Source organism: Zootoca vivipara, chromosome 1 (assembly GCF_965207765.1).
Source record: "Zootoca vivipara chromosome 1, rZooViv2.hap1.1, whole genome shotgun sequence".
Classification (NCBI taxonomy): Eukaryota; Metazoa; Chordata; class Lepidosauria; order Squamata; family Lacertidae; genus Zootoca; species Zootoca vivipara.
The window spans coordinates 18,199,624-18,487,981 of NC_142582.1; the positions used below are offsets into that span (position 1 = coordinate 18,199,624).

General features: G+C 45.2%; 5 protein-coding genes and 1 non-coding gene across 16 annotated transcripts; 3 read left to right on the forward strand and 3 right to left on the reverse strand.

Moving 5' to 3' along the window:
* Positions 1-1,253: 1,253 nt before the first annotated feature.
* Positions 1,254-102,935, reverse strand: SLC25A12 (solute carrier family 25 member 12). Of its 3 annotated transcripts, none has more exons than XM_088657527.1 (18): positions 102,759-102,935; positions 51,835-51,888; positions 46,407-46,549; positions 42,567-42,682; positions 36,240-36,379; positions 34,390-34,536; positions 33,937-34,075; positions 31,287-31,380; positions 29,165-29,249; positions 24,947-25,031; positions 22,735-22,893; positions 19,020-19,072; positions 18,318-18,398; positions 7,956-8,096; positions 5,159-5,297; positions 3,703-3,861; positions 3,465-3,555; positions 1,254-1,847 (listed from the first exon to the last, which is right to left on the reverse strand). In XM_088657527.1, exons 3-18 carry the CDS (start codon positions 46,514-46,516, stop codon positions 1,655-1,657), a joined length of 1,932 nt encoding a protein of 643 aa, XP_088513653.1. In that variant the 5' UTR covers positions 46,517-46,549; positions 51,835-51,888; positions 102,759-102,935; the 3' UTR covers positions 1,254-1,654. The 3 variants fall into 3 exon arrangements, with proteins under 3 accessions (XP_088513653.1, XP_034991241.1, XP_088513610.1); XM_035135350.3 differs by lacking the exon at positions 102,759-102,935 and adding an exon at positions 54,497-54,581; XM_088657484.1 differs by lacking the exon at positions 102,759-102,935 and adding an exon at positions 52,379-52,742.
* On the forward strand, positions 54,562-89,981 carry HAT1 (histone acetyltransferase 1). Of its 5 annotated transcripts, none has more exons than XM_088657816.1 (13): positions 54,562-55,047; positions 60,044-60,083; positions 61,734-61,939; positions 68,754-68,825; positions 69,914-69,989; positions 71,051-71,171; positions 78,061-78,240; positions 78,476-78,597; positions 79,101-79,205; positions 79,732-79,838; positions 83,646-83,797; positions 85,666-85,782; positions 89,593-89,981. In XM_088657816.1, exons 4-13 carry the CDS (start codon positions 68,765-68,767, stop codon positions 89,758-89,760), a joined length of 1,209 nt encoding a protein of 402 aa, XP_088513942.1. In that variant the 5' UTR covers positions 54,562-55,047; positions 60,044-60,083; positions 61,734-61,939; positions 68,754-68,764; the 3' UTR covers positions 89,761-89,981. The 5 variants fall into 5 exon arrangements, with proteins under 5 accessions (XP_088513942.1, XP_088513983.1, XP_088513876.1 ...); XM_088657857.1 differs by having other exon boundaries at positions 54,572-55,047; positions 61,880-61,939; XM_088657750.1 differs by lacking the exons at positions 54,562-55,047; positions 60,044-60,083; positions 61,734-61,939 and adding an exon at positions 62,484-62,897.
* Positions 102,845-209,458, forward strand: METAP1D (methionyl aminopeptidase type 1D, mitochondrial). Of its 5 annotated transcripts, XM_088658089.1 has the most exons (11): positions 102,921-102,987; positions 105,040-105,115; positions 156,984-157,153; positions 163,040-163,189; positions 172,540-172,688; positions 173,527-173,569; positions 183,620-183,783; positions 203,482-203,579; positions 207,021-207,068; positions 208,417-208,495; positions 208,696-209,458. In XM_088658089.1, exons 3-11 carry the CDS (start codon positions 157,124-157,126, stop codon positions 208,772-208,774), a joined length of 840 nt encoding a protein of 279 aa, XP_088514215.1. In that variant the 5' UTR covers positions 102,921-102,987; positions 105,040-105,115; positions 156,984-157,123; the 3' UTR covers positions 208,775-209,458. The 5 variants fall into 5 exon arrangements, with proteins under 5 accessions (XP_034991187.3, XP_088514095.1, XP_034991194.3 ...); XM_035135296.3 differs by lacking the exon at positions 105,040-105,115 and having other exon boundaries at positions 102,845-102,987; XM_088657969.1 differs by lacking the exons at positions 105,040-105,115; positions 207,021-207,068 and having other exon boundaries at positions 102,845-102,987.
* Positions 167,623-167,696, reverse strand: TRNAT-GGU (transfer RNA threonine (anticodon GGU)). Its single transcript has one exon. It is a non-coding gene; the product is annotated as a tRNA-Thr (tRNA).
* A 7,667-nt stretch (positions 209,459-217,125) lies between the features above and the next one.
* DLX1 (distal-less homeobox 1) lies at positions 217,126-221,477 on the forward strand. The gene is made up of 3 exons (XM_035131920.3): positions 217,126-217,507; positions 218,370-218,569; positions 220,252-221,477. The coding sequence occupies exons 1-3, from the start codon at positions 217,195-217,197 to the stop codon at positions 220,504-220,506; spliced, it is 768 nt and encodes a 255-aa protein (XP_034987811.1). The 5' UTR covers positions 217,126-217,194; the 3' UTR covers positions 220,507-221,477.
* A 14,129-nt stretch (positions 221,478-235,606) lies between these two features.
* On the reverse strand, positions 235,607-240,035 carry DLX2 (distal-less homeobox 2). Its single transcript, XM_035131793.3, has 3 exons — positions 239,066-240,035; positions 238,453-238,640; positions 235,607-237,112 (listed from the first exon to the last, which is right to left on the reverse strand). Exons 1-3 carry the CDS (start codon positions 239,457-239,459, stop codon positions 236,711-236,713), a joined length of 984 nt encoding a protein of 327 aa, XP_034987684.2. The 5' UTR covers positions 239,460-240,035; the 3' UTR covers positions 235,607-236,710.
* Between the last annotated feature and the right edge of the window lie 48,323 nt (positions 240,036-288,358).

Sequence of the window (288,358 nt, forward strand, 5' to 3'; positions counted from 1 at the left end):
ATTGTAGAATGATCACTACTTTTTCTCCTGTTTTATAGAAGAACAAGCCTTGCTGCAACAGAGCCAGCATGACTTCTGCTAGGACAAATCCTGTCTCTTTAACCTATTGAGAGTGCTTTGACTGTCAACAAGCATGGGTGGAGGGGATCTGATTGACACAGTGTACTTGGACTTTTAAAAAGCTTTTGACCAAAGTACTTCCTGAGTGAGCTTAGCAGTCATGTATTAAAAGGAGAGGTCCTTTTGTGGATGAGGAGTTGGTTAAGTAGCAAGAAGCAGATAAACTGAGTTCTTCGGACAGAGAGATATCGAAAGTGGCATTCCCCAAGGATTGATATTGGGACCTGTGCTTTTAAACTTATACATAAATGATGTAGCGGTAGGGGTGAGCAGTGAGGGGGCCAGGTTTGCTGATGGTACTTAATTGTTCCAGGTTCATTAAAACAAAAAGGGTGTGTGAAGAGCTGCAAATGGCCTCTTCAAACTGAGTGAATGGGTGGTAAAATGGCAAATGCAATTCAGTGTAAACAGGTGGAAAGTGATGCATTCTGGGGCAAAATAATCTTAAGGTCACATGGAGTCTGAACTGGTGGGGATGGGCCAGAAAGAGACCTTGGGAGTGATAGCAGATAGCTGAATGAAGCCATCAACTCAGTGTGCAGCAGCTGTGAAAGGCAAATCCCATGCTAGGAAAGAGACTGGGGGGGGGGGAGTGCTCATCATAATGCTGTTATAAGGCATTATGGTGCAAATGCATTAGAGTAATGTGTACGGCTCTGGTCTCCTCACCTCACCTCGAAAGGATTTTGGGAAAAGTTAGGAAAAGCTTCAGAAAAGGGCAACCAACATGTTTGAGGGGATGGAATGATTCCCCTATGCAGAAAGGGTGTAGCAGATGGGACTTCTTGGAGAAAAGGTGGGCAATAAATGACAGTAGTTAAAACTGGGGAACTCACTCCCACATGAGGCAGTGATGGCCACCAAATTAAATGGTTTTAAAAGAGGATTGGCAAATTCATGGAAGAGAGGACTATCCTAGCTCCTAGCCATGATGGCTATGCTCTGCCTCCTCCATCAAAGCCTGTATCCTGAATACCAGTTGCTGGGGGAGACCAGCAAACCTTTTCATCTTTTTGCATTTCTTCACCTCTTGCTGCTTTGCGGACTATATAGCAAGGTTGTCCAAAAGGGTAACTTAATCTGTTTGCTTCCTACTGAGTAATTTAGCTTAGAACACAAAAAGAATCCTGTCATTCTGGTTTTAATAAATTTTATTGTCACATGATTTTTAATAAAACACTTTCCAAAACATTCTGTACATTTCAAACTATTTAGAACCGCAACACCTCTTTCTACAAATGCAGTTGCATTTCAATGCCATGATAATGTCTCTGTACAAAGTTGTACAATATGTACAGTAACATGGAGTGCAAGCTGTGCTAAGCCAAGCCCTAGTTACTTATTCTACGCATAGAACTTAAAGCTTGAATCGGTCTCCCGTGTGCAAATGATTTACTTTGTTTTGGATAGAAAGGAGTGATTCGATGTCAGTGCTCCATTCAGCTAGAGCATCATGCAGCTGACTAGAGGAGCAGAGCCACGGCTGTAGCTCTCTGTCCATGGCACTACTTTTTATCTGGCTCATGAGGACGGCTCAGGAGGGAGCGGCTGCTTTGGGCTGCACTGAAACAGCACCTGATTTAAACTTTGGAAGAGAGAGGCCAAATTTGTTCTCTATCCCAGCAAAAGTAGCTGTTGCAAGTCGATATCCACCTATGTGGTCGGGATTGGCAGGAGGAAGGCCGGAGATTCGAGACTTGGGTGTAGGTTCTGAGCCGGAGGGTTTGCTGGTAAGGAGGCAAAGAGAAAATTAGCAGACTTCAGGCTTCATCAGCATAACGCTATTTCTTTAAGGCAGGGGTGGGAAACCTGCAGGGCAATCTTGACCCACCTGGGAGTCCAATATGGCCTGTAAGGCAATTTCCCCATAAACACTGTGGAAGGTGTTTCAGTTCTGCCCTAGGTGAAACCACCCACACCCCAGTCACCTGGCACAGAATCATAGAGTTGGAAGGGGACACCAAGGGTCATCTAATCCAGGCATCCCCAAACTGCGGCCCTCCAGATGTTTTGGCCTACAACTCCCATGATCCCTAGCTAACAGGACCAGTGGTCAGGGATGATGGGAATTGTAGTCCAAAACATCTGGAGGGCCGAAGTTTGGGGATGCCTGATCTAATCCAACCCCCTCCAATGCAGGAATCTCAGCCAAAGCATCTATGACAGATGGCTCCATCCACCTGTCAAAGTTAGCCCATGGGCGGATAAAATTTGGACCACCAGCCCATACAGGTTCCCTGCCCATGCTTGAAGCATTACACTCATGATCTCAGCCCATCCATGAATCTGAAGAAGTGTGCATGCACACGAAAGCTCATACCAAAATATAAACTTAGTTGGTCTTTAAGGTGCTACTGAAGGAATTTTTTAATTTTGCTTCGACTCAGACCAACACGGCTACCTACCTGTAACATGAATCTTTATGTCAGTTTTTAACAGTGTTGAGCAGGCATCCCCAAACTGCGGCCCTCCAGTTGTTTTGGCCTATAACTCCCATGATCCCTACCAGTGGTCGGGGAAGATGGGAACAAAACAGATGTCCAAAACATCTGGAGGGCCAAAGTTTGGAGATGCCTGGTGTTAAGCATGGCTGGGTATGAATCTAGACCAGGTACTTAGAGCTGATCCAACAGATCACTCGTTAGGGAATGCATATGCAGATCTGAAATAGCTAGGACTGGGTCAGGTGTTGTTTACTGAGCTTTTTCTCTCCCCATGAAACACCTTTTTGCATGGTGGCTTACATCAACCAAGGCCTGAATCTTGTTAACAGCTGACACCATAGGGTTCTCCTAGGATTCATCGTATATACCTTGAATGCCACCAGCCAAGGGCAGTAAATTGGTCATAAGCTTTGACTTGGATTTTGACTCTTAAGTTTAAAAATGCAGAAATTCTAAGCTTGAAGGGAGAAAAGCTGAGGAACTGCTGGATGGTGCAGACACCTCTCCACTATCCCTGACCATTGACTATGCTGGCTGGGGCTGAGATGGAGTCCAACAATAACAACATATGGATGCCCACAGATTCCCTATATTTCTTGTAGCGTATCACCTGTCTGTTCTGTGTCACAGTGTCTCAGCCTTATGCTAAGACCAGTACAGTAATGAAAACCGGAGTGTTGAAGAGTAAAGATTATATTCTAGGTTGCTGTACTCTCCTGTTTATATTTAGAAACACAATTTAATCTAAATGTACCAGGCCATTTTTCACCAACCAAGAAGGGATGTGGGAACTTGTGGTTCTCCAGATGTTGTTGGACCCCAACTTCCATCATCCCTGCCTATGTATCAAGGGCCACAGGTTCCCTGTGTTTGGTTTAGAGGATGGTAAACTGTACTTACATGCCTCCAAAATCAACATAGAGCCAGCGCTGCAAAAGTTCATAGGTCACTAGAGTGACGCCAAACTGGGGTGAAGATCTGAACACTCGTGCTGTTGAACAGAATAAGCACAATCTTTATTGAGCAGGTAATTAATTTTATTAAACTGAATGGTTACGAGCCTTGGGACTCTCTAGTCATCTATAAATTAAAACAGAAGTTACAAATTTACCCATACACCCCCACCCCTTTTCCATACCTGCGGTTCCTTTCCAGAAAGCTGCGGGGCCTTCTTCTCGAAGTATCTTTCCAAAGCAGTCAATAACTCCATTGTATGTCGTTTGACCAGCGCGAGCCGCCACTTGCAGTCTCGTCTTGATGACATCAGCAGGGGTCACCAAGGAAGCAGCAGGCACACCTTTTCAGGAGAAATGAGTGTTTAGTTTAACGCAAACAGAGACAGGCAGAAACATTTCTAACGAATACAAATACAAACACTCAAGTTTTCGAAGAACGGCTGAAGTCGCATTTGTAACAAAACCAAAAGCCAACAGCAGCAGCTCCTTTCCTCGTGTGCAGCTTAACACTTTATGCCAGAGTACATTTAATATAAGAGTTTATCATTTACATGCCACCCATCTGACTGCGTTGTCCCAGCCACTCTGGGCGTCTTTCAACAAATTAAAAAAATGAAACACAGTAAAACATCAAACATTAAAAACTTCCTGATACAGGGCTGCTTTTAGATGTCTTCTAAAAGTCAGATAGTTGTTTATTTCCTTGGCATCTGATGGGAGGGCATTCCACAGGGTGGGCGCCACTACCGAGAAGGCCCTCTGCCTGGTTCCCTGTAACCTCACTTCGTGCAGGGAGGGAACTGCCAGAAGGCCCTCGGAGCTGGATCTCAGTGTCCAGGCTTAACGATGTGGGTGGAGATGTTTAGGGCTTCAAATACCCATGTGGCAAAATGTACTCTGGCATAAAGCGTGAAGCTGGTAAATAATACACACAGTCACATAATCAGCAATGACCGGACACCATGTATTGTGCCTGTCTGAATGGCAACAGGCCTGACAGATCCAGCAGTGGGATGGGGACCAGAGGCCTTAGCAGAAATCTATGAACAAACGCCTTTCCACCCATGGGCTTTGCTGACACAGGAAAGAAGGACTGTGCCATAAAATTGCTTTCTGCTTCAAATAAATGCTTCTGTGAACTATTTTAATGGCTTCTCCTTCAAACAAGTTGCAGATAAAGTGAAATTTGGCTCTCCAAAAATAATATTGAATTTCAACCTCCTAAAACACATTGTTCTATATATGATGTCAGCTCCTTCCCAAATGTAGGAAAACCAGACTAGATAATTTTTTAAAGCTCGCCTCTGTATGTTTCCTTGAGATTTTAAACACCAAGCCTCCCAGATTGAGAGCTTTGAAACAATCGCAACTCCCCTATTGAGGCCAACAGTACAAATTTGACTACAAGTTGCTGAGCTGCATTAAGCTGTTTATCCACATTATGCAAATGTAATTAGCTCTCATCAAAATTACACTACCTCCCACCAAGGATAAAAGTGATCAAATTTAGATTAAGCTAGATACAATAGTGTATTAACTTCCTATCCTTGGCTCTGATGAATATTAACTATTGCTAGGAAAGGGGACAGGTATGTGAGAGAAGGAGAGCTGCCTGCAAATTACGCTGTAAAATGTTACCTGCGAGAGCACCAGCTGCAAGCAGATTAAATCCTCCCACGCGGCCATTTTCATCTGCAAGCATCAGTTTACAATGAGCGTACACAGGAAAATAGATTGCAGAAAAGGGAATGTCTCGGAGGAAACATGCTTTGGCACCCTGTCACATGAATAAGGGGGGGAAAGTGCAAACAAGTTATAGGCACACAGGATAAATTCAACCTGCCTCTACACACAAGGCTCAGGGACTATCCAGGCGCAAAGAGGAGATCTAGATGACGCCCCAGCCTCAGCCCTGAGATGTGGACAATAGCGGTTTGAAGCCGCCTTGTGGGTCTGTCTATAGTGTAGGTACATTATGCTATGCCCTGGGATCCGGCCTTTTTGGTGGTGGCACCCTGGCTGGGGAATTCCCTCCTGAGATTCAATTGGTACTCAATTGCCTATGTTCCAATGGCAATTTAAAAATGTGTTTCTTTTGCTAGGCTTTTACTGGTGATTGCTCGAGTCGAGCACTTTCGCTGCTGTATTGTTGGGGGTGTAAAGGTAAAGGGACCCCTGACCATTAGGTCCAGTCACAGACGACTCTGGGGTTGCGATTCTCATCTCACTTTACTGGCTGAGGGAGCTGGCGTACAGCTTCCGGGTCATGTGGCCAGCATGACTAAGCCGCTTCTGGTGAACCAGAGCAGCACACGGAAACGCCGTTTACCTTCCCGCCGGAGCGGTACCTATTTATCTACTTGCACTTTGATGTGCTTTGGAACAGCTAGGTTGGCAGGAGCTGGGACCGAGCAACGGGAGCTCACCCGTCACGGGGATTCGAACCGCCGACCTTCTGATCAGCAAGCCCTAGGCTCAGTGGTTTAGACCACAGCGCCACCCGCGTCCCTTGTTGGGGATGTATTTGATGCCAAATCACGGGCGCTTCGCCAAGGATGTCCCCTTTTAACCAAACGTTTGCAACATTTTAAGTACTGGCTGCATTTTTGTATATCTCAATATATTTATTTTCTTGGGTGACCCAACCTGGGTTCGTGAAAGTGAGGGCAGCAGGGGAAATGCAATAAATAAAAGACAGGCTTTGCATTCCCTACCACTCTACCTGCCATGTCTGAACAGGAACATCCTGACTGAGAAAATGCTATTGTGGCTCCGTGAACAAATATTACAACTGCGGGTGCAGGGCTCTTTACAATGAGGGCAAGCGAAGGAAGCTGAACGTGGATGAGAACCCTCAGTCAGCAGCAAGAAAAGACCCGATGCCCAGACCGTATGAGTCCTTGGCTGCAAGATCTATTGGAGATGCTCAAAGACTTAAGTACCAATCACCCAGGGCCGTCTGTTAGACTGAAAAAGGAGAACCGCCACTTTGGTCCAAAGCCAGAATGCTTTGTTGTGTGCAGTGGAAGAAGGCATCTCTGGGCTTCGTTTATGGCCACTGTCTGTCCTGAATTCTATGGGCAGGAGAGTCTACTTGTGATGATCCAATTGATACCTCCTATCATCAGTGTGTAGCAACCTCTCTACTGCCACCCCTGGAACAGGCTCAGCACCGATAGCAAAATCAGTAGAGCGTGAGACTCTTAATCTCAGGGTCATGGGTTCGAGTCCCGCATTGGGCAAAAGATTCCTGCACTGCAGGGGGGTTGGACTAGATGACCCTCGTGGTCCCAACAGTACAATTCTATGATTCTATGACCCAGTGCTCCGTGGCCAAGTCCATTAGCACAGCTTGTAGCAGTGGAATCAAAGCCATGTGACCCCACCCCCTTTTAATCCCCAAATGATTTATAACCTGACTCCTAAATTCATTCGCTCAATTGAAATTAATCTGGGATTCATTTTTAGCAACCCACTCACACCCTCTTTTAAGACACGTGTGGTTTACAAGGAAAAATACCAGCCACTCAACTGCAGTGAAATCTTGCTCTGTGTATTAAAACACCTTTGAGAAAATGCTATAGCTATGCTTCCGGATGGAAGGTGCCACTCCAGAACCAAATTATGTGCACAGGCCACAAAGAAATGCGTTAACACTTTCTCGGGAGCCCAGCTGCCTGCATCTGCCGAATTTACGTATTAGTCTCTTGCCGTCGCGAAGGGTGTTGGAAGAAATAGTCTTCCGAGTTTAAGAAAACTAATAGCTTCTGCTCCATTACCTCTGATCTGTAATGATGGAAGTAAGTAGACCTGCAGCGAAAGTATCTGTTTACTGGCATTCTGCTAAAAGTACAGTACGGTATGGGTCTTGCTGGGTTGGTTGTGGGTTTTATTCCCCCCCCCTCCCTTCACAAAACGAATTCATTATTGACAAATCCCATCACTTAACTTCTTAAAGATCTGAATTCTGCTAAACTACACTACTGTTGCGCTGCCGCCGTGTGATTAAGACAAAGAGAGCGACCCGCTGTGAATGTAACAATAGAGATAGCGGAGACACAAAATAAATGCTAAGGCTATGTGGGCTGCCATAATAAACACAAAGGGAAAGGAGAGGAAACTTTTTCTCCCTCTGCAACACACCCCACACCACCTCTTCCCACTGAAACGATCTGTGCCAGAAGCCAGCGGGTCCCTGGAACCATGACTCCCTACGGCTCGGTATAAAAGCCCGTGGAAGAAAGCGAGGGAGTGTTTTTGTACATCCCACTGCCACTAATATAAATGTGGATTTCTCTCCATTTTCAACCATGGGGCTACCCTGCAGGCAGAGATTGTTTTCAAATTTGAAAAGATCTACACACACACACACACACACACACACACAAAACCCCCACAAATCTGAGCGAGTGTAATGCAGAGAGAAAATATACACCTTGTAAAGACCGAAAATCCCCAAGTCCTTTAGAACGGTGAGGGCTCTAACTTTCGGCCCTGTGGTGATTTCTCCTGCCACCTGCAGCCGAATCTTGACAATCTCCAGGGGATTCGTGAAGATGACCTGAGAACCTCCTGCCTGCGAGAGCAGAACACAAAACAATGTTAAGCGATTCCCCCCGCAAAGAAACCCAAAATCCACACGTTATCTTTCCAACACTTAAGAACTCACATCCACATTGAGTATCGGGCAACGGCTTTAGGCAACTTAAGGTTTGCTTTGCTAGCTAATATTCTAGGGATCAGAGCTGCTGCATTTTTTGCAATTGATGGATATTGAGAAGGCATTCAAAAGTGGGCCATCACAAGGAGGGGTGGGGGACATCCACTCTCCGCCTCCTGCTTTTATTCTGATGGTCCTCTGCCTAGCTAGTTCTATATGGCATGTTTTAGTTCAGAAGACAAATCCCCAGCCCCTAAGCCAATCCTGTAATTTGAGCAAGTTGAAAAGCAGTATAAAATCTGTGTCAACCATCACAAAATGTACAGACAGTTGAATACATTGATCTGCCTTTTTTATTTGTATAAATGCATTTTTAAAAAGTCTATTGGTTGTTTGTTGTAAATGACTTGAGCATTTCTATGGTATTTGTACATTGTGTCACGAGCAAGCAGTGGCGGAGCATGCCGATCGTGTGCCCGGGGCGACGTGCGTGCCCTGCGTCCGGGGGCGGGTGAGCTGGGGCAGGACACTCCGCGGGGCCTCCAAGGAGTCTGCCTGTCTCCTCCCACTCAGCCGCCCTACAGCTGAGGGGGAGGTGGCGGACGGACCGTCTGGGGCTGCGCGGAGCCTGTGGGGGCCCAAGCCACCGCGTCACTCCCAGCATTTTGTCACCCCCCCCCCAGTGGTGACACCCGGGGCGGCCTGCCCACACTGCACCCCCCTTCTTCCGCCCCTGCGTGCAAGGGAAGCAACGAGTAAAAATTTATAACAGTGACTGCAACAACAATAAACAGTGTCTATTGTGCCATGCTTTCCTCCTTCTTGGTATGGAACAAATAAGCAGGTTTTTAAGCTGGTAGGTGAAAAGCCGGAGAGCAGCTCGCCCAGATTCGTAGTGGGGTTTGCAGGGCACTGCTGCAATTTTGCACGCAGCCTAACACAGGAAAGCGCATTCTGAAAGAGCAGACAGCCAGAGGCACGTGACTGGCTAGCTGCTGCTGATGTCACAGCGGCAGCAAAAGTGCAGCTCACTAGCCAAAACCACCAGCAGCCATGGCAAAACGACAGATAAAAGAAGGAAGAGCATTTCCCCAGGAGGTGGGGAGGGGCGGCTATGGCAACCAGCACTGTGCAAGTACACGGCTGCTGAGCGGAGGGGCAGACTATCAATGGCATCAAGGGTGACCCTCCGCTTAGCCACTGGACTCTTGCTCATCAATGGACTTCCTCCGCTAACGTGGAACAAAAGACTAAGGCGGAATAACAGACAAGGGTGAAAAGGCCCGGCTATCACTGTGACTTCCATCAGCTTTGAACGGTGGCCCCACCGTGGCCTTCTCTGGACAGGGAAAGCCTAACTTCTGTTGTCTATGTTCTGGCAACCTCTAGGTTGGATCACTGCAATATGTGGGGCTGGCCTTGAAGAGAGCTTGGAAAGTGCAGCTGCTGCAGAGTCCGGCAGTCAGGTTGTCGACCGGCACAGGGCAGCCCAAACATATAGCACCAATTCTGGCATGACCGCACTGGCTACCGATTATTTTCCAGGCTCCGTTCAAAGGGCAGGTTTTGCCCCCGATACTTCGCGCCAGCCTCTCCCAACAAGAACCAACCGTCCAAACTCTGCAGTCACCACCTGAGGCCCTTCTCTGCTCCGCAAGAGGTCTGTAGAGTGGCAACACAACAGCAGGCTTTGATTTGTATAAATGTGCGTTTTAAGTTTTTATTGGGAGAGTTTGCTGTTTCAGCGTTTATACTGCATTGTAAGTCACTTTGGGTCATTTCTGCGAGCAAAGTGACTAAGAAATATAAATAGGCACCATCGCTTTTGGAAGAGAGCATTAATTGCTGTTGTGCTTGTCAGTGTTTAATGTTTTTGAGTGATGGCAAAAGGTGAGCTGAATGAAAACTGGCTTTTGCTACTGTAAATAACTGAGAGGGCTCTTAGGCTTGAATAGGAGAGCTTCATCATTTAAACTGGAAACTCATTGTTTAAGAGTGAATAATGGGCACACCTCCATTACCACATCAGTTACTGAAAATTGTATATATATATATGGGGGGGATACAGACAGAAACAGATTAATATTACCTTTTTCCCAGCCTGGGTGCGACACAAATTTAACAGCTGTCAAGTTGTTTTATATTTCATTAGCAAGAGCACAAGCCCTATCCCCTCGCAGGAGGTTGCTGTATGAGCTGCTCTCTCCCAAGTTGTGCGTTTTAACCTCAGACATTCACCAAGCTGCATTTCAAAATTTCACAGGCCGATTCAACGTGACAGTTTCGCTCCAGAAGCATGTAAACGTACTGGGAAGTGACATGTTTAGACTTTCCCTTGGCCTGCTATAGGTCTAACCACCCTTCACTTGTGGGGAAAAGTGCAGGGGTCATCGTGGGACAGACGGTTGGACCAATCCACCTACTCGGAAGGGCTTGTCTGCCTTCACCAAAATTAAACCTGGATGTGATGCTGGCTGTGACACTTCATTTTAAAATTATAATAATAGGCTCCGCAAAATTGGGGGGGGGGGGTTGTTTCACAAGCACAGCACCACAAAAGAAGAAATTTAAAACCCTTTCCTCCACAACCATGATCTCTCCGCAAAATGCCCCCATGTGGCTATCGGCAGTGTCATATATCCCTGCGATCTTTCCCTTGACATAGGTCATCCTAAGGGCAACCAAGGTAGTCTCAGTGCCTAAAAAGGTAAAAGGTAAAGGACCCCTGGATGGCTAAGTCCAGCCAAAGGCAAGTATGGTGTGCAGCACTCATCTTGCTTTCAGGCCAAGCACACACACACACATCATGATTTGCAATATATTGCTAGGTCAAAAATTACGAAATTTACATAATTACATAATTTTGGTTTTGGACAATGTATCGCCCAGCCCTAGTGTGTGCATTGTAGTTGGCAGTTTGTTTGAGCTGTGTAACTGATAACACACTCTGACAGCATAAGCATTTTGCAAAATATTTTCTCTTCCCCTCCCATTAGAAAAAACAAGGCAAAACTGACTTGAAAGGTGTATATCTGTCCATTGAGCCATTAAAGATATTTCTTGTAGAAATCTCTCTCTCTCTCTCTCTCTCTCTCTCTCTCTCTCTCTCTCTCTCTCTCACACACACACACACACACACACACACATTAAAAAAGGAAAAGAAATTGAATTTGGCCAGACTAGTCATTTGAGATTGGTTCACCAGAGTTTACTGTGGTGCCTGTATAAACAGGAAATTCTGTTTTGCAAGGCTGCATTTTGTTTTTGTTTTTAATCTTTTAGAAATTAGAGTTCCTGCAGGGCTGGCAAAATAACCCTGTAAAGAAAGTCAAATAGATCAATTCATAAACATTTTTATTTTCGAAGGAGAGGCAGGGAGAAGCCAATCACGGTCCAATTAACATCCCCAGTTCCTTTCGTGGAAAGCAGTTGAAAGGTTTCTTTGCATGCACACAAACAGCAGCAAGCTCTTTAAAGGGACAGGGTTTCAGAAAAATGCAGCTTTGACTGATGGAACCTGTATCAGTAGTTTCAGGGTGAGGAAGGGTTTTGGGGCTTCAGAACCGTGTTGATGGCCTGACAGGCACAATGTAGCATATTTATTTTACAGTGGTACCTCGCAAGACGAATTTAATTCGTTCCACGGGTCAATTCGTTTTATGAAAAATTCGTCTTGCGAATCGCGGTTTCCCATAGGAATGCATTGAAACTTAATTAAGGCGTTCCTATGGGCAAAAAAGCACAAAAAAGGCACCAACTCACCCGCCATGGCCGCTCCAGAAGTTTTTAAGGCTCTGGTGACGCCGCTGTTGCCACCAAGGGCCGCCTGGCGAGCCCCGCTGCTGCTCCTGCCGGATCGCCAATAACTCCGAGCTGGCGAGATACGGCGGGCAGCAGGTACGGCGGGCGGAGGGAGGCAGGGCGCTTTCCCGGGAGGAGGTGGCAGCGGCGCTAAGGGCCTTTACTTCAAAGACCACTTTACTTCAAAGATTGCCTTAAATGTGTCAACTTGATCACTTTGGTCTGTGGAACTCGCACATTCACAAGTGCCACACAATGCCTGTTCCACATCTGCAACGAGTCATTCCTTCAGTGTGGCAGCACCTGTGCTCTGGAACTCCCTGCCACTTGACATTAGGCAGGTGTGCCTTCACTATTTATTTATTTTTACATGCTTGATGAAAAGGTTTAAATTTCAGCAAGCTTATCCAGACACACAAGTTAGTTACACTTACTGTATTTTAAAAGCTTCACTGATTTTACCTTTGTTTTTAAAAGATGGTTTTATGCAACTTTGCTACTGGGGAATTGGAAAAATAAAAATGCGGCTCCCTTTTATGATTGAAAATTTATACAAACTCCCAACATATGAACATTTGCATACAAACACAGACTTGCCATGGACAAATTCAATGGTATTTGGTATCCATTCTTACAAATACTGTAATAGGTTAAGATCTGGTGAAGTACAATAACAACATTGTAAAGTATAGTCCCCCCCCTATTTTCCTTTCTATGCAGGTTGTTTCTCTTTTTCTCTCTTTTATTTACATCTCACCATGTTTAGTGCACATTTGATTATGCACTTTTTGAACTTTAAAAAAAGATGTTTAAAATCTTTTTCTTTTTTTAAAAGATGGCTTTATGCATACTTGTTTTTAACTGGCTTGCATGTTTTAGTCATGTTGCATACGGAGCTTGGGGGAATTTATTATTCAGAGAGATGTTTATGGATTTTCTAAATAAACAAATAAAGCCTTTGCATTAGCAGAAACACTTCTTCCTGTGTAAATGAATTTTTTCGTTCTGCCCCCCCCTGCAAAGCCCCCTAATCTGCTCTGGGGGTTCTCCCTACACTCAGGAGCAGATTTAGGTAAGGTGGGGGGAACGGAGAGGGAGTCAAAGTTCCATTACATGAGAGTAAGCTATTCTCATTGTGCAATGACTTGACTGGATTAAATACGGAAGCCCAAAACTTTCCATCCTGGATCAGTGGCTGAACCGTGGAATAATTTGTTCCAGAGTTCCATTCCTTATATTAAGTGATGATCAGTGAAGGTATTTTGTTAAGGTGGAACTGGAACCCCTCTGGACAAGGTAAAGGCCAAGGAAGCCAGCGTTTGTCCACAGACAGCTTTCCGGGTCATGTGGCCAGCAGGACTAAACCGCTTCTGGCGCAACGGGACACCGTGATGGTAACCAGAGCGCACGGAAACACCATTTACCTTCCCGTCGCAGCAGTACCTATTTATCTACTTGCACTGGCGTGCTTTCAAACTGCTAGGTTGGCAGGAGCTGGGACAGAACAATGGGAGCTCACCCCGTCGCGGGGATTCGAACCGCCGACCTTCCAATTGGCAAGCCCAAGAGGCTCAGTGGTTTAGACCACAGCGCCACCCGCATCCCTGTCCCTCTGAACAAACATGACTTGACTCAGGCTCTGTGCAGTTTGTAGCATAATATTGGCACCCAACAGATGTCCCACTGTAGTAATGGCTATGGTAGCAGCATGGGTGTTATCACTGCTGTAGAAACTGAAGTTTATTAAGGAGGGGAGACCAAGGAAACTTTGTTCCAAACCCAGGGGTGGAACACCCTAAAAAAAAGAATCTATGCAGACACTCAAATAGCATTGGCATGGCTGTGTTATAAACAACGGCCCCATTCAAATACAATGTCCAAATAATAAGCCCGATACAAACACACAGAAAACGGTTCCTAAATTATGACAGACACCTTTTGGAGCAGCAACATGACAAATTCAATCCTGAATGGAGGTTATTCATACAGATCAGGAGTACGAACAATTCAAGCTCCCTGGCTTAACCTTAACGTCATGTAAAATAAAGTCTCCACCAGGAAGAAATAAAAAAAAACTCAAGCTGACAGCAAAGGTTATGAGAGAAGAGATGCAGTCTGAGACCCCACAGCAAACACCTTTTGACATGCCAGAGGCGGAAGGAAATGCACAAGTGACCCTGGAAGAGAAGACCTCTTGCCCTTTCCAATTCCACCCGTGAGGCACAAGCCACAAAGGGGGGAAGGGGGGAGGTGCCTCAGCCCAGCCCCCAACCCCCACTTCCTCTTGCTGAAAACAGACAGCGTCCCGGACCAAAACTTTTCCCCACACTGAAAACATTGTCCTTTGACGTAGATTGCTGACACTCCCTTCTCCCAGCTAAGCTCCAGCAATTTGTGCTTACTCTCTCAGGCAAGTGTGCATTAAGCGCTCTCTGCTTTTAGGGATCTTGGGGCAAATTTTTTTCTAGCACATCACTCCACCCTCTCAACAAAAAAAGGGACGCACAGCCAACTGTGTGCCCTGGGCCGCTCCTTGCAGCCTGAGAAGTATAGAAGGTTGGCGGGCAAGTTAAACCTGGCTAATATATGGAACGATGCTGCGAAAGTAATAAAGTCCCTGCCTCCCTTTTTTCCTGTTTCTTAAAAACAAAAGCACACTGGGGAGATAGCTAGGTGATTCCACCTCCGTACAGCCAACGTCGTTCAGCTACATCGTCCTGCCCCTTCTGGAAATATGGCCGCTTCGAAGACGCCGTCCACAGAAACCAACAGCCCTGTTCCGATAAAAGGAAGCCCTCCCTTTCTATCCCTGCAGCACCTCTATTGCGATTCCCCCCCAGTTCCGATGGGGGTGCCCATTCCTGGTAGGGTCAAACCTGGCCATGGTCCTACATGCATCACTTACCGTTCGGCTGCACTAGAATCACACGCGACGTGAGGCTGCCTTTGAAAAGCGCTTAGGAGCTTTGATACATGAGCAATGCAGGTGCTAAAATCTCAACTGGGGCAAGGTGCCCCTTTTATTGCGCCAGCTGTTTCAGAGTGCAATTCAGGGTGCTAGTTATTACCTATAAGAAGCCCTAAAATGCCCTGGGAGCAAGAAGAGAAGACTTCCTTTTAAATAGATTTTTTTTATTTTAAAAACAGCTTTACTGGAGAAGTGCTCAAACATTTGCCTTTCTGCAACGGATTGGCTCAGAGACATTTGTGCAGGTAAGCGTTGTTATTTTAGCACCTGGGGCAGAGGATGTGCAATTCAGAGCCAGAAAATCCTTAGGATTCCTTGTCTGCTACCCAAGGGGAGCATCTTGGCTTAGTGGGAGAGCAAAGTTCCTGGGTTCAATCCCCAACAGCTCCACATACGGCTGTGAAATACATCTTCCCGAGATGCTCTGCCAGTCCGAGTAGGCATGGATGAGCTCAGCTTTTGATGTTCAAACGTTCTCAGTGTGAACGTTGGACTACACTCCAGTTTAAAATGCCTTGAGGGACAGAGGTAGAGCTTAAGGAAGACTTGCCCAGGCTAGACACATGTTTTGGTACAAAACGATATTAAGTTAGTAACCCTAATAATCAAAGTTCATTACCGAAACAGAAATCGCTAAGATCCCTTACTGAACACATGTTGCAGCAGGGGGGGAAATAGCCTAATGAATGCATACCTGAAAACATCCTCAAGCAATTTTTTTTAAAAAAGGAACTCAAGTCTAATTTAAAATGTGCATACATTTTCATCAAAATTATACTGCCGTTAGGCTGTGTGGGCTTCATCATGAAACCACAGCAGCCCCCAGCAGTTTATAGCTGGCTTGTGGGGGGCTGGCGGCGGGAAGGGGGGGGGAGAGAAGTCAGCAGATGTGTCAGGCCTTTGAATTACATTTATTTGCGGGGTTGAAGGGTCTCTTACATATAACTGTAGCAGCTTCTAATGGGCCTTCAAAAGCAAGATTAGGTTCTCTCTGGGGTACGGCTATAACTCGCTCGGTTGTTGCCTTTCCCAAACGTGGGTTTGTACGCTGACAAGCAAAGGCTGGGGTATCTACAGGGCTGCCATTTCTAATCAGGGAGAAGTAAGAACAGCATCACTCCAGGGCTGCCTCTTTGAATTCAGAGTTGGCAGAGGTCAACAGCCTCATTGCCCATGGTTTTGGTGACAAGCTGAAGAGATTTCCATCCAGCCTGTTCAACTGGAAGTTATTAAGAGTTCCCAGATCCAAACCCGGGGAGGGCTCCTGCCTCTTTGACCACAGCTGCACCATACATCTAAAGCATTATTACAGCACTTGGGCAGAATCCTGGGTGCTGCAGTTTGTTAAGGGTGCTGAAAGTTGTTAGGACAGCCCTCTTCCCAGAGTTCCCTGGGAAGAGGGACTGATGTTTAAACCACTCAGCTCTGTAACGGGAATACGGTCGTACCTTGGAATCCGTTCCAGAAGTCCGTTCGACTTCCAAAATGTTCGGAAACCAAAGCACGGCTTTTGATTGGCTGCAGGAAGCTCCTGTCGGACGTTCGGCTTCCAAAAATAGAGCGCAAACCGGAACAGTCACTTCCGGGTTTGCTGTGTTCAGGAGCCAAAACTAAGCTGTTCGAAAACCAAGGTACGACCGTAAATCTCAGCATCCTTCTCAAACTATGGTGCCCAGGATTCATTGGGGAGAAGCAGGGTTGCTTAAAGTGGTGTGATAGTGCTCTACATATATGGTTCAGCTGTGGCCTTTTAGATGTGCTTAGAATGGATAATAACATTAAGCACAACCGAGTCTATTGCTTCACCAAAGGGAGGACAGAAGCTACATAGGAAGACAGATGCTTTTCGACTCAACTCTTTAAAAAGGTACTAAAAGCACAAGATGCCACTTTATGTTGCAAACCATCCTGACTTTAACGGATGAAGGGCGATATACAAATAAATAGTAAACAATAAAAATGAAATACCTTTGCAGGGTCCGGGCTTGACAATTCAACAGGGACCTTCCCCAAACGCTTTAAGAACAGCAAACCAAGGCTGAGCGTATATTTGAAAAATTAACCCAGGCACCCCCAAACTGCAGCCTTCCAGATGTTTTGGCCTACAACTCCCATGATCCCTAGCTAAGAGGACCAGTGGTCAGGGATGATGGAAATTGTAGTCCAAAACATCTGGAGGGCCGGAGTTTGGGGATGCCTGAATTAACCCATGGTGAAATTGGGCTAAGTGTGCTCACCAAAAGCAGCCAGCATTCATTCAAACAGCTGTCGGTTCTCTGAGAAACTGATTACCTGCCTCCAGCCTTTGCACCAGTTACTCCCCACACTTTTGGGGGTGGGGTAAATTTCTGGTTCCTGAAGGGTACAGTAGAACTGAGGTGGGCAGAAAGAGCAGCTGCCCTTCAGTAAGGAATGTGTTGGAACTCCTTGCATTTCAATAAGATTCAAGCTGCACTGAAATCAATGCGTCCTGGAAAATGTCAGTGATATATTGTTCTGAGAAGGATGGCAGCTCAGTCGGTGATGGGGCATTCGCTTTGCACCCAAAGGCTCTCCGGTTCAATCCCTGACTTCGGCAGGTAGGGCTGGGAGAGACCCGTGTCTGAAGCCTCGGACAGCTGCTGCCAGTCGGTGTAGAGAACAATGAACTCAATGGACTGACTCGGCACAAGGCAGCTTCCTACATACGATGTACAATAGAACATTTAAAACTCCCACTGATTTCACTGGGACAGAATTAGGCTCCTGCTTAACTCTCCCCCATGGAAATTGACGGAGCTCAGAAGTGTTTCACTTTTGGCCCCTGCATTTACATTGTTACTTACATAAATGTCCTCTTGATTAAAAAACAACAACTGGAGCCAGATAAATCCTGTTGCAAGCAGACAACGGATTTGTTCTGCAGGAGATAAATCCAGCTCCTCTCCACCTTTCAGACAAAAGGAATTCTTTTGCCAAAAAACCAAGAGAGCTCTACATCTCTCTCTCTCTCTCTCTCTCTCTCTCTCTCTCTCTCTCTCTCTCTCTCTCTCTCTCTATATATATATATATATATATATATATATATACAGCCGTGGCATTCTTTTTCTCCAGCCGGTGTTGACAATCAGAGCTGTTCTGTGGGGAAAAACAACCTGACATTTTTAACAACAGGTCTGTGCTGATGGTAGTAATGTAAAGAGATGCCCTGCTTTGCTGTAACCTGTTCCACGTAGCAGCCGACAGTGGAAAAGGTATCAACAGAAAGGGACCGAAATTGCGGCAGCTCTTCCCATGACACAGCGATAAAATTGTTATGTGTCAGCAGTCATTCTAATATGGGCACAAAGTGGGAAAGGTGTGCTCCTTCCCACGGCCGGGATACTTACGCAGCCTCCCGCAAGGATCTCTGCATGCAGTGGAATGGAACCGTCTCTCTGCGTGAATTTGTCTCTGACAAAGTCATTGACCTAACAGAACGACATAATTAATAACATCAGGCCCCCTTTCCACCTCCCTCGTCTACAGTTTTATTCAGGAGATCTAAAAACAATATTTGGATATTTGGATTTGATATTTGGAATCCATTCTTACAAATTCTGTAGTAGGTTAAGATCTGGTGAAGAACAAGAACAACCTTGTAAAGTAAATGGTTTTTGGGTTCTCCCCTCCCTTTATTTTCCCTTCTACACAGGTTCTGTTTCTCTTTTTCTTTTTCTCTCTTTTATTTACATCTCACCATGTTTAGTGCACATATAATTATGTACTTTTTGAACTTTCAATTAAGTTTTTTTTTTATATAAAGGAGATCTAAAAACAAGAGGCCAGAGTGTGGCAGTTCCCGGAGCAGAGAGATCACTTGAGAAACATTTTGGATGTTCTACAAAAGTAATTTTTTTTCTCCCCCAAAAAAGAAGAAAGCAGTGCAAAAGTGTCGAGTTATCCTCAACTTTAAAGTATCTTTATGTTCACGTTTTTAATACTGCATTTGGATTTGGATGTAAGTTGGGAGCTGCTTTTGAGGAGCATCTCCTCCAAAAACTGGATCAAAAACCCTTTAAAGAAAATGATTTAAAAATAAATATACTCACTGTAAGCTTAATGGCTTTTTCTGGAGCGACACCAATGAGCTGTGGAAGCAACCCTAGACAAATGGAGCAAATGTATCACAATTAGCACACGCTCAAGTTTGCTGGCACGTCTAGGGTGCTTTGCCCTTAAATAGCCCAACACATCCATTTCCCTGCAGAGGTTTTCCTTTGACATCAATGCTGTTTCTACATATGGAGCTGGCCATTCTGCTATGTGCCCATTGTGCCGTTTTGCAACTGAGCATTTCAAGACTTCTGCCGCAGACAGTGAAGACGAGCTTGCTTGGCGCAAGGGCTCGCTGGCGCTGCATTTTCCCAAGTCTATTGCCCAATATCAGTGGCCTGCTATGAACTGAAATCAGCTTTATTGCTGCTGAGTTATTCCCAAATGCCTCTTGCGGGATGCTCAAAGCACACAGTGTGCCTTTCTTTTAACCGCAAGATGCTGCTCCTTGTCGATTTGATCAATCGGCAATCAGTCCCTAGGTGGTTTCATTCATTCCCAATCAAGTCATGCCGCTTTTTACTTCTTATTTAAACTGCTGCTTGGAAACAAAATTGAAATGCCAGGATATCTAGCGAGCTCTGTAGACACTCCAGTCAAGCGTCATTATATACACAGTCAGGCAATACCATTTCCTATAGTTAACCTAATTCATAAGAGAAAGACAATGGCTTGGATCCAGAGAAGTACAAGTGAAAGGAAACTCGAAGAAAGTTCTATTCCCCCCCTCCCCATTATTCACTCTGCATTCCCTGAATGGTGTGGGATGGAGATAATGGGAAATCACCCGAAGTTGGACTGAGCTCCAGGCACGCAAGATCCTTCCACTTCATTTTGGGTAATTTCTTCCTTTCTAAAGCAACACACTTTCCTCCAGTCCCATACCATTCTGGCGCTCTGGGCATAGCTGCCAAGTTTTCCCTTTTCTCGTGAGGAAGCCTATTCAGCATAAGGGAAAATCCCTTTTAAAAAGGGATAACTTGGCAGCTATGGCTCTGGGGAATGTTTATGGGAGGCGAGGGGGCTAGGAGAAAGCAGAAAAGTCCCCTCCCGTGAGTTTTCTCCTGTGTGCAGTTCTCAGTATCCAGACCGACACTACCTACATCTACACACAATGCTCTCTCTTTTCACTACCTAAAAGAAAATAACGTCTAAGACCAATGCAACTGCCTACTTTGTTACTTACATCGTTAAAATGGAGAGACAGAAGTTTTAAGCACTAGGAGGAAAAGTTAGCGTTAAGTTACAAAAGAAGGTGAAGTCACTGGATTTTGTTTTTTCCAGTTAAGTGCAACGTGAGGCTATCAGCACCAAAACACATACATACTTGCACCTGTTTAGATTGTTTGTCAAGCAAAGTTTCTTTGGGTATAACATAGTCTCAGGCTGAGAACCAGGAATTTTGGGGTGGCCAAGCCATAGGGTACACTGGAAGTCAATGTGAAACAGCAAAAACATGAATTAAGTGCCGTCTAGTGTATTTTATTTAATGGGTTTGTTTTAATTAAAAAAAATGGGGAGGGGACATTTTAAGTGTCATGTGCTTGAATGTTTATATATTTTTTGTTCCTGTGACACCGGACTCTCTGCCCAGAACGGTGAGTGATGGGAACAGGTTCGATGACCTATGAGCTCTTTTCCTGCCCTGCAGTAACTCGTGGATACTTTCCCAGCAGCAGACCTGTTTAAGAAAACAGATCAGCAGAGGGCAGCCTTCGCTCGCTTGGCTTTAGACGAAGCAACTTGCCACTTTTAATCCAGTTCCTTTCCAACCCTGACAGCAGGCGCATGTGTTACCTGTCTCCCTACCGTCGCCCTGGCCCAACTTTGGCAAAAGCTGACAGAACTGTAATAAAGTGCTGATTCACCCCACTGCCGTTTCAAGGGAAAGGAAGTTAATCTGCCAAGCGGTCTGCGAGCCGACTGCTGGAAGAGGAGGCAGATTCTGTGCAATGAGGCCGTTTCCCCGCTAGCAAGAAGAACCGCGGGTTGTTCACACCCTTGTGTCAGCAGCGGCAACAGCATGCCATTATCTGCAGCAGCTCTCACTGCTTAAAAGCCATGTGGGATTTACCTTCCACACGCAACTCCCTTCTCCTAAGAAGCCCAAATCAAATGTGCGTGTAGTAGCTACACACGCACGGACGCAGATCAGCAGCTAATGTATGCAGTGGCTTAGTTTCTTTCAACGTAGTCCTTTTTGTCTGAGGCTTAACAGACTTATTATGCTGGGGGAAAGGTAGTTATTAAACACACAAAGGGCGGTTGACAACAAGAAAGAGGAATGCTGATCTCCCAGCCTGAGTCTCTGATCCCCTATTAAAAGGATATTTAGCACAGTAGTGCCTACCGCTAAAGGAACTAATAGACAGTAACACCTGGAGGCACACCTCCCTCCGCCATTAATACACAGCTAAATACAGCGCATGTGTGTGCGCACAAACACACATATACAGGATCAACGGCTACGAGTCATGATGCCTACATACAATCTTCAGGATCAGAAACGGCAGTGTGCCTCCGAATACCAGTTGCTGGGGAAGATCAGCGGGAGAGGGCAAACGCTCTCATGTCTTGCCGACCTACTTCCCATCAGCAACTGGTTGGTGCAACTGCAGAAAACAAGGATAGGGGACTAGATCAGGGTTTCCCTCCCTTGTGCCTGCCCAAAAGTGGGTCTCCCAGCTGTTTTTGGACTACAACTCCCATTGTACCTAGCTAGCAGGGCCAGTGATCAGGGATGATGGGAACTGAAGTTCACAAACAGCCGGAGATCCAAGTTTGGGAAACCTAGGAGGAGATGGACCTGTGGTCCAGTGTTTTTCAACCACTGTTCCGCGGCACACTAGTGTGCCGCGAGATGTTGCCTGGTGTGCCGTGGGAGAATTACTTTATATATAGTCAATATAGGCACAGAGTTAAATTTTTAAACATTTTCTAATGGTGGTGTGCCTCATGATTTTTTTCATGAAACAAGTGTGCCTTTGCCCAAAAAAGGTTGAAAAACACTGCCAGCACAGGGCTCTCCTTACACATTCTCGTCCTCTTGACGAGAGTGTGCATGCACACACACACACACACACACACACACACACACACACACTGTACTTCATGCAGTCTTAGAGCAGATTCACCCTTTACATGCACAAAAATTGCATGGCAAAATACACATGTGGCGCTATCATCTGTGCAGAGGAAAAGAAATCATGTCCAGCTTCTGTCCTGACTGCAAAGGCACAGAGTCACTTTGCTGAATGTCAAACCCGTGTATTTTTTCCTGTCTGAGCTTTAAAGTATGAACAGAGTAATAGATTCTGCAATGAACCATCATGGAGGCTTAGACTGTAGGTAAGACTTGGTTGTGGAGTTTGGTTCCAGGATGTCGAAGTCCTAGGAAATCTCACACACACCACGTTCAGCTTCTTGCAGGAGAAGGTGGCATATAAATGTATGTAACAAATAAAATAAATAACTTAAGATGTGTGTGCCACATGAAAGCACAGAAAAGCACCTGACAGATATTAATCTATACAGCATCTTCAAGGTACACAGTTTGAGAGTTTTGCAGTTTTATAAGCCAAGAAGTACCCAACACACAAAAACGCAGCTCCCTGTCCCTCAAGAGTTTCCTTGCGCTGTTTAGGCGCCTGCACAAAAGCCATTAAAAAGTCAACCGCGGGTGTATTGGACTGATGCATTTCATCTGCTCACCTCTGTAAAGGCCAAAAGCGCCTTCGTAACGCAGAACTTTCTTGAAACAATCAAAGCTGTTTTTGTACATCAGCTCTCCCACCACAGAGCCAGTTGTGCGCTGGTTCTGCATGCGCGTCTTCACCAGATCAATAGGGTAGACCGCGGTAGCTCCTACGGCTGCAAACCAAAAGACAACAAAAGTTTTATATTCCAGTTTCTCACTGTGCCCACACAAAACATGCTAGTGTGGATTAAGTGCCGCCTCCTTCTGCTCTTGTTTTTAGGTTTGTTGCGATTGCTTTTATCTGGAGTGTGGATTTTAGCTGTGCTCACTCTCTAATTTTATTTGTACACTGCTCAGAGAGGTGTTGTTTTTTTAGCAAGCGGTTTATAAATCTTCCAAATAAATTAATTAATAAAATGCCAATTATGAGACATATGAACAGTGTTACAGGAGCCCAGAGACATAAAGGAATTTGATGGAGAACAGAGTGAAATGTAACACTTAGGACAGGAAAAATATGAAGGATCATAGAAGCCAACTATGGGGTCTTTGCCCCCCCAATAAAATATTTGAGGGGCACCCACCCCAAACTGATGGGCATTGCCATTCAAATGGTGTATGTGCACCGCGCCATGTGATCGATTATGCGGGACAGGGCTTACCTGACCCCCTCCTTTTTTATTCAAATTGGCACGCCTGTGAAGGACACTCTGCTTATGCCCATGAAACTCTTACCCACAATCCTGGGTGGGAGGGTGGGGTAATTAGGATTGCCTGGTAATAACAGACATTCAATCTGCATATGTTCTCCATTCATACTTCACATTTTCAAGGGTTGAATTCTGATGCGGAAAAACCGGCTTACCACTCAAGCCGTTGCCTAAAAATGAAGCTCAGATCGCAAAGCATTCTTCCAACCTCACTGCTGAACAGCACTGGGGATTGGGAAATAATTCTTTGGAAATGTTTGCATTTTGCAGGAAAGTTCATTGGGCAGAGGGAAGCCCTGCTTTTCCTTCCTGAAGAGAAGCCAATACTGAAAAATGTGGCCTAGCTGTCAGGGTGTCTCAAACGATTAGGAGACTGATGGATTCAGGCCTTCCAAACAACAACAAAAATCATTTCGTTACAGTGGCTCATTAAGCTGGAGATACACTTCATCGCAAGGGACGTGGGTGGTGCTGTGGGTTGAACCACAGAGCCTAGGGCTTGCCGATCAGAAGGTCAGCGGTTTGAATCCCCGTGATGGGGTGAGCTCCCGTTGCTTGGTCCCGTTTCCTGCCAACCTGGCAGTTCAAAAGCATGTCAAAGTGCAAGTAGATAAATAGGTACCGCTCCGGCGGGAAGGTATATGCCGTTTCCGTGCGCTGTTCTGGTTCGGCAGAAGCGGCTTAGTCATGCTGGCCACATGACCCGGAAGCTGTACGCCAGCTCCCTCGGCCAATAAAGCGAGGTGAGCGCCACAACCCCAGAGTCGTCCGCGACTGGACCTAATGGTCAGGGGTCCCTTTTCCTTTACACTTCATTGCAGCGTCCTGCATTCCCCTTTCACCCTAGTCCCAAACAGTTGCTGTTCTCTGCAGCGGAAGGAGTACGCTTCAGCTTAAAACGGCAACTGCTCAGGTGGGTATGAAAATCTACAGTAAACAGGTTATGACTATCAGCTGGAGCACACATAGGTGTGTTTCATGGCCTCTTACTATGCCCCATTTCATAATATTATTTTTAATATTATCATAAATCAGTAGCTCAAAGATGACTAATGTCTATATATAAGTCTCAACCAAATTATATACCAAAAGTGAAACAAGGGACCAGGAAAAACGCGATGTTTTCAGCCTATTTACTAAAGACATTGTATTTGTCCCTGGCCCTCGTTTCCCTTTCTGAGTTTGGTATCAATCCCATCAAATATAATTAAGAGGGGAGTCCGAGGCCACATCTGAGAAGTCTGTCGTTCTGCAAGTTTTGCTCCAAAGACTGTCTGGAGCCTGCAGTGCCAAGGTCATGTTCTGTCAGGACTTCTGATCATAGGCTTGGGGTTTTTTCTGGGTTGATTTTTTTTATATAAGTAACAATAAAGAGCTCTCTTCAGAGCTCCACCATTCCTACCCTGGGGGGTGGGAGGGACAATGAACTCCAACTTAGCTGATCTGCAACCAGCCTGGCTAGATAATATTACAGCAATCCCAGCTTGAAAACAGCACACAGAGACATGTCACTCACCTCCAGCAATTGAGCCCAGAGTGAACCTGTAAGCCGACTCAGCTGCCTGGAGCCAGACAGGTCTGCCCAGATCACCGTAAGATTGCTGTGAGTGAAGAACAGGGGTTGGTGGAGCGGGGTGGGGTGGGGGGGAGGGAGGGAGGGACAGAGAATAAGACATGAAATTGGGCAAAAAAAAACCACCCAACCCTGTTATGAGAACTGAAAGCAGCCGCGCACTGAGCTTTTGAAGAGTTAAGTAAGACTAAAAATGATCAGGCAGCTCTTAAACACATTAACCGGGGGTTTACTTCTAAGGATTGCACTTCCATCTCTCTCACATCCCAGAGACAGCGTAACTGAAAAACTAATTTGTGAAGATGCACATGAACAACAATGACTTTCTCTCGTTTCCACATTTACAAGATATGCTGCTAGGTGATGCTCAGCACTCAAATGCCCTTTTTCCTGCAACGCGATTTAAAGTGCTCATAGAACGTGGGAACCAAGGCAATATTGGGTTTTATGGTTAAACCAAATATGGATAAATTAAAAACTGCAGGCCTGCTGAAGCATTTCCAGCTGGAATTTTTCCTATACTCCATGGACTGTTTTTCATTTATGCTTCACTGTCTACTAAACCATGCTTGAGTTGTAGCAAAACTCAAGTTTGCTCTCCTCCGCCTCTGAAACAGTCTTTAGACCAGAAGCTTTTGTTTTAGAATAACCACTGTTTAGCATTTTGACCGAACACTGTGGTTAATCTATGGTTGGTGGAAAGATGTGACAAGCCAAAATTAGATGAAAAGGGAATTGAATGCCTCCAAGTTCTTCCTCCCTACCATGCCAAAGGAGGATTAGGAGGGAGTCCATGGCTCACTGCCAATCATCCTCACATTGCTAAACCATAGTTTACCATTACGTGTGAACTCAGCCTGTGTTTCTTCATTTCCTTGCGATCCTCATGAAATCCTAGCAAAACTGTGCACCGAGGTGAGTCCTAAGCATTTGTCACCCTGAGCCTGTCTTCTCCTCCCTTCTAATGGAAATATAACTTTAAGCCTATTTATGAAGTCACTTACTATAGCCCGCCATGTGCCTGTATTCACATAGGATATGCAAATTAGTATAATTAATGCTATGGCTTTCAGAGCATGAATATTTATAAATAGAAAATTACTGTCATTGGCATCACTCCGTGAACCCACTGTACACAGATATTTAGCAGCTAGACAAAAGAAAATCTTTCCGGGAGAATATCAGCCGCAAGTATGATTGAAAGACTGGCAGCGTCCCCTTCTTTTATCTTTGCAGAAAGGGTTATGTTAATAAAAAATATAAAAAAAGTTATGACTTCCGTTATCTAAGATTGCTCTCCGCAGCCAAATTCCCCTTGCACAGATCACCCTCTTCATTAGTCTAATGACCTGTTCTCATGCACTGCTGTGCTGACATGGCAACACAGGGCATAGAGGTCCCAGCACTAGACATTGCCTCCTTCTCCCCTTAGGAACTTAGGAAGCTACCTTATACGGAGTCAGACCACTCATCCATTTAGCTCAGTATTGCTTACTCTGACTGGCAGTGTATATCTCGTGTTTTAGGCTGGGAACATCACCAGCCCTGCCTAGAATGAGACTGGGAGAGGGAGTGAACCTGGGCTGCCTCGACTCCTTATTGGCCGCCCGATGAGGCTCTCCTCTGCCATCTCACTTCTGAGAAAGGCACTCTGGGAGAGGTGGCCAGGAGAAGGCCAGCAGACTGGGAATTATAGGGATAGAACTACCTAAATTGTACAGAAATTTATTCATCTACGAGACCACACAGCGGCAAGAATGTCACTTGCCCCCAAAATGGAGAGGAGAAGAAGTCCCAGCAAAGGAAGAATGGACACAAAAACTTATGGAATATGCAGAAACGGCAAAACTTACTGGAAGAATAAGAAAGCAAGATAACAAACTTTTTATAAAAGAAGGGAAATGGTTTATTGAATATTGACAAATTGTAAACAGATAAAAACAATGGCAGGATTATTGTACAGTGGTACCTTGGTTCTCGAACGGCTTAGTTACCGAACAAATCGGCTCCCAAATGCCGCAAACCCGGAAAGAAGTGTTCCGGTTTGCGAAAGTTTTCCAGAAGCCAAATGTCCAATGTGGCTTCCGCTTGAGTGCAGGAAGCTCCTGCAGCCAATCAAAAGCTGCGCCTTGATTTTTGAACGGTTTCGGGAGTCAAACAGACTTCCAGAATGGATTACGTTCGAGAACCAAGGTACCACTGTAATAACCTGCAGCTACATGAGTATATAATTAAAGAAGATCAATAAATGAGTAAGTTAATTTGGATATGCAGAAGATATTAAAAATAAATTTAAGGAACCGCAGAAAGAGGGGGAAGAAAGTCTGGTTTTAAAATGTCAAAAGGACTGTAAAATCAAGGAAATGTATATCTGAAAAAGTATAAATAATTTTTATTTATTTTTTAAAGGAGAGGGCCATTGGCATGGCCACCGTGGCTGGAAAGACTTTTAGAACTCTGTAAAGCTTTACAAAACAAATTACGTTCAATACGCCTTTCTAACCATCACGCCCACCCATGGTGTGGGGGCTCTTGGTTAGAATTTGCCACCGCTAATGTGGCAGCAAGAAAAGGAGTGGGGGGGAAGAGTGGGGGAAGGAGAAGGACGGTGACACCACTTCTGTTACGAGAAGGCTGGAGAAGTGCAGAGAGGAGGGAGGAGGAGGAGCACCCGCCATAGCACAATGCTTTTTTCTACCAAAGATGCTTCTTTCCTTGAACCTCCATTGAGGTTCTAACCGAAATGTAGGCTGTATAAGTCTTTTTTTAGTTGATATAATTTGATCATCCAAAGACTGAGTCCGTCCCAAGTAATGTTAAATCTTTGATTGCTCCCAAAACACAAAAGATTCCCGGAAGGCCTGTATTTCTTAGCAGGTGACAATTCATTAAGTCTGCAAAATATGCAACCCATTCTTTTCCAGCGAATTTCCTTTCATTTTAAGCAGGGCTACTTTAAAGCAGCATTTTCCAGCAACCAAAGTTTGAGTTAATTTTTTTTAAAAATTATCCTGTTGCTATGGAGACAAGGCCTAAAAACAATCAAACCACATAAGGAAAATTCAATAAATTCGTCTAGCCAAACAGTCCTGGTCAATCTCCACGAGGGATAATTAGTCCAACAAATCTTTCATGTGCTGATTGTAAAAAGAAAGAAAAAAAGCAACAACAAAGACAGAGCGGCATTATCAGGCAAGAGAAGGAAATATGCCGAAATATTAGAGACAAGTTAATTTCGAAAATGAGCTTTAACACAAAACAATCCAGATAATGCAGTAATTTGCAAACAGTGAAATCCACATACAAGGCCTCATAAAATAATTTGACTAGACTGTGCTTTTCCTCCAGAAACAAATCAATACATGGCAGCTTGATTATACACTGCAAGCATCCAGATTTGTACTTTTAAAAAGGATTTGTTTCGGGTGTATTTCTTTCTTTTTTTCAACAAAGTATTTATTTTTAACATAGTTTCACAAACCTGAAACACAAATGCAAGCGTCTGAAGGCAACAATATTCTGAAAGGCCAGAGCTATTTTGTTAGGATAATGAGCAACTTCTTTGGGAATGCTGTGCTGCAGTCTAGAGCAGTGTTTCTCAACCAGTGTGCCTCCAGATGTTTTGGGACTACAACTCCCATCATTCCTGACCACTGGTCTTGCTAGCTAGGGATGATGGGAGTTGTAGTCCCAAAACATCTGGAGGCACACTGGTTGAGAAACACTGCTCTAGAGGTCCCCACATCACAAGAAGGTTGTGCCTGTTTCCTTCAAACTGCCTTTTTTTAAGCCCATTTTTTTAAAAAAACATAACAAAAGTTGGGTGGAAGAGATGTTGCAAGAGCTGCTGAGAAGGATGGGACAAACACAGATCAAAGGCAGTCCTGCTTATATCACCACCTCTCAGGCCAAGCACTTTCTATTACACGGAACAGCTTTAAAAAATCATTTTGATGGTTTGACAAGGGCCGCTTTCATAAGGGTGGAAAACTTCTCCCCAAAACTGCAGTGCGCTCATGTGTTCATGGACTAAGCAAATATAAATATGGATGTCATGGAAAAGATTTCAAAATTATAATCTCAGAAGTCCTAGCTTTAAGCCATAACCGCTACACGTTTACTGGAATTGGCTGGCTTCTGTATTTTATTGAAGAGACCTACCTGCCTCTGAAGTTCCGCCAAGTTGTAAGGCAACGCTCCTTCAGCCAAGGGGGCTATTCTCTCAATGTCTGCCAGCGTCAAGCGTCTGCATTCAAGACCAGGGAAAAGAAATCCCTGTTAAATGTAACAGCAAGCCCAAACCCATCAGCCACATTTCAGACTACCATACCTCACCCTATAGAGCTTTGGACCCTGCCAGGATATTAAATCATGGTTTGAAGTTGACTTAATGCCCTGGCTTATTAAAAAAACGTAGTTTCTCCAGTTCTGATGAAACAAGAAACTATGGTTGTTTGAAGCTTCCTGGTTTAAGTTACAGGGAACCAGGCAGAGGGCCTTCTCGGTTGTGGCGCCCACCCTGTGGAACACCCTCCCACCAGATGTCAAAGGAAAAAACAACTATCAGACTTTTAGGAGACATCTGAAGGCAGCCCTGTTTAGGGAAGTTTTTAATATCTGAAGGACTATTGTATTTTAATATTTTGTTGGAGGCCGCCCAGAGTGGCTGGGGAAACCTAGTCAGATGGGCGGGGTACAAATAATTAATAATAATAATAATAATAATAATAATAATTTAATTGAAGTTCATGCAGAGTCTCCTTGCATGAGCAAAAGGCTCGTTCATATCATGATTTATTAACCTGAGCTATTATTGCCCAAACTCTCCCATCAAATACTCATCCCTGTACACAGAAACCTAGCACATCACAGCGAAAGATTCTACATCAATATTCTACAAGATTCTACAATCAACCTTCTCTGCAATATTCCAATTTTTATATTTACAAAAGAGGTATTGCAGTGGAAGCTTGGTTCCTGAACAGCTTAGTTGCCGAACAAATTGGCTCCTGAACGCCACAAACCTGGAAGTAAGTGTTCCGGTTTATGAACATTTTTTGGAAGCCGAACATCTGACGCAGCTTCTTCTTGAGTGCAGGAAGCTCCTGCAGCCAATCGGAAGCCGCGCCTTGGTTTTTGAACGGTTTCGGGAGTCAAACAGACTCCTGGAACGGATTACGTTTGAGAACCAACGTACCACTGCACTCAAAAATGTAATCCGAAATTACACATCCACAAGGCATATTTGATTTGATTTGACTGGATTTATATCCAGACCTTCGTCCAAGGAGCTCATGGCAACACACTTGGTTCTACCCCTCATTTTACCCTCACAACAACCCTGTGAGGTAAATAAGACTGACCCAGTGTTACCCAGTGAGCTTCATGATGACTGAGTAGGGATCTGAACCCAGGTCTCCCCATGTGCAGTCCTCCACGTGTATAAAGTAATAAAAGACTGAACATACACTGTAAACTTTTACCCTCAAAAGCAAGGGAGGGAACTGTGGTAACCAGGTGTATGAGTGCACAGATACAGTGGTTCCTCGCTAGACGAATGCCCTGTAAGACAAATTTTTCGCTTAATGAATAGGTTTTGCGATCGGAGGTTGCCTCGCAAGACGACGAGGTTTTCTATGGCCGCCGCTTCATCTTGCGAAGCGTGGCCATAAAAACCTCCGATCACAAAACCTCCGAAGCTGCATCCCATGCCGGGGAAGGTAGGCGGGAGGCGGTGGCGAGGAGAAGAGCTTCTCCCCGCCGCCACCTTGCCGTGCACAACTGGCATCAGACAGGGCTTCGGAGACCTTCTCTGAAGCCCCGCCCCATGCCGGGGAAGGCAGGCGAGGCGGCTGCCGGGAGAAGAGAGCTTCTCCCCGCCGCCGCCTCGCACACAGCCGGCATCGGATGGGGCTTCGGAGACCTTCTCCGAAGCCCCGTCCCATGCCGCCGCCAGTCCCCCGGAGCCCATAGGAACGCATTGATTAAGTTTCAATGCATTCCTATGAAAAACCGGGACTCGCTAGATGAAAAATTCGTTACACAAATTGACCCGTGGAACAAATTAAATTCGTCTAGCGAGGCACCACTGTATAGGCATATGCTGCCCTAGCCCCATGTCACACTGCATATACACTGAGTGGCACACACACACCATCTCAAGACCACACCGTGTGCACAGAATTTCCATCCCACAGTTGTCAATTAAACAAAGCTACACACAACAACCTCCATCTAATGACAACAATCTAGAAACATTAATATTACAAAAAGTTAAGATTACCCTGAGGCATTATACAAATCGGAGAGCTGAAAAAGGATATCAATCTCCAAAGGTGTAACTTGTCCAAATTTGATTGCAGACTGAGAGAACTCCTCTGTTTTAAAGCAACGGGTTAAAACAAAAACCACAAACTAATTATGCATAACTTATTGGAACTTTTAAATACACAATCTACGGTTTGGCTTAACGTTATGGGAGCAAGGTCCAAAGACCAATGTGAAATGAACACAGTTTACCCTAAAATTTGTTAGATTTTTGAGGTCCAATCGCATAATTTTGCCCTGGACATACTTCTCCTAATCACAGATGTATTGCAGCTCTTCAGCAGGGAGAGAAAAGTACTCTGCATATGGTTAGAGGCACTCTCTTCTGGAGCTCTGCTCTAAAATATCCAAGACTAGACCCTGCCATTGAAAAAGAATGAACTGAATACAGACTCAAATTAAGTTTAAGGGGCCACATGCCCAAGAGGAGTGCTCAGCAATCCTTATCTAATTATATGTCCAGGCACTAGAATACAGAAAAAGCAGGCGGCCTACCTGGGCCTTTTACAGATCAGCCTTGTCACATATTTAAAAGGTCCAGATTCATGTAGGTTTTTATTCCCCTTGATTCCAAGACTGCAACTGCCCAACACTAAATGTAGCCATGTGCAGAGTCTTGCAACTTTTTTTTTGTTCATATGAGAATTGGCTGAGAATTTCTTACATCAGTGGTTTTCAATCTCAGGTCCCCGGACTAAAACTCTCATCCTCAGTCCCAGGGTTTCCCAAACTTGGGTCTCTGTTTTTGGATTACAATTCCCATCATCCCTGATCACTGGTCCTGCTAGTTAGGAATTATGGCAGTTGTAGTCCAATAACAGCTGGAGACCCAAGTATGGGAAACCCTGGCTAAGCCAATGGTCCCAACAGTACCGTGTTTCTCCTAAAATAAGACGTGCCTCTAAAATAAGCCATGGCACGATCTTTTAAAGGCAAAAAAATATAAGACATCCCCCAAAAATAAGACATGTTGGGGGTACCGGTACCTACCCGACCCAGCGGGAGCCGGCAAACACAGCAGCGCGCGCCGAGCCCCAGCCCAGCGGGAGGCCCAGCCCAGCGACGCGCCGAGCTCCGACTGAACGGGCCCCAGGACCCGGCAGCAGGTGGTGCGCGAAGCCGCAGCAGCCGGGCAGGAGCCGGCAGCAGCCCCAGCAACGCCGCGCCGCGCCGCGTCAAGCCCCAGGACCCAGCAGTGGGCTCAGCGGGCGGCGCGCGAAGACGCAGCAGCCGGCAGGAGCCGGCAGCAGCCCCAGCAACGCCGCGCCGCACCGCGTCAAGCCCCGGGACCCAGCAGTGGGCTCAGCGGGCGGCGCGCGAAGCCGCAGCAGCCGGCAGGAGCCGGCAGCAGCCCCAGCAACGCCGCGCTGCACCGCGTCAAGCCCCGGGACCCAGCAGTGGGCTCAGCGGGCGGCGCGCAAAGCCACAGCAGCCGGCAGGAGCCGGCAGCAGCCCCAGCCGCACCGCGCCGCACCGCGTCAAGCCCAGGGACCCAGCAGTGGGCTCAGCGGGCGGCGCAAGAAAGCCCCGTACCATAGTTAAGGTAACAATGCTGTACCATGCTTAATTAAAAAATAAGACATCCCCCGAAAATAAGCCGCGATGTGGTTTTTTATAGGAAAAATGAATATAAGACGTGTCTTATTTTAGGAGAAACACGGTAACTGGGGTTGAAGAACACTGTCTTACATGAACAAAGGGAGGAAGCCTCTGCATGGAATGTTATTTATTAGGTCCAATGCATTTCAAATAGTCTTTGCAGAGCACAGAGCTTTCACAATGCCCTGATCGAAGATTTTATTTGACACATTATGATTCTGATCATTAATACTTTGTGCACTTAAGAAGTCTCCTTTCCTTATTTCTAACATTGGTACCTTCCATCCTTTCTTCCCCCCCTTTGAGATATTACAACCCCAAAATAGTTTACTGTGACTCTAGTTTCTAGCTCTAAATTTCTCTGTATTTTTCCCATTTGATTTAATGCATATTTTGTATTGTAAGCTGCTGCCTTGGGGGTTCTTGTAGTTAAGAGGCAGGGTATAAGTTTGCAAATGAACAATTGACCTTGACAGAGCATGGACTGTTGCCTTAAGTCAGGCATAGGCAAACTCGGCCCTCCAGATGTTTTGGGACTACAACTCCCATCATACCTGACCACTGGTCCTGTTAGCTAGGGATCATGGGAGTTGTAGTCCCAAAACATCTGGAGGGCCGAGTTTGCCTATGCCTGCCTGAAGTCAACAATCTTTTGCAGCTGCTGAAGTTCTGACATGGTAATGAAGCTCTTCAGCCCATTCATTTCAAGGGATGGGGGATATTACATGGCCTCCATGCAGGGGGAAGCTTGCTCACCTACTGTAGGTGCTATGTGTCATAGGTACTTGATCAGCTGCTTTACATCAGGTCAGACTGACTGGCCAGGGCTCCCCCAGGTCTCAGGTGGAGGTGTTTCCCATCGCAAGCTACCTGGTCCTCCTAACTGTGGACTGAATACAGAACTTCAGCAGGCAAACTAGATGCTCTATCAATGAGTAACAGGAGCCAAATATTGCTCCAGCTTCAGTACAGGTAATCGCAAGGGCTTATGGCATACAATGCTTTACCTTTTGTAACCTCGACATCTTTTCTAGCACCTGCAATGAGGCTGTATATCTTTCGAACAAGCTCCATGTTGTTCAGCAAGGCATTGAAAGCGTTGAAATACGAAAAGCTGACTTGGTGAGAAATGGATCCACCTGCAGCCTGGGTGGAGAGAAAATAATATTTTTGTTGTATGTTTCAGTTCCTGGAAAACCTGCACACAGGGGACTGCAGGGGGAGAGCAAGAGAAGAAGACTTCACTAGTTATAGCTAGACCTCCACCAATTGCTGGAAGAATTCTTATTTCTTCTACCTGCTCATTTATGTTATTGCCTTCTTTCTAGTAAGCCCCACCAGGAAAATCCTTGTGGAGGTCTCAAAATCCTGCCTGGGCAACAGATGATCCCAAATCTGCAATTTTTGGGAACCTGAATCTCAGTCCTCATTCCCTGTGTCCCATGCTTCCTGATACTTACTGAAACCAAGTTCTCCTCCACAAAAGGAGTGAGCATATGTGGACGAATTGTAGCCATGATGCTGCCAAAATCCAGGCCGGTAATCGTGCCTGTTTTGTTCTTGTCTTTCAGTGCAAATGCTTGCCGGGCATGTTCTGACTGCAGCTCCTGAAATAATATGATAAGAAATTATATAAGAAGAGCTTTGTTCTAAATACCCATCATAATGATGCCCAGAATCTACACATTGACCATGGATGCATACTGAAATAAAAATCAGCAGAAGTCAGTGCAGATCAGTGCTCTGTCCTGCACTTTTGGAAAAGCTGTCGCTGCAAGTAGCCTGAAGACAGCCCAGTCCATAATGAGTTATCAATCCATACTGACATGACCATCACTGCGTATGGCACACAAGGCTATCCATTAATGCCAACTGGATTGTGTCCAATGGAGTCAACTGATAGCTCAAGAATATCTGCCTGAGCAACAGGATTCCCTCTACATTTCTTGTACCCCTCCAATTCTGCACTGGAGGGTTGGAGGAACCCCCAGAACAGATGGAGGAGCTCAGGGGGTAAACAAGGAGAGGAGGCAGAAGTCCTAATTGGAGGACTTCATTAGATACAACCAATTGACTCAAAACTGGACTCTCACAGATCAGACTTGCAAGCTTACCTTTTTAAATTTTCAATACAAGGTTCTAGTCTTTAGGATGGCTTTGGCAGGGTTTAGTGAAATCTCAGAGGAAGAGCCCCTGACACACACACACCCTTCCTGAGGTCAACGGATTGCTGAACAAATGATCCAAGAGATAAAAACTTTCATAATTTACACCAGTTTTAGAACTCAACTTTTTGTTGGCAATGAATTTTATCCGGGGGCTGTTTTACAGGGTGAGAAAGCAATCCAAACATAGGAGCAGTCCGACCCAATATTTTCTGAGTTGTATCTAATGCTAGATGGCTAAATTACTTAGTGGGGTCCCCCCCCCTTTATTTCATGCTGGCTTGTGTTCTTGGACCAACTGAATATGCACATGGCAAACCAATCTTGTGAAAATCAGTCATTACAAGAACATCAGCAATCTGGATTCCACCATGTTCCTCTTTTCATATCATGTTGGGCAAACCACTGAAAATCATTTAGGATCAGGGTGTCAGAAAACTACTTTATTCTTGACATGATATTGTGAGGTGGACCAAGTTATTACACCCACAGCAGCACATTTTGTTTAAAGGGAAAAACACTGTGAAGGTAGCCACAATTGTATTTTGATTAGCAAGTCCTTTAAAGTTAGGGTAAGGACAGCAAAAGATCAGGAGAATAAACAAAAGCAGCACAAGAGAACGACATACTTTTTACTCACAAAAGGTTGGCCTGATGATGCACACAAATCAAATCTAACCAACTCTTTAATGCAATATCCCTTTGCAAACAAACAAATAGAGGACAAATAAAGCCTACAAGTCAATTGAAAAATATTTTAAGAATAATATTTTTCAGATCTAACAGTCTCAAACTGTTTTCCAAAATCAACTTGATCCAATGCAATTTGGATATAATATGGAGAGCAATCCCAAGTTCAACGACTGAAACTCCACTTAATGCAATGAAAAATACCAAATGCATTTTCACTTTCATCTTCCACAGTGGCTGTTTTACAACCCACAATCTTCATCTGCGAGACACATATATTGGGGGGGGGGCAGTCATAGTTTATTGGCCAAGATAAAAGCTTTCAGCTTCTATGAAGGTTTAAAATATTGGATCCTTTGTGAGTATAAAGCTGGGCTGTATCTCTACTTTGCAAACATTTGTTGAGCACAAGAGAAGGAACCCATCATTATAGTACAGGAAACTAAGCAACTGACCTGCAAAAACTGAGTAAATTCCGAGTATGTCAGGTGTTTCTTCCTATTATGGCCAAAGTGCAATCGAATGAACTCGCAGTCCCAATTGAAAGGGATGTGATGGTGAATAACGGTCTGCCCAAATATTTCTTTTACATTTTCTTTGAAAACAAAGAGGGAGGAAAGGGGGGGGAGGAAATTAATTAGATAAAGAGAGAGAGAGAAAGATAAACCCTACTTAAAATTCTTCAAACAGAAAATGAAAACCATACTTCTAGAAGAGCCAGTCAAACAGGGAAACACTTTTTTTTTACAACTTCAGGTTAGAGAGCTGTTTATCTTTCTAGAGTGAAAACACACTTTGTATAAAATAGATTTTAATACTACTTGTGTATTATTAATACTATGTAGATCTTCAAGATCCATGATTTTGCCTTATTCAGTTTTAATTAAGAAGCAATTTATTTCCTTTATTAGAAATACCTGGTGCTTTGCATGCTGATATAAAATCAATGCTGTGTTCCTTGATTCTGCGTGTCAAATTAAGACCTCATTGAAAGGCAATGAATACCTGTACTCAAAATACACCATAATATTTCACAGACTATGCGCGGCGTGATTGAGACTTGATTGAGACTTGTGTGAATGCAACTATTAAAGACAGGTATAAGAATAGGGTCGTTATCATTACAGAAAATATGTTAACTATTTCAGATCATTGCCCCAACTATGACTCTGGCAGAGAATATCTTAACCAGGGAGAAGCCCTTTTCAGGCATTCAGCATGAATGTGTAAAGGTATCGCAGACGGGAGTGCTATCCCTCACATCTCTGGGAGGTGAAGCATGTGGAGGTCATGCTCATTGCCAATTCACGGCTCATTTCTGTTGCATCCCCATGGATGGAGTTCCAAGTGCACACATCTATGCATGCATAGGACCCCCTTTGGACCAATGCCAATAATGTGTTGAACGGGTGTCTGGCCAATGTGCATTTCAGCGTCAAGGGGTTGAGGCTAGTTCGCTCATACATAAGATCGCCCAACATGAATGGATTCATACTGAACACTTAAAGAGAGCATGCCAATGTTTAAGATGCTTTCAGCATTGTTCAGACATTGTTCAGACATAACCATGCCTACTGAGAAGGAAGTCCTAACTCAGAGCTTTCTAAACTTTTCACATTGGCGACACACTTTTTAGACAGGCATCATTTCACGACACAGTAACTCAGTTTTGCTAGCAAAAAAGGAGCCCTAGATGGTTAAATCTAGTCAAAGGCAACTATGGGGTTGTGGCGCTCATCTCGTTTTCAGGCCGAGGGAGCTGGCGTTTGTCGACAGACAGCTTTCCAAGTCATGTGGCCAGCATGACTAATCTGCTTCTGGCGCAACGGAACACTGTGACGGAAAACAGAGCGCACAGAAACGCCATTTACCTTCCCACCACAGCAGTACCTATTTATCTGCTTGCACTGGTGTGCTTTCGAACTGCTAGGTTGGCAGGAGCTGGGACAGAGCAACGGGAGCTCACCCTGTCGTGGGGATTCGAACCACCGACCTTCCGATCAGCAAGCTAGCAAACCCCTTTCCAGCCCCGGGAGGATTGTGGGGAATGTTCACGCAACACATGAATGTGTCGCGACACACAGTTAGGAATAATAATAATAATAATAATAATTTATTATTTGTACCCCGCCCATCTGGCTGGGTTTCCCCAGCCACTCTGGGCAACTTCTAACAAAGATTAAAAAGACATTAAAATGTCACACGTTAAAAACTTCCCTAAGCTCTGTGACCTAATGAACTGAATGGGGTTTATTCCCTGTTGAGTGGGATTGTACTCTAAATTGCCAGCAAGAAATCTCAAACTTGCTAAGTGTTTTGGAAGCACGTATTTGCTTATCTCTTCGTGTCATGGCCAGATAATACCTAAACCAAGATGCATCACATCTGTCTCTTCTGGATATAGAGAACCTGGCAGGGAGCCTCTTTTTCAGCCCTGCCAGGGATTGAAGCTGGGACCTCCTGCTCTCCCACTGACCGATGACATTTCCCTTTGGGAGTTCGAGATATTATGCATTCAAATGAATACAGTGCAGCCTGAATTAGATGTTCCTCTCCTCTTGTGTGGGGGGGTGGGGGTGGGGTGGGGGGTGGAAAGAGGCTGGACCCCTGAATGAATTCTCTCTAGTGAAACATCACAAAAGCTCCACTAGACACCTGCTAAAACCGCATAGGGCAGACAGCATAGAATTTTCACTTTCCACAGAATACCTGTGGAATACGAATTATTTGTACATTAGTTTTAAAACTACATCTCTCCATATTTTATCCTTTTAAACTTTTCATTCAAAGGGCAAATAATTGATAATTTAAGTCTGTGGGGAGCTGATGTTAACTGAAGGAGGGAATTGTTGCAATGACCTTCTGGACTCTGCCAGCCCTCTAATCATAGATTTTGAAAGGTCTGGCTTTAAAATTCCAATTCCTTAATTTAATTACCCATATTGTGCAGGAAGAAAAATTACATTATTTGATTGCTATTAATATATATTAAATAACCAAATCCCTACAGAGCAGAAGAGTGGAAAGATAAGCTACAGCTCCTATCAAGCAGAAACTTATTGCTAAGAAAGATGCAAACCTTTAATTTAAAGTCAAAATTATATATATCACAACAGGGTACCTTTACCAACATGCTATATAGCATTTATGTTACAAATAAGTACCATATCCCAGTCATAACAATAACAAATTTTCTGTAACCGGCTTGCCAAATGGGACAATGTATCTGCTACAAGATACACCACGGTATTAAGGCTGCAATCCTGCACTCCTTTACATGGGAGTAAGCTCCACTAAAGGGACCCAGGTGGCACTGTGGGTTAAACCACAGAGTCTAGGGCTTGCTGATCAGAAGGTCGGCGGTTCGAATCCCTGTGACGGGGTGAGCTCCCGTTGCTCGGTCCCAGCTCCTGCCCACCTAGCAGTTCGAAAGCACATCAAAGTGCAAGTAGATAAATAGGGACCGCTCCGGCGGGAAGGTAAACAGCGTTTCCGTGCGCTGCTCTGGTTCGCCAGAAGCAGCTTTGTCATGCTGGCCACATGACCTGGAAGCTGTCTGTGGACAAACGCCGGCTCCCTCGGCCTATAGAGCAAGATGAGCGCCGCAACCCCAGAGTCGGACATGACTGGACCTGGTGGTCAGGGGCCCCTTTACCTTTTAAGCTCCACTAAACTCTATGGGACTTACATCTGAATACACCAAGACCAGTAGAAATAAAGAACATTTTCATACTGCAAAATGGATTTTAGGGAATGTCCAACTACGGTATTTTAGGAATACTTAAAAAAAATGTGTTTATACTTTTCTTTCCTTCTTTATATCAATGTCCATTCCCAAAAGAGAATAAGGACAATTCCACTATGGCAATTCCAAATAACGAGACATAGTTTCTTATCCATAGTTGAAGCTTTAGGCAGTTACAATGCAGGCAATTCAATGCCAGGCAATATGAAAGAGAAATCAAAAACCCATGCAAATACCAGTAACTTCAGGAAAACCACTACAAAGTGAACCAGGCAAATTATTAGGGTAAATATTCTCTTTAGAAAACTTAATTGATCTCTGGATGGAAAGAAGATAAAGTCCCTACCAGAGAAGAATAGCAGATTAAGTTGATGGATTATGCCAAAATGGCTAAAATGGCCAGAAGAATCAGAATCAGGAAGACCAAAATTTTAATAAGGAATGGGGAAAATAATAATTTATCTTAAAAACCATTATAAACAGCTAGTAGGATGCAAATAACACTTGTAGTTTAATGGTGAATTTTGGACACAATGGAGAGGTAAAAGATTTGGAGTATCATAAAAAGATGCAGGAGGAAATGATTAACAAGAGGACCCACAAAGGGGAGGAGGGAAGTCCAGGAGATTCTTTGGAATCTTGATTTTATGTTGTATATTGTATGTAATTGTAGAACTTTAATCTGAAAAACCAAATAAATATTTATTTATTTTTAAAAGGAAGTGCGAATTAAATAGGTTCACCTGTAAATATGAACGGAATTGAATTTATCCCCCATCTCTACAGACCTTTATATTTATCAATGCTAAAGGATAATGTATTTGTTTCCATTAAAGTTGTTGTTGTTGTTTTAACTTAATTGAAAGGGGGTGAGGAACCATTAAGGTTAAAGGGATTTTCTTGCATCTCCAGGGCAACAGCAACTTACAGCGGGCAGACAAGAGGAGACTTCCAGCCAGACATACTTCCTCCCATTCCCCATAATGCCCTGATGGTCGTGTACACCAAAGGGAAACGGGGAGAGGAACAGCATCCTACTGAGATCAATGCAGGATGATTCTCGCATCAGAGAATCCTAACTAGTCATCTCCTTTGCCTGCCTGGGAGATTGGCTTGTTTCCACTGGCGCAGTCAGTCAGCCCTGGAAGGGAGCCTTCCATGTTCCGGCAAGCAGGCTGCTCCCCCTTTCCTACACCTTTCCATTCAGCACTATTCCCACCCCACTCAGCCACCCTCCGTCTTCTCCCCACCGCCAATGCTCACTGCTTTCAGGCGAGCTCATTGAAACCTCCAGGTGACACAGTTCCTGGCTGCTGTCAGCTGTGGAGCCAGGTGCACAATGCAAGAGGGGCTTGGCACATGGCCCTGCAGGTCTTGGCTACAGCAGAGCATTGCGCCGCGCCTCCTTTAAGCTGTCAATCTGGAAGCTCTTTGCAAGATAAAAGGAAACGATACACACACTGCAATTCCTCGCCCTCCTCTTTGGGCAAAAGGCTTGCAAATTGATTGAGGGAGGGAGGGATCGTACTGCAGATTGCCTCCTTTAAACCGGCAAAGTGCTTGCGAACTGACAAGTTAAAGGAGGTAATTGACAATGAGATGGTGTGCAGCTGAGTCGCACCCTTCCCCTAATTAGTGTGCAAGTGCTTAATGGAAAAGCAAAGCAATCCGGACTGGTCAGGATCACCAGAGTCCAAGAAAACACGCCTCTCACTCTTCACTCGGCTACATTTGTCCTCATAAAAGTCACCTATACTTGCTATGTGGTCCCTGATTGGTTGGATCAAAGCAGAAGCTGAGGCGGGGCAGGGCTGGGCGGGGCACAGGCAATGGACATGAACAGCGGAAAAGAAATGGTGCCCCCCCCCCCGCCCTGCAGGACTCAGTTCAGTATTATTTCCAAAATAGCTATAAGGGACCCCTGACTGTTAAGTCCAGTCGCGAACAATTCTGGGGTTGCGGCACTCATCTCGCTTTACAGGCCGAGGGAGCCGGACAGTTTTTCCGGGTCATGTGGCCAGCATGACTAAGCCACTTCTGGGATAACAGAACACCAACACCAGAGCAGCGCATGGAAATGCCGTTTACCTTCCCGCAGGAGCAGTACCTATTAATCTACTTGCACTTTTTGGCGTGCTTTCAAACTGCTAGGTTGGCAGGAGCTGGGACTGAGCAACGGGAGCTCACCCCATCGCAGAGATTCAAACCGCCGACCTTTTGATCGGCAAGCCCAAGTTATGGTGGTTTAGACCACAGCACCACCCGCATCCCTAAATTAGCTATAAAGGTAAAGGTAAAGGGACCCCTGACCATTAGGTCCAGTCATAACCGACTCTGGGGTTGCGCGCTCATCTCGCATTATTGGCCGAGGGAGCCGGCGTATAGCTTCCAGGTCATGTGGCCAGCATGACAAAGCCGCTTCTGGCAAACCAGAGCAGCACATGGAAACGCCGTTTACCTTCCCGCTGTAGCGGTTCCTATTTATCTACTTGCATTTTGACGTGCTTTCGAACTGCTAGGTTGGCAGGAGCTGGGACCAAGCAACGGGAGCTCACCCCGTCACAGGGATTCGAACCGCTGAGCTTCTGTTCAGCAAGCCCTAGGCTCAGTGGTTTAACCACAGCGCCACATTTTGGCTACAACAAAAAGGTATTTTTTGTAGCTATAGGCTACAACAAAAAGCCATTACAGCCCAATGGGTTGAAAATGTGTTCAGGTGAACACTCAGCCAGCATCAAGTCTATCTCACAAAGAATTCTAGGTACGCGTGGCTGGAACAAAACAAATTTTGCAGCAACTATTTTAGGAATGTTCAGCCACCGATTATGCAATGAGCCACAGGAATCACATTGTGTGGTTGCGTAAGGTTTGTATGGGTGTGCAGCAGGCAGATCTTTCAAGAAAATGGAAAAAAATTGTAAGAGTAAGTTACTAGAATCTCAAAGTATTTATTTGGGGGTAGATTTCTGGGACACACGCCAGAACTATCGTTCCTACCTTCCCGCACTGCTTTAGGAAATATCTTTAGCACTCTTACCAAAGGTCACTTCGCCATTGCCACTCTTGTCAAATAACTGAAAAGCAACGATGAACATTGAATCTGGTGTGCATAGGACGGATTCAAATGCCAAAAACTCTTGATAGGAGATCAACCTACAAATCAGAAAAAAACACAAATTTCAGATTGGGGGGTAGGTGGAGAGAGGAGAAAGAGACCAGCAAAATAAGATCTAGTGAAAATTCCAACACTATTGCGTGTTACAACACTGAAAGTAAAAAATTAAGCCACAATTAAGATCAGCTCTACCATCCTATTGCTCCTTGGAGAGCATTCTGGGCTCATAAGCAGTATCAGATCTACCATCTAGGTCTAGAATGGTAAAGTTTGTATCTGAAGAAGTGTGCATGCACACGAAAGCTCATAACAATAACAAACTTCGTTTCGGGCACCCCAAAACAGATTGCGTTCATAAGTAAAGGTACCACTGTATCTTGTGTTCTGAATAATTGTAGGAATAACGTTGTGGAGAATGAGGCAAGATTTTTGAGTGATGCCAGGAAATTACGTCACCATAGGTCCCAAGAGACATTTTTGTCTGGACAGTTTTATCCTAAAGTATCTCCGACTATGTTTCATTCTGATCCATGTATATGATGCACTTTCTCTATGCAAATAAATTTGATTGATTGATTGAATGAATGGTTAAGACGACTCAATGATCTGCCATTAACAAAATTAAGAGAAACTTAATTTCTCTTACATGTATTTCTCTTAAATGTAATTCTGAATTACATTTAAAATACGCCTATGATTAAATCCAACGGAAGGAGAAGGGAAGAAATTAAGTACTGTATAAGAAAGGAATGTAGATTTTCACTAATTTAGTCAAGGTTGAAGGAAAGCTATGCGTCTGATCATACTAAGTTAGCTCAGGATTGATGCTGTCAGTTCTTCTTTATAATAAAAGTTGCATTTTGGAAAGTAACATAGCTTTCTATGTTATGAACAGGTCAATGACAACCACTAATCAAAAGACACACAGCAATAGGTAACGGAAGCCTTGGTAAAAATTCTAAACTACAGCATTTTAAATCACACACTGAGTTAATTCCAACATTATCCTCACACTGAGGATACATTAAGATCCTTGTTGTCCCATCTCACATGGCTTCCACTTCAAAGCAAATGATGGCCTCAAAGGCAGGACAACAACGTTCTTGCACCTCTTACAGCAATCGTGACAGCGGGGATAGCCAATGTAGTGCCTCCACAGATGTTGCCGCATACAACTCCCATCAGTCCCAGACAGTAGAGTCCAAGGGACAAGGATGATAGGAACTGCAGTCCAACAACATCTGGAGGGCACCACATTGCCCAACCTTGAGTTGGAGCCTCTTTTCGGAAAGCCATGGCTTTAGGGGCAAAAGCAGATGAGGAGAAAGGCCACGGTTTTGCATCCATTGTAAGACAAAGGACACTCAGCATACACACACTTTGGCAGACCAAGAGCTGCACAGGGCTTGCCGCAAATAATAATAAAAAATAGCAGATACTAAACCAGAGCAGTAAGGGAAATAACAGCATTCAGAACATCAGAGGTCATATGTGCACACAAAATAACCCTAAATAATATAAGGGGCTTTTAATTTCACATAAATGAAAATCGGACATTTAGCAAAAAGAAAAAAATAGGGGGTGGGGAGAGTATTGCTTTTTTTGTTTTAACAGCAACCTTTAATTGTCTCTCTATCACTGCTCTCTGATGGCCCCAGTGGCCTCTGCTCCCATGCATGTTTACTTGTTGGCTATTGTCCAACAACACTGGCACGTCCCTGCTAAAATAAATTTGGAGACCCACAGAAAGAGACAAGAGAAGGGGAGGCAGGGCAAGGCTGCTCTGAAACCAAGTGGGTTAAAAGGCTACGTTTGAGAAGAGTGGACATTCTGTGAAAGCAATTCAAGCAACAAAGAATATTGTCCATAAGTAATGTTTTAAAAGCACTGTACAGCGTGACCTTCTCTTGATTAGGCAAATCGTTTCTTGCCGCATATAGTGATTAGTGTCTCTCTCCCCTAATAGATCACGTTTTGGAGGAGCCCTCCTTGGTTTGATGTGCGGGAGTTAGAGAGACCTCCTGCTACAAAGGTCATGTGACTTTTCCTCCCTTTCCTAAGCCTGGATTCAGAGGACTCCAGAATCAAAGTCTTTGACTAGGAACCTGATATAAAAAGGGAAACAGAACTTCTCCAGAGCAGTTGTAAATGAGCAAGTGAACTGATTGCATCATTTCCTTGTTTGTGAGTCAGACTTCAGGGTCAATCCCCACATTGTATGGCTAGAATTCAACTTTATGCTCTTTCAGTCGTTCCATCGGTGTAAGCACTGCAGCTGATAGAGTGGTGCAGAGTTAATAACTTGCTCATAAATACAAAGAAAACAAAGGAGCTTGTGGTGGACTCAGAACGAGGTCCATCCACTTTTGATTGACGGAATCTGTGTGGAGAGGGTAACAACGTTTAGATTTCTAGGCACTGAGGTACAGGAGGATCTGTCCTGGACAAGGAGGGCTTGTGAAGAAGACGCAGTAGAGACTGTACTTTTTGAGAATTCTAAGGAAAAACCATCTTCCACAAAAGCTGCTGCTTGCCTTCTATCACTGTGCCATACAGAGCATGCTCACGTATGGTTTATGTGTGTGGTACGGAAGCTGAACTTCTCAGGATAGAGCAGGGCTGTGCATAATTATTAAAAGAGCAGAGAGCATTATTGGCTGCTCACTCTCCACCTTAGAACAAATCTATACCACCAGGTGCCATAGAAAAGCACTAGACATATAGAGAGATCCAACCCACCCTCGGCACCATTTCTTTGAGCTCCTGCCATCGGGACAGAGATATAGAACAATGCAGGCAAGAACGAGCTGTCTCAAGAACAGTTTCTTCTCTAGAGCGATTTTGGGCTTAAATGGAAAGTCTGGACTTTGACGTCATCTTATTTTACTTGTTATATTGCATCGTATTGCATTGTTTTAATTAGTGTTTTGTAGTAATTTTGGATTATGTGGAATATTTGAGATTTATCTGAGTGGATGTGGTAACCGAGTAATTTCGTTGTTCCCGCAAGGGGACAATGACAATAAAGATTATCTTATCTTATCTTAGTTTGCAAGAGGACTGATCCCCACTCCCTTTCCCCTGGGCTGTTCTGGGAGTTCTCCTGACCTCCCCAGAGTCAATTTTGGGGGAGGAAGGAGGGGGGAAGCCCCACTGTGAAAACACAAGTCCTTGTGAAGGGTTTCTTCTGATGAGACTGGTTAGGTGAATCCTGCCTAATATCTAAAAGACTGCCACAAAGTGTTATTCACTTGCCTATATTTTTCCTCCTGGTCTCCTCATAGCAGGCTTAGGGAAAAACTCCGACATGTTAAAATCAATCATTTGGAACGTACAGAAACAATCCAAAGATGGTGCTTCATGTCCATGGATCAAAGCCACACAGAGATCATAGAATCATAGAAGTGGAAGGAACCCTGAGGATCATCTAGTCCAACCCCCTGCAATACAGGAATATGCAGCTGTCCCATACGGGGATCAAACCTGCAACCTTGGTGTTATCAGTACCATGCTGATAACCAGCGGAGCTATCCAGGCTATGCATGCTACTGTCTTGGATATTTTTGCTACTGCGGTTCTAGCAGCAGAAGAGTCAATTGGCTTGCAAAACCAAAAAGAAGGTAGCCTCTTCAGCCCTGGGAGGCACTGTGGCCGAAACTTCCAAGAGAAAGCTGTGCCTGCGTGCAGTTCTCACCTTTGGATTGTAGCCTAAACAACATAATTTCCAATCAATTGTTAGGAATGTACTGGTTGGTTCCTCACCCATCCTTTGTCTGATCTGCCACTCCTGCTAACAGCTGCACCGTTTGAGGATTGAAATGGGGGTCTGTATACAGTCCCAGGTATCTCTGCACGAAGTCGCCTGGCGTCATGTAACGCTCTCCATCTTGTTCGACAGTGGCATACTGCAGCAAAGACAAAAAAAGGCGATTATCTAAATTGTTCCTATTTGTTTCTGAGTAGGCAATAGCCAAATACGTCTCCCAGTACGTTTCCGAGCACAATTCAAAGTGTTGGTGCTGACCTTTAAAAGCCCTAAACGGCCTTGGCCCTGTATACCTGAAGTAGCGTCTCCACTCCCATCGTTCAGCCCACACACTGAGGTCCAGCTCTGAGGGCCTTCTGGCGGTTCCCTCCCAGCGAGAACTGAGGTTACAGGGAACCAGGCAGAGGGCCTTCTCAGTAGTGGCACCCACCCTGTGGAACGCCCTCCCATCAGACGTGGCTGTGTACTAGTCACTGGTAATTACAAGTGGCGAGTGTGCTGTTGCACTCAGGCTCTGCATGAGACATTGGGTTGGCCATTCTGAGAACAGGATGCTTGGACCCTTGGTCTGATCCAGGAGGGTTCTCTTTGCATTCTTAAAAAAAGTATTTCAGCTGACTAATTTGTTTATTTATACCAGGGTTTTTCAGTAACACTTTCCTGGTGCACATAAGCTGAACTATCTCCCACCAAAGAGGGACAGACTACTCTAGCCACCGGCAAGACGTGAGATAAGTGTTGTTTAATTCAAGTGTCGTTGACTTCTACCTGGAAATTGAGCTGAAAAGTAAAACAATTCTCTATTTTCCACAGGTAAAATTCTGTACTGCTAACTAATGAAAACACTCTGAGAAAAGGTCATAAGATTTAGAATGGTGTTGGAAACCATACAAATTGTTGGAGCCTGAGAAAATAATTAAGCCATTCGTGTGCAGCCTATCTGGTACAGATTTGCGTCAGCCAGCTTTTAATCATCTTATTAGCACACCATCTAAAAATCAATTGTTTTATAAGCTATAAGAGGTATTATTTGTTTATTTGGTGCTTTTTTATATATACTCGTTTGTATTCTGCTTTCAAAATTAATTTGTGTGTGTAATTGCTCCAAAGTAGCTAACAAGTCAAAAAACAAGACAAAGTTTAAATATAGCAAAATAATAATAATAATTTTAAATCTCTATAAAACTGTACAAATATAAGTTAGTAAAATTGACCATAACAATCCTTCTGAAGAGATGTTTTCAGAGTGCATTCACAAAGGGGGAAGAGGAGGCCTGCTGGCCTTGTAAATCTTCCTAAGAAACAAGATTCACAGTGTCGCTCAAATCCTTGCTAACGATGTGCCAATCAGAAACTTATAGTAGAAAATTATTTATCTAATGAAGGCTTACAGCCTGAAATATAGTTTTCATATATGAAATATGTTTTATATTATACATTCTGACAATTAAATAGCATTTTATATCTTAGATTGTCCTATATCACAACAACAAAAATAAGAAGATTCTTATGTGAACAAGACTCAAACCGGTTTCTGAAATTTGCTCCAAGTCAATGGGACTGACTTCTAACTAAAAGGGTTTGGGAGCCAAATCAAAATAGGAAAATTAACCGTAAAAAAAACCCCCAACAATAACTCTGCAACTATTTCAAATGTTAAAAATCAGCTTCCAGAAATCCTACCCCCCAAAATAAAATCAGGGAGGGCGAGTTTACATTTTTAACATTCGATTCCTCTCCTTTCTTTTCCTGAAACTATTTAGTATTTTAGGACTTTTGAAGTCACCAAACCAGGGCAGTCTCCAAAGTGACAACCTCCCCTGTTGTGCAGCTTCTACTGAAATGAATTGCAAGTTGCACTTTAGCAATGCATGGTGGGCATTTATTCATCTACGGTACTTATTTATAGATGTAACCGAAGTCAAGATTCCCATGCAGATGTAATATTAGGACACTTAACGGCACAAATGGTTGAGGCACCAAGAAAAGCATGGCTTATCTGAAAAAATAAAAGTTCTATCATGTTGTTATTATTTATTGTTTGTGAGTCGCTTTGGGATTCATTTGAATGAAAAACGACGTAAAAATAAAAGTAAATTTAAAAAATGACAGACCTGAGGGGAGGAAAAGACTCAGCAATGTGTGTATGCTGGATATGGAGGTACATAGGGTGGCAAGTCTCACAGGCAGCAACAGACTGGCAAGCCTCCTGACTCTTTAGGGCATAGGCAAACTGGGCCCTCCAGATGTTTTGGGACTACAGTTCCCATCATCCCTGACCACTGTTCCTGTTGGCTAGGTATGATGGGAGTTGTAGTCCCAAAAACATCTGGAGGGCCGAGTTTGCCTATGCCTGGCATAGGGTTACCATAGGTTGAAGACGCCAGGCACTTGCCACAACCCCAAGAAGGGAGAGGACTTGCCACAACCCCAAGAAGGGAGAGGACACCCAGAGTCACCAGTCTAAGGAGGAGGCACTTTTGATATCGCTTTAAAGCAGCCTTCCCCAAACTGGTGCTCTCCAGATGTTTTGGAATACTATTCCCATCAGCCCCAGTCAACATGCATGCTGGAGGTGATGGGAAGGCACCAGCTTGGGAAAGGTTGTTTGGAATTGTTATGGTGTGAGGGAAGACTGAACTCTCTAAACTGACTGCTTAAGTTCTCAAAAGTGTATTATTAGACTAAGGCAGGCATCCCCAAACTGCGGCCCTCCAGATGTTTTGGCCTACAACTCCCATGATCCCTAGCTAACAGGACCAGTGGTCGGGGAAGATGGGAATTGTAGTCCAAAACATCTGGAGGGCCGAAGTTTGGGGATGCCTGGACTAAGGGATCTAGACGTTGCCTTTGTCACAAGAAGGAAACAGCTATAAAGCACAGTGCAATAGGTGTGTGAGAGAGTGTAAGAGAGAGAGAAAAAAAATAAAGACAGGGTTTGTTTGAAAAATGATATTTTCCATTTGTTTTATCCTTATTCATATCAACTTTGTATTGTGCCTATATACAGCTTTTCATAACAATTCCTCAGTCCTGCCATTTACTTTAACATACATATTCCAAAGGCTTAACAAAACATAATATTTAATCATCACATGAAAAGTATCGATTTCCTTTCAAATGTTTCTGACCTCGCTTCAGGAATTCCAATCACAAAGGTATGGATTCCACTTCACTTCAACTTTTGATCCAACTCAACAGGTATTAGGCATAATAAATTGCACTTTATAAGACGCATCATGGATATACAGAGAAATTGACATAAATATCACATTCGAGGCAAAAAAGTGAGCACATGAGCTCTTGTTTGACTTGATTTGATATTTGTATTCTGCTTTTCCAGCAACAAATGTTGAGCTCAAAGCGACGTAATAATCACAATAGCATTGAAAACAAAACAAAACAAAACACTGCCATCACTATAATATCAAACACAATAGCATATAAATAAAGCAAACAGCAGCAACAAATTCATCAAAGTCTGCTCCTTTAAGCTCCCTGCTCCCCGTTTCAGATGTACTGTATATACAGTATATCTGCATCTGAGCATTATACTTCATGCTTCTGATGAACTGGACTGTTTCTGCCCTAATGAAACTTGTTACTCTTTAATGGGCCACAAAGTTCTTTGCTGATGTTGCTGTGGCAGACCAAGACGGCTACCCCTCTGGAAATGGTCACATGAACTGTGTTTCACTTAATGATCTTCACCTTCACTTGCCTCCATTTCCAAGGGTAGCCAAATTTAGGCAGGAATGCACACCCTTTAGGGATCACAGCATTGCATAATCAAAGGAGCAAGAGAGAACTGACCCGTGAAACCTGCTGTGGTTTCAGCACAAGGCGCTTTGTATTTTGACGCAATGGATCGAGTTGCAAGGAATTACAAACAAGGTTGCTCCCAACTGCGCTACTGAAAAATTCAAACCTACACATCACACCAAGTCATGAATAAGTCAATAAACACATACATAGGCACAATTAAAAGCATGGCCCAGCCAAAATGAAAACAAAAACAAAAAACAAATCCTAACTCCCCTTGATTTCAACAGAAGAGGTAAGCATGTGCACACTACAGTAATTAGGTCTAGAAGTGCATAACTTTAGCTGTATTAAAACACATTGTTAATGTTCCGATCTTTCAGAAATAAGGAACTAAATTAGTATCATTTGAAACTTTGGCAATGCAGAGTCATACATTTAAAGCACATGAATTCTCACAAAAAAAAAATCCCGGGAATTGGTGTTTACTCCTCTAAGAGCTACAATTCCTAGCACCCTTAGCAAACTACAGTTCCCAGGATTTTTTTAATGCATTGAATTTATGGTGCATACACAGCCTTATATTCTCGTTTTGACACCTACAGCCTCAAATGCAGATTTGCTCATCTGCAAATGGAAATAGAAGAGTTTTCACTTCAGCAGACAGAAGGGGGGAGGCAATTTTGGCTGGTCATCCTTCCCACCACCACTACCACCTTCTGGACCGCCCCCCCCTACTCTGGAGCAGATTTTGGAGGAGTACAGGGGGCTCAAGGAGAAAAAATCATCAAAAGCTGCCTCCTTTTCTTCCCCACACCCCAGTTCTGAAAGCAGGATCAATCCGAGTTCCACAAGAGATCTCCCCATTTAAGTCACTACATGTTATTTACTTTACACCAATACAGAACAGCGATGAAATAAATATCTACATATTTGGCAGTGCCATTAAGAATATGCTATGGGGTGCAGAGATAAAATGGGAAATATTGCATGTAAAAGGACATGCTGTCTTAAAAATGCTTTCCTATGCAGCTGTGGAACCCTCCTGAGTTAATAAAAATATAGACACCCCCCCCAAGAGCAATTTAAGCTGTGTAAATCTCAAGTAGGGAGAATGCCTATATTCCTCTGAAGCCTCTTAGATCTGGGGGTGGGGGGGTTGTTGTTTTCTGTTCAAAGCCGCATTCCCTCTGGGGGGTAATCTCTCTGGGCTGGTGCTGGGCAGGGCCAGAGCCAAAAGTGGGAGGGGGTCCCATTCTTTCTCCCCTCCCCTCTCCTAAACAGGCTGCTGAGGGAGACAGAACACTCTTCCCAGAGGACTGAACTGATCACCTGAGAAGCGTTTCTGAAATTTGGCCAAGAAATTAAGCTGAGGACCACTGACTCCCCACCACCACCAGATCTACAGAAACACCCTGTAGTCACTCCATCTGCCTAGTGTGTGAACAGGAAAGTCAGGCTGATGGCCTCATTGGCTGCTCCCAAGCGGTCCTAATCCCAATGCCACTGACGTGTCACTTCCAGGATCAAGCTGAGCATACCAAAGAATGAGAGAGCCCTTTGCAGAAATGCATGCACCATTTTCCAGCATACCAAGAAAGTATGGGAAATGACTAAAGCTAAAAATATAGGACTCTGACAACATCAAAAAGAGTCACTTACCTTCAAAAATATGTTGCGAAGCTCATTAGGATCTGCTCGCCGGGTTGTTTGAACCTAAAAAGCCAAGAAGGAAGGGGGAAGGTTAATGCTCCACTTGTCGGGTTACTCATCTACCAAAGAGGGAAACCTGAACTGCAATCTGTGCAGATAAAGAGTAATAAATATCAAGTCTCTTATCTAAACGATAAAGCGAGTGCCAGACATTCAGATACACGTTTATGTTGCTGAACAGTAAAACAATTGCAAGCCTCATGACAGCTGTCAAACTCAGGAGGAACTGCCAGGGAAAGAGAAACAGAGCCTACCAACTCAAGAAGAAAACTAAAACAAGAGATAATGAATCTAAGAAGATAAAACAGAAGTGTTTCAATCAGAAAACAAAAATAAAAATCCTTCAGTAGCACCTTAAAGACCAACTAAGTTTTTATTTTCGTGCATGCACACGAAAGCTCATACCAAAATAAAAACTTAGTTGGTCTTTAAGGTGCTACTGAAGGATTTTTATTTTTATTTTACTTCGACCCAGACCAACACGGCTACCTACCTGTAATTAGAAAACAGTTGTGCTCTTCCACCAAGAACTCACATTAAGCCACAAGAGTGGAGACATATTGTGCATGCCAGGAAGTGCAAGTAGCCCTCTGCAAATAAACTAACCTCTCCCACCCCCGGAACAAGATCCGGTAGCCATTGCAATTTAGCATGTGCAATAGAATATCATGTATTACTTTGCATGTGGTGTGTTCCTGGAGATGAATTACAACACTCTAAAAACCTACAAAGGACCTCTGATCCCCAGACTGAACTCTTATTTATCCCGATTAAAAGTCCCTTTCCTCATGTAACCCTCCTCCTTTTAACACTGCTTAACTGCTGTATGGCAATACTGCAAAGAGACAGTCCTTTCTAAGAAACTGGATAGGTGCTAGACAAGGAGAGGGCTCCACCTTGCCTTCCACACCTACAGGAAGATGGAATGCAAAGCATTTACTTGCCTATGCAGCCTTGTGTCCCAGGAAGTACCGGTATGAAATAACAAGCCCTATTTTACATGGGTGAAGGGAAAAGGCTTCCTTCCTTCCCTGCCTTCAAGGATATCACAGGCCTTACAAGGCCTCCGCTATCCTCAGGCCTAAATTGCTTAGCGAGGGCAAAGCCTTCTTTTTCTTTTTCAACACATACCTCAAGAGTTCATCTGCACACTCTGCAGTTAATCATTCCAAAGTAAGCACCACCCCAACATTGCATGGATGATTGAAGGCCTCCTTTATCCATAAACTAATAGCCCATGGCTGTGTACATATTCCAAGCTTAAAATGCAGGCTGGTTATTCTTTTTCTCAACTCAGAGCAAAACTGGTTTGGCAGCCAGCCAGGGGGGAATGCATCAAAATGCAATATTTCATAAGAAACAACCGGACAGGTGTGAATTGTGGCTACCATTGTGTGTACATTACTTCCCAAACCAGCGCTGGGGCAAGTGCCCTGGATGCAGTCCAAATAGAAGTGTACACACAGACTATTGAAGAATATTATGGGAACAGTATGGGCTGCAATACTAACCCCACTTACTTGGAGGTAAGGCCCACTGAAGCCTTAGGCCCAATTTGGATTACAGCCTAATTTAGCACTCCCTAGTGTGAACTCCATGCTGAGCTCCCAAAGAGAGAAAACAAGCGCAGATTCATTCCAACCGTTAGGGGGCAAATTATTGAGGGGATTTAAAGGGATGGGGGCACAAAAGCATCCCTAAAATGCCCTGCTTTGATCAGCTTTGCTAATGGGCTTGACCGAAGAGCATCGGGTCACGGAATCACAGAAACGCAGAGCTGGAAAGGGGACCCCTAAGGGTCCTCTAGCCCAACCCTGTGCAATGCAGGGATCTCACCTAAAATCCTACATGGCTTAGTCGAGATGGGGAGAAGGAGAACCTGGCTTTTGCTGGGGGAGACACTTTGTAGGACCATGGACCAGGCAAACAGGGGGACTATGACCCCCCCATCTTTCCCCTCATGGTTACCTACCCTGCCAAGCACCCCCACCCCACCCACTTTTTGACCAGTTCTGAGGTAACAAACATCCCACTGCGCCGTTACTCAGAAGCCCACTTCAGACGTGCGAACTGAGGGGGAAGATGAATCCACCAGTGGGAAGACTGAACCCAGATAGGGCGATGGGAAACCGGTTGTTAATCAGGATTTTTAGGACACCCTTGGCAATTAGATAGATAGATAGATAGATAGATAGATAGATAGATAGATAGATAGATAGATAGATAGATAGAGATAGAGATAGAGATAGAGATAGAGATAGATAGATCAAGGGTGGATCTATCTATCTATCTATCTATCTATCTATCTATCTATCTATCTATCTATCTATCTATCTATCTATCTATCTATCTATGCCCTCCTGGGGCACCCTCCCTTGTCGCAAGGGGCGCCTTTCAGCCGCCCTCACCCCGCCCTTGTCAACATTTGCGGGGACCCCTTTCCCCGCCCTTGCCGCCACCGTGGCCTCGAGGAGGAAGGGAACGGGCCCCACACATCCATCCGCCCGCGCGCGCCGCAACCCCTCTCCCCCGCGCAGCCGCCCGCGCAAACCGGCTGCTGCTGCTGCTGCCGCCGCGCTTATTTGTAGGAAGCCGAGAGGAGGAGAGTCACCTTGACCGCCATGCTGAGCTCGGGGAAGTGTGGATGGTGGTGGAAAAGGAGGAGGAGAGGAGGAGGAGTCTCCGGGAGAGACACCCCGCCCGGCGTACGGCGGCCTCAGCCGGGGCCTATGTTAATGAGGATCCCCGGCCGAGCTCGGGAGCTTGTCCCGCCGTGACCCCGTTGCCAGGGCCGCCGCCGCGGCCTACGCGGTTCTGGAAGGCGCGCCGGCGCGGAAGGATAAGTTCCGCGTTCTGACGAGCGCAGCCGCGCCATAGAAGAGCAAAGGCGGAGGGAGTTGGGCTGGCAGCGGCGGGGTGGGAGAGAGAGAGACAAGCCCCGAAATTATTTTTTTTCCTTTGCTTTTCTGCCTTTTCCCCACCGGGCTGCCAAGGGAAGCCTTTGCAGTAGTGGCTGCCGCGGGGAGCAATCTCCGTGCCGGTCCCTGTCGGAGGCAGGAGCCTAGGAATCGCAAGTTTCTCTAGGGACTTCCCATCCATAGGAGCCCATTCCTAGGGGCCAAGGAGTCTTCTGCCACTACCACCACCCCCCCAAAAAGATAGGTAGGTAGGTATATTTGAGAGGACCAGACCCCCCCCCCCAAGTTGATTGGCATTGCCATTCAAAGGGTGCGCAGTGCAGCGCATCAGGTGATTGATTATGCGGGACGAGGCTTACACCTGGGCTCCCCCCCCAAAAAAAACCACAAAACACCCCAACAATATTTTATTCCCTGTTCCCATCCTGTTTTTAATATTTGTCTTTTATTAAGGTGGTTTCAGTTAAAAAGAAATAAAGTGATGGCGGGGGAGAGAAGGAAAAGTGAGAGAAAAACAACAACATCCTATACCCTTTTAAAACGGGGCTCTTTTCTGGGGGGGTGTTATTGGGTTGTTGTTTTTATTCTGATTATATATGTTGTGATCTTTTCTGTGAACCACCCTGAGACCTCAGGGTATAGGGTGGTATATAAACAACAACAACAACAACAACAACAACAAAGATACATATGAAAACGAAAATATACCCCCCCCAAAGCAATATACGATATTCCCATATGTTCTTAGTTGGTCTCTAAGGTGCTACTGGAAGGAATTTTATTTTTATTTTTTAAATTGGTATAGTGTTATTGTCCTAGTGTATATGTAAATGCTAATAGCCTACTACGTTTTGTATAAACTCATTCCAAATGTTATCATGTTTATCATCCCAAATGTTATCATATCATGTTCTCATCCTAGGGTGGCTATTGGGAGACCAGAGTGAGGGGCTGGATGAAGAATTGGGACTTCTCCTGTGTATATGTGTATAACTCTCCATAATGCCAACAAGCACAAGTCCAAAAGCCCACAAAGGAGCCAGGGACAAACGTGCAGTCTGTGCCATTAGTTTGGCTATACCGTAGGTGTGGCTGGATGTTTTTAGTCTGGACTGAAATCAGGGTGGCTGGTGGTGTTTCCACACGCCCCTCCCCACAAAAAGTGGGGTAGGGCATTTTTGCTCACCCTTCCAAGCTGCCACTACATTTTCCCTTGGAAAATAAGTCCCACCTCACGAAATTTCTTTATAATAGAATTGTAGAGTTGAAATGGATCCCAAGTGTCATCAAATCCAACCCCCTGCAATGCAAGAATCTCAGCTAAAGCATCCATGACAGATGGCCATCCAATCTTTGCTTAAAAACCTCCAAAGAAAGAGGGAGGGAGGATATCTTGCGCTTTGTCAAATGAGCCCAAAGCTGGATATATATGCATACACACACACACACACATCCAACACACACGGCCTTTGAGACAATGGGCTATTGCTTGTTCATTGAGACCTCCGGGTATAGGATGGTATATAAATTCAATAAATAATAATTATTATTTAACTCAGAAATAAGTAAGAATTCCCCATTCTCCAACCAGATATGGACACAGGGATATAGGTGAAACACATTGAGAAATGTGTCTATTGTACAGCTATCATCCCTTCTTGTTCTTATTTGTTTTTGCAGCTATTATTGATCCTAGCTATTAGTGTATAAATACGGATGACCCAGATCTAGGACATTGGTCAAACCATTGTATCAGGCGAAGGACACATCCTCTTTTAACCCTCTGTCCCCTCGGCCTTTCTTGACTATGAAATGGTCTGAGGAGTGCAATTCTTCTGGGACAGTGGAGAAAAAGCCCCCAAAGGCTTATGTGGGACTGGGAGGTGAGTGGGGCAGATAATCTGTTGAGGATGGCACAGGGTTCATTGGATTCGTTGGATCACTGTTTAAACGATCTTAAACTGTGCTGGAAAGTGAAAGTATTAGAAGGCCACGATTTAAAGCTTCATCTGAATTGCTTCAACAAAGAATAATGACAGTTCAAATAACTCCAGCCTGCCCCTGAGTCTCTTTCCTCCATTTGATACAAAAAGATCGAATGGGACAAATTTAGCTCAAAGTCCAGATCCAGGGTATTCACATAGAATGAGGGTGGATGAGCATTTTCTGCCTCATCCCTGATCAAAGTGTTCACAATGGTGACTTAAAACACAAGAAGGTAAATTCTCCCTAACAGTGGTCTTGCACTAGATGCAGTGTAAGCAGTAATATATACATGTTCTAAGATTTCTAACAAGTTTGCTAACTTCTAACAGGAGGGACATCTTCAGTCCTCACCTGCAGTGGCTAGCCAAATTATCTCCATGGTAAATCAGCAGTACTACACAGCAGAAAGCATATTCTGATCCCTTGGCTCATGAGAGCTACTAGCCACTTTCATTTAGTGCAGTCCCTACAATGCCACTGCTGTTTCTTGGCACAATGCAATGCCACCATATGCATGTTTATTCATGCTTAAGATGAATAAACATAATAGCCTTGATGGGTCAGATCAACACTGGCTTATATAGTTCAGTTTTTGGTTCCCTCTGGAAAGCTTACAATGGGGACTTTGAATTATGGCCCACTTCATTTAATGGGGCTTCCACTCAACAAAGTGTATATTGGATTGCAGCCAGCCCTAAAAGCACTTATTGAAGGAAAATGGCATTGAGCTCACTGCAAAACTCATTCACTTCAATTGAGCTTTTTTCCAAGTTGTCCAAGCTAAGAGGGGTCAGAGCCATAGCTGCCAAGTTATCCCTTTTTTAAAGGGATTTTCCCTTATGCTGAATAGGCTTCCTCGCGAGAAAAGGGAAAACTTGGCAGCTATGGTCAGAGCTCAGTGGCAGAACATGTGTTTTGCATGCAGGTCAAAGGACCGTGGGTAGTAGCCTGCCCCCTATACTGTAGTTGGGATATTTTGGGTTATCATGTCTAACCTGCTCAGTGCAGGATCTGCAACTTAGGGTGCAACTTGGAACATAGGAAGGTGCCTTAAATGTGGAGTCAGACCAATAATCCATCTAGATCAATATTGTCTACACTGACTGGCAGCTTCCCGTTGTACCTGAAGATGCTGGGGCTTGAAAATGGGACCTTGAAAATGCAATGCAGATGGGCCACTGAGCAATGGCCCTTCTCCGCAGCATTTCTAACAGATGGTTGCCTATATTCTGCTTAAATACCTCCAGTGAAGGAGAGTCCAACACCCCCTGAGGCAGTCTGCTCTACCTTGCAGAGCCATGGACAGACAGATAGATAATGGACCAATAGTATGAGTCGTAAGGTAGCTCCTTTAGTCATATGTTTGGGATCCCAGCCACCCAAATTGCTTAAGCAGTTTGTGAATCATAGTCTAATATTTCCTACAAACACCTTGGTTTCTTCAATTACATATTCTCCGGTTACTAAGTCTTTCGTGTGTGTCTGGCAAAAGCTCAAGTTCTCTGCAGTAGAAAAGCCCCTTTGTTATCACAGCTCATTAATTTTGCTAGATCACTGGGTAGGGTAAGTAGGTGATGAATGGAAACTTCTGAACAGTAAAAAACTAGAGCAGCCATCCTTTGCGACTTCCTGATCTTCAGTCTCTGGTGACCTAACAGGGGGGGGGGAGAGATTGCTTTCAATGTTATTTTTATTTGCTGGCTGTATGTAAGGATAACTTCACTCAAAGTTGAGCTGATAAATTAGGAAATTTGAGAGAAGTACAATATCAGTCCATAGATATAGTAGGAATTCTTTTCAGTAGAGTGCTGGTGCTGGGAGGAAATGCTGGCATCCCCTCCTGCTTTACCCACACAGCTGCAAAATGCTGTAGGATTCCAGCTAACTCTCCATCCAGTTGCAGCACACCCACAGAAGCAGGTCAATGGCTGGATATGTGGCTAAATATCTACAGTGGTACCTTGGTTCTCAAACTTAGTCCGTTCCAAAACCAAGGTGTGCTTTCCCATAGAAAGTAATGCAAAACAGATTAATCTGTTCCAGACTTTTAAAAACAACCCCTAAAACAGCAATTTAACATGTATTTTACTACCGTATCTAACAAGACCATTGATCCATAAAATGAAAGCAATAATCAATGTATTGTACTATAAATTAAATAAGACAGTATTGTAGATGATAAAAAAACTTTAAAAAATTCTTACCTGCACTGATAATAGTCATTGTTTGGGTGGGGTGGGGGGCTTTTTATCCATTTCCATGGTCACACAATCAGTAGCTGAACTGGGTTCCACAGTCACAAAAACAAATTAACCGAAAAGGCCTCAAAAACAAAAACGCAAAATAAATAGCAAAAACAAAAGCGCCAAACAATCCGTTCTGGAAGTCCGTTTCTCTTCCAAAATGTTCGAAAAACAAGCTTCTGATTGGTGCAGGTGCCCAGGAAACAATAGCCGACAGCCACATCGGATGTTTGGCTTCCAAAAAACGGTTGAAAACCGGAACACTTATTTCCAGGTTTTCGCTGTTTGGGAACCATGCCATTTGAGAACCAAGGCACCACAGTCTTACATTGTGCACACTTAGAACAGTGCAAGGGGGCACTATGGTTAAAGGCACATTGCACAAAGTGTGTGGCCTCTGAAAAAATATTGGAAGAGCCGATTGCTGGTACTTCTCTTATTTAGAACCTGCCTCAAGACTACACTCACAGAGGGCCCAACAGGATCCTGATCTTTAATTCTTCCAGCTGGGGAATCAGGGGTGCCAACTTGAATAAAATATTGGGTGGGGCATGTAAGTCCCACCCCGCATAATTGATCACAAAACGTGGCACATACATGCCATTTGAATGGCACTGCCCATAAAGTTTGGGGGGCACCCTGCCCCCTCAAATATTTTATTGGGGAGGCTGAAGGGACATTGGCCCTTAGGAGTTGGTCCCTATGTGTGGAATGTACCCCAGACAAGTTCACAAAAGAAGGGAGAATCTTCTCTTTCAAGTATTATTATTATTATTATTATTATTATTATTATTATTATTATTATTATTTATACCGCCCTTCTTCCATACATCTCAGGGTGGTTCACAACATTAAAACACAAGATAAAAAAACCACAAAATATATAAGAACAAAAACAAACCAATAACCCACCCCCCTCCTCCATGCCTCCGCCCTGTTGCGTTAAACAACACAAAGTGAATTGCTTAACTCTGGATTGGCTAACTAAACCTTCCTTCCTCTCTCCCTCAGCAAACGGTAGCAGTGTCTCCTCCACACAAGGGAAACAAAGGTACACGAATGCTCTGTGTAGAAAGATCTCACCCGAATGCCGCCCAGATCTCCTTTGGGAGGATAGGTGGGCTATAATATAGATTGAGTAAATGAATAAAAAATAAGGCCCACTGCTGCTATTTCTGGTGGAACACTCACGGTTCCTTTTGGAATGCAGGATCACAACCTGGCTATGCGGAACTGAAGTAGCAGTCACCTGTTGCTGTGATGAACCAGGAAGTCAGGCATAGAGGAGGGTATGAATGCTGGGGTTGCGTGTGTAGATAGGATGGCAGAGGACTAGGTGGTGCAAAATACAACCTGGGTAATGTGAGAGCCAAGTGAGTGGCCTCACATTGTAGGTTAGGGAGGGCTAGTCAACATGATGCACTCCAGATGTTGTGTATTACAACTCCCATCGCTCCTCTGCACTAGCCATGCTGATTGAGGCTAAACTAATCAAACACCACCTGGAGGTACCCCTGATGTAGGCACAGCCTTTTCTAGTGGGCTGCCACATTCAACAGGGGTGCCAACTTGAATAAAATATTGTGGGGGCACAGTTAAGCCCTGCCCCACATAATCAATCACATGATGCAGTGCACACTCACCATTTGAATGGGAATGCCCATGAACTTTGTGTGGGCCCGGCCCCCTCAAATATTTTGTTGTGGGTGCCGTAGCCCCCACAGCCCCTAGGAGTTGGCGGCACCTATGACATCCAGAGCCTAAGCCTGTGTCTACCTGCCTGCCTATGAAAATTGTCCCATCCCACAGGTCTAGTCTTGGACTCTTCAGACAGTCTGGGTGTGGCTGGGTCTTGGGTTTTGTGTGGCATCTGGGGCAAGGCAAATGCCCCATGGTTTTTATTTTATTTTTGTTGCCAACTGGGTAGCAAGCTGGGTGATGTTTAGGATTGTCCTGAATGCACAATTAACATCACATTCTAGATTTTAGCCACACTTAGGGGAGATTTTATACACTAACAAAATTTAAATAATAAAAACATTAGCTATTAAAAAAACCCACTTGGAAACTGTGTGTTTCTTGATTTACACCATTATCGTCCCCAGCTAATTTTTCGCTTTGAAGAGCTATGCATTCCATGTTAACAGTTTTGTTACTGAAATATTCAGCATTCATTATTTTCCTCATTTGTTACTTGTTATTTAATTCTGTTACCTGTGATTGGGATATTATCCTGTAGTATCAAATGTGTTATTACACTAGATTGGTAGTAATGAATGGAGCTGATGTTTAAAATAGCTTTGACTGTTTAGCATACACATTAAACACTAACTTGGGCTTTATCAAACTGCTTCCAGGCATGTGATTTAACTCTTTAAAGAGCCAAAGTACTGTAGCTACCTCAGGCATCCTGGCCAGGCCTGCGTCCAGGGAATAGCCCAGCTGATGGATGATTTGGACTGGAGCCACAGTGTAGAAATAAAGGATGAGATTGCCCCTATTACTATGCCTGGGGTGGGGTCTCCTACGTGGTGCGCCGAGCCCCCACTCGCACTGCTCCTATGAGGAGACCTGTTTGATTGGGATATTTCCTGTTTGTGGGTGATGGGGTTTGTTTGTGTATATATACCTGTGGTCAGTGCTGTTTTTCTAGGAAAAGATGTGCCAGAAATCATGACGAACACCTCCCTTGTTCTCTTAGAATGGCAATGGTGGTGCCCACCTGAGAGGTGACGGAACAGAGTATATGCGAGTTCTGGCTGAAGAAAACCCCTGCCTGTGGTGATGTTTTGCAGGGTGCTGTCTCCCTCTGTGCCCTTTACAGTATTTCCATTTTGTTTCCATCAGCCCAAAGGAAAGGCTGCAGGCTGCCTTTTCCCACAACCAGCTGCTGAAGGCACATTTATGGTATTTTTATTTATTTATTTATTTATTTATTTATTTATTTATTTATTTATTTATTTATTACAATTAAAACAACTCTTTTGCACAGACATGCATTCGCACAATAGAGTATATTAAGAATTAAAAAAGTTTCTCTTGCAGGTTCTGGTCCATTGTCTCCTATGACAGACGGATGCCAACGGATTCATTCTTATGTGCACACACGCATTTTGTTGTTGCTGAACATTGGTTTGCAGATACATTTGATAAATTCGGTTTCAATGCGAACTAAAACGAATTTCTCCCATCCCAACGGGTATAGCCCGGCGTACATCCCGAGAGGGCGGAGCGTTAGAAGGGAGATGGGCGGAGCTATGCAAATAAGCCCTTGGGAATGGAGTTCTGCGCGAAGGTCAGCGTCAGACCATGGAGGAAGGGCGCTTCTCAGAACGCCGCGCATGCGCTGGCGCTCCTAACGTTTTGCCCGCGTCTCTCCTCTCTAGCCTGGAGCCTAGAGAGAACGGAAGTGCGCGCGTTTCCAGCGTGTGGGCGTGCGTGCGTTTCCGGCGTGTGGGCGCGCGGCTTGATTTGCTCAGTTGGGCTGACTCGGAGGGCTTCACTTGGCGCCCGAGGCCGCCGCTGCCGCCGCCGCTTCGGAAATGGCGGGTAAGCGGGTCATGGCGGGAGAGAATGAGAGGCTGGCCGGCTGCTTGGGTTAGGCCTCCCTGAGGCCGGGGAGGCCGGCAAGGCATGAGCTGGAAGTGCCCCCCCGTCCCGTCCCAGTGGCCCCGGGAAGCTGCGGTCTCTGCTGCGCGGGAAAACGGCTGCCGGTTACCCGGGTGGGCTGGTTTCTTCCTCTCTGACTGGGAAAAACGTCTCCGCCTTTGGGCTGCCTCCGAACCCGGCCCTGAAATTCGTGGCCGCCTCGAAGTTCACTCGGACCCGTTGCCATTAGAGGGCGGGCAACTTATAGGACCTCGGGGTAGGTGGGGGGGGGAGGAACTGCCATGGGGTGCGACGTGGGCTGGGGGGCAGAGCAGCCCCCCATCCCCACCCTGTCAGGCACTGACGGCCTGTCAGGAAAGTAAAGGACGAAGCATAGGCACTGCGGTTCGCTTGGGTTTCGACAGGTGGGTCTGGACCCGTTCCTAAAACGGGCCCCCTGCCGCTGTGCCAGAATTAAGCGCCACTTCCTCCCCCTTGGGAAAAAATAAAATGCTTGAAGGGCGGAGATGCTCAGCCCCATGCCTTGCTATGAGATTGCTTCTGTTCTGAAGTGCCGCCCGACCCCTTACTTGTGATGCTTGCAGTTTTATTCTAACTTTGGGTACATCTGTCTTTTTTCCGTTCTGAATCGGCAAGGTTTTTGTACCCATGCTGATTTAAAGACCAAGGCTTTCTATGTACTGCTTGATATTTGGAGCCTTAGGGTAGAATCATAGAATGGTAGAGTTGGAAAAGGTCCACGAGTTCAACCCCCTGTAATGCCCACCATGGACTTGAACCCACCACCCTAAGATTAAGAGTCTCATGCTTTACTGACTGAGCTATCCCAGAGGTAGGCATTAATGGCAAGTTGCATTGGCCAATAATTGAACCTAGGCCTCCTGCATGGCAGGCAAGAATTCTACCATGGAACCACCAGTGTCCTTGGTGTGCCATTTTATCTGTGACTAGCTCAAAAATATTATTATTGTGTTAAGTGCATAGGTTAATATGCAACTAAATCAGGCATCCCCAAACTTCGGCCCTCCAGATGTTTTGGACTACAATTCCCATCTTCCCCAACCACTGGTCTTGTTAGCTAGGGATCATGGGAGTTGTAGGCCAAAACATCTGGAGGGCCGCAGTTTGGGGATCCCTGAACTAAATCATACTCTGAATAGGTCAGTTAAGTTGGTGGACTTAGGTTAGTTAAGTCCACTTATCTAGCTAACCAATCTGGGGCATGCATGCAGTCATGAAGGTCCTGGACTTGGTTTGTTCCCCAGGCCTGGCTATGGCATATTAGATTCCTATACTGTTCTGGCTTCTCTCTAGCTCATTAGGCTAGTGTCAAAACCACATCAAGGCATGGGTGGAGGTTGGGAAGAAATGTGTGTACTGCAATATGTAATTGCAGTTGTATTGGAATGGTGCTCTGATATGTTGGACATGGTACATTTGTTGAAATGTTTGGCTGCTATTGCGCTAAACAATGTTAGCTTTTGATCTGCTGCTGTATCGAAAGCACTTAACACACCCTTGGTGTGTTAATCATTTGAAGGTGTCTCCACACAGTAAACTAGACCACTTCCCTAAAATTAAGGATGCATGCATTTTTTGAAGGGTGGGGGTTAAGAGCATGTAAGTGTTTTTTTAAAAATCTAGGTTGCCAGAAAAAAAATTCTTATTACCGGTAGTTTGGCTGCCATCTTGCAGGAAGGTCAAACAGTTTTCATATTTTTGTTTGTTGTGTACAATCTTATCAAAGTTACCAAGTTTATTTTTCCCTCCTAACCATCTTCACAAGGTTTATTGTGAAGTTTATTTTTTTAACATCTGTTCATAATTATGACAATTTTTACATGCCACCACTTTATAGATTCTTAAAATTCAAAGCTTAGAAGTTGAGGGTGTTTTATCTTCATGTTGAATTTGTGTAATGTAATAAATTGCTGTGTTCTAAGTTAAATGAGAGTGTGAATGCCATTTTTAGTAAAAATGAGTTGGGGAGAGATGGGACTGTTGCCCTCAATGGAAAGCAAGCAACTGCCACCACCTAACTTATAAGAACAGCATGTATCCTATCTTTTATCTTCTTGGGGAGCATGCCAGGTAGGAGGACACAGAAAGTTAAAGAAGTGCTGGTCTACAGGCCATAGGATGGCTGCAATATTTTTGCCCAAGGAGGTGGAATTTGGGAAAGGAGGACTTGAGAAAGAGGCTCATGTGGTATATAGTCCACAGGTCACAGTGGTCAGGAAGATGGAACATTAGAGAGGGTCCCATGGTAACAGATGCTAGGCAATGGTTGCTAGGAGGGAGGAGAGGGTGTTGGGAAAAGGCAGATATTAAGAACATTGTTCATTTATTCTAGTGTTTGTCTAGGTCATTTGATCTGCATCCCAGATCCCTGTTCACTTTCTATCCTTGGCTTCACTGGTCATACTGATAAGGCCTCAGTCAACCTCTTTTTACATTGCTCTGCAGGTAAATAGCAATTGATCCTGTCAGTTCTTTGAGGAGATACCTGCAATGCAAAGACCTGCAGATTTTGTCAAGAGTTGACACATGATTGTTTGAGACATGTAATTGAGCAAGGACTTGCAAAGGAGCAAGAGGCAGCATTCCAGAGAATCAAGTTTGAAGAGAATGTGCATTGATATATAATTCAAAAGTTTAATTGTATGGACAGGTGAAAACAAATGTGTGGTGTGATATGATACTTCCTACTCTGACTACAAACAAAAGGGAAAAATCAGTTACTTAAAAGAAGCATCCAGTTGTTACACTAACCACTTTCCAGCTCCAGGAGGAGCATGGGGAGTGTTCATGCAATACACCTACACAGTGCAGTCAACACACGAAAGTGTAATGACACACAGTTTGGAAAACTCCAGGCTAAATAATGCATGGGAATGGCATGTACAGTATTGCTAGAAGAATGCTCATCTTTGGCTATCCCTGCCAGCAACATAAGTGATAAATCAACCTTGTTAAAAAAAACATGGTTGCTGCTTGGGGGCACAGGAATATATGTGGCAAATGGAAGAGAGGATTTTGATACAACTTCATACCTTATTGTTCCAGCTAAGAGAGTTATCCACAGCCAAAGCTCTAGATCAGGCATCCCCAACCTTCGGCCCTCCAGATGTTTTGGACTACAATTTTCATCATCCCTGACCACTGGCCCTGTTAGCTAGGGATCATGGGAGTTGTAGGCCTCAACATCTGGAGGGCCGCAGGTTGGGGATGCCTGCTCTAGATGACTACCTTAAACTTTATGATCTTGCTAGAATGCCTGTACGCAAACTCACAGATGCTTGGCGTCTTCCTCTAGTATACCCTACACTGAAGATTCATAATGATGTTAGGGTTCATTCTGGTCTTCAAAATGCTTGGTATTGATTATGTCACTGCTTTAATATTGTAACTAATAGCCTGTTTGTGAAATACTAATAATAATACCCCACCCATATAAAAAAATGTAAAACATCAGACATTAACGATTTCCTGATACAGGGCTGACTTCAGATGTCTTCTAAAAGTCAGATAGTTGTTTATTTCCTTGACATCTGATGGGAGGGCGTTCCGCAGGGTGGGTGGCACTACCGAGAAGGCCCTCTGCCTGGTTCAAGGGCCAAGGCCATTTAGGGCTTTAAAGGTCAGCACCAACACTTTGAATTGTGCTTGGAAATGTACTGGGAGCCAGTCTTTCAGGACCGGTGTTATACAGTCTCGGCGACCACTCCCAGTCTAGCTGCCGCATTTATGAATTTTGCTTAGAGTAGAAGAAATCTTGGGAGTGGGGGCAACAGTGAACCTGCTGGTCAGCTGAGCAGAATTATAAGTACAGTGGTACCTTGGGTTAAGAACTTAATTTGTTCTGGAGGTCCGTTCTTAACCTGAAACTGTTCTTAACCTGAGATACCACTTTAGCTAATGGGGCCTCCTGCTGCTGCTGTGCTGCCGCCACACGATTTCTGTTCTCATCCTGAAGCAAAGTTCTTAAGGTATTATTTTTGGGTTAGCAGAGTCTGTAACCTGAAGAGTCTGTAACCTGAAGCGTCTGTAACCCGGGGTACCACTGTATTGCTCAAAAGTTTGAGTGGAGATAAGAAGCTGACTCACAGGCATATTAAACTTCCTCCACACTCCCAAGCAACAAGAAGTTAGTGGAACATTACTGAAATAACTGAAAAAAGTTTGCTGTCAGAGCATGGTGATACAGCATATACAGATTTCTGTCATTCCAAGTCTTGAAGACTTGGGATGGACACTTGAAAATGGAGAACTGACATGTGTGCTGACTACAGTTGATGTATCTCTGTATCCTACGGAGAAGTTCTTTTTGTGGATAGAAGAAAGGATGTGCAACATGTCAGTGCAAGTGTAAAAACAACAAAATGGTGTTTACCATGAACTGAAAATGTAACCCTAGGCAGCACACAGAGGTTAACAGATCAATCAACTGAACGTAAACTTCCGAGCTCTGCAGTGTGGTTACTGATCATATTTTTATATGTACCAAATGTTGTCTTGGACAATAATAAACAATAATAAAAAATTATTTTACCTGGAATTGGTATGGCTAATTTTATAATTCCCTTTCTGAAACTTCATTTCATGTAGTGGTATCTTATGTGCCTTGACAGTCCACCTGGCTCCTTTGTACTCTCCTTTAACCAATGACAATGCATTTTTTCCCCCGGAGACCACTTGACAATTCCTGAGAGTTTTGGAGGACCACTTTATGATTTCTCTGTCTGTTGTAATGCACTGTTAAGAGGCTGTGTGTGGTTCCATTATTATTGGCTCCTTACTTAACACTGTAGTAGTGCTAAATGTAACAAACATTTGTATTATGTGTTCCTCAGCCAAGTTCTGACTTAAACCATATTTATAATTCCTCTTATTTTTTCTGTGGCGTTAATGAAATAATTTTAGCAAAACCATTGGGAAAAAAACACCAGACAGCTAGATTTGTTTGTTTGTTTGTTTGTTTTGAAGCCCCATTTAGCAGTAGCACTTTATTTGCCACTGAAAATGCCCTTTTCCTGTGTGGGAGAAAAATAACCCTGCAGGGTTGTGCAGGAGATCTGTGACTGTTTTGGCTGAACCAAAATAAATCTCAGCCATGCAAGATCTTGAGTGTTAATGGCTGTTATGGCAGGGCTAGGAGATGTGAATGAATTCTTGCTGCTGAGGCACAGGACGAAAGAGGTCACATTTTTGTCTTGCAAATAAGCAGCATTCCACAGTTGTGCATGGCATGGCGAGGGTAGCATTGCCCTCTGGCGAAGGGCAATATGTTTAAAGTATTAGCCTAGCTCAATCAGTAGAGCATGAGACTCTTAATCTCAGGTAAGATTCCTGCATTGCAGGGGATGAACTAAATGGCCCTTGTCCCTTTCAACTCTACAATTCTATGATACCAGCCCACATTGAGAGCCAATGTGTATAGCACCTTTGCTTGATCACCTGGGAATAATTTTTACTTGCCTCAGGCAAGTAACTACCTGAATTTTAAAAGAACTGAGAGCTTACTGCAGGATCTTGTGGGCTTCTGTGGTTCTATAGCAGTGTTTCTCAACCTTTTTTGGGCCACGGCACACTTGTTCCGTGGAAAAAATCACGAGGCACACCACCATTAAAAAAGTTAAAAAATTTAACTCTGTGCCGCCCTATATTGTAATTATGACTGTAAGAAACACTTGCCAAATATTGCTTTCCGGTGGGTCAGCGCTGTGTATTGGCGGCTGCCAGGCTCGTTTGCACTGAGCTTTGGGAAAGAGGAGGAGAAATATTGCTTTCTGGCGGGTCAGTGGTGAGTACTGGCGGCCGCCAGGCACGTGACAATGCAAATCGCCCTTCTCGTCGCAGCACGTCGCAGCACACCAGCCAGCGTCTCGCGGCACACTAGTGTGCCGCGGAACAGCGGTTGAGAAACGCTGTTCTATAGCATCTCAGACTTACAGGTTTCCTTGTTTTGTATTAACATGACAACTCATGCTTAAAAGCACTACCTATTTCCAATTTATTTCTCTACAGTTTTATGTTGGATAAGTCAAAGTGATAACGTTATTTGAAAATTGTTTGAATTGCGGCGAGAACTTATTTAAATGTGTTTTCCTAGGGCTTTCTGCTATGGAAAAGAAATTGGCCGAGTATAAGTGTAATACCAATGAAGCAGTTCACCTAAAATTAGGTAAGGTTTTGAAATTATAGCTTTGATACTTAAATTTGGCAATGTTTTAGGTTTTGCTTTGAGCCTCCCTTCGGAGTCTTAAGAGTTAGCAGAGCACCAGAGAACTGTCTTTGTTCACTTTTTTTCTGTTCCTGTGTACGGGTGCATCACTGCCTAATTACTATTGCAGAAAGGAGTGAACAGAAACAACACTGATGGCAGTTCACAGCACACACTTTCCATCCTCTCAACTAGCTGTGTACTGAATATGCCTGAAAGTTGTCTGATTGAAATTATCATCGCTTCTGTCAGCACTGAACTCGTGAAATCAAATACTGTAGTGTGTTGGACCCAGCTTTAAATATCTGTTCAACGTTGAATTTGCTGGTCTTGGGGCAAGTACTTTCCCCACTCCTCATCTGTTAAATGTTAAGTGTGTGCTGCTTGCTGAGTGGAGGACAGCATAAACCAACAATGTACAGTAATTGTCACCAAATTGCAACCTGCAGGTTACAGTCAAATTGTTTACACTGGGGGAGAAACAGCAACTATTGTGCAGCAATTTGCCTCCCACATCTAGGAATTGGCAAAGAGTACCACATGTTAAGGCTGTTGTTAGCTATGCATTGAATTGATTTTTGTCTACATTTTGACTTTCACTGACAGACTTAAACTGAAAGTATAGAGAATATTCACTTTATCATTCTTATTTATTTTTAAAAATATTACTACCGTAGGTCACCTTTGGGCATGTTCTGTGAAGCAGCCCTAAAATTTAATGACAAATCAAGAAATAAGTCTTAAGGAAGCATGCATTCACCTTCTCTAGGGAATTCTGGAACAAACAGCTACCCCCCCCCCAAAGTTCAGAAGAAAAGAATCCGCACTTCCGCCCACCAGCTAAATTAACATAAGATAGTTTTTGTAATAGGAGAATATTTATATTTAATGTTTAGAAAGTAAAACTATGGGATATTATAACTGAAGAAAGCCTAACTCCGGCAGACCTTTGTGGCAGAAGAAGGCAAGGAAGTATTAACTGGTTTGGACTTCTGTGAATTAAGTAAAACATGTTGGCAAAGCTTATAATCAGTGCTTTTTCTCATCAGTCCGTTTTCAGGAGGATTTGGAAGATGACAATACAACATTTCATCCAGAGTTCAGCCACCAAGTTTTTGGGGATGAGTAAGTGATGCAAGAAAGTGTCAGAAATAAGTTAAGAAGTTGAAATTAATATTACATATTTGTACTAGAGCAGCTATTCTAGTGAGCATTCTTGCATGGCCCTGTAATTTTCTGTGGTTGCAAGGTTGCAAGCCCTACCTGCTTGCAACATCATGGTATATCACCAGCTAAACATCGTGATATACTGATATATCACGATGTCTGAAATAAGGATGGAGGCATTGGCTGGCTTCATGGTTTTTTGCCGCAGAATTATTTCTGCATAGCACATACACAAAAACATCATGATTCATGATACTGTATATTGCCAGGTCAGAAATTATGAAACTGATAACACAATATGGACTTCAAACTAGTTTTGGACAATATATCAATACCCAACCCTAGCTGACACTGACAAAAATAACACAAACTCTGCCTATTCTGCAAAGTATATAAATGTAGCCATACATGTGTAAGGTGAAATATCTGCTGTACCTGTATCACTGACGAACTTGTAAATTGGGCTAATTTGTTTCATGAGATGCAATTAGAGAAATAACTAGAGCAGGGGTCCCCAACTAAGGCCCGGGGGCCGGATGCGGCCCAATTGCCTTCTAAATCCAGCCCACAGACAGTCCGGGAATCAGCATGTTTTTACATGAGTAGAATGTGTCCTTTTATTTAAAATGCATCTCTGGGTTATTTGTGGGGCCTGCCTGGTGTTTTTACATGAGTAGAATGTGTCCTTTTATTTAAAATGCATCTCTGGGTTATTTGTGGGGCATAGGAATTCATTCATATTTTTTTTCAAAATATAGCCCGGCCCGCTACAAGGTCTGAGGGACAGTGGACCGGCCCCCTGCTGAAAAAGTTTGCTGACCCCTGGACTAGACCATAATGTTATGTTTGGGTGAATTGAAGGAATTTTTAAAGGCAACACTGAATGTTTTGTTTTTAAAAGTGTGGTAAATCCTTCATAATTTTTAACATTAATGACATCTATCTGTATAGGAGAAGTTAATTTTCTTGGTGGAGTTGATTAGCATTCAGCCATAACCTAATTTTTCTTTCTCCTGCAGTGAAGTTGCCTTTGGTTACAAGGGACTGAAGATTCTTTTGTACTACATTGCTGGTAACTTGTCAACACTGTTTCGCATTGATTATACATCCAAAGTTAATGAGAACTTTGACTGTGTGGAGGTAAAGTCAAATGTTCAGATGTCACCTTAGATAGATAAGTTTTTCATTGTAGCTGAACCCTTCATTTTACTCTTCTCAAGTTTTTTACGACCTCATGCTTGTTCCCAAAATCCTGCACCATTGCACTTATCACTTAAATCAGTGGAAATTATACAGATGGTGATTTTGATCATTCAGATCCCCCCCTTTCTTACATAATTCTACAGTACTGTATTTTTCCATTTCAGCAACACTCAAAGCAGTATACAACTTTGTTAAATGGCAATCCTTTCTCACAGAACCAACGGTAGTTTTCTTATCCGAAAGGAAAACTATACTTTTCCTTCAAATTGCTGCTCTTAAGATCTGCTTCTTGGCCAAAGCCTTTTCTGCATTGTTTAAAGCTCATCATACAAATTCATCCACTCTGCCTGTCTCCTTGGGTCCATAAGCACTCCAGGTGGTGGATTGGAACACTATGTCACTTCTGTGTCCTGTGTGTAAAGCCTAAAGAAATTTCAGGAAGAGCGATATAGCAGCACCCAAATGACTAAACATCTTTAAAGTACTTGGGATGAACACCAGTTCCTTAAAACATATTAAAACATTTGGAAAAAATTTGCAGTTCGGGTATATATTTGCCGCTTTTAAGAGTAACGTTTAAAATCCAGTTTGGTACACACTGAGGAAAAACAATAGCACTGCATAAAAACAGGTTTGTTTCTCCTTAAGATGTAATCTGTACAGAAATTTCTCAGTGTGAGTGGTGCATTGATTAGGAGCAACTGTTTTAAAAAACATAAGCTTCATGCAGTACAGAAGTGTTTGTTTACTCATTTAAAACTGAAGGAGCCTTAATTTGCATATATGCAGCAGAGCTTTTATTTTTATACATTTAAGACAAGCTCACCAGAGGCCCCAATTCATAAATTGCCACAAAGGAGTTGGTCATCCATTGATTCTAGCTATAGCAGATAGCTGTTTCAGAGAACTGTACCTCCTCAAAATCACACAGAAATTTACCCCCTGAAAATCACAGAAGTTGTTGTGATTAATTATCTGCGGCACCAGTTTCATTACATCCCTTCATACAGAATCTCATTATTTATGAATGAAATGGTTGTAACAACTCTGTAAGTGAAGTCAGTATCCTTATCCCTCATATTGCAGACGAGGGAGGGTCTGGGTCTGGTGGAGAGCAGCACACAGAAAATTTACTAAGTTCTCAGCAGAGGCAAGGCTCAGACCAGAGACTTCCTCGTTCACAACTCAGTCTGATGCTGCACCATCACCAGTCACCAATATTATACTCACATTCCCAAAGAGGCCTTTGTTATTACCCACCTAGTCACCTTCCTCCCACTGAAATAAGGTTTGAAACAAGCATTCTGTTGTAACCAATAGCCTGGATTGTAGTGTGTGGTGCTCACTGCAACTTCTCTGGTTTGTAAGTGTGCCCACAGGCTCAAAAAAGTTTGTCAACACTTGCACTACACCATCTCTCAACTAGATTTCAGCTTGACTTTTAACCCAGACTTTTTGACCCTCCATTGTTTTTTAAAAACTCTTTTTCAGAGATTGGATTTCTAGACTAGCATTTCTGTGATTGGTTACTCAAAGTTGGTCTTAACTAAATGTATAGCGTGGGTGCTCAAGTAACATCACTGTTACGAATTCCTACATAAGGTGACCTGCTCAACACATCGTGAACTAATGCTCAGTTTGAATTTGCTAGATTCCACGCTTGTCCAAATGTTGCAGTGAAGTTCTCATCAGTTGAAATACATTTAAACTGATGAGAACTTCATGGCAATATTTGGAGAAGCGTGAAAGCTAGCAAATTCGAATTGAGCATTAACATGTGTTTTGAAATTTATTTATTTTTGGGAAAAGTTACTAATTAATGTGACCATTAACAGGTAAAAAAAATGTGAAACTGACACTGATTAGAAAGCAACTAATTCATTCATTCCTAATGTATACTTTCTGGAATTGCTTTGCAAAGGCACCTCTTCAGTATATACATCTGAAGCATTGTGTGGTTCTTCACAAAACTGCACAAAGAGAAGTAACATCTGCCACCCTGGTCTCCATCAAGAAGTTGGCTGTTTTCATGGGGCATAGACATAGAAGTTGTATAAGTGCATCTGCAAAATTTGGTATATTTTTTATTTGTGTTTAAATTATTTGGTGAAATTCCTTCTGTGCAGCCATGTCCCGCATTTACCATTCTAGTTATGCTAAATGTCCTAAATCTAAAGTAAGTTTTAGATCCCTAAATCATCTCAAGTGTCTGCCTGAATGTAAGGCTTCTTGTTCGGCAGAATGAATACTTGCACATGTCAAGTGGAATGTCATGGGGAAAGGGGCGTTCTTACATTCTGTGATGTATCTGATACAGATTATCCCTCCCCATCTTCTGCATTTGTCCTCACTGAATTAAACACAATTGTGGGATATTAAGGCACAAGTATTGAGGACGTGTATTGGGGGAAGGGGCAGCAAAGCCACATTAAGGGGCAGGTGTTAGGAGCTAGCTGCCTTGCACACCACATTCATAAACACAAACAAGGGTATTCACCAGGTTTAGCAATACACTTCCCTCGTCAGACTTCCATCCTGTTTCAAAATCAAAGAACCGTTCAGCAGGAGATTGGTCAAGTAGTTTAATGCATAAAAAATGTTAGCCCTAGATATTTCTGAGGCTTACACTTTTTTTCCTTACCGCTTCTTTTCTGGGGTATTCCCAAACTGGTTGTTTTTCTTAACGATGCCTATTCCAAGCCTAAATCCCATTGAGTTCATTAAGACTTCCTACCAAATTAGTGTCTTTAGCAGTGATGAAGAACCTGTGATCCTCCAGATGTGGTCCAGTGATCTGGAGTGGTGGGAATTGGGAGTCCCTAGAACATCTGGAAGACCCCATTTTCCACACTCGTGGTTACGGCCAGAGTGTGTTAATATCAGCAAGTTCAGTAATACAGCATATCTCCGATTTAAGATTTTCTGAGATAGAAGTTATAACGCCACACAGTTGTTTACCAAGGCCATATACGTTGCAGAATAACGCTAATCTTGACCACTGTTCCTCCTTTCCAATAGGAGCAGGCCGTATATATAGCTGCCTGTGTATTTAGTGCTGCATTTCTTGTTTTTAAATCTAGCTAGTCCATCTTAGAAATCCAAAACTTATACATATTGGAGGGACAGGCCAAATGTAAAGAAATGTGGTGTGGACTATCATCTTTCTCCCCCCACCCTACCACCACTTTACCATCTTTAATTGTTCTTTAACACATTTTTGTTGTTTTTAATGCAGCCTTTTTTTGTATACACCTTTTCCTTCTATTCTCTTTCTCCCCTTACCTACATGTTGTTGTTTTCTCTCTATTTTAGTCTTCTTGGCCCCCTCTTTCTAGCTGTATATTCACACTCCCCCCCCTCCAAATGCCTTTCCAAGAAGCAGGGCCAAATTTGAGTAAAGGCTGCCTCAGGTGCCTCTTCAGAACCTCTGCTGTGGATACAGCTCAACTTGGGAATATATATGGCCTTGAGGTTATGCAGAGCGCTTATGCTCCACTTCTGTGGTCGTTTGAAGGAAGGCCTTGTAAACCAGAGGCTGTAACTTCTAGGTAGACTTGAACCTTTATCATAATTGGCATTTCTCCACCACTGCTTATTGTCTAAAAGGAAGGCTGAGATGCTTTGTGGGAGAATAACATACTAGAATGTGCCAGGAGGAACGGGAACCCTCTTTTCTCTTGAATATTCAGATATCCATCTCCCTGCCAACTTTCTCTTTGCGTACTCTTGCTTCTAACTGTTGCAAAAGATTTTACACCCCTGCATGGAACAAAACTGCCCTTCAGTAGATTGGGAATAGGGAACCTGTGGCCATCAAGATTTTGCTGAACTGTAACTCCATCGTCACTTACAGTTGGTCGCGCTGATTGGGATGATATGAGCAGCATTACTGTTAAGTGGCAACCTGTCTGGGATCAAACGAACCGAGGAAGGGTGGGTTATCAACCAATAAATAACATCCTGAATGCCACAGGTACCCCACCCATGCAGGAGGGAGTAGAACACAATAAGAAGTCCTTAGCAGGACTCAGGGCCGTATTAAGCATATCTGGCGCCCCGGTGCCGTGGTGCGAAGATCCCTCCAGCACCCCCACCCCGTTTCCCAGCGCGGCCGTATTTGCGGGTGCAGTGCGGCGCCCCCCCTGGTGGCCCTGGCGCCTTGCACCACCCAGCCTTGCCTTAGGGCTGGCCCTGGCAGGACTTCAGAATAGGTAAAATCTACCCAAAAGGTGTTTCTTTACATTAGGTGCATGATATGATACATGGCATAGTATGTAGTGTGTTATATTAGTAAAATATTGAGAAATAGTAACAAAGGGGTTCTATATGGGGGAAAGGGAATTAGCTATGACTTTCGTCCACCTCTCTTCCCTGTTAAAACATACATTTTAAAATCTGCAATTCTATCACTCCTGAATAGTTTTATTTTTCAAAAAAAATACTCTTTAGGAACTCATTTAGTATTCCTAATTTAGCTGTAGGCACGTTCTTGCTGCACTTTTACTAAATAAATTTAATTTAGGAAAATGTTCTTAATTTTTATTTGAAGGTGTCTAATCAGTGGCACAAGACAAAATCAAGTGTCGTAGAGCTACCGTACATGACACACATAATGGCTCTTTAGGAATATAAGGCTGTTTAAATATGAAAGTTGGTGGCACCAAACCATTAATAATGGAGTGTGTGTAGACTGAACTCTGCCCATATTCTACATCCCCCAGATATAGCTGATTGTAAAGTATTATTCATTTGCAGGTGCATTGCTTCTACTTAGGGGGACTCCAGTTGAAAGAACAGGAATTAGTAGTGTGTTGTATTAGCCTTTTGTAGTGTATTTTGTCCTAAGCGTCTTAATTTCCCTGTTTTGAATGCTAAGTAGCAAGGGTCTTGGTTTAGAATTAATACTTATCATGCATGTAAACGGTGTGAAAGAGCTGCTTAGTAAGTTAACACAAAGTGTTCTTGTGTCAGCCCTTATGGAAATAGATACAATACAAACATTACAGCTGAACTCACGGCAAACTCCATTAAGTAAAAACCTGGACTCATTGTTGGGAGCCGGGTTTGAATAGAATGTAAGCTCATTTTGTTGAATGTAATGTCAGGCTTTTAGGGGTTGTATTGAGGGGGTTAGGGTTTTGTTAAGTTGAGACCAATTCATTAAGTTTTATTGCCTGGTGAGAAGCGGCAATACGTTATTGTGAAACTTCATCAAATATTCATGGTTAAGGAGAAGTAGTAAATGTATTCAATCAAGTGGTCTTTTGGGGGCCTGAAAGGGATTATGATGTCTGCTCAGCTGATAGTCTGTAACATTCAATTTGCCTGTTTAACAAGGCTAATCTTAATTCAGTTTTGCTTGTAAAACCTCCCCACCCTTTTGGTTAAATTGCATTAAAAAAATTCTTTGGGCAAAAGAAGTTCCTTTTTTTTCTCTCTTGAGTCTCTAGCGCATAAATTATATTGGCTTGCCACCATGCTCCCAAGTCTGTACTTTCTTGACACTTGAGTGTTTGGGTTTTTTCCTTGTATGTGTAAACCAGAATTCAGGCTGGAAAAGAGTTTGTCCTGTTGCTGCCAGTTAGTTCCTTAAATAACCTAATTTGTTTGGGTTGCTTTTGCTTAGCCTTGAGGGTGTGGGATTGTATTGCACACGTGTTACTCAGAAAGAGTGATCAAAGACTTCACTTAAGAATTCCATATTGAATGGTAGACGTCTACAAGAAGCAGATACAGTGGGCCTGCCCAACTAGCATAGCAGCAGACCAAAGTTGCACTGACTGCATTTAATAAGTGCACTGAGGTGCCTAGTCAGGACTTACCAGCAGGCAAGAAGGGAGGAAGTTGTTTAGGGCAACTCTTGAGAGTCAAGAATCTAAACTAGATTCTCCTCTTGTTTTTTCTTCCTTTTAGCTGATCTAAAGTTTAATGAGCTAGTGGCACTGACCATTATTGGGGTGGGGGAGTGGTTCAAATAACACTGTCTTAAAATTTCCCTTTTCTTAGGCTCTTATGGTAAAAGGTTACTAGCTTCTTTACTACTGTAATGAAATGCCAGTTCCCCATTTTTAAAAGAAAGAAAGAAAGAATCTGAATCTTGTGTTTGTGGAAAAGCTGTTTTCTGAAGTAAAATGCTTCAGTTTAACCTACTATTAAACTGAAATATCTTACCATTACAGTAGTATATTACCCAAAGCACAATGACTCATCAGGAATGTTGTCTTCCCGACTCAGCAGTTAAGTTTACTTAACATGCACACTTCTTATTTCAGTGCTGATAATATTCAAGATCCTGCTTGACCTTGTATGTTTTAACCTCCTGCCCTGCCTTACCTCAAAAGGAAGGAGACTGAAGAGCAGGCCACAACATTACCTATTGTGTATCTGTGTCCACACTTGTGAGCATCAATAACGGTATAAGGGATCAGGCCGGTTTTTTGCCTCCAATAAGGGGGACAGGCAGTTTGCCCTTCTTAAACCGGGAATGCTGCAGTATCATTATAACATATTACTGGTGGATCCCTTGAAAGAGTAGATTTGAACAATGTGATAACGAACTAGGGGGTACGTATGAATGCTTTGAGCTTTGTAAACAAAGGGCCACAAGGGGGGGCTTAGCGGCAAGGTCCCATGTGTACCATTTTGTTGTGTCTGGGACGAAGATCTGTGCAAAATTTTTGGAAACCACGTTGGGTGCTTTAAATAGCGCTTCAGCAATCACAGGGCGTAAGCATGCCACCCTATGTGAATTCTAGAAATACGGTAGTCAATTCCTTATTCTCACTGCATCTCTCTCTCTCTTTATCTCCCCACCTCTTGTTTTCAGGCAGATGATGTGGAAAGTAAAATTAGAGAAATTGTTCCACCAGGCTTTAGCACAAGTACAGATGACTTTGTATCCCTGCTGGAAAAAGAGGTTAATTTCAAGCCATTTGGGACATTGTTACATACATATTCTGTGCATAACGAAGAAGCTGGCGAAGATGTAAAGTATCAAATATACAAGGTAAAAAGTGTGTGTTTGGTGGTGGTGGGGATAGGGCCTTCAGATAGAGCTTTCATGGCAACTTTTAAGTGACCCTCAAGTAATTGCGATATGTAAAACGTTGCTATTTCTCCAAGATCACTTTCAGCGCGTTAATAAAAACAGTTTCCAACAGAGGCACTTTATAAAGCTCTGTGATGTGCTCTCTTCCCTTTGGTGAAGAGTTTCACCTGACTTCTCCTGGCTTTTTCCCTAGGCTGACATGACATGCCCAGGCTTTCGAGAGTATCATGAAAGGCTTCAGACCTTCTTGATGTGGTTTATTGAAACAGCTAGCTTTATTGACGTGGATGATGAAAGATGGAACTACTTTCTAGTGTAAGTACAGTTCTAAAGCAACAGTGGACCTTATTACCTCCACAAAGGCTGCATTTTAATTGTGGCTGGCCAATTATTGGGGACAGTATAATGATATTTTTCCCAGGAAAGGGAAAACTATTGTTTATCAGGCTGGAGTTTGTGTCCATTATGCTCTGCGAGACCTTGAGAATAGAGCCAAATTAAATACTGTTGTCCGTTGGAGCCCTGAATGTACGGCTTAAACAGTAAAATGAGCTTTGCCTGTGTTTTCTTTTACTTGCCACCTATTCATCTTTATAATAGGCAAGTGCGCTGAAGTGCTGTAAAGAGGTCTGATTTATCCAAGTTGCTGCACACCAATTAAGTGAATTGTACATTCAGAACATAGCAGGTGTACCCATTGGGCCCTCACAGAGTAGCTTGCTGACACTGGAAATTCAGTCAGAGAATGGAAAAGAAAATGGACACTGCATGGGAGCGCGACTGTAATTGACCTGCTTGGCTTTCTGTTTTATCTGCAGATTTGAGAAGTATAATAAGGATGGAGCTACGCTCTTTGCGACCGTAGGCTATATGACAGTCTATAATTACTATGTGTACCCAGACAAAACCCGGCCACGTGTAAGGTAATTGGCAGCATAGCACGTGCCTTGCCTTTTATTTCAGAAGAGAGTACTGTTGAAGTTCCCAATACTTGTTTATAATTGTGTTAATTTTGTGGGCTTTTTTGTAAAAGAAATTTTAAAACTCTTGGCTGGCTTTGCATTTATTTATTTCATTGTCTTCATCTGAAATGGGGGTGAAATCTCAAACTCAAATTTTGTTCGGAGTCTATAAGGTTTTTGTATGTAAAGCCTTATGTATAGAGAGATTGCAATTCGCTGTGAATAAATCTGTAAATAAGTTTTCTGGGGGTTGAGTATACAGTGGATCTCAAATGCCTTGGCTCCCGAACGATCGAAACCCGAAAGTGAGTGTCGCGGTTTTTGAACCATTTTCGGAAGCCAAACATCCCACGCGGCTTTCACCTGCAGCCAATCGGAAGCCGCGCCTTGGTTTTCAAACGGTTTGAACACGTTCTGTTCAAAAACCAAGGTACGACTGTAGTTATTATTTTTTGCTAAGTATTTTTTTTTCTTGTTCTATGTGTAGCCAAATGCTGATATTGCCTCCATTCCAAGGAGAAGGTCACGGGGCTCAGCTTTTAGAAACAGTTCATAGGTACTATATGTCATCCCCTGCAGTGCTTGATATAACAGGTACGTGAGTCTTTCATTGGAGATAAGAATAAATTTACATGAAATGCTGAACACTGCTTCCCTGACAGTCGGTGCCATAACTTTCTGAATTCATCTGTCAAATTTAAATGATCTTTCAAAGATTAACTTAAGCAGAGGTCAAGGTTAATGCTACGCTTCCTTACAGAAAGAACTGTGTATAATGTAATTCTTCAAATCCTTTCCTTCCTGGGAACAGTGCACCATGGAAATCCATTCCCTAGCATGAAAGGATTACCAGTTAATTAGCCATTTTTATTGCAAAGTCCGCAGCTGACTTGACAAGAGATTTAGGTTTCTGGAACTCCTCGCAGAGCTTTCTTCCTTCAGGCAAAACACTAAATCAGTGAGAGACACTGGTTTACTAATCACTACAAAACTGCACACTCCATTCTTATGACCCCAGAGAGAAAATGTACGAACGTCAAAAGAATATGAACTTGGGAGAATGAGAAAATTAAAGAAAAGGATATTGGAATGAACTTTTGAGGCAATCCGGAACAGAAACCGTCCTCTGGCATCTTGGACGTATCATAGCATAAGCTTCCATGGACTAGTCTACTTTGCAAGATGCCACAAGATTTTGTTTCTTGATGCAACTGGGAATGCACAGAAGGGCCTTCTCTGTAGTGGGGCCTCTTATTTTTGAAATGATCTCCTCTGCAGCTACATTTGTCTTCCTCATTGTTGGGGTTTAGATGTTGGCTAAAAACACTTATTTGTATAGTGGTACCTTGGGTTACAGACGCTTCGGGTTACAAACGCCACTAACCAGGAAGTGGTTGCTCCAGGTTAAGAACTTTGCCCCAGATAAGAACAGAAACTGTGCGCCAGTGGCGCAGCGGCAGCAGGAGGCCCCATTAGCGAAAGCGCACCTCAGGTTAAGCACCGTTTCAGGTTAAGAACGGACCTCTGGAATGAATTAAGTTCTTAACCCGAGGTACCACTGAATCCAGATCTTTCCAGTTTGATATGGTAACATTTCACCCCAAACAGCAATGTGCAGATTTGTATTTTAATTGCACACAAAAAAGTTGTATATTCGATTTGTCTATTGCTCTACGTTGCCCCGATATCTGTTAAGGAAAGTGATTCAATAACTAACTAAAGAAAAGGGGGTAGCTTCTGGATATTTATCCTGTGACAGTTCATTGTGGACTGCTAAGAATATTCATTGGTTTGGATAGGTGACTTCTGCTTGCAGTAAGGTTCCTCCCCCCCCCCAAATGGGGTGGTGGTTGGGGTTCTTTTCTGATTCTCCTCTGTTGCTGCAGCTTCTATGTCGTATTCTATTTTTTGGGCTAATAGGAAGGGGAAGGCAAAAAAAAAAGCTCTGTTCTGCTTGGTTAGCATGCGTTGGACTTAACCCTTTGTTTGAACTTCTCAGGAATTATATTTATCAGTCCATTTTTGCTTGGATTTAAATATACTGGGGGTGGCGGTGGTGGATGAGCCAGCTACTTTAGCCGCACAGTAGGAATTTTGCCTTTTAAAATATAAACATGACCTTGTGTATCACCCACATAACCTATCACAAACTGCTTTTGAATGTTGGTGCACTCTGAAAGCCTGTGGGGCTTCTGGAACTAGTTATGCAGTTGTTTGAGTCACAGTCATACGAGATATAGTTCCATTCAGCAGTCATTTTCTTGAATGTATCTGCGGGTGGCGCTGTGGTCTAAACCTTTGAGCCTAGGGCTTGCCGATCAGAAGGTCGGCGGTTCAAATCCCTGTGACAGGGTGAGCTCCCGTTGCTCAGTCCCTGCTCCTGCCCACCTAGCAGTTCAAAAGCACGTCAAAGTGCAAGTAGATAAATAGGTACCGCTTTGGCAGGAAGGTAAACGGCGTTTCCATGCACTGCTCTGGTTTGCCAGAAGCTGCTTAGTCATGCTGGCTGCATGACCCAGAAGCTGTCTGTGGACAAACGCTGCCTCCCTCAGCCAGTAACGCAAGATGAGCGCAACAACCCCAGAGTCGTCCGCGACTGGACTTAACGGTCAGGGGTCCCTTTACCTTTACCTTCATCCACTAATTTTCCTATTACACCATCAGAAACGTATTTCGTGTAAATACAGCCTGAGCTAGTGGAGAAAGGAAGACTCCAGAACAGTGGTACCTCAGTTTTCGAACGTCTCGGAAGTCAAACGTTTCGGTTTTCGAACGCCAAAAACCCAGAAGTAAATGCACCTCGGGAGTCGAATGGCTTCCGCTGAGTTTTTCTTTTTCTTTTTCAATTTTCTCTATTGAATTTGCAGGCCGCCCTTTGTACCTCGGTTTTTGAACGTTTCAGAAGACCGAATGGTCATTTGGAACGGATTACGCTCGAAAAACGAGGTACCACTGTACTATGCTACCAGTGTATGTATGTTCGTTTGGTTTTTTTAAAAAACCTCACTACTAAGTTAATACTAAATTAACCCTTTTGCCACGGCCTAGAATTTCTTTATGTACTGAAAAGTGGTTTTTGTTTTTAGTGAATTGTGAATTGTTGTTTTAGTTATTGTTGATGTTATGTTATTGTTGATTGCTAAATAAAGAGCTAAGCTTGCTTCAAAAAGAAAAAAAGAAAAGTTTTTTATGTTCAGTGAGAATAGAATTATTTTCTTTTAACAGCAACATTCCTATTTTTGCCACAAACCGATTTTGAGAATCCTCCAAATTTCAAAAAACTCCCTGCCGTCGGATTCTTGACAGGAGTAGAAAATACCCAGTCATGTATAGAGCTGAGTAATGCAGTTTGTTTTGGCATCTACCTGTATGCTAGGTATACCTCTAAATCTTGAATTTCAGTCTTGTTTATCATTAAAGCTCCATGGAAATTCCACATACTTTCCATCATTTATAAAAAGCATTTATAAAGTACCAATTGGTGACGCAGGACAAAATGTTCTTTTAATTGTGCTTGTCCGTAAATGGAATATTTTATCTGGATCTTTGAGCCAAATGTGCATTTGCAGCTTCACACCCTTGACAGTGCGTAGAAATGAAAGTAGGCCATACGATGGCAGACAGCAGGCTTCTGCATCAATGCATGGAACATGGTGTGTATTTTTTCTCCAGTAAAACTGCTCTGAAGCAGACTTGAAATTGCCCTGTGGAATAATTTGCTAGGGTGCATGCTCTTTTCGACAGGGAGCTTGAAAGGTATGGAGAGATGAATTTATCTTTTTCATCCACTTAGCATTGCTGCTGTTAAGGGGAAATTGGGTTGGACAGTCAGGAGCGGGACAGGAAATTATGAAAGTGAGATGGCATTCAGAGTTATACGGCAGCTATATGAAGGGGGCAGCAAGCTGAGTGGATTTACAGGGTAGTCAGATTTACAAAATACAGTAGTACTTGCTTTGAAATAGTTAGCCCATTGATGTGCTTTTCATGAATTTGTTACTTGGTGCATTAGACATTTTAATGATTTCATAAAACAGGAACTTGCTAATTTGGTAATCCTAGTTCACATAAATTTGCAAAGATCTTAAACTGTTTAGAGCTGGGGGCATTCAGTTCTCCCTCTCCTAATTCCATAGCCCAGTGGTTCCCAATTAGCTAATTACTGAGGACCTCCCTATTTTACAAAAGCCAAACCATGGACCCCCTACTTTTGAAAATTCTGATAACTTTATGGTGCAAAGCAATTTTTTGAAGAAAACCTAGGGTAGCCCCTAATAAACAAATGATTTTAGGTATACTGAAAAACAGAACGTAAAATTTGTGGTGTTACCATGCCAAAATGACAGAGATTTATGGACAGGAAAAGCAAATTACAAAACACGTTCTCCTTTGTTCTTTTAGCTGAAGATCCATCTGAAAACTATGTGAAACTACGAGATTTTGTATTAGTCAAACTGTGTCAGGATTTACCTTGCTTTTCTCCGGAGAAGCTCAAGCAAGGCTTCAGTCAAGATATGGTAACAGAAGCTCAACAAAAGCTGAAAGTGAATAAGGTACGCGGTGCTTAAAATATTGTATTGATGTGATGATCATCCCCGTGGGTATTGTTTTTCCACAAACAAGACGAGTCCTTCTCTTCAGAGACGGGTTCTTGACCTAATAGAGGCTGCATTAATGGGAGGTGGCATTTTTCCTGATTCTCCCTCCCCTGGCAGTCAGTTCACTGTGCTCCCGCCCCCCCGCCCCCGCCCCCAAAAAAAAATCTGCAGGAGAAGAGCAGGTGGGAGGGAGACTACAAGAGGGGAGAGGAAGTTGTTGAAAACTGCTCCCCACATCTTCATTGGTGGAAGTTTCTGCTAGATCAAGAAGCCTTCATGAAGAGAAGATTTGTACTCAATGTTCAATCCTATGTCTAGTGCATGGGTAGGCAAACTAAGGCCCGGGGGCCAGATCCGGCCCAGTCGCCATCTAATTCCAGCCTGCAGACAGTCCGGGAATCAGTGAGTTTTTACATGAGTAGAATGTGTCCTTTTATTTAAAATGCATCTCTTTGTGGGGCCTGCCTGGTGTTTTTACATGAGTAGAATGCGTGCTTTTCTTTAAAAATGCATCTCTGGGTTATTTGTGGGGCATAGGAATTCATTCATTTCCCCCCCCCCAAAAAAATATAGTCTGGCCCCCCACAAGGTCTGAGAGACAGTGGACCCTGCTGAAAAAGTTTGCTGACCCCTGGTCTAGTGCCTTAATGTTCAGAACAATTGTAAGGGAAACAAATCTCCTTTTAGTGCCCGAGTTCCCAAAGAACCAGTAGACGGGTAGATTTTTGAATCCCATCCACCGTTTCTAGAAGATATCGCGTAGCTTGCATAAGTCACACCATCATATTTTGGCTGCCAGGAGCAAACTTCAGTCTGTCATTGAGCTCTGGCTTCTGTTGACTAAATGAAGTTTTGTACAGCCAGTGGATTGTATCCAATGTGAGCCCTACTCCTAGGAATGACTTAGGTCCATTAATTCCAATGGTTCTGTACTGAATAGAACTAGCATTGGAGGCAACCCAGTGTATTTGATCCATTGCAACAAGGCACTACTGGTGGTAAAGTTCAGGACTGTATTGGGGGAATTTAGGACAATTTTCTAGGGATAAAAGTCTTAGAACTATTTGAGGGTAGTAGGGGGCACATAGAGGGAGAGTTCCATTGCCCTTGCAGAAGTCGTTCCATGTGTGCAATGACTTAGTTGGATAAAAAACCTTGGTGTGTTCATGGATTGCCTTTGGAACATCTCAGTTTTCGCCTTGAAAGGAAAAATATTATTAAACATGATTTTTTTAATAAAAAAAGTAGTAGGAGTTAAAAAACAGGATTGGGGTAATATTATGGACAAATAACAGCAAGATATATAGCAGTATGTGCCAAAGAATGAAGCAAGCATTTCCCACATGTTTGATACTATTTGGTTCTTTGGTTGAGCACAAAAGAATGATGTTGATAGCCAAGCATGAACTGAGAGGTAATTAGAATTTCTGACCAGTGAGAAACATTTACAAGAACTGGATCCTTATAAAGAAGAAACCAAGGATGAATATATAGCTTTCCTCCAAGTCAGCAAAGTTTATAAACAAATGGAAAGGAGTAGGGTGTCAGGATTGAATTGAAGGGACCCTCTTTGCTCAACCTCCATCAAACTTGACATTTGCTCCCCTGCCCAGAAGCAAACACTCATATATCATAGAGCGGAAGTAAGATTCAAAGCTACAACATTTGAAGGTCTCCAGGTGAGACAATGGATAAGTGTTTTTAAAGTACATGTGTCAGGGTTTAAAGACAGGATAGGCTACACAAACTTGAAATGGTTTTTTAAACCTTGTATAGTGACAGTTCTTGGTCTTGATTCATATGCCATTTCCCTTGTTTTTAAGCAACATACAAGACGGGTGTATGAAATTCTCCGGCTGCATGCAACAGACATGGGTAATGCAGAACAATCCAGAAGCTACAGATTGGATGTAAAAAGAAGACTGATGGGCCCTTACAAGGTGGCTTTTAACTTACATGGATATTTTAAAGTTGTTTCCATTGTAAACTGTTTATGCCAAAACCTTCGTGTATAATTACAGTATCTTTTTCCTTTAATGCACCTCTTTAAAGCTTTGTCTCTGTACTTTTGTTAAAGTGACAGCCAAGCAATATTACTACAGATACGAAGACGCAGAGTACTTTACATAGTCTCAATAAAACGCAGTGCTAAGGCAATTGTTTTGTCAGTGCAAGGATTTCTGCTTGCACAATGGGACGTTCTCCCCCCTCTTCTCCCCCTGCACACCCCCTAAATATAAGGCTCCTTCCAACCTTATGGAAGAAAATTGATGGGTACACAAGTGGACACTCTTGCACTGGTGGGGCTCATTAGAAAAATGCATCCTTATGAGTCTGATTTCTGATCTCTTGCTTCTCGCAACACTAGACATACAGTGAAGGGGGGGAAAGTATTTGATCCCCTGCTAAATTTGCTCGTTTGCACTCTGACGAAGTAATGACCAGTCCATAATTTTAATGGCTTCCGATTGAGTGCAGGAAGTTCCTGCAGCCAATCGGAAGCCACGCCTTGGTTTTCAAATGGTTTCGGGGGTCAAACGGACTCCCGGAACAGATTAATTTTGACATCCAAGGCACCACTGTAAAGGTAGCATCCCTTTCAGAGAGTATGTGGACAAGAGTTCTATGAGGGTTCTAAACAGATTTCCCTAGTAAAAGGAGTAAACTAGACAAAAGGAAGAAAAAAATACGGTACTATGTATAGAATACATAGCAAAATAAAAAATAAAAAATTCAGACAGAGGCCAGTATTTAGAGGCTCATGCACAAAGCATTTGAGATGCTGCACATGGGATGTTTGTGGCTGACTTTTCCTAGCAGCAGTCCCTTAAAATGCCTTACAGCTCCAATGGGCACCCCAGCCCTCAGGAGAGTTTGAGAAGTAGAGTTGCTCGAAGAGGAAAGCTGAAAAGCCCCTCTGCATGTGTGGGAAGCTGCAGTGATTTTGCATCTTGACTAGCAACAGTTAAGTGGGCTTTTTGTAGGAAACCGTATTAACAGGCTGTCTTTGAATATCTTGAATATCTTTGAATGCTCAACATCAGTCCTCTGAGCAAGTTGTTCAACTAAAAACGAGACGCAATGTTTGTCATAATATAGCATAGAATTCTACAATAACTAATTATGTGGGGCTGGTCTGAAACAAGAGGATTATACAGTGGTGCCTCGCTAGAGGAATGCCCTGCTAGTCGAAAATTCCGCTTAACGAAAGGATTTTCTGATCGGAGGTTGCCTCGCTATACGATGAGATTTTCTATGGCCACCGCTTCGTCTTGCGAAGCGTGGCCATAAAAACCTCCGATCAGAAAATCAGGGCATTCATCTAGCGAAAGGGGAACCAGCTTGTAGCAAGGGAAGAAGGCAAAGGAAGCTCAGGTAAACACACTTTCCCTGCTGCAGCTGGTTCCCCTTTGTGTTCCGCTGGTCTCTGCCCTGGCAGAGACCAGCGGAACACAAAGAGGAACTAGCGGGGGAGGAACTAGGTGTCCGCCCGCTTGCCTTCGCCGAGGCGGCGCTTTCTTGGCGAAGGCAAGGGGGCGGGCTAGGTAGGTGTCCCCCGCTTGCCGACATGGAGCGCGGTTTCGGAGGTCTCCCGAAGCCGCGCTCCATGTCGGGGGGAGGCAGGCACGACGCGGCGGCGGGGGAACGTCTTCCCCTGCCACCGCGTCTTGCCGCGCACAACCGGCATGGAGCGCAGTTTCGGAGGTCTCTGAAGCCGCGCTCCATGTCGGGGGAGGCAGGCAAGACGCGGCAGCGGGGGAAGGTCTTCCCCCGCCGCCGCTTCTCGCCGGCATGGGGCTTGGCAGAGGTGGCGGAAAGGCGCAGCATCGTTCCTTCGCCTTTCCCCCACCCCGCCCGACAGAGCCAGATCCGACGATGCTTCTGAAGCTTCGTCCGATCCGGCTCTGTCGTTGGCAGCAGCGGCACTTGCTCTCTTGGCTCGGGGAAGCGCCTGCCTGCCTTCCCCGAGCCAAGAGAACAAGCGCCGCCGCCGCCACCAGTTCCCCCCGGAGCCCATAGGAACACATTAATTGACTTTTAATGCATTCCTATGGGAAACGGTGCCTCGCTAGACAAAATTTTCGTAGGACGAATTGAGTCCTGGAACGAATTAATTTCGTCTAGCGAGGCACCACTGTACTGCATGTTTTGCACTTTGCACTTTGAAATAAGCCAGTTATATAAACCCAACCAGATGGGCAGGGTATAAATAAAAATAAATTATTATTATTATAATTATTATTATTACTAATTTTCATGTAGGTAAAAATCAGTTCCAACCTTCTGTTCCCCAAAATCTTATGTAACAGTTACTAATCCATTCATAATATCCACATAATATGAACTGTGTATTTTAAACCAAAAAGCTGAAAGAGCTTTCCACTTTGTGAATGAATGACAGTAGATCCTTCCAGATCACCCTTTTCTCCCCTTGTGGGAGGACATGGAACTATTTTATCTTCCATGCATGAGAAAGCAGCTTGAGGTGTGGATTTTTGATTGGAAAAAAAGAGCAGGAAGGGAAAGCGTTAATATAGCTTTGTAGCCATGGGGGACAAGTAATTTCATGCAGGTGGATGAGTGGGGTGGTGAAGGAGAGGTGGAGTGCTTTGTGCCCTGTACATAAACTAAAATGGCTGCCAGAGGCGGTAAACAGGCTAGTAACTTATGTAGGCTTATTTACAAGGTTGTCTTAAAAAGCCTCACATCCATCACTTGGTCAGTTTTCTATATATCATCTAAGTGTGGCCCTAATTTTATACCCCTGATATTTTGAGAGAGATTCCGCGTTGTCAAATGTTCCTTTATATTACAGGGATACAATGTAGGGCCTCCGTAAGTAAAGAGTACCTTCAATATTTTTTTTAAAAGACACAGCATGTGGTTTAAAATGATCAAATAATTCAACTAGAAAAGAGCACCCGATGAAATGTAACATTCAAGGAGGCTGAGAGGGAAAGACAAAGGGGGGGGATTCATTAGCATCCTGTGCCACCACTCGGCTCTTTAAGCATTTTGATCCGTGATCTCTAGATTTCATGCATCACTGGTTCAACACAGAAAAGTTGTGTTACATCTTTTGTAGGAGCTGAACCAAACCATAGCCATGATTAAATCCCATTGAAAGCAAAGGAATTGGATGTGCTCATACTGTATCTGCCTGTTTTTGGTTTGTGCCTTTTGCAGATGGAAAGCAGGGGCTTTTACCCTATACCAGTGATGGCCAAACTTGGCCCTCCAGCTGTTTTGGAACTACAACTCCCATCATCCCTAGCTAACAGGACCAGTGGTCAGGGATGATGGGAATTGTAGTCCCAAAACATCGGGGGGGGGCATGTTTCGCCACCACTGTCCTATACAGTCAACGTACAGTAAAAACTTAAAAATGGGAGGGGTTGACCAGTCATTTGGAATTTCTGGGCAAATCTTTATTTCAAGGAGCATATGAACACAACAGGGTTTTCTGAAGGATCTGTTCCTGAGACCTTGTTTAACCTGGAATGTTTTACCGGTTACTTTTAAATAGCAATTTAGCCCAGGCATCCCCAAACTGCGGCCGTCCAGATGTTTTGGCCTACAACTCCCATGATTCCTAGCTAACAGGACCAGTGGGTGGGGAAGATGGGAATTGTAGTCCAAAACATCTGGAGGGCCGAAGTTTGGGGATGCCTGATTTAGCCTTATAAGGAGCAGTGTGTAGCAATTGCTGCTCATGTGTGTAAATTTCTTTTTGCGTGGTTCTTTTGTAGAAAAAGCAGAGAGAGATTGCTAAGATGAGAAGATGTTTGAGACCAGAAGAGTTGACCAACCAGTTGAACCAAATAGACATAAATTTGCAACACAAACAGTTAGAAGAAACCTTCCAGCAGCTTGTTTCAGATTACCGAAGAGTCCTAGAACGGCTTGCTCAGGCCTGAGGATTCTCTACAGGAAGCGTGCAGATTTCCGTACGTTGTGTTGTGAATTACATCATGATCACTGCTTCACTGCAAAATTTCTTGTGACATCCTAATCACTTCCAAGATGACTGGTTTTCTGTGCGTTTTCAATATTTTCTATTTTTGTGTTGTAGATTTTAAAAAGCTGTACTTAGATTTTGGGGCACTTTGCTGAAATAAAGTAGATTGAGATGCACTAATTGCAGTGTGGTCTGAGTTTTTCTATAGTACTTGAAATGTTAAGCTTACTAATTAAGGTGAAGCAGTACCATCTCAAAGTACAATTGCATAAACATCAGTGCACGCTGAAAAAGAATATAAAGATATTTGGTTGAAAGGTGGGGAAAATAAAGCATAACTTGAATATATATTTTCATGGATACAAAATGATGAAAGTAAGTTTTACTCCTAACCCAAATTAGATGGGAAGCCTGACACATCCCATATCTGTTTTGAGCTCTAGCATTGTATCTGCTCTTTATAAACAAGCATTGCAAAGCAGAGTTCTGAACTTTATTCTGGCAGTGACTTTATCTTTCACTTACAAATGTCATTTTATAGTACTAAGAATGCAACAACTGCAGCTATCAATACGCCATGAATGATCATTTACTTAAATGATTTTTATCCTGCCTTTCAGCCAAGAAGTCTCCCAGAGAGGCTTATATAAGATCAATAAAAACCATGAGAAATCACTAAAACAGTAAATTGTGAATGTGCGTGTGCATGGTCTTTAAAAAGATGTGTTTGACACATCTTTAATGATGATGACTTGTTTTGCTGTCTTCTTCCTTTGCTCACGGGATTAAGTTCTCCTGCCCTCCATAAGGAACAGGAATGCTCAGGCCTAGATGGAAATTATGCTACACTTTGCCTTGCTGACCTCTCCTTGAAGAAAACACCACTAAAGGGCTTCTCTGCAAAAAGCGCGACCTTTCATTGATTTAGATTCTACCTTCTTTTCCTTAGTCCCAAGGAGCTGCATTTAAGACAAGACAGTAGTACTGGCAGTGCTGAGGCCACAGATTGGGCGGTGTCCTCTTTACCTACCAGTAAGTCTCCAAAACACAGAGTCAAGGTCACATCCTAAGACAGTCACGAGTGAGTGATGTAGACTTAATAAGCAGGGCTGCATCTCCATCTTCAGTACAATGTGTGTGTTCTTCATATTTCCTCTTTCCCAAGATTTGCTAGAGTAGATCCACTTTCTCTAAGCCCTTGTGCTATTCAATGCAGATTCCGTCTCTTGAGTGGAAGCTGCAAAAACAGGTTGCAGTGTGTAGTTCAGGTTACCTTTCCTTACCTGGGCCAGTTACCTGTCAAAGCTCCCACTTGCCATGCTTAGAATCGCTTTCAGAGAATTACGATTCCAGTCGATGCCCTCGGCGGTGTTGGGTGGACGCTACGGCAAAGTACATTATGAAGAATGACTTTGTCTGTGTGGAGGACCTGTGCCACCTCTTATTGCAGTTCCCGTTATATATAGACCCAAGAGACTGATTCATAAAACCCATTTCTGAATGGAACTCACTTGAATAGGGTGGAAAGGGCGAAATGGCTGCTGAGCGATACTGATGACTTTGTAACGTATAAAGTAGCACTCTATGCAATGGCAGCTAAGAAGAATTAGATAAAGAGGAAAGAATTAGATAAAATAGCTGTCAACTGCAAAGGGGATTCGGATATTTAATTTGGCACATTTTACTAGAGAATCTTCTGCTATTATATTTTATGCAACAAACCATCTTAGTAGTTGTGACCGTGGATTATATTGTATGTGTGGTGCCTGATTATTTTTATGGTTATTATTGCTGTTTTCCCTTTTGTTATTTTTCTGAATGATGCCATGGTCTATGGCTAATGCAATAAATGTCGATGATGATGATGATGAGGTTAACTTTCCTGTTTCTTAACAACCACCCAAAAATATGTTCAGTCTTCAATTGGGCTGTTTTGAGTTTTTCCTCTCCTTTGTTTCCCCGCCTCCCCTAAAGACCTATGCAACCATCTGCAAATTCTGGGGCTCTCCCAAGTCTGCTGATACATCCTCCCTCTTGGCATGGGTGGTGCTGTTTTGGCAACAAAAGCAGCAGCACTCAAAACTGAGATTGCTATTCATGTGTATGGTGATGACATGAGACGCATGGTTCGTAGAAGTGGCATTGATACTGGCTTGGATCCAGAGTACCATATAACTAGCTCTGCATTCTCAAGGCAGTCCTGGCTGCCTGTTTCTCTAACAGCAGTCCCACCCACCCACCCAATTGCCACATGGCAGGCCTCATTTTGCACTCTGGGGAATTGCAAAAGCAGGACGTGATGTGCTGTGGCAGGAAAAGGTCTTGAATGCGCCCAAAGAAGATGTGGCTTCTGTCTGTTGTCAATTCATGTGAGACCACCCAAGTTTGCATTGATAGTAGAACACGAGGGTCCTGCACTGCAGAGGGTTGGACTAGATGACCCCCTGAGATCCCTTCCAACTCTACAATTTGATGATTGAAGATGTTGCTGCGTGGTTGTGTACATCTCTGGGTTATTTGTAGGGCATAAGAATTCGTTCATTTTTTCCTCCAAAATATAGTCCAGCCCACCACATGGTCTGAGAGACGATGGGCCGGCCCACGTCTGAAAAAGGTTGCTGACCCCTGCGGTCAATTCAGTAGGGGCAATTCAGTGGTTGCTTTCAGGTATGTATTAAGGGGTTAACACAAAACAACATTGCAAGTATTTGAAAACCCACCCCTTCCTATTTATTTTAAACTGCAATATTTGTGGATATGGGGGAAAACACGAGCAAAACAAGTCCACCCCTTTCTCCTGCAATTAATTCAGTGTAATACTACAAATGATTGCTTAGCCATCGTTTTTATTAAAGATTTTCTTGTGTAACAAAGAAAAATACATATCGTGTCTCCACTTTCGATTCATGTAGTCTTTTCCAAAGTTCGTTTGTTTACATTCAGTTTGAAGTTATTTCCCTTCTTTTTAATAGATTGGAACTCTCCGGCCTGAACTCATCTTGAGTTGTGGTAAATCAACATAGCCAGAATGGTTCATTCTGTTGCAATGCAGGTTAGATTAAACACACAGGAAGGCCACATGAGGTCTGAATGCAAAGAAAAGGGAGAATAATAAATGCTCAGGATTAGATTATATAGGACTGGGCAATGGTATAAGATGGAGGAACACCTCACAGCGGCCAGCTAAAGTCAGTCTTGTGTGGGCTACTTAAAAGGGGGGGAGAAAGAATAATTGGTCTCCTGATATAGTTACAGTTTGGTAAGGCATATTCATCATTTCCCCATGGTTATAACATCTTTGTTACATTCTCTGGAAGAGCAGATCATGGTTCATGTCTTACATTACTCCAGTAACCAAAGTGGGGTGGGTTATCTGAAGTCCTCTGGGTGTTCCTGGATTGTGGTTCCCATAATCGCCGATCACTGGTCATGCTGGAATCCCACAATATCTCCAGCTCCACAGGTTCCCCATCTCTGCTTGACCTACGGTACTATAATAACACTGATGGGCCAGTGGCTCATCTAATCCTACATCCTCTTCTTGCAGTGGCCAACCAGTTTGCCTATGGGGAGCCCATAAGCAGGACCTGAGCAAAACGCCACTTGTATTCAGAGGCATGCTACTTCTGAAAAGTGGAAGGAGAGCATCATGGTCGGTAGCCTTACACTCCCATCAGAAATTACCCACCCCAAACTGGCCAGTGCTGAATTTCCTTCCTGGGAGCACCTCAGAGCAGGTGCACCCAAAGAAGTGTGAGAGAAAGCCCACCTGGAGAAAAGCAGTCCAGGCATTCTGGTCCCAAGCAGTGAAATGATGTGATTTTTCTGTAAATTTTCCAGTTCGCATTGGGCAATTCGCTGTTGCCCTCCCGGTCCCGCTTCCTGGCAGTTCTCCTTTTGAACTCGGTGAATTTGTTCTCTGACTAAGCATCCATATGTTCTTTTTTTTTTCTTTAGAAAAACATGTTTTTATTGAAGTTTTTCTTTTTCTTTTTTTTAATGTTTAAAATAGGCTTTATTTAGTTATTAAAAGTTACAAAACTTTCAAAGATATTTACAGGAAAAAAGAAAAAAAATAGGACAAAAAGAAATAGAGTCAAAAGAAAAACATTTAACAAAAGCAGAACATCAAAGAAAATTTAGCAAAAAACACATTCGCAAAATCATATAGACCATATAAACCTTACATAAATCATATACTAAAGTAATCAACTAATATTAAACTCCGTCTTCGTACAAAACAAAACAAATTATAACAAAAGCAAAATGTAACATACAAAAAGGGTAAAAAAGGGAGAAAAACATAAAACAGATAAACAAAAGGTTACCTCCCGTTATTTACAGCACGCTTTCCTTACCATATCCGTTTTCTCTTGCTATAATTATTACTTTCCCACGTCTTCCTTTCTTCTTAATGTCTATAAGTTCAACCTCACCTCTCATATTTTCAGTCTAAGCACGCCATTAAATTGTTTTTTTATTTTTTCGCTTTCCAAGTAGTTCTGTACATATTCCCATTCCTTCATTATTTTCCCCTTCGGTACATTCCTAATTATTGCCGTTAGTTTTGCCATCTTCAAATAGTCTATCATTTTTTCCTCCCACTCCTGGACCGTTTCTTAGTTTCTTAGTTTACAAAAATACATGTGTTGTCTCTTTGTTCAAGTTGTTCTCCACAGATCAGTTTCATTTGTTGCGAGACATCAGTGTTACATACAGGGTTAGGTTAGGAAGAAAAGAGGGGGAAAGGGGGAATGGTAAGTGGTGGGTGCAACGGATCCCTTCTACCCAACGCTAAGACGGTGTGATGGTTGCCCCTCTTACTCTATTTTCAGAAGAGCACCTACGGAACCCATCTTCTCTCTCACTTACTAAAGGAACTCCTAGGGAATCCTGAGGCAAAATCCACCTCCCTATTTCCCTACAGATCATTTATAAACCCCTCTTCAATCTTGGGTTTATTAGTAAGTGGAGTTTGCTTCCAACACACGTGGCCAGGTATCTTATCGAAGCTGTTTGTGCAACTAACCCCTTTGTCCCCAGGGAGGAGATTCCCTCAGCTTGAAATCCCTCACTCTAAAAGCTTGCCTATCCGCTTAGGCAACTTAGTGACACACCGCTTCAGCCTATAGTGTGTTACTCAAGGACACAAACTATCGACGCCACTCTTAAAGGGAAGTTTTTGTCCTTTAAAGAGCCTCCACCTATACTGTTTTTGATACCGTGGTAGAAATAAGAAAGACGATTTCTCCTTGGCACATAAAAGATGAAAGTTTACTAACTCAAGTTCATAATGGTTGCGTTAAAGATTCATGCGTGTACAAGCTTCATTACTGTCATAAGTTATTATTGTCAAACACGTAACATGGAACTTGCTTATTCCTCATCTAAACCCTCCGTTATCCTGACCCTGCAACCACCCACATTCCCACTCCCTTGCGCTCTCCAACGGACAAAACGGCTCCTTCCTCCTTGTAAGCTCCAAGCAGACCTGCCTCCATTAGAATGTCCAGTCAATCACAGGCTGGATGTGGGTTTAACCCTTGCAAAGCCAGGCTAAAAAAGAAATAAAATAAAACTATGTCAATTCGTTACAGTGGGGTCGGGTAGTTATGCTTCTATTCTTCTACTTAGTGCAGGGGTCCCCCAAACTAAGGCCCGGGGGCCGGATGCGGCCCAATCGCCTTCTAAATCCGGCCCACGGACAGTCCGGGAATCAGCATGTTTTTACATGAATAGAATGTGTCCTTTTATTTAAAATGCATCTCTGGGTTATTTGTGGGGCATAGGAATTCGTTCCATTTCCCCCCCCCCCAAAAAAAGAAAATATAGTTCAGCCCCCCACAAGGTCTGAGGGACAGTGGACTGGCCCCCTGCTGAAAAGTTTGTTGACCCCTGACTTAGTGTATGTGTGGGGTTTTGTGTTGTATGGGTTTTCTTACAATTCACTTGTATTTCCTTGGTGGTGAGAGAGGTTGGGGTAGTGTGGTTGGGTGTCTTTGGTTGGCTGTAGTGAGATTTGTTTTTGTGAGCGGTGTGTGTGTGTGTGTTTTTGAATCAGGTTAGCCAGATTCGTATGCTGCCGGTGGATTCTTGCCGTTGTCTTGTTGGGCTGTGTATGTGATAAAAGGGGGACCATACCAGGGTGAAGGCATCTTCTTCTATTTGTTTTTTTTAAATATATTTTTATTGGTTTTATAACAAATACAAAAATACCAAAAAAAAGGAAAAAATAACAAAAAAGAAAAAGATAGAAAAAACATTTCTTTAACATTACTCAAATATATTTCTTGCTCTCTCGACTTCCTCCTTCCCCCCCTTCCACGTGTCTATATCTATTGTAGCACTCTCTACTTCTTACCTCATTTCTTCTTCTAATGTACTTATTATAAATATTCTTCTTGATCCCCTTTAACCACACATTCCCAATATTTCAAAATATCTTTTGGATCTAGAAATCTTAATAATTATTGTACATTCAAACTTGTTCCCTTCTTACTAAATCTAAATGCTTCTTCAGCCTCTTTGTACTTCCACTTCCCTTGTTATCTGTTTTTGATCTTATAATTCTTTTCCAAATAAGTCTTAAATTTCTTCCAATCTTCTTCCACCGACTCTTTTTCCCTGCTCTCAGATTCTCCCAGTCAGTTCAGACAGTTCCATAAATTCTATCAGCTTCATCTGCCGGCATCTTCTTCTATTTGTCCCCATGTCAGTTTCAGTTTATTGGTTAGTTTTTCTAATAAGACTGTTTCCTGTACTATCTGATACCATTGGTCCGTGCTTACTCCTGACAGGTCTCTCCAGTGTCTGGCTATGATGCTTCTGGCTGCTGAGAGTAGGTGGGTTATAAGCTCTTTATGATGTGAGTGGGCATTGTTATCTTGGAAGATGTTTAGTAAGGCCAGTTCTGGGGTGACTTCTAACACTTGCTTAGTTATTTCACATATTTCTGCATGCATGTGTTCTAAGCAGCTACAGCTCTACCCAACCACGGCGAAGCTTTTGCACATTTTTGAAATATTACAAACTACTGGGAAGGTTGGTGTTTTTTTCTTTGGGAAGGGGGGCAATTGATTTGCATCCAGTTCCAGTGAAGATCATCTTTTTTTAATGGAATCAATTATCCAGTGACAGAGGCCTGAGCCTTGACACTATTTCCTACGCGTACCATGCCCATTGTCTTGGGGTGGGAGTGCGCAGGGAGGTCAGGGGACAGGAGAGAAGACAGAGAGAAAGTCTGGGTGACAGCAAAGAGAGCAGAGCTGTGGGCTCTCTGTTCCCGCAGCAGCTGGATCTTTTCTTCTGCTGGTGATCAGGGGAAATGTAATGCAGTTAACGTGCCTCAAATACGAAGAATGCGCCCTGGTTAAGACTGCTCTGCACCGTTAGAGTAGATTAGAGCAAACATAAATGAAATTTGGTTCAATGGAAAGGGAGGGGGTGGAGATTCAGCATCTGCCACCTTTGTTCCAAGCACATTGCAATAAGCAAATGTCTAGTTTTTAAACTCCCCACCCACTGGGCAGTTGCTTTTTTGTTGGGGGGGGGGGAAACCCTGATTATTAAGCATTTTTCACGGAGGTGGAGGGGGCAATCGAATCTAAAATGTATTGACTAAGTGAAAGAAAAGGTGGGGCAGTATGTTTAAAAAGCAGAAGGGCTGCATGAGTGAGAAGTGAAATACTTTTGAAGAAACAGTGGGAGATGATATTAGAAATCATAGAATTGTAGAGTTGGAAGGGACCCTGAGGATCATCTAGTCTAGGCATGTCCAACAGGTCGATCGTGATCTACCGGTAGATCACTGGATGTCTGTGGTAGATCACCGGTAGATCAGTGGCTCCCCCCAAAGAAGCTAAAAAACTTTGGCTCCCCTAAAAAAACCTCAACACCTTTGTCCTGCACCCCTAAAATGACCTGAACCACCAAAAACAGGGCTTTCGTTCCTAAAAAAAAAGCTCAATATCGCTTCCTTCCTAACTAAAGAAGCTCAACAACTTTTACATGAACTCCAAAAAACAGGGCTTTCCTTCGTTAAAAAAGCTCAACAACTTTGACCTGAACCCCACAAAAGGGGGTAGATCACTGCCAGTTGTTAACTCTGTGAGTAGATCACAGTCTCTTGGAAGTTGGCCACCCCTGATTCTAGTCCAACCCCCTGCAATGCAGAAATGTGCAGTTGTCCCATACAAGGATTGATCTTGCAACCTTGGTGTTATCAGCACCACGCTCCAACCAACTGAGCTACTGAATATCACTAGTCCCACTTGACTAAAATCAAGGGAGGTCCATGGCGCTCTGCCCCTTCCATACAAAGAACCTGACCAAAATGGTAAGTTCAGCAAATGATGACGAGACAGGGTTCTCCAGACTTGCTTAAGGAGTGCATGGCAACCCAAATGCAACTTTTCTCCTCTGTTTCCCCACCCTTAGCATCTGCTTTGCTTTGCTTACTAAAAGCAATTCAAAGCATCTCACTTAATGAAAACCAGAAGTGTTTCCTCTGTGCAGACAGCCATTCCCTCACCAACACTGTTGGAAACTTAGATACAAAAGCTAATTGCCAAATGGCACCTTAAACCTAGGTCAGGCATCCCCAAACTTTGGCCCTCCAGATGTTTTGGATTGCAATTCCCATCTTCTCTGACCACTGGTCCTGTTAGCTAGGGATCATGGGAGCTGTAGGCCAAAACATCTGGAGGGCCGCAGTTTGGGGATGCCTGACCTAGGTTATTGTCGCCACAATGGAATATTTAGGCGCCTTTTTTCCCTCTGGGGAAATTTGTTGTTGTTGATTTCATTTCTAAACCACTTTATATTTTGAAGGAATAAAATCTCAAAGTGGTTTACAACACATTAAAAAATCAAATAAAACAATCCAGAATAAAACATTCAAGCTTCAAGGAAAATATTTCAGATCTTTCTCTAAGTGACATTTTGCTTTCTCCTATGTTTATTTACCTTGCCGACAAAGGTCCGTATAGTTAAAGCTATGGTTTTCCCAGTAGTGATGTATGGAAGTAAGAGTTGGACCATAAAGAAGGTTGATCGCCGAAGAATTGATGCTTTTGAATTATGGTGCTGGAGGAGACTCTTGAGAGTCCCATGGACTGCAAGAAGATCAAACCTATCCATTGTGAAGGAAATCAGCCCTGAGTGCTCACTGGAAGGACAGATCCTGAAGCTGAGGCTCCAATACTTTGGCCACCTCATGAGAAGAGAAGACTCCCTGGAACTGGGAAAGATTGAGGGCACAAGGAGAAGGGGATGACAGAGGACGAGATGGTTGGACAGTGTTCTCGAAGCTACGAACATGAGTTTGACCAAACTGCGGGAGGCAGTGGAAGACAGGAGTGCCTGGTGTGCTCTGGTCCATGGGGTCACGAAGAGTCAGACACGACTAAACGACTAAACAACAACAAAATTTATTTACCTACTTAATTTATATAGCTGCCCCATAGCAGAAATACTCTAGGAAGCCAGGGTAGTGTAGTGGATAGACTGTTGAGTTCAAATCCTCACTCAGTCATGAAGATCACTGGGTGACCTTGAGCCAGTCACAGGCTCTTAACGTCCTCACAGAGTCATTGTAGGGTTAACTGAGGAGAGGGGTGAATCATTTACTCCTTAGGAAAAGGGTGGGATATGAATGCAATAAATAAGCTCTTCTGCTTACCTACTTAAGAAAGCTGGAGAGGCCAGCCAGATGGAGATGTCAGCCTCCAACCTGGCATCCAGAGATCTCCACGTGATTGCAAATGAACCTGCAACCAGTGGCAAAATGCACCTAGCACCTGGCTAATTTCTAACGCTGCTCACTAATAGGAGAGGTTCTCTTACACTGAGGGACTGGTGCATGTTTGTTGGGATTCCATGACAGAATCCCTGATTTGAAGATCTTTCTTCCTAGAAACTACCCAGTATACTTCAGTAACTTAATAAACTGAACCAAACAATGTAAGCGCATGCAGCCTCCAACTGTCACTACAGGAAATGTGAAATGGGACACAAGCTGTGAGCCAGTGGTGAAATATTTCGCAGCATGATCAGAACTGATGTTTTCTACTTTACTAAGTATGTCACACTGACTTCTTCAATTAGGCTTCTCTCCCCCCCCCTTCACTTAAATATGCTTAGACTTTCACTTTTGTACCCCTGAACTGGAACAATGAGTCTGATTTGGGGCGTGCGAGCGTGTGCCAAAGAAAAGCTCATCTAGAGCGGCAGCTGCAGTGTGTTCTGATTTGGGTACGAAGACGACTGCATTATAATTGTCGAAAATAGATTCCCGCCAAGCAGCCACAATGGAGCCATTAAGAAATGTGAGAACTTACACATCTCTGCTTGCAAAACCAGGGGGGGCAAGGTTTTATTTTATCTTTCCGCAAAAGCACACTCAACCTTCCTCAAGAAAGTCATCCTTCTATTTCCCCGGAGAAGCCAAGTACCTAGAACGCCAAGTAAAGGATGTTGCAAAACAAACAAAAGTGGGAAGCAGATTACTCTATTAAACCATAGAATTCTGTTCTATCAAACGTCTCTGAGACAAGTGTCACTCGTTACCCGATCTTTCCTCTCTTTGCCAATTAATGCAGCGATCTGAAAATCCCCACCTGCATGCAGGAATTAGCTATAACTTTAGTAATTTTTTTAAAGAACTGGCAAAGTTGAAGGGCATTCACCAGGCATCCCCAAACTTCGGCCCTCCAGTTGTTTTGGACTACAATTCCCATCACCCCCGACCACTGGTCCTGTTAGCTAGGGATCATGGGAGTTGTAGGCCAAAACATCTGGAGAGCCGCAGTTTGCGGGTGCCTGGCATTCACCATATCTCAGTCGGTAGAGCATGAGACTCTTAATCTCAGGGCCATGGGTTCGAGCTGCACACTGGGCAAAAAAATTATGCATTGCAGGGAGCTGGCCTAGATGACCCTCATGGTCCCTTTCAATTTTTGCTGGCATTCATTTGTCTTAGGAGACAATGAAAGAGTACACCTTCATGAGTAAAGTCAAATTGTTAAGAGAGTTGCAGCGCCTGCTGTGGCCGTGTAGAGAGTGATACCAGAGAGGCATGTTTTGTTGCAGCTGGGGCAGATGAAGGCATCCAGTTTTGCTGCTACAGGCAGGGCCTTTTTTCCCAGCCAGAACTCGCTAGAACTCAGTTCCGGCATCTCTCAGGTGGGTGCCATTGCCGTTATAAAAAAACAAGGGAGGCGTTTATGGTGAGTTCAAGCACCTCTTTTTCTAGAAAAACAGCATGAGCTACAGTTTGCACCATAGTGTTTCTTCTGTCTGTGCTCCTCCCAACAGTCATTCCTCCTCCAGTCACTGCTATGGATACATGACCTGATTGTCTCCAGGCACTGTGGTTGCCCTCTGTACAATTCCAACAACCCTACAATTCCAACTTCTTCACAGAAGCTTACGAAAAGCTTGACCTATCGCTCAACATCCAAAAAACCAAAGTGCTGCACCAACAAGTACAAAATAACCCCTCTGCAGTGCCACAAATCCAACTCAATGGTGTAACGTTGGAAAATGTCAATCACTTCTCCTACCTTGGCAATTATCTTTCCACAAGGGTCAACACTGATGCTGAAATTCAGCATCACTTGAGCTCTGCAAGTGCGGCTTTCTCCCGATGCAGAGTGTTTGAAGGCCAGGACATTCGCAGGGAAACCAAAATGCTTGTTTACAAAGCTATTGTACTACCAACCTTACTGTATGCTTGTGAAACATGGACCACTTACAAACGCCATCTCCAACTTCTCGAAAGATTCCATCAACGGTGTCTCCAAAAAATCTTACACATCACTTGGGAAGACAGACGAACTAATATCAGTGTACTGGATGAAGCAAAGATCACCAGTGTTGAAGCAATGATTCTTCAACATCAACTTCGTTGGACTGGTCATGTTGTGCAGATGCCTGATTATCGTCTTCCAAAACAACTACTCTATTCTGAACTTAAAGATGGAAAGTGTAATGCTGGTGGTCATCAAAAGAGGTTTAAAGACTGTCTCAAGGCAAATCTTAAAAAATGTAGTATAAACACCAACAATTGGGAAACACTGGCCTGCGAGCACTCCAGCTGGAGAACAGCATTTACCAAATGTGTCATGGACTTTGAAGACACTCGAACTCAGAACGCAAGGGGGAAACATACTAAGAGGAAGGCATGCTTGGCAAATCCACACTGTGATCAACTTCCGCCTGGCAACCAATGTCCCCACTGTGGAAGGATGAGTGGGTCCAGAATTGACCTCCATAGTCGCTTACGGATTCATTGTTAAAACCATGTTTATGGAAGACAATCTTACTCAGCTACGAGTGATCGCCGAAGAAGAAGAAGAAGAAGACAATTCCAACTCTACAATTCTATAGAACAGTTTTTTGCAGTGCATATAAAACAATTCTGTGGTTGACTCTCAAGAGTTGTGCATTTTTCATTTGTTCACACAGGTGTCAAGCTACTTGTTTTGCCACCTTTGTCCTGGGAAAATACAGGACAATGTGGGGTGGGGCGGTTGGGGGGTGTTTTGTTTTTGTTTTTAAATCTTGTGCTGAAGTTCAAAGCAATCTGTTGCAGCCGAACAGGATAGCCCCTCTGGAATTTGTCACACAGGCACACATGAATTTGTAAATCTCTCTGGGCTTGGCTACCCAGAACCTTAAATGCATGATCTTTGGTGCATGCATTTTTGTTAGTGGGGGCAAGCTTTTGTTAGGGAGGGCCAGAATCTCAGATTTGTATTGATTTTTCCTGAATTGGAGGGGGGCAGCTGCCCCCCCCCGGCTATGCCCATGAACGCATGATGCATTTGGAGAGAGATTAGGCCGGGGGGGCCCCCCTGAAATACAGGGCAAAACTGCATCAATACAGGACGTTGCATTGAAACACGGGACATTATTAAAGAGGACAGGTGGCAACGCTACACCTTTGCTGAACCTTACCTGCGACCTGCCTTTGCCGCTGAGCTACAGGACCAGAGTTGCGCATGCGCCCCGCAGCGGAGGTCCCGAGGGTTCCTTTGCGCGCCTTTGACCCTCCTGGCCAGGTGCCTGACCCTTAAAAGCGAAGGGGAGGGGAGTTTTTGCTCTCCGCGCCCACGTGACCCAACACGTCTGTCCAAGATGGCGGCGCCCAGGAGCCTTGTCGACATGCTTCCGCGGCTGTTCAGGGGTAGGTGAATTCTGCGCGCTTGTGGTGTTCCTGAAGGGGGTGTCCCCGTGTGTGGGGAAAGCGCGGGCTATACTGAGAGGAAGAGGAACGGCGCACGCTTCTCTCCTTAGTGCGCACCCCTGGCAGGGGAAAGATGCGGAGGAAAGCCGCCTTTCGTTCTGAAGTGCACCATAAATACAGGATGTGTGTTGTTCTCTCCCCTCCTTATCACTTGGCCATTTTGCATCACGAATTCAAAAAAGTATTGGGCTGCAGCGCTATACTAGTTTGCCTGGAAGCGAGCGCCGCTGAACTCAATAGGATTTTCTTCTGAGTAGGCACATATACCATAGGAATGCGCACCAATGCTGTGAAGCCCCAGGTTGGAATTCCCAGTTTATCTGACTAGAAAGTAGAAGGGGCGGGGGGGGGGAGAGAAATGGTATTCCAGTCCACACCATCACATCAACAACACAAATATGAATTATGACCTCTTCTCTGTAGCTTTAGTGCCCTGTTTCAAAGCTGGTGACAGTATGATAGTGTGATTTAGCATACCTTCATATAAACTGAATGGGACACGGGTGGCGCTGTGGTAACTCTAAACCACTGAGCCTCTTGGGCTTGCGATCGGAAGGTTAGCGGTGGTTCAAATCCTCGTGAAGGGGTCCCAGCTCTTGGCTTGCCAATCAGAAGGTCAGTGGTTCGAATCCCTGCGACGGGGTGAGCTCCCGTTGCTCTGTCCCAGCTCCTGCCAACCTAGCAGTTTGAAAGCACGCCAGTGCAAGTAGATAAATAGGTACTGCTGCAGCGGGAAGGTAAACAGCATTTCCGTGTGCTCTGGTTTCCGTCACGGTGTCCTGTTGCACCAGAAGCGGTTTAGTCATGCTGGCCACATGACCCGGAAAGCTGTCTGTGGACAAATGCTGGCTCCCTTGGCCTGAAAGCGAGATGAGCGCCGCAACCCCATAGTTGCCTTTGACTGGACTTAACCACCCAAGGATCCTTTACCTTTACCTATATAAACTAAATATATGAGGCTGCCATACTCAGATGCTTGGTTCTTCTTGCCTAATGCAGTGCTTGCTTGAGCCTGGCAGCCTGATGTCCTAAAGATGGTAGGGATTGTGCTTATCACTCAACTACAGTCCCTACTTGGGGTTCTTGTACAAATATAGATGTGGTTAGCCTGTTGGTGGCTGATGTTTAGGTCTATTGAAATTGGAAACCAAAGATGTGCATAAATAGCCTTTGACTAGTTGTCAAATTACTGCTTAAAGTGGACAGCTCCCTATATAATTTCTAAGGAGAAGTGACATAACCAGGCTTTTTTCAACTTGTCTAGTGTGGTTAGGCCCTAACCACACTACACCACAGTCTCCCCATGGCTTATATTTCACTTTATTACACTGGAGAAATAACAAGATTAGACACATCTTTAAAGTAAGCAGATAAGATTGGGATAAATATATCATTTGTGATTTTAGCAGGCCAGGGAATAGCATTTTGTGTAAGTCAGGCAAATTATGTATAAACATTGTGAACAGGTTTTTTGGGGGGCGGGGAGCAGAAGGAGCTTGAACAACTGTGAGCACTGCACTGGCAGAGCAATGAATACTAATTTAGAAAGGAATAATGGCAAGAAATTTATTCAAATGGCTCTTTGTGGAAGTAGAAATATTGAAAAGCACCTTAAAAATTCAAAAGCAAGCAGCCATTACTAGTACTAGTTCGGGTTAAGAACTTAATTCGTTCTGGTGGTCCGTTCTTAACCTGAAACTGTTCTTAACCTGAGGTAACACTTTAGCTATTGGGGCCTCCCGCTGCTGCCATGCCACCGCCATGCGATTTCTGTTCTCATCCTGAAGCAAAGTTCTTAACCTGAGGTGTTATTTCTGGTTTAGCAGAGTCTGTAACCTGAAGCGTCTATAACCCAAGGTGTAGTTGCTAAGCTATAATTCCTTTGAAATGAGGTACAATTCTTAAATGTTCTGCCATATTGTGCAGTAAACTTTAAATACCAGGGCCCCAGTCCATACAAAGCTACTCCCACATTTTTTTTGAAATCAACAGGACTTAAGCCATCACACAATTATATACATGCTTACATGGAAGAAAGTCTTATCAGTTAAATGAAACTTATTCTCAGGTAAGTATGCATAGGATTGAAGACTTGGGTGCAATTCAGACCCTCACCCCTGACAGTGACGCCATTTCTGCAGAAGGCATGTGGAAGAAGGACCTGGCCTGATCTCTGCACCAGCTCCAGGTTGCTGCAACCACTGGGTCTGGATCACGCCTGATGCCAGTGGATCTTGGGCCAGCTCAGCACCACCTCTTCTCCATTCTTAGAATGTCCCATTTCAGGACTTTCTGCTGGCAGGGATATTGCCAGAGTGATACCACCTGTCTGATTGGAAGGTGGAAGTAGGAGATTGATTCTGACAGAGATCATTGTACTTTTTCATTAACAGTAACCAGTGAGAGAGTGCTTCCTCCTGCAAAGCTGAGCAAAGGGACACCTCCACTCAATCCAACCTGGAGCAAGGGGTGGGCTTGGTTTTTTTGGTCAGTTGCAACTAGCTCCCCCCCCCCAATTGTTTGCAGAAGAGCTTTACGAGCAAAGCTAAGTCTCTGGATCGGAGCCCTAGCTTCAGGGACAATTTGGAAGGCCGAAAGGAAGAAGGCCTTTGCTGAACTAACTCCCTCACCTTAAATAATGGTGCAAAATGGTGGTTATCGTTCTAGGCTGGCCTTCCCCAACTGGATGCCCTCCAAATCTATTGGATTACAACTCCCATCATCCCTTATCGTCAGCCATGCTGGGTGAAACTGATGGGAGTTGTAGGTGGACTAGGACCTGGGGATTCTCAGCCACATGGAGCCACATGGGGTGACTTTGGGCCCTTCACTATCTCTCAGCTTAACCTACCTCACAAGGCTGTTGTGAGACTAAAATGGAGAGGGGGAGAAGCTTGTATGCCACCTTGAGCTCCTTGGAGAATAATAATGATCAATAATAGCTATCCAGACCAACACGGCTACCTACCTGTAACCAGAACTATGGAAGGCACCACATTGAGCCGCATGAAATGGAAGTCCATCAACCTCACCAAGAAACTTGCCCAGGTACAAACTGACATCCTCTTTCTATCTAAATGCAAAAACCTGGACATTGTACCTAAGGGTCTTAGAATTAAGAACCCTCTTCAATCAACTTACCCCACAGAATATGCCAGAAAACTATGCCACACTTTATCTAAGAAACTGCTGAAACATCTTATCGGCGTTCTGTATTCCAAACAGAAGTTAATAAAGGAGGAACTCTCTGCACTGGACAACTCCATCAGGAATCACCCAGCCTGGCAGAAGTTCCACAAGGAAAAACAAACCATTTACCACTCCCAACTGGAGTTACTGAAGAACCAGAAAAATAAAAAACTCTGCAACCTTTCCAACCTACAAGCCACCAATCAAAACAAGATCAACAACATTGTCAATCTTTCACAGCAAACACTCAGCCCAGCTGAGGAATCCGTCCTTTCACGGGGACTATCATTCTGCCCTGCCAAATCCCAACACATGATTCAGTTCTGCGGGGACCTGGAAGCATTTTTCCGCCGTTTACGCCTGAAGGAGTATTTTCATCACACACAAGAACAAGACAAAGTAGAACAAACTACATCCCCACAACACAACACCTCTCAACTTACTGGGGAACAACCATCACTCTCCAAACGCATCAATGAACAGAACATTGACCACCAACTACCACCGAAAAGAAGTTACACAAAAAGGGACTCCACATGGACCCCTCCTGATGGACGCAATACCACACTAGATCTGTACATCGAATGCTTCCGCCACAGAATCCAAACGGATGTGACCAGAGAACACCATCGCTTACTACAAAATCTAAACCATGCTGAAAGGAGAGCCATAGAAAATCTCAGGAACAACCCAGACATTATAATTAAAGAGGCAGACAAGGGTGGAGCTGTCGTCATCATGAACAAAACTGATTACATCCAGGAGGCCCACAGACAACTTTCCAATACTGCCTTTTACATGAAATTGGACTCAGACCCCACACAAGCATACAAAAAAGAACTGAACAAGATTATTAAGGAGCTACCCCTTCACATCCAAGAACAGATCCTCACAAACACACCAGCGGAACCTCGGCCAGGAACTTTCTATCTTCTACCCAAAATACACAAACCAGGAAACCCAGGACGCCCCATCATCTCAGGTATTGGCACCATTACAGTGGGTGTTTCCGGCTATATGGACTCTGTTCTGAAACCATATGCTATCAGTGCTCCCAGCTACGTACGTGACACCACAGATTTTCTGAGGAAAATACAATATTTGAACAATCTTCCTAACAATACTATACTAGCCACTATGGATGTGGAATCTCTATATACCAACATCCCACACAATGATGGTTTACAAGCCATAAGGAACACCATTTCAGATAAAACCACAGCGGACTTTGCTACCAAACTCTGCCACTTTGTCCTTACCCACAACCACTTCAAATTTGGTGATGACCTGTTCCTCCAGATCAGCGGCACAGCCATGGGCACCCGCATGGCCCCACAGTATGCCAACATCTTCATGGCAGATTTAGAACAACGTTTCCTTAACTCCTACCCACTCAAACCTCTCCTGTACCTGCGATACATTGACGATATTTTTATTATCTGGACACATGGACAACAGACCCTGGAAACCTTCCACCAGACATTCAATGACTTTCACCCCACCATCAACCTAACAATGAACCAATCTATGCAAGAAATACATTTTTTGGACACTACTATAAAAATACAGGATGGACATATAGACACCACCTTATACAGAAAACCAACTGACCGACAAACATATCTACATGCTTCTAGCTACCATCCCAAACATACCAAACAATCCATCGTATACAGCCAGGCCTTACGTTACAACCGCATCTGTTCCAACTCTACAGACAGAGAATCTCACCTAAGAGATCTACAGCAAACCTTTTTAGAACTAAAATATCCACCTGATGAAGTTAAACAACAGATCAACAGAGCCAGACAGATACCTAGAGAGAACCTGCTGCAAGACAGACCCAAAAAAGAAGATAACAGAACACCACTAGTCATCACATACAGCTCCCAAGCTAAAACAGTACAACGCATCATCAGAGATCTACAGCCTCTCCTGGACAATGACAGCTCCCTTTCTCAAGCTCTGGGAGGAAGACCTTTCATTGCCTACAGACAGCCACCCAATCTTAAACAACTCCTCACCCACAATAATACAACCACCAGACTTAACATGGACACTGGTACCAGAGCCTGCAATAAACCCAGATGCCAACTTTGCTGCCACATACACCCAGACAACATCATTACTGGCCCCAACAACATCCAACATACCATCTCAGGACTATTTAATTGCTCATCTTCTAACATTGTGTATGCCATCAAATGCCAACAGTGCCCTTCAGCTCTCTATATTGGACAAACAGGCCAAACCCTACGCCAAAGGATAAATGGACATAAATCTGACATCAGGAACCAGAAGACAGAAAAACCAGTAGGAGAACACTTCAATCTCCCAGGACATTCTATACAAGACCTCAAAGTAGCTGTCTTACTACAAAAGAATTTCAGAAATAGACTGGAAAGAGAAGTTGCTGAATTGCAACTTATCACCAAGCTCAAAACCATGGAGGGACCTGGTTTGAACAGAGATATCGGATTTTTATCTCATTATACATGATAAGCGATCTTCAGCCATCTCAACCCTTGCTTTTTCATGCAAAACCATTTGCAGTCGTTTGCGGTCATCAACAGCTATCAGTCAGTCAATCACCCATTTCCACCACCCTTCTGAGTGATCCCCCCTCCCCATCCCCACCCCTCCCCACCCCTTCTCTACATAAGTGCCTGGAAACTTCCATTTCACTGTATCTGAAGAAGTGTGCATGCACACGAAAGCTCATACCAAAATAAAAACTTAGTTGGTCTTTAAGGTGCTACTGAAGGAATTTTTTTATTTTACTTCGATCCAGACCAACACGGCTACCTACCTGTAACCAATAATAGCTATAAATAAGATAATAAAACAAGTAAACCTCCAGAGGGCACCAGCTTGGGGAAGGCTGGTCTAAGGCACTGTTATAGTCTACACTGGCGGGATTGATTATGCTATTGTAGTAGATTGTAAATGTTCTAATTATGCATTGGAACAGCTCTCAAGTATTAGCAATAATTGCATCAGGGTGACACTCCCATTGCTAATAACAAAAAAATCAGGATAATGCCCTTTGAAAACCATCTTAAAGGGGCACAAGAGACTGCAGTATCCTTATGTGCACTGATTTACTGATTTTGAAAAGCTAAATCATTACGAAGCAGGCACTCTTCGCATCTTCGTGTAAGTGGCTCTCAATCTTCAGAAATATTCAGTTCCTGGATAAACGCTTGATTTTATATTTGAAGTCCAAAAACAAATAGGAAGGCTATAATTTTTTTCTTCTCATTTGTGACTTCTTGAACAAAAAGGCTCAGGATGTTGACCTATAAGAAAATAATCGTGTTTATGAGAAGAAGTCACTTATTCAGTCAATTTCTTCTTGCCTCTGTGTTCATACTCGTGCAAGGTGATCTCTTCTGTGGCTCAAAAAGGAAAATGGAGGGGAAGGTTGTTTAAATTTTGATTTACTGCAAAAGAAGAAGAAGTTAAAAGTCACGTAGTCACACTCAGTATGCATTTCTAGGTTGTATTTTTAATAATAGTCCCTGCATGGATTTATACAGTTCGTAGGGGGCTTTGTAATATTAGAATATCAAGCAGAACCTTATTCTGAGTGAGACTTCTGCATTACTTCCCCCCCCCCTTTTTTTTTACTGTACAGCACTTTCAACAATTCCTGCCGTTAGGAAGGGGGAAGTGTCCCATATCGTAACATTCATGAGTGCTTTTCTGTGCCAGGAGCCTGTACATGCTTGGCAGTTGCTTTTGTAAAACTGGACCTGTACTATATGTAGATACATTGCAAAACAACGATCCCGTACAGGAAATGTTCCCAGTGTTGTGCCCTCTGTTAGGGTTCTGGGAAGAGATACATTACTCATCTGTGCTTTATTTATTTTTTTGGCTGTTGGATGCTAGTTGTTTGTGAAAGATTCCTCCTTTGTGTAATGTTTCTCCATCAGCAATCTATACTTGTATGCTCATAGTGCTAAAGACATTGGGGTAGAGTAACATGAAGCACACCATGATATATGAAATCTTGCAATTGCTGCGTCTTGCATAGCTGTCAGTGTGATGTGATTGTTTTCCTACCATCTGTGGCTTTGGAGGCAAAAGCAGGGATGTAGTGAGGCTCTCTGTGCACTTTTAAAAGGAGAGTGTTTTACCTTTATTACTACAAAAAACAGTCATTGTCAGAGGTTGTTACGGCTACTCCTGAGTAACGACCTTCCACATACTTGTCTTTTAAAAGTCTTTATTGGTGCACGTTATTTACAGTGTAGTGAGCTGTCGGTTTCATGTCTTCTCATTCCGTTTCAGAATCCGGCACTGCCCCTTTACGCGACTTTGACCAACATAAAAGCCTCGGGACAGTGAATCTCCTCCCCTTTCTCCTCCTCCTTAATTCCGGTGCCGGGGGAAAGGGTCTATGATCCGCTTTTCCCCTGTCCCCCCTTCCCGCCTCTCTCTCTTCCCGCCTGTGGAGCAGGGGCTCTCCCATGCTGCCAGAGACCTGTAACTCTCTCTCCGTTTCCTGACTAGCCCCTTCAGACCCCGCACTTTCATGGCTGCTTGGGGACGAACTGCTCCTGATGAGAGGGGGGGGGTTCTCTATAATCTCTCCCCCTTACAGTCGTCAACAAGTTTACCATACCCATTGAGTCAATCACCCTAATAATAATAATAATAATAATAATAATAATAATATATTATTTATACCCCGCCCATCTGGCTGGGTTTCCCCAGCCACTCTGGGCGGCTTCCAACCGAATATTAAAAGCAATACAGCATCAAACATTAAAAACTTCCCTAAAAGCCTTCAGTTGTCTTTTAAAAGTAAAATAGTTGCTTATTGCCTTGACATCTGCTGGAGGGCGTTCCACAGGGCGGGTGCCACTACCGAGAAGGCCCTCTGTCTGGTTCCCTGTAACCTCACTTCTCGCAATGAGGGAACCGCCAGAAGGCCCTCGGTGCTGGATCTCAGTGTCCGGGCTGAACGATGGAGGTGGAGACGCTCCTTCAGGTATACAGCTCCATCTCCTACTACCCTCCTGAGAAAAACCCCACCCCACCCTCCCACTATATATAAGGGTCTGCTGAAGTCACATGGCTAAAATATTCATAATGAAGTGAGAGAACACCCCCTCCCGCCACACACACACATCCTAGATCACAAACATCTTCACTATCCTGTAAAGAATTCCTCCCAAAGGAAGTTGAGGCCTAGGAACTTTCTTCCACCTCTGCAGCTGTATCTGAAAAAGTGTGCATGCACACGAAAGCTTATACCCAGAACAAATTTAGTTGGTCTCTAAGGTGCTACTGGACACTTTTTTATTTTTTTATATATTTCGACTGCGTCAGACCAACATGGCTACCTACCTGAATTTAGCTTTATTAGGGCAGTGTTACACTGTGGGTATAAATGTGTATGAGCCGTGAGGGAGCATAGGCTCTGAACTACACTTCTCATTTGCCACGCCTCACTTTTTCCCACTTCTCTTGCTGGTGCTAGTCTCTGCTAGTGCAAGGGAGTCACCAGACTAGTGTAGATTCACTATCCTGGTGCGCTTTGCCAGAGTGGGGTGTTTGTGTGTGTCATAGTGTCATTTCCCTTCTTCCCCAGCAGGTGTAATTCAATGATAGGATTATGCTGACATAATTTTTGTTCCAGTGATTAAGCACAGACAACACAATTGTGTGCATGTCTAACTCAGAAGCAAGTCCTGCTGAATTCAATGGCTCCTACTTCTGTGTAAGTGTATACAGGATTGGAGCCTTTATGCATTTGCAAATGAATACAACAATAGTGTCTGATTTGCAGGATTTCTTTTTGCCAAAGAATAAATTTGCCCTCTTCAAAATGGCATAATTGTCCATGCTCCAATATGGAAATGGAACGTACTGATACTTTAGAAAAGAGGCGTGAAGAAACAGATACTGTACACTGCTTGATCCTAAATTGATTGCAATCAGTATTAAGACTGCAGCCCTCAACGCATTCACGTAAGTAAATGTGTTTTAAGAGTGATGCAGAAGGCAACGAAAGTACACGAACTTGGGAGGGGGGGACGGAAGAGTCCCACTGAAATCAGCAATGTGGGCTCAAACTCCTGCATAGTTGCCATGGGCCTAGTGTTACCATGCTTTCCCCTCAGCGCAGAATCTGTTGTGATGTTCCTAGTCCCTTTGACCGTCCTCTGGTATCATTTCTGTGGTTTAATAGCAAACATGAAAGCTAAAGGTCCAAACCTTCAGACAGAATCGTAGACACTGATCATAGTTGAAGTCTTTGGCTAATGGATGTGCTGATCAAAGGACGGCTCTACTTTATTCTGGGCCCTGAAATAATAGCTGAAAATGGAACCTTATTATTACATCTTGACTGTGAAAAAAATAATTAATTCAAATCTGTATTCAGCTAGCACTGTATTTTTTTTTTAATGACTGTTGATTCGCAGGCCTTATGGTTTCCCCCAAACATTTTTATTATATCCTATGACATGAAGTGTTTGGGTAGAAAGGGTGAAAAGTTGGGAGTTTTGGTTGATTTTTTTAACTGTTCTGAACTTTTGCTACACCTTAACCCTTCCTGTCTTCCTTTCTTGCTGAGTGGGCAGCAGTCACGGTAGTCTCAGCCTTGCTCATCATTCTAAAGCAGATTAGGCACAGTGTTTGAAATTCACCAGACATCAGGCACATTTTGCACCTGGCTATTGGCCACTTGCGACCAAGTGAAGGTTTCTGGGTGCCAAGATGGTGCCTGACATCTCCACTGTTACGTATTCAGTGGTCTGTGTTTGCCTGAGCTTGAGTCTGGACTAAGGATTCTGAGCCTCTGTGTTCTGATTCGATACATGATATCCAATCACAGAACATTTCAGGATTTGGGCCTCTGCCATTGGCCCTTAAACTCTGAGTCATGATTCGCAGCTTGGAAGTTTAGACAGCCAATCACGTTGCGAGTGGGAGTGGCCCAGACCTTCATAAATGTATATAGGCAGTTGTTTTGCCCCTGTTGTCCAGTTCTGTTAATTCAATAAAGGTTCTTGCTGTTATCACTATGTCTTGCCTTGTGGAAACCCACCTACACTTCATCTATTATCTGGAGGTGCATGCCTGGAGATCCTTGGATCTTGATTGTTTTAACACACTAGCAACACACCCTGTAGAATTCTATCCATTAAATTTTACCTGTGCAGTAGGAATGAATTTCAGGAACCAAAAAGTCATATTGAAAAATACGACTTTTGAGCCATCTGGCCCAAAAATGGCAGCTAGGCAACTGCAACCCTGGTTGAAGTAGCTATTTGGTGTCTAGCTTATCTGAGTTTCTAACACTGATTAGGTGGGCATTTCACAGGCAAAGGCTTCTAAATGCTTAACCCCAAGTGCTTGGACTGTTCAGTTGGAGTTGGATGATAGGTTGCCTGAAGCTTAAGATCTGCCAGACACATATAGAAAGAGACTGCTGAATCCAGACTCTATATTACAGCCAAAAAGAAACCACCTGTAGCACATAATACAAATTATTTGCCTGTTTTCTGCAGTTTGGGCAGCTTTAAAGGCTAGATTATTTTTCCCCTTGTTTAAGTTGGCTTTTAATATCGTGTTGTTATCTAACGTTAATAGAGTGGTACCTCTACTTACAAATGTTTCTACTTACAAATGTTTCTACTTACGAATGGAGCTCTGTCCTCCATCTTGGATGCTGTTTAGATAGGATTGTTTCTACTTACAAATTTTTAGATAGGGTTGCTTCGACTTACGATTTTTTTCTCCCAATGCATTCCTATGGGATTTGACTTACAACTTTTTCCGACTTACGAATGTGCGTTCGGAATGCATTAAATTCGTAAGTAGAGGTACCACTGAATATTCAAATGTTTGGTTAAATATGTTTGGTTAAACTTGCAGTATCTTACTACACATCACATCTTAAGTAAAAGTGTTGCTAGCCCTTTTAAGGGAGCTGGGTGGACTGAGATGGGACATCCTTTCTCCCCACCCACCCCACCCCAGAGCAGTTTTTTTGGGGGGTGGGGGTGGTTTGTGTCCAGGGAGAGGAAGTCCCACTTTGTTAAATACAGCCCATTGTATGCAGATAAGCTCTAACATCAATCAGCCAACCTCACCAAATAGGCAATATAATTATGAGTCCTTTATTTCACCAAAATAAAGAAGAGGAGTAAGTGTTCTCCGTTAATCTTTCTTTTCTTCATTGGTTCTACTTCTTGGGACCCCAAAATAGCTACTTTTCTAACTGTCCCAGAATGTCCGGTTGTTTTTTTTGTTTTTTTAAAAAAATCAAGTACCATTGTATATGTTGTGAGCTTTTAATAATCCCAACTACTGTATTACATTACCATATGTGAACGTGCAGAACGATTTGCCTTTGGTCTACATGGTCTGTATCTTGCAGTTATTGCATGCCGCAGAAAGAAGTCCTTTCGTTAAGGCAGTCTGCTATTTTCATTTTTTAGTCTTCAGTTACAAGCTTCTGGCAGGTTTTCTGACCACTACTGTTACCTGGTGGCGCCGATATTTCATCAGAGTTAGACAAGCAGACTACCTGGACCTAGGCCCAGATATGCCCTGTTGTAAGTGATGAACATGATCCCTTGTGTTAAGGAATTCAAGACTTATAGTGCTGGGATTCCCAAGGGAGTTGAAAGAAAACTGTGTTCAAGCATTCTCTTTGTGCGTTCTCTTTGTGCTTGTTACGTACGCAGCATTATGAGCTCAAGCAATTACACATCACCCCGATGAAATCCTTTTTTCAGTTATTGATCATTTATTTCAGGTAGAAAGACTCTTAATTTGAACGAATACAAGCCATTAAAGATGCAGATGCTGTTTAAAGATGATCTGATAATAGTGGCTAAGGAAAACATAGCTCATGTTTAGCACCATTTTTATTTATTTTTAACTCTGATAGAAATTAACACCAACATTAAGATAATACATCTCATTCCAGCAGTTTGAGTGAATTTTGTCTGCTTTAAAATCTTATCTCTTAACCCTGGACCTTTTGTATGTTACTGTGTTGATCTGTCTGTTTGGGCTGTATTCTGGTTTGGCTTTTTAAGACTTATTGTGGATTTCACTGTATAATTGTTATGTTTTTAAAATAGATGACTTGTTTATGAGGCTTCTAACAACTATAAATCAATAAATACCCTTCCCAACATTTCCTTTTTCATATAGTAACTTTATGCTTAAGTTTTGGGATTGTTTCAAAAAATTATGTTTATCCTACATAATGTGCCATGCTTAACTGTACTCTATGTTATAGCATCTCATATGTTCTCATATGAGAAGAGAAGAATCCTTGGAAAAGACCCTGATGTTGGGAAAGATTGAGGGCACTAGGAGAAGGGGACGTCAGAGGACAAGATGGTTGGACAGTGTTCTCGAAGCTACGAACATGAGTTTGACCAAACTGCGGGAGGCAGTGCAAGACAGGAGTGCCTGGCGTGCTATGGTCCATGGGGTCACGAAGAGTCGGACACGACTAAACGACTAAACAACAACAACATGTTAATATGTTAAAGTTGGTATACTATAGATATTGATTGAGTGGCAAGTCACTATTCAATTCTCCTGAATCGGCCCCCACTGAAATGTATGGGAGCTCCATCCATTTCAGTAAAATTTGTGCATTATTCTGCTGATTGTATCTGGCTTGGATTAATAATGGTTTGAATTAGATGTCATCTAGATTCCCTCTATGGCCATGATTCAGAGGGCCTCATAGGGAACTAGATATGCTCATCAGGGCTTCCTCAGGTGCGCAGCCTGGGAGTCATTTTGGACTCACAGCTGTCCATGGAGGCGCAGGTCAATTCTGTGTCCAGGGCAGCTGTTTACCAGCTCCATCTGGTACGCAGGCTGAGACCCTACCTGCCGCAGACTGTCTCGCCAGAGTGGTGCATGCTCTGGTTATCTCTCGCTTGGACTACTGCAATGCACTCTATATGGGGCTACCTTTGAAGGTGACTCGGAAACTACAACTAATCCAGAATGCAGCAGCTGGACTGGTGACTGGAAGCGGCCGCTGAGACCACATAACACTGGTCTTGAAAGACCTACATTGGCTCCCAGTACGTTTCCGAGCACAATTCAAAGTGTTGGTGCTGACCTTTAAAGCCCTAAACGGCCTCAGCCCAGTATACCTGAAGGAGTGTCTCCACCCCCATCGTTCTGCCCGGACACTGAGGTCCAGTGCCGAGGGCCTTCTGACGGTTCCCTCACTGCGAGAATCCAAGTTACAGGGAACCAGGCAGAGGGCCTTCTCGGTAGTGGCACCCGACCTGTGGAACGCCCTCCTACCAGATGTCAAAGAGAAAAACAACTATCAGACTCTTAGAAGACATCTGAAGGCAGCCCTGTTTAGGGAAGCTTTTGATGTTTAACAGACTATAGTATTTTAATATTTTGTTGGAAGCCGCCCAGAGTGGCTGGGGAAACCCAGCCAGATTTACGGTGTATAAATAATATATTATTATTATTATTATTATTATTATTATTATTATTATTATTATTATTTCAATCCCTCTCACTTGTTCTCTTTTTCCCCTCAACCACTCTCTGCAAATTGCAAGCCTTATGTCATATAATCATAGAATTGTAGAGTTGTAAAAAAAATCCCTGAGGATCATCTTGTCCAACCCATGCAGCTGTCTCATGGTGGGATTGAACCAGCAACCTTGGCATTATCAGCACCGTACTCTAACCAGCTGAGCTATCCAGGGCTATTTGCTGCTTAGCAAGCTGCTTCGGTTTTTAATTTACCCGTTTCAGAAGTGGTTGGTGATGTAAGATGAGGAAACTCAATGAGACGCCCTCACACACAATAACAGGGATTGCTAGATGTCTGTTCACAGGGGGTGTTTAGTGCATTTAATCCTAGTTAAGTCAGTGGGCTTAAGCATGTTTAACTCTGTATAGGAGTGAGCTATAAATCCCCAGTTCTTGGAACTGGGGTATTCGCCCTCAACCCATGTGTGTGAGAGAGAAATTCATGAGCATGGGATCAAGGACCAGAAACCACCGGCTTCTGATCTTGAAATGCATACTGGGTGTTAGCAGACAAAACAATTTAACCTGCAGCCACAAAAGAGAGGTAATACTTACTTCTTTGGCAGGTTAATTAGTTTGCATTTGCAAAGTTCTTTGAAGATGAAAAGTGCTATAAAAATGTTAAATAGTATTTTATATGCTGTTCTCGAGTGGATTAACAGGTGCAGAATTAAAAGCTTGCAGTTGCTGAGAACACTTAACAATAACTTCGCTCTTTCATTTGCTAATGGTTTTAACCCCCCCCCCCTTGAAATAAAATGTAAGAAATAGATAGAAATTTATCTATGGTAAATATGTAAACTTCAGGAATGGCTGAGGGAATTCATTTAAAACTGGCTTTCAAAAACATAGCTAAATCAAAAGAAGCTTCCACTTGAGTAACCTGGCAATATTGCTTACCCATCTTGACTATTGTTTAATAAAATCATCTAGTCTGGGAATTTATAGAATCATAGAATTGTATAGTTGGAAGGGGCATAAAGACCAAGTCCCTGCAATGCAGGAATCTCAGCTAAAGCATCCATGACCGATGGCCATCCAGCCTCTGCTTAAAAACCTCCAAGGAAGGAGAGTCCACAACCTCCCAAGGTTGGACTTGTTTGATATAATGTCTCTTGGGACACTAGGGGGTGGCTGTTAAGTTGATAGGGCCAATCCATTTTTATTCTTAATCATTTACATTTACAGTTTCCAGAGGGCTAGTTACAGGTAGGTAGCCGTGTTGGTCTGACGTACTCGAAACAAAATTTAAAAAATTCCTTCCAGTAGCACCTTAGAGACCAACTAAGTTTGTCATTGGTATGAGCTTTTGTGTGCATGCACACTTCTTCAGATTTTTTTTATTTAGTTTCCAGAGGGGTAACTATCTGTGTTAGTCTGCTACAGGGCGGGGGACAGGGGACGGGACAACAACCCTGCAAAGAGTCTTGAGGCACCTTAAAGATAGATTCTGCCACAATAAAATAGTTATACTTAAGGTGCTGTAAGACTCTGTTACTTACACCTGCTGGATTAGATGGAGCTTTGATCTGATTCTTATTGGTGCTATTAAATTTCTGCCAGCTCTGGAGGAGAGCAGACATGTCTGGGAAAGGGAAAAGGTAGGTCGGGGCACTGTTTTCTTGTTCTTTCCATCATGTTCTGCCACACTCGTCAATCAGGGCATGATTCGGCTTCATCTCTTTGACCACACATCTAAAGGTAAAGGTAAAGGGACCCCTGACCATTAGGTCCAGTCGTGACCGACTCTGGGGTTGCGCGCTCATCTCGCATTATTGGCCGAGGGAGCCAGCATTTGTCCGAAGACAGCTTCCAGGTCATGTGGCCAGCATGACAAAGCTGCTTCTGGCGAACCAGAGCAGCACATGGAAACGCCGTTTACCTTCCCGCTGTAGCGGTTCCTATTTATCTACTTGCATTTTGACGTGCTTTCGAACTGCTAGGTTGGCAGGAGCTGGGACCAAGCAATGGGAGCTCACCCCATCACAGGGATTCGAACCGCCGACCTTCTGATCAGCAAGCCCTAGGCTCAGTGGTTTAACCACAGCGCCACCTGGGTCCGCTCCTAAATGGAGGAATATCTGCATTACATCTTCAGCAAACCAAGTGACAGCAGAAAGAGGGAAGAGAGAGGGACAAATAGTGCCCTAACCAATTGGGGGCCCTTTTCCGACCATCTCTGTCATCTTCCCCAGGCTCCTGAACTAAATAGTATACACATGTGCCCTATAGAGGCTTGAGTCAAGGGTCAAATTATAACTTCCCAGGGTTTCTTTTTCCCTGGTCCCACGACCTGGAAAACCTTGAGAAGTTACAGTTTGCAAGGATTCTAGGCTGCAGGATGCTGCCAGAATAACTTCAGCTCAGCCCTCAAAATTGTTAGAAGGGCAAAAAGGCCAGGAGCGTCAATAGGCCTCATCTTAAAATGAGTTAACTTAGGCCAAGGAGACTCTCCTGGCACCCTTATTACATATATTTAGGCACCAGGCAAAACCGTTCCTCTTCTCCCAAGCCTTTGGCTAATTAAACAATCTACACCCTTTTAAACTGGTCCGGTGGGTATTTTTGTTTGTTTGTTTTTATATTGTAAACCACCCTGTGCTCCTCAGATGAAGGGCAGTATAGGAATAATAATAATAATAATAATAATAATAATAATAATAATAATAATAATAATAATGTTTTACTATGTTTTTATATATATGCTGGAAGCTGCCCAGAGTGGCTGGGGTACCCCGTCAGATGAGCAGGGTATAATAAAAATAAAAATAATGTCTGAAACATTTCAGTTTAGCTGAGATAATTTTGAATCTGGTGCAGGGAACTTCATCTAGTACAGTCGTATCGTGGATCCCGAATACCTTGCAAATTGAACGTTTTGGTTCCTGAACGCCGCAAACCCAGAAGTGAGTGTTCCTGTTTGTGAACATTCTTTGGAACTCAAACGTCTGACGTGGCTTCCGATTGGTTGTGGGAGCTTCCTGCAGCCAATTGGAAGCGGCGCCTTGGTTTCCGAACGCTTTGGAAGTCGAATGGATTTCCAGAACGTATTCCGTTCGACTTCCGAGGTACCACTGTAATAGGATTGTCAATGGGCCCTCTAAGATGGTGCCCATTTTATGGAGCCCAAAGAGGAGGAGGAGGAGGAAGAAGAGGAGACTTTACTTGTAACTAGGAACTGGGTGGTAGAAAAGACAGGATTTTTTGGTCCGGTCATCTCCCATGCCTTTTTCTTTCTTTTTTCTTTTCTTTTTTTCTTTTCTTTTCTTTTTTTTTTTTTTTGAGAGAGAGAGACACACACTTTTGACTCAGTGAGATGGCGACAATGGCTCTTCAGTTTGTGCCTTTTTCCAGTGGGAATGGTTATGGTGTGGCTGGTCTGCCTTTGTTCCTTAGAAGCAAGCTGTCTCTTTTTCTCCAGCTATGGCTCTGAGAGAGCTCAGCGTTTGCCTGCTGGGGGGGACACTGGTGTGGGCATATCAAGCACTATATAGTGCTTTGTAGAAGACAGCTTTGATCCCAACATCAGTCCAACAATTAGAGCATCTTTTATGAGAAAGACAGCACAGTATCAGAATGGGTTGTGTAAATTCCTAATATGGGATACAGCCGGGTAAAGGCGATTTCACGCTCTAGCGCCAGTGTCCTATTGAGGTTCTGCAGCAGCTATTTATGTTTATGACATCATCACAAAAGAGGAAACGTTTTCAACGTTAAGGAGCTATGCGAAAGAACCTCAGTAGCATGGACATCCCGACATAGTTGCTACTATTGCTGGAAATAAATGTGATCTTAACGATGTAAGAGAAGCCATGGGAAAAGATGCTAAAGAATTTGCAGATCCCATCCACGGAATATCTGGAAAGACCAGGGCAAAAAAATCAGGGTGGATTTGATTTAAATCAAACTGATTTAAATCACGATTTAAATCACGATTTAAATCACTGGTCAGTAAGGCTTGATTTAAATCATAGTTGATTTAAATCATAAAGACTAATTCTTGCTGGTATAACTTTAATATGCAAGTAGATGAAGATTTTTAGAATAACAACTTTTCATATTAGTTTTTTTTATCCCCAGTTTACTAGGTTAATCATTCATATTTGGACAACTTTACTGTTGTACTTAGGAAGGAGAAAAATAATCATTACCTTAATAATAACAATTTAAATAGATTTATTCAACTGAAACAATAACATTTCAGCAAATGTTATTTGCTTAAACAAACATCCGTGTTTGTTAACTAATTTGGCTAAACAAAAACAATATATATATATATTTTAAGAAACTTAGACTGTCAGCCCAGCCTACACATGAAAAACTTAAATACTGTCCACTCCAAACAATCAGAAAAATATTGTTTCTATTCTATTCACTGAACTTCTTGAAACTTAGCACTGAAGGGGTTGCTTCTGTATTCATAGGTTTGTAGAACAATAGGATTAAGGTCTTTTTCTCAACTCTGTTCATGTTATAACATTTTTGCTGTGAAGAAGAGGCATGTGATCTCTGTTGAGTCAAATTCAGTTTTGAGAACTGCAAAAGTAAACCAAGCACCTGTGATAATATCTTGTAGGCAGAGAAACTGCCCAATAATCTTACAAAAACCTCTGGAAGAGCATGACATTGTGAATGGATTAATGGAATTTATTTACCCCCAAAATTAAACATATACAACCTTATACTACAAAATTAAAAAACTAATCTTTATTTCATGATGGAATAACCTTTGGATGGTAATATGTTTTCCTCAAAAAGCATTTTATTAAAAAAATCCAATTTAAATCAAAAAAATCGATTTAAATCAAAAAAATCCGATTTAAATCAAAAAAATCCGATTTTTTTGATTTTTTTAAAAAAATCATTGATTTTTATCCACCCTGAAAAAAATGCAACAAACATAAATGAACTGTTTATAAAAATTAGCCATAGAATTGCATCAACAGATACAAACCCTCAAAATCCAGCTGTTGTTGACTTACACTATCATATACCAGAGTAGTTTTTAGAAAGTGTTTGACCTTGGAAATTAGGGGTTTATTTGGAGTATAGTTGACTTGGTCCCCTCCAGATTTTGCTGGACTCCAGTTCCCATCAGCTCCAGCTAGCATGGCCTGTTATCAGGATTGATGGGAGTTTTAGGCCAGAACATCTAAAGGACACCATCCTGCCATAACCAACCTGCTCTCTACCTGCCACTGTTGGATTTTTGTTTTGATTGTTTGCAGATTCATTCACCGCTTCGCAGCAGAGCGTTACTGAACTGGTGTACCCTATATTTTTTTAAAAAAGCAGATTGCAAACTCAGTAAACCAAAGACAATAAAACAAGTCATACAATTATACAGTTATTCTTTCATAAAATAATAGGTCATATTTTGCTCAACATACAATTCCCATATCCTTTGTGTGAAAAATGAACAGGTGGCAACCCTATCTACTGCAATGCTTTCTTGCATGTATGAATCTGTCAGTGGGTTTATTGCCATGTCAGTTTTGATCACAAACTCTTGAGTTTTCATTTAATTTTTTTTGGCCTACAGATTGAACCATTAATTCATTGAGTTAATTGACAATGACTTTACAACTCTGGCTTTCCCACTGAACTCTGGAAAAGCTCCTGGCCTTGCCTATAAGGTCCAGATGTTGTGCTTAAACTAAAATGCCACATGGAGGTCGAAGGGGGACTCATTTGAATACCACACCAAACTTCAGACAAGGGCAAGAGATTTGAGTCTCTAGTAAAACATGCATACTTTTGGAGCAAGGAGCAGGTCTGAGGGGAAATAGTATTGTGCATTCTGAACTTGAACAAGCACCCTCTTTCTCTCTCTGTAGCTGATTGAACTGCTACTACAAAGAAAGGTATTAAGAGGTATTAAGAGTGATTCCGTAAAACTTTCAAATGGCCACCTCTTCCTTCTTTGCTACTAGCTTGAGTGGTCTATGGTTTTAGAAAAGTAAAAAATGCACTTTAGTGTTTGGAAGACACACTGCCCAAGACAACTTTTGAAATAAGTGATAAGGTCAAGGAGCCCGGTAGGGATCATAGCTTAAACAATTTAATATCCTCTGCCTTACACATGCACAGTCAAAACAGGTCTTTAAATAATGTTTATGCCAATCTTGTGTGTGTGGACTCAGCTGCAAATAAAACGTTTTAAGTGTGTTGCAATTTACAAATGTGACACTAGATGGCGACAATGAGCTATGGCAAATTCAATATATTTTTCAAAACTTTTTTTAAAAGCATTTTCACAGTGTGAAAGCATTTGTAAAAATTAAAAGAAAAATTAAAAATAAAAAGTTTCATTACTGAAATAAATGCAGTTTTCGACGATTTTCTAATTTTCCGAGTTTCACCTGTATGTGGTTGCCTAGTGATCCTTAACATTCACAGCAACTGCCTTTGATGAAGGTCTGAGGATGTGTTATGAAGGCATATGGTCAGTAGCAGCTGTTGTGGTGGGGAAGAGCAGTGGAGCTACCCTCCCCAGGTCACTACAACATGGATGGGGAAGCTTTATGGATATGCAGGTCAAGTGTGGTATGTGGTGGGTCTGGCTACTGTCAATCATGTGACATCACAATTATGTCAGGTGATTGGTGCTTTGATGTCCCAAAGTTGGGACGTCAAAGCACCATGCACAACCAATTTAGGAGGCTCCAGCTCTGCCCCCTATTGGCTGATGGGTGGTAGAGGCCAAAGCCTGCTTTCTCTTGCCAATGTGCAATCAGGAGCACACTTGAAGGCTCCCAGTTATGCATTGGCAACCACATATTACCTCAGGTATAAGATCGTGGTGTATCCAAGAGTGGCCAGCCTGATGCTGGGTGTCCATATGCAGGTGACACAGGTGATGATATTCTCTTGTTCTTTGTCTGCCGTATATGGTATTCTGGATGATGGTATATTAGCTCTGTACATGGAGGTTACATTGAGCTATCATGTATCTATCTCAGAGGTTTCCAACCTATTTGAGTCCCTGGCTCCCTTAACCAACCCCATTCTTTCTGCGGCTCCCCTGTGGGCTATAGGGGAATCTCCCCTTGTACGGGAGTTCCATTTCGGACCGCCATGTGCATCACTTGAACGTGCATAAGTGGGCATTTCCCTGTTCTGCCCCTACCCCTTTTGGGTGCTGTTTCAGCACACACTTTTTCAAAGATGACCAGCATTCCATGGCACAGAGATGCATGAAAATGTAGACAAGCACATCTCGTTTGCCTGTTTGATTTTACGCCAAAGCTGTTGAGCTTTTTTAGGGTTGGAGTTGTTAAGCCACCCCAGGGTGCCATGGCACACTGGTTGAAAACCATCTGTCTGAAGCCCTCTTCATGCTTTGCTTGTGTGAAGAGACAAAGCAAGAGGGGTTGTGGGACTTCACTTTTGAAGTCTGGGCGTAACTAGTGTGGCCTTCTGATGTGGGGGTGCTGGTGGGGGTTGTTATTTATTGAATTTATATACCGCCCTATAAAAAAGGGCAGGTGGGCTGTGGTCTAAACCACTGAGCCTCTTGGCTTGCCAATCAGAAGGTCAGTGGTTCGAATCCCCGCAACGGGGTGAGCTCCCGTTGCTCTGTCCCAGCTCCTGCCAACCTAGCAGTTCAAAAGCATGTCCGTGCAAATAGATAAATAGGTACCGCAGCGGCGTGAAGGTAAACAGCGTTTCCGTGCGCTCTGGCTTACGTCACAGTGTTCCGTTGTGCCAGAAGCTGTTTAGTCATGCTGGCCAAATGACCCAGAAAGCTGTCTGTGGACAAACGACGGCTCCCTCGGCCTGAAAGCGAGATAAGCGCTGCAACCCCATAGTCACCTTTGACTGGACTTAACCATCCAGGGGTCCTTTACCTTTTTACACCCTGTACCCAGCGGTCTCGGGGCAGTTCGCAGCATAAAATCAAAATATAAAACTGTCACAGTGGCCGGAGTGGACTACTTCAGAGTAACGACGCTACGCAGCTCTGCATTTTATTCTTTTATTGGTGCTGCGTATTTACAGTGCTCAAGTCATTGCTATTTACACGGAGCGATGTTGTCAGTCGGTTTCAGAACCTCCTAATGGCTTTTGGCGCGTCTTTCTCCAACACAAAAGCTTTGGCAGACCCATCCTCTTGCCCCTCCTCTTCCTGCGTAATTCTGGAGTTGGGGGGATGGGTCTTCCCCCCTTACTTGCCCCTTCCTGTCCCACCTGGGACCCTGGCTCCTCTACCTTGCCTGAGCCTCGGACACGACTTCCTGCTTCCCCACTGGAATCGGAACTCTCCCTGCTTTCCCCTTTGCTCGGGGACGGGCTTGAACTCAGGAGGGGAGGGACTTCGCGATATCCCCTGTCCCTCACATCCACCCCCCTCCCAAGCTCTCCTTCACCCCTCCCCAGGCCCCCCCCATGTGTCGGTGACGACTGGAAGCCTAAAAACTCGGTGCTCTCCGAGCCCGTTGGTGTGAACACCTCCCCCCAGTCCTGCGAGCCCCCCCCTTCCGCCTGGGAGGACGGGAATCCCAAAAAGTCCGTGGCGTCAGAGCTGGTGGGGGTAAAAATGTTTTGCCAATCTGCTCCTTCCTCTGACTGGGTGGATCTTGGCGACACCCATACCTCATCCTCTGGTTCCTCAAACTCCGCTTCCCAGCGCCATGGTGAGCTGTTCTCCCGTGCCTCCTCCTCCTCCCCCTCCCTTTCCATGTGCCAGGGCTTGGGTCTGTGGGGAAAGAGGGCGTGAAATTCTTCCACCAAGAATTCCTCCTGTATCTGAGTGGCGGGAACCCATTCATTCTGGGACGGTGGAGCATCCTCCCATGCCATGAGGTACTCCAGGCCCCCCACCCCCCACCTTGAATCCAGGATGGCCGTGGCCTCATTGAGTTGCTCCCTGCTTTCCCTCTCCCCCCCTCCCTCGGGGGTTTGTTCGCTGTCTCTGAGCCTGCTGCTTTCCCTGTACGGCGACAGCAGCGATCTATGAAACACTGGATGCACCCTCATGTCCTCTGGCAGTGCCAGCCTGTATGCCACCGGGTTGACCTGTTGCGTGACCGTGAAGGGGCCCAGCCATTTGGGTGCCAGCTTTTTGCACCTCCCTCTGGTGGGAAGGCCCTCCGAGGACAACCACACCTTGTCCCCCACCCTGATGACCTCCCCTTGTCGCCTGTGGCGATCTGCCCCCTTTTTGTACGCTTCCTTGGCCCTCTCCAAGTGTTCTCTGAGCTGCTGGTGCACCGTCTCCAGTTCCTCTGCCCAATCCTCAGCCTGTGGGCCCTCCTCCTCCTCCTCCCTCTCCCTCTCTGGGAAAGATCTGAGGTCGCGCCCGTAATTGGCCTTAAAGGGCGACACCCCTGTGGAGACGTGCACTGCATTGTTGTAGGCAAATTCTGCTAGTGGCAAGCGATCCACCCAGTCCGTTTGCCGCTGGCTGACGTAGCATCTCAGGTACTGCTGCAGAATGGCGTTGACCCTCTCCGCTTGTCCGTTGGTCTGCGGGTGTCTAGCCGTCGACAAGCTGACCTCCACCTGCAGGAGGTTCATGAGCCGCCGCCAGAACCTGGAAACAAATTGGCGGCCACGATCCGAAATAACCCTTAAAGGTAATCCATGCAGTCTGAAAATGTGATCAACAAACAGTTTGGCTGTCTCTTCTGCCGAGACTGCCCTGGCACACGGTATAAAGTGACACATTTTGGACATGAGGTCCACCACCACCAACACTGCAGTCTTACCCCTGGACGAAGGCAGATCTGTGATGAAGTCCATGGACACCACTTCCCACGGCCTGTGTGGTGTGGCTAAGGGCTCCAGCAACCCTGGTGGCGCTGCTCTGACCACCTTCGCCCGCTGGCAGGTGGTACAGCCCCTTACATAGTCTCGAACATCTTCCCTCACCCCTGGCCACCAGAAGTGTCTCATGACTAGGTGAGTGGTCTTGTCCCTTCCAAAATGCCCCGCTGTAGGGTTGTCGTGCATCTGCTTGAGGACCGTACGTCGAAGCTGGGTGGTGGGTAGGTACAGCGCACCCTTGTAGAAAAGCAGCCCTCTGCGTTCTGCAAAGTCTTTTGCCTGCTCCCTCCCCCCTCTCAGTTCTCTGAAGATGCGGTTGGCAAATTCATCCGCTGCCGTCAGTGCTGTGAGTTCTGCCTCGCTCACCACTGCTGCTCCGCAGGACCATGCCGACGGGGGGAAAATGTGCCTTGGGGCTGGTGGCGCCTCCTCCTCCATGTACTCTGGCTTGCGGGAGAGGGCATCCGCCCTGACATTCTGCTCTCCTGGGATGTAGTGTATGGAGAAGTTGAAGTTCGAGAAGAACTCCGCCCACCGTATCTGCCGCTGGTTGAGCACCCTGGCAGTTCTCCAGAACTCCAGGTTCTTGTGGTCTGTGCACACCTGGATGGGGTGCTTGGCGCCCACCAGGAAGTGTCTCCAGTGCTGGAACGCCGCGTGGATCGCAAGAAGTTCCCGATCAAAAACTGTGTAGTTTCGCTCGGGCTGGGTCAACTTCCTGGAGAAGAAGGCACAGGGTCTCCACTCTCTGTTGGCGTCCAGTTGCAACAAAATGGCGCCCACAGCCTTATCAGAAGCATCTGTTTCAATGCGTAGGGGCGCGTCCTGAACCACGTGGAACAGGTTCTGGTCTGAGGCGAACACCCTCTTGAGGCTTTCGAACGCTGCTTGCGCCTCTGGTGTCCACCTGAACTTCTGCTTGCCTCTCAGGCAGTCAGTGATGGGAGCCGTAACTCGAGAGAAGTTCTTGATGAACTTCCTGTAGAAGTTGGCAAAGCCTAGTAGGCGTTGGGCATCTTTGCGCGTCCTGGGGCTGTGCCAGTCCAGGATGGTCTGCACCTTGTCCTTGTCCATTGCCAGCCCCTTGTCTGACAGCTTGTAGCCCAGGAAGTCCACCTCCTTGGTGTGAAACTTGCACTTCTCCAGCTTCACATACAGGTGGTTCTCCTTCAGGCGCTGTAACACCTCCCTGACGTCCTTCACGTGCTGCACTGGGTCGTTGGAGTAAATAAGGATGTCATCCAGAAAGACCAAGCATTTCCTGAAGAGTAGGGACCCCAGGACGTGGTGCATGAAGGCCTGGAAGCATGCTGAGCCCCCTTGCAACCCGAAGGGCATCACCAGATATTCAAAAGAGCCCAGAGGCGTGAACATCGTGGTTTTCCACTCATCGCCTTCCCGGATCCTGATCAAGTTGTACGCCCCCCTCAGGTCTAGCTTGGTGAAAATCTTGCCTCTGCGTGCCGCTGTCAGGAGATCATCCACTCTGGGCATGGGGAAAGCCACTGGCTCTGTCACCGAATTCAGCCGTCTAAAATCCACCACAAGACGGCGCTGTTGCGTGTCTTTCTTGTCCACCCAGAAGACCGGGCTGCCCCCTGCTGCCTTGCTTTCTCTGATGAACCCCCGCTTGAGGTTCTTGTCGATAAAAGCGCGCAGATCCTCCAGTTCCTGGTCTGACATGGCGTACAGCTTGGCTGGGGGTATAGTTGCCCCAGGCACCAGGTTGATCTGGCAGTCAAAAGGCCTGTGTGGGGGCAGGTGGTCGGACTCCGCTTCACTGAAGACCTCCTGCAGGTCCCAGTATGGTTTGGGTATCGCCTCACCCCCTTTGACGTGCATGGTGGCCACCGTGGCTATCGGAGGCCCCTCCCCTGGTTGGTGCTGCATGCAATGTTCCAGGCAAAAGTCCGATCCAAAAGTGATGCATCTCTGATGCCAACTTATGGAGGGGTCGTGGCGCGCCAGCCAGCTCATGCCCAAAACGATTGGGGGGTCTGAGATGGTGGTGACGTTGAATGCCAGTGTCTCTGAGTGCCTTCCAACCGTCATTCTCATGGGGGGGGTTTGATGAGTGATGGCCCCTCCCAGCAGCTCTCTGCCGTCAATGGTTGCCACGTGCAGAGGAAAATCCAGCTGCAGAAGCTGGATCTGGTGCTCTTCTGCAAAGTTTCTCGAGAAGAAGTTGGCTGAGGCACCACTGTCAATTAGGGCGAGGACCGTCAATGGATAGCCATTTGGGAGCGTGAGCGTCACTTCTAGAACCACTCCTGCTCTGGGAGGGGTGGGCTGGCTCTGCTCCTCTCTGTGCGGGTGGGTGGGCTGGGGCTGTTGTCTGCTGACTGTGCCTGGCTGCCGCCCCTTGTCTCCTGCAGCCAGGCTTTCCCTTTTCCCTGCTGTGGTGCTGCGTCAGTGGGGGAGGGCACAACCGTTCCCGCCTTTCCTTGCCACTCCCTGCGATGTGGGCAGTCTCTGACGAGATGCTGGGGGGAGTTGCAGAGAAAGCAATTCCCACCCCTTCCCTCCTTGCGTCTTGGCGCCGCTGGGGTTTGAAAAGCCCGCGCGCGCGCGCTATCAATCTGCATGGGTTCCTGGTCCTGACTGGCCCCAGGCGTGGCTTGAAAGGGTTGTTGAGGGAGTGGCTTCTCCTGCGACCGTGGGAACCAAGCCCGCTTTGCGCGCGTTGCTTGCTTGTCGCTCCATCTGGATTCCTGCCTCACCCCCACCGCCAGAGCCGCTTTGCTCAGTTGATCCATATTACTGGGCTTTGGACCTCTCGAGAGCTCATCCTTCACCTCCTCATGCAACCCCAAGTAAAACGCCGCTTGCATTGGGGCAGACTCCAGATCCCACCCCAATCTGTGCACCAGCATGGTGAATTTCGCCCAATACGCGCGAACTGTCATATTTCCTTGGCGTAAATTATGAAGTTCCTCCTTAGTCTGGTCCATATGACTATCGGACGAATACATCGTTTTCAAACCTTCTAGAAATAGTTTGACATTCTTCATGCAAGGATTCCTTGTTGCAATTAACGGTCTTAGCCACTCCCTGGCCGCCCCTGTAAGGTGCTCCACAATAAACGCTACTCTGTGCTCATCATCAGGGAACTCATCGTGGTGCAGCTCAAGAGCATACACAATCTCAGTCTCAAAGCCCTGAAACTCCTTCGGGTCTCCATTGAACTTGCTTACTAGGGTCCCGGCTCTCCTTCCTGGCAGCACTTGGACTTGGGGTGCCCCTCCCGCCTTGTTTTTCTCTGCATCCAGCTTGTTTTGGAGGTCTACCGCCACCGCCCTTAAATGCTGCTCTTTTTCCTGGAGCTCTCTCACCTGTTCCGCAAGTTGTAGCCGGTCGTCCTGGACCTTCTTAGTCTCCTCTTTAGCTGCCTTCAATTCTCCCTGCGCCTGCAGCGACAGCTGTTGCAGTTCTAGCTGAGCTTGCTCAGCGATCTGCCGCCACTTCTCCGCCTCTGACACGCTCATCCCGGCAACTCCAAAGTAGCCCAAAAATGATTAGGAGGTTGCTGTCACAGTGGCCGGAGTGGACTACTTCAGAGTAACGACGCTACGCAGCTCTGCATTTTATTCTTTTATTGGTGCTGCGTATTTACAGTGCTCAAGTCATTGCTATTTACACGGAGCGATGTTGTCAGTCGGTTTCAGAACCTCCTAATGGCTTTTGGCGCGTCTTTCTCCAACACAAAAGCTTTGGCAGACCCATCCTCTTGCCCCTCCTCTTCCTGCGTAATTCTGGAGTTGGGGGGATGGGTCTTCCCCCCTTACTTGCCCCTTCCTGTCCCACCTGGGACCCTGGCTCCTCTACCTTGCCTGAGCCTCGGACACGACTTCCTGCTTCCCCACTGGAATCGGAACTCTCCCTGCTTTCCCCTTTGCTCGGGGACGGGCTTGAACTCAGGAGGGGAGGGACTTCGCGATATCCCCTGTCCCTCACAAAAACCACAAAATGCACAATCAAAATAACCCCCCCCCTCCGGAAAAAAAACCACATTTTAAAAGGGCATACGATGTCAATCAAATCAGCGAAAGGCCTGGTTAAAAAGGAACGTCTTTGCCCAGCACCTAAAGGTGTATAATGAAGGCGCCATTGTTTTTCTCTAGGCGTGGAATCTTCCTTGGATCCTGGGACTCCGATTGCTTAGGATTCCAGAATACAGGGAAGCCCCTGCATGAAGCAACACTCATCCTAAGGAAGCCATGTGCTTGGGGGTGGGCTGGGCTGGGCAAATGTCTCCCCTCCCCCCCCTCTACTTGCTTTCCCTCTTTACCCGAGTAAAGCGTGAAGAAGAGGGCTTAATTCTGCGCTAGTTCCCAGAAGTGGGGTGTTAATTGGGACGAGACACAGGGCAGCAAGCAACTGTGCAAGCAATCTGTGCTGCGCTCTTGCCTCAAATCATGTGCAAAACAGCAGGTGCAGGCCTACTGAGAGGCGCCACGAGCCGCAATGAGCCCAGAAACAAACGCTGATTGCCGGCCTCATTGACAAAGCACTTTCTGTAGCTGGAGCGGGCTACCCCTGCGACTGTTTCCCATTTGTTTCTTCCTGTGTACCAAAATTAGTTTCATATTGTTTGAACCGAGTGGTAATGGATTCTCCGTCATGCTAGCCCAGTCCCCTTCCAACAAAGAAAAGAGCCTGATTTGGCGGAGGGAAGGGAGGGGAATGCGGCGCTGCATATCAAATACATGCTGATGATGCGGAGGGGCGAAGCACATCCTCCCCATTTCTCCTACACCTGTTTGGACAGAAAAGGGTCACAGAGCCAGGGTCCCCAGAGAAGCCCTCATTAAAAGGATCCAAGCGGCTGAATTCATCCCAGCCACTTTCCGTGGGTGTCTCCTTGCGCTGCAGCACAACACTAACTGCTAAGTGTCCCTTCCAAGTGTCCCTATTTCCGAGGGACAGCCCCAGGTTTACACAAACAGTCCAGGTTTCTGATTTGATTCCGGAATGTCCCTCTTTTCTTTAGGACGTCCCCATTTCCATCAGAGAAATGTTGGAGACGTGACCCCCGAGCCAAGGAGATAAGAAACTACACAACTTTTTAAAAGACATCTGAAGGCAGTCCTGTGCAGGGAAGTTTTTTTTTAGTGTTTTATTTTGTTCTTATATAAGTTGGAAGCCGCCCAGAGTGGCTGGGGCAACCCAGCCAGAGGGGCGGGGAATAAATAATAAAATTATTAGTATGGAATAGGGTGTCCCTATTTTCATTAGAGAAATGTTGGAGGGTATGAAGTAAAATAGTATGAGCTGTGCATACAGTGGTCTAAACCACTGAGCCTTTTGGGCTTGCTGATCAGAAGGTTGGTGGTTCAAATCCCTGTGGCGGGGTGAGCTCCTGTTGCTCTGTCCCAGCTCCTGCCAACCTAGCAGTTCAAAAGCACACCAGTGCAAGTAGATAAATAGGTACCGCTGTGGTGGGAATGTAAACGATGTTTTCCATCACGGTGTTCTGTTGCGCCAGAAGCGGTTTAGTCCTGCTGGCCACATGACCTGGAAAGCTGTCTGCGGACACAAACGCTGGCTCCCTCGGCCTGAAAAGCGAGATGAGCGCCGCAACCCCAGAGTCGCCTTTGACTGGACTTAACTGTCCAGGGGTCCTTTACCTTTACCTTTTCTTACCTGTTGTTTGACTGTCTTCTTCCTCACCACCCCCCCCCCACCCCAAAATCACCGAGGTGCTTTTAATGTCTTGCAGTTCCGGAAGTCAAGGAAATTTACTCCTTGGCTTATGAAAACCATGCCTGAGTGTTGACGATGACTGCCTTTGTGCACATGTTGTAGTAACCTTATAACTAGTAATCTCGGGGGGGGGGGGGGTTCCGCCTGTCTCCTGCTCAGGTTGCCTGAGCTCTCGCACTTCCTCCTCTGCAGAACGGTCTTCTCCCAAAGGGGACCAGGCCAGGTTGGATGGCTTGCCATCAACCCACAGCTTGGTGGTAAGGTGACAGCAATTCTGCGCTTTCTGGCCTTGGACCAGGGAAGGGTGGACCATTCCTTGTCATGAGGTGTTCTCACTGTGTGAATGAAGAGGGGGGGCGTGAGCACAGCTCTAATGCCCTGCTGTGTTTTCCTGCTGTGAAAATAGGGGTATGCTGTGACAGGCCCCAGGCTGGGCCTTTTCTCTTTCAAAGAGAGAGGGGCTGAAGAAACAGGTGCGCTCTGCGGTTGCTCTCTATCTGCTGCCTTCGTGGCGGGGCTGCATCTGGTCAGCTGAAGGCGTTTTTTTATTATTTGAACTTTCCACGTGTGATTAGGGAAATGCTTGATTACATGGGCTTGCTCCCTTATTATTTGAGCTCTGTCAGTTCTGATTGTGTGGCTATTCCTGTATTCCTGTATTCCTGTTCCAGCGCACTCCAGGCAATGCAGTGGGAGTGGGGAACATTTAATCCCTTAGATTTTAGCTTTTTTTGTTTTTATTTTTGTTCCAAGCAATTCCGGAGGAAACAGAAATCCAAGTTCCAAGTCATAAACATCCACACATGGTGCTGCTGAACTACACAGATCCCATCAACCCATCCCGCTGGCCATTCTGGATGGGGATGATTGGAATTGTAGTCTTGGGGCAGCGGTGGGTGGGGCTAATAGGTCCCTTAGCCCTGGCTTGTTCAACACCTCTGCATCTCCTTGCTGCTGCATGGAATAACACATGTACAAGACCTTCGGATTTAGTAAGTAAAGTAATTTAAACTTTTAAAAAACACACCTTCCATGCACACCTGCTACTAAGTGTGCTTCTCAATGACTGCCAATCTATGTAGGTTGAAGCAGCGATGGTCAATCTGTGGTCCTCCAGATATGCTCCAGAATGTCCATCGGTCTGAGATACTGGGAGTTCTCATCCAACAACATCTGCAGAGCTGCAGCTTGGCCACTCCAGGGTTAAAATGGCCAGTTTGCCCTGGGAATCAACCTTGTGAAGGTTCCCCCAGGGGGTGATGCTCTTGACAAGGCTTGGATTAGCCTGACTGGTCTTTTATAGGAATTCAACCGCACTGAAAACTAAATGATATCAGGGCTCCTTCCATCACCTATTACAAGAGACAATATTCCGAGGTGGCTTCTCACTTTTTGCCCGTCTTGTTAAATCTACCATCCGATTCAGCCTGGCGTCCCTGCGCACATGTATGGGCTCCTATTTCTCTCTCGTTGAAACCCAGGCGAGCCTCTTTGAACAGCTACTTCATCGCCAGTTAACCTAGCAGGGGTCGCGATCAAATGTGATCATTCCATACGATTGCACCCAGTGATTTGATGCAATTTACTTTTTATGACTCTGTGTGGAGTTTCGGGGCTGCTTCCGAGTAGGAAAAGCATCACAGGTGAGATAATCTTCTTGACCCATGTACTCAGTTGCGAAATACCTGCAATGTGCTTCACAAGGTACAATATGCACATTTCTTCTCACCCACTTGTGTACAGGTGGCCCAAGTATTTATTTGGCTACAGTGGATAAGAGAGGGCACTGTAGCTCAGTGCTAGATTCACATGCCTTGTGTACACAAGGTCTCTGGTTCAAGTCCCAGCAGTGTTAGAAACTCAGATGTATAATCTCATCACGAAATGGCACCTTAAACCTGGGCTGTGTCACCACAATGCAGTGTCTAGGCTCTGTTTCCCTCCCACCTATGAGATGTTAAATTATTATTATTCATTCATTCATTCGTTCCGTTTCTATACCGCTTTATAGTTTAAAGAACAAATCTCAAAGTGGTTTGCAACACATTGAAACATACAAATAAAACAATGCGGAATAAAAATAATTCAGGCTTCATGGAATATATATTTCAGATCCTTCCCTAAGTGACGTTTTGCTTTCCCCAGTCGCCAGCCTGGCATCCAGAGATCTCCACGTGGTCGCAATTGGACCTGTGCTAGTCACAAAACATGACTAGCACCTGGCTAATTTTGAACACTTGAGTCCCAGCATCTCCAGTACAAAGATGGATTGTTGGCCACTGTGGGGATAGGATAATGGACTACGTAGGCATTTGCCCTGATCCTCCAGGGCTTTTCTTGGAGGTGATATGAAAGACATGGATAGCTCGGCTGGTTAGAGCATGGTGCTGATAACGACAAGGTTGCAGGTTCGATCCCCGTACGGGGCAGCTGCATATTCCTGCATTGCAGGGGGTTGGACTCCTCAGGGTGAGATGCTGCTTGTCAGAGTAAACATTACCAGGTTAGGTGGAGACACAGTCTTAGCTGTGCACCTTACCTGTGTTCATTTATTATTACATTTATGTTCCAGCGCCACCCATATCCACTGGGAGTAGTGCTGGGCAATACCTGGTTTTCAACACTGTGGTATATCACCAGCTAAACATGGTGATATACCGATTTATGACAATGTCTTAAAGAAGGATGGAGCTATGTAGAGGCATTGGCTGGCTTCACAGTTTTTCCCACATCGTGACTTTTGCTGACTCTTGTGATTCGCTCTCACCTGCAGGAGGCAAGGGAGAGCTGAGCCGGCAGAGTTAACAGGGGCTGCAGGACTCGAGAGAAGCATTGGTTGGCTTCACAGGTTTTCCCATATTGAGATTTTTGCATAGTATACACACACAAGCACATCGTGATTCATGATATGTTGCCAAGTCAATAATTGTGAAACTGATATCACAATATGGATTTCAAACCGGTTTTGGACGATATATCGTCCAAACTGGGAGCACCCCATAAGCAGAGTTTCACTCAGATGAACTCTGGATCCAACCCATTGAAAATATTACTGGTTCTTTGTGTAGACACTCATGTGGCTGTAAAAAAGAGAGAGCCCCATATTCTTGGTGAGCTGGCTTGGGCACAATAGGTTCCCCATGCTTGACTTAGAGCAGGCATAGGCAAACTGGCCCTCCAGATGTTTGGGACTACAATTCCCATCATCCCTGACCACTGGTCCTGTTAGCTAGGGATGATGGGAATTGTATTCCCAAACATCTGGAGAGCCGGAGTTTGCCTATGCCTGACTTAAAGCATGGGTGGCCAACCTGGTGCTGAGATTGTTCTTGGACTACAGCTCCCATCATCCTTGACCATTGCCCATGCTGGCTGATGCTTATGGGAGTTGTAGTCCATCAACCATTGCTGAGATAAAGGCAGCAGTAACCAAAGGCTGAAATGGCCCGGGTGAACCAGCGTTTAATTTCCCTTCTATATAATTCTTTTTTGCTTCCTAGTCTGTTTAGTGCCCCCCCCCCAACTTGGCAGAAGAGATTCACCTTTTCACGGCAGTACTTCTTCATTTACAAATTACAATTTTCCCAACAATTTGCTGTGTATAAAAATTGGCCTTATGTGCAACCGGCCACTTAGTTGGAGAATGGAGCCTGCAGCCTTGACGCATTCTGTGAACAATTGGTAATAACTCTGAACCGACCCCATTTACTGCGATGGGAGTTCTTGACTACAGTCTGAATTCTTACCAGATAAACTCTGCCACCCACTTTCACTCTGTGCTAAGTTTGCTACCGATACAAATGTCCTCTGAAAACGTAATGGACTTCCATGTGTGTATGTGCCAAATCAATTTGTCTGGCTGACCTAAGAGGAAATTTGGTCTCTTCCGTATGAATGCAAATGCCTCTGTTTCTAATTCTTAATATTGGCTGCCCAGTTATGCTTTTCAGTGATGTGGGTACCATACTTAGCAAGCAGTAGGTGTGGGTGATTTTTCAAAAATCTTCTGGTTTAGTTTTCAATACTTTCCCTCCCTTTTAGCTCTCTGAATGATGGATGTGAATTGGAAAATAGTGTTGACCCATTTAAATTGTGTTGGACAACCTTCATTGCTCATCTGCATAATGAAATACACACTGAGCATTACATCCTAAGTGTAGGAGCCACTGAACTACAAATATTTCTCTAATTCAAATTATGAAGTAAATTATAGAATGTTCAGTACTAATAATAGTATTAAATATTAAGCCACCGTGTAAATTGTAATTGTCAGGGAGAACCATAAATTGAAAATACTATTATCAATTTAGCTATAACAGATAATTTCGGTAACCTCCCTCCCTCCCTCCCTCCCTCCCTCTCTGCTTACAACACTCCATTTTAGGGGGGGGAGTCTGTGTTGAAATCCACTTGTAATAAAAACACTAAAATCAGAGTGATTTATATGTGTATCATTTTGTGTTCCATTTTAAGTTAGCAAGATTAATTTGCAAGGCTAAAATATATTGATTTTTTATAGCACTGTTATCTTTTTGCTTGAATGCAATTTTTTTTAAAGCAAATTATCGGTAATTGAGATGGAAAAATCATTCTGGGCAATGGTTAGAAAACAAAGGAAACCACTGGGCTCTAAAATAATAATAAAAAACCCCACGAATTTTATGAAACAGGGACATAATTTGCAGCATTTTAAAATAAATGCAAACTTTAAAATGGTGAACTTAGTCTGCGGGGTTTCTATGGTTACCCACCTTCAGACAGCTTTATAAGATGCGTAAATAGGTCTATGAGTGATTTATAATTATTTGTGTGGGGTTTTTTGTTTGATATGTTGGTAATCTTGTGTTCCGTTTGCATGTAATACATTTTGCATGCTTTGGTTTATGTATATTTTAGCACCTTTGATTGACAATGATTGAGCGTTCCTTTCTTGATTTTTTTTGTCATAGATGATGGATGTTGATAGTGTTGAAAATGTAAACAATTTTACTTGCATCACTATTTTGATAAACAAGGACTCTCTTATGCTAAATAGCGGGGGTGGGGTGGGGAACCTGTATATCTTGAGCAGAAAGCTTTCCTTTATGTTGAACTGCTTCAAGCAGGTTCCGTAATCCTGTCTGTTAAATATATTCATCAAATCAAACGCCAGACTCTCGTGTGAATAAATATGCTAGGTATGCAAGAATGCAACACTTTAGCGGCTGCCTGACATGAAAACAATGTTCACGAAGCTACCAAATTTCAGATGAAATTGGACTTTTGTCTGGAACGTCTTCATTACACAGTATGTGGTATGAAATACAAAAAAATATATTTTCGGATTCCATCTACATCTTATAAATGCCAGGCCGCATTTTGTCTGTCTGTGCATTTGTCAGAATATGTCTTCCAAAAAAAGCGGGGTGACCCCAACCTTACTTAGTCTAGCGTCTAGAGTAAAGTTTGGGGGGGCATTGGTGTTTTTGTTGGAAATTAGCTGCTCACACCAAGTACACCCGGTATATTTATTCTTGAGACCCTCCTGTCCATGCAACAGGGGAATGGGACAGGGGAATGAGGAAGAGAGAGGGGAGAAGCTTGCTTTGCAGCTCTTTTTGACAATGCATGGAGGAGAGTTGATCCATAAAGACTGGGGAGGCTTGTGCCCTGATTTCCGCATCAGGAGGAAGAAGTGTGCTGACCTACTGATCTCCAGGAGAAACATGCAACAGAGCACAAAAAGTGGTGGGCACAGCCCCCCAAATGGTGGCTTGCGGTGCCACTCATTGCAACACAAGAGGTGGTCAACAATGTTAGAAACACAGATATACAAACCAAGAGCCAAATGGCTCCTTAAACCATGGTTGTTGTTGTTTAGTCATTTAGTCGTGTCCGACTCTTCGTGACCCCATGGACCATAGCACGCCAGGCACTCCTGTCTTCCACTGCCTCCCGCAGTTTAGTCAAACTCATGTTCGTAGCTTCGAGAACACTGTCCAACCATCTCGTCCTCTGTCGTCCCCTTCTCCTAGTGCCCTCCAACTTTCCCAACATCAGGGTCTTTTCCAGGGAGTCTTCTCTTCTCATGAGGTGGCCAAAGTATTGGAGCCTCAGCTTCACGATCTGTCCTTCCAGTGAGCACTCAGGGCTGATTTCCTTAAGAATGGATAGGTTTGATCTTCTTGCAGTCCATGGGACTCTCAAGAGTCTCCTCCAGCACCATAATTCAAAAGCATCAATTCTTCGGCGATCAGCCTTCTTTATGGTCCAGCTCTCACTTCCATACATCACTACTGGGAAAACCATAGCTTTAACTATACGGACCTTTGTAGGCAAGGTGATGTCTCTGCTTTTTAAGATGCTGTCTAGGTTACATGTAAACCATGGTTACAGTCGCCAAAATGGAAAAATGGAATGTCTAGTTGCCATTTTGGGGCACGACAGCTCTAAAGTCTCATTTTTTCAAATGATGGCCTGACTGTGATTGATTACCAGTTAAACATCTGGCTAGTTCAGATGACCTGGAGGAGCGTCTCCACCCCCATTATTCAGCCGGGACACTGAGGTCGAGCTCCAAGGGCCTTCTGGCGGTTCCCTCACTGCAAGATATGAGGTTGGTACAGGGAACCAGGCAGAGAGCCTTCTTGGTAGAGGCGCCCGTCCTGTGAAATGCCCTCCCATCAGATGTCAAGGAAATAAACAACTACTGTATCTGACTTTTAGAAGACATCTGAAGGCAGCCCTTTTTAGGGAAGTTTTTAATGTTTGATGTTTTATTGTATTCTGCTGGGAGCCACCCAGAGTGACTGGGGAAACCCAGCCAGATGGACGGGGTATAAATAATAATAATAAGATGATGATGATGATGATTGATTATTATTATTATTGACAACCCTTAGCTAAGTTAGAAACTTTGAGAACTTAAAGAATAAAAGTCACTTGAACCAGTTACAATCCACATACATATTGTCATATTCCGATCTCTTTTTCTTAATGATGTCACGGACCATTCCTAACATCAGAATATTCTTCACAACTGTGAGCAGGGCAAGTGGTGGTGGTGGGGGGTATGTAAGTGAAGGCAAGCTACGACAATTAACTAATAACGTTGCTTACCACTCCTGCTCAGACTGCACAGAAAAAGCATTTTGATTCCTGAAATTCGTTCTGATTGTGCAGTTAAATTGTAATTGAGTTCTACAGGATGGGGTATTTAGTGTGTGAAAGCAGGACCCTCCAGGTATGCTCCTCCAGGTGGTGGAGATGCCAGGTGCCATTCTGTCACCTTGGCATCTTCACTTGGTCACAAGTGGCCGATAGCCAAGTTCAAAATGCACCTAGCACCTGGCGAATTTCAAACACTGGCCATCACTATGAGGCAACAGAGAAGGATGGGTTGTGGGCCCAAAGAAGGGAGGAGCCTACAGGAGGGGTGGAGTTGGCAGAGAGACCTTGAGAGCGCCCCAAAATGGCTCTAGCCCAAACTCCTGTAGTTTCACCATTCTAAGGGAGGGGGGAATCAATGTCATTGTTTAAACTTTGGAAGGATTAATATTTAATTTTGTAGTAGCATGAAAGATACCTAAAATGTATCGTTTGATCATAGGCATGCTGAGGCATCTGTGGCTGTTACTTGCATTTGTAAATTCTCTCTCAATGGGAGGCTAACCCCCATAATGTATAAAATTGTGTTTTCAGATTCCTGCAACCCCTGCTTATAAAACAAGATAATGCAGGTAATTAACCAAACCTGACACAGTGGAGGAAAACGCTCACTGCTAGATGTCATTTCCAAACGAGCAGTATTTTATTAAAAGATTTCTCTCAGAAAACGAATTCTGACATAATTTATACTTTTCTCCGTTGTTGAGATAAGGCTGGCTTTATGACTCAAGCAACGGTTGTTGTAGTTTCTCAGGTACATGGCTGCAAAACTGAAATTAAAATATAATATCCTCCAACATTTCCCCAATGAAAATAGGGCCGTCCTATTCCATAATAATAATTTTAATACATATACTTTGCCCATATGCCAAGCCACTGTGGGCAGCTTCCAACATACAGTGGAACCTCGGTTTTTGAGCGTCTCGGAAGCCGAATGATTCAGAACCCGAACGTCGAAAACCCAGAAGTAATTGCTTCCGCTTTCAAACGCACCTTGAAAGTCGAACGGCTTCTGAGGTGCGTTTCTCTATTTTTTTCAATGGATTTTGCCAACTGCTCATTGATCCTTGGTTTTCAAACGTTTTGGAAGTCAAACGGTCTTCCGGAACAGATTATGTTCAAAAATCAAGGTTCCACAGTATATAAAAACATAATACAACATTAAACATAACAAACTTCCCTATACAGGGCTGCCTTCAGATGACTAGTGGGTCAGATAACTCCATACTCTCCAACATTTCTCCAATGAAAATAGGGTTATCCTGAGGAAAAGTGGGACATTTTGGAATTAAATCAGAAACCAGGACAGCTTTTGTATACCCGGAACTGTCCCTAGGAAATAGGGACACTTGGAGGGTCTGAAATATTGGTGAGTAACTGTGGGGTTGGCATCTATTTTATTTACACAGTACAGTATGTAAAGAATGCTAATAGCAGCTTGCATAGGAGAGTACAGAAAACTATTATGCCAGATTCTTAGTTTTCTTTATGGATTTTCTTTAGCGATTTATATTAAAAAAAACCAGGAACACTGACAGAATTATTACTATTTTTAAACCAGGTTATTTTCCTTTACACATATAGCACAGGAAGCAATATGTAAATATTAGTACATTGTACACAGAATACAATTGTATGGCTGTTATGATTCCTTCTTTGCTTTAGCTTTGCAAAAAAAAGTAAGTTAAGCGTTGTATGCAACACGGATAGGACACAAACCAATAGGGATGTTGCCTATACAGGCACCATTGAAATTAATGGGAGTTGTGTAAGCATGCATTAAATATTTCCCAGTGGGTTGCTCGTAGGAGATGTGCCTGTTAACCATTAATTTATCTTAATGCCTGCTCATTAGCAGGTTTTTGTCTGTGTTTAAAAATCTAAATACTAAATCTGTTGAATGCTTGGTTTCCTGTCAAAATTGAGATTTGGGGGGTCAGGAGAGTTGCTATCACTTCAAATTGGATAATCCACAAAAGATATGAGCAAATCTGTACACTCTGGTTATAATTGTAGACATAAAGTTGTGTGTTTTCCCCTTTATAACAGAAGTACAAGGAAGTTAATAGGAATGTTTCTTTAACTGGTTTTTTTAAAAAGTTGAAATTTGCCAGATGTGCTAGTTTGAGGCCTCTATTCCCCTGGTGTGAACCATGTGTGAACCTTTTTTAGAAAATTGCTCTGTCCAGCATTTGGATCTGACTTGTTTCACTGAGCTCTCTTGTTGGCTCTTGACTTAGGCTTTCTCGTTATGACGTGCTAGCAGTGGGGAATTTTATCAAAAAGAAAATTGAAATGTGAATTCTAGATTTTCTGCTTTCTTCGTAACCCTTTCTACTGTACTGGCTGTAGTAGAGACAGCTTTCTTTTCATCAAAGAAATGCCTGTGGTGTTAAAGAAAGGGGGGAGGGTTAAGAATCCCGTTTTTTAAAAATAGAAAACGCATTACATCTATCCACACTTTTATTAATAGACAATGAAACCCCTTTGGTAGAAGGATGAATGGAAGAGGCTTGCAATACTCTTGCCGTGGCTCTCTTCCATACACACACCCCAACAGCTTCAGCATTTTGTTCAGCAAAGCACTAAATTAACTGATCTTACTGTCTTTTGTTTTCTTGGTTCCCCCCCCCCACCTCTTTTTTTAAATGTACAACTGCTGGGGCAATCATCGGCAGAAGATTTGGGGATTTATTTTTAAGGGTGTAAAACGAGACGTTTTCCGACTTTCCCCAGGCTTGTTAAAGTTGCACGGTATCAATTGCTATTGATAAAAGGTGGCTCCAAGCCAACTTCCTGGGGAAAAAAGCTCTGGGGAAGGGTCAGGGTTTGTCATGACCCAGGCACTATTGCTTGAATGTTGTTATTATTGGGCTAGAGTACCCTTAGGCTGCCATCCTTCCTGTACTGCTGATTCTGCAGAGTTTCCAACTTACCTTCCTCTATGCAGCATAAAAAAGCAAAATAAAGCAACCTAGTCTCTTATGCTTGCAGCGCATAGTGTGAGTCACAAGGACTGCATTATTCTCGGAGACATTGCGATCACAGCATGAATGTTGAAAATGGAGCCCAGGAAATTAAAAACAAGCCACGCCAGTAGTTACGAAAATGAGGGCTGATCATTTAATATGTGGTAGTTTACACAGTTGCAAAATGTGCTTGTTGCTGATCGATATTAGGTGAGCTAGGCATTATTTGAGTCAACTGCAAAACTTCACATTCACAAATAATAGCTTCCAGGCAAATTCTGCTTAGTTTCGCCCTGCTTAGGAACCCTAATACCAGTAAACAAACAATTTAAAACATGGCCTGATAGTTGCATCAACATGTGTGGTCATGGGAATATCCCTCCTAGGTGAGGACAGTGGTCAATTAAACACCATGGGTGGTCAACCTGCAGCATGAATATCAGAAATGGTACAAGAAGATGGGTTTGTGCCATTCCTGGGCAAGGTAGGAATATAGTCTGGCCTGATTGCCTCTCCATTGCTCCTTGGCTCAGGGTGGAATCAAAACAGCTCCAAGGCATGGGTTGGGGGATAGGACTTGCTTTGGACTTGGACCACACCTGCAAAAGTTGCCTTCCATCTAAAATGTTAGACAAAATGTACAATATCTAGCACTGACCCAACTATAGAAGCAAGCTATACAATTCCATGATGTTCCAAAATTCCAGGGCTACCTCCTTCAGCCATGTCAAAATCTTGGAGGGAAAGTCAGCTTGCGAGGAAATGTGCAGGTTAGTGCAGTGGTTCTCAAACTTTTTTTCTTCCAGGCCACACTTTCAGAATAGATATCTGTTCATGCCACACCATTTTTTTTAATTCAGAAGAAATACATAGGAAAACAAAAAGAAACAACTTCTAGCAGCACTTGATTTATAATGTAGAACACAACTGCTTTATAATAGGATCATGGGACATCTAGAAAGTATAAGTAAAAAGGTAAAGGACCCCTGGACGGTTTAGTCCAGTCAAAGGCGACTATAAGGTTGAGGCGCTCATCTCGCTTTCAGGCTGAGGGTGTTTGTCTACAGACAGCTTTCCAAGTCATGTGGCCAGCAGGACTAAACCACTTCTGGTGCAACGGAACACTGTGATGGGAACCAGATCACATGGAAATGGTACCACATTGGTACCTATTTATCTACTTGCACTTTGATATGCTTTCGAACTGCTGTGTTGGCAGGAGCTGGGACAGAGCAAGGGGAGCTCACCCTGTCGCGGGGATTCAAACCGCCGACCTTCTGATCAGCAAGCCCAAGAGGCTCAGTGGTTTAGACCACAGCGCCACCCGCATCCAGAAAGTATAACACAAAGCAGCTACATAAGAAGGCGAATAATTCCCAGAATATAATTATCAACGAGCCTCTTACCTTACATATGCTTAGAAATTCAGTGAGAGGTGTGAGCTTGCTGTGGCCAGGTAATCTCATTTATATGAAGTCTAATTTGAGATAAACAAACCCTCATTACTTTGGATCTTCCCAGCAGACTTTCCATGCTCTTCTGTCATACCAGTGTGGCGCACCACACACCCTTTGAGAACCACTGGGTTAGGGGTTCATTGTCTTGGTGAGGGTCTCTGCATTCCAGAACAGCCTTTCCCAACCCAGATATTGTTGGGCTCCGGTTCTCATCGTTCTCGACCATTGGGCCATGCTGGCTAGATGGATGGAACTTGCAGTCCAAAAACATCTGGGGACCTAAAGGTTGGGAAAGGTTGTTCTCGAAGACACACTGAGAAGCTCTTGGGTCTCTGTCACCTGTCTAGGGAAAGGGCAATCTTAAGAACATAATACTGAGTCAGACAATTGGTCCATCTAGTTCAGTCTACCACTGAGCTGTGCCCCTTCCCTATAGCCACAGGTGTGAAGACGGGGAACTGCAAAACTAGTGATCTTTAAAAACTAGAATACAGTGGTGCCTCAACTTATGAAGGCGATCCGTTCCGCGGCGCTCTTCGTAAGTCGAGGTCTTCGGTTGTCGAAGCGGCCGTTGTGCGCATGCGCGAAGCACGATTTCGCTCTTCTGTGCATGTGCGGATCACGCGTGCTGCTTCTGCGCAGCGAAAAATCTTCCGGGGTTGTCAACTTCAGAAGTCGAAACCTTCAGAAGTCGAACCATTCAGATGTCGAGGTAACACTGTAGTATCCCTATAAGTTATTAATAGGTTTTATAGTACTTGTGACCTTTTTAACAATATCTCCCTCTCCCCCTCCATTTATTTTTGGCTTTTTGATTAGATGGGCACTTTTATAACACAGTGGTGAGATGATTCTGTTATACCAAACTGATGATATAGAAGTGTATTTCTGAGCAGCATCCCAGTCAAGTGTTATTCATGTAAAGTGTATTGTTATGCTGTTTGGCATGTAATATGGTAGAAGGACGCAGGTGGCGCTGTGGTCTATACCACTGAGCCTCTTGGGCTTGCTGATCAGAAGGTTGGTGGTTCGAATCCCCGCAACAGAGTGAGCTCCCGTTGCTCTGTCCCAGCTCCTGCCAACCTAGCAGTTCAAAAGCACACCAGTGCAAGTAGATAAATAGGTACTGCTGTGGCAGGAAGGTAAACGGCGTTTCCATGCGCTCTGGGTTCTGTCACAGTGTTCCGTTGTGCCAAAGCAGTTTAGTCATGCTGGCCACATGACTGGAAAGCTGTCTGTGGACAAACAGCAGCTCCCTCAGCCTGAAAGTGAGATGAGTGCTGCAACCCTATAGTCGCCTTTGACTGGACTTAACCGTTCAGGGGTACTTTACCTTTACCTTTATGGTAGAAGGGCAAATTTACATTCACCTCCTTGAGCAGCCTTCCCCAACATGAGGCACTCTAGATGTTTTGAATTACAAATCCCATCATTGGCCATGCTGCCTGCAACTGGTGGGAGTTGTAGTCCAAAACTTCTGGATGGCACCACATTGGGGAAAGCTGTCTTGGGGCAACAAGATTCACTTAGGGCAAGTTGCTTCAGACATTATATAAACAGAGTATATTCTTCTGATTAAAACTTTGGCACGCACTAGACCTCAGGGTAACTCAGCCTCGCTGAGATGCCAAATAGTTGGTCGTGATGCACTGAGAATATTGAACTTGATCTTGTCTCAACACTATCATGGATTTATACTATCAGCGAACTGTTTTATTGGATTTTAACGTTGTATGATTGTAGCCTGCTTTAGGTTACATGGGGAAGTGCAGGTAAGAAATCTTCTAAATATATAAATAAAGTGGTTCCCCCCCCCAAGTCTCTGGAAACTACATATTAAACAATTACAGTGGTACCTCTACTTACGAATTTAATGCGTTCCGAACGCACATTTGTAAGTTGAAAAAAATTGTAAGTCGAATCCCATAGGAATGCATTGGGGGGGGGGGAATTCGTAAGTAGAAGCAACCCTATCTAAAAATTCATAAGTAGAAAAAATCCTATCTAAACCGCATCCAAGATGGTGGACGGAGCTCCGTTCATAAGTAGAAACATTCGTAAGTAGAGTTATTTGTAAGTAGAGGTACCACTGTACTTAGTTTGCCATACAATGCAATTCCATCAATGACCAGCCTCTAGATTACTTTCCTAAGTACAGTAATAAAGTCAGTTCATTCATGGGCAAGGAGATGTTGTAGTTCAGGAATGGGGAACTTGTGGTCTTCCAGGTGTTGTTGGGGCTCCAACTCCCATCAGCTCCAGCCAGGATGGCCAATGGCCAAGGATGATGGGAACATCTAGAGGGCCACGGGTTCCCAATCCCTACTACACTGGAACTGATTCACAGGTGTGGTATAGATTGCTAATTTTGCTGCCAGGCCTGTGTTCCCTGTGCATTCCATTTCAGTTGTCAAATTCATCGTTTGGGTGTGGGTGAGTGAACATGTGTGTTTACATATCTTTCTAGCCATTTAGGTCGCTATTTTTTTAGTCTGATCCTGTATTTCTAGTAAGCATACATACTAGGAAGTAATCCCCATTTTCCAAAAAGTTTAGGTAGCCAGTGGTAGCCAGCAACCACTGACTAGGCTAAGACTATACATTGGCAGAGTCAATGGCAACAGTGGCACTTCAACCCCGGTCAAAGTCCAGGCCTCTGTCCTTTGGGCAGCACAGGTTCTCTTGGCCACCATCTTCCTCTCCAAATCATGGAATCATATAATTGTAGAGCTGGAAGGGACCCTGAGCATCATCTACTTCTAGTCCAACTCCCTGCAATGCAGGACTATGCAGCTGTCCCATACAGGGATGGAACCTGCAGCCTTGCCATTATCAGCACCACAGATGAACAAGTTGGAACACATGTAGCTTGGCGTTGAACTTCTGACAGGTGGACATTCTCCGTGGCCTGTGCTATTGTTCTGTGTATGCGGTAAAGATGTGTTTATGTCCGGAGCTGGTGCAAGGGGCTCCATATCCTTGCAGGAGGCTCCCTCGATCCTCAGAGATCCTGGGGCTAGTAGTAGCCCATGGGGTCAGGCAGAGCTGCCTTGCTGACATTGGTACCTCCCCAGCTTACCTGAACAGCGCTAGAGCAGCGCGGCAGCGGAGTCGGGGCTGGATAGATGCAGTGGCAGGAACACCAGGTGAGTCTCTTTGCGCCCACACAGCCCTGAATTTGCCTAGCTCCAGTGCCATCCCGGTAAGCTGCAGGGCTGCTTCATCCTACCATGCTTGTTGCAACTCCTCCTGGTTTTGTCGCTCTTCCTCTGCGCTGCTGCTGCCCTCCCTGAGCATGCAGACAGTGGCAGCTGTGAGGAGATGAAGCAGCCTCCCAGTGGCGTAGCGTGGGTTGCCACTGCCCAGGGCTGCACGGAGGGGTGGGTGGGAGGAAAATGGATGGAGCACGCATATGCATTCAACTGCCTAATGACATATACGTCACCCAAGGGATCGCAGCTACAGGGATAAGAAAAGAAGAGTCATTCCGTTGTCTGGAGAGGTCACTTCCTGGTTCGCATGGAGAAGCTCTTTTCAACAGCATCCAGCAATCGAAGCGCACAGCACCGAGTGTTGAAATGTTGCACCCCCTAACATTTTTGCACCCCCTGTTCCCCTCCCACACTACACCACTGGAACAGCCTCCTGTATCTCCCCCCCTGAACCTGGAGCCAGCCTTTTGCAAAAGCTTTCCAAAGAATGATCTTTATAGACTTGCTTGCAGTCTGAAAAAGTAAGAAGTATGTGGGGGCATGAAAGATTCAGAGGATTCCCAGGGATTGTTTTGTTTAGGGTGGCCATGGCACAGCAAGGATGGATTCACAAGAGGGGAGCAGACGGCGGTGGGTGGGATTTCCTGCCCTTAGGGAACCTGTAGGCTTTAGAGGCTAGGATTTGTGAAGTGTGGGGCGGGGGGGGGGGGGGGAGAGAGAGAAAGTGGAGAGAAACACATGAGAATTGTCTTCCTTGGGGCTAAACATTTCTTCTAAGGGGCCTGTCCTGTAGCCATGATTTCCTGCCACGGAGGGAAAAGGGCTGGGAAGCATCTGGAGAGAAGGAGACTCTCTTTACCAGCTTGTTTCCTGTACGTTAAATTGGAAGGCCTTGTCGGTGCAAATAGATTTCAAAATAGAGCCTGCCCTTTGACTGTCTCTGTAATTGCATGGCTCTTGCAGTGTTTTATTTGGCTGCCAGAGTAGTTAACCCCTGGAAGTAAAGGGTTGAGGATGGCGTGACCAGCACGGGTGTGTAGACATGACCATGTGAATGCCGCCTTGTTTAAATAAGCCTGCTTACCCAAGGCCCTTTTTCTGCAACATTTGTTCTTTCTCTCTCTCTGTGTGTGTGTGTGTGTGAGAGAGAGATATATAAATACCACACATATATAGATATTTATCACATGCAAAAAGTTGATTTAAAATATGCTAGCTCCTGGGTGTACAGATAATGAGGTGGTTTTAGCTACCCAAAAAGGGGGGGGGCAAGTTGTTTCACTGCTTTGATGTAACCCACATCTGTCAAGCCTGGCTGGGGGTGGGGGGTGGGGGGTTGAATTTGTTTTTGTTTAATTTCAAGGGCTCTTGTCTTCCTTATTTGCCCAATCAGTTTAAGCTTCTGCCCCAGGCACTCCCTTGCGCTCTTCTCTTCTTCTGCCAGCGCACAGGTTATTGCGTGTGAAATGTGAGCTCCAATTCTCTTACACAGGTTACAGAGAGTTGCAAAGACCCTTTAATCTTTCGCGGTGTGGTTTTCAAGCACATGTGCCCAGCCCAACCCCAACCCCCCCCGGAATACAACACAGATACATCAGTCTATCATTGAGCGCTTGGGGTCCTGCCTTCTAAGAAATCTGTGTTGTGACTTATCTTTGCGTGAAACATTTGGTGTCTCTGTTTGGGAAATTTGAACCACTTAACTAGAATTAAGAATAAAAAGCCTTGCACATTCCAGTTGAATTTGTTAGAGTCCGTAGTCCGTTTTCTCTCTCAACCTGTTGCAAAAGAGTTATCCAAATTTAAGATTTCTTTTTTTAAAAAAACAAACAAAACAAAACCAGGAGGCACAGACGAGCTTCGTTGCTTATCCCTTTGTGCAGTCTTCTAATGTACTAAATATCTTAAAACATCTTGAAATACGAGTTTGCAAATTAGGAATTTCTTTTAAAATTGTCAAACAATTTTGAATTCAGATCAGACATTAGTGGGAAATCGCTAATAATTTAATGCTTGATTCAGACAAATTTTCTTCACCCTGTAATTAAAGAATGATAGCCTAATGGGCCTTTGTACTTGATATTGTCCACTTTTTGAAATTATAAATGTTTTTGTTTGGGGTATTTAATTGGCATTTTCAAATTGTTTTACAATTGGTTAATATTTCACAATTTTCAAATTCTTTGTCGGGTGGTGTGTGTGTGTGTGTGAGAGAGAGAGAGAGAGAGAGAGAGAGAGAGAGATTTTAATTAGCTGTTGCCTTTATTTACACTGTCATCTCTGCTGTGGCAATTTTTCAGCAGCTTAATTTTGAGGTTAACTAAACAGGTTTTAATAGTTTGATAACACATGAGAGCACTTGCACTAATGTGTGTTGAAAATAACGTGGGCTTCTAGTTCCAGTTATTGATGGACTATGTTACTGCTCTCTGGAACATAAAGCAATTATTCCTGCAACTATTAAATAAGAAACACTTAAAAAGGAGTCATTGCCAACCTTTCTCTTCGGGGTGGGGGATCTTGTTGACCGGAAGAAAAGTCACATCTGAATTACTAAAATCAGCTTAATTAAGGGTCATTTTGGAAATACACATAAAAATCCTTACTACTCAATGGGTGAAATGGAAGCATTTCATTATATACTGTAGCATGCATGAACAGATAATAATTAAAACAGACCTGCAGTAAAGAGGCTAATAAATGTGGGGCATGTAGCTTGCTGTAAAATTAAAATACTCTTTCCACTCCAATCATCATCAGCCAAGTTCTTCATTCAGTCCCTTTAAGTGAGTCAGTTAAAAGAGAACCAAGAATTGTTTTAATAAGAAGATTACTTTTTCCGCAAGTTATCGAAGAGGAAGCACCCCAGCAGAACTACATTACTGAATGCTAGTTAATATCCCTGAAAAGTATAAGAACAAAGGTGCAGATTTTATGAAGGACACGAACCCGTTTTACAACAATATTGAAATCAAAGTAGAAAAATGACAACAGCCAAAGAACCCAATGGCTGATGGGATTTTTATTATGTACGTTGCTAATTCCTGTTATAGAAGCTTGTAAAGGTGTTATTTATTCATCACAATTTCCTCTATAGATTTGCAGCCTCTAGGGTACAGTGGTAGGTGGTCAATTTTGCAGCGCTTTTAAGATTAGTAGTACAGAATGCTAATTTTGATGTGTGTGTGTTTTTCCTTGAGGTTCGTAGCCCATTCCCCCATAGAAGTATTTTAAAACTAAAACTCCCACCCGGTAAGCAGGCCTTTGATGTTGTTGATAAATCAGTGGGCTTAAGTATATATAATACCACATTTGGTTTTTTAAACCAGTATTTCATCTTTCTTTGAGATGTACATTTAGGGCACTAAACAGTTTAATGCACGAGAGGCTGTCAGCTGTAGAATAAACAGGAGTAAACAGAATTTGACAATGGCTTAGATTTGCGTAAAGCGTTCTTGTCGGGTGGAGGCGAAGCCTGTAGGAACTAGATTGAGAAACACAGCCAGCAGTTCTTGTCTCCAGTGATGGATGGTGTTAGTGTATCAAATTGGCTGTGAATGTTAGAAGTTTGGAAACTTGAGTGGATTTGGAGATTTTTTTTAAAAAGTACATTATTTGTAAAGAAAACATGCCAAGGCAGACTAGGCTTTCCGTTGTTCTGAAGACCCTCTCCGTGTATTAGATTTCCCATTCGCGCTCATGCTTGCTTAGACCGCCTTTTATGTTAAAACCCCGAAGAGGGGAATAATTCTGGTTTCGTTTTATAAGCGTGTTTATCTTAACACATTTATTGCAAAGGCTCTTCTTTGTGTGCTGTGCTGCCTGGTCCTATTCTGGGGCGTAACTCTCTGCCTGCTGCTGCTGCAGCATCCTGCATGAAACAAATGAGCTGGTGTCGCAAGTTGCGTTGGAAAGCAAGGGGGGGAGAAAATCCTTGCAGCAGTCGCAAGAGGGAGCTGAGGACTGGCTACATGGGCCTTAGGATGGAGTTGAAGCAGCCTGCCTCCCATCTATCCCTCCCAAAGCCTGCTCTCTGTTCTGTTCCTTCTCTGGGCTTGGCATAGCCGTGGTGAGATCTGCTGCTTTGGCAACAGGAGAGCCAGGTCTCCCTCTTGCCTGAAGCAAGGAAACGACAACCCCCCCTCCCTCTTGCATCTGCCCTTGAAGCTGCACAGCAGGCCATAGGATCAGGCCTTTATTGCATCGTACCCCTTAATTTCAGCATATAACAAACAATTATTACAGACACTCCAAGTGTCCTTGTTTTCCATGGACAGTCCCGGATTTACAGAAGCCATCCCAGTTTCTCATTCGATCCTGGAATGTCTTGCTTTTCCTTAGGACGTCCTAATTTTCATCAGAGAAATGTTGGAGGGTATGGAGTTATGCGACCCCCGAGCCGAGGAGCTAAGTAACTATACATCCTTTAGAAGACATAAAGGCAGCCCTGTATAGGGAAGTTTTTAAATATTTGTTTTTATGTATGTTGGAAGCCGCCTAGCGTGGCTGAGGCAACCCAGTCAGGTGGACAAGGTATAAATAATAAAATTATTGCTGTCATCATCGTTGATAAATAGAATGTCCTTATTTTCGCTGGAAAAATGTTGGAGGGTATGTTATTATTAGGAGGGTTCTCGACATTATCCTGCCATTTTATTACTCACTTTTAGAATATATTCCTTCTCCCCTCTTTTTTTTTCCTTTTGGAAAAGTGGTGAAAGTTTAAGAGAACTTTGAATACTGAGTTTGCGGTCATTGTCAAGAGCCACATTGTGGAAAGGAAAAAGACACCCATTGTTTCAGTTTGGGTACTTGGGAATTAAGCACTTTATAAAGTCTTTGTGAGCTGCTTTACCACCCTTACTCATATTTACAGCAACTCAGCCAAAAAATGCATGACTTTACAAAGGCAGGATCTATGTCTGAGCAGGGATTAAACCTTAAGTCCAGTTCTCTAATTTTTGGACTTTGCTGGCTGAGTTAAATGTCTATGCATGGTCTGGCTTGACAGCAAACTCCTTCTTAGATAGAGAAACGCAGAAATACACTTCTGTGATGAACGAATCAGCGCGGCCTGATTCATAACAGACTCTAAAGTTAGTCGCAGTGCAATGCCATGCATTACACGCAAGTTAGTCACACTGTGTTCAGCAGAACTTACTCGCAGTTGCAAGTGAGCGTGCATGAGACCACAGCCTGGGCCTGAATATTTTTATTCATATTTGCTATAGCGCAAAATATAGTCTGAAGCTCAACCTCAAAAAAACTAAGATCATGGCCACTGATCCCATCACCTCCTGGCAAATAGAAGGGGAAGAAATGGAGGCAGTGAGAGATTTTACTTTCTTGGGTTCCATGATCACTGCAGATGGTGACAGCAGTCACGAAATTAAAAGACTCCTGCTTCTTGGGAGAAAAGCAATGACAAACCTAGACAGCATCTTAAAAAGCAGAGACAACACCTTGCCAACAAAGCTCCAGATAGTTAAAGCTATGGTTTTCCCAGTAGTGATGTATGGAAGTGAGAGCTGGACCATCAAGAAGGCTGATCGCCGAAGAATTGATGCTTTTGAATTATGGTGCTGGAGGAGACTCTTGAGAGTCCCATGGACTGCAAGAAGATCAAACCTATCCATTCTGAAGGAAATCAGCCCTGAGTGCTCACTGGAAGGACAGATCCTGAAGCTGAGGCTCCAATACTTTGGCCACCTCCTGAGAAGAGAAGACTCCCTGGAATAGACCCTGATGTTGGGAAAGATTGAGGGCACAAGGAGAAGGGGACGACAGAGGACGAGATGGTTGGACAGTGTTCTCGAAGCTACGAACATGAGTCTGACCAAACTGCGGGAGGCAGTGGAAGACAGGAGTGCCTGGCGTGCTCTGGTCCATGGAGTCACGAAGAGTCCGACACGACTGAACGACTAAACAACATCAGCATAGATGTTAGGTAACATATGCACCTTTCAGTACTGAAGCAAGCAGCCATAGATCCACCAGTGCAGATCACATCCACAGTATGTTGGCAATGGTGTAGGCATCCCATTGTTAGGCACACACCACTACAAAGCTGAGTGGACAAGAATTGATTTTGAGGGATGCTTCCCTGCCTCCCTCTACTCCTTCATGGGAGCCAGCGGTACTGACTCCTCCAACCAGGTGATAGGCACCATCAGGGGTGACCATGCTAGATATCTCTTGGGCAGTCGTTTCTCAATGTAGGGTCAAAATAGAACCAGTGTGTGCATCCCAAACTGCTAGATTCAACACTAGGACCCTTGTGGCCAGCCTTCTTTTGCACATGTAGGGTGCATAATCCCTCTTTGGGTTGGGGAGGTCATTGTAAGGTAAGCCAGGCATTGACAAACATGCCAGGAGGATGCCGGGTGAATGGGAGGTGAGAATTGCGTCAAAGTTTGGCTAGTGATGCTGTCTGGTTAGCAGTCATCTGGTTAGCACTGTGGGGGTAAAATGCTGAACTAGATCAGCCTTTGCTCTGATCCACTAGAGCTGATTCTATGTCCTTAAGAGATCTAAGCAGGGCTTTCTACTGCAGTAACTTGGTATGTCATATACAGTATAGCTTTACCCCACCCATGGTTAGCAGAACAAATAATGCAAACTGAGAGAATTAGCATAGAATTTGGGCTGCTGTGTGTAATAATTCCACTTTTTATTCTAGTGCAGAGTACACAAGAGGGGACTGGTCTATAGTTGCAGCAACGAGAATGGAAGAGAGGAGGTTAGAAGAGGCAGTCCCAATTAAGAAGAGGTGGGAGAGTATGGCAGGAGCAAAGCTCACCCTGGAAGATGCTTCTGTTGTCCTGGTGGGAGACCAGACAGTGGTTTTGGCATTAGCTTGGGCAGTGCTGCCTCCAGGTTTTGGAGGACCGTTTGGCAAGACTCCCTCGGTTACTAATTGCTCCTGCTGCTCCTCTTCTCCCTCCTTATTGCTGCTGCCACCCACTTGCTTGCCAGGCAGAGAGCCAACGAGCAGGCAGGCATTTGCCGTTCTTCTTTCTCACTGCCACCAGTCTCCGGGGGCAGAGAGAGAGAGACGGATGTCCAAGCTGGTTGCAGTCAGTGTTAGAAACTGGGATATAAATGCTATTCGCCATATGGCCCCTTAAGCCTAGGTTACAGGCACACTGACGGAATGTTCAGACACCTTTTTTAAAAATATATATATAGCTTCTCCCATACATGACAGAGGAGCAAAGACCACATGAAAGACACTGAAATGGGGGAGCCAGGAGGGAGCCTCAGCTTGGAGGGGACAGGATAGAAAGTCCCCTTGCATGCATTGATGATTCCCTTGAGCACTACACTGCTGAATACAGCTCCTTATGTCTTCGTAATTGTATGTGCCAAGTTTTACTTATTTGGGGCTACACTCTGCAATGCCTTTGGGCTGATATGTGTTTCTTCCACCGGGACGCAGGTGGCGCTGTGGTCTAAACCACTGAGCCTCTTGGGCTTCCCGATCAGAAGGTTGGCGGTTCATTTTGATTTTATTTTATTTTACTTATGTTTCTCTTCCATGGCTCATGTGGGCATCTTTCCATGAGTGATTATGTATCTACTTCTGGCTTCCTGGCAGACCTGTGAACTGTTGCACATGTTCAGGACAGGTGTTTAAATGAGTCCGTTGGGCTCACTGCCTTTTACACAAGTCCCTCCACGACATAGCAGCCCTTGCAAAATCTCTCCGAACCACACAAGAGGTAGCCCTCGCCCCCCCCCCTAATTACCAGACAGAGCGCGCTCAGTATATTTCAGGCTCGTCTGCGAGAGCTGGATTTAAGTCATCCCTCTGTGTCCCTGCGCCATTAGTCCATATACTATACTTCTGGGATAATGGAGAGGAGAAAGTTGCTGGTAATGTGTTGGGCCTCTGTTGTCCCTTGAGGTGCTATACAAATCTAAGCAATTTTCGCTTACTTGCCACTTGTCAAAATCTGGAAAGAACATTATGAACCCTGCAGAAATTCTTAAAATGGCAGCTCCTATTCAGCCAGGGCTTTTGTTCTGTAATTTTTGGGCTCCTGAAAGGAGTGCCCCACTGTTCTAATTAAAATAAATGGGCGAAGGACAGGCGTCTGCATTTCACATGTTCTATGGAATACTAAGGGTTGGGGGGGGAGAGTATAAAAGAAGCCAAATATTTTACAAATGTGAGGGAAAATGTCTGTACCATAGCTACAAAGGCTGTATTTTGTAGGGGGCGGGGGAAACAGGTAGAACCAAAAAAACAGAGACAAATTTCCCCCCAACATTTTCTAAAACTCTCTCTCTCTTTCTCTCTCTCTCTCCATACATTTTTAGCAAATAACATTTAAAGTGCATTTATAGCAGTTTAACAGCCATGGCTTCCTCCAAAGAATCCTGGAAGCTTCAGTTTCCAAAGAGCTCCCGTTCCTGGCACCCTTAACAAACTACAGTTCCCAGTGCCTTAAATGTGTGGTGTGCATGTAACCAAATCACTCTTACTTTTACCATTCATTCAGGCCTTGCTATTCCTTCCCCCAAACTCCGCCCTCTCCCTTTGTTGTTGGGGGTGGAGTGGTAGAATTCGATATAACAAACCATAATGTGTCCATTTTCTATAAAATTGTATGACCATGTTATACAGATGTCCTGTGTATAACATGCGTGCAAAGGATGAATGAAAGTGAGATATATTTATGTTGAAGATATGTAATACAACTGCCGGGATAGCCCAGTCAACAGAACATGGGAGTCTTAACCTCAGGGTTGCGGGTTCGAGCCCCACGTTGGGCAAAGGATTCCTGCATTGCAGGGGGTTGGACTAGATGACCCTCGTGGGCCATCCAACAATGATTATATGAATAAATGAGTAAGAAGTGTCCAGTAAGAAGGACTGACGTAGTCGAAACAAAACAAAACAAATCAATAAATTCCTTTCAGCAGCACCTTAGAGACCAACTATGATTGTCAGTAAGAAGGAAATCACTACTCATCAAAGAAAGGAAACCTACCAGATAAGGCTCCTTGTTTAACCATGACCATAGGGGGGAAAGTACTTCCATACATTAGTTTTGATTAGCCTGGATAAATTAGCAGGGAGGTGGGAAACTGGTGCATCACCACCAGGAACTAACTGGGTTCCATGTTAAGAACAGTTGTCTGGAAACTATGGAGGACTTTTGCAGCTCTCCCTTTCTGGGTGCATTCTAATGTGTCTGATAGTAAGCTATAATCCTCTTTGATATGGGACTGCCTGCTGAAAAGGTTAGATAACCTTCTATTCTGGAGTTAGGCCCAGTTTACCCGAAGGAACATCTCCAGCCCAAAGTTTCCAAGCACAATTCAAAGTGTTGGTGCTGACTTTTAAAGCCCTAAACATCCTAAGGAGCATCTCCAGCCCCATCGTTCAGCCCGGACACTGAGGTCAAGCTCCGAGGGCCTTCTGGCAGTTCCCTCTCTGTGAGAAGTGAGGTTACAGGGAACCAGGCAGAGGGCCTTCTCAGTAGTGATGCCTGCCCTCCCATCAGATGTCAAGGAGATAAAGAACTACGCAACTTTTAGAAGACACCTTAAGGCAGCCCTGTATCGGGATGTTTATAATGTTTGATGTTATAATGTTTTAATATGCATTGGAAGCCACCCAAAGTGGCTGGGGCAACCTAGCCAGATGGGTGGGGTGGTATTATTATTATTATTATTATTATTATTATTATTATTATTATTATTATACTAGATAGAAGATACTGACATCCCTCCCAGCAAAAACTCTTATGTGAGTGTAAATAAGCTGCACTCGAAAAGATTTAGCAAAGCAGAAATTTCTAGAGGGCATAGGGTTTTGTTGTGGGTTTCATTGGTATTTTCAGTATGATTGTAACTTAGTAATGCCGCCGTAAAATGCTATTTAATCATTCCTTTTATGTAGATATTATATATATCTATATCCACAGGTTGCACGACTGGCCGTCAGCGACTTTTCTGTTCATCAGTTGATCATATCTACTTACACAAGCAGTCAAGCATTCAGCAAAGAAGATATCTCTTTTTCCGGAGACAAAGAAGTGTTCCCTATAGCATAGTCTGGCCAGCTATGGTTTCTCCGGCTCATCCAGTTCCTAAGGTACTGTAATTTCTATTATCTGATCCTTTTTCCAGTCAATATAAAGGTTGACCGCACGAGTGATCAAGTACATTCATCCTTGACAGCTGGGAGTTTGAATCATGGTTTTGTTACCAGGGCTGAGATTTGATATCGGAACGCTGGTGCGCCAAGTTCCCTGCTCCCTGCTATGCTAAAGACAGCACCAAATCAATTTCTCAGCCAGTTTAAATCTGATGCTCCTTCAGCTGCTGCAAACCCAAATGCGCTTTTTGTTTTGTTTTGTTAGTCTCGTTGTTTAAAAAAAAAGAAAGATATTTTGCAATTGGTTAGAAGTCAAGTCAATGTGAATTGACTGCACTCGAGGGGAGGGAATCACTGTACGTTTTAAAAATAGCAAAGTTAAAAAAACATTGCTGTCTATCTCCAGCTTTGTTTATTTGCTTCCACCTAAAAACTGAAAGGCTTATTAAAAGGTCAGTGAGCTGCCCTGCTATGTATCTTATCAAGTAAACCTTCCTGTTACTTGCTGAAAGTAGCTTCTTGGAATACAGAGATGGTGTATTTTAAAAGGCAACCTGGAAAGTATGGGTTGAGGTTGCCGTTTTTAAATTTCAGTGTTCACTGAAAGTAGTAACTCAAGCTATTTCATAGTTTTGACATACACGTTGTCCAGTCATATGCGGTATTTACTCAGAACGAGTCCCATTGGTTTCCATAGGGCTTACTCTCATTTAACTATGCCGTTATTTATACCCCGCCCATCTGGGCAGCTTCCGACACATATAAAAACATCATAAAACATTAAAAACTTCCAGATACAAAGCTGCCTTCAGATGTCTTCTAAAAGTTGTTTGGTTATTTCATTGACATTTGATGGGAGGGCGTTCCACAGGGAGGGCGCCACTACCGAGAAGGCCCTCTGCCTGGTTCCCTGCAACCTCAGTTCTCACAGTGAGGGAACTGCCAGAAGGCCCTCGGAGCTGGACCTCACTGTCCGGGCTGAATGATGGGGGTGGAAACGCTCCTTCAGGTATACTGGACCAAGGCCGTTTAGGGCTTTAAAGGACAGCACCAACACTTTGAATTGTGCTTGAAAATGTACTGGGAACCTGTGTAGAGATCCTTTAGGACCAGTGTTGTATGGTCCTGGCAGCTGTTCCCAGTCGCCAGTCTAGCATTCTGGATTAGTTGCAGTTTCCGAGTAAATGCATTTAGAAGCCTCCCCATGATTGGGAACTCCTACCGTGTTTCCCCCAAAATAAGCCACTGTCATATATTTATTTTTCCTCAAGAAGACACACTATGGCTTATTTTCAGGGGATGTCTTATTTTTTAATTACGCATCCAGCCTTGCCTCTTCCTTGGCGCCCTCCAGAACTGAGCCTATCACTATTGCTTATTTTCGGGGTATGGCTTATATTGCACAAATGCTTTGAAATCCTGCTGCGGCTTATTTTATGGGTATGGCTTATTTTCGGGGAAACCGGGTATGACACGGTTAGATCCTCCCTTCAGACCTTCGAGCTCAACACCTGAAGGTTGGAAATGGAGCTGGCACATGGGGAATGTTTGGGGTGGGGCTTGTCCTGCTTTTACCCACATGCTAGGGCAGGGCGGTACAACACGCAGCCCAGGGGCCGCAATTGGCCCTTGGAGCCTTTTGGGGGGCAGCCCTTGGCAACATTTGACACACATACCCCTGCAGCCCTTGCACTGCCTTCCCAAAACCAGGTAAGGAGGTACTGGGCTGTGGGAAGGAGACATGAGGGCTCTGACAGGGTCCTAGAGTCCTCCCTTTTATAATATCAATATCCCAAGTCTAACATTGCTTCCTCTGGATACTACTAGCTTCTGTTATGCAAGCTCTGAATTCTGGAAAGTAAATTAGTATCTACATCTTAGATCAGGCATCCCCAAACTGCGGCCCTCCAGATATTTTGGCCTACAACTCCCATGATCCCTGGCTAACAGGACCAGTGATCAGGGATGGTGGGAATTGTAATGTCTTAGATGTTTTCAGAAATCTCAGGGGTGAGTAGTAGCACAGGTGCATTAATTTATCTATAAATGTGGTGCCAGATGAAATGCCAAAAACTGGTTTGCAGAGATTGTGGAACCAGGAAGCTTGCCTGTTTTCTGAAATGCCTTCAGTGATGCAGATCAAAGAAATCGCCATCTAGCATCACATTGTATATTGCACTTAAAACACACTTAAAACATTTTATTTGCAGCTGTATAGCTGAATCCAGAGAGAGAGAGACAGAGCGCAACATCCAAGGGCACCAGGGAGGGAGGCCCACGCTGAGAAAGAAATCATTATTTTGGCAAGAAATCACCCCTGTTGCTATATGTCCAAGTTTCCCCAGATTTTGCTAAGTTCCGAAAGATCCCCTGGACGCCATTTTCAGGACGTATGGATCGCCTTCCCTTCTCAACATGGTGTGGGGTGGTGGGGATCCTGCTTGGCGCTGAGTCTGGGTGTGTAAGAGAACTATTTTGCACACCTGCACCAAGAAGGATTGCTCTCACTTGCATTAGCTGGTGACGGGCAGCGGGGGTGGGGGTGGGGGGGCAGTGATCCTGCATAGCACTGGGCTTGGTTGCATGAGAGAGATCCCTCTTGTTACACCCAAGCTCAGTGCTTTGCAGGATGGCTCTCCCTTCACATCCACTGAGAGCAAATCTGCTTAGGGCTGCGTTGCAAAAGTGCTGTTTGAAGCATCCCTCCCCATTTTCCTTGAAATGAAATGCAGCCCTCGCACTTCAGCTGAAACAGGAACACAGGAGTTGCCTTAAAGTGCTTCTCAAAAGAAGTATTTGAAGATGCTCGTGCTCTTCTGTGAGCCAGTGGCAGCCACTGCCGCCTACCCACTTCCAAGAAAAGCATGTGAGCTGCTGCAAACAGTGCTTTTGAGCAGGTCTTAATCTCTGCTGATCAGCTGATGTGTGGAGATTGCATCCTACTGCCTCTACAGCATGATACTGTTTCATGCTGGGAACAGGGCATGCAGGCAGGGCAAGATTGGACCCCTGTCTTCCTGCCCAGCAGCTGGCATCTTCAGGTGGAACAATGAAAAGATAAACAACCGTGAAGTGCAAATATTTAAATGTATATGCACCAACAACCTTCACATATACAAAGAGATTCGAAAATGTGTACTGTACAAAATCTCATGCTCGAAGTCTTAAAAGTCCAGTGTAAAGTGCAATAATCAAGTCCGATAATAAAGATTCTTTGAGAATTGTGAGCTTCGGTAGTCTTGTTAAGCTTTTACACATGAACCTTAGAAAGAGTCCGCCCCCTGAGGAAACCATTCCTGTGAAACGGGGAAGAAGCTAGCCGCCCGTCGGAAGAGATAAGAACGCACGATACATCGTAGCACTTGATTATCGGACTTGATTATTGCACTTTATACCGGACTTTTAAGACTTCGAGCATGAGATTTTGTACACATTTTTGAATCTCTTTGCATAGGTGAAGGTTGTTGGTGCATATACATTTAAATATTTGCACTTCACGGTTGTTTACCTTTTCATTGTTTTGCTAACATTACCGTGTTGTCTGTCTGTTGCCGGCATCTTCAGTGGGCATGGTGTTGGCGAAGTGCCTTTGTAGGCAAAACTAGAACCTCTGGCAAGTCAAGAATGGCCTGTCGGCCTGCGATTCTCCACCCTTGATTTATATAGAATGTCTGGACTCTACAGTTTAAGGCTGGAGATTGATAAATCATATGATTGAATGTTCCTCCGTACAAAAAAACAAAAACCCTATTTATATAAAACTAGCATGTTGGAGAGAAGAGTTCTAGCCTAGCCTTTATCCCGACAGGCTTGCTGTCTATGTAGAGGCAACAGAAGCCCGGTCACAGGCTTACCACTTCATTGAGAAATAGGCCTCACCCTCTGTCCAAAGTCAAGACTAACAGTGCACCCCAGTCCCGCCCGCCCCGCAGGTAAAGCCACATATCCAAACTGCAGCACTACGCAGGAAGAGAGCGTGCCTTGCACTAAACGTCCCTGGAGAGCAAATAGCTTCAAACGGATGAAGCAAAGCCTGCAGGGTAACGTAAAATCTGAACAAGGGTTTGCCCGGGGGTCCAAGCCTAATTGTATTCACTGCCAGGGCCCACACCTTTTTTATTTATTCATTAATTAACGCACTCTTCTACTTTCTCTAGCAACAATAAAATCCACAATCCTAGAATATCTCCATCTATAAATAGCCAGTTCCCAAGGTTATTCTTTTGCCCGTTCACAACATTGCAAAGATACAAACGGTGTGCTGTCAGTTCAGGATATTCCTGAATTTTTCTTATAACGAAAAATTCGTCTAGCAAATCCCGTAGGAATGCATTGAATATTTTTTTGAATATTTTTTTGCCCATAGGAATGCATTAATTGAATTTCAATGCATTCCTATGGGAAACCGCGATTCACTAGATGAATTTTTCATAAAACGAATTCGTCTAGCGAGGCAACCTCTGCTCGAAAAATCCTTTCGTTAAGCGGAAATTTCATTAAGCAGGGCATTCGTTAAGCGAGGGACCACTGTACAGGGGTGGGAAAGAGTGGGTGGCAATATCACGGTCCAAAAACGAACCTTGACTACAGATTATGGTTTGTTGGGAGCAAAACAAACCACGATGTCTGTGTCAGCTGTAATGCTGAACCGGAGTTTGTGGTTCTTTTCTTCCCAGCATGAGCAGGGATTTTTTAATTTTCATTTCTTTTGTTCTTTAATATCATAAGTCACTCCGGGAAGGCCATGGGCAGCATTTGTAAGCGGACTAAAATATTTTAAATGAATAATTTTTTTAATTAAAAAAAAGTACGAAGTTGCTATCACAGACCCTCCAAGTGTCCCTATTTTCCAGGGACATCTTAGAGAAGCCATCCCAGTTTCCGATTTGATCCCGGAATGTTGGAGGGTATGGAGTTATCCGACCCCTGAGCTGTCTGAAGGCAATCCTGTATAGGGAAGTTTTAAAAAAATGTTTAATGTTTTATTATGTTTTAATATATTTAGTGCTTCTGTGCATGCGTGAGCGGTGAAATCCGGAAGTAACCTGTTCCGGTACTTCCGGGTTTCCCGCAGTCCGCTACCCGAAAACACGTAACCTGAAGCGTCCGTAACATGAGGTGTGACTGTGTGCGGTTGTGTAGTAAAGTCCAGCGAAGCAATTAAGTAAAGAGTTGCCCGAATTTGGAGTCACCCCCCTGAATTTGGGGATTATTGGGTTGTTGTTTTTATTTCGATTATATATTTTGTGGTTTTATATTTTGATTTTGTTTTGTGAACCACCCTGAGACCTCCGGGTATAGGGTGGTATATAAATTCAATACATTATTATTATTATTATTATTATTATTATTATTATTATTATTAATCTTTTCCACAGAATTCCCACCTGTGTTTTGGGTGGGTGGGTGGGGTGGGTTGTGGCTTATATTTTAAAAAGCTGGCATTCCTCCCCCTCGATTTCTCCTATAGCCACGAAGAAACCGAACGATTTCGCTGGGTTTTGTCCGAAAACACAGCACCGTTGTTTTTTAAAAAAACGGGGCGGCGAAACGGGAGCCGGTTTGGCTTCTTTGAGGAGCCTTCTGATAGTTTTAAGCCTCATAGTGGAAAGCAGCTGCGGTATTTTGAATTTTCAATGCTGTAAGGTTAACAGACTATCAAGAGTTGCTGGCAACGGACAACGTTAAGTTCAAAAGGGCAGTGGCAGAAACACTGAGGCAGCCTTGAGGGTTTGCCCTGATGGCTTAGGAAGGTCGCTAGGGCGAACGAAAGGGCAAGCTGCCATGAAGCAGGAGGCTCTATCTGAGAAAATGATCCCATTGTCATCCTCTTTTTTTTCTTTCTGATCTTCCATTTTCAATCCTTTCGCCCCCCCTCCCAAGCACATAAAGAAACCAGACTATGTGACGACAGGCATTGTACCAAGCTGGGGAGACTACATAGAAATTAAGAACGAAGATCAGATTCAAGGGCTTCGTCAGGCTTGTCAACTGGCCCGTCATGTCCTGCTTCTAGCTGGGAAGAGTTTAAAGGTAACCGCCACATGGAGGCTTGGCCAGTCCTCGCCTTTTTCATTCGGCATGTTTTGAGTTACGCCATTCTCGGTTTGTATTGAAATATCCTTTTTTTAAAAAATAATAATAAAAGTTTGCTGAAATAGTGAAAAGAGAGTTGTGCTCTCAGCTCTAAATCTGCATTAAAAGAACCCTAAATTCAGAATGAATCGTTTCAGCTAAGCAGATATGCTGAGAACATTTGTTTAACAACAACAACAACAACAACAACAACAACAACAACAACTTATTATTTGTACCCTGCCCATCTGACTGGGTTGCCCCAGCCACTCTGGGCGGCTTCTAGCATATATAAAAACATAATAGAACATTACACCTTAAAAAAAGCTTTTGCCTGATTGTATCTCAAAAGGGTACTTAAAAAAATAAAAATATTATTATTCGTGTTGCCTAATTCCAGAAAGGTGGACTAAGATCCATGCATGTAAGGAGAATATGGAAAACTTAACTTTTTTGACAGCTGGAAAAATGGGGACTAGGAGCTTGTCTGTATGAATGAAGAAAAGGTCTTTGGATTCTAGTTTCCACCAGGCGTGTGTATAACGTATTAGATGCTATGTAAATAAAGCACTTGTAGCTCTACATGTAACCCTAATAGCATTTAATTAGGGTTTGACATACAATTTACTTGAATATATATATTCCAACATGCCATGTTGCATATGTTTGTCCTAAGTCACATGAGATTCTGCATTGTTTAGTCACAAAGCAAAATCCCTTTGTTCATACTTGCTAATTTTCAGCTGTGCATTTATGTAAATTGGAATGGGCTGCTCACTCCTTTCTTAGCGATTTTACTGCTTCTGCCTCCCATTTCTATGCCTTAAACAGGCATATTTTGAGCTTCAAACTCATTTATAAAGCAGGCCGTGGCAAAATGTCCGGAGCACTTGCTGTGCTTTCATGTCTCTCTAGGATATTTTAAAGTTGTTTGCTTCCCTTTTATTAAGAGAAGAGCATTATGAAGAACTTTTTGCAAGAACTTGGCAAATGGAGGGTATTTTGCTTAAATAAATAAATAAATCTGCCCTAAAAAATAGGACATAGAATTTTGGTTGCATGGAGAGACTACTGGGGAGGAGTATAGCAAAAGAAGATATAGACTGAGCCCAGTGGGACTTGCTTCCAAGTAGAGGTGTATAGAATTGCACTGTTCAGATTTCACTATAGCCCACTGGGAAATAGTATAATTAGCTGAGCTGTAACTTTGTCCTTCTGCGCATATTAATTCCAGGAGGTTAGATTCAAAGAACCACATGGGGTTTCCCATGTGTGCTCTTTGCAGCAGCATTTCCCTGCCCCCCTCCCCCCAAAAAAGCAACTTCTGAAGTTCAGGGAACTTCCAGCAGATCATGCAACATAGCTCTGGAAGCTGCAGCTGGGGTAGAAATGAAATTGGTGAGCTTCTCCATGCATGAGCACAAGTGCCTTCCATGTTGCTTCGGGCACTATGGAAACGAGTGAGTAAGCTTAACTACCGTATTTTTCCGTGTATAAGATGCCCCCATGTATAAGACGCCCCCTGCTTTTGGGGACCCCAAATTTAGAAAATGGGCATATGTACTATCCGTGTATAAGACGTCCCCCAGATTTTTAACCTTATTTTAAAGTAAAAAGACCTTATACACAGGAAAGTACAGTATATTTCTGAGAACAATTTATACAGTCTGTGCATGTCTGTATGTTTTTATTTTAAAATATTTTAGTCCACTCAAATTAATAAGATTAATAATATTAATATTAATTGATTATATTAATTAATAATATTAATATTTCCCCTTTATAAATATTTTTTGTTATACTGCTTGGATTAACGCAGTGCCATGTCAACATCACTTCGATACAGACTGTATTTTTGGAAGTCAGTTTTGGTTCTTTAGTGGGTTTCAGTGAATTATTCAGCCAGACATTTGCACCCAACTTTAGTCACCTCTGGGATGCGGGTGGCGCTGTGGTCTAAACCACAGAGCCTAGAGCTTGCTGATCAGAAGGTCGGTGGTTCGAATCCCCGCGACGGGGTGAGCTCCCGTTGTTCGGTCCCAGCTCCTGCCAATCTAGCATTTCGAAAGCACGTCAAAGTGCAAGTAGATAAATAGGTACCACTCCGGCAGGAAGGTAAACAGCATTTCCGTGCACTGCTCTGGTTCGTCAGAAGTGACTTAGTCATGCTGGCCACAGGACCCGGAAGCTGTCTGCGGACAAACACCGGCTCCCTCAGCCTATAGAGCGAGATGAGCGCCGCAACCCCAGAGTCGTCTGCGTCTGGACCTAATGGTCAGGGGTACCTTTACCTTTACCTTTAGTCACCTCTTGAAAATAACACAGTTATGCTTCAGTCTTATGCATACTCCCCTGGGAATAAGTCGTGTACTACAACATACATTTAATGCACACTATATGTGTGCATTAAAATCCCACAAGCACTTTCCTCCCTTCCTGGCAGTAATTATACAATAATCATAGTGAAGGCTGATCGCCGAAGAATTGATGCTTTTGAATTATGGTGCTGGAGGAGACTCTTGAGAGTCCCATGGACTGCAAGAAGATCAAACCTATCCATTCTGAAGGAAATCAGCCCTGAGTGCTCACTGGAAGGACAGATCCTGAAGCTGAGGCTCTAATACTTTGGCCACCTCCTGAGAAGAGAAGGCTTCCTGGAAAAGACCCTGATGTTGGAAAAGATGGAGGGCACTAGGAGAAGAGGACAACAGAGGACGAGATGGTTGGACAGCTACGAACATGAGTTTAACCAAACTGCGGGAAGCAGTGGAAGACAGGAGTGCCTGGCGTGTTCTGGTCCATGGGGTCACGAGGAGTCGGACACGACTAAACAACAAAACAACAACAAATATGTGTTTAAAGCACATGTTTTCCCCTCCCATCCAACTAGTTTACACCTCACAGAGCTACAGCTCCCAGCACCATGATAAACTGCATCTTTCAGGCAGGGCCGTCTTAAGCACCTCTGGCGTCGTGGTGCAACGGATCCCTCCGGCGGTCTCCCCCGTTTCACAGCGCGACGGGCGGGCAGGCGCAGCGCGGCTGCCGAAGGCGCTGCTGTGCGACGGGTGGGCTCAGCGCACAGCGCTACTGCCGAGGGCGCTGCTGTGCGGAAGAGCGGCCGGCGGGCACAGCTGCGATGCGCCCCCTGGCGGGCCGGCACCATGGCGCCCTGCGCCACCCAGCCTGGCCGTAGGGCCGGCCCTGCTTCAAGGGTTATTTTGGGGAGAGACATGCTTTAAAGGTATCTTGTGTACACTGTGTAAATCCCATTGAACTTATCATGACTTCCTTTTTCGAGCAGGCAGGGTTAATACCAGTAGCACGAAGGCTACCATCTTGTGCATCCCTACTCAGGAGTAAGACCTATGATTGTTATTTAGACTTGTTAGTCACTTGTTATCGGAAGGCCTCCAAGCACTTTACAACAAATTAGAAACGTAAATATAAATGCATTATAGCATTAAAAACAAAACAACCCCCGTAACAGTGTCAGATTGCAAGTCGTGTTGACACCGGTTTAAGTGTAAACTGAGGGGCACAGCCAACCCAAGTCAAGTCGCATAATACTCAGGGCTGGCTGAGTTATTCTGGCACTTGAGCCAGAAAATCCCACAAGCACTTTCCCCCCTTCCTGGCAGTAATTATACTATAATCAGAAATTAAATGACTTAGCAGTTTGCTGCTCTTTCATGACACCCAAAATCTGTTGCCTGAGGCAGCTGCTCTAATTGTAGAGCTGGCCCTGATGAGGACACCATTCCCAGATTGCAGACTGGAGAATCTGTTACATCTGTGGCCATAATGAATATATAAAAATCCATGGACCAAAAGGCCCTCTAGTCCAATCTCTGAAATTGCAGGCCTCCTTCTTAGTGTAGCAGACTTGTGACGAATAATCTTGCAGTTTGTGTTTCATTGGTCTTCATGGGAAAGGGACCCTGTGGTAGAAGATGCAACCGGTGGGCCTGATCTCTCATTTGCAGAAGCTCTCTTGAAGATTATAAAAATAGAAATGCCTGTTCAGCTGATTGTGTTTGGGCAGACCCTGTGGAGTTACTGCCAACAGATTCAAGGGCACTCAATATGGTGCAACAAGAGATGGGGATCGGGACTGCCGTGAAGATATGAAGGCGGCGTAGAGAGAAGATATAGCAGGAGCATAATGAGCTTTAAATATAAGCCAAATAAGTTTCTAGTGAAGATTACAGGGAAATGGGAGCCAGGGCAAAGAACAAGAACATGGTGTCCGCACCTGGTTTGGGTACCAAAGCAAAAAGCAAAAGATATGAATGAAGAGGCCCAAGGAGAAATATGTTTTAATGATAAAAGAAAATACATAGATCAGAGTTGGAAGGGACCCCAAGGATCATCTAGTCCAAATAAGCAGCTGTCCCATACAGGGATCGAACCTGCAACCTTGTCGTTACCAGCACCATGCTCTAACCAACTGAGCTATCCAGGCTGATCGTGAAAGGGTGGTTTTGACACATTTTGCTGATCTTCCAAAGGTGAAAACATCAATGTTGAGTACAGGCTGAACATGGGAAGAGGGGAGAAAAATAACTCTGTTTTCTAACAAGCCAACTTCAAACCCATGGGTTATGAAGCTGGCTTGCTAAACTAGCTTTAAATCAGGTTTGAACACAACACTAAGTTGGGATTCTTAAAATTTGAAACTATACTCTGGAGAAGTCCTCTTAGCCAGCAGGAAGAGAAGAGGGGAGTGCGCATGCGGACACTTGCTACTGCCTATTCTGACTCATCCACATGCTGCCAGGGGCGTAGCATGGGTTGCCAGGGCCCAGGCCCGCACGGAGGGGGTGGGGTGGGAGGGAAGGAAGGAAGGAAACTGACGGAGTATGCATGCACATTCAACAGCCTAATGGCCTCTGCATCACCCAGGAGATCACAGTCGCAGAGATAAGAAAAGAAGAGTTGTTCTGTTGTCTGGAGAGGTCACTTCCTGGTTCACATGGAAAAGCCATTTCCAACAAATCCCAGCAACAGAAGCGTGCAGCTGTATTGAGGCAGCACTGGGTGTTGAAATTTTGTGCCCCCTAACAATTTTGCACCCGGGGCAACCGCCCCACACGCTACGCCACGGCATAGCGCCAAAGCACGGCTTAGACTGAGTGATGTGTGAATGCAACTGTGTCTAATGCATTTCAGAAATTCAGTCTAGATGCAACTACATAGGTCAGACCACCTCAGGAATGGACGTAGCTGATGCACCAGTTTAAGCTGGACAAAGGTACTCCGGTCACCTCCTGAGAATCCAGGAGCAAGGTAAATTCAGGAGTACCTCCAAACCAGTTCTTCAGGCGGAGTGCTACCCCATCCCAAACAGTTTGAATCCCTATTCCAGAGCCTGTTCCCACACAGCCAGGAGGAGCACCTCTGTCTTGTCTTGATTAAGCTTCAGGTGATTAGTCCTCACCCCACCCATCACAACTGCCAAAACACTGATCCAGAATGTCAACAGTTTCCTTGGTATCAGATGAAGATGAAAATGAGCCATGCATCCTCAGCATATTGATGACTACACATTCCAGGTCCCCAGACAATCTCTCCCAGTGGTCTCATAGAGATGTTAAATAGGGTTGCCATATTTCAAAAAAAATCAAAATTTAGACACAAAGCAAAATCGCTTTTAAAAATTGCCTATTTTGAGCTATTTTCTAGGGAAATCAGCAAAAACAACGCTGCCAACATGGCTTGCCATATGTCTGGAGTTTCCTGGACATTTTGGCGATTTCATTCATTCATTCATTCATTCATTTTATTTGTATGCCGCCTTTCCATAGTTAAAACAACGCTCAAGGCGGCTTACAACATGACAAGATTTAAATAATTACCAACATAACAAAAGTCATAAACAATAAACAAAACAAATCAAAAAGTACGCAGCCAAATGGAATACAATTTCCACATAAATCATAAAATCTAAAACTAAGAATACAGCATTAATATCAACCACAATTTAAAATGACATAGATAAAAAATAAAAGCAATTAAAAACAACAACAGATTTCCGCCTAGACACTGCTTCCAACTACAGTATTCTGGGTATGTCTGGGAAATTCTGGACGTATGGCAACCCTGATTTCATGCGCTCCAATGGGCAAGGCATCAAGCTAGAATCCCCTCTCCACTGCACCCAGGCATGCTAATAACTCTCTCTTGTTTTTCAGTAGCCTCATTTTGATGCCATGCATGTTGGCACACAGAAACACCGAGTTTGCTCTTAGGAGGAGTGATATCTAGAATTAACTGGAAGAAATTGATAAGAATGCCGTAAAGCAAAGCTTTCCAAACTGTGTGTGGGCTGCACTGCTCTCCACGCTCCTCCCATGGCTGGAAATGGGTTAGTTTAACCTCTGATTTGATAGTAAAACTGAATCACTGTGCCAAGAAATGATGCTTGTCTAAAAAGTGTGTCACCAACCTGAAAAGTTTGGAAAGCTCTGCTGTAAAGGAGAAAAGAAAGATGGACAAACTTTCCCCTACACTTCTCCTTTTTTGTTGAAAATTGCCCCTTGAGCCTCATAAAACTATACTGCCCAAATAGCAACTGGGGAAAGTTTATAGGGAAAACAAAGCAAAGAGGAAACAGATAGAGATTGAAATAGGAACTTGGCCCCCCCACAGGAATCAATGCAGTTTGTTAAAGGTGCTGAGAGTTAGGAGACTCCCCCCACCCACCCGCACACACAGAGCTACAAATCCTAGAGTTGCCTGAAAAGAGGGAATGGCTGTTAAACCACTCAGAAAATTGTGGTTTTGTGGGGTGAATTGGTGTCTCCCAGCACCTCTCAATACCCTTAACAAACTGCAGTTCCCAGGAGTCTTGAAGGGAAACCATGATGTTTTAAAGTGTCACGATTACTGCTTTAAATGTATATTGCAGATGGCACCCTGGTTTCCTAGGTCCACACCTCAAACCATGCTTGCATCTGTAGCAGTGTTGGGATAGAAACTGAACCTGCTGAAGTGCCTGTTGTTAGAATCACAACAGCCATCGTTGGGTCATGCGTTTTCAGTGCTGTACGTCAGTGAAGACAAAGTATGCCTGTCTTATTTATTTTTAGCTTCCCTCTCTGCCCAAAGGCAGCGAGGTCATTGCCCATCTTCCGCAGTGGTGGAATTCTATCCAGAGCGAAAGAACTGTAATCGGTTCCTTGAACGGCTTAAACCCATTGCAGCACCTGATGTACTACCACATACATCATTGTAACCTCCAAACCTCAACTGTTATGCCCATTTCACGTGGAAGAAGGAATTCAGGCACAGTTACAGTGTGACCTGATTTCCTAAATCTTTTTGCTGTGTTGAGAGCTGCTGCGTATGGCTAGAAACCAAAGTAAGGGACTGAAAGTTTATACCTATCATAGTGCCTTTGCTAAAGTGTCGTATTCATAGGCTTATAGCTCATTCAAATCACAACCAATTTTCACAGGAACACTCAAAGGCACTTCTTGACAATGAGGGAGGTTTTCCTACCAAATTTCAACTTTCAACCCTCGCCATTTCACAGCTGGTTCTGTTCTGGGGAAAAGAGTTGTAATGATAATATTTAAAGTGTATATTTTCCTCCACTTTACTCATATTCAAAAATGGTCCAGAGCTTTCTTCTTCCTCCTCTCAAATTCTTACTGGAAACAATCAGCTCCAGTATAAAACAGAATCTGGAAAATCCAAGCCAGAAAAATGGAAGTTTCTAGAAATGATAGGTGTCTGAAACCAGGGTGTCAAAATGGAAATGCTAATACAGGTTTAAATTGTATTGTAGTCAGGGCTGCTTACATTGCTATACAAACTGTTCCCAAGTATGAATTGAAATATTAAAGTGGCGTTGCGATTTTGAATGTGGTGCTAGCATATACAGAGGGAAATAATTTTGATTGTACTGTAGAGAGAAGTTTGGAACAGGAAATTCTTTTGTCTAAAGCTGTTGAGGAGAAAATGGCTCTCCAGGAAAATGCAAATGCCATATTGCGGTTCATTATTTATATAGCACTATCAGTGTATACATGGCATTTTATAGAGTAACGTAACAAAAACGCAGGACCTGCACCAAGGAATCTGCTTCCAAGCAGATGCATGGAAGTGGCCTGGGAAGGCAAATGGTAAATATGTGGTAAGGATGAAATTTAGGCAGTGTTGGGGGTGACTCCCAAGAGGGTGGCATTGTTGGGAATTAGCTGGGACCCCAAGACTAGCAAAGCACCCGCCAACCCCACAGTGCTGCTATTCTCACTTTGCACGGACCTTCCAGGAAGAACAGAGGTCACGTGAGAGAATCCTCAATTTGCAATCTGGGGAGAGCATTCCACAAACAGGGAGCCACCACAGAAAAGGCCCGTTCTCATGTTGCCGGCCTCTGGGCCTCGTGGAGGCATACCTGCCAAGTTGCTGTCAGAGAAATAAGGGACCGGGCGGAAATAGCAGACCAGAAGTAGCGCTGCCGCCATTTTGGAACTGGGCGGAGCATGCTCAGAAGTGACTTTTGATGCTGCTTTGCCCAGTTCCAAAATGGCCGCCGTGCCAGAAGTCGCACTGCAGCCATTTTGGAACTGGGCAGAGCAGCATCAAAAGTCGCTTCTGAGCATGCTCCGCCCAGTTCCAAAATGGCCACCACGCCAGAATAAACCGGGGGGAAACAAAAAAAATCCGTTTTTTCAGCTAGGAACTGCTGGAAAAACAGGGATTTCCCAGGGAAAACAGGAGACTTGGCAGCTATGCGTGGAGGTGCCACACAAAGAAGGGCCTAAGATGATGGAAGCAGAGTCCAGGACAGTTTATATGGGGGTCCTTGACATGTTGCGGTCCTCAGCAGTTAAAGGCTTAATAGGTCAAAAACAGCACCTTTAATTGGGCCCAGAAGCTAATTGGCATACAAAAGGTCCCAGGTCCAGTTCCAATTCTCTCCTGGTAGGGCTGAAACCCTGGAGAGATACTAACAGTCTGTGTCGACGATGGTAAGCTACATAGATAAGTACTCAGTACAAGGCAACTTCCTTATGTTTTGATGTCCCTGTGGCCACTGGGCTGCCTGTTGGAGAGCAGTCTTGCCCAAGGGTCCAAAATCCCGAGCTACTCATTTGCTTTTCTTCTGGAAGTGACCAAGTGCTTCCCATAACAGGCGCCTGGTATCGAACCGTTCTTCAAGGAAGCTAATTTTTGTCAGGGGCACAAGCTGTGTGGTGGCTCTAGTTTCTTGTTAAAAGCATTCCTTTTATCGTGTTCCATATGCAGGACCCACCAGGCACTTAATTCATTGCAAATTTTAAATCACAATCTTTCAGGTTGGCATGACTACAGAAGAAATAGATTGCTTGGTTCACCATGAAATAATCAGGCAAGATGCCTACCCATCACCTCTGGGCTATGGAAATTTTCCAAAATCTGTTTGTACCTCAGTCAACAATGTGATGTGCCATGGGATTCCTGACAGGTACTCCGAGTTCTTGTTTCTTTTCCCTCCCGTTGCAGAATTGAAATATTTTGCTAGTACAGTGTGTATTTCTTTTTATATTTTATACAATATAAATGCATGATGCTTTAAATCCACCCAATGCCATTGCCACATATATATATGTTTAATTCAATGGGTCTGTACGGAAGCTTCTTCCTTAATAGAGATTTCACAGCAGCCATGCTTGGTGAATGTCACCCAGTGTCCGCAGCAGTATCATTGAATGCTACCCAAAAAAAAGTCTTAATACAGCTGGTTGTCACGCTGTAAGAAAATGATGTTGGCACATAAGGAAGGTGTGCAGTAATAAAAACAATGATTAGTGCTTTGCCATCTCTTCCCAGCAGGCTATGGGGCGTTATCATCCAAGAGAGAGAGAAAATCACTCAAAAGAAAAATTATATTGCCTAAAGGTGGATTTTTTTTAAAAAAAAAGATTATACCCCCCATATATAGCTAATTATTAATTAATATTGCCTCTTCACAAAGTAAAAGGTGCCAACCATCAGTCTTGTAATTGTGATGAGATCATCATGGTTATAATTTTCGTTTCTTGCCTTTTATATTATTTTAATATGATAATATTTTATCCCATTTATTTGTTTGGGATTCTTTTGAACTGCTGGGAGCTTAAAGACGATTCCATCTACCTCCTCCCCGTTCTACTCAATTATGTTCGCTCCTCTTACTTTTGTTTAGGTGTATATGTGATTATGTGCGTGTTCGTGTGTGCTTTCTTACATTTCCTTATTGAGAACTGCCTGTCATCACCATTATGTGTTGTTGTTGTTTCCCCCCTCCTATGACGATGCTTAAGCCGCCCTCTCCAAGATGGTGATGTTATCAACATTGATGTCACGGTGAGTAATCCGTGTTTTTTGGAGGTTGTTTTTTTTTAATAGCCTTTGATCAACTTACAGATTTTCTAGTAGCAACAGGAAGAATAGTAGATTGCAAATGTAGCGTAACATGGGATAAACGTGCCGTTTTACATCCAAGCCAAGCAGCTGGTTTCCTCTTTTGTTTCACACACACACACCCCCACACACACACACTCTGTGTTTATTCCAACTAGACCCAGGCCTGACTTGAATTTAGGGCTGGAATCAGATGCACTGAGATCAATGTTGGCCTAAGTGAAATGTCAACCCAATCCTGCTATGTGTCATGTTTTTGAGAAGGTGTAATTGTTATTGATCCACTGTGTAGTTAATGCAGAGCACCACAGTACTGGGCAGCAGCTGAAGACAGATATGTATGAGATGAGCTAACATGAAGAAAGCCAGCATTTTTCCTTCACTCTGCCAAGATTGATCTCCCTCTTCCTGCTGATTTTGAGTGGGGCCTGTCATTATCTTACTCTGTCATTAGAGGCTACATTGGCCTGTGTATGTCAGTCTATTTGGACAGCAACTCTTTTGCTTGCAGTATTCCCTACATTTATTAAAATCCCTGAAGGTAGTATTGTGTTCCATTTGTGGCATAAGAGCCCTGAACCCTTTACTCACAAATACGCAACTTTCTCTGCAGCTCAGTTAATCCAAAATGCTTGGATTTCCCTCCAGACTAAGTTTATAGCCCAATTCTTCGGGTTTGCACATTGCTTGGTTTCCCCTTGAGACTTAAGTTTTAAACCCAATCCTTTCACTTATCTGAGTTGTGGATCCCACTGTGTGTGTGTGTATAGATGATAGATAGATAGATAGATAGATAGATAGATAGATAGATAGATAGATAGATAGATAGAGATAGATAGATATAGATATAGATATATATCCAATATAGCCATTGATCTAAATAGGGACGTTCCATTTTTGTGGTATGAGTCTTGGTTTGAAAATGAACCTTGTAAGAACCAGAATATGCTCAAAGCATAAATAGAAATATGTGCAGTTATCAAAAGAGAAAATAATTGGGTTTTGTCAATATTTCATAACCTCCTTTCCTTTACAACTCATTAAATTAATTTTGGCTATTATATCTTTATTATGCATGTAAGTCCTAAATTTCAAACTTTTAAAATAACATGTATGTTTTTAAACTTCCTGAATTTTTGGAAACTTCAAGTTTACCGGTAATTGTAAATTTTGGAACAACGGGTACTTCCTTGATGCTAACAGTGATTTCACCTTTATTCCATCTGTGGTGCCTCTGTCATGTTTGCAGTCCATTATGCACCTTTGAGGATTTTTTTTATTTTTGTCATTTTTGCCTTATGGATCACCCATTAAGTTAGGCAGATTTTGCAATGCCCAAGGAAAAATTGCATAACCATTCAGAGTTTCCAAATTCTGCAGTGATCATTACTATGATGATATTGAACATTAGCCATACTCAGGTTAGACTCATATAATTAACTTAAGTCCATTAATTTTAATGGTTCTACTCAGACTTAGTTGGACACCATCCCTTGCTTCCTTCCCGTAAAATTTATTTAATTTAACGTTGGCACACTTTAACCTCTGAAATCAGTTCATGTTTGATAATAGTTTAGATAGATGTGGATTTAGATATTTTGATCTTTATATTGTAATAAGTATTAGTTTGTGGGGGTTTTAATAAAATATAACGCATTGCATTCTGCACAACCCTAAACTAACCATTGTAATGTCACCCATTTAACTACAAGTGACACTTGCTGTTCAAAATACATGTATAGGCCTAATCCTCAAGTCTTCTATGTTGACGGTCACAGGCAAGCTACATGTTAGATGCCAAAATATGAAATGATGCATCAACTGAGTAAACATGCATCTAGAATTATTGAATGAGGTGGGCATGGCACAGCTTAAAAGGTAAAGGTAAGGGACCCCGACAGTTAAGTCCAGTCGAGAACAACTCTGGGGTTGCGGTGCTCATCTCGCTTTACTGGCTGAGGGAGCCGACGTTTGTCCGCAGACAGTTTTTCCGGGTCATGTGGCCAGCATGACTAAGCCGCTTCTCGCGAAACCAGAGCAGTGCATGGTAACGCCGTTTACCTTCCCGCCGGAGTGGTACCTATTTATCTACTTGCACTTTGATGTGCTTTCGAACTGCTATGTTGGCAGGAGCTGGGACCGAGCAACGGGAGCTCACCCCGTTGCAGGGATTCAAACCACCGACCTTCTGATCGGCAAGCCCAAGTGGCTCAGTAGTTTAGACCACAGCGCCATTCGCGTCCCATGGAACAGCTTAGTGGGAAGATTTAGCATGGAAAAATAGGAAGTGAAGAAAAGCTTAAGTATTCTCCTTTCCACACAATGTCTTTTCTCAAAATCCTGCCTTCCTAAAGCCACCTTTCTAAACCAAAATTATCCATCAGGGCATTCCTGTATGCACTTGCAGTCCTAGCCATGTCTACTCATAGGTTAGTCCCGTTGCATTCAATGGGACTTACTCCTAGGTAAGAGGGATTACAATTGTGAAGGGCATAGCCTGGGGGAAGTTCTGAGGGCTGGACAAAGAGGTCTGGGGGCTACATTCAGCTCCTAGACCACTGGCTCCCAACCCCTAGTTCCAACTGGAGAGCAATTTCACAAGCAGCCTGTGAGATGGCATAAGACAGGCATCCCCAAACTGCAGCCCTCCAGATGTTTTGGCCTACAACTCCCATGATCCCTAGCTAACAGGACCAGTGGTCGGGGAAGATGGGAATTGTAGGCCAAAACATCTGGAGGGTTGAAGTTTGGGGATGCCTGGCATAAGGGGTCTTCTGCTCAAAGTCAGAGTCAACATGCACAAAAATAGCTGTCAAGACTATGGTTTCCAGTTTCTTTTGATGGACTCCTTATGTTGCGATTACTCGCTTTTGAAAACTTTTACCGATACAACAAAAGTTGCATACTAGAGAAGCCACAAACAAACTTTACATGGGGTGTTTTTTCTAACCTTTATTGCATTGGATTGAGTGACTTGTTCATTGCTTAGAGATGAACTGCAATTAAGCATTATATAAATTTTCCAAATAACTATTAAATGTGCCTTGATTTTCCCCCTGAGGCACTGCAGAGCACCAATTTTTGCAGCTGCTTTTTTCTTTGCTCTTCTGCAGTTGTGTTTGATTCCTTCCAATGTTTGAGAAGTCACACAACCTACAATACCTTTATGGATCTTTGCTGCTGTCTGGAACCCACAGAACTATAGCTTGGACACTTCCCATGGGACTGTTTAACCCCCGCCCCCTTTTTTACAAGCAAGCAAGGAAACAAGGAAACCAGCAGAGCCATGTTACAAAAGTAATTTTGAAAGTCCCTTCTGTTTCAGAACACTTTGCTACATCCATTTATTTATCCACATTAAAGGTGCATATTCTGCTTTTTTGTGTGTGTCCAGTTATCTCCACATGGTGGCTTACAATGCAGATGCAATAGAATAGAATAGAATAGAGTACAAGCATTAAAAAAGACTTCGAGAAAATAACGTTCTTGCCTGTCGTGGCTCCCAGAGTAACTCATTCCCCAAAGTGGAACGCCACTAGTGTAGCTCCTTCAGTAGTAGTAGTAAGCCTACGTTAAAGACTCCTAGAAAGTGTACATCAAAACAGTCTTGGACACAGCCTCAATCGCATGGTTCCTTGGATCCTGGCCTCTAACGATATTGCCTCCTGAAGCATACCCACCAACATTTCTATGATGAAAATTGAAATGTCCTATTTCTTAATAATAATAATAATAATAATAATAATAATAATAATAATAATTGTATTATTTATACCCTGCCCATCTGACTGGCTTGCTTCAGCCACTCTTGGTGGCTTCCAACGTATATAAAAACACAATGACATTTTTTTAAAAAAAATCCCTATACATTGCTGCCTTCCGACGTCTTCTAAAGCTGGTATAGTTACTTATCTCCTTGGCTTGGGAGTCACATAAGTCCATATCCTTCAACGTTTTTCTGAAGAAAATAGGGACGTCCTATAATACCCCCCCCCCCAACAATTTTCAACAAAAACAGGGATGTCCTAAGGAAAAGTGGGGCATTCTGGGATCAAATCAGAAACTGAGACAACTTCTGTAAATCCGGGACTGTCCCTGGAAAGTAGGGACACTTGAAAGGTCTGCTAGAGCCCTAGAGCCTGATTTTATGCATATAATGGTGCAAATAAATTGCTCAGGACCGCAATACCTCAAGAACTGCTTCTTTCCATATGAACCTACCCAGACCCTGAGATCATCTTTAGAGGCCCTCCAGAGGGTGGCAACAGGAAAATGGGGCCTTCTCTGCAGTGGCTCCCCCTCTGCGGAATGCTCTTCCCAGGAAAGTTTGCCTGGCGCCTTCATTATACATCTTTAGGTGCCAGGCAGAAACGTTCCTTTTTAACCAGGCCTTTGGTTGTTCTGATTTACATCCTATGCCCTTTTAAAAAGTGTTTTTTTTTGTGGGGGGGGCATTGGGTTGTTTTTGTTTTTATTATGTATTTTGTGGTTTTATATCTTGATTTTATTCTATGAACCGCCCCAAGACCCCCAGGTATAGGGCGGTGTATAAATTCTAATAATAATAATAATAATAATTTTTAAAAATGGCTTGAGCTATTACTGCTTCTAAGGCAGCATCCTGTATCATTCAAGACCCTGGAGTAGGCAAACTAAGGCCCAGGGGCCGGATCTGGCCCAATCGCCTTCTAAATCCAGCCCGCGGACGGTCCGGGAATCGGCATGTTTTTACATGAGTAGAATGTGTCCTTTTATTTAAAATGCATCTCTGGGTTATTTGTGGGGCATAGGAATCTGTTCATTGTTTTCCCCCCAAAATATAGTCCGGCCCCCCACAAGGTCTGAGGGACAGTGGGCCGGCCCCCTGCTGAGAAAGTTTGCTGACCCCTGTTCAAGACGGTTGGCTCCGATTCTTACCCCCAGCTTCTAGATCTTCCTTCTATTTAAATCAAGTATATATTGCCCTAGAGCCCACTTTTGCCATGGAAACAAAAGATTCTCTCTGCATTACTGGGCCATTGGCAGTTTGTAAACTCCTTCTCTTCCTGCCATTAGTTCCTTGTGCTAGTCTTTCCCCTTGCGACTGACGCTGTGTATTCCGGCATAGAACATTTTACCCTAAGACCAGATGACATGTTTCTAAAGCTGTAGGTCTCAGCACACATGCCCTGAACATGAATGCTGTAGAGCTCAGCGACACTTACTTCTGAGTAAGCATCTTTAAAATAAGCCGCAAGTGTAATTTCGTTAATGTCGCATTTATTCCCACAAAGGTATGCTTGTTGTAGATTCAGATTTTGCCTTTTCACTCAGATCTAAGCTAATTCCAGTGTTAATGCACCCTACCTTTAAAGTACCATAAAAAAAATAATTTTCTAAAGTTCACTCCAAATTTTCCCTTATAATCATAGAACCTTTCCTGGTGTCCCTAATGTTAAAATCACAAATAAAATGTCTACTTCCTGCAGTTATTGATCCTCCTCCTTTTGGTTAGTCTATAATGATTTATATCTAATACGTCTGAGGAAGACTTTCTTGGCAGTGTTCATAATTAACCTTTCCTAATGGGCATAAGTTGGGCTATTTCATAGGTAGAAGCAATGATTATGGACCGAAGAAAAGGACAATTGCGGTACATGGCATTTTACAATAATTTGTTTATGGATGTGTACACAATCTATAAAATGATTAAATAATAATCTGTCTATCAAATGTAAATGCTCTTTTGGCGAGTGCAAATTGTCTAGCAATAACAAACTAAATGTATTTTACTCTATTAATTTGTGGAAAAATTAGAGACTACAGCGGAATGTGTTTTATTTACTGCAATCACATGGACGTCACATATTGTTTAAAGAATTGTAGAAACCAGTTCTTTGTATTTCACTGACTACCAGCACACTACAGCTCTTAACCAATAATTATCATGTAGGGCTATCCCATCTCTTAATAGACAGTCATAATTTTAGCACTGACACTTTGAAAACTACTATATTCTACTTATTTGCTGTTAACTATTGTTTATGCACCTTAAAAATATAAAAAAAAATTAAAAATGAATTGTATGCATTGTAGCATCACCAGCGTAATACATCTTTATAAAAGATGTATACTTTATACTGCATATCTTTATACTGTCTTGCTTTTCCAAGGCTATGGAAAAGTGGCTGAAATTATAAGATTTGATTTTTAAACTGTGCTTTTTTTACCCACCCCCAACATAGTAGTGGCTTAAGAGATCATGTGCTTTTGTGTCTGAATGACCGAGAGGTAAAGTAATAAGCAAAAGGATACTGAGAAATGCCCTAACTCCTGAAAGAACATAGTATAGAGATGTTTTACTGGGTAGTGAAAAGGATAGCATCTGTTGGTTTCTATTCATTAAAAATAATGGAAGCAATTAACCAGATAAAATTGCTGTACCATCTCCATTTGTTAGGTTGGAGCAGCTGGCCTGGCGGTTTGCATCCAGTGAGTGCAATCCAAAGAGACATAGGCTACGATCCTGTACACACTTACTCTGGAGTACGTCCCACTGAAATGAATAGGACTTCTGTCTGGCTAGACGTGTATAGGATTGCACTGCTAGGCATGCAAGTCCCATGAAACTTTGGGGAGACTTTCAGCGATCTTATGCACCCTTCTTAGAAGGAAGTCGCTTTGAGTGCCACAAGACTTTCTTCTTAGTTGCAATGCTCAGTATGGCAGTGAACAGTCACATGCTTAATAGTGCAGTCCTACGAACGCTTAGTCAGAAGTACATACTATAGTGCCCAGTGTAGCTTACTCCCTAGAAACCTGGGGGGCGGGGGTAAGTAGTATTGAATATACCGGGTAGTGGGATTTGCTTGTGGCTAAATATGAATAGGATTGCACACCCGCCATGCGTCCCTATTGTCCAAGGACAGTCCCAGATTTACAGAAGCCGTCCCTGTTTCTGATTTGATCCCCGAATGCCCCGCTTTTCGTTAGGACACTTTTCATTGGAGAAATGTTGGAGGGTATGGAGTTATGCGACCCCCGAGCCAAGGTGATAACCTTTAGAAGACATCTGAAGGCAGACCTGCAGGGGAAGGTTTTTTAAAAAATGTTTAATGTTTTATTATGTTTTTATTTTACTTAATTTTTTAATCTGCCCAGAGTGGCTGGGGCAACCCAGTCAGATGGGTGAGGTATAATAATAATAATAATAATAATAATAATAATAATAATAATAATAATAATAATAATAATTGAATAGGATGTCCCTATTTTCATCAGAGAAATGTTGGAGGTTATGGGATTAGACAGCATGACTCAAAGCATAAGTGGAAACAACTATCATTTAATGTGGTGGAATTTTGTTTTCTGAATGAACATGCCTCAGGCTATAAATCACATTCAATTGGGTGGGAGATGATGTGCCAAAAACAATCTGGATTTCACCTAAACTTTCTTTGTAACATGTCTATCACACACTCTTTAGTGAGTAGGCGCAGTTATGCCCTGATGTGTGTTTCCTTGGGGGAAAGTTTTATTATGTACAATGGGACCTATTTCTATGAAAACAGACACTGACTCTTTCAGGCTTTGTGCAGGATTAGTCCCAGGTGTTTCCCTTTAAACTTAATAAGAAACATTTTGGCAAGCTCTATCTTATTAAAATAATGTTTCTTACATAGATTTTATTTATGTCTCTTGTGTACCTTATTGTGCATAGTTCTTAAACAGCAGATATTAAGACTCTACCATTCTAAAATTGGAGATTGAAATATACTCGGAGTCAAGAGTGAATTTCATGCTCTTTATTCAGCTCATAGTCATCAAGGAGGAGAAGAGAAGACGAATGGCTCTTTTCCCAAAACCATCTGCTTATATACATTATTTACACAATGGGCCTTGCGTGATTGGCTACTTCAGGGCTACACCTGTGGGCCAATTATATTGTGGATTGACTTTTGCCTGCAGCCTGATTGGCTGCTCCTACAGGCCAATCAGGTAGCAGATTCACTTCTGCCCGCCGCCTGATTGGCTGCTCCAGCAGGCCAATCAGGTTGCGGATTCACTTCCACCTGGAGTTGGATTGGGTAGCTCCCGCTGATTCTGAATCCTATTGTTCTAGGATTCAGCTCAGTACATAACAGAGATGTTGTCAGCTGAGAAATCTATACCGTAAAGTACTCTAGTTGGAAACTATTTAATAAATGTTAGCTGCTGATAAAATCCGAGCTGCGTAATACCATGTAGCAGGCATGTCCAACAGGTAGATCGTGATCTATCAGTAGATCACTGGACGCCTGCAGTAGATCACTGGTAGATTATTGGCTCCCCCCAAAGAAGCTGATCAACTGTGGCTCCCCTTAAAAAAGCTCAACATTTTACCTCCTCCCTGAAAAAACTCAACAACTTTGACCTGAACCCCCCAAAAGGGGGTAGATCATTGCCAGTTTTTAACTCTCTTGGGAGTTGGCCACCCCTGCCATATAGTGACAAAGCGAAGACTTTTGTTTCTCTGATGTACCTCCAGATAACCAGTTTAATCAGCATTTATCCTGATCTGCTACCACAAAGGTTACACAGTGGTTAGGCTATGTCTGGTCTTTATTGAGCAGTATTAGCCTTGTGCCCAGCATTGCTCAGAAATTCTAGGAAACAAACAAACAAAAACCACCAGTGCAGTTTTAAAATCAGTGCAGTTCTGAAAGGGGCAGCCTGCCATTTTGATTCATAAACGAAAACCTGCTCCTTGAACTTGGGAACCATCATACAAAATTAGATTACGATACCTTAAGCCGCAGAGCAAACAGAGAAAAATAGCAACTTTCCAAAATATATGGTAGATCCATTCTGTTTTGTTATTGGGGCTGTTATATAGCAATGGGCATTCATCCTGATTCGCTTGTGGGGTATTTACATGGCTTTCTGTTAAAACATCCATTCATTCCCACACTTTTCAATGCATTTCCCCATCACATTCCAAACTGCAAAAAAAATCGGGTTTGTTGCACTAGGGCAACAGAGCTCGTAAGTCCACTTTAATTGTGCAAACCTGAAGTTCTAGAAAGCACATGAATCTCTCCTGAAAAATACAGACAGTTTGGAGGCACCCAGAGAGCATTTCATTTATACTGTGTACACGTCCGCCATTGCTAGTCTTCTGCCTTATTTTCTTTTTGAAAACCCAGTAAGATGCAAAAAATAAAATAAAAAGCACTGTAACAGAACTGTTTTCAAATGTGGCAACTCAAGATGTCCCAGCTGCTGAAGTTATAGATGTTTGCATAAATATAGGATTTATGTAAATCCTAAATTCCAGATATGGAGCTGTCTAATCTATAGATGTGACATACATTGTAAACCTCAAGAATCCTATGTTGGCCTTACGGTCTCATCCATATCTCATCTCATGCCCTACATGATCGAATCTGTTGCAGGAAAGAAGGGGAGAGGATGTTCAGCGCAAGATGAGATTTAATTTTATTTCTAATAAGTAGCCTCTCAGTGTGTCCACAGAAGGATGGTCTTTAGGCCTAAATCCCAATTCTGACTCATCCAACAGATTGTGCCAACCTTTGCATTTCGTTCTCATGAGGATAATTTGTGACACATTGTTTTTAGTTTTTCCAGCCTTGGCTTCCATGTTCCTCATTAGTTTACTTATCACTGTTAAGGCCACTAAAATCCCGTTGACCAATGAGATTTGAATAGCCTAATTCTGTGCAGGACCGTAGCCTGAAATTCACAGCCTTTAATTTCCTAGCTTGTGTTTGTGAAGAAAACCTGCGCCCGAGATGATGTTTGACAGTGACGGCCTTCTCATTATCATGAGTGATCACAGCTAACAGACGGACGAGAACTAACTCCCTTCCACCACCCAATTTTCTGTTCCACTTGCTGCATTTCAATTGTTTTATTTTATTTGCATCTTAAATGCATTGCGAAAGAAACCCAAGAAAGTCCTGGCACCTGACTGCAAAATGCAAATGCCTCTTTTACATTTCTGCATGTGCTTAGGTGTACTTCAATGGCTACCATGGTGACACTTCCGAAACAATTCTAGTGGGCAACGTGGATGAGTCTGGTCAAAAGTTAGTGGAGGTTGCCAGGAAATGTAGAGATGAAGCAATTGCAGCTTGCAGACCTGGGGCTCCTTTCTCTGTAATTGGAAACACAATCAGGTAAGCCTTATAGTGACAAGTAAAGGGAAGGCTGGCAAGCGGGACAAAGGTTATTGGTGGTTTGGTATAAAGCTGATGACATGTTTTATGATTCAGAACCATCATTTCAGTCTGATATCACTATGTGAACTGCCAGGCTGTAATGTTGTTCCCTGGGTAAGAAAGGATTTTTAAAAGTGAATTACACTAGACAGGGTCAGTGGATATAGCCCTGTAGGAAAAGCCAAATACATTTCTAAGACTGGCTGGCTCCTTACCTTTGCAGGTATGAATCATGATTGGTAGCTGCTTTGACTACCTTAATAAAATCATATTGGAGATGGGGGGAGCGTTGTGTTCACCTGTCTGTTGCCTGATGAATAATGCCAGCAAGGACTTTTTTTTATCAATGCCACAAAGAACTGCTAAAGGTTGTCAGAATTATTCAGTACTATGAACCCTTCCCCTTTTATAACAAAATGCAGATTTAAATGCAAGGGAGCTCCCTTTAGGTCCCTAGGCTTTGATCCTGGAACAATATGATAAAACCAATGGTCCATCATGTTCTGGTTTATTAAAACGTATTATTTGATCCTTTTGCTATTTGCACACACTTTTTTTTTTCTTTTAAATGTTGCGCCTTAATGCCCTTTCATTAATATGTTAATGCTATCGGGAAGAAATTGCATGAATCTCGATGCCTACAAAAACACGCATTGCTCAGAATCCTGAAAAGAGGCTGTCTTCCCTCCCTCCCTCCCCCACCCCCACCCCCTCTGTATGAATCTTCAAATACTTTAAGAGAAATAAGAAAAGAGAGCAGGAAAATATCAGTTTGATGTATTTATAGCTTTAAAAATATTGTAACAGAGTCTGAATCAAACTTTAGTAAAACCACTTTGGGTTATATCCGAGAAGCTTTTATTGAAGACTTTGTATAAAATTGTGTTTTTGACAGTTTTAAATTATAGGCTAACTAGCCTGGGGAAAAAGGATAGTGTCTATCTGTTCTTTCATAGGAAATGTTGAATCAGACCCCTACTGGGAAAAGAAATTTAATGCATATCTCACTATCTTACTGTCCATGAATGTAATAGAAGTGAATTCAAAATGTAGTTTTATTTTTGCAAATGGGATGAGTCGATGGATGCAACTCCATATTTTTGAACACCTAGGGTTCAACAAATTTACTGGTGGTGCTCTTGCATTTTAACAAAATTTATTCTCGAGTCGAAGGGGGCACAGAAGACGAGATTCTTATTCAAGCATTCTCTCGAGCGCTGCATTCATGGCTGTGTCTAAAGGGCATGTCAGCCTTTGATTCTCTCTGAGAGGTAATTATCCTTTTCCTGTCACGGAACAACAAATGATAGCTAACTACAGAGGAACATTTGCAGTAGTCACATTCATCAACTGCAGGGGAAAAAAATTCAATTTAATTGTGCAACACAGCTGCACATAGGCTTTTTGAGCATTGCTGTTGTTCTCCCTGTCTTGCTATTCCTCCCTACCAGATCTATTTTTTAAACTTTTTTCCCCCTCCCTGCTTACTTCCCCCCCTCTTCCACCCCCCCACCCCCCATTTTTTTTGTCTCTTCTTCCATTTTTACTCTCTGTACTTTCTTGTTAAAGTAATTTTCCTTTGTGGCTCTCGTTCCTTTTTTCCCCCTCTTCCCCCCCATTGAAGGCTATGAATGTAGAAAATTATCACAATTACTCATATAATTGAGCCTCTTTGTAGCAAGTGCAACTCCAGTACCCTTTTCTCCATCATGAAAATGGTTTCATTATAGGGTTTTTCATATTCTCTGACACCATCTACACAGAGGAAAAGGCGTGCAGATGAGATGTACTAGGAATAGGGTAGATCAGGAAGGTCACAGTGGGAATAATTAGCTCTGCTATGGAAAGAGCATCTAGGCCTTTTACCGCTAACATAAATGTACTGTCCGTGGCTTTTAGTCACAAAAAAACTTACTAACAAATGGAGCTCCCGCCTCCTACTTTGAAAAAAAGATTTGTATCAACACTACAATTTTCCATCATTAAGACTAATAACACAGAGCCTAGTATACATCAAGGGGAATAAAAAGAAAAATCTCACATTCAAGTGGCGACTGGGTGCTGACCTTTGTTCCCCTTTTTTTTGTGTACGACTTAACTCTTTACAAAAAGAGAGCCACACGCCACACAAACACGCAGGTGAACTCCAGCCAGTGCTAGCAAAAGTAGCAGCATTCACTTGGAAGAAATCTGGTAAAATCTCCTTGCAGGGTAATGCATTTCATTAGATTCACTGCATTAAGTCTAGCTGAATTTTTTTTTTTAAGGATAAAGAGAAGAAGAGCGGAATTGAAAGTGACATTGGCCTCTCTCTCTCTCTCTCTCTCTCCTTTTTTCCTTTCCCCTCCTCTCAATATGTTGATACAGAGGTCAGTGTTTCACCGCATGTAAATGCGTATGCAAAGCTCAGTTGAAAAGCAAATTAATTTGGATTGGTCCGTAGTCACAATCACATCCAGAATAACAGACCCCCCCCCCCCGATCATCTAGGCTCCTACCTATTGTCTGTTTTAAAAAGGCTGGTTTTTGCTCAACCAAGGCTTTTTCCTGACCTATTGCAATGTTGCATATGTAGGTTTTGTCACTGTAGATTCATGTAAACAAGATGAGAGTTTGGTGGGGGAAATATATTGATTTCGTTCTTGCCGGCATTATAGGAGAGACCTATCAAGATTTGAATGCGTGTCCTTCTTTCCACAAATGTGCATAGCATGCTTGCAGCGTGTATTTTGAAATTCCATAGAAAACACATTATGTTAATACATTGGTTGCATTTGAATGGATCCTGTAATCCAGAATGTTCTTCAATTCTGGGACCAGAACTTAAAGAACTGTAGCATATCTTATAGGAAGTCTTTTCCGAGAAATTGGATATATTTACAAAAATTATTTAGCAGATTGGTTTCCTTTGACTAGGCAATTACTAACCTACTTTTATTCCATCCATTTAAGTTGACCACCAGAATTCAGATGAAGTGTAATGACTGGATTTGAATGATCTTTATGTACACCTTCTGCGAGTTTTCTGTTAAAAAAAACTCTGTAAGTTACAGTTTCTATAGCAGCGAGGCATGTTCCCTGGAAGTCGTTACTTAGATCTAAACAAATGAATGCAAACATAGTTGTAGTTAAATCAAGCCAATTTCAAACTTGTAGTTAAAATTACCGAGATAAGAGTATCAATAAATGGTTTTAAAATGTTTTAACTTATAAATATATGTTTTGATATTAACTTAGAACAATACAAAGGCAGACTTTTAAAAAGGAAATCTGTTTCTATCAGATTATGCACATTTAAACAATAAGTGGCTCAGGCAAAATAAGTCATTTTAATGTCATCTGTGATAGATTTTCTTTGACAGCTACTGTAAATTACAATTACACTGCTTCTCCCTGCACTTGAAAGTAAGCATTGCAATAAATTATCTTTTATTTCAATCCATCATGTCTGCCTTTCAGAAACAGAGCACCTTAAATAAAAGTTCAGCTCTATTGTAAGAAAAATATAGTAATTTGTGATAGTTTGAAACTAAAAATGTACCTTTCTTTAAGGAGAAAGCCCTAAATTGTGGGCTTTCAAAAAATATTACTAATTACACTTCATCGTTCATTGTCATTAGAGGGAATCCCTGAACTTGTGTATTCTCTTAAGTCTAGAGCTGCTGCTTAAGGAAAATAGTTTAAATTCTCCCGGGAGCATTATGTAATCAACTGGGTAAACCGTTGTGACACTGTTGGAAAAATCCATAATCCAACATATAGGTTCCAAAGTCGGGTTGCATCTATTTTGGCAAAATTATGCCCTTTCCACCTCGATCAGTGCTGATTAACAGGACAAACGGGTTACATTTGGCGAGGCGTCCCCCTTCAGTGCTTCTGAATCAGAAATAAAACTGAACGTCTTTGTGCATTTGTTTGTTAGCAGTTGCTTCCTGTCTCTCAGGTTCTGTAACCATGGTTTGGTTCCCTGCCACACACTTGATTCCCACTACCACCACACACACCCTCACCTTGTGTTACGTCTCTTCTGAGAATTACGCAATTTTGCATTTGACAGTTGTGAGCCTTGCCGTTTCTAAATGAGCACCTTTCTTACCCATTCCCTTTAAAAACAAAACAAAAAAACCATGTATTTTTTGCCTCTGTTATTCCCTCAACACGAGATTAGTAATACACATCTAGCAAACCTGCAGAGATGCGCAGTTATGCAAAACGTAAAAGAAGGTGGAATTCTGTAAACTCGGAGGACGGAAGGATAGGGCTCATCAGAGCTTAACAAGGGACTATAGACTTCCGTCCAGGAGAGACGGGTTTCTGTGCAGAACTCCTAGCACAGCTGTGTAAACTGGAGTCAGAACACTTGCTCTGCTTTTTTCATCATAAAGCTAGTTTGCGCAGTCCTTTCACTTGGGTGCGAAGGTGGGCTCTTAATTTTCCTAGTTCTGTGCTTCCATGGAGGAACATGCCATGCGAACTGGTGGCTCATAGCTGTCGTCAGCTTTGTTACCGTAGCAGCAATCCTCCCCCCCCAAAAAAAAAAAAATTAGCTGCAAATATAGGAACTTTTGCTAACTCCACTGTCATAGATACGGTTAGCATGTGCTGTTTCTGCATGTACCCAAGCAACCTTGAGACTCTTCACGTGGGCAGAAAACGTACTGCGTGGCCTGGCATAAACTTCATAAGATGCTTGCAGTGCAGAGTGTACAAGTTCCATGTGCTTCAGGTGTGTGTGTGTCAAGTATGTTTCTCCCTTGCAATGAAAACCTTGGGCCAACAATGCCTTGGCTCACATCGCAGCCATCTCCGAAAGGATAGTAGGCTAGGCTAGGCTTTAGGTCAAGACTAAGTGAAAATAGATTCAAAGGGTAACATGCATTCTGCTGTAGCGCTCTGTAAGAGAGCTATTATTTTCGTAGGCGGAAGGGTATTTAAAATCTGCAAAGAGTGACATCATACTATACCATTTCCGAATCAGGAGTTGGGGCAGCCACATATATGAAAGCTTATCCTATGTGTAAAGCTGATGTTTTAGGGTGGAGTTTGCCATACATCCAGATTTTCTCGGACATTACCGGGATTCCAAAGGCAGAAATAACGTCCGGGGGGTGTTTCTGAAATGTGACAATTTGTCCTGGCTCTTAGGCAAGTCAATTGAAAAAGCTCAACTACTTTCGGATTTTCCTTAAAAAACAACTTTCCGGGCGTCCTGGTTTTTACTTTCTGAAATATGGCAACCCTAGCTATTCTAGGAAGAAGTCTTCTAGACAAAGTTCCCCCCCTACAATGTAACATTCAGTTCAATCTCTCTAAAGGGGTGCTTGCATAGAAACAGTGTGCTGAAAATCTTGAGGTGGTGTGGTTGAAGGAGACAGTTGGTCCAAGTTTGCAGGCTTGAATTGCCCTTTTGCACTCCTTGCTTCAGAGGAAAGGTCTTGCGTATCCAAGTGGTTCAAATCCATTTCCTAACTGTTGTCCTCTTCCATTCTCCCAAGTCTGCCCCACAATATTCAGGCTTTCTCAGTTGGAAAAACATTGAGTCCATAACAGAATCGGAGCACCAGATCTTTTTGTGTTCTCCCAGGCCACAAGCACCTTCTCTCCCTGCTTTATTGACTAATCTTCTCCTAGCAGCTACTTTTTATTTCAGCCGAGAAAAGAAGGCAAGGAGGTAATTGTGAATCTTTGTCACTACCTACTTCAGTCGAGATTTCTTTCACCCGGTTCATTGTTGAGGGGTTACAAGTTCAGCATCTCTTCCCAAAGTTTTCCTTCAAAACACATTTGTCACTCGCACCTTGAACATCTAGACTCCGGTGGCTCGCTAGGGTCACACAAAATTTTGCAGGAAGAAAAAGCTTTCTGGGGCATAGCTTTTTCGTCATTTGACTTTCAAGCCCCAAACCAATCTTCCTGACGCCATCCCAGGAGAAACATTTTGGAGAAAGCTCTCGTCCTTCCTCTTTCTGTGGCACATCAAAGACACTTGCTGTCACTTTTCCTTTTACTGGATCCCAAGTGGAGAAAGGGGGGATGGTTGGCCTTTTATCTTTCAACCTCTCCTCTCTTGTCGTCACTGCAGATGGGTGAATCTGCTAGTTTTGTTTTCTCTCTGTTTCTCATTTCCTCCATCTTTTCGTACAGATTTGGTACGATTTTTGCAACAGTTTGTGAATTCGAAAAGAAAGAAAGAAATAAAAAGTGCTCACAGAAACGTGTCAGCATTTCAATCCACATTCCTCCTAATACACACATTTTTCTTTGTTTGGAGAACCACATCCAAAAATTCATGTGTTCATGTATTGTTAGTATATATTTTTCAGGAAGCATGAATTAAACAGGATTGCACTAAAAGGCGAACAGAAGCAAACTGTCTCCCATCCCTAGTTGTCACTTATGCCTAGAACACAGAGCAGTGCGCAATGCGTAGCACTGGATTTCAAAGTGTACTGTGAGAGGCCTTTTTCCCACACTTGTAGCTCTACAGCTCTGCCTCTCCCCGATGATGAGTTGTTATTATTATTATTATTATTATTATTATTATTATTATTATTATTATCATCATCATCATCATCTTTAAATGCTGGCTTTCGCGTGTCCACTAACTGACAAAAGGGCCTTGGGGCCTAATGTACATTAAAAAATAGTTGGGTTTTGTCCTAGGAAATTTGGGTCCAGTTTATCCATGCTATTACTGGTTGGCTTTGGGTAAATAAATGGCTTTTAGCATCTATTCCAACATCTGCAAAATCGGAAAAAGCTAAGCATTTTGCAGGACTAGGCTTACAAAGTGCCATTGTATCTTTATGAAGCACCCTAATGCCAGAGCCATCGGCAAAACTGTGTGCAAAAAAATTATTGAAGTGCAAAGTCATGAATGGAGGAAAATGCAGAAGAAACCTAGTTTGCGCTGTTGATTAGCTTAAACAGACACTGGCCTTTGAAATACTGTAAATGTTAAATTCAGTTGAATTTTGCAGTGCCTTCTTTCTAAAAGGAGAGGTGCTGGATGATTTGTATAGTCATCTCTGCCTACCACCTACATTTATTTGTGTTTAAAAAACGATTGGTTGCCTTGATATAGGAGTATGCAAAGTGATAACACAACACAAAATAAAAATAAAAGAAGCTAAGGTTAAAAAAAACCAGGAGGAGCTATCTAGAAATTTACTGCACCATCATTTTTTTAAAAAATTGGTTGGCGAAGTTGCTTGGCAGGCACCTCTATAAGAAAGATGCTCTATGACATGGAGCACATTGGGCACACTGCAAGATCTAATTTCTTTATAAGCTATGGAACATGAGATGTGGTCCTTCCTAAAAAGACCAAAGAGTCCAAAGAAGTCCTTAGGCAAGAAAGTGCTCTTACAGACTGGTCCAGGCATCCCCAAACTTCGGCCCTCCAGATGTTTTGGACTACAGTTCCCATCTTCCCTGACCACTGGTCCTGTTAGCTAGGGATCATGGGAGTTGTAGGCCAAAACATCTGGCGGGCCGCAGTTTGGGGATGCCTGGACTGGTCCATCAGCAGGTCTACATCCTGCCGAGTTACGAAGTACAACTCCTTATCAGAAGTTACGATATCATATCAAAGCATCTTATTTCAAATAGCATCGTGCCCAGAACTCCAGTATGATATGAAGCAGGAAACAACTCAATGACTTTGCTCACACAACCCTCCTGGGACAACTATTCAACCTTGGCTTTAAGATCTGTGTGGATGGAGATATCGCCACACCTTTAAGCCAACCTCTGCTGCTGCAACCACTACTCTTATGGACATAAGGCTCTTTATTCATGTCCGGTTTAAATCTTTTTACCTGCAATTTGGGCTCATCATTTTTTGTCTTGTGCGGTTACAGTAGACAAAGAGCTGCTGACCCTGATTCTGCTTAATTAAGGCAACTTTTCTATCTGACCATAGTTCTCAAAAGAGGCACGATAATGAATTTTCTGCCATGAAATGGATGGTAGGCAATTTACGAGCACAGTAGCCAGGAGTGGTTTGAAGATTGATTATGGTGTGTTTATAAAGGTTGGGATTCAGTTACATTGCTGTGTGAGCGGAACGAGGTCCACTCGTGCAAAAGAGGTTGCCCCTTCTCCTCTCCCCCAAGCCCCCCATACCTCTAAATATGTTCTGGGAGTTTGAGGGGGGGGACTAAGAACAGGTGTAGTGGGTGGGTGGGGAGTCTTATTGCGTGGCCAGACCTTGTTCCCTACAGATAGATAGATAGATAGATAGATAGATAGATAGATAGATAGATAGATAGATAGATAGACAGACAGACAGACAGACAGACAGACAGACAGACAGACAGACAGACAGACAGATAGATGATAGATAGATAGATAGATAGATAGATAGATAGATAGATAGATGTCTTTATTCGGCTATGAGCCCACAACTGTTCCCTACACTTATACCCCACTTAGCACTATGGTGAATTCCACCGATTGAATTGTACTAAGTTGTCTCCTTAGTACTGTACAAGAAATATCTACCTATGCCAGGGGTCTGTCTTGCCCTCTCTTCCCATATTCCTCCACCTGCACACATCTGTTCTGTGTTACCACCACCACCCAATACTCCAGAGCAGATTTGGGCCACACACCACAAGGGCAGAAAGAAGAGTAAGCCCTGACTTCACGCTAATAGGACAACTTGTTTGGATGCTCCCATAGATGGGGAAGGATCCAGTGCCAACACGGACACGGTGCCTGCAAGTGGACTCCCATAGGCTCAATAGCCCTTGTTTTCTCCCCCCACCACATATACACTTGTGCACAGGCAACATGCCCAGAAATTCCTTCAGACGCCATGTCGGAGAATAAAGAAGGATTGTGGCTCTGTAGAAGCTGGTGGGAATTTTCTGCCTTTAGTACAGGCACAGTAGGATTAGACTATGTCTAATGTAATATGTAATACTAGTGTATTTCAGCCCGTTCAATAACGGGCGCTAGAACATCCCGGGGTTCGGAGAAGCGCTTGCGCAGCGCTTCTCGGAACCCTGGGATCTGTCCTTGCTGTCGGCGGCAGGGGGAACAGGAACCTCTCCCCCAGCCGCCGACAGGAAGGACGCGGGACACAAACGCCTACCTCGCCGCCGCTGCTTCGCGGCCTCCCGCCGCTCCTCTCACGGGCCAGGGAGGGTTGTGAGGAGGAGGCCTCCGCCGGCCTCCACCCTCGCTTCCCTGACGTGCCCTGCAGTGAGGCGGTGTCCGGCCGGGAGCGGCGGTTGGAGGAGGCGGGGGGGGAAGAGCACGTGCATGTGTGTGCGTCTTCTCTGCGTCCAGTCCCTGTGTCCCTGGGGCACATGCGCATTAGCGCACAAAACGGGACACAGGGAATCTGGACGCAGAGACACTTGTACTTTATTATATAGGATGCCCAAGGTCCAGGGTGACTAAGGTAAGATCAGTGGGTGACAGTTTTTTTCTACAGACCTTTCCCCCACTTCACCCTTTTGTTTTTGGTGGTATGCCCCCCCTTTTTGAGACAGCAGGGGTGCTGTCTTAATTACACATTAAGAATAAGCTAACAATAAACCCAGAATCTTTGGGCATACAGAGTATGGGGATGGTTTAACAGTGCGGTTTCTGTGCAAAGGTTGTCACACACCAGATTTCTCTATTCGGATTACATTTCCCTGGCAACCTTAAGCTTCCATTACTGCTGTTCTGTCAGTTAAATGACAGGCTAGCAATGACCTACGTGTCTTGGTCCGCCTGAGCCCAGTGCAGTTAAAGTTCTTAAGATGAATCCACTCTTGTCCCAAAATAAAATAATAATAAAAAAGATGGGGCGGTTTTGTTTGAATGCAAGTAACACCCAAAGAATTGGTCTGGGATAAGCATTTGTACAAACATTTGGAACCGAACTGCAAACTACAATAGAAGAAAAAAGATGAGTCAGATCTCATCTTTCCCACAGGGGAGAGCAGACAAGGATTGTTTTCTAAGGTAAGCCAAAGAGGGGAAATTTGTCCCTCTTCAGTCAGGTGTAATTTGCAGCACAGTTGCACAGCATGAGACCTCACTTAGGCAGATGCCCATCTCTCTATTGTCAGCATAGATGCTGCATGGGATCTGCACCTCAGAAGTGTACTACACTGGTGGTTTGACTATTTATACATTAACTTCTGCTCACTGCTGGCTCGGAACCGGCTTGTAAAGTAGGCAAGCTCTTAGTGGTGGTTCTGTGGTCCATCAGAACCGTGTGTTGTTACTCTTGGGCTTTAGAGAACCTGAATTCATCTCTCTGGGGAGCTGTGAATAGGAATATGAACAACCCACCCATTGAGAGGATGGTTTTTAGAACCCAAAAGCTTCAGTTGGTAGGTCTCACAATGAAAAAGAAACTATTGGTTTTAATGCATTCCATGATCCCTTTAGGGACCCAGGTGGCGCTGTGGTTAAACCACTGAGCTTGCTGATCAGAAGGTCGGCGGTTCGAATCCCTGTGATGGGGTGAGCTCCCGTTGCTTGGTCCCAGCTCCTGCCAACCTAGCAGTTCGAAAGCACGTCAAAATGCAAGTAGATAAATAGGAACCGCTACAGCGGGAAGGTAAACGGCGTTTCCATGTGCTGCTCTGGTTTGCCAGAAGCAGCTTTGTCATGCTGGCCACATGACCTGGAAGCTATACGCCAGCTCCCTCGGCCAATAATGCGAGATGAGCGCGCAACCCCAGAGTTGGTCACGACTGGACCTAATGGTCAGGGGTCTCTTTACCTTTACGATCCCTTTAAGATGGGTTAATGGAGGGGTCATCATCCTTTTTCGGCCCATGGCATATTTGCAAATCAGAGAAACTGCCATGGTAAAGGTAAATGACCCCCGGACGGCTAGGTCCAGTCAAAGGCGACTATGGGATGTGGCTTTCATCTTGCTTTTCAGGCTGAGGGAGCTGGTGTTTGTCTACAGACAGCTTTCCGGGTCATGTGGCCAGCATGACTAAACCGCTACTGGTACACGGAGGACTATGAGAAGTGCCAGAGCGCACGGAAATGCCGTTTACCTTCCCGCTGCAGCTGTATCTGTTTATCTACTCGCGCTGGCGTGCTTTCGAACTTCTAGGTTGGCAGGAGCTGGGGCAGAGCAACAGGAGCTCACTCCGTCCACGGGGATTTGAACCTCCGACCTTCCGATCGGCAAGCCCAAGGGGCTCAGGGGTTTAGACCGCAGTGCCACCCATTCCTCTTAAACTCCCATGGATATCCTACACAGCCCACAACCATGCACACACTGCAACCTATTCTGTTGGTTGCAAAATTAGTAGTAGTAGTAGCAGTAGCAGTAGTAGTAGTAGTATACCGCCCTATACCTGTAGATCTAAGGGCGGTTCACAACATAAAATTCCAATATGAAAAACACAAAATACATGATAAAAATAAGAACAGAAACAAACCAGTAATCCCCCCTTCCACAACACATTTAAAAGGGTATCGGGTGTCAATCAGCCCAAGGCTTGGTTAAAGTGGCAAATAAAAATGGCCCTTGAATGCTTTATTTCAAGTCTAATCTCAGCAAACGGAAGGAGGGGACACGGTGGGCACCAGGAAAGACTTCTTTGAGTGCCTATGCACCCGTGGCCACCACTTTAGCCAACCCTGGCTTAGAGCCATTTGGCACTGAGCTCAGGAATGCTGACTTCCCAGCTGTTTTGTGGCTCACATCCTGAGTGCCCCGTGGTGAAAGACGCCTCAAAGAAATCTTCCTGCAGAAACCAACACTGAAAGCTACTAGAATGTTCGCCAAATGTCCGTGAAATCACAGCAGGAGATTAAAAAATGTGGTGTGTGTATGTTTGTTGTACCTACTCTTCCCTCATTGCCTATTCACATACCCTAATCACAACCCCCATTCTGCCATTTGTACACAGACAGCCCACATTATTCTCATACTCTTGTGTCTAATAGCTTCTCACCAATACAATAGTTGTAGCTCCTTGTGTGTCTTTATAGGACACACAGGCGCTGATGAGCTAATGGCAAATTCCATATATTTTACGTTTTTTAAAACAGCATTTTCATAGCGTTTTTTAAAAATCTGTGTAGATCCAGCCTATATCTGTTTCCAACAACAGAATACAGCCCCACCTGTAAGTTCTTCGTGCTAGCAGCTTAGCTTGTTAGCAGCCAGTAAGGAGCATTATTGGCATGTGGTACAATTATGTCTGCTCATTGTTTTGTTTTACTGTGAGCCACTTTGAGCTCAGTGTTGTTCAGAAAAGCAGAATACAAATACTAAGTCAAAACATATAAGCATTCTGTTACATCACAGACCTTCAGGCAGTAACAAGGCATAGGGCAGGCATCCCCAAACTTCAGCCCTCCAGATGTTTTGGACTACAATTCCCACCTTCCCCAACCACTGGTCCTGTTAGCTAGGGATCATGGGAGTTGTAGGCTAAAACATCTGGAGGGCCTCAGTTTGGGGATGCCTGGCATAGGGCATCTTTGCAATGAAATAATACCAGACTTCTGTCTTGCAGCCAATAGGGAGATTTGTGTGGTTTTACCTCCAGTGTATGTTGACTTTGGGTTTTTCTGGGGGAGGCCAGATTTGTTAGGCTATAATATGTAGTGATTGGAAAACCACAGCTTGCAGAAATCTGGCTTCTACCTAACTCTTAAAGGATACAGGATAAAGGATGAAGTCTAAAAGCATTTTCAGCCTCCCAACCCACATGAAAACTCCTCTGTATTTGGTAACTGTAAGGGAATCTGTGACGAGGCAGAGGCGTTTGCATATTTGTGACAAATTTGTCTGAACAGAGTGAGAGTAATGCTTCCTGTCGAGACAAATTGGTTTTATTTATTAAAGATGCTGAAACAGTTGTTGAGAAGGGCAGTGAAGAAAAGTAAACCCAAGCAGCAGCAGCAGCAAAAAGGTCCAACGTTTGAAGAACATGTGTCCTCCAGAGCTGCATTTCTGCTCCGAAAATCCACCCCCCCCAAAAAAAATAGTGCAGCCTTAGTCTACATTTTAGATATCGAAACCCCATGCTTCATCTGCCTTCCACAGCTCCCTTTCCACTTGTCTTCTGCCCTTGCACTTTCCTTTCTTCATGTCTCCACTTCCCATTGTTTCTTTCACTCCACGCTTTCCTGACTATTTTGTCTCTTTCTCCAGTGCTCCTCTCCCCTCTTCTCCCATTGGAAGCCTGCTCTGATCTTAAAATGTTGTGAGACTTTTCCAGATCTCCTCCCCACAGAATCTTTTCCCCTCTGCCCTTCATGCTGTTGTCTCCTTCTCTTTGCTCAGTTTCTTGTTCATTGCCTGCTTTGCACATGCCTACTCAGCCAGCTTGTCTCTGAGCTCCCAGCTTCCCTACTTCCTGAGATTTCTTCCCAGTTCTCACCCTGCCACACAAAACGTCTCCTATCCCTGGGGCGGCCAGTGCGTGGTTTAATCCCAGCCAAACTAGCGACCTTCCCTTCCTTCATAGAAGCAGAACTGCAAACATGGACAGCTTTGCTCTCCCAGCATCTTGAAGGTTTGTAAACAATATTCCATGCTATCACACTGGCTCAGCCAATCAGTATCAGATGCTTCACTGGCAGAAACACAATGCAGTATGGATGTGCAATATACTGGTATTGTTGTCATCTTTCACAATATTACATCCAATAGTATCAAATGTCTGCTGTTCTGAATGGGCATTTCAGACATGCATTAGAAACTCTGCCCAAATGAATGGATTACACATTTACGTCCTTAGATCTTCTGACTAGTGATGTTGATTAGAAGCCCATGCTTTAGCCAGCTGTTTTGCTTTGGTTGATTTAAATTGTGTGTGTGTGTGTGTGTGTGTGTGTGTGTGTGTGTTTCAGACAACAGATTATATTTTGAATGAAAATACAATGTTGGGGAATTAAAAAAAAATACATTTAATTTTTTCTTTTAACAAAATAATAAAAATGTGCACCCCACACCCCTGAGACATATTCCATTATAACTATCCAACCTCCAAAAATTTCAACACCTCTTGTGATGGCTTGACCCCTTTCTGTTTTAACAGTACAAATTCTACAAATACCTTCCATATCTCCTCAAAATAATTTCTCCTGCATATCCCCCATCTTACCTTAATAGTGCATGTTAATTTATCATTACTAGCTATATTCCACATCTCTTTATGCAATTCTTTATACAATTCTTCCATTTTATATTCATCTTGCACTTCCTAGCTATCTTAACTCACACAGCTGTCAATAAATTTGTGAGCAAGTCCTCAATAGCCTGCGAACCTTCCACCCCCATTGTAAATTGATAACAATGCTAGGTACCTCTGGACCTTTAACCCAGTGATTTCTGTTATCTCCTTAAACACCCTTTGCCAAAATATATATATATACATATTTACACCCCCACCACATGTGAACATAAGTCCCCTTCGACATAGCACCGAATATTCCTTGTTTATTTGATTTAATCTTACTGGTGGTTAAATACCATCTCCATACTAACTTACAGTAATTTTCTTTTTTCCTTATAGGCAACATTTTCTAAGTGTATTTTTCTTTTATCCCCCCCCCAAGCTTTTACCTGCCTTGTCTCTTTTTTCCCCCACACCTCTTTTAATTGATCCATTTCTACTAATATTTTATCAATTTTGCTGGTTTCCCCTTTTATAACTATATTTTCTTCATTATCCCCCCTTTTTATAATCTCCCCACCCCCCTAAATTTTGTATATTCTTTGCATTTCTTGTTTTCCTTTCACCATTTCTTTGTCCATTGCTCCAGTTGTATAACAGTTAAACAAAGTTATTTTACTTCCTGGTAGAGCTCCTCTTACTTATCATTTGCTTCTCCTTTTCTCCACCCATTCCTTTATTTTCAGTATTTTCTTCTCTTTCGCTTCTTTTTCAATTTCCTTTTTTAAAATTTACTGGGGGGGGGACTTCTGTTGCTGCTTCAGAGTAAAGCATGAAAAAAGACAGTCTCCATTAGTGTCTCAAGATAAGCAGCAAGAAAAATTCAGGCAAATTCAGGCAATATAAAAAAATTGATTAAATTATTTTGGCACCAGCAAGCACACACTTGGCGAAAAGCAGAGAGATATACAAAGGCTTGGTGCTTGGGGGGGGGGGGGGAGAGAGAGAAATAATGAATTGCTTGTTCTTATCTCTTTTTTTCTGTTCGTTTTTATGTGTTAAGTGAGAAAACTGTTAACTTCCTAGCTTCTCATTTCTACTGCTCTTTTCGGTGACTCTGGTGAAACCATTGTGTTTTTTTTTAAAAAAAATCACCTCTCAAATCCTAGTGAGATTTTTTTTAAAAAAGAAAAATCTTTTAACTTCCATGTTCCTGCTTCTTTGTGTCATTACTTAACTCCCTGTGAGTATTTAGGAGATCCATAAAGACATTTGAGCTATCATACATTTGAGATCTATACTCTGCTGTGTTCCAGAATCAAACAAAATACTGTAATAGCTAAAGATTTTTTTTTGTTGTTGGTGTGGTAGGCAAGCAGTAGCTAATCTATAGGGCCTGTTCAAAAAAAAAAAAAAGAAATCCATTCAAGGTGTTATCTGTGAGCAACATTAAAAGTTATTGACCTAGTTTTTCACTCTTCCACTTTCCAGCTCTGGGGTGCCATTCACTGTAATGGCAGCGCTATTGTAGTGGCAGCACATTCTTGAGCAATGGGGTAAATGTGTGGGCAGATGCAACAAAAGCTGCATGTAAATAGACCCAGAGGAAGGAACCAAGTCCTCACCTTTACGGGCAGATAGGGTGATTTATTTGAAATCACACCGGCAAGTATAGTCAACTTTTTCCCCAAAATAAAATAAATGTAGCTTCTTTAAATGCCTCGACCCTTGGGCTTCTGCTAAGCTCATAAACTGTGTGGAAATCAAAGTCCCTGTGTGAGAGACAGTGAAGGGGAAATCTCAAAGGGTGAGAGGCTGGGAGAAGAGAGGGGCACCCCCAGGTGAAAGCAGGAAGGACCCCCCCCTTTTCTGAATGGGACAAAAGTTAAGATATGTTTGTGAGAGAGGATCCTGTATTTTTCTATCTCTTCTATCTTTTCTTTGTTCTTTTATTCTCTTATTTTTGGGTGTGTGTAACTAGCTTGTCTTTTATTGCACTGTGAAAAGTGTTACTGAATATATACAATGGTACCTTGGTTTTCTAATGTCTCCATTGACGAACATTTCGGAACTCGAATGCCAAAAACCCGGAAGTAAGTGCTTCCATTTTCGAACACACCTCGGAAGTTGAACACCTTCCGCTGAGTGTTTCTCAATTAAATTTGCAGACTGCCCTTTGCACCTTGGTTTTTGAACGTTTCAGAACTCAAACGGTCTTCCGGAATGAATTACGTTCCAAAACTGAGGTACCACTGTGTGTGTGTGTGTGTGTGTGTGTGTGTGTGTGTGTGTGTGTGTTATCACATGCCACTGCAAATAACACAGGATGATGGCTCTGTTAAGAGAGGTCATTGCAACATTTCCACATCAAAAGTATATACGTGGCAGAATTTATGAATGCAGTCTCTCATGCCTTCCATATACACACTGACATATTACTGTGCTCATTTCAAGAGCAAAAGGTAAAGATAAAGGACCCCTGGATGGTTATGTCCAGTCAAAAGCGACTATGGGGTTGTGGCGCTCATCTTGCTTTCAGGCCGAGGGAGCCGGCATTCGTCCACAGACATGTGGCCAGCATGACTAAACCGCTACTGGCACAACGGAACACCGTGACGGAAACCAGAGCACACAGAAACACAGTTTACCTTCCTGCCACAGTGGTACCCATTTATCTACTTGCACTGGCATGCTCTCGAATTGCTAGGTTGGCAGAAGCTGGGAGCTCACGCCGTTGTGCAGATTTGAACTGCCAACCTTCCGATCGGCAGGCCCAAGAGGCTCAGTGGTTTAGACCACAGCACCACCCACCTCCATGTTGTAGAAAACTACAACAGCCATTTGTTGTCTCTAAGGTGATGTAATGCACCTAAGTGAGGCTTTTGTGGAACAGGAATTGGAGCAAGTGGGACCTTAAACTTTCATCCAATCCACTTTCATTCCATGTGATTCCCTTTTAAGTGGTGGTGGTGTTCTTAAATTCCAGGAAGAGTGCCTAAAGAGTCTTCTGACTGAAGACCTCCGTCTCTGTTCCGCAAAACACGTCAGCCATCTGCCATGTATAAAAATTTCTTCTTCTTCTTCTTTGGCGATCACTCGTAGCCGAGTAAGATTGTCTTCCATAAACACGGTTTTGTTTTTTTATAAAATATTGTTTATATAAAATATTTTATATTGTTTATAAAAATAGGGAAATGTGAAAATATATTTCACACTGATTAGGCACTGCAGCCCAAACACTGAAATGAAAAGGGGACAGCAGCAAGCTCTGGGGATCCTTGAGTTTTGCAGAACTATTTAAAAATCATTTTTTAAAAATAGCAAAATAGTCCTCCTCTACCCCTTCCCCTAAAAACACAATATAATGGAGCAAGGAGTCAATTGGTCTGGCTTGAACTCTGAAATGAAGCACTCCTGTTACAAGGTGAGAATGTACTGCAACATTTCATCTATGTTCTATGGCCAGATTAAATACCCTTTGATGCCGTATGTTTCACTTCCAAGAGCCATGCTTATTTCAGATGCTTCTCTTGAACTAACGGCATTTGCCATTCATTACTCATTTTACTCCCAGCCTGTTATAATGGACAATATAAGTTCACCCAGGTACCCAATATAAAAGATCCCTCAAACCACCGTCACTGAACTGGGTTTTTTGTGGGTTGTACCTTGTATCTTAATGCTGTGGAAACTGAAGCTCGTTAGCAAATTGCCAGCCTGTGCAAATTCTGTCCTACTCTGGGAAAATATTGACCTTTTCTATTTAAAAAAATACAGTGGTCCCTCAGGTTACAAACACTTTGGGTTACAAACGCTTCAGGTTACAGACTCCACTAACCCAGAAGTAGTACCTCGGGTTAAGAACTTTGCTTCAGGATGAGAACAGAAATCGTGCGGCAGCAGCGGGAGGCCCCATTAGCTAAAGTGGTACCTCAGGTTAGGAACACTCTCAGGTTAAGAACGGGCCTCCGGAACGAATTAAGTTCTTAACCAGAGGTACCACTGTATATTAATTTACCGGTGTTAACTGCGCATGTAAACTTGGCCGTTTAAAAGTGCTTTGGAATGCAACCTAAAGGTTTTGTCCACTCGGCAATTGTGGTGGCTGCAATATAGCCCTGTGTTGCATTTCTGTCCAAACGCATTAAAATGGCATCTGAGGAGAGAGGTGCTCAACCATGTCTATTTTCTGTGATGACGGCCTTCGGGGAGAATAACAATTTGGTTTTTATTAATATCAGGTGTACTTCTCAGAGTCGAAAGAGCTTGCTTGGGGAGGGGCAATGACTTCGTTTTAAGGCAGGCTCCTTTGTGTGTTGAAGGGTACACATTAAGTCTCCAATTAAAAGGATCTCGGCAGAGCCTGGAGAGCTGGCTGCTGAGCTAGATGGAACCAATGGGCCGACTCAGTATAAGGGAGCATCACATAGGAGGCTATCAAAATAGCTTTTTTTTTTCCTCCCGATATGTGCCTAGATTTGTAGAATAAATGATTTGGGGTTTGTCTTTCAGCTTAGCACTAATGCTCACACTGATCTGATGCTTGGTGGAACTTTAAAAAGCATTGCCTGCTTAGTTACCCTATGCCAGTCCCATGATAAATACAGTGGTACCTCGCAAGACGAAATTAATTCGTTCCACGAGTCTTTTCGTGTTGCGATAATTTCATCTTGCGAAGCACGGTTTCCCATAGGAATGCATTGAAATTCAATTCATGCGTTCCTATGGGGGGGAGCACAAAAAAAGGGTGCCGACTCACCCGCCATGGCCAGAAGTTTTTCAGGGGGAAGCAGGAGGAGGGCCAGGGAGAGGCTCCCTCCCTCCTTCCCCAGCGGCTGGACCCTCGCACCCAACCAGACAGACAGCCCGTTCGTGCGCAGGCGGCTTAAGGTGAGTGAGGGGGGATCTGGCTGCTGCGGAAGCCGGGTGATGGCAGCGGCGGAAACGCGAGGCAGGCGGGCTCTCGGTCTGACTTTCTCCTCATGGCTTCATCTTGCGAAGTTTTCTATGGCACGGCCATAGAAAACTTCTTCTTGCGAGTCTGCCAAAAAATCGCAAAACGTTTTCGTCTTGCGATTTTTTCGTGCCGCGAGGCGTTCGTCTAGCGAGGTACCACTGTACAAAACTTTGCTTTTAAAGGGTTGTCTTGTTTTTTAGTACCAGGATTACCCTGTGAAAGGAAGATTCCTCTCTTGTCTTCCAAAGCTAACCACTGAAGTTACCCACCTTATTGTGTCTTCCTGGGGCAGAGAGCTTTTTATGGGAGGCCATGATCTTTTTAAAGACAGTGTTTGCTATTCCGTAGGTGAGCACTTGGGAAGCACCCAGCCACATGAGAAATGTGGCAGAATTGTTACATTGCTCAAAGAATGTAGTTTAAGCCGCACTGAACTTGCAGCACTGAATTTTACTGAACCGAGGGAAGTCCGTAATGGGTTAATTGAAACAAGCATGAATATGTATCTGAAGAGATTGAAAGTTTGATTCATTCTTTGAATTCTGGAGTGTCTTTTTCTTTCCTATTAAATGCTTTCACTTTTCCTCTCCTTTAAAGCCATATAGCCCGTCAGAATGATTTACGAGTTTGCCCCTACTTTGTTGGGCATGGGATAGGATCTTACTTCCACGGCCACCCGGAAGTTTGGCATCATGGTAAGAATGATCCATCCATCATCGGTTCATGAGCCTCGCACTTGAGTGTTCACATGCAGGAGATGTGCTCCTCCTTTCCAGCTTAAAAAAGAAGGAGGGGAATGCAAGTGGGAAATAGTCTTAAAACAGCCAGTGTGGTGACCTCCAAATGTTGTTGGACTACAACTCCCATTAGCCCCAATTAGCATGGCCAGTAGCCATGAATGATGGATGCTGTAGTCCAACCACATTACCTAAGAGGGAAAGCTTAAGTCTGCACTCGTCACGTCCGGCACAGTTGCCCCAAGCCTGCATGTATCAAAAGACACTGGGGATTATTTGCAGAGGTGTTCTTGGAGAGTAGTCTAAGACCCTTGAGCCCTGCCTCTTTTATGCTGGCCCCTATATCTCCTACCCTTCCCTGCCCTTATTTGTATTCATGTTTGTTTTGCATATAGGGACTTCCAGCCCCGCTCCAAAGCTCGGCGCCTGCGAGACCCCAGCCACCAGCCACCTTAATATGATCAGAAAGACCTGGTCTTGCATCGATACATATAAATTAGCATGTGCACATTTTCATCATGGGTGTGTACCCTGAATCTTTTAAAATATCTAGCAGCACCCCTGGCTGAGCGAAACTGTTAAAATTACAACAGCAACAAAACACAAACCCCTGGCGCATTACTGATTTCAACAGTTTCCAGAGTTGCATTTTGTTTGCTGTTCTCCCCACCTCCAAACAGACTCCAGTTCCCATCAGCCACAGCCAACATAATCAGTAGCCAGGGATTATGGGAGTTTTGTGGTGCATAACATCTGATTTCTGAGTATCCCCCCCCCTACTTTGTTGGTCATGGGATAGGATCTTACTTCCACGGCCACCCGGAAGTTTGACATCTCCGTAAGAAGGCCTTTCCATTAGCTACCCCTGCTTTAGACTGGAGGGATATCTACTGTTGGGAGTTAGTTTGGTTGTGGGGGTGTGTGGTGTGAGGTGTCTGGTTCTTTTAACATTTTGACATGTTGCAAGACTATAGTGCAGCATGGTCAACATGCCTTCCAGATAATTGTTTGATTACAACTCTCATCAGCCCTAGCCACCATGACCAATGACTAGGAATTGGAAGTCCAATAACACTGGGGCTACCCCAAGACTCACAACCTTCTGGGAAACGTGGGCTGAAGGATTTTCTTATGTATAAAGACATCACGATCTGTTACTGCACTGAAACTGCTCAGTCGGCTTTAGCATCCCCATCTATCGTGCTAAACAGGCTGGGGAGGAGAGTTTGCAGAGACGTGTTGAATTCCCGGTGACCACAGCATCAAGGGAGGACTTTGGGATCACAGCTTTTGTGTTGTCCTTTGGAGGCTGTGTCCATTGTGTTTAAGTGAAAGCTGTGGCAGGCTGACATTTCGAAGGCAGTGTATTTAGCCTCCATTTCTGCAGATAGGACTTGAGTGTTTTGGTTGCAAACGGGGAGCCTCTCCTGGAGTGCCAAGCTGGAGTGCTTTTGCTCTCCCTGATGCATCTGCTGAAATAAGCTGCTGCTTACAAAAGTTCGTGCTGCAACCAATCTATTGTTGGCATCTGTCTGTCTCGAGAGACAATGGAGTGCACCTCCAGGAGTGAAATCAGACCACTGTGTTAGCAGCACCAAAGTGACCTCCTCGGGGCACAAGCCTGGGCAGTGTGCATAGAGGTCCTGAGCTACCCAGAGAACAAGACTCCCCTCTCAGCCTCACTGATGTGGTCCAGAGGAAAGCAGAGCAATAGGTTTGGCACCAGCTTGGCTGCAGGGGTTGCCAGAAGGAGGCATACAAACCACCACCCAACTATCTTAGGGACTCCACTCTCGATTTGGGCAAGGTTTCCTCCTTAGCCTTTTCTTCTCTGGAAGAAGGCAGGAGAGGTTTAGGATCAGAATGTTCCTTCCCCTAGGTGGGCTGCCTTCCCAGCCCCATCTGCCCCTTACTTCCCTCTCCAGCACATGCAGAAACTGCCTTCTTGCCCATTGGATCCACCATGGGCTAAGTTCGCCCTTAACACTGGGCTCTCTGAAATTAGAGTGGAGCTTTGAAGATAATCTGAATTGATCCCTGCCCAGTACCATTTGACAAATAAGAACCAGGATTTAGGGTCCAGGTGGTCCATCCCCCCAGTAAGCTCTGCTTCCTGTAGCTATTGCCCTTAGAATCATAAGAGTTGGAAGAGGCCCCTTGACTTTTTTAGCTGAACTGAGAACGGACAACACAATATTTTCCAAGGTACCATTTGTGAGATTCTTACTGACATTGGGGTGAGTAGTGGAGGAAGAAGCAGATCAGAAGCTCCAACTTTTCTTTGATGCAGAGTGACACTCACTTCCTTTGTTGTGGTCTCCCCTCCAAATAGAATTGTGGAATCAACTTTGTACAGCAGCAAAACCATGCCCAGGGCTCAGTGTTGTTGATAAAAGTCAACTCCTGGCAATCGCCCCAACCTCACCCTTTTAGTTACATAGGCACTTGGAAAGCAAAGAACTAGGACAGAAGTGGGCAGGGGTGGGGGCTAGGAGGGGAAGCCGGGATTCGACCCTCACAATCCAAATTGATATCACACACAGAGATACAAACAAAGGGAGAAGACAATTCCATGTTCCAGCATTTTTACACATTGCTCCAAAGCAGGTCCTATTGTTTTACATACTTCCAGCTGAAGGTGCTGAGGGAGAAGCCAGGTGTCCGTACAATGGGAACCTACTCCAGATGCATTTTGGATCATGGATGTTGGACTTCAGATCCCATAAGCCATGACCATTGGGGCTGTGCTGATGAGAGCTACAATATCTGGAGGGCTCCATGTTGGCTACCCCTGTTGTTAGTGCCTCCTTATAATTCAGAAAGGCTTCTGTTTGCTTTTGCTTTAAGGGAAACAAAACTTAGCCATTGGACAACGATTGCTTTTGATTTGATTTGATTTTTTTAAAAGAAAAAAAATCAAAGTGTTTCTCCACCTTCAGTTTAAAATAATAATAATTCTGAAACACGGTGGGCAGGGGGGTTTAAATTAAAAACTCAGAGAGTTGCAAAACAGCCTGAATTTATTTTCTTCCCTATCTTCTCCCTCCCACCCTCCACCTCTTTCTGCATCACTGATATCCACCAGCTAACGGGGGTTAACTCTGCCTTTGATGACCAGGGTAACAAACCGCGTCCAAGGGTTGCAACAACTACTGCAGGCTCGAATTGGGCTGCAATGTCTCGAATTGGGAATGATTCGCTGTATGGGCAGGATTGCTAACGGAGAGCGATTTGGACCTTTTTGAGGAATGGGTGAGGTGTGCTTCGTTTTCAGGCCACCGATACCTCAAATACTAAAAAGAAACTGCTCCCCAGAAAGGATTTCAGATACACTCTACTGAGGGCGGATGCGCAATTTCCCCCTTGTAATTGAAACGCTTTTTATTTCCCACTCCACAGAGAACGAAAGCGATTTGTTAATGCAAGAGGGCATGGCGTTCACAATAGGTTAGTTGCGGTTTGTATGGAAAAGGGGAGCCACCTTCTATTCTATTCGGATTGACTCAAAATCGCCAGGTTTTTGTTTTTGTTTTAAACGGGATTCGGTACCTTCCCCTGGCCCGGGTCTGCATAGCTTGCTTCTTTGTACTGGGTATATATATTTTTTTAATTCCACCTCTCCCCACCCTCCAGTTTTAGCCCCGATCCAGCCAGAGTGAGTTTCTACCAGTCACAACTGCTGTAGCACCCTCGGAGCCTCTTACTGTTATCGATGTGCGCGCATTAATCCTCGGAAGTAAAACGAAGTTTACTCAGCGCGTTGCTCCCCTGCCCATATAGAACCGCAGAACTGTAGAGTTAGAAAGGGGTTCCACAGGATCATCCAGCCCAACCCCCCTGCAATGCAGGAATCTCAACTCCTTAAAAACCCTCCCAAGAAGGAGAGTCCACCACCACCACCTCCGGAGGGAGTCCCTTCCCTATCCCTAGATGAGTGTTTGCCCTCCCAACAGCCCTGCAGGGTGGGTCGTTTCGATGGAAGTGCGTGGATTAAATCAAGCGGGGGAGAGAGAGAGGAGGGGAAGAGATGGAAATTCCTCAGTCCATCAAAATGACAGATGTGACCTGCGCTTTGGCAAGCCACGCGGTTTGAGGAGCTGAGTTTGCCGCAAGAGCACAATCTAAAAAGTCTCTGTGCATGTGTGTGTGCCCCCCCCAAAATGCAATGTTAATCACCCTTCTTTCTCTCTCTGGGAACGATTATGCCCTTTACTGTAGACCCAGGAGCTGCTGCTCCCTCGTTTTGAGCTCTGAGTAGCCAGGCAGCAGCCCTCGCCTTGGCGACTGAGCTTCATCCTAAATACCAATCATAGGGGGCGAAGGGGGGGGGAAATGTGTTCCGCGCTCACGGCGCGCCTAAATGGCGCGGCAATTAGAGGAAAATAAGAAAATTGTTGTTTTGCTGATTTAATGAACATTTTAAAGCCTGCTCTTAAAGGGAAAAAAACAACAACTAATATTTCTATCCTATCTGCTGTTTGGAGGAGAGTGGCTGGTGCTTTGGCTGTTATGATCCATGGGGATCTTAATTAAAGCTTGATTAAAATGCCCTTCTTCGCACTTTAAAAACAGAAGAGACCCAAGTTCAAGCCTGAAGGTTGCCACTTTCTCCTCTTCAGTTCAGGGGCTGCTTTCTTTGGTTTTATTTTTAGGCTGTTTCCAATGAGGTGGGGGACGGGGGACGCACAGTAAAAATAAAATATCGGGCCTTTTGCCTGGATCCGGAATAGATTTGCCTTGCAGGCCAGTGGACAAACTCTTATCTCGTTTCTGTTTTATTTTTGCTACGTGGCAGAACCAATCCTCATGGAAGGATCTTTCGAATTTAAAATCCTAAAGGACAAATGGACCGCAGTATCCGTGGACAATAAAAGGTGCCTACTTTTCTTTTTAAAAAAGTTGTAGTTTGTTGTTTAGCTTTAAATCGGTTTTTTCTCTCTCTCTGGCTAGGGGAAAGAGCGGGAGTTGCCTCCTTGAGTGGTTTTCTTTCGAAATTATATCTCTCCACCAGTAAATAAAGCTCGGTTACTCTTTGCCCCCTTGGGCACTTACTGCGTCTGCCTGTGTGTTTCAGATCGGCCCAGTTCGAGCACACCGTCGTTATTACTTCGAGAGGAGCAGAAATCCTGACCCAAGTAGCTGGGGAGACTTAAGGCGCAGCTGGGCACGCGTGGCCAGGATAACACGCCGGGCAGAGCAAGGGAGGAGGAGGAGGAGCGCGAGGAAAGCGCCTCAACTTGGAAATGGCTCCAGGGGAGCCTCAAGAGGAGACGCTCCAACGCATCGGATTTATTTCCTAGATCAGGCCCAACGAGCTAGTGGAATCTGGCGAGGCCAGAGGGAAAGTTGCCCTGGGGAACGGTCCCTAAAAGACAAGAAAGGAGGCGGGGGAAGAAGAAGAAGAAGAAGATTCTCATTTCTCTTCCAGCAGAAAGATGCTGAACAAAGACGCAGAGCGCAGCGCCTCAATTTCCCAAATGCAATCGAGCAACGCGCTCCTTTGCTCAAAGAGCCGAACTCTACAGCAAGATTTTCCCCAGCACCCTCCATATTTTTCTCGTTCTTAAATTAATTTAACTTCTTGGCACTGTAACGTCTCCTCCCGGCTCCTTCGCTCCCTTAGCTCTGGCGTTTGGCAGCTGTGACATCTAAACTCGGGTTGGGTGGGTATGTATGTATGTATATCTCGCGTTTCTTCCAGGTTTTGGGTTATCTTCTTCGTGTTTCCAGAGTTTGACATCCGTAGCGGGTCTGTACAGGCACTCTCCAAGGGAGAAAGGTGTAAAACCACTTTCCGGAAAGAAGAACAACAAAAATACAACAACTTTAAAACAAAACAAGCGCCTTTGTTCTTGTAGACGCGTTCTTGGTACAACAATCGCTTTTTGGGATTCTTTCATTGCTTTCAAAAAAGTGCTGTGACTTTTTAAAAACGATTTATAAAACGTTCACCGATTATTTTTTTACCCCAAATATTTGAAAGCAGCTCTCTCTGCTTGCCTTATTGTGGGGAGGTGGGTGAGGGCTAATAATCCTACCTTTTCCTAGCTTTTAGGTGGGGAATTGGTCTAGTAAACGTACATTTTTCCTCCTTTTCAGTTTTGCTTTTAGGAAGACATTGTGTTTTGCCTTCGGTGTGTGTGTGTGTGTGTGTGTGTGTGTGTGTGTGTGTTTGCACAGGGCGGCCTTCTGCTCCCAGATGGGCAGCCTCAGCATGCTGGGAAGAGATTTGTTTATTTGTATTGGGTAGGTTGGCTGGGGAGGGATGGGGAAGGGAGAATGGGGAGGGGGGAAGAGACTGTCCTCTGATCTGCCCGCCTCAGAATCAAATCTCCAGCTGCCCCCAAACCCCAAGCTGAGAGCCCAAAGGAGGAAGGAAGGGGTTTGATGATCTGCAATTAGGTGCTTCCTAATCACGCCGCCTGAATGCAGAAAAGGAAGCGTTTTGAGATTCAAATCGGGTTCCAAAAAAAGGCGAGAGAAGGGTGCTTTGACGGCTGACACACACCCGCTTCGAGGATCAAGCGCTCCCCTGGACTGTCCTGGCTGGCAGCCCTCGGGAGATGAAAAAGGCTCTCCAAGAGGGCTCTCTCCCGGCACATATGCACACACGCGCGCTGCCCAGCCAGACTAGGGCGCACAGCAGCCTTTGCTGCCTGCCGGAGAGGTGCGGGCGCCAGCTCCGCTGCCCTTTCAAAGGCGGCGTGTGCGCGGCTGTGTGTGGTGGCCGCGGGGAGGCCGGGGATATTTCCGCTGTGGTTTTGTTTGGGTGTTTGCTGCTGCCTGAGTCCTTGCAAAGTGACAGCTTTTATTTTCCTTTTGCAATGGGCTGGAGTTTTATGGCAGCTTGGAACTCTTTTGAGAGAGAGAGAGAGAGAGAATGAATATTGGGTGTGGAACCTTGGCGAGGCATTTGCAAACCAAAAAATAAGAGGAAATAACAACAGTACCCCGCCAATCTGTCTGGGTTGCCCCAGCCACTCTGGGCGGCTTCCAACATATATAAAAACATAATAAAACAGTAAACATTAAAAGCTTCCCTATACAGGGCTGTCTTTACCGACCAAACACCACTTCCCACGACTCCTTAAATTGGAGCTTCAAGCCCAAGTGAGACCTTCCAAGCTCTAAAAATATTAACTCGAGTTGATTTGCCGCCGCCAGACTAAACGAGCAAGCCTCCCCCTGCCCAATTCAGACACTGGGTGAGCCTTGCGCCAGACACTGCCTCTCAGCCTAGCCTACCTCACGGGGTTGTTGTGAGGTTTACAGTTGGGGAAGGGGAGATCCGCGTAGGCTACCTCGAGCTCCTTGGGGGAAAGGTGGGGTAATAAATTAGATAAGAAGTAAACGAATGTAACCGCCTGACTGCGGTGGGATTGCGTCCCATCTGCACGCCTCGCAGCGCAATCCTATACTGAGCCGGCTTACTCAAATAGAAACCCCTGGGAGTTCAAGGGGGTTTCCTTGCCAGGGAAATGGGTACATGATTTCCCCCTAGCGCGCGCAAAGGGGGCATCAGCTGAAGCCCCAAGGTGACTTAATTGGAAGTTATGGGTCTGATTTAGGGGGCTGCTATGATCCTGAGACGGAAGTTTGGCTAAATCGAGTTGTCAATGGGATATTATCCTCAGCTAAATGCGTATAGGATTGCATCGTTTATGAACTGAAAATGAAAGACCGATGTTTGAGGGTAAGGATTGCTGTTTAACCGTTCTATATTGAGTGGGGGAAGGAGGGGAAACTCTTTTAAGTAACCCGACTCAAAAGCTCTGGAATCAATAATAGCTGAGTTTAAAGAGAGGACCCGAGTCTCTGCTTCTGCCTTTAGTGGGTACAAGCCAACCAGAGCTGCGCGATTTGACACCCCATCCTGGTCGATGGGTTAAGCACGTCTCCCATCCCAACAGAATCAGTGGGACATACAGGAACTTACTGTGCGGCCCGTCATGATTCCTACTTGTTGGCTCTTCACACCAGCCCTGGGAAGCCAGGCTGAGAATATTCCCATTTCACATACTGTATTATAACTGAGGCTAAGAACCGATGTCTTCTCCAAGGCAGTACAATGTTCATTGTGGTTTATTATCACTGCCACCCGTTCTGACATCAACAGTTTCCCGCGTGGCAGGAGCTTTTCGTTTCTACTGCCCAGAAGGCTGCCCTATACCGCATCCCCTTGTGGGCTCTGCTCTGTTTCTGACTAGAATCCTGAACTCCAGAAACCACATCCAAGCGCCAAAGAGAGACAAAATGGGTGAGCGAAGGGGGAAAACTACCAAGTGCAAATGAGGGCTCTGGGACCACGAGATCCAGTTACCTGCTGGAGTCCAGGAGACTTCGTGTACACAGACGTGTGAACGCTGCTGCTGTGTACACATACGGATCTCTAGCAGGGTTTCTTGCTACAAGTTGGGGGAATCTGCCCTGTTGCCATTGTGAAGAGGTTACGAGTCAGAAACTCACCCAGCCATCTAGTGGCAGACTCAGATCCCGTTAGAAACTGCCAGAAAGAATCATGGAGAGAGTTCCCTTCACCAAGCAAGGGACACACTACTTGGGGTTTTCAGAAGCAGTAACGACAGCAGCCAGTCGTCTCATCAGAGGCTTCTGTCTGCTGCTACGACATTTATTTTATTTTTTGAAACCCTGAACCTACCCTGTACTTTGGAGTCCAAGCCATTGAGCTCAATGGGATTTACTTCTGAGTAAGCCTCGAGGGGCTTGCGCTTTAATGCTTCGGATTGGGCCAGCATCTCCCTCTCTGGTTAGACTAGCGTATGCTTTTGACGAGATTCTCTCCCCACCAACCCAGGTTAATTTTATTAGGACTGCAGGATTTTACCAACTGCTGCGGTAACAAGCTGTTTGCGTAGCAATTAGAGCGAGGTGGTGGCATTTATGGTACACATTTGTAATCCTAATTATAAAGGTGATTGCAGGAAGGTTTAAAGGGAGCGGGGAGGGACTCTGCTGTGTTTTTTGCTCCTCTGCACGTGGGAGACTGCAAGAGGCTGCCCCTTGGTCAGCCCCCCCCCCCCAAGTTTGCCCGTCTCCTGGAGGGCCTTTCAATGCCCAGCTGGTATTTCTTTTCACGACCCCAGATTGAAAAGCAAACCTTGATGTATTTCTGGATGAGACAGACTCTTCGCCTTCGACAGGTTCCTTCCTGCCAGGTGCTTCCCAAGACCACCGTGGAAGTTGGAGCATTTGCACACCTCCGTTCATATCCATTTCTCCGGAATGCCCACTTAGTCCGATCCTTAGTAGCTCTACTAGCCATGAAGGAGTCAGGCTATGTTCAGTGGGACATAACTCCGCACCTTCGCCCCTCCTCCCAAAGTGGCAGCTTAAAAACGCAGTCCCTTAACGCGTTGACGCAAAAGTCCAACTGGTTCGCATGGGATACGCTTCACAATACTGTACCTTTAGGATCACAGTTACACTTCAAGAGAACGGAAGCAATTCGAACCCAGAACCCTATAACTTAACCAGGAGTTCATCGGGCAGGAGGGGGGGCGGGTCCATCGGGGTAATCTTGCCTCCTCCCCCCCCCAAAAAAAGAAATCCTGCTGCTTTTTATGGTTCCTTACAGGAAGGACACCTCTCATAAGCTACTGTAGTTGTAACTGATCCGTAAACTTTGCATTCAAGCTAGTTCTAAAAGTGCTGGTTTGAAACCTAGCTCCAGTCAAGTCAATCTGACTTACTTCAAATGAAAGTTTGGTTAGGATAAGGTCTAGGATTTTTCTATGCTATTTCTCAAGTAGCAGAAAGCTCGACTCAAGTCAGGGGGGGGGTTGGAAATGCACTACTGTATGCCCCTTCTCTTGAGTGTATGTTTATTAGTGTGTCGCCTCTGGTCAGAAGGATGGCTAAACTAAGGCGCTTGAGGTTTTCCCATAAATATTCCATTGCCCGCTAAGGGGACGGGGGGGGAGAGAGAGAGTTTATTGGGAGAAGGGGTATAACAAACCCACGCACCCAATGTAAACAGCCCCACTTGGTACAGCTAAGAGGACACTTGAGCGTTAGGTCATGCTGGGATCCTTCGCCCCATGGCTAGAAAATCAATCCGGATTATTCGCGAGGTTCTGCGGAGATGGGGACAGTCAGCAGCTGATTGCAGATTTCCGCCACCCGTCTCTCCACCCACCACCCCCCTCCTAAAGAAGTGTCTGAACTCCAGGCTGCTCCTCCTCTTCCCAGATGTCCACCTTCCCAGATGTCCACCCCGCCACCAACACAAGATGTGTACAGCTTAGCCTCCCAACTTTCTCTTCCCCAGTTCTGGGCAGTTTGGGGAAACTTCAGCTAACTTGAGCGCACGCGGTTGTCTAGGGCGAGGAATCCGACCAAAGTCTCCCAACCCTCTTCCTCCTTCTCCTCCTCCTCCTCCACCACCACCTCCAGCCTCCCCGGCCGGTCCACTTACAGCTCAGGGCTCCTCGGGGAAAAGAAGGCGGCTGGGTCTTCCTCAGGTGCGCAGCTGCTTTGCTGCTGCTTCTCCTACTGCTGGAGGGAACCGTGGACGGTGGAGAACGCGCAACTCTCCTCCTCTCGGCAGCTTAGACGGGCTTTTCACCCCCGGGGTGGGGTGGGAGTTTTGCGGACAGAGAAGCTTCTCAGTTCCCTGACCCGCCGAAGAAGGTGATCTGCTGAACGGAAGCAGGCTGGGTGGATCCCTTCCAGTTTGGCTCAGACACTCCCCCCAAGGGATTTCAGTCTCTGTGTTATTTGGATTTGGAGCACGGCGTTCACTTAGGTCTCAGTTGTTCTGCTTCCTTCTAACCATCTCCCTCTTTCTCCAGCCAGCCAGACAGCAAGCTGCTCTCAGGCTCTGGGAAAGGATTGAGCCACAGAGCGAGCGAGCGCGCCCGTGGGGAGGGGAGGCCTCCCCACTAATATCTGTAACGCCATCAGCAATGTAATTTGTGCGGAACGTTCATTTTGCATTGGTGTTCTCCCTGTGCCAAAAATGTGCGCTTGATTGCATAGAGTGGTGGGCTCGTTGACGGAGCAAGGTGTGACCGCTGTCGAGGGGCGGAGGAGGGTGAGGGAGAAGGAGAAGTTCAGCTCAGGCCAAAGCTGGAAGAGAATCGTGGGGGTGGGGTTGGGGTTTTTATTTATAGATGGATATATGGATAGATATATAGATCTCGATCTCTTCCCTCACCCCCAGGCTGTTTTAGACGGCAAAGGCGCCGCGCGCCGCGATGAGTGTTAAATAGATGGCTAATTACGCGTATGAAAATTAAACATCAGTGTTATGCTAATAGGGCCGCCTTCAGCTGTGGATCAGAGCACTTGAGACTAGCATTTAATCAAAGGAATCAGTAACTAATACTGCTGCACGTGTGAACTTTCCTCAAGATCATCATCCCTCCACCCCCGCCGCCGAGCGGCTCCTGGGTCTCGCGCGCCCAAGCGAAATGATGGAGGGGGGGGAGAGAGAGGAATAATTAGCAGGCGCTTTCTAATTATTTAGACGACGGAAAGTCAGTTGGGATTCAGCCCAGAAGGCCTTCGCCTGGCAGCGGCTCTGAAACTCCCACACACTACCGCCACCCCCACCCCCGACAGCCAACACTTTGATTCTGGTTGGTCAGAGAGGATTTGGCAAAATGGAAAGAGGCGAGGAGCAGGCGGGGATCGGGCTTCGTCTCTTTATGGGAACAGGATCAGGCCAACACGCAGGTCGCTTCAGTCTCTGGGTGCCTTGGTGTGTAGATCGGGGAGGAGTATTAGTCTCGTTGAGCTGCCCCCCCCCCCGCCCGGAAGCACGAAACAGCTGGCCTTTGGCTATCTGCCCTGGAAAGGAAGCCGCTGATTTATTTCCCCATTCCAAGCTGAGCAGCTTGTTTGAAGTCAAACTTTGCGAGGAGCTTACAACTGACGAAGAGTTCTGTGTCATTGGGAAGCTGACTTGTAAGCTCCTCGCAAAGTTTGATCAGAAATGTAACCCGAAAAGTACTTCTCATGGTGGACCTCCTGCCCACTAAGGATGAAAAATTGAGAACGCTTCCTTCACCCAAAACACTGAAATCCTGATTGTGATTACCAAAAGGTGATAGAAGGGAACTGAGGGGGTAAGAGATTCCCGTTAGGTTTTGTTTGTTTGTTTGTTTGTTTGTTTTTAACGGGGTCTCAAGAGAGCAAAAGGCATTTTCTCACCAGTCTTGGCTCAGCAGCCAACACTGCGTTTGCTTTCCATACTGTCTGACGAACAGTTCTGTGTTTGTGCTAAAGTCGGCACACTTTTTCAGCTGACCAATCCTCTCCCAAACCTAAACATGAATTACAGCCCCATCCCCGAAGCAACCCCGAAGGTTCCCAGGTAAACCTGTGAAAAGCCACTTCTTCTGAGGTCTCCTGCATCCCCATCCTGCGAAAAAAAGGGGGCGGGGTATCGTCTTTGCCAGAGAAGGGGACCGTGATGATACCCCCCCTTTTTCCATAAGATAAGCTACAAAGCCTTTGTATTGGGTAGGGCAACGACATCAGCTGCCCCTTTTGGGGGGACGAGGAAGAGCTGCTACACAATAGATCCCCTAACACGTGCGAAATTGATCAGATGCGCCCTCCGTGGAACATGCCAGGCCCAAATGCACACACCTGACTATATACCACAACAACTTTGCAGAGGCAGGCTGGTGGCAGATGCCTTTTTTTCTTTATAAGCAGCGAGGCATGGTGGGCTTCAGGCGATGCTAACCATTTCTGGACACACGCGCGCGCACCTCGTGTCCCAGTTACTGGTCCTAATATAATATTTGAAGAAGCTGGACGATCTGTTCCCATCTCTCTGAGAGAAACCCCCTCCAAGGGGGAGATCTGCAATGGGAGGAGGGGGTCTGAGAGAGAGAGAGAAAACCCTTCCTCTCTCTCAATCCATCTGATGTTCTGACATCAGGTTGGTGGCGCTGCTAGAGGTAGTAGATAGCAAAATCGATTGGAGACGTCAGAGGGGTCCTGGAGCCTGGGATCTTTCTCTCTCCATAGGAGGGGTTTTTGCGCCCCTCCTTCCTCCCCTGGGGCCCAGGGAGGGGTCTCTGGGCGGCCCCCCTCGCGCTGGCCCCGTCCAGCTCGGCGCCGTCGTCTCTGCCTTCTCTCCTTCCTTCTGCTGCTTCTCTCCTTCCTTCGCCTCTCTCTCTCTCTCTCTCTCTCGCGTCCAGCAGGCGAGCCCCCGAAAAGCGTCTCCGGCCAATCGCGCGCGATCCTGCCAGGCGGCGGGCCAATCAGCTCGGCGGGCTCATGCATATTCATCGCTTTTGGCTGAGTCAAAGCTTTTAGGCGAGTTTGTGTAGATCTCCAAGCATCATGCCTTAGACTTTTTCAAAGAGACAAACTCCATTTTCTTATGAATGGAAAGTGAAAAGCCCCGGGCCTCTTAAATTGGGTCCTGAGAGAGAGAGAGAGAAAGAGAAAGAGGAAAGAGAGAGAGAGGGAGAGAGAGAGAGAGACCCCCCCAAAAAGGCAGGCTGGAGGAAGAGAGAGAGAGAGACAGAAACAGAGACAGATCGCCAGGGAGAGAAAGAAAGAGAGAGAGAGGCACCCAAGGCAGCGGCGCGCAATGACCATGACTACCATGCCAGAGAGCCTGAATAGCCCTGTCTCCGGCAAGGCGGTCTTTATGGAGTTTGGGCCGCCCGGGCAGCAAATGCCACCATCGCCCATGTCTCACGGACACTATTCCATGCACTGTTTACACTCGGCCGGCCACTCGCAGCCGGACAGCTCCTACAGCGCAGCTTCGTCCTTCTCCAGACCGCTGGGCTACCCCTATGTCAACTCGGTCAGCAGCCACGCGGCTAATCCTTACATGAGCTCAGTGCAGTCCTACCCCAACAGCACCAGCTTGGCTCAGACCCGGTTAGAGGAGACAGGTACGTGCCTGCAGAGGGGAGGGGAGGGGAGCTGGCTGGGTTCTGTGGGGAGAAAGGGGGAGGGGTGGGGAGGGGAGGGGGGCTCTGGGAAGCACCAAACGACACCCCCGCCCCCAGAAAAGAAAAAAGATCTGAAAGGGGGGAAGAAATCCCAAAGGAAGCAAAACATAATTAATAATAATAATAATAATAATAATAATGCTATCAAGATACACCCCTCCTCCTCCTCCTTCCCAGTCCTCAAGAGAGCAAGCAAATTCCTCCAGCCAAACCTCCAAGATCTCTGGAGTTTGCACACAAAGCAACCCCGTGCCCGGCTGGCAAAACCCAGAAAGAAATTCCTTCTCTTCTCTTCTCTCCTCAATCTCTCTCCCTCTCTCCCTCTCTCCACACCCCCCCCCCCAGATGTGCGCCTATTAGGCTCGGCAATTATTTATTGCGTAGCGCTATAAACAATGTATGCAATTAAGGGTAATTAAACCTAAAGTGCCGCCGCCTGTAAAAATAGCAAACTTTCTTTCTTCTCCGGCGACCAAGCCTCCGGGACTCAGCAGCCTCTCTGGAGCTGCCGAGCAGCAGAAGAAGAAGAGGAGGAGGAGGAGGAAGAGGAAGAGGGAGCCACCGGGCTCCGGGGCTCCTTGAGAGTGGCGATGAAAAGGAGGAGGAGGTGAAGGAGGGTTGCTTGGCACGGCTGCTCCCGGGGCACCTCCAAGGCCAACGGATTTGTTGGGAGGAAAATTTGGGGCCCTTGTTAGGATTGCCTTATCATCAGCACCATCAACATCGCTGGTCATTGCCCATCCATCCATCCATTCATCCAGTCATCCAGTCCCTCACTGGCCCGCTTTCTTGCTTCTTGCAGGGGCCGAGACGGAGAAAAGCACCGTGGTGGAAGGCGGAGAAGTGCGCTTCAACGGCAAAGGGAAAAAAATCCGAAAGCCCCGGACTATTTACTCCAGTTTGCAGCTGCAGGCTTTGAACCGGAGGTTCCAGCAGACTCAGTACCTGGCTTTGCCCGAGAGAGCCGAGCTGGCCGCCTCCTTGGGGCTCACCCAGACCCAGGTAGGCAGCGCCAGCAGCACCTGGCATCCGTCGCCCTCTCAGCCCCATCCCTGCAGCCCGAGCGTCTTCCTGGCGGCCTCGCCTGCCCGCGGCCCTCTCGGCTCGCCATACATCCCGAGTCCCGAGGCCCAAGAGGCAAGGTCCCGGGGGAAGCTGGGCAGGGTAGGTGGTGGGGCAGAGAGCCCCTCCGAAGCATCAGTCGAAAAAGACCTTCTTCTGCTCCGCTGCTGCCCCACCACCAGGACCATGTTCGCTCTCCTACCTTCCGAAGCGCATTTAAGATTTAGGAAACCCCCAATCTCATTGACGTTTCTTCAAGAGCTTGCCATAAAATAAGTCGATCTCTCTCTCTCCAACCCCCGCGTTAACATTCCAAGGATCTCCAACACTGGAGAGTGGCAGGCCTCTTTTTAAGGGCAATTTCTGGGAGAATGGTGTCCCCAGTGATAGTAGCTGCCCCTTTCCTATGCCTGGCTAACGCGGTCTTCCTGAACCCAGCGGAACTAATTCCCCTCCAACAAACAAACAAACAAAGGTGCCCAGGTGATGTCTTGAAGATGTAGGTGATTAGATCTCCATTTATGAAGGATATCACAATCTCCTCCAGCGGTTTAATTGCCCGTCTTTCAAGTCTTGGAGGACCCTATTTAGTTTGGTTTAAAAGAAGGCTCCTCTCTCCCTCGAATCCCATACAAAGGCGCGCGCTCTTATCTTCTCAACCACCATCAAATCTTCACCTTTGTCTATCTGAGAGAGATGTACAGGGGGGTGGGGATGGAATTGTACTTGTCACCCAAATAGACTGATCCCCGTTGCAAAATGCGATTTTTTCTTATTCTTCTTGTTTAAATTGCTCCAAATAAAATATTTCATTTGTCTAGACTTGGGTCCCTCTTGGGCTTTGGAGCCTGGGAGATCCGAGGCCTTTTGCCTCTGTGATGTATCACCCTCCTAAAACTTGCTTCTCTTGGAGCAAGGCGGTCCCACCTTCCTTGTGGCGCAGGTCGCAGGAACTTTAATTAAGGATGGCGGCGTGATTTCAGCAACTGTAGTTGGGATTGTCTTTAGGATTACTAGGCCTTAAAAAACCAACAAACAAAATCGGATGTTGCCTCAGATGGAAATCAGCAGGCCTTCCTGTTCTCAATCCGTGCATATAATGATGATGATGATGATGATGATGATGATAATAAACTTTCATTGTGGCTCTTCGAATGACCCACACACTTCGCTGTTGATGCATTTACGCATTTGTTTTGGGGGAGCTTTTTTTGTTTTGTTTACTGAGTGTGGTTTTGGAGGGCCGCTTCGCTCCCCTAAAGAAAGGGGAGAAACAAACAAGCAAACAAAATCCTTCCAGTAGCACCTTAGAGACCAACTAAGTTTGTCATATGTATGAGCTTTAGTGTGCATGCACACTTGTAGTGCGCCTCCATTTCCGGAAATTTGGTCCCCTGAGCGAAAGACGCGCGTTGGTATCAATCATGCGTCGCTCCCTTGGGGTGGGGGATCGCAACCAAGCGTGGCCTTGGGCCTGGCACCGGATTTCTCCGGGCAGAGACCCTCTTGGCCACTGGGTGCCCTTTTTCCTGTTGCCTCCCGGATTCTGTCTGGCTTGTCTTCTCTGCTGGCGCCTTCAACTTTCGTTTCTCTCTCTCTCCCCAACCCCCCTTTGGGGACAGGTCAAGATCTGGTTCCAAAACAAGCGCTCCAAATTCAAGAAACTGATGAAGCAAGGAGGGGCCGCTTTGGAAAGCAGCGCTCTGGCCAACGGCAGGTCCCTGTCTGCCAGTTCCCCCCCAGTGCCCCCAGTTTGGAACACCACCTCGACGTCGGGTAAGACCTCCGCTGGGACCCCGGCCACTTACATCCCCAGCTACACGTCTTGGTACCCTTCGGCCCACCAGGAAACTATGCAGCAGCCTCAGCTGATGTGATTGGGGTTTTTTTGGAGGGCAGTTTCTTTTGAGTTTGGTATTTCGCTCGTTTCGTTCGTTTTTTTGTTTTTTTGAAATAATAATAAGAAAGAAAGAAAAAGTTGAATCAACAAGCCGATCTCTCCGTCGGCATCAACCAGAATACTTAAAAGAAAAAGGGGGAAAAATTACTAAACACCCCACACAAACACGCGCTCGAACACTGTGGTTAGTTTGGGGAAAGCGCACGCACGACCCAAAGAGCCTGAGAAAAGGCAACGTGGGAAGAGGCGCCAGCCAAAAAACAAAACAAAAAAGGAAAAGGAAAAAAGGACACGCCACGCGAGGACCGTCTTTGGGAAAGTCCTCCTGGGCGCAGCCGCTGCTGAGCTGCCGGGCGAGGCAGGCACAGATGCGACGCGGGGCTGGTTCCCAGTGCAGACAGCTGACGCGGCAGCCACGGATCGGCTCGAGAGCAGCCGGACAACAGCCTGCCAGCAGCGCCGGAAAAACCGACCCTCGGCTTGGTTGGACAATCAGGAAAAAAAAATATGAGAAGAATAATCTGTTTGTACCAGGAAGAGGGGCGGGGAGGAAGCTATGTCCTCTTTCTTGTCTGTCTCTCATGTCTGTTCTAATGAAATGTAGGTCATTCCCTTCATCCCGAGTTTTCTGGTCTCCGAAAAATGGAACACAAGTCTCTTTCTTTCTTTCTTTCTTTCTTTCTTTCTTTCTTTCTTTCTTTCTTTCTTTCTTTCTTTCTTTCTCTTTCCTTCCTTTTCTTTCCATTCCCCCCGCCACCTCCCATAATGTTCGTTGTTAGTCCTCGGTGTATATATATTTTTTTCTGTCGAAGGGGAAAGGGGGGATTTTTTTGTTGTTTAAATTATTATTATTTATTGACTTTGAAATCTACCACTATGAGAGTCCTAAGCATTTTTCTATAAAAATAATAATAATAAACTTACGGGCAGATCTGGTTTGCAGAAGTGACGTTGTTTTCATGCTGTTTGTTTCAAAGTCGACGACCTCGCACACTTGCGGGTAATAGGGAGGAGATGCTCAGGCGCTCAGTTTAATTTTAATTTTAATCTGTGTGCATTCGCTTTTCTGTTTCGGGAAGGTGTGGGGGAGACGGGAACGGGAGCATTCGGGTTTCATACACACATTTATGGAGAGATCTAATCCTTACCCGTTTAGCGCACATCTCAAGTTAATTATAACAGAGAGAGAATCAGAAGGGGGGGGAGTAGAGAAATAAAGCATGGTAGTTTGCTTTGGAAGCAGAGTCAGGCCAAGGCGTTGTTTTCTTTGCTTTTAGCGAAGTAACCATGCCCGTGTTCAGGCAGCTCCCTTTAATCTCAAATTCTTAACCCCACGGAATTATCAATGTGAAATCTCCCTGCGCCTATTTTCAAGTGCAACCTTTAGTAGCTATACATTTTTTAATATAAAAAATTAATAATGTTGTCCTGTAAAAGCTTTTTAATTGTTTCGGGTCCGTTCTCTCCCCCCGCATTGTTTTTTATTTTTTATTTAAATCGGGCGTGTGGCTACAATATATGATGCATTGTGAAAGCTGAGATTCTTGGAGATTTTGCCTGTCACCAACACACACACACACACACACACACACACACACACACACACACAAAAACAAACCACCCTCTCTCGCGCTCTATGTCGGAAGATGCGATACTAGCCTTGGGATTCCGCGCTGTTCCTTTAGTGCTCTAAAATGTCAGTGTTAATTTTACATTGAGGATATTAACTTATTTTTTAAAAAAATTTATATGGGGTGGGGGAACAAAAACAAAACAAAAAAAGATGAACACACACACACACAAGCCCACCCAACGCAGCCCTGATTCAGCCACCCTCACCGTCCTGGCCCTGCCCTAATATTTGCACACATAATACGATGAAAAGTTTGTTTTGATAGTGTGAAATTATGTTTCCTGCCGGGGCAGAGGATAACAGGACAGGGGGACTTTAGGACATCCTACCTTGCTATCCGTAGTCGTGAAAAGAAAAAAAAGAAAAAGGCAGCTGACTGATTGGAAATGTGACCTGCTGTGGAGAGAATAATTTGTAACTTGGGTTAAAAGGAATAAACCGCACGATCTAAAGATCGTCCCTAACGATGCTCAGTCCCTAACGAGGCATCGCGCGCGCGTGTGTAAAATGAAATCAAGGGTGAGTTGTGCGCTCAGGATCCTGGTTCCTGCATCCATTCTGGATGCGCTACGGTGGTCGGGTGGAAACAAAAAACCTTAAATGCGCGAGGGAAACGTTCAGTTGTGAAGTGAGAAGCCGGGCCGGATCTTCTGCAGGACATTAAGGAAGGCTCTTGCAAATGGAAGCGCAGGGCGCAGGGGCGACTCAGTGCAACAGTGTGCATGGGTGAGAAGAAGCCCAGACCTAATCTGGGCTGCCATCTACTACAACGCTTTTCCTTTGCTTGTTCCCTAACTCCCCCTACGATCTTGAATTTATGGTTGCTTCTATAAATAACTCTTCAGCGAGCTAAGGGCTGAAATATGGAGAGACTTTCTCCCAGGCAGCTTTCCAGGCAAGGTGCTATGCTTAATTCCATCCTACCCGGTCGCCTTTCCCTTTGCGGGGGCAGGAGGGGGAATGCAGTGACTGCGCACTTGCGGTAGGCTCAGGAGGCAGAACAGGTGCTACCGGTAGCTAGTGATAAAGGTCTGCGGTTGCATTCTTAGAGGAAAATGGGCAAAAAAAAAAAATATTAATGACGGGCTTGCCGCTGGTTTCAGAGGCGCTGAGGTCTAGGAGCTGAGGTCCCGCGGGATTTCAAAAGGAAGAGAAATCCTGAGGGACAGCTTGGAGCACACACACGTGTGTGTGTGTGTGTGTGTGTGTGTGTGTGTGTGTGTGTAGCTTTTCGCCCCTCTTGCTGCCCTGAGTTTTAGCTCTCCTTTTTTATTATTATTCATCCCCCAAACAAACCCAAAGACTTGTCACTACCTCCTGCACCGTTTCGTCAAGCTCAAACTTTCCAGTTGAGGAAATTGGCAGCTACACCCGTTTCCAGCCCTAAAACATGATGCCGCCTCTCTCTATTAAGGATCCAGGAGGCTGGGACCGGCTCCAGCGGAGCCTTCCCCTCGGAGACGCGCATCTGTCTGGACAGCAGTTATTGGGAAGCTGATGCCTAGGAAGAAAGGAGAGGGGGAAAAAAAGATTTCTATGGGCATCGCATATGTATGTGTATATGTAGGCAAGCATGCACGGGGGATGCCAAACTGGGTCTTTGACCTGGGTAACAGAAAGCCTAGTTTCGCCCCTACAAATGCACCTGGGCAATAAAATAAAACTGAGTTTGGGGTGGAGGGCAGCGAGGAAGGCGAGGGATTGAAGAAAGCGGTGGATCATCGTTTGGGGGTTGTTTTTACTATCTTTCTCTATGGGTGGTCTCTCTGTGTGTGAGAGATCAGGGGAGGGGGAAACTTTGGGCGCCTTGCACATGCTTTTGCGCCTTGCACACATGGTTTTGGAGGATCAAAGCGCCACCGCTTTTGGAGAAGAACAACTCTGACTGTGTGTGTTGGTTCCTTCTTTGCTCATCAGGACAAGACAAAATTCAAGAGATATTTCTGAGGCACACCACCAAAGTCTCTGAAGGATGCATTATGTCCCTCGACCCCCGCCCACCCACATCCTCAGCTTAGTTATTATTAAAAATGAATAAACAACCAACCCACATAAGCCTTCAGATCCATCACCCCAGAGCCAGAACGAGGACACTTTCCATATTTCCCTTGCAGGGAACTGAAAAGGAGCTTGCAGAGCGGCACGTGGGGCCTGTCGTGGTTTCGTTCCTCGGGGCAAATGGCAAGTGAGATGCGTCACTCGGGCAAATTCCGCCGGCAAAGTTCAGTACGTCCTACCAAGCGGGCGGAGGAAAGCAAGCAAAAGAAAGATTAAAACTAGATAGATCACCGCTGGGATCAGGACCGAGATCCCAGAGCCAGGGCTTTCCCGCTGCCTTGGCAAGATCATCTTTGTTCTGTATTTCTGAGACAGAGAAGGAAGTTCCTTCTCCCTTTCGCTCCCCCCACCCCCATTTCCTCCAAGCTGAGGATTGCATCCGCTTGCAAGTTCCCTATGGGGTGAGTGGGTGGGGAGAGGAGGAGGCAAAAGTGGGTGGGTGTTGCGGGGGTGGGGAGTAGGTTTCCGGGAGGCTGCTGGAGGAGGAAGCGAATGATAAATTGTATCGATTTTTGTTTTGACACGCACCCATTTTTCAATTCTGGGCGATGAGTGATCAAATGATGCGGCCCTCTCTGGCTAATGTACTTGGGAGAGAGATGGAAAGCGGGAGGGAGCTAAGGCACCATAGTACGGTGTGTGATTTTGTGTGTGTATGTATGTATGTGGGGTGTGTGGGGGTGGGGGTGGACGGACGGGGGTGGGAAGGCAGCAGAAGGAACTGAAGCAGCTTGGAGGAGAGACAGACAGGCCAGGCCGTGGGAGAATCCCAGCCCGCCGGATTCCCCGGGGAAGAAAGAGAGAAGTAGCCCGGAGGGGCTTCCTGAAACCTCATTGACTGGTTTCCTAGATCTCCCCCGAAGACAAAATCTGGCCGCCACCCGGTGGTTAGCAGAGACGCTTGAACCACACATGCCGGAGCCGGTGGTGGCCGCTTTGCGCCCCCCCCTCACTTCCCCTCCCCGAGAAAGCCTGACGCCGCCCGAATCCAGCGGCTCTCTGTCTGAATGCGAGAAAGAATTATTCGGAAATCAAAACCGAAATCCAACCGCGATGGTCAAGGAAACTTCTGGCTGGGTTGCTCTCCGTTGCTGTGCGGCTCCTCTTAATTCAATAAAGGTCTTGCTAAACCGTCCAAATGGAGAAATTATTAGTTTTCTCCCAACGAAGGCGGGCTCGAGTTAGCGCCTATTATAACTGTACATTTGCAAATGTTAATCTCACCACAGACCTAATTAATTCTGCCTTGTTACTGACAAGCAGTTCATCAAATATCTGATTCGAAGATGTTCATAATGAGGATATTAATTAAATTCTGAATCATCCGAAAGGGCTTCTATTGAAACAATACCTCATTACAATGATTAAAAACTGATTTCGAATATTACGCCTTCCCCACCGTTCTCTCTCTCTCTCTCTCTCTCTCTCTCTCTCTCTCTCTCTCTCTCTCCCCCCTGCAAACACAGAACCCTCCCGGAAAAATCTGCCCATGGCAAAATACAAAATACAAAATGTGCAATTTAGGGATATGTATTTTCCCCATTTTGGGGTGGGGTGGGGGTTGAGGAAAGGAAGCGCCAGCCCCTCATTTCTCAACACTTCTGCAATAGGTTACACACAGCTTAATGATAATCAAAATGACTTTTTCCCCCTCTCCCCCCCCCCAGCTAAAAAAGACCCCAAAGTGCGCGTACAGCTGCAAAACCCAAGAGGGTCAGCATCATTTCACTGTATTCTCTTCTTGATTACAAGCCGAGCCCATCAAACACAACATAATTACAGTAATTTCAGGTTTATTTATTCTAATGCAGTTTCCCCATCTCTCTGGTAATTATGAGCAATTTTTTCGCCCAGGGAATCTTTTTGCATTAACAAAAGAGATAACGCACTGAAAGCCAAATTTGCTGTGCATTGAGAATGGGGAAGAAGAAGAAGGGAGGAGAGAGAGAGAGAGACAGAAAGAAATAAAATAGGTGCGAGAGAGCTGCCATCCCTTCTCGCTCCATTCTCTGCTCTGCAGAGTGGAGCGCAGCAAATTGCCTGCAGGTGTGCGGAGCCCGGGCTGTCAAGGGGGGGGGGGGAGGAAAAAAAGCGGACTTCAAAATTAGCAAATGCACAGTGTTGAAGTAATGATGACCGACTTAGCAAAATTGCCAAACAACAGATACCTCTTTAATATGTCCTGCTTAAAAAACAAAATCTTCACTCCCCCTCCCCATCCCCATATCCACCCACAACTCTTTCGTATTAAAGAACCCCCTCAATAGCTGGGGACTTGTCAGTCTCCCACAGCAAAGCCCAGCTGCATCTCTGCATTTTCAAACAGTCCAACATATAAATCCCATCCAGATTACATCCATCTGCCTTCTTCCCATTCTCTCTCTCTCTCTTTCCAGCACACGCAACACACGCGTTTCCCACTCGCGTATGACAAAAGGAAACTCTCGACTAGTAGACGTTTTAGCCATGGTCTTTCACCATGAGCAGATTATTAGAAGGGGGTGCTGTGCGAAGTCCCCCCCCCCTCTTAAACCCATATGCACCTACCCACATGCAAACTTTGGGTGTGCTCAAGTAAATGTTACAAGAGAGAAAGCTCTTTAAATCAGTGCAAATGATCAAAGGAGAGAGAGAGAGAGAGAGAGATGGCAGTCAAGGACGGGGGCGACGGGAAACGGGGGGGGGGGTTCCCTCGTTCCTATGCTCAGCTTTACTTCTTGTCCTCTTTTTGCTATTAAAAGCAGGTAGGTGAAAGGAAAGTGTGGGGGGCACATCGTTGGAAAAGAAGCCCCCCCCACCCTTCTCCAATGTCAGCCTCACTCGGTGGCTGCGCGCTCCACACCGTCACGCTTGTTCTCCACGGCTAGCCACTGCCTCTCTCTCGTTACCTACACAGCTTTACTTCAAGAACGGAGACACAAACCAAAAGGTGGATCCGGGACATATATAAATATATATATATTCAACGACTTGCAGAGTCCTCGAAGTCAAGCGCGCGGCCCTCCCCGTCTTTACCTTCGTATACTATATAAACCTTAAGGGACTGAGCACCCATTTCTCTCCCCGCGCCACTCCTCCCCACCAGTCCTCATGCGACACACACACACACACACACACACACACACACACACACACACACACACACACTAATCTTGACACAACTGACAAGAAGTTTTGGATGAAGAATTGGTTGATGCGCCATCAGCTCCTCCGCCTTTTCTCCTATCCCGGAGCTGGGAAAGTCGAGAGGCAGGATGCTTCCCATAAAAGTGGAGGTTGCTGAGTGGCGGAGAATGGAAAGAGGAGAAAGAAAAGAACTGAAAATAAATAAAAAATAAAAAAGAGGGAAGCCCTGTTATCCCCTGTCCCGTCCCGTCCCGCCGCGCCCCTCAACCACACTTAACTTACCTTCGGTGTCAATTTTCCTGCAATCCCCATTCGCTTTTGCTTTATTGCAAAAGGTTGGAACCAGCACGTTGGTAGGAAAAAGTTGAGGGGAATAGGTGAATAGAAGGGTCGGGGTTAAGTTGGGGGGCTGGTGGGGGGGAAGAGCCTCGCCATAAGAATAAATATCCAAAGGACACCCAAAAAATGTGGGGTTGAGGTCCCTGGGAACCGAAACTCAGCCTCTGAGCGCAGGAGGATTTTTCGCAGCCCTCCTCTTGCAGAATATCACTGAAATTTTCTGCTATATAGCCTCTGTCTTTATAGCTGATGGGAAAAAAATTGCAGATTATTAGCATAAATGTTTACTCTTCATTACGCTGATGACATTGTGCACTCGAGATCTTGGTAATCTTTGGGAAAATTATGAGTAATTTTTAAAAATTTTAAAGCAGCAGCAGTTACCGTGCAATTCAGGCTAATTCTGCGTAGGCTCCGAACGGATATAATTATCGAGGAGTCAAGATGTTATGCTAAAAACTATGCATTGATATTCCCATTTATTATGTACATACAACTTTGACAATGTTGATGCTTGAAATAGCAGGAAATTGTCTTGCGCAAAAATTACAGTCCATATTAGGACATGTGAAATTGCGAAGAATTATATAGTAATTGCAGGCTTTCAGATGGGAGAGCCAGAATGCTCAAACTAGTGCAAATGTGGATAAAATTACAGATCAGAGCAAAAATTAGGGGAAAAGGGGGTCTGGGATTTTTCAAGTTGGCTATAGGATTCCGGAAGTGTCTAATGCCACATGATTGCTACAGCTTTAGGGGAGATATTCATGCCTCAAATAGCTCTTTGGCCAGAGCTGCTTTAATTGGATTTCTTGGGTGTTCTTTTCACCCCAACCCCTTTAAATAGGGCCAAATGAGCAAATCGCCTGCCCAGTGGCATTATTTTTTAAAAAACCACCCAGCCCCCCCCCATCCGACCATCATCTCTCCCCCCACCCAGCCCAAGATACAAAGGGAGCTTATTCCCCTTGCTCAGTTTGCGTTCCAGGGTGGCACCCCCATTGGAAAAAAGAAGAAAAAGGTGGGTGTGTGGGGGGTTAATTACACAACATTACGCGCCACCCTGCGCTTTCACAATTCTTTCCCCCACCTACTCCCCCTGCCCCCCCCCCGGGGCGATGCAAGCACTAGGTGCTCTGACAAGCAGCAGGAGCGGGAGGAAAGGTCTGGCGGGGGGGGCGTGAAACCGAGCCGTTGTCCCAGAAGAAGTGGGGTGCAGCTGAAATTAAGGGGAACTGATTGGGGGGGGGCAAGGTGAACCACCAGGCAGACGTGATCGTTCTGGAGAAGGTAGGGTGGGGTTATTTGTGCAACTGAACTAACCACTCATCGCTACTACCCATCCTGTCCGCTTTTACCAGCGCAGCTGGGCGGCAGAGGGTTGCGGGGTGGGGTGGAGGAAAAATAGCTCTTTTCTTTCCCGGCCCACCCTCTCTCTCTCTCTCCCTCCCTCTCCCACACACACCACCCCTCTCTCCTGTGATGTGGCCATGTGAGATTCCCTCCCGCCCCAAACCCAGGCGAAATCTTAAAGACAAATAAACGTAGCAACAAGGCTAAAGGTCTGAAATGGGATCGTTGTTGCTTAAGGCATCTCTCTCAATCTCTCTCCACGCCCCCCCCCGTCTCTTTCTCTCCCCTGCTGGATCCCGAAAGGTTACCAGAAAGAGGGAAAGAAATGTTGTGTGGCGGGGAGAACCCTTGGGTGTGAAGGGGATATCCATGTTGCCCCCCCCCCACAAGAGACGATATACACGTGTTTTGGAGCCAATAATAACAATAATTTTTAATAATTTTATTATTTATACGCCGCCCATCTGGCTGGGTCTTCAGGATCAGAACGACAATAATAACAATGGCAAAGGAGAGGTGGACGACTTTGATCGTAGAGCACATTCACCTCCAAGCAGGAACACGTGTGTGTGTGTGTACATACATATGCATACATATACATAGATATCTATATATACTGTTATCTGGAAACGCCAGCCGGTTCCTGTCTTCCCAGCTGCGATCTCCCTCGACTCTGCGTCTCCGTTCAAGCAGGACAACTTAAACGGTGGGTTCTCTCCCCCCACTTTTATTTTAAAGCCCCAGGGAGGAACGTGATGCCTTGCAATCTACCAATCGTGGCCAGAAACATTCCCGGTTATGTACACCTTAATTCTCGAGGCGTCGGACCTCTCTGTTGCTTCCTGGATGCTGAGGCCGCCTGATGAGAGATGCAACCAACTCCTGCTTGATCCTTCTTCATCTAATTCTAAGCCCTGAAATGCAACATGCACGCATTCAGCGGTAAATAATAATCACAATATCCCCGTCCTGTTAGTGTGATGAGGTGCAAGGTTGCAAAATACGATTATTGTGGGGTTTCCCCCCACCGGGCCACAGGTGCAGTCACTTGTCTCATATTTGCACTCACTACCCTGAGGTAGATACCATTCAGCCACCAGGTACGTCTGTAGCTGCATCCAAACCTGCCTCTGGACCGTAAATTATAACGGTATTTTGTTGGTGATTAAACCCATACCGATGCAGCCTTGCTAAATCTGATACATTTCCAGTTGGTGTAGGCTCCTTGCCATCGGAAGCCAGGATCAGTTTCACCCAGAAATCAGTAGAGCTCCGTTAGTCCAGCTGACAATAGACGGAGCTGCTATTTCGTCCTCGATCGGAAGTTTGTTCTTGCTCAGAAGACTACCTACCACTCGGATGTCTGCTTGCAACAGTAATAAACGATGGCAGTGGACTGTTGTTTCCCTTCCTTTCCAAGCACGTTGGTATTTCACCAAAATACAGTACTGAACTGCCTTGAGAGAGAACACCAAACAAACAAAACTCCTGGAGGAGGAGATTATGGGGAAGCCTTTAAAAAATGCCTCCTCTAACGCACGTTGTGTGTTTGAAAAACGTTGTAAAGACGGATGGGAGAAATTTTATTTGTACAAACATGCGAGTTTCTTCCAAATTGAGGCCGAGGACCCACGTGTTTGGGGCTGCCCATTTTCGACAAGCTGCAAAATAGGGTTTGGTAAGCCTAGCTGGGCATGTTTTTCAAAACAAAAAAACTCCAAACCCTCTTTACAGGAAGTTGGGAAATGTTACAGACGCGTAGTATCACTAATTATGCCAAATTATGCTCCAAATACCGACGGAAGCCAGCCAACCTTAAGATGTACATTGTACGTTGGAAGCCGCCCAGAGTGGCTGGGGCAACCCAGTCAGATGGGGGGGGGTACCATTATCATTATTATTGGGCTGGTACCATTATTATTATTTTATTATTATTATTATTTCCCTTCCCAGTTTTCTCCTTGAATCGGATGTGCCTGTATGTATACGCGTGTCTCCTGTGAATCCCCTTTGCCCACGGCCTGCGTGCGCGAACTGTCCACACACGCCCCGGTTACTTCGAAGTAGCCCCCATTCAACCCATTGGCGGCTTTCTTCCTCCGTGGTAAACGGGCGCGGGAAGAGGCCGAGCCGCGTTAAGGCCGCCGGAAACATCCCGCTCGTAATCTGACCGCCGTGCCCATCGGAGACATGCTGGCGTGTCTCAAGAGGCGAGAGGGTTTCATTGGGCTGCCCTCCCCGCCTGGCGCCTCATGGCCGCGGGGCCAGAATCCTGGCCCTTCTTCCTTCCCCGGCCGCCGTGGGTTGGTCGGTCCGCCCTGGGATTCGCGGGGAAGGGTGGCGGCTCTACTCGTTCCACGCCTTCGGCTTCCCATTCCCATTTTTCACCTTCGCTGGAAGGAAGGAGAGAGGGGTCGCCACAGAGACAAGCCGCGGGGTGGGGGGCGACTGCGGCCCTGACAGGCCTCCGTTGTCTGAGGGAGCGCGAGTGTGTGGGAAACGTCTCCCTGCGCCGCGCCTGAGGCGGCTGTGGAGACTCGAGCAGGCCCCGCCTCCCCGCCCCGGCTTCCTCCATCTCCACCCCCCCCCCCGCCGCACAAGCGCCGCTGCCCTTCTTCACCCCATGAGCTCCTCTCCTACCCCCCACCCTATATTTTTCCTTCCCACCCGCTTTGTTCCTTGCCTTGCCCTCTTCAAGCGGGAAGGGTCTTGCCCAGCACGCGACGTTCCCCCCCCCCAATACATTTTCCCGCCTTTTCCCCCAGCTCTCCTCCTTTGGCCCGTCCTTTCAAGGGGAAGGTGATTGAGGACCTGGCGGTAGCCAGGATTTTCATTAGGGGCGGGTGCGGGTTTTTGTTGGGGGAGGTCATAACCTCAAATTTGTATTGATTCGGGTGGGGGCGATGGTTCACGGCTGCGGCGCAGTGGCTTGAGAGAACTTAGACCCGTTGAAGATTCCAGGGCCATGATCACAGGAAAAAACGGCTCCTTTTTCCTCATCTTTCACTCGCAGCGTGCGTGTGTGGGGAACGATAAGGAAAATGTCCCGGCTTGCAGGGTTGCTGTGAAGATGGCTGCCGGACATAGGAGCCAACTCCTAGGGGCCGAGGTCTCAAGTTCCGCCCCCCCTCCCCCAAAAAGTTAACGGGGCAAATGGCGTGAGGGCGTCCCGTCATGCGATAACTATGTGCAGCGGGGCTTACCAGGGCCTGTGTCCCCCCCCCCAATATCTTATTCAAGTTGGCAGATCATGTATATGCGACAGGTTTCCCTCCCCTCATTTTGGTTTCCAGAGAACAATTATCCCAGAACAGGATTTGTGGGGGCAAAGCGTCCGTCCCCCCCCATAGCTGCCAAGTTATCCCTTTTTTACAGGGATTTTCCCTTATGCTGAATAGGCTTCCTCGCGACAAAAGGGAAAACTTGGCAGCTATGGTCCCCCCCCCCCCCAGCGCTTGGGTTTCGTCCGCCTATCTGTGTCCGCCCCACCCCCACCCGACCCGCCTTTTTCGTGCCAAGGCCCGTTGCGTGATTCCCTCTCAGGCTGCACATTCCCCGCCTCGGGCGCTTCGAGGGTTTAGGCCCCTTAATCATCCTGTCTGTTTGGCAGGCGCATTCGTCTCCTCTCTCCCCCTCCCTCTCCCAGCTACCCCTCCTTCCTCCGCCACGGAAGGACCGAGCGAGAGGGAGTTAGAAAGAGAGGCCTGGCAGGCTCCAACTCCCGCGCTCTCCGCGCCGTTGCCAAAGAACAAGGAGAGCCACACATTCTCCTCGAGCGGAAAGGTCGCAGCCCCTGGGCCTGGCATCCCCGAACTTGCCAGGCCCGGCCTGTTGCCACCTCGCCAGCCGCTCTCTGGGCCAAGAGGCCCTGTCAGGGCACCCGCCCGCCTCATGCGCACGCGCACTCCGGTAATGAACCCCAGAATTCCCTGGGGCACCCAAGGCCGCCCGTGGGCCCAACCGCAGCAGCGAGAGGAAGGAAAATGGCGGACCTTTCTGTTTTCCTACCAGCCCTGTTGGTTTTTTTTTTTTTTTGAGGCATAGGAAGGGGAAAACTGTCCAGAGGGGGAAATGAGATGGGGCAGAGGAATAGCGGACTCTTTACTGTCGAAAACACCTCTATTATTATTTCAATGTATATACTACCCTTTATCAAAAGATCCAAGGGAGATGTCCAACATTAAAAACACATAACAGAGCATTCATAATAAAACATAATAAAAAGCATAATGACAGACAAAATAACAAAATAGCTAATAGCAGTTGTCTCCCCCCTCCCACACACTTTCACAGGTCATAGGCCTGGGTAAAGAGGATGTTTTTTGCCTGGTGCCTAAAGACATGTAAGGATGGCACCAGGTGAGGCTCTCTGGGGAGAGCTTTCCTCAGTTGGGGAGCCACCACAGAGAAGGCCCTATCCTCACCGCTGATCACCTTATCTGTTTAATACACCTCCTAAGCAACAGCCTTCCTTGTTAGGTACAATAGCCTACACTGGGCAAGATCCTTGCTGGCACATTTATGAATAGGGCCCCAAAGAACCTCAGTAAGAATGGGGGGGGGAATAACAGAGGAGATGGGCAATCCCCTCCCCCTCTTGAAGCCTGCTGTATTTCTTTTTACAGGACTAGCGGGGGTGGGAAATGGGGAAACTCCAGATTCACACAAGGGGAAGAGAGAACCAAGAAGGATGTGCATGTGTGCATGCATCTAGTCCTTACATTATGAAGGGGTGTTGAGGGCTTCCATGATCTAATGGACCTGCAAAGGAATCACTGGAGCTACAAAAGCAATGTGGAATAATGAAATCAGTGTTATCTATATCATCTAGGTAGCTATCTTTTGCATTTTATATACCAGTCTTAAATACTAAGACAAATAAATAATATAGCGTAAAGTTGGACCTGTGGGTGGGGTCCAGGAGGACAAGTCAATGTATTCAGGATTTGGAAGGTGGTAACACCAACAACAAACAACTGGCCTGTGAGGCAAGATGTCTTATGTCAGCGACTGAAAGCAACAAGAAGAAAGTTTGAAGCAGCTTTGGTGGTTAGCTGGTTTAGCTTCATCGAAATCTTGAAGTGGTGGTTGCCCCTGCTGTGTAACAAACCAGCTAGTTTTGTGCCACTGCGTTTTTCTATTTCTTATTCAGTCTTTGTGCAGATTGTGATTTTAAAATAAAGTAAAATAGCACAATCAACAGAATATTGTGGGCTTTTAAAGACTGACAGATTCATTGGGGCATAAGCCATAATAAATCTGCTGGCCTTTCAGGTGCCTCAATGCTCTTTTGTTGTTTTCTCCTTGCAAACGACTTAAAGCGCAACCCTAGCCATGTCTACTCAGAAGCAGTTCCCATCGAATTCAAATACTTTTACTCCCAGGTAATCAGGATTAAGAGGATGGCGGCCACCATCCCGCTTTATGTATATATGCTGAATTTTACTAAACCGAAAGGCTGGACTTTCTGCAGTAGAAATAAAGTGACATTTGGTTCTCACACCCAGGAAGAACCTTTAAGGTGGGCTATAAGGACAACAGACGAACAAAAACACCTAATGCATAAAATAACGTGTCGAAAAAAATGTCAGCACCCTGAGTGCATGTGTGCGCAGGCGGTGTGCCAAAAAAGGTGCCAAATAAATTTATAAACGATAGCGCGATTTTTCGTGAGGGAGACACATTCTTGGCCATTTACACAGGCTACCCAAGACGTTGTTCTCTGGGCGGCTGGCTAATCCCAGATCACAAACACTTCGCCTTCAGAAGCGCGCACACCGGTGCGCTTTTACGCACACGGGAAGAGCGCATTTGGAACCTTCCTTCCCTCCGCGCGTAGTGAGTGTAGCGCGCCGTGGAACTTCGTGCCTGTCTTTTATCCGTTACCAACCCTGCCCTGAAGAGCATCAGCCGCTCCGCCTCGCCGCCGCACTGCCTGGATCCTAACGCGGGAAGCCGCCAGGAGCCTGTTCCGGACTCCCTAAATGTCTGTGGCGCCAGAGAGCGGCGGGGAGGGGCCGAGTCTATGAGAGCCAGGAGGAGCGTGCTGAGTGATTCATAGCTGTGGCGGAGGCCAGGCTGCCCCGGCTCCTGTCTTTTTCTGGCTGAGGGGCAAGCAGCAGGGGCACCGCCAAGCCCCACTGAATGGGCTTCCCTCTCCACCCACATAACAATTCAAGGATGCTCCAAGTCAATTGGTGCGCAACAAGTGTCGTGGCGGCAGGGACGGAAAACTGAGTAAGTCTCCCCAAAATAAAGCCCCTTGATGTGTTTTAGACCCGAGCAAGGTGGGAAACGGGGTCCTGCTGGGAAGAAGGTCGTTTTCTTCGCGGAATAAACATGCATCGGGTATAGCATACAGTTTTGTTAGGGATAGTGGAGCGTTACGAGTGTTTTAGTCACTCCAGAGTCTCCTGTAGGCCGGCATCCCGTACCCACTTACCTGGGGGAAAGCCCACTGAGGTAAAGGGGACTGACTTCTGAGCAGACACCTGTAGGCTTGCGCTACTGGTGAATATGTAGGTGTCGGAAGTGGGGGGGAAAAGAATATCGAAGGCCGAACAAACTCCGGTGCAAACAATAATTTATTTAAATAATCTCTTCATAGTGTAAAAGTAACATCGAGCGATTTTGTTTTGTTTTTGTAATAAATAACCAAGAAAATACCTTTTTTATGTTTTAAAGGTTTTAACGACGAACTGGGAAAAATTCAGTAGCTTATTCTTTTTGACAGCGAAGAGAAAAGGTATCCAACAGAATAATTAAAGGATATGGAAACTGCCCAGAGAGAAACAGGATGACGTTATGGCATTAACAGATCTTGGTTTACAAACATAAACAAATACAGGCTGTCTAATGCAACTCACCCCCTCTATATATTTTTTACACGAAGAAGCCAAGGAGGGGAGAAATCAGCACAAAACAGCGTTATTACAAACATATTTTTTTCCTCGTGAAAAAAAAAGTCCTGCAAACATTAAAAAAGATAATTTAAACACAGCTGGGTTCTTTTTAATTTTAAATATCTACATATAAAAATTATTTAATCTTTTCCCCCCAACATCAAAATGAGGTCATCTGCAAAGGCACCTATAAAAAGTTTACAAAAATAATAAAAAAATTAAATAAGAAATTCTGCACTGGCGATTGGATGCGAAATGGGAGAAGAGTGAATTTCCCCCTCCCGCATTTGAAGAATAGAAGGTAGATAAAAAAAGAGAAGGGGATACATCAAAGAATAGATGGAGCGGATGGAAGGGAAATAACCTTAAAATCTGTAGAGACTTTTTGAGCAAGTTTGTGAGCACAGCTTTACCCGGATTCCATGACGGTCAATGGGAATGTTGCCAGCGACTTCAAAGACACCTACGGGATTAGGGGTGTTCTGATTTGAAGTGTGTGCGGGAGGATAACCACAGGCCCTGATTCGGTCCAAACTTCAGGGAAGGCTCTCATCTCCCAACTGGGTAAGAAGTACCACCTGGAGTCACTCCGGAGTGGGTAGCACTAGCAGCGGGACGGGCGGGGAGGGAGCGGCTCAGTTCTCCAACGAAGCACCCGGGTATGTACCTCTCTATCCTTTGGGGACAGGAGCGCGGAGTGAACAGGACTCCCCTCCTCCTCCAACTCCACTTGGGGGAGCTGGGTTGCGCGGGCAGAACGCGTCGGCGGGTTAGAAAATCGTCCCTGCGCTGACAGCGGCGCTGTGGTGGTGGTGGTGGTGGAGGTGCGGGTGGTGCTGGTGAGGCTGCGCTTGCTGCAAGATCGGGGAGGCGGCTTGCAAGTGGGAAGCAGCGGCGCTCGACGCCTGGTGGTACCACGAGTAGTTGCCCAGGAAAGCAGCCGTTGCGCCTGGGGCGCCCGGGCTGGATCCAGCGCTGCTGCCTCCGCCTCCGCCACCGCTGCTCATCCGCTGTGGGTGCGGCGCGAAGTCCCAGGCTAGTGTGGTCGAGGCCGGAGACGCCGCCGAGCAAGGCGGGGAGCTGCTGCCGCCCGGGTGCTGGTCGGCGGGGATCTCGCCGCTTTTCCACATCTTCTTGAACTTGGAACGGCGGTTCTGGAACCAGATCTTCACCTTGACAAAGGGAGGAGGAGTAGGAAGAGAGACGAGAATGAAAGAGAGGCCCCTCTCACCAGATTTTTGCGGTCACCATAGCGCAATATTTCAAGCTTTCGCCGAGAACAATCCCCTTCAAGTCTCCCCAAAACACACACACACACACACCTTGTTTAATTTAACTTGAGGAATCCCTTCCCCCAAAGCAGACCTCTCACGGAGAGAAGAAAAGGAGACCGCTCTCTCCAAAAGCAGGCTTGGTGGATTCCCCCCAATGAAAACCGAGCAAATCAACCGACTGTTTGGGAGCGAGGTTTGGTTTGGCAACGTGGGAGGGAGAGAGCTGTTTTTAAATAACAGGGTAAACAGTTTTACTGGGTTTTGCTGAGTTTTCAGGCTGTGCGTGTGAGAAGAGGGACACTTGTGCTGTGTTGGTCTTTGTAACCACAGAGGTTGTCGTTGTGTGTGCGTGCGCGCGTGTCCCTCCTGATGTGTGCGTTTAGAGGTGGGGATTTCTGATAACAGTCATTCTCAGAAGTTTCCCCCCAAGTATGTTAGATGCCTTTAAAATTGCATTCTTTTGTTTCCGCTGGTTTCATTCCAGCCTGGTCTCCTTGTCCAATACTAGATATAGAGCCTTCCTTTCTTAAATGTGCACTAACAGCCTATGAGAAAGGGGAGGGCCGGTGAGCTCTTAGCACTGCGTTGCTCATCCAGATCGAAAGAAGGTTTAAATAATGCTGAATACCTTTGCCAAATAAAGAGAAGGGGGGCACGGGATGACTTTTCTTCCACGAGTACAATGAAACAGGATACTTCGCGAAATGAGTGTGTTGGAGACAGAGAGGCTAATAGCTAAACCCAGAAGCCACCATCTAGCAAAGAGGCGCACTTAATCGCGGAAAAATCAATGCGCTCCTAAACTCTCTGCTGCGAATGCATCACAAAAGGAAGGATCTGGCCTATGATTCCGTTCAAGTCACAATGATTCTTCCACTGAAAACAAAGATATGCTTAAATCTTCCCCCACTGCGATCGCATGCTGTAGCTTCTGTCGCACCGTCAGTGCCCCAGCGTGGTCTGTCTGAGCCAAGGCTGCCCGGCTACAGGTGGTCTATATGCACATAGTACAGGCCACCCGCTTTTCTGCGTTCACAAAGGGAAACACTACCAACAACAATCAGACGGTGGGCACCTCTGCTTGGATGCACCTCTGGAAAAAAAAAACATCTTCCGGACTGCCGCTGGCAAAAAAGGCTGGAATGGTCGCTATGCAATAAACTAGCCAACGTTTGGGGACCCGACGTGAAGCCTTCACATGTCGGAGTGCAAGCCGTTTCTGACCCTCCTTTCCTTACCTGAGTTTGGGTTAGGCCTAGGGATGCTGCCAACTCGGCTCTCTCGGGCAGTGCCAGATACTGGGTCTTCTGGAAGCGTCGCTGCAGAGCTGCCAGCTGGAAGCTGGAGTAGATCGTCCTCGGCTTTCGCACTTTCTTGGGCTTGCCGTTGACTATCCGGATCTCGGGCTCGCCTTCTTCTTTCTCGGCTGCAAGGGAAGGGAAACCACCGTGAATAATCAGGCACCACCCAGCTGCATCACCCACCACCGCCACATGCCAACTTCTCCTGGGTGGCGGGTCATTATAGCTTTGCCTCCCACAAGCATTATAGCTTTGCCTCCCACAAGCATGTTCAGCACGGCTCCCCGCACTCGTCTAACCTTGGAGAGAGCACGCGCGTAAGGGGAGAGAGAGAGAGCGCGGTCCTATCGCCAGGATACCTTCCAACCCAACCAGTTGTTGTTGTTGTTGCTGTGATTACTATTACTATTACCATTACTATTATTAACCAACCACGTGTTGCTCCTCTTCCGCGTGTGCCCGGCGGAAAAGTCAGCGAAGGGCGCCACACTTCTCCAAGCAAATTTCCCACGGCACCCTCAACCCTCTCCTGGAGGGAGTTGGTTCTTACCAGGATCGTTGCTGACCGGGGACGTCCTTGCCCCGTAGGTTGCATAGGAGCTGTAAGAGGCCGAGTACCCCAGGTCGTAGCTGCCGGCTTTGGTGGAGTAAGGCACCGCGCTGATGCCGCTCGGGTGGTACTGGTAGGAGCCCATCTGCGCGTACGGGGACCCGCTGCCCGCGTTGCTCCCGGCGCTTCCTCCTCCTCCTCCTCCTCCGTGGTGCTGCTGCTGGTTGGTGTAGTAGCTGCTGTCCGTGGCGGTGGACACAGGCAACGTGGGAGACTCCTGGGGCTTGTGTAAGCTGTGGTGTTGCTGCTGCTGCTGTTGCTGGTGATGGTAACTGTTGGAGGTAATCTGGTTGGAATGCATATCTGAGGCGAGGCTGTCAAATACCCCCGTCATCCTGATCCTCTCTCCCCGCCCCTTGCTCCCTCCCTCCTTCGCTCCGAGGATGCAGGAGGGCAAACAAGCAGCGGGGAGGGGGACCACGAGAGAAAGAGAGAGAGAGAGAAGGAAAAAGCAGGTCGTCTCCTCTTTGGCAACAGGGCGCGCGTGGAAAAGTTACAGCGCGCCTCTCTTTCTTTCTTTCTTTCTTTCTTTCTTTCTTTCTTTCTTTCTTTCTTTCTTTCTTTCTTTCTTTCTTTCTTTCTTTCTTTCTTTCTTTCTTTCTTTCTTTTTCTTTCTCTCTCTCTCTCTCTCTCTCTCTTTCCTTCCTTCTCTCTCTCTCTCTCTCCTCACACACCCAGGGGTTCGCCTTCTTGAAGCAGACTGGAAACCCCAAGCCCAAGAAAAGAGATCACTCCTGGGGATCCCTTTGCACCCGAGGAGGCGGACAGGAAGCCGCCGCTGCCATCGCCTCTCAAAAGCGCCAGGGCGCGTTTGCGTGCACAAGATCCCCCCCCCGTGCGCGATGCAAGTAGTAGCAGCAGCAGCAGCAACGCCTCCGCTTCTGCAGCTGCTTTAGGATTGTCTGCGTCTGCTGGGCGCCGTCAGGCGGGCATTTAACACCGGTCACGTGAGGGCGGGCGACGTCACCTAGCAACAGCCAACCAGAGGCTCCGGTCGCGTTGTAGTTCTCTCTTTCTCTCTCTCCACGCCCGGCTTCTCCTCTTGGCTTCCCGGGGCGGTGGAGGCGCCTTGCAGGTGCCACACACAGAGAAGGGAGGGTGGGAGGAGGAAAATACACCCCCGTCCAAAAAAAAAAAAAAGTGTTTCAGATTTGGGGTGCTGGTCTGGTGGAGTTAGAGTTTGAAGGAAAATAGTTTTTGCAGTGGTTTAGTCTTCTCACTTTAAATGGGAATATTCGAAACGTGTGTTGTGATGAAGATGCAGAATGGTCAGGCTAGAATGATTCTTGCTTGGTGGTTCTTGTTCTACCTCAAGATTATTGTTGTTATTAAGTTTGTATAGCGTTCTTCACCCGGAAACCCCAGGGCTGTTCACAGCACAAAAATAAAATATGAGGACAAAAGAATACATAATAAAACAAAAACAGGAATGGAAACAAAGATCAGAATTATTATTATTTGTATACCGCCCTTCACCGGAAGATCCCAGGACGATTCACAACACAAAAGGAGGACACAGGAATATACAAGAAAACAAGAACAGAAACCAAGAAAATCAGAATTCTTCTTCTTCTTCTTCTTCTTCTTCTTCTTCTTCTTCTTCTTCTTCTTCTTCTTCTTCTTCTTCTTCTTCTTCTTCTTCTTCTTCTTCTTCTTCTTCTTCTTCTTCTTCTTCTTCGTTAAAGTTGTGTACCGCCTTTAGCCCGGAGATTCCAGGGCGGCTCACAACAGAAACATGTAAAATGCTCAAGGTGTATCCCTTTGCTAGGTAAAAATGACCAGTCTGATCTAGTTACGGGTAGGTAGCCGTGTTGGTCTGCTGTAGTCGAAACAAAATAAAAAAAATCCTTCTAGTAGCACCTTAGAGACCAACTAAGTTTGTCATTGGTATGAGCTTTCGTGTAGTGTGCATGCACAGGAAAGCTCATACCAATGACAAACTTAGTCTGATCTAGTCAGATTCAGGTCACACAGCGGGATGACATGCAAGGGTTTACTTGGAATCTCTAGGGAAACCTCGCTGTGTTCAGTGGGGCTTTTCTCCCTTGTAAGTGTGGTTACTAGGCGGCATAAATCTCTGCTAAAACCATATCTTAAGGCACCTTGTCCAACGAGCGTAACCGTCGTATCATAAGATGAAATATACCGGCCTATTCGTCGTCCTGCGCGCTTTCTCCAATAAGTAGGATGACTTCAAAGGCCAAAAAGAAAGCACCGCTTATAGGCTTTTAAACTTTAGCTGCGAAAAGAGGGTTGACGTTACCAGGGGGAAAAGACGAAGGTGGAGTACAACTTCACAACTCTTAGGAAAGGATTGGTCTTTTATGCTTACAGCTTTTGTAACCCTTGGCAAATACGTCCCACTTCCCATTCACTTTCGCTATCTGCCCTCGTCACTCAATAATGCACAAAGTACCATTGCAGGAGTGTGTGTGTGTGTGTGTGTGTTTTGTTGTTGCGCGAGGAAATAAAATCTATAAAGACTGGCTGTTTTGAGCTTGAATAAGGCAGGGGGGTTTAAACGAAAGGCCCGATGTTACAGGTAAATGGTGCGATTAAAACTGGGGAATCCATCCTTTGAGACTTTCAATGGAAAACGAAATGAAAATGTTTTTCAAAGTGAAAAACAAAACAAATCCGTACACACGGAGTGGATGCGAAAACTCCTGGCTCCATGCCCTTGAGCAGTTCTAGACCTTCTAAGCTTTGCAGAGCCGTTCCTAGGCAGAGAAATAACGTTTGAAATAACAGCAGCAACTAAGTTCACGTCCTGATCGTCTAACTAACATAAGATTTATAAAGACATAACACATAATCATGATATATAGTTGTAGACAGCATATTTTTTTAAAAAATAAAACGCTCCTGGCTACCCCATATTTTGAGAGATTTAATTCAAGGGCTGCCTCCATTATTTAAAAAAAAACATGCAAAAAGCCTGCGGCGTCTGTTAGGATTCCTGCCACCCCATAGGAAGAAGGATGTTGCATTGGAGAGGAGGCAGAAGGCGTTTATGACCTTGCCTTTTAGCGCCACCTAGCGTGGAAACCGTGCGCTCGCGAGGCCAGGTAGGAGACGGCGTAATCGCACCTGGGCGCCAGTCTCTTCAGTCACTCAGCCGAGCAAAATAGTAATTAAAGGCCGCAACCCTGTGCTGGCGCGCACCGTCTGAAATCCTCAGAAGAAAGAAGCAGACCCGTGCGGTTTGAATCAACTTGTTGCAACAGCAGCTGAGCTGAAAATAAAAAGGAAAAACCAGTCTCTCTCTGTTTTTTTCTTCTCCCCATCCCACTGGCAATTAAAGTGAGCCTTTAGCATTAAAAGAAGGCAGGGCTGAGTGCCAGGCAAAGGAGAGGATGGGAGACAAGAGTCCCCTCCAGGTACGAGTTTGTCCTTAGCCTCAATTGGCACCAAAATGACTGGCTGCTCGTCATCATCATCATCATCATCATCATCATTGATTAGATTCATGCTTCAGCTTTACTCAATGTAGCTTTTTCAATCCACTTACAGATCCCCACACCACCCTTTCGGTTTATACAATACTACATTTGTGTGTCAGAAGAGGTAAGGGGGTCATTTTGGCACAGGGCAAGCAACTTTTCTTTTTAAAAAATCCTGTTACTGTAGATCAGGCATAGGCAAACACAGCCTGCCAAATGTTTTGAGACTACAATTTCCATCATCCCTGACCACTGGTCCTATTTGCTAGGGATGATGGGAGTTGTAGTCCCAAAACATCTGGAGGGCTGAGTTCGACTATGCCTGCTGTAGATACAACAAACACATTGGGACCTTCGGATCGCTCAGAGAATGTGTATTTTTTTTAGAACAATGTACATGCTTGAAGGAATAGGGTATCCCATTGAGGAGGTTGAAAGGGGTGAAACAAGATAGGAAGCTCACTGTAGGGACAGGTCTAATCCATGATTTCATTTCAACACTCTGATCTGTGCATGTGTGAAGCCACTCTTTATAATAAACATGTCTGTGAAAGGTTTGACGTGTTGGTGTGTGTAAATTGAGGGAGGCCTCTCAGAAATCATATGTCTCTATCTTTCATTTTTTTAAAAAATTCAATTGCGCCTGAAAAACAGCTTCTTGTCAAGTGTTGTTTTCCCTCATATTGTGTTCCATACTCTGGCTATCTTGAAATGCTTGTAATCAAATTGATGCCAGAGGATAAAATCAGTTACAGTTCTACACTGTCCAGAGTGGACATTGGGTCAAATGAGGAAGTTTCAGTAAAAAAAGCTTTCTTTTTCTTTTAACAAGGTGTAGAATTCTCCCTGACTTTTAGAGATTCAGGAGCAGATGGCTCGATAACGTGTTATCATATGTCTCCTGCGTTTTTACAGTGAACCCACAAGGGCTAACTTATTTCTGAACACCTTGAGAAACAGGAGACCATAAATGAGTTAGCCAAGATGATTTGACAGCTCTAGCCACAGTATATACACTTAGATGAGAGGGCCAAAATGATGTTTATTGCTGCATGGTACCTCATCCAGTTCCTCATAAGAACGCAGTGTGTGTGGCAGATTATTATTCACAAGGAAAGAATTCTTCTTGGTTTTTTGGGGGTGGGTGGGAAAGGGGAGAAGAGATTCAGCTTAGGGTTCTCGACCAATTGCAACACCTTTGTGGTTGTAGAGCCAAGAAAGTCTCAGTAATAACTCTCAGCATTTTTATGGCACTCCTTAAGAGTCTAAAGCAGGCTTCCTCAAACTCAGCCCTCCAGATGTTTTGAGACTACAATCCCCATCATCCCTGACCACTGGTCCTGCTAGCTAGGGATCATGCATGGGAGTTGTAGGCCAAAAACATCTGGAGGGCTGAGTTTGAGGAAGCCTGGTCTAAAGTGCTTCATACGACTCAGATTTCCTTACAACAACAACCCTGAACATGGAAAACTCTGCCCTTGCCATACTTTGGCCCAGTGTAGCTGTCACAGGAGGCACGTTGCGGCTACTCTAGAGTAACGACTCTCCAAACCGTTGCCTTTTCATGCTTTTATTGTGTGCAAACTATTTACAGTGCTAGAGCTGTACAAGATACATGTTCTCAGTCTGGGTCAGAACCCTGGAATGGCGATTCCCGCGTTTTCCCCAAAAAAAGAAGTCTGGGATTCCCGAATCTCCTCCCCCGTTTCTTTCTGCGCAATTCCGGAACAGGAGGGAAAGGTCTTCTTTCTGTGCTTTCCCGCCTCCCCTTTTCCCTCTCCCTTTCTTCCTCTCCCAAGCGGAGCAGGGGCTCTGCGACCCTGCCAGAGCCATGTCCTCTACTTCCTGCTTCCCCGCTGGACTCTTCTCCCTCTCCGCTGCAGCTGGAACTCGGGGAAGAACTACTTCTCATGATGGGAGGGGGCTGTCTGTAGTCCCTGTCCCTCACAGTAGCAGTGCAGCAGAGCAGCTTAGGCTACAGTCTTATAGCACAAAATATAGGAAAGGGCTTCTTGAAACTTGGTTATTCAAGCTTTGTATCTGCCATGAGCTCATAGGTAGCCACTCTGCCTTAAACACAAGTACCCATTTGCATTATACTAATAACTGATAACTGATGCTTTTGAATTATGGTGCTGGAGGAGACTCTTGAGAGTCCCATGGACTGCAAGAAGATCAAACCTATCCATTCTGAAGGAAATCATCCCTGAGTGCTCACTGGAAGGACAGATCCTGAAGCTGAGGCTCCAATACTTTGGCTACCTCGTGAGAAGAGAAGACTCCCTGGAAAAGACCCTGATGTTGGGAAAGATTGAGGGCACAAGGAGAAGGGGACAACAGAGGATGAGATGGTTGGACAGTGTTCTTGAAGCTACCAACATGAGTTTGACCAAACTGCGGGAGGCAGTGCAAGACAGGAGTGCCTGGCGTGCTATGGTCCATGGGGTCACGAAGAGTCGGACACAACACAACTAAACGACTACACAACAACATGAATGAACACTGTGTTTTATGAATGGACTCTGTATTTTGTGAATTACCTAAGAGTCACCAATAGGGAGCTCTAGAATCTGACAGCTAATCAATTGGGTATACAAAACAGCGACCCCTATTGCTGAAAGTAGATAACCAGCAGGGAATGCTTCAGCTCAGCCTTTGCACTGTCCCCTGCTGTGCAGATAATGGGGAAAGCTCATAAATTGTATCCCTTCTGGCATCCTGGCCAACTCTATTATGCTGGTGTAAACCCTGGTGCACCAGAAGCACAGAATAGCAGCAAATAAAACCCGCTCATACATCAGCAACTGACTTATCAACCAGTTCTTACAAAGTCTTCCTAAATTATAAAGCTCCAAAATACAGGCCAAAAGAGAGCAGGTCTGGGAAGAGCGAGGCATTCAATGGGCACCACCAGTGAAAAGGCCCTGCTCCGCGTAGCTCCTGCCCTGTCATTTGATAGAGTGCCCACTTGCCCTCCTTCTTGACATGGAATGCTCTCTATTGGAGTCTCCAGGCCCAGTACAAAGAGCATAAGAAGGGAGAGCAGGGACCTTGAAGTTCCCAACAGCTGTTAAGCAAGCAAACAAGCAAGCAAGCACACAGGTCACCTTTGTCACAGTCAGGACGCCTATGTCCTGGCCAGGCCTGCACCCAATCTTGTTTTTGTACAATCTTGTTTGTCTTCAGTAACCAAAATTATATTATCAACATATACAAGCAGAAAAGTTGTTTTCCTTCATTTGCAAGGAATCGTATAAAACAAAAAGTGGCACTAATAAAGAAAAGTTCTAGGGTGGCAACAGAAAGCAAACTAAAAATGCTTCTGCAGTTCATCAAAACTATCCAGCAATATCAAGTTATAGGAAAACTGGTGCTATTAACAGTAATCCTTCTAGTTGGTTAAGTGGTTTGGCAACTTCCATGCACATGGCGTGTGATGCTAATTATTTCCCCCAAGAGTTAAATGATAACTAATCAGAGGCAGCTACAGGAGGGCTATGAGAGTCAGGTGAGGGTCAGATGTTTTGTCAATCCCAGCCGGTATATAAGACGATGACCTGGCCTGCCCAGGCCTGCCCATCACCATGGTATTAAATTAAAATCACCATGGTATTTAACAATAATATCTTATGTCCTTTAGAGGAGAAATTGTGAATTGTAGAATTTTACATACCCGTCATCATCCTTGGCTTCATTCAATTTTGTTTACAACACTCTTCCGTTTTCTTCTAGTTGTGAGGGTAGGGGATGGGGAGGGGCCTCACAGTGTAGTAGTAGCATTTATTTATTTATTTTGCTTGAATCTAGTGTTGGTTAGACATAGGCTTATGATTTCTCAGTTGTTTGTGCCCTAGTGTTAGTTCAAAAATATTTAGAGGGATTACTCAGGCACTCTAAAACAGGCACCCCCAAACTGCGGCCCTCCAGATGTTTTGGCCTACAACTCCCATGATCCCTAGCTAACAGGACTAGTGGTTGGGGAAGATGGAAATTGTAGTCCAAAACATCTGGAGGGTTGAAGTTTGGGGGTGCCTGACTTAAAATCTCTGGTCAGATGGAAGTAAATATTGTCTCCTCATATTTTGGAGCAGGCATCCCCAAACTTCGGCCCTCCAGATGTTTTGGACTACAATTCCCATCTTCCCTGACCACTGGTCCTGTTAACTAGGGATCATGGGAGTTGGAGGCCAAAACATCTGGAGGGCCGCAGTTTGGGGATGCCTGTTTTAAGTGTTTTCAGCTTGAATGCAGAAAAACAGCTCTGCAAAGCAGGCATCCCCAAACTTCAACCCTCCAAATGTTTTGGACTACAATTCCCATCTTCCCTGACCACTGATCCTGTTAACTAGGGATCAGGGGAGTTGGAGGCCAAAACATCTGGAGGGCCGCAGTTTGGGGATGCCTGCTGCAAAGTATGTGTTGGATGTTGCATCACCAGGAACTAAGGATGGATCTACACACAGGAAAAGAACGCTATAAATAAGTCATAAATTAAATCGTTATAATGAAAGAAAGAAAAAACCCTTTGTAAAATTGCATAGAAAAGTTTTGTGCTCTACAGCTCCAGGTGGTGTTGCATGTTAAACAACGCATTTAAAACACTGTTTTTTGACTAATGTAGCCAAGTCCTAAAAGTTAAATGTCACCATCAAACTCTTGGCTTGATAAAAGGATATCTGCTGCAGGCCACATTTCATAGTCTTAAAAACTGGGATTCATGCCTGGAAAGTTGAATTATAATTGATTCAAAGCCACTTGACTTTGCTTAGAGCTGATGAGTAACGACATGGTTAATTTATGTACTATCAAATATGAGTGTGTGTGTATTTTATTTTTTAAAATAAGGGTTAGCCTGATCATTAAGCTAGCCTGATTTCATGATTTTTTTGTTGGCATCGATATAGCCATAAACAGAATTAGTTCGTAAGAGAGCTGTGGACACTCCTGATTGACTGTGCTCACCACTAAGAGAACCGTCAGCATTCATTAAAGGCAGCATTGAGAAGGCTGATCCAAGTTGTTTACAAGCCAGCTGCTTATGAGTCACCAACGTGCTTAGAAAATATTCCAGCATCATTCTACAGCACATGATTCTCGCTTTCCCTTCTGTTGTCGACTTGGGTTTCTGAAGTGAATGGAGTGGTAGTAAAATAAAGGTATGTTTAAGGGTTCGTTCACATTTTAGTATGTGGTTGTCAAAGAGCGAGCTGGCAGTAAATCACAGTGTTCAAAGTTGGAGTTAACTCTTCATTAGCAAAAACACAATCTTCACAGTGCCAGGCCTAAATGAGCACAGCAGCTCATCTCCGGTAGGCCTACTCCATGATTCAGTTGCTGAGACTGAAAATCCCTGCCTCCCCATAGCAGGCTGAGTCTCCTCCTCTCCAGGGCTTTTCTCAAGCAATCGGAGACTGTGTCTGCATGCAGCCTGCTGCTGCTGCTCCACCCATTTCATGTATTTTCTGGTTCTGGGAGATTGGGGTGGAGGGGAGCTTGTCACAGGGGGAGACACCTGCAGCTCTTCACCAGCCAGACTCATCTCTGCCTCTTGGCCTTCCTCCTCCCACTTTCCTGTTTCATCTTCTGCCTCTGATTCCGGACTGCTCTCTACCACAGACTCCCCCTGCTCACTAAGCCCTGTTACCTCTTCAACTTCTGACACCTCCTCTTCCAAGTCTTCTCCCTTTGACCACTCATTGTCACCCCACCACCAATCCTTGGGGGTCTGAGACTTTTTCCCTTGGTGGTTCCCCAGCTGGTTCCTCCCACCAGTCCTCTGCTCCCAGCCAGTTCATGACAGTGGTTGATCTAGTCTGGGTCAACAATCCATTAGCAGAACTGCAACAGGAAAAATTGGTGAGGGCTGCTTTGGTATCAAGGCAAAATGAGTCACCACACAATGACCAGGCCCTGTACCCGTGTGCTTGCAATAATGCTAAGTGCTATTTGCACAGAGGGGGCCTAATGGTATATTCTGGGTTTCTCCTATGGGCAAATGGTTGCATTTTTAAAAATGGTTCTTATGCATGGTCCCATTCCCTTGCAAATATGGATTATGTATTGCAGAAAATTCTTGTAGCTGAAACCCGCTTCCTGCAGCAGTTTACTCCAAAATACCAATTCACACTTTAGTAAGTAAAAAAAATGGTTAGGAAGACTCTACAAGTGGGGTCCTGCAACAAAATACTGCAGTGTATCCTCACCTCTTAACAGGAATGCTCTTATTAGGTTTGAGCCAATCCGTCACATACCCCTTCAGGATGCTCCATTTTGTTCTCCCATATCATTCCTGTTTTTCTTTCCAGCTGACAGCCAGCATACCATGTTTATTGTGCATGCCGTCCTTGGTGGTCTGTTTTTGGGTTATTACTTCTTGCCCCCGGTTCCCTGAACGCTTCCTGTGGTCCTTTTGCAAACCATACCTGAGTAAACTTATATACTCTTATATGCACTGTTAGGATGTGGGTGGTGCCAGGGGCGTAGGAAGGGGGGCGGTGGGGCAGTCCACCCTGGGTGCGCTCACTGAGGGGGGGTGACATTCAGTGTGCTGTCCGCCTGCAACTCCCAAGCCTACCCCTAGCCGTGAGGGTAAGGGGAGGAGCTGCACCGTTTTGCTGGTGGTCTCTCCCCCTTCCCCCTTCGTTTTGACAGCTTGGGGGAGACTTGGGAGTTGCGGGCAGGTGGTGCGCCGAATGTCCGCCATGGGTGTCTCGCTCCGGCCCCGGCTGCAGGGTGTGCGCGCCACTCTGGGCACCCAAGTGGCTATCCCGCACATGGGAGGGCAACCTCTGAGTCAGGCCCCCCTTGGAAGCGTGTCTGCCCTGGGCAGCGCGTGCATATGCTCCGCCGCTGGGTGGCACTGTGGTCCAAACCACTGAACCTCTTGGTCTTGCTGATCCGAAGGTCGGCAGTTCGAATCCCCGTGACAGATTGAGCTCCCGTTGCTCTGTCGCAGCTCCTGCCAACCTAGCAGTTTGAAAGCACGCCAGTGCAAGTAGATAAATAGGTACTGCTATAGTGGGAAGGTAAACGGCGTTTCTGTGTACTCTGGTTTCCATCACACTGTCCTGTTGCACCAGAAACGGTTTAGTCATGCTGGCCACATGACCCGGAAAGCTGTCTGTGGACAAACACCGGCTCCCTCGGCCTGAAAAGCAAGATGAGCGCCGCAATCCATAGTTGCCTTTGACTGGACTTAACTGTCCAGGGGTTCTTTACCTTTACCTAATGGAGCAGGCTAATCTAGATTTGTTATCAGCTCCTTACTTAGAACAGGAACCTAACACAGGCTATTGAGTCAGTACGATTGAAGAGGCTTGTACCTCTGCTTTGAAAGTAATGGATAGTGCAAATGCAATAAATATTGTTACAAAAGTCGGTTGCCACCCCCACTCTCTGCCAAGCAGTAAGATTCCAAGGGGTTCCAGGTACTCACCCAGGGTCTGTGGTCCTTTTGAGAATTTAGACATGGTGGAGACTGTCATAGCTTTATGGTTTATTCATCAAGGACTCAGCTACATTAGTAAAAAAACTCAACATTTTGAATTCGTTATGAACATGCAACACAAGATGGCGCCAGAGAGGAAACAAATTTTCGATGTGATTTTTACATAGTGTTTTTTTCTTCCCCCCTGACTTATTTATAGTTGCCCCGCCCCCCCCGCCCCATGCATAGACCTTCAGTCTGCATGGAGGGAGCCCAGAGCTTACAGCATGGTCATTTTAAGAGGGACTTGTCCTCCACAGTAGTGCCCAAACCATCTCTCCCGGCCAGCCTTCTCAAGATAGATCCCAATCTTTTTTCTTCCCTTCTTCTAGGCACAAACCCTTGCTCAAAACTCTCTTTTCTTGTCACCTCGCACCCAGTGAGTTGCGTGCGCAACCTTTCCAACCCAGGGCTGTCTTAAGCACCTTTGGCATCGTGGTGCGACGGATCCCTCCGCCGCCTCCTGCTGCCCTGTTTTCCAGCGCGACTGGCGGATGGCTGGGCTCAGTGCGCAGCACGGCCGCCGAGGGTGCTGCTGCGCGGCGGCCGGCCCGGCTTAGTGTGCAGTGCTTAGTGCTGCGCGGCGGAGCGGGCGGCGGGCGGGCGGGAGCAGCTGCGTGGCGCGCCCTCCTGGCGGGCCGGCGCCGTGGCGCCCTGCGCCACCCAGCCTGGCCATAGAGCCGGCACTGTTCCAACCCCCAGTCTCTGTTCCCACCTCAGGGCAAGGGGGGAGGACAGTTCTTATGCATTGCCAATGACCCTCAATGGTCCTTTATTTTTTCTTAATGGCCCAGCTTAGCCAGGTCATTCTTTTGCATAGGCTAGCCCAGGAATTCCTCTGCAGCTGTTATCTCTCCCTTCGCACCCCAAATAATCAAAATCTTACCATACATTAATCTATAGGATTTAGGGGTCCCCCCCAAACCCCCTATAACACCTTCGAACAGACCTCCTAACAGACATCAGGTGATACTAGATTGCAACTTTCCCCCTCCTGTACGCTTCATGTGACTTCAACAGCTGCATGAGAGACAAACATTCATTAAGTGTAGATCCCTTCAACTTCACTTCCCCATGCAATAAAAATTGTAGCCTACCAGGCAAACTAAGATCATGGCCACTGGTCCCATCGCCTCCTGGCAAATAGAAGGGGAAGAAATGGAGGCAGTGAGAGATTTTTCTTTCTTGGGTTCCATGATCACTGCAGACAGTGACAGCAGTCATGAAATTAAAAGATGCCTGCTTCTTGGGAGAAAAGCAATGACAAACCTAGACAGCATCTTAAAAAGCAGAGACATCACCTTGCCGACAAAGGTCCATATAGTTAAAACTATGGTTTTCCCAGAATCAAGTGAGAGCTGGACCATAAAGAAGGCTGATCGCTGAAGAATTGATGCTTTTGAATTATGGTGCTGGAGGAGACTCATGGACTGCAAGAAGATCAAACCTATCCATTCTGAAGGAAATCAGCCCTGAGTGCTCACTGGAAGGACAGATCGTGAAGCTGAGGCTCCAATACTTTGGCCACCTCATGAGAAGAGAAGAATCCTTGGAAAAGACCCTGATGTTGGGAAAGATTGAGGGCACTAGGAGAAGGGGACGACAGAGGACGAGATGGTTGGACAGTGTTCTGGAAGCTACGAACATGAGTTTGACCAAATTGCGGGAGGCAGTGGAAGACAGGAGTGCCTGGCGTGCTCTGGTCCATGGGGTCACGAAGAGTCGGACACGACTAAACAACAACAAGGCAAACGATTAAATGCTTATAGCTTTGGCAGAAAGAAAATGGTGGCAACTTAGGAGACCACTGGATTCAAACAGTGGTTGGCAAGGTTACTGAAAGTGGGGTGGAATGGTAGAACCTCCACCCTCTGCCTGCTTTAGAATTAGTATTGGATTCTCTGTCTGGAGGTAATCTAATCAACCACTGGGGGTCGCTATTGGCTCATGCTAGTACATCTGCTATGGCATTTATCCAGCAGAACAAAGCTTCTCCCTTGCACCATTGAACCCCTGGGTAGCGTTTGCTTAGTTTTATTGCACTGTGGGGCAGCAGGTGCTATGCTCTTACAAAGAACGAACTATGTCCGGTTTGCATTTAAATTCACTTGGGATTGCAGCTGGTGGAAGGGGTTTCAAATGAAGGTGGGTATATTTGCTTGGCTCCCATGCTAGGCAATTGGGGGCATTTGTTGATTCATATGCATATGGGCTTCTGAATGGGAAAGCTCCTTGCGAAGGAACCACTTCAGTGCAAGGAGAACGTCTTGCTTCTTCGGGACTTTGTTTCATTGTATTGCTTATATATTCCCTCTTATCCCTAAGGTTCTGGTCAGTTTATCATAGCTTACTGGGGCAGCCCAGAAAGGTGTGTGGGATATAAATAGTAAAATTATCATTAAGGAACACGATGTCCCTATTTTCATCGGAGAAATGTTGGAGGGTATGCTATCCAGGTTGCAGCTGTATACTGGAATACAGGAGTAATATCAGCATGGTGCAAATGCAGTACAAAATACTCAAAAAGCAGAATTCAATTAATATGAATTATCATAATGGCTTAGGTGTGCAAGCGAAGGTGTGTTTGCTGCACACATCCTGATCTTGTGAGTTATCCTCTGTGGCATTTACATGTCGGGTAAAGTTTTCAAACTAAGTTGAGAGGGGAGATTGCGTTTGGAGAAACTTTAGAGGTTTTTCTTTTAAAATGGAGCTATCAGAGAATCCTCAGTGAAAAGATGACAAATGTCAGGCACTTTTTCTAGAAAAAAAAATATCACCTGTCCCTATGAAGTTCCTCCTGCTGTGAACAGAGTATTGTGTGGGTTCTATTATAAATTGTGCACTTGTTTCAAATGTAACGATGAGTGTCCTTTATAAATGGAAATCAGGCACCAAAATCCTGTGCAAGATGGGGTTGGTCTAGATGACCCTCAGGGTCCCTTCCCAACTCTACAAGTCTATGATTTTATGTTGGGGTTCTGTGGGGTCCTCTGGCAATGCAGGAAGGGCAGGAAGTTTTGAAAACCATCCATACAAGAAGAGTTAATTGCTGTGTACAATCCTGCCGCTTGCATTTTGCAAGTTACCACAGTGTTTGAAATGTCCTTCGTACCTCCATGTATCTTATAGTTTTGCTTTTAGACCTTGATCTTTTTTTTGAACTCTGATCCTCTGCCTTGAAGAAACAGAAGCTTTTAATTGGCTTTAACATTTACTGAGCCTTCTTAACTGGATAGATGCAAAGGTTGCCTTACCAAACTCTTATGGTTGCTTAATTGTTGCAGCATTTGACTCTTCAGAATAAAATCTAAAAATGTTAATTCTTGAAAACAACTCTTACTGACTTCACATGTTGTAGGAGAGAGATAGAACTGACATCCCTGGCAATCTGCAGATTAGTGTGTGACACTTAAGTCTGAATGTTTCATGCACGGGCTGTTTTTATGCTGGCTCCATGACTGTGTTGTAAGTGGCATTTGAAAAGTCAAGGATGACAATGCAGATTTCAGTGGAGGTGGGGAGAGAGTTAGGAGTGGGTTGAGGGATCTCAGCAACAAGAATTAAAGGCCAATTTTGGATCTCTTCAGAATGAAATGGCAAAACAGCACTGCATTTGTGCAGCATTTGTTGTGGTTGCTTGTTAAACAATTATGATGATGCTGTTAACACGAGTTTAAAAATAAGGGGAACGATTTATTTGCTTGCCAGGAAGTTGTGTTTCCTTTCCTTTTTTTGGAATTTGATTCACTTTTGAGGCTGTGCGACTAAGATTGCGTTTAAGGTTTTTTGTTTCTGGGTGTTTTAAAATCAACCAATCTGGCACGACATTTTTATTTTTTTTAAGTCACTTTTCGTTAAGCGAAGAGATTTGTACCTTTGGCATGTGGTACCTAGAGCAGGAAGGTATTTAATTATTTGCTGCATATTTATACACTGCATTTTAATGGCAAATTCTTAAAGCAAAGTACACTAGCCTTTGCCAACTTGGTGCCTTCCAGTTGTTTTGGACTACAGCTCCCATCATCCTCGGCCATGAGGGCTGGAGCTAGACGAGAATTGCTGTCCAAAATGCATCTGCGATGGATTCTTCTTCTTCTTCTTCTTCTTCTTCTTCTTCTTCTTCTTCTTCTTCTTCTTCTTCTTCTTCTTCTTCTCCTCTTTTTAAATAAAATGTTTATTGGAGAAGCTACCTTGATGAACCAAAGAGCAACAATGTTTCATATTTATTTTTTGTTTCTCTCTCTCTTTCCCTCTCTTTTAAAAAAAACAATATTCTTTGTCTTCATGTCTGACTTAGGTGAACTCAAAAGATGCTCTACAGAGATTCTGCCAAGACAGTTCCACAAGGAGGAATGGCTAGAGTAAAGGGTCGCCTGAGGCGATTGCCTCACTCTGCCTAATGGTAGGGCTGTCCATTCCCAGTGTCTGTGGTCAGTTTAATACAAACACCCAGCACATATCAGTGTCCGTAGTGAGTTTATTTTGAGCCAAGTTGTAATTTTTTTTTTAAAAAATAAAAAAATCTGGTATTCAAAAAGTGCAAAGATGGCTAGATGGGAAGGTATTTTAGATCCTAGAATCATAGAATTGTAGAGTTGTAAGAGACCATGAGGGTCATCTAGTCCAACCCCCTGCAATGCTCAATGAGGAGCTCGAACCTGCAACTTTGAGATTAAAAGTCTCACGCTCTACTGACTGAGCTGTGTCTCAATCTGATAAGGATATAATTGGGAGCAGTGTGTCTTATAAGCATTTTGTTATCTGAGCCACTGAACTTTTGTTGCTGCCAGTAAGAGTCTGCAGGGAAATGGACCATGCAACAACTTTGGGCAGAAAGAGCAGCAATAGGGTAAAGGCAAAAGGTAAAGGGACCCCTGACCATTAGGTCCAGTCGTGACCAACTCTGGGGTTGCACGCTCATCTCGCATTATTGGCTGAGGGAGCCGGCGTATAGCTTCCAGGTCATGTGGCCAGCATGACAAAGCCGCTTCTGGCGAACCAGAGCAGCACACAGAAATGCCATTTACCTTCCCGCTGTAGCGGTTCCTATTTATCTACTTGCATTTTGACGTGCTTTCGGACTGCTAGGTTGGCAGGAGCTGGGACCAAGCAACGGGAGCTCACCCCGTCACAGGGATTTGAACCGCCGACCTTCTGATCAGCAAGCCCTAGGCTCAGTGGTTTAACCCACAGCGCCACCTGGGTCGCTGCAATAGGGTACTAGGAGCTAAACCAGCCAGCTAGTCTTCACCACAGTCTGGCACAGGAGTACTGAGCTGTTCTTCTGAATGTGCCCACTTGGCTGTGCTGTAGCTTTAGCTATGCCCTTTCAAAGCAAGCGAAAGCTCCCCCTCCTGATTGCATGCTTACAAAACTGAGGAGGGATGCCATCTCTGCCCCTTGGTGCAAATGTTTGTAAGTGTGGGAGTCATGTGCATAAAGAGGGTTGGTGCAAATAAGACCTGTTTGATCATTTATTTTAATTTAAGAGGAGCCTAGGATGCTGCCTAATTTACACAGAGTCACACCTTCAGGCCATCTAGTTCAGGGTTGTCTGCTCTGACTGGCAGCACTTCTCCCGGAGATGCTGGCGAATGAATTTGGGACCTTCCGAATGCAAGGCAGATGCTCTGTCCCTTCCCTAATTCAGCGATGGGGAAAGGTGGAAGGTAGGTTGGGCGTTGCATTTCTGGTAGAAGTTTGGGTGGAAGGGCAGGATAGGGGGAAAAAACCAATTCCTGTGGCACCTGGCTGAATAGCACTAAATTAGTATATTGGGAATAATGTAAAATTTGCTCTAATATAGATTCTGGAGGCTTTGTTTTCTTTCGATTTGTTTGCTCTCTCAAACAGAATGCCAACATTTGTACTGGGTATAAACTTTTGCATGTCTTTTTGATAACCATTGATAAAAATAAAAACGTTAACAAATATTGTTTTCATTCCCATTCTCTGAGTGGCGAGAGTTTCTAGCACCTGCCTTACTTTCATTTGAATAAGGCTCATGGGAGTTTTGTGGCACTTGTGTGATGTAAGGTTTTGTTAACACTTAGAATGGTAGAGTTGGAAGGGACCCTGAGGGTTGTCTAGTCGAACCCTCCTGCAGTGCAGGAAGCTTTTGCCCAAAGTGGGACTTGAACCCACGACCCTGAGATTAAGAGCCTCATGCTCTACCAACTGAGCTATTCTTGCCTTAATAGTGGGCAGGACCAGAGACAAAAAAAGGGGGTGGGTGGATAAGCTCTTGTCTTTGTACAGTTGATCAGATTTGTTTGTCCGTTATTATTATTATTATTATTATTATTATTATTATTATTATTATTATTATATTTTAATATTCTTGCCTATTCTTGCAGGCTGAACATAGGATGGAGGTTTATGACATTCACATGCTAACAGATCCTGGTTCCCTATACTGGGTGGCATTTGGCTATGTTTCAGTGTAGACTCATGAACAGGACTAAGTTAGGTCCATTAATTTCAATGGGTCTACTCTCTGAATAAAACTTTATTGAGTTCCACCCTCTGTTTCTACCCCAACCCCTCGATGCTATAGCACAGGATTCTCACAGAGAGCAAGTTGGGCCTCCATGTACCTTGCAGATTAAATTCCACAACTGCCCGTCTACTGTCTTCTTTCACACATATAGACACCCTGATAAAGGGCAAAAGATTCCTGCATTGGGGCTGGACTAGATGACCCCCGTGGTCCCTCCCTTCCAGTCTATGATTCTTTGATGACATTATATCTCATGGGTGGCGTGGGTGGGGAAGCCAAGTCCTGATTCCCAAATCAGCAAACAGGGGAGGGTCATAGTGCTGTGGCAGAAGATCCCAGGTCCTGAAAGACCTACTTTGGCTCCCAGTACGTTTCCAAGCACAATTCAAAGTGTTGGTGCTGAAAACAGCCTCGGCCCAGTATCCCTGAAGGAGCGTCTCCACCTCCATCAGTCAGCCCAGACACTGAGGTCCAGCTCCGAGGGCCTTCTGGCGGTTCCCTCACTGCGAGAAGTGAGGTTACAGGGAACCAGACAGAGGGTCTTCTCGGTAGTGGCACCCGCCCTGTGGAATGCCCTCCCATCAGATGTCAAGGAAATAAACAACTATCCAACTTTTAGAAGACATCTGAAGGCAGCCCTGTTTAGGCAAGATTTTAATGTCTGATGTTTATTATCAAGTTTTTAATATTCTGTTGGGAGCCACCCAGAGTGGATGGGGAAACCCAGTCAGATGGGCGGAGTATAAATAATAAATTGTTGTTGTTGTTGTTTGTTGACTTTCCTGAGCTAGATGGGCCAATGGTCTGACTACTCAGTCTAAGGCAGCTTTCTGTGTTGACCCTCTCCTTCCAGAAGAGCCTATCTCCTGGACCACATCTCCTGGACATCTCCTGGACAAGACAGAGTACTGGACCACTCCCTTGAGCCATAAAGAACATCAGGGCCGTCTTAAGCAGGTCGGGCGCCCTGGCGCTGTGGTGCGCAGATCGCTCTGGCGCCCCTGCTCCGCCCCGTTTCTTCCCGCGGCTGGTGGTTTCCGCGTGGCTTTGCCACGCAGCGCCCCCCTGCCGCCCCAGCGCCCTGGCGCCCCGCGCCACCCAGCCTACCCCTAGAGCCGGCCCTGAAGAACATAGTCAGCAGGCTGGCTGGTTCCATTAATCTTCTCCCGACCAAACACCAATCTTACAACCTAGAATCACAAAGTTCTTTGGGATCTGTTATGTACTGAGCTGAATCCTAGAACAATAGGATTCAGAATCAGCGGGAGCTACCCAATCCAACTCCAGGTGGAAGTGAATCCGCAACCTGATTGGCCTGCTGGAGCAGCCAATCAGGCGGCTGGCAGAAGTGAATCTGCTACCTGATTGGCCTGTAGGAGCAGCCAATCAGGCTGCAGGCAGAAGTCAATCCACAATATAATTGGCCCACAGGTGTAGCCCTGAAGTAGCCAATCACGCAAGGCCCATTGTGTAAATAATGTATATAAGCAGATGGTTTTGGGAAAAGAGCCATTCGTCTTCTCTTCTCCTCCTTGATGACTATGAGCTGAATAAAGAGCATGAAATTCACTCTCGACTCCGAGTATATTTCACTGGCGACGAAGGTGGGATCCTGCTGAGCTGACCGCCACCACGCACTGCACCGCAGCACCGCCACCTGCTGCACCGCTGCATCGCACCGTGCATCCAGGCTTCAGCTCCAGGACCCAAGGAACCCAGAATGGCAACCGACAGCAGCTTCTCGCCATTCAAACCAGCATCAGGAGACTGGAAAGGGTACGCCGCCCGTTTCAACTTCCTCCTGCAAGCGAAAGAAGTCACCAACGATGCCATGAAGAGGGCGACATTCTTCAGCGTCTGTGGAGAGGAGACGTTTGAAATCGCCCGGGCTCTCCTTGCACCTAGAGATGTCGCTACCGTCTCTTACAAAACAATAATGGAACGGCTGAAGGAGCACTTCTCACCACAGCCCTCGGTGGTAGCTTGCCGAAATGCCTTCTACGCAAAGCGGCAAGCCCCGGGGGAAACCATAACTGGGTTTGTGACCTCCCTCCGCCAAGCCGCCCGGTTATGCAACTTCTCAGAATTGGAGAACATGCTTCGTGACCGCCTCGTCGGTGGCCTGAGGGACGAGATGTTGCAACGACGCCTCTACGCCAAAAAAGACCTCACGTTCCAGATTGCTCTGGAGGAAGCCCTGGCAACCGAAGCCGCCGAGAGGTCAACGCAAGAGGCACGACCGGCCCCGCCATCCCAACCGAGGGTCTACCACGAAGACCTCACCGACGAATCCGAATCTGACAGGGAGGAAGTACACCGAGTACAGCGGCGCACTCAAGCAGCACACACACCACAGCAGCCTCGACGAGAAGGAGGGAACTGTGCAAGCTGCGGGGAGAACCACGAGAGGAGGACCTGTCGTTTCCGCAACGCAGAGTGCAGGCAGTGCAGAAAATTGGGACACACCCGCCGACAAGCATCAGATGACCGACCCAGGAGCCCCAGGTCACACGGCACCATGCACCAAGGCAACTCGACGGAGATCACGGACTACCAGGTATTCCAGTTGCCCCATCCCAGCACAGAGAAAATTTATATAGAGGTACAGATAGAGGGAGCCCCATGCCGCATGGAGCTGGACACGGGTTCAACTCTATCCATAATCTCGGCCCGAACATTAAGGGAACTGTGCCCTAATGGGGGTCCCAAACTAAGGCCGGCCCCATTCACCCTCCGGGACTTCCAGAAATGTAAGGTCCCTACTATGGGGGTGGGGACCTTCAGGGTGCAATATCGAGGGCGAAAGCAACAATTGGACTTGCTGGTAGTTAAGGGCCCCTACGTTAGCTTACTGGGACTGGCATGGTTTGGACCTCTGGGGCTAGCCGTTACCGGGGTGAACCGCACTAGCTTACAAGTGGACGTGGACGCCATATGCAAAGAGTTTCCAGGGGTTTTCGATGGGGCATTGGGACGATATACAGGACCCCCCATTGCCCTACAGCTAGACCCCGCTGTACGACCCATCAGACACAAGGCCCGCCGGGTCCCGTTCGCCCTGAAACCCCGCATAGACGAGGAATTGGACCGGCTCGTGGAGCAAGGAGTGCTGGAGCCGGTGCCCAACGCCCCCTGGGAAACTCCAATTGTCACACCCGTCAAGCCTAACGGTTCGGTCCGCATCTGTGCAGACTACAAATGCACCATAAACAAGGCTCTCACGGCCCATGCATACCCAGTGCCAGTGGTCAGCCATGTCCTCGCCACCCTGGCTGGGTCAAAAATCTTTGGCAAACTGGACTTGGCCCAAGCGTATCAACAGTTGCCTGTGGACGAAGCCACAGCAGAGGCTCAGACGATTGTGACGCACAGAGGGGCATTCAGAGTAAAGCGGCTGCAATTTGGCGTTAGCGTGGCACCAGGCATATTCCAGAATCTAATGGACTCTCTCCTTAAAGGGATTCCTGGCGTCACCCCCTTCTTCGATGATGTACTGATCGCCGGGCCCACACCAGAGGAATTTGAGGACCGCCTCCGCTCCGTCCTGCACCGTTTCCAGACGGCGGGCCTCAAGGTGAAGCGGGAAAAGTGTTTACTGGGAGTGCCGCAGGTGGACTTTCTGGGATTTAAGGTGGACGCAGAAGGGGTCCATCCAACTGGTGACAAGGTACGGGCCATTTGTGAGGCCCCAGCGCCCAAGAGCAAGCCCGAACTTCAGTCATTCTTGGGACTATTGAACTTTTACCATGCCTTCCTTCCCCATAAGGCAGCGGTAGCGGAGCCCCTACACAGACTCCTAGATAAAAGGGCCCCTTGGGTGTGGGGCCAGCGACAAAGGGCCGCATTCCAGGCAGTCAAGGACTTGCTCGTCTCGAACTCGGTCTTAGCACACTTCGACGAGAGGCTGCCAGTGGTGCTGGCATGCGACGCCTCTCCCTATGGCATCGGCGCTGTCCTGGGACACCAACTCCCGGATGGAAGAGAGGTGCCGGTGGCATACTTCTCCCAGACGCTTGCTGCAGCCGAACGAAACTACTCACAGATTGACAAGGAGGGTCTGGCAATCGTGAAGGGCGTAAAAAAAATTCCATGATTTCTTGTACGGGTGGCCCTTTACCATAGTGACTGACCACAAGCCGTTGCTTGGCCTGTTTGCCCCTGAGAAGCAGACCCCCCAAGTGTTGTCTCCACGTGTCCTCAGGTGGTCAATTTTCCTTGCCGGCTACCAGTATGCACTAATCCACCGCCCTGGGAAGGCGATGGGCCACGCAGACGCCCTCAGCAGGCTACCACTACCAGAAACAGGCCCCGACCCAGCGCCTGCACAAGAGGTTATGACCCTGGAGCTGCTTCCCGACCGACCCATTCAGGCACAAGAAGTTGCGCACCATTCCACAAAAGATAGGGTCATCTCCCGGGTCCTGGACTGGGTGTGGCGAGGATGGCTCAGCAGCAGCCCCGGGCCAGAATTCGCTGGCTACACAAACCGCAAACATGAACTGTCGGCCCACAAGGGGTGCCTGTTATGGGGAAGCAGGGTTGTTGTTCCCCAGCCCCTCCGCAAAAGGGTCCTCACAGCCCTACACGAGACACACCCAGGGGTAGTGAGGATGAAGGCCCTTGCCAGGAGTTATGTGTGGTGGCCGGGGATTGACAGAGAGATAGAGGCCTGGGTCCAACACTGCCAGACCTGCCAAGAATCCCGCCCGGATCCCCCAAGAGCCCCAGTCCAGCCCTGGGAGTCCGCCCGACATCCATGGTCACGCTTGCACGTGGACTTCGCTGGCCCCTTCCAGGGAAAAACATTCTTCATAGTGGTGGATTCCTACACCAAATGGCTGGAGGTCGCACTGGTACCATCCACTTCTACGGCGGCAGCCATCCGGGTACTACGTAAGCTGTTTGCGACCCACGGGCTCCCTGACACCCTCGTCTCGGACAATGGAACTGCATTCACGTCAGAGGAGTTCCAGACCTTCACAGCGCAGAACGCCATCCGCCACATCCGCTCAGCACCATTCCACCCTGCCACCAATGGCCAAGCGGAGCGCATGGTGCGGACCACCAAGGACAGCCTCCGCCGCATGACACAAGGGGACTGGGAATACCGCCTTGCCGCATTTCTTCTAGCACAGCACAGCACCCCAAGCACAACGACGGGCCGGAGTCCAGCTGAATTACTAATGGGCCGGCGCCTTGCAACTAGACTGGACCGACTTCACCCCGACAGAGCTCAGGATGAGGTAGTGGTGGGGAAAGGCAGGAACCCCCGGACATTTGTGGCCCAGGACCCAGTGTATGCAAAGAATTTTGGGGCAGGCCCAGCATGGGTACCCGCCACAGTCACCAAGGTGACCGGTCCCGTGTCGTACGAGGTACTAACGGAAGGGGGGCAATGTTGGCGCCGCCACTGCGACCAGCTACGGCGACGATTCCCAGGAGGAACCCGGGAGGAGAGCGGGACAGAGGGGTCCCAAGGGGACAGCAGGGCAGTGAGGCCTGTAGAGCGAGAGGGGTGGGCAGGGGAAGCAGAAGCAGTAGGCACAGAGGGGCGCCCCGAGGCTGGAAGGACACCGGAACCAGAGCTACAACCTAGTGGTTCAGTGGCGCCAGACCAGACAGCCCCGGCACAGCCAGCAGCCTCGGAACACGAGCCAGAACCAGAACCCCTGACCAAGGAACACCCCAGGCCACAACGCACACGGAGGCGGCCAGCAGACCTTGGGGACTACGAATGCAACTTCCCGGGCAGGACTGGAACTTAGAGGGGAGGGGTGTTATGTACTGAGCTGAATCCTAGAACAATAGGATTCAGAATCAGCGGGAGCTACCCAATCCAACTCCAGGTGGAAGTGAATCCGCAACCTGATTGGCCTGCTGGAGCAGCCAATCAGGCGGCTGGCAGAAGTGAATCTGCTACCTGATTGGCCTGTAGGAGCAGCCAATCAGGCTGCAGGCAGAAGTCAATCCACAATATAATTGGCCCACAGGTGTAGCCCTGAAGTAGCCAATCACGCAAGGCCCAATGTGTAAATAATGTATATAAGCAGATGGTTTTGGGAAAAGAGCCATTCGTCTTCTCTTCTCCTCCTTGATGACTATGAGCTGAATAAAGAGCATGAAATTCACTCTCGACTCCGAGTATATTTCAGGATCCCTCAGATGAAGTCTCCCCTACAAAATGTACAATGAAGTGTGCTTGTTCCCACTGAATCAGTTCACTTTGGAATTGACCAGAATAGTGTGTGTGTGTTGTCTACATTGGCCAAATCCCCTGCTAAGTTCCTCTAACTCAAAGATACACAAATGTTGCCCAAACCATAGTAAGCGATTCACTGCTTCGAAACTGTCGGTGACACATATTCCTAGCAGCCTATTTTCAAGGGGGGCTCCAGATTCTCCTGCAAGGAACACAGTGTGGCCTTCATAGCCTGGAAAATAGGGGAGCTGTGTTAACTAAACCATCGACTTAGCCAACGGCTTCCCTTGGCAGCCTGTGCTCTCTGGTTTATAAAAAGGCCTTGGGTTTCACATCACAGAGATCTTTGTGTGCCTGCCAACATACTTTCGACAACACTGCCTTTATGGGCGTGTGAGGCTTCGGAAGAGGAAAAAGCCCGACGAAATCTCCACAGATGGTGCATGAAGCTTCACAGGTTCCTTATCTTAGCTGTGCAACTAAATCCAGCTTCTCAGATATGGCCTCTTCTCAGAAGGCAATTGAATGCTCCCATTCTCACTGGGTTTTTTTCCCCCTGGTAGCTTTCCCTAGTAAATCACTGGCTGTCTTTATGTTGGATGGGTTTGCGGGGAGCCTGGCTTCTGTTATTTTTCCATCAGTTAACAAACTAAATTGCCCCAGAAGAATAAGAAGTGCACAGCAACGACAGAGGGAGCTACAGGACACAGTTCAACAATTAGCATCATTCAGTGTTTTATTGATAATTTTATTATTACGTATACCACTTAGAGAGTTTTTTTATGAAGCAGCGTCTAATTTCCCCCAAATACAGTGGTGCCTCGCTTAACGAATGCCCTGCTTAACGAAATTTCCGCTTAACGAAAGGTTTTTTCTAGCGGAGGTTGCCTCGCTAGACGAATTCGTTTTACGAGAAATTCGTCTAGCGAATCACGGTTTCCCATAGGAATGCATTGAAATTCAATTAATGCGTTCCTATGGGCAAAAAAATTCAAAAAAATTCAATGCATTCCTATGGGATTCGCTAGACGAATTTTTCATTATAAGAAAAGACCCGTGGAACGAATTAAATTCGTCTAGCGAGGCACCACTGTATATGCTTAGTGTTGAATGGAATTCCACAGACTGAATGATCAAATTCTGAATCAGATTTTGGGGTTGAAATTTGTTTGGAATGGAAACTTACCTAGTGCTTAAAAAAGAGAGAAAAAGGTGTCGGTACTCACCACAAAGTTGTTACTGTAAGTGCCACAGTTTTAACATGAAAAAGGTGTCGTTATTGCGTACCCTTGAGTACCCTCAGAAAAAAGCACCGATTACCTCAAAATATCATTTTTATAAGCTAGCTGTTTAATTCTATGCATGTGTGCTCAGAAGTAAGTCCCACTGAGTTTAATGGGACATACTCCCAGGTAAGTATGCTTGCTATAGAATTGCAGCCTCAGTGAAATTATTAGAAAATGTACTAAATTCTGTTGCAAGTCAGCTGCTGCCATCAGAGGTTAACTTCTTCTGTATATCAGCTGTAGACTGCAGCCAAATAACAATTGTCACATATCAAATGTAGACTGCCACGATGCTCAGTGTCAAATGCTGGGTGATACAGGCCAAGTACTTTCGAATATTGGGAAGAAGTGGTGGGGGAAATGATCCCAGTGATCCTAAATAAATTAAATAAGGCAATTTTAAGGAGGTATACTAAACACAGCGGGTGGCGCTGTGGTCCAAACCACTGAGCCTCTTGGGCTTGCTGATTGGAAGGTTGGTGGTTCGAAACCCCGCGACGGGGTGAGCTCCCGTTGTTCGGTCCCAACTCCTGCCAACCTAGCAGTTCGAAAGCACGTCAAAGTGCAAGTAGATAAATAGGTACTGCTTCGGCAGGAAGGTAAATGCCATTTCCGTGCAGGAAGGTAAATGCCATTTCGCCAGAAGCGGCTTAGTCATGCTGGCCACATGACCCGGAAAAACTGTCTGTGGACAAACGCCAACTCCCTCGGCCAGTCAAGCGAGATGAGCGCTGCAACCCCAGAGTCATCTGCGACTGGACTTAACTGTCAGGGGTCCCTTTACCTTTATACTAAACATGAGATTGTATGACTGCCAGAAAAAAAAACCCAGTGTAAACAAACATACGGTATGTTGTCAAGTGCTGACTTCCACATGTCTGGTCATTAGATATTGTCAAACGTTGGCTTTGCTTTGACATCTTTGGATGTCCAAAGCTGATGATAAATTAAAATATTTGCAGAACATCCTGAGACTATTTGTAGACTTTCAGGAATATTCAGAAAACATTGGCCATTAAAAATGGCAGAGGAGAATTTACTGGGGTGTGTGTGGGGCATTTATTTCAAGACTCTATGTACAAAAGCATGCGTGTGTCATTTGGTGACTCCTATAAAAGGGATAATATAATAGGGCTGGGTGACAGAGAGAGAAAGAGATTGACATAAAAAAAAAGTTTCAGTAACCTCAAAATCATGTTGAGAACTCTTATGCGTATTCCGTGGTCTAGTTTAGACTGTCGCTTATTAGGTCATTCCTCTTTGACATCAACCTTTGATCTCTTTGGGGTTGCTGAAAACCCCCTTCATCTTTATTTTCCAAAACAAGGCCCAATTTGTATGATCAGCACAATGCTTTCATTCTAAGCCTCCTACATGTTGTCACAGTAGAGAAGTCTGAAAGAAGAGGCTGAGTCTGCAAGAATGTTACCCTTTGAACAATCCAGGGTTTCTTCCTTCTTGATAACGCTCGGACTTGAGCACATACATGTCATTTTTTCTGAAGACACCTCCCTTTATAGCGGACAAGATAGGATGAAAATCCCCATTTTTAATTGGAGGGATGCCTTTAAAAAAACGCTTCTTCACCACTTCTAGATGTCCTGCGTCTGAGAACTGCTAGCGGAAGCATCAAAGGAACAGATCTTTCCATAGATTAAAGAAAACAATGTTTGCTGCATTTCCATTTCCACATTTAGGTGTCTCGGAATCTGCAGGGAAGGTTTAAATACAGTGAGCTCCTGCAGATGTTCCGTGTGTCAAGGTAAGTTCAAAAAATAACAACCCAGTACCAAGAAAGAAGCTATAATAAAGCAGCATTGAACCAAGATCTCATGTCTGAATCTTCATTCTCTACAGTGTCCAGAAGGATAGTGCTGTTATTCTGCAGACCCTCCAAGTGTCCCTTTTTTCTAGGGACAGTCCCAGATTTACAGAAGCTGTCCCGGTTTCTGATTTGATCCTGGAATGTCCTGGTTTTACTTATTTTCATTGGAGAAACGTTGGAAGATATGGAATAGGACGTCCCTATTTTCGTTGGAGAAATGTTCATATTTTCATCAGCGAAACAATGGAAGGTATGGTTCTGTTCTAGCACTTTAAAGATGAATAAATTCAATACGGCATAAACCAGGGGTGGGGAATCTTTTCCATTCACATTGCGGCAGTGCGTGGGGCCAAAGGAGACAGTGGGTGGAGTACAACAGGCTACACTTCAGTAGGCTGCTTTTCAGTCACACAAAATTTGGAGATTTCTACACCACACACCTTTCTTCACCCACCCACCCATTCTGACAAGCAAGAGGCACCATCAGGGTTCAAGGGCACATTCCAGCCAGGCAACAGCACTCACGGAGGGTGTGGAGCAGAGTCAGTGAGCAGTATGGCCTGGGGCAAGTACCAAGGTGCAGATAGAGAGGGCTGAAGGGTCCCATTTGGACCCAGTGGCTGAGATTCCCCACCGCTGACATAAACTTTCACGGCTCAAGGTCTGATTCATCAGATTCTGATGCTGCTTCTTTGGCGATCACTCATAGCCGAGTAAGATTGTCTTCCATGAACACGGTTTTAACACTGAGTCCATAAGTGACTGTGGAGGCCAATTCTGGATCCACACGTCCTTCCACAGTGGGGAAATAGGTTTCCAGGCGGGAGTTGATCACAGCGAGGGTTTGCCAAATATGCCTTCCTCTTAGTGTTGTGATGTGGGGTTCGTGATTTCAGCTCTCTTGACAAAATATGCTGGAGACAGTTCTCTAGTAACACTTATTCATTAAAGCAAACAAGACTGAGCTCCGAGGAGAGGAAAGCTACATTTATAGGGACAGGGGACTAGCTAGAAAGGGATACATTTTGGAGGGAACAATATCAGGCAATCACAGTGCTGCCTTTTGGAGGAAACCAATAAGACAGAGGATCCAAATACAGCAGCTTAAATGAACCAATAGTAGCTGTACCTTCTGGAACCAAAATGCAAATACAGACAATAGTAATACTGATATAAAATCTTTTGACTCAATACACAGCACTTAGTACATTTCTCCCTTTTGTCCTGAGTTTGAGCGTCTTCAAAGCCCATGACACCTTTGGTAAAGGCTATTCTCCAAGTGGAGCGCTCACAGGCCAGTGTTTCCCAGTTGTCAGTGTTTATATTACATTTTTAAAATGTAATACCTCTTTTGATGACCACCAGCATTACGCTTTCCATTTTTAAGTTTGGAATGGAGTAGTTGCTTTGGAAGACGATAATCAGACACCCAGACAACATACAAAGTTGATGTTGAAGAATCATTGCTTTGACACTGGTGATCTTTGCTACTTCCAGTACACTGGCATTAGTTCGCCTGTCTTCCCAAGTGATATGTAAATTTTTTTTTGGAGACACCGCTGATGGAATCTTCCGAGGAGCTGGAGCCGGTGTTTATAAGTGGTCCATGTTTCACAAGCATACAGTACAGTCAGATGCATGGTGTAACTTTAAACAGGCGACCTCATATACTTGTGGTGGTGATGGTGAAACACAGGAGTCAGTGCAAATGGAAAAAGAACATACAGTTGTGCTTATCTGACATAGCTGACAATTCACCAGACAGGGAGAGAAGCAGCCTATTAACCAAGCACCTTGGTGATAACACAAACATCCTGGCGTAATTGGGAAGCTAATCAACACATGCAGAGAGCCAGCTTGGTGTAGTGGTTAAGAGCGGTAGACTCATAATCTGGGGAACCGGGTTTGCTTCCCCGCTCCTCCACATGCAGCTGCTGGGTGACCTTGGGCTAGTCACACTTCTCTGAAGTCTCTCAGCCTCACTCACCTCACAGAGTGTTTGTTGTGGGGGAGGAAGGGAAAGGAGAATGTTAGCCGCTTTGAGACTCCTTTGGGTAGTGATAAAGTGGGATATCAAATCCAAACTCCTCCTCCTCCTCCTCTTCTTCTTCTTCTTCTTCTTCTTCTTCTTCTTCTTCTTCTTCTTCTTCTTCTTCTTCGCGGTTGGAGTTCCCATCTGAAGACCCTTTGTTCAAGCGTGGTCACCTTAAGGTCATCTCAGTTTCTCGCAGGGTCTGGTCCCTCCATTCGTCTTAGGTGGCTTGTTGTTGATGGTAAGAAGCTCTTTTGAGTTGGAAGGGTTGTTAGTATAGGCTTACCACCCCAAGGCATGTGAGAGGGAAGAGTCATTGTCCAGGACCCTGTCTATTGTCCAGGCTACAGATCATTGAAGATATGGATGGTTTTAGGCGGGAGCCATACGTGACGTTCTGCCATTTCCTCTTTCGAGACCTGCCCTGCAGCAGAGCATTCCCGCAAACCAGTCTGGTCTTGCTGATCTGATCCTTCCTCTACTCTACTGGGCAAGTCCTGTAGTCTGAAAAATGCTTGGTGCAAATCCTTAAGTTGTGAGTCTCTGATGAATCTGAACAGATGTGGTTGTATCATAAGGGCTTGGCTGCAGATAATGGATTTTGTGGTGTGTTTCTGGGTGGGAGCCAAAAGCAATGTAGGTGTGTGTAATAGTCAAATGTTTCTGATATGCAGTGGTGTTTGTATGAACATTGTGTAGTTAAACAGTACAAACAAACAAAAAATAACTTATTTTTCTCCCTCCCTATGTGTATATTCTTGCCACTTTAGGGTTATATGTTTAGCCTGGTAAAGAGGAGACTGAAAGGAGATACGAAAGCCACCTTAAAATACCTTAAGGGCTGTCACACGGAGGATGGAGGCTTCATGGCAGAGGAGCAGGCCCCTGTCCAATTGCTGCAGCTGTGCTGGACCACTAGGGTTAAGGCAACGCTTTGCACAATGCCTGCTTCGCCTCCTCCATACCCAGGGCATCCACAGGAAAAAATTATGGGAGCCCTGGCCCCCCGGAGATGGCATGTCTGACCCTGCTCAAAACCTCCAAGATTGTTGTGTCCCCTCAATTATCACAATTTTTATCACAGACCTGTGCCGCTTTGCAAGGCTGAGATCTGTTCAGATGTTTGGAAGGACCCTAGTGTAACAAAGTCACTAAAACAAAACAAAACAACTAAACAGAAACCTGGACTTTTTACACTTTGGAAAGTAACTGGGAAATGCACTGAAAAGTGCAGGATGAACGAATGATTAACGGGGAAACGCCTCACAAGCAAATCAGGATGAACGCAGAGGACGAATGCTTATGATTGCAAACAAATCAAGGCAAATGCTCAATAAAAACAGGACGTAGCCTAAGCACCATGTAAGCTTTGCGCAAACAAATCAAGATGAATGCTGAATGAAGAAGAGGTCACTTGGAGGAGCCTCATGTCAGTGCAATAGGTGATATGCAACATTAACCATTGATATCAATGGACCTGAGCTGCTTAAATCCATTGATTTTCGACTATGGCTATCGCTCTGGGCATCACCCAGCTTAACTTTGCTAAATTTAACTTTAGCAACAATCAAGCTGGAAGCCAGATTCAGACCAAAGCCCTTCTGTGGAATCTGCCCCTCCAAGTTCATTCCTGGCTGTTGACATTAGCACCCACTTTTTCTGCAGTAGCAAAAGATCTCAACAGGCAGCAGAGCAGCTCATGTCAGGCTAATTAACTGAAACACTGAGTTTTCTCTGTGCATCTCCAGAGCAGTGTGTTTGATAAGCAGGAGGTGAGCTCCGCAGAGGCCTTTGCTGTTTGCTTTGGACAGGACCCTCGCATGTATCAAACTTCCTCCTCTTGCTCCCCAACATTCCAATGGAGAACAAAGCGACCGTAAAACACTGACTCACCAAAGAGTCAGTCCGAGCTTTGTTTATTCTCAGAAATATCGCTTTGGGGTTTGCATTTGCGCGAGCTCTTTCAAGCTTATTCATATCGCCCTAAAGGCTTATTGTTGCACAAGCTCTTGCTTGTGCAGAATGGAAACCTTCGTGCGCTGCAGAAAATCACGTTCCTGGGCTGCAGGTATTAGTATGATTCGATTTGTGCTAATACAAGAAAATACTCTTGAATCTACCATGCTAAATCACAGAACCCGTATGCCAACCTTTCTAACCTTGTGACCACCTCATGTTTCGAACTACAACTCCCATCATCCCTGACTATTGGGTGTGCTTGCTGGGGTTGTTGGGAGTTGCAGCTGAAAATATCCCACCTTGGGGAAGGTCCCCAGAGGATTTATCTTTGCTAGACTATCAAATACTTACTCTGACCTAGTGTTGGGTCGTTGGTTTGTTTCATATGTGGCAATTCCACAGTACAATTTTTTGGGGGAACTAGATATGCTCCAGTCTGCATTCCATAGACTTGACGAGTTTCATATTTGCCTGATCACACTACTGATGGAGACAATCCAGGTTTGCTGCTATTGGTGCTGAGGATCAGGAAAAGATACTCATCTTTCCCTGGGATAAAGGTAAAGGGACCCCTGACCATTAAGTCCAGTCATGACCGACTCTGGGGTTGCGGCGCTCATCTCGCGTTATTGGCCGAGAGAGCCGGCTTACAGCTTCCAGGTCATGTGGTCAGCATGAAAAAGCCGCTTCTGGCGAACCAGAGCAGCACACGGAAACGTTACCTTCCCGCTGTAGCGCTACCTATTTATCTACTTGCACTTTGACATGCTTTCTAACTGCTAGGTTGGCAGGAGCTGGGACCGAGCAATGGGAGCTCACCCCGTCGCGGGGATTCGAACCGCCGACCTTCTAATCAGCAAGCCCTAGGCTCTGTGGTTGCATATTAGCAACCAATCTGAAAACAGGAGCAGAAGGGGTCGTCCTTATCCTAGCTAGATGCTTTAGTAACTGACTAGGCCACAGGCAAGAATCAACTGAATATGGGCCTTTTACAGGGCCATGCCTTTGGGTAGCATAAATGTGTCAGGGTGGGGTGGGGTATTTCACGTAGCACGCGTGGGTAGGGGAGTCAGGGTTGGGACAGGGCAAAATTTTTACAGAACATGCGTATTGGGGGGAATGATTGTGTGCAAAATGCAGGGGGACTCTGAAGGTGAGGGGTCTCTGAAGGGAGACTCTGAAGGTCCATTTAACAGAAAAAGGTCCATTTAACACAAAAAGCCACTGCAACGCGTGGCAGGGCCAGTTAGTCATTCTATAATTCTATGATCATTCCATTGTTGAACGATAACTCTACACTTCTTACACCCAAAAAGAGGAAAAATCCTTGGAAATATCCACTTCAGCTTGACTTCTGTTGCTAGGGTTTCCCCAAACCACTTGGCCAGCATATTTTGTATACGAAACTGCAACTAGTACAAAAAAGGCCCCAGACGATGACACTGTAGAGAACCCTTTGTGACCTTTGCTTTCGCTTCTCTCTATAGTTTATGCCACATGCATTATACTGTATATAGTTTTTGTCACAGTAGCTCATTTTTCTTCATTGTTCATTCCCCGCCTCCAACTCTCACTGTAATGCAGAAGTTTAGCTGTTGTTATAAAAATCTGATCACAAAGCAGTTTCCAAGACACCAACCCTGGAATTTCATCACAGTCAATTGTAAAATAGTCTAAAAATGGCTATGAGGAAATAGCAATGACTTCTGCTTCCTGATTCCATTCTACTACTTTCCATGTTCTACTGCTCAAATCATAAGTCCAAACATTTAACATGGGTGGCGCACCAGCTTCTTATTAGCTTGATCTTTGTTTTATTTTATTTTGCACAGCCCATCTCAGCTAGCCCAGAGAAGAAATTTAAGGGGTGCTGAAGAAAGACGAAACACCTTTGGATTAGCTTACATGAGTCAAATATTGGTATGTCACTATGCCAATATAACTTCACAGCAGTATAAGAAATACTGGTAGTAGCAGCCTGGGGTTTTATCTGGGCAATACAAATGACTTGCAACAGCATTCTGATGTTAGATTCTGTACAGCCTAGATTTCTCATGGACATAAAGGTAAAGGGACCCCTGACAATTAAGTCCAGTTGCAAATGACTCTGGGATTGCGGTGCTCATCAAACTTTACAGGCCGAGGGAGACGGCGTTTGTCTGCTTCCACAGACAGTTTTTCCAGGTCATGTGGCCAGCATGACTAAGCCGCTTCTGGCAAAACCAGAGCAGCACACGGAAACAGCGTTTACCTTCCCACCAGAGCGATACCTATCTACTTGCACTTTGAAGTGCTTTCAAACTGCTAGGTTGGCGGGAGCTGGACCGAGCAACGGGAGCTCACCCTGTTGCGGGGATTGGAACAGCCAACCTTTTGATTGGCAAGCCCAAGCGGCACAGTGGTTTAACCCACAATGCCACCCGCATCCCTCTCATGGACATAGGGTTGCCATATTTCAAGAAGTAAAAATCTGGGTTATTGGTGGCTCGACGTAAGTTGTGAATATAGACGTTTTCATATTTAAGGTTTTGTTGTAATATTTTTATCAACAATTTAAAAAGTATTTCTTACCCCCATTTGCAATTCAATACAAAACAATGTACCTGACCACCAATATTTTACCAGCTTGGCATCATCTGTAAGGTGCACACCTGAAAATATATAAACTTTAGCAAGGCTGAATTTCTTCTATCCCATCATGCCTCTTTTCTGCTTCACAAAAACTACACACGGTGTTACTGTGATGTAACTGGCAGTGGTTGTTATTGAAGACACATCAATGCTTATCCATCCTGCTTTGCTGTTGCAGTGTAAGATCATGGAGCCATTATGGGACTGTCAGCCATGGTGCTGCTTGGCATACCAGCTGCTATTCCCTTTCTGAGGAGGTTTTGCCAACTTACCAGGAAGCACACACACAAAAGCAGCAGCCAGGCTTGCTTTTGTGTCCCTAACAGCGGATGGGTGTGCAAAAATCAGCAGGTGAAGCTTTTCACAGCATTAAGATAAACTTTATCTCTTGCTAATGTTTGCACATCAACTGGTGCTACAGAGGCCAGTTAAATGGCTTGGAATGAGTTGGGTTGCAACTCAGCGAATACTCCTGCATGGGAAGGGTAGATAGAGAGGAACCCTAAAGCTTTTTAAATCGCCTTTTAAAAAAACCATGTGGTTTTGTTGCCTTCTTGAATTTTGTGGAAATGATACCGTGTTGCACCAAACAAACCTATCAAGCCAGTGCACACGCTACCTGGCAGATGGCTTTGCCATATGATTATTGAAGGGTAAACAGTGTTTCCATGCACTCTGGTTTCCGTCACGGTGTCCCGTTGCGCCACATGACCCGGAAAGCTGCCTGTGGACAAACGCTAGCTCCCTCAGCCTGAAAAGCGAGATGAGCACCACAATCCCATAGTTGCCTTTGACTGGACTTTACCGTCCAGGGGTCCTTTACCTATTGAAGGACACATTTTTCTGAAAAATGAATTAGCTTTGAGGGGCGGATTTCGAGTTTATTGTGGCCAGACAGAAGTGCAAGTTTAGTCCAATCCACAGATGTGCTGAAAACGCACCTCTCAGATTTCAGCCTCTCAGATTTCAGTCACCTGCATTTTTGTACACATTACTTGACAGGAGTCCCCCATTGCAAAATTTGAAGAAGTGCAAATTTCAAAGGACGGCCGAGTTTCAGTTCATGCATTGCTTTGAACTTTTGCCTTTAAGTGCAAATGGAATCAAATTTCTTCCCCACGAGTACTTTCACCCTAAGAAAATAGCTCCAGTCTAGTCCACCAATGCTGATCCCATGCCCTGTGTGTTCACTAGTCACATGAGAAGATAGTGTGTCAGATCATTTGTGGGTGATGACTTTGCAAAAGCTTGGAGCGGTCGCTCCCAACCAGTCAACAACTGGTCGTCATCCCACGACACATTGCCATGCAATTACTAAATCCATATCAACTGGGTGCAATGCTGTCCTCAGGGCACCCAATCTTGGGCTAGTTTCAGCCACATGGAAGCACTCCTTAAGAGTAAACCTCATACGCACCAAGAACAGGACCTCTGGAAGCATTGAAGGGTGGGGTTAGCCTGCACAGTCCTGTGACCTCTTCCTCAACAGATTCCTCTCGCCAAAGAAATAATTCCTGCCCATTATCTTCCCTGTCAGAGGGCCTGGTATGGCTACTCTAGAGTAACGACTCCAGCATGGTCTTTTAAGGCTTTTATTAAGTGCTGATTATTTACAGTGTTCAGAGCAGTAAAAATGCATCCTTAAGGTGAGGTGTCAGAACTCCCGAATGGCGATTGGCGCGTTTTCTTCCAGCACCACAACTTTGGCAGACCCAACCTCCTCCCCCTACGTTTGCGTCGCAATTCGGGAGTTGGGGGGATTGGCCTCCCCCCCGTGCGTCCAACTTCCTGTCCCACCTGAGGCATGGGCTCCACAACCCTGCCTGAGCCTCGGACACCACTTCCTGACTCTCCGCTGGAGGCAGAGCTCTCCTTACTCTCTCCAGCGCTTGGTGATGGGCTGGAACTTAAGATGGGAGGGACTTCCCTGTATCCCTTGTCCCTCACATCCACCCCCCTCCCAGGCTCCTCTCTCCTCCTCCCCAGTGGCTCTCTGCTTGCTGGGGACGAGTGAAATCCCAAGAAGTCTGTGGCATCCGAGCCTGTGGGTGTGAAAATTTCCCCCCAATCCTGCGATCTCTCTCCTTCCCCCTGAGAAGACGGAAATCCCAAGAAGTCAGTGGCATCAGAGCTGGTGGGAGTAAAAATGTTCTGCCAGTCCTCTCCTGCCTCTGACGTCGTTGACCTCGGTGAAACCCACACCTCTTCTTCCGTGTCCTCAAATTCCGCTTCCCATCTCCATGGGGAGCTGCTGCCTGCTATCCCTTCCTCCTGCTCCTCCCCCTCTCCCTCCCTTTCCATGTGCCAGGGCTTGGGCCTGTGGGGGAACAGGGCGTGGAATTCTTCCACTAAAAATTCCTCAGGTACTTCCGTGGCCGGTATCCACTCATTGTGGGATGGCGGAGTGTCCTCCCATGCTATCAGGTACTCCAGTCCTCTCACCCCTCTCCTTGAGTCTAAAATCTCAGTTGCCTCATTGAGCTGTCGGGCGTTTCCCGTCTCCCCCCCTCCCTCTGGAGGCTGATCGCTGTCCCTGAACCTGGTACTTTCCCTGTACGGCGACAGCAGTGATCTATGAAACACTGGGTGCACTCTCATGTCCTCCGGCAGTGCTAGCCTGAAGGCTACCGGGTTGACCTGTTGCGTGACCGTGAAGGGGCCCAGCCTCCTGTGTGCTAACTTTCTGCATCGCCCCCTGGTGGGAAGACCTTCCGAGGATAACCAAACCTTGTCCCCCACCCTTATGACCTCTCCCGGCCGCCTGTGGCGATCTGCCCCCTTCTTATACGCTTCCTTGGCCCTCTCCAAGTGTTCTCTGAGCTGTTGGTGCACCGTCTCCAGGTCCTCTGCCCACTCCTCGGCCTGTGGGCCCTCTTCCTCCTCCTCCCCCTCCCTCTCCGGGAAAGATCTGAGGTCGCGCCCATAGTTGGCCTTAAAGGGCGACACCCCTGTGGAGACGTGCACCGCATTGTTGTAGGCAAATTCTGCCAGTGGCAGGCGATCCACCCAGTCCGTTTGCCTCTGGCTGACGTAACATCTCAGGTACTGCTGCAGAATGGCGTTGACCCGCTCCGCCTGTCCATTGGTCTGCGGGTGCCGAGCCGTCGACAAGCTGACCTCCACCTGCAGGAGGTTCATGAGCCGTCGCCAGAACCTGGAAACAAATTGGCGGCCACGATCCGAAATAACTCTTAAAGGCAATCCATGCAGTCGGAATACGTGGTCCACAAACAGTTTGGCCGTCTCTTCTGCCGAGACCGCCCTGGCACACGGTATAAAGTGGCACATTTTGGACATGAGGTCCACCACCACCAACACTGCGGTCTTGCCCCTGGACGACGGCAGGTCTGTGATGAAGTCCATGGACAGTACTTCCCACGGCCTGTGCGGTGTGGCTAATGGCTCCAGCAAACCTGCTGGTGGCGCTCTGACCACCTTTGCTCGCTGGCAGGTGTCACATCCCCTGACATAATCCCGAACATCCTCCCGCACCCCTGGCCACCAGAAGTGTCTCATGACTAGGTGAGTGGTTTTGTCCCTTCCGAAATGACCCGCCGTTGGGTTGTCGTGCATCTGCTTGAGAACCTTACCTCTCAGCTGTTTGGTCGGGAGGTACAGGGCTCCCCTGTAAAAAAGCAAACCCCTCTTCTCCTCAAAGTCTTTGGCCTGCTCCCTCCCCCCTCTCAGGTCTCTGAAGATGCGGGTGGCAAATTCATCCGCTGCCGTCAGTGCTGTGAGTTCTGCCTCGCTCACCACTGCTGCACCGCATGACCATGCAGATGGGGGGAAAACGTGCCTGGGTGCTGGTGGCAACTCCTCCTCCATGTACTCTGGCTTGCGGGAGAGGGCATCCGCCCTGACGTTCTGCTCCCCCGGGATGTAGTGGATGGAGAAGTTGAAGTTCGAGAAGAACTCTGCCCACCGTATCTGCCGCTGGTTGAGCACCCTGGCCGTTCTCCAGAACTCCAGGTTCTTGTGGTCTGTGCACACCTGGATGGGGTGCTTGGCGCCCACCAGGAAGTGTCGCCAGTGCTGGAACGCCGCGTGGATCGCGAGAAGTTCCCTATCAAACACTGTGTAGTTGCGTTCAGGCTGGGTCAGCTTCCTGGAGAAGAAGGCACAGGGTCTCCACTCTCTGTTGGCGTCCAGTTGCAACAGAATCGCTCCCATAGCTTTATCAGAAGCATCTGTCTCCAGGCGTAGGGGCGCATCCTGCACCACGTGGAACAGGTGCTGGTCTGACGCGAACACCCTCTTGAGGCTTTCGAACGCTGCTTGTGCCTCTGGTGTCCACCTGAACTTCTGCTTGCCTCTCAGGCAGTCGGTGATGGGAGCCGTGACCCGAGAGAAGTTCTGGATGAACTTCCTGTAGAAGTTAGCGAAGCCTAGTAGTCGTTGGGCATCTTTGCGCGTCCTGGGGCTGTGCCAGTCCAGGATGGTCTGCACCTTGTCCTTGTCCATCGCCAGCCCCTTGTCTGACAGCTTGTAGCCCAGGAAGTCCACCTCCTTGGTGTGAAACTTGCACTTCTCCAGCTTCACATACAGGTGGTTCTCCTTCAGGCGCTGCAACACCTCCCTGACATCTTTCACATGCTGCACTGGGTCATTGGAGTAAATAAGGATGTCATCCAGGAAGACCAAGCATTTCCTGAAGAGGAGGGACCCCAGGACGTGGTGCATGAAGGCCTGGAAGCAGGCTGAGCCCCCTTGCAACCCGAAGGGCATCACCAGATATTCAAAAGAGCCCAGAGGCGTGAACATCGTGGTCTTCCATTCATCGCCTTCCCGGATCCTGATCAAGTTGTACGCCCCCCTCAGGTCTAGCTTGGTGAAAATCTTGCCCCTGCGTGCCGCTGTCAGGAGATCATCCACTCTGGGCATGGGGAAAGCCACTGGCTCTGTCACCGAATTCAGCCGTCTAAAATCCACCACCAGGCGGCGCTGTTGCGTGTCTTTCTTGTCCACCCAGAAGACCGGGCTGCCCCCTGCTGCCTTGCTTTCTCTGATGAACCCCCGCTTGAGGTTCTTGTCGATGAAAGCGCGCAGATCCTCCAGTTCCTGGTCTGACATGGCGTACAGCTTGGCTGGGGGTATAGTTGCCCCTGGCACCAGGTTGATCTGGCAGTCAAAAGGCCTGTGTGGGGGTAGGTGGTCGGACTCCGCTTCGCTGAAGACCTCCTGCAGGTCCCAGTACGGCTTGGGTATCGCCTCACCCCCTTTGACGTGCATGGTGGCCACCGTGGCTATCGGAGGCCCCTCCCCTGGTTGGTGCTGCATGCAATGTTCCAGACAAAAGTCCGACCCAAACGTGATGCATCTCTGGTGCCAACTTATGGAAGGGTCGTGGCGCGCCAGCCAGCTCATTCCCAAAACGATGGGGGGGTCTGAGATGGTCGTGACGTTGAAAGCCAGTGTCTCTGAGTGCCTTCCCACCGTCATTCTCATGGGGGGGGTTTGATGAGTGATGGCCCCTCCCAGCAACTCTCTGCCATCAATGGTGGCCACATGCAGGGGAAAATCCAGCTGCAGAAGTTGGATTTGGTGCTCTTCTGCAAAGTTTCTCGAGAAGAAGTTGGCAGATGCCCCACTGTCAATTAAGGCGAGGACTGACAGGGGGTAGCCATTTGGGAGCGTCAGCGTGACTTCTAGAACCACTCCTGCTCTGGGAGGGGTGGGCTGGCTCTGCTCCTCTCTGTGCGGGTGGGCGGGCTGGGGCTGTTCACTGCTGACTGTGCCTGGCTGCTGCCCCTTGTCTCCTGCAGCCAGGCTGTCTCGTTTCCCTGCTGTGGTGCTACGTCAGTGGGGGAAGGTACAACCGTTCCCGCCTTTCCTTGCCACTCCCTGCGATGAGGGCAGTCTCTGACGCGATGCCGGGGGGAGTTGCAGAGAAAGCAATTCCCTCCTCTTCCCTCCTTGCGTTTTGGCGCCGCCGGGGTTTGAAAAGCCCGCGCGCGCGCTCCCCCGATCTCCATCGGTTCCGGCTCTGGGCTTGGTCTGGGCGGGTCTGGGGGCGGTCCCTGGGGTGGGTTTTGGTGATGTGGTCTGTCCTGAGAGCGTGGGAACCAAGGTTTTGCTGCGCGCGTCGCTTGTTTGTCATACCATCTGGATTCCTGCCTCACCCCCACCGCTAGCGCCGCTTTGCTGAGCTGATCCATAGTCTGCGGTCTAGGACCTCTTGCCAGCTCATCCTTAACGTCTGCATGCAAACCTAGGTAGAAGGCTGATTTCACTGGCTCACTGTTCAGATCCCACCCCAGTTTGTGCACCAGCATGGTGAATTTCGCCCAGTAGTCTCTAACTGTCGATTTTCCTTGTGTTAGGTCATGAAGCTCCTGTTTAGTGGCCTCCATTTCACTGTCGCTAGCGTACATTAATTTTAAAGCTTCTAGAAATAAAGTTGCGTTCTTCATGCAAGGATTTTTTTGCGCGATGAGCGGTCTTACCCATTCCCGGGCGGCCCCCGTCAAATGCTCTATGATAAAGTAGACTCTGTGCGCGTCATCTGGGAATTCTGCTGCATGCAATTCCAGCGCATAATTTATCTCAGTCTCGAATCCGAGGTACTCCCTCGGGTCTCCGCTGAACTTGGTGACTAGGCTCTGTCCCCTTCTCACTTGGACTAGCTGCGGCTGGGGTGCCCCCCCACCTCTAGCGGCTTTCTCCTCTTCCAACTTTTTCTGCAGGTCTAATACCATCACCCTTAGCTGTTTCTCAGTCTCCTCTTTTGTCCTCACCTGGTCCACCAGCTTGTTCAGCTCCTCCTGCGCCCCTCGCGCTTCCTCCTGAGCGGCATGCAATTGCTGCTGTGCGTGCGCTGTGAGGGTCTGTAGCTCCTGCTTCGCTGCTTCAGCCTCCAATGCTCAGCCTCTTGAGCGCTCATCGCTGCACTCCAAAGTAGCCAAAAAAGATTCGGGAGTTGCTGTCAGAGGGCCTGGTATGGCTACTCTAGAGTAACGACTCCAGCATGGTCTTTTAAGGCTTTTATTAAGTGCTGATTATTTACAGTGTTCAGAGCAGTAAAAATGCATCCTTAAGGTGAGGTGTCAGAACTCCCGAATGGCGATTGGCGCGTTTTCTTCCAGCACCACAACTTTGGCAGACCCAACCTCCTCCCCCTACGTTTGCGTCGCAATTCGGGAGTTGGGGGGATTGGCCTCCCCCCCGTGCGTCCAACTTCCTGTCCCACCTGAGGCATGGGCTCCACAACCCTGCCTGAGCCTCGGACACCACTTCCTGACTCTCCGCTGGAGGCAGAGCTCTCCTTACTCTCTCCAGCGCTTGGTGATGGGCTGGAACTTAAGATGGGAGGGACTTCCCTGTATCCCTTGTCCCTCACATTCCCCTTCCAAAAAACTATTAACTGTGGGATCCCTCCCTTACAAATATTAATTTATCCCCTCTGGGACACCATTCCAATGCACCTGGGTCACCTCTTGCCAGAGTTTCTGAAACGTTGTGCATTTTATTTATTTCCATCTGGTGTGCATGTGGCAGCTTAAAAGTACTGTTACCGGTAATTCATTTGAGTGGCACACATACACATTGATTTTTATGTCTTTCCTAAAGACGGTGGTCACGTGTAAACCCCAAGAAGCAATCTTGCTTGGATTGAAACTTGTTTCTGAAATCCTGTCTTCATGCTATGATAATAAACAACACGGTTTGTGCATCTAAAGGTTTAACTTTCCAGGCTAGCATGCACATCAGCACATTTTGTTGTAAAAACCCATCCCTCTCATCAAGTGCAAGCTGAAGGCAAGTCTGTAGAGCAGCAGAGAGGGTTTTTTGTGGGTGTTTTTTAAGGGTGTTGGCTGGGCTGTTTTTCTTTCCGTGTTGCTTGCTGGGGAGTGATGTAAAGACCAGGCACCACAGCTGACTAACATTGAATCAGACTCGCTTTGAGGGTCACACAAATCACAACAACTCAGCTGCTGTAGTAGCCAGTAGAACTGATTGTGGAGCCAGATTCAGGTTTTCTAAGGGCCACACGGGACCTGAACCGTGCCTTTGAATTTAATGTGCGGATTTTGAAATAATGCTAATCGCATCAGCTGGGAGACAGAGCGGATAACCCATGGGGTTCAGAGAAGGAAAAGGAGGGGGGATTTAACCGTTTTCTCCCCAGGTGTGGTTTGTGCAGACTGCATCCATGGAAGGTGCTATTGCCATTGGGGCAAAATCCACCACTGATGCTGTGCCCAGCAGGAGGGTATTGACAACAACAACAACAACAACAACAACAACAACAACAACAACACTTGTTGCCACTCATCTGACTGGTTTGTCCCAGCCACTCTGGGCGGCTCCCAACAAAAAATAGTAAAAGCACAATACAACATCACACACTAAAAACTTCCCTGAACTAAAAAGCCTTCAGTTGCCTTCCAAAAGTCATGTAGTTGTTTATTTCCTTCTGACATCTGACAGGAGGGCGTTCCACAGGGCGGGCGCCACAACCGAGAAGGCCCTCTGCCTGGTTCCCTGTAACCTCACTTCTCACAGCGAGGGAACTGCCAGAAGGCCCTCAGAGCTGGATCTCAGTGTCTGGATTGAATGATGAGGGTGGAGGCGCTCCTTTAGGTATACTGGGCCGAAGCTGTTTAGGGCTTTAAAGTTCAGCACCAGCCTGAATAAAATAGCAGTTTTAGAAAAAAGGGGACTCAGCAAGGGAATACTATAAAGGATTAAACTTCCCCCCACTCCATGTCTGCTCTGATGTTTCTCCTGGAGAGCTTCTGCTAGTCAATATACTGAGGTAGATGAGTCAATGGTCTGACTCAGTATAAGGCATCTTTCCCTGGTCCTACCACCGGACAGTGGGTGCCATTTGCATTTTTGTAAAGCCTGCTTGCATGTTCAATGCAAATATGCATTCTGTAGTTTGGTTCTTGGTTTTCTCAGTCAACTGGTCATGATTGTGCCTGCCCCACCCTGGTTTTGCGTAGTGTCTCTGATATTCTTTCACCATCATTAAATGTTCCAGGGCTTTTCGGAAGAGGAGAATGCATTGCCCAGGCCTGCAGTCAGAGGTGTGGACAGCTAGCTTTCGCACAGCATTTGCTTAAGCCGATCCTGGTTAGCCTCTTTTAGAGTTTGAGAGAAGCTGGCCGGCCTGCTTTCCCCCTGCCCAGATAAAGGTGGATATTCAATGGGCAAAACCATTCCCACTGCCAGAGATCTGCCTGTTCAGCTGGTCGTGCAGCTCCTTGATAAAGGAGTGAGGATCCTACCAAGGGATGAAAGGTGACAACCCCAGAAAAGGAGGAGAAGTGTTAGATTTTGCAAATAGGAATGAGCTGGTTTGAAACAGGAATAAGCCCTTCCTTGGTGCTGAAGAATCCTCACGGGAAACTGGAATGTGGCCCTCTCCCATGGGGGGGGGTAGTTTTGTGGCCAGCGTTTGGCTTCAATTTAATAACAGCAACACTTTCCATTTATGCAGCCTCTTCAACGTGTTTGAGGCATCCTCCGTCATCTGCACCACAAGCTTGTGAGCAGTGACGTAGCGTGGGGGGAGGCACAGGGGTGGTTGCTTCAGACACAAAATTGTTAGGGGGTACAAAATGTCAACACCTGGTGCTGCCTCAAACAGCTGCGTGCTTCCGCTACTGGGCTCTGTTGAAAACGTTTTCTCCCTGAGAACCAGGAAGTGACCTCTCCGGACAACAGAACGACTCTTCTTCTTTTTATCTCTGTGGTTGTGATCACCTGGGTGATGTGGGCGCCGTAAGGCACTTGAATACAGAGTATACATATTCTGTCCATTTCCCTCCCTCCCAGCTGGCCCTGGGCACTGGCAACCCATGCTACACCACTGCCTGTGAGGCAGAACAGCCATCTCAGATTACAGTTAGAGGCTGAGTGGAGAGAGTGGTTTGCTAAGGAGTCCATGGCTGAGGCAAGTTTTGAATGAGGAACTTTCTGGCTTTCTACTCGGTCTCACAATCACTCTACTCTCTTTGCTCTCAGTGGCAGGCTGAGCTTAACAATCTTGATCTTCTGTCATTCCAGTGTGTGTTCTGCTGCCCAGAGAACATAGGAAACTGCCTTGCAATAAGTCCAAGTATGTGTCCTGTAAGTCAGGCACGTCCAACAGGTAGATCGTGATCTACTGGTAGATCACTGGACATCTGTGGTAGATCACTGGTAGATCACTGGCTTTTCTCCTCCCTAAAAAAGCTATGCAATTTAGATCTGAACCCCTTAAAAATGGGCCTTCCTCTTCCCTAAAAGAAGCTCAACAACTTTGACCTGGAGCCCCCAAAAGGAGGTAGATCATTGCCAGTTTTTAACACTGAGAGTAGATCGCAGTCTCTTGGGAGTTGGCCACCCCTGCTGTAAGTCATCTCCTCTGACTGGCAGGTGCTCTCCAGGGTCTTAGGTCAAGAAGGGTGTTTCCCATCATGAGCCACCTCATTCTCTTCTAGCTAAAGATGTCAGGGCCTAAACCTGGGCACATTTTCCTGCAGAGTCAGGTGCCTCACCACTGAGCTATTGATTCATTTCAGGGCTCCTTAGTCGGGAACAGAAATCAACTGCAAGCTGTATTTCCCTTCCACCAGGCTTAACGTTTAGCCCCAGAGCACCCAAAACCTTTAGAACAGTGGTTCCCAAATCTCCCACCTCCATGGACCACATGCAAATTGCTGAGGGTATTGTTTTTCTCTCTGTAGAAGTAATTGCAATGGGCTGTGCTAGATGCTGTTCGATTTTTAACTGCATTTTCATAGACACACTCTGAACCACTTGAATGAAACTCGCAGATCACTGGTGGTTAATGGGCCACAGCTACTCTGGAACAAAATGCAACCAATTCTTTAGCTAGAATAACTTTGCTTTTAGATTCTCTCTCTTTTCCGGAGTTCCGGTTTCCGCCTGCAGGAATGGCTGACCTGTTTTCCATCCCTCCGACCCTCATAAGGAATTTGGCGGTTGCTAGGGGAGTAAATGGCAACCCCCTTACCTCTCCGGGGGTTACGGAGAGGCCCGCGATGCCCCCTAACCCACTCCGATGGTTAAAGGAGTGGGGGGGGGGCTTGGGCTGAAGCACTTATGAGGAATTCCGGAACTCCCGGACGCTAACCTGCATGGTGGGGATTTCCATGATTAAAGAAGATAATTAGGCTTAAATCCATGGACATACTTCAGAAGGAGGGGCAGAAGCTCTGTTTACTGCTGAGGAATTTACGCTGCTGAGGGTGAGGAGTCAAAGGCTGTATTTTATCTGAAAGGAGGATTGATGGGGACGGAACGACAAGGGAAGTGAGTCCTTTTTTTTATTTTTTGCATATGAGTTACTTCGTACCTTCCCAGACGTGATGTCCTGGCTTGTTTGGAACGAAAGAGAAATAAAAGGGATCTGTGTGAGTTGATTTTTATAAACTGTTGATACTGAGTATATTTTTTGAAGATGTGGAGTTGCTGACGAGAGAAGCCCCCCTCTAGCTGGAGGGAAGGAGTGTCTGGAATGCGTTCGGAGGATTTATGAGATGTGACGCACTTTGAATTTGAACAGCGACCTGAAGCTAAGTTCAGCTATAGGGCAAGGAGAGCCACTAATTTATCAAGAATCTATGCATAATGTGATGACTGGATCTTCTGCCTGGAAAAGCTGTAAATTTCATAAAGATCGTTAATCTACATAGTTATGAGAAGAAAATGAAACTGTTTTGAGTTTTCTAAGATGGCGCTGCTTCGTGTTGAAAGATCGGCGCAACAGGGACGCTCCAGACCAAGAAGATTTATGGGGAGGCTGGACTGATTAACTCACACAGGAGAAAGAACATATGTGAAATCTTGTTTGATATTTATCTCAGCAGCTGGGAAAAAATCGGATGACAGAGGAAAACATCTATGTGATTGTAAGGGAAAGATCGGGACTATTATAGACTTTGAGTGATGATTTGGACTTTAGAAAAAAGACGGCAGTGAGCAGTTGCGAGGAATCCCCAATTTCTTGAAGCATGGGAACCCCGAAAATTTTTAGATGATTTGGCATAACATTCGGTTTGATTGATATGTATTTGTATAATTTGAAATAATGGATGTGATATAAATGTTTTTAATTGGAAAATTAATAAAAATATATTATAAAAAAAATAGATTCTCTCTCTTTTCCATTTAGGCACGGGAGTCACCGTGTTCACTGAAGTACAGCTCTCTCTCTCTCTTTTTGGTAAGCTTTAGGTGTGCTCTGCATTACACAATCCTTTAGGGTGTGTCCAGTAAACAAGGTGAGGCAGAGAACAGGCAGCCTGAGGCAAAGACTTTACAGCATCTGTTCAGTACGAGGAATTAATGACTAACTTCTCTTCTCCCTGCCCCTCACTTCCTATACCACTGTATAAGAAACAAAGAGACAAAATGACAACCATGGCAGAGCCCAGCTTCGTTGTATACCCTGGATTAGATCCGGATCTAGGCTATGTACTTGAAGCCCCGTACTTCAAATCACATTTGCATGCTGTTGTAGACACCAGAGAGGGATGTCTTCACCTGATGTGCATTACCTGTTTGGTTTCCCCACACCTGCAAACCCCCCCCCCCCAGCACATATTCACGAAGCTGTCCTTTGTGCATGTGTGTCAGGCGGCAGAGGAAACAACTCCCATGATGGGTTGCCGGGAACGGATAACACAAGGAGTTCTTACCATCTGCTTTTTATTCAATATTTACAGAGAGAGGCTTGGGAATGCAACCTCTTGGAATAATGGTGTTGTCCCAAGTGACTCTCCACCCCCTTTTTCTCCTACTTCCTCATTCATCATTATCTCCCCTATGGGTGGCACAGAGAGCCCTTTGCTTTACTACTTTCAAGGCTCACCAGGTTCTGGGAGAGGGGAGTCTGGAATGCTTCCTAAAGACACTGTGTCTGTCAGCTGTCACCCCCCTGGTATTTCTTCTTCCCCCCTCTCCCATTATTTCCCAGCTTTCCCCCTCAACTGCCTCTGAACTGTGACCTCCCTCCAACCCCTGTTGTAATTCTGAATTGTCTTCCCCTTCTCTGGAAGGGTCAGGCTAGGGAGTCTCCACCATTCTTCCTCTGCCCAGGCCCTGACAATGTGCGATGGCTGTCTTAAATGTACCCATCTCAGCTTAACTGTGCTTATACTTTCAAATCAGACGAATGCTAGTGTCTGAGGGGAAACACATCAAACAGGAGTCCAGAACCAGTTTTAAGGTGGTGCAGGAGGCAGCACTTTTGTCCCCCAAATCACTAATTTGGAAGCAATGAACTTCCACCATCACCATCTTATGACTGCAACAATGTGCAGGCCCTACCCTTACCTGGAAACATGTATTTCCTCTCCCTGCTCCAAACACACACACACACACACACACACACACACACACACACACACACAAAACCACTCCACATTTTTCTTGAACATTTAGCCTTATGAAGGATTCTGTCTAACTCTGCAGATTGCATAGTTCTTTGCGAATAATGGTTGGCTCTAGTAAAGATATTACGTGAATCATATATTTGCACGCGCCTCGCTTGCATTGGGATGGGAGAAGAATGAGTCAGGACTTGAGTAAGTACTTACCCTCCTGGTTCTGCAAATAAGACCTGTCATTGCGGGTCTCCTTGCTAAGGCACGTCTAGACAAAGGTACCTGCATTTCCAGGTGAGCTCTGTTATGTGCAACTGGAAGGTGGTGCCAGGGGAGGCAGAAGCAGCTGGAAATTAAAGGCAGGGTGCTACAGAGCTACAATTTCCAGAGTTCCCTGAGATGAGGGGTTGATTGTTGAACCACTGTGCCAGCTGGAACTCTGTGAGGGGAATAGAGTCTCTCAGCATCCTTAACAAACTACAGTTCCCAGGATACTTTGGGGGGGAGCCATGGCAGTTTAATGTGGTATGATATGGATTTAAAATGTAAAGTGCTGATGAGCCCCTTCATTCATTATGTCCCTCAGGGAAGTTTTACACTGGCCTTTGGGGACCGTTTTGGAAACTGCTCCATCTGGGCTGCTGTACAACTTGCCAACTTACATATGCATGCAACTTCAACATGTAATATGCAGCTGGTAGCTGGAAGTGGAAGGTTTCGGTCGTCAGCTGTTGCTAATAATAATAGCAAAATGATCTGTGTTCACCTGTCAATTCTGGCCAGGCCATTTTTGGTCATTTCAGTTAACAGTAGGGCTATTAACAGAATGGGTTATTTTTAATATACTGTAATAATGAACTGTTTTTTGAAGAATGTGGGGAACTAACAATAAAACGTATCCACCTTACTGTGTTTTTGGACTTTGTGATGATGCTTTGACAAGTTGTTGTGTTTTCCTCTTTGCTATGGACATCCGATCTCTCTGACTATAACCCATAAATACAGAATTTTAAAACGTTCATTAAAATCAGAGGGACTATAATGTGCAGACCTCCAAGTATCCCTATTTTCCAGGGACCACCCCCAATTTACAGGTTTCTGCTTGATCCCAGAATGGCCTGCTTTTCCTTAGGACGTTCCTATTTTCTTTGGAGAAATGTTGGAGGGTATGAAGTTATGCGACCCCTGAGCCAAGGAGATAAGTAACTGTTCAACTTTTAGAAGACATCTGAGGGCAGTCCTGTATTGGGAAGGTGTTTTTTCTTTTAATGTTTAATGTTTTATTATGGTTTCATATATTTTGGAAGCTGCCCAGAGTGGCTGGGGCAACCTGGTCAATGGGGAAGGTATAAATAATAAACAACTTCTTCTTCTTCTTCTTCTTCTTCTTCTTCTTCTTCTTCTTCTTCTTCTTCTTCTTCTTCTTCTTCTTCTTCTTCTTCTTCTGGAATAGGAGGTCCCTATTTTCATCAGTGAAGTGGTATTTTCAAGTCAATATACAGTTGGAGTTGTAGCTCAGCTAGGGCTGTCTTAAGCACATCCAGTGCCGTGGCTGGGTTGCAGTCGCTTAGATTACCGGTAAAATATCAAAAAAGCTGTTGTGGATTAGGTTGCAACAAGCTACAAATTGCCCAAGGCAGAGAAAAGAGCCGACACTGATTTATTAAATATTATTATTTTTAAATTACAGGTTATTTTAAATTATTTTTAAAGACCACTGTGTGATTATGCTTCTTCTTAAATACAATACAAATCTTTATGGTGGTCATAGACCAGCATAAAAGGGTGGGGTACAGTCATTTAAAATCTGAAAAGGGTTTTTGAAAGCTAAAAGGTATTAAAACAGAGGGTGAATATAAAAGTCTATAAGAATTTAAAAGAGGCTAAAAGAATATAAAAGAAGGGATAGGCGCATTAGGCAGGTGTAGAAGGGCATAAAAGGTTGATATATAAAATACTTTATCTATCCATTTACAGAGCACTCTGATACATTGGCCAGGATGCGGGTGGTGCTGTGGTCAAAACTACAGAGCCTAGGGCTTGCTGATCAGAAGGTTGGCGGTTCGAATCCCTACGACGGAGTGAGCCCCCATTGTTTGGTCCCAGCTCCTGCCAACCTAGCAGTTTGAAAGCATGTCAAATGCAAGTAGATAAATAGGTACCATTCTGGTGGGAAGGTAAACGGCGTTTCCGTGCACTGCTCTGGTTGCCAGAAGCGGCATTGTCATGCTGGCCACATGACCCGGAAGCTGTCTGTGGACAAATGCCAGCTCCCTCGGCCAGTAAAGCGAGATGAGCGCCGCAACCCCAGAGTCGTCCGTGACTGCACCTAATGGTCGGGGGTCCCTTTACCTTTTACCAGATACGTTCATTAAATCTGGTTTGTCACAGGTCATCTTTCGGTGAATTTTGAGCACTGCTGTGCAGAATCTAGTAGCAATGTATGCTGTAGCTGTAGCAGGACTGGTAGCTTCTTCTTAAAAGAAATTCACTTGGATGGTAGCAACCCCTTCCTCTCCCTAACACACTTTGC

What these genes read in the sequence shown, in the direction of transcription:
- SLC25A12 (XM_035135350.3), bottom strand. An exon ending in AATTTACTCAGTTTTTGCAG is followed by an intron (nt 34,537 to 36,239) that starts GTCAGTTGCTTA and finishes ATATTATTTCAG; the next exon opens with GAGCTGCAGTCAGAACATGC. An exon ending in TGGCGGAACTTCAGAGGCAG is followed by an intron (nt 25,032 to 29,164) that starts GTAGGTCTCTTC and finishes CTTCACTCACAG; the next exon opens with CAATCTTACGGTGATCTGGG.
- HAT1 (XM_088657750.1), top strand. Translation starts at nt 62,666, where the DNA reads ATGAGCTGGAAGTGCCCCCCCGTCCCGTCCCAGTGGCCCCGGGAAGCT. An exon ending in GCAACTTATAGGACCTCGGG is followed by an intron (nt 62,898 to 68,753) that starts GTAGGTGGGGGG and finishes GTGTTTTCCTAG; the next exon opens with GGCTTTCTGCTATGGAAAAG. An exon ending in AAAACCCGGCCACGTGTAAG is followed by an intron (nt 79,206 to 79,731) that starts GTAATTGGCAGC and finishes TTCTATGTGTAG; the next exon opens with CCAAATGCTGATATTGCCTC.
- METAP1D (XM_035135296.3), top strand. Translation starts at nt 102,939, where the DNA reads ATGGCGGCGCCCAGGAGCCTTGTCGACATGCTTCCGCGGCTGTTCAGG. An exon ending in CGGCTCATCCAGTTCCTAAG is followed by an intron (nt 157,154 to 163,039) that starts GTACTGTAATTT and finishes CCCCCTCCCAAG; the next exon opens with CACATAAAGAAACCAGACTA. An exon ending in GTAATTGGAAACACAATCAG is followed by an intron (nt 183,784 to 203,481) that starts GTAAGCCTTATA and finishes TCTCCTTTAAAG; the next exon opens with CCATATAGCCCGTCAGAATG.
- DLX1 (XM_035131920.3), top strand. Translation starts at nt 217,195, where the DNA reads ATGACCATGACTACCATGCCAGAGAGCCTGAATAGCCCTGTCTCCGGC. An exon ending in GACCCGGTTAGAGGAGACAG is followed by an intron (nt 217,508 to 218,369) that starts GTACGTGCCTGC and finishes TGCTTCTTGCAG; the next exon opens with GGGCCGAGACGGAGAAAAGC. An exon ending in TGGGGCTCACCCAGACCCAG is followed by an intron (nt 218,570 to 220,251) that starts GTAGGCAGCGCC and finishes CTTTGGGGACAG; the next exon opens with GTCAAGATCTGGTTCCAAAA.
- DLX2 (XM_035131793.3), bottom strand. Translation starts at nt 239,459, where the DNA reads ATGACGGGGGTATTTGACAGCCTCGCCTCAGATATGCATTCCAACCAG. An exon ending in CCCGGTCAGCAACGATCCTG is followed by an intron (nt 238,641 to 239,065) that starts GTAAGAACCAAC and finishes CTTCCCTTGCAG; the next exon opens with CCGAGAAAGAAGAAGGCGAG. An exon ending in TAGGCCTAACCCAAACTCAG is followed by an intron (nt 237,113 to 238,452) that starts GTAAGGAAAGGA and finishes CCCTTTGTCAAG; the next exon opens with GTGAAGATCTGGTTCCAGAA.